At 43.4% G+C, this 288,358-nt stretch overlaps 1 protein-coding gene and 3 long non-coding RNA genes across 5 annotated transcripts; 2 read left to right on the top strand and 2 right to left on the bottom strand.

Annotated features, from left to right (window-relative positions):
• Nucleotides 1–3,518: 3,518 nt before the first annotated feature.
• Nucleotides 3,519–32,241, bottom strand: LOC115098566. The gene is made up of 3 exons (XR_003858555.1): nucleotides 32,185–32,241; nucleotides 16,794–16,850; nucleotides 3,519–3,845 (listed from the first exon to the last, which is right to left on the bottom strand). It is a non-coding gene; the product is annotated as an uncharacterized LOC115098566 (long non-coding RNA).
• A 28,730-nt stretch (nucleotides 32,242–60,971) lies between these two features.
• FOXL2 (forkhead box L2) lies at nucleotides 60,972–63,261 on the bottom strand. Its single transcript, XM_029616958.1, has one exon. The coding sequence runs from the start codon at nucleotides 62,880–62,882 to the stop codon at nucleotides 61,989–61,991; it is 894 nt and encodes a 297-aa protein (XP_029472818.1). The 5' UTR covers nucleotides 62,883–63,261; the 3' UTR covers nucleotides 60,972–61,988.
• Nucleotides 63,262–63,278: 17 nt separating this feature from the next.
• LOC115099367 lies at nucleotides 63,279–106,759 on the top strand. 2 transcript variants are annotated; one of them, XR_003858756.1, is made up of 5 exons: nucleotides 63,279–63,473; nucleotides 65,055–65,088; nucleotides 76,477–76,496; nucleotides 98,897–99,060; nucleotides 105,274–105,665. It is a non-coding gene; the product is annotated as an uncharacterized LOC115099367 (long non-coding RNA). The 2 variants fall into 2 exon arrangements; XR_003858757.1 differs by lacking the exon at nucleotides 105,274–105,665 and adding an exon at nucleotides 105,977–106,759 and having other exon boundaries at nucleotides 63,280–63,473.
• Nucleotides 106,760–181,092: 74,333 nt separating this feature from the next.
• LOC115099272 lies at nucleotides 181,093–248,706 on the top strand. Its single transcript, XR_003858728.1, has 3 exons — nucleotides 181,093–182,033; nucleotides 198,510–198,661; nucleotides 248,431–248,706. It is a non-coding gene; the product is annotated as an uncharacterized LOC115099272 (long non-coding RNA).
• Nucleotides 248,707–288,358: the final 39,652 nt, after the last annotated feature.

The following is a 288,358-nucleotide window of genomic DNA, read 5'->3' on the forward strand; positions in this document are numbered from 1 at the left end:
AGATCATCCACTCTTCCACCTCAGGGATTCTTGTTGCATGCTTTTTCAATCCCTCCTTTATCTCATTCTAGGAAGACAGAAGTTTTCCAAGTCTATCTTCTATGTTGACAGTAATCGTTTTTGAAATATTTTAAACTTGTTCATCCTAGAAGTCCAGAAGAGACTTCTCAGTCACCAGGAAACAGATGAAAAAGATTGATCCTCCAGTTTATTTCTTGCCTGACATGCACAAATAGATTAGGAGCAAATATAACAGCAAAAAAAATAAATTTTAAGAGGTTCAATTTGGTGATAAACAAGCAGGCCTTGTCAGAGCTATTCCTTCCCATGACTTCTCAGCTGAAGGGCATCATTGCAAGTCCCTAATTATTCCTAATGAAACTTGTGGATATACATCATCAGAAGGATGCCAACATGGCACTGAAAGTTACATGAAAAGTGCAAGGAACCATAATGGGGCAAAATGCTACCAACTGTGGTGGGAGTTTTCCAAAATACCATGAGAGGAGCAAATCAGCAACAAAAATGGCTAGAACACCCTCAGGCTCCAAAAAGGGGGAAAAGACACCAGCAACATTGGCATGAAACCTTAAGGCAGTACAAGAGGGGCAAAGCAGCACAGTTTGGCATGAATAGCTCAAGTCACCATGAAGGGGGAACAAAGCACCAAAAGTAGCAGGGGGGAAAAAAAAAGCAGAAGGTCAAAGCAGCAGAAAGCATTGGAGAAAAACCCCAAAGCACCATTAGAGGTGCAAAGCAGTCACCTAGAGTGTCAAGAACACCCTAAGGCTCTGAATGAGGGGCAAAGGGCACTATCCAAATTGGTACAAAATCCGAAACAGGGAGAAGCCAGAGAAAATGCAAGGAGGAGGCATCTTGTCATTTTCATATGGCATCACTGGGGAAGGGGCTGGCTGTTCAGGCTTGGAGTTGGTCTTCTGCTTTGCTATATATAAACTCAGCCCTGTCAGCATCATCTGCCTCCTCCACCTCCTCACTAGAGGCATCAAGTTAGTTAGTTTATTGTATTTGATAAAAATGCATTTGTTTCCATAAAAGAAGCAAGACGTTGTACAACAAAATATCTAAAAACAAAATAAAAACATAAATATGGAATAAAACAGAGAAATATCTAATGAATAGAACCTAAAATATTGATTTAAAAAGATATACATCAATAAAATATCATAAAATAAAAAATAAACAAAATAACTAAAGTAGCAAAATAACAATATATATATTTCATGAACCACACCAAATAAACTGTGAGATTCATCAAGCTTCAGAAGGGCTACAATGCATGCTAAACAGCATATATTGCATGATATAGCCCTATCTTGGTAATATCGCATGATATTCACAATAACCTACATAAAATGCTCTAGATTCCCTCCCCTATTTCAATGAACTGCTTTCCATAGGATTGTATGTATGAATTTTACAAATCCATGCAAGGCAGCTGATATAAATAAAATAACACTGTTGACTTTGAAATTTGTCAGATGTGTTATTTTATCTACAGCTCTGGGGAAAACATTAACCTAATGCGGGAGCATTGAGACCCTAATGCGGATCCTGATGATCCCATGTTACATTTAAAGGGCCCAACAAAAAAAAATATTTTTTAAACATGTCCAGTGGCCAAAAATGCCCTCCCTCCTCATTCCGAGCCACCAGGTCTCAGCAATTGAATTGAGCCAGAAAAATTACCTGTTTGTAGTTCACCTCCTCCAAGTAAACCAGAGCAACTAGAAATTATTATTACCAGAAGATCTAATATGATGTTACCAATCAGCTCACAAAAAATGTATTTAATTTGAAAATAAACAGCCCTCTATTGAAACACAGACTTTGGAAACAAGACATTCACAACCATAACATTTTCCAATGTGCACAGAACCGCCTGCCATGGCAGTGGGCTGTAGTGTTCCTATTACTACTCTGAAATGCAATCACTATCTGTACATTGTTGAATCGAATTCAGTGCTCAATTTCCAGATAAGGATCAATAGATCTGTTGGGACAATTTATTTATTTATTCCATTTTTGTTACACAATTTCCATCAGTTCAGCACAGATTAAATCATAAAACATACACAATATTAAAAATTACAACATAAAACACAACAATAAAAACAAACAAATGTGACACAAATTATCTGGGAATATTTTATAGTGTATTTTTTATTAATCAGTTTTCTTAACTTAGTCTAGAACTTGTGATTTTTGTATACATGCATCACAAGCTGTTCTGAGCCTGAGCGCTGAAAAACTCTTTTTATCTACAAACCTAGGTACAGAAACATTGTGTCAGATGGCTTTGAAAAGTAGAAGAAAACCCATTTCTTTCCATTCTAATTTAAGTAAGGTAAAATAAACGGATCTCAAATTTGTAGAATATAATTTCTACCTTGAATATTTAACGGGTAAGAATCCAGAAATAATGATTGCACTGATGCCTATTGAAGTTTTTATATTTTGTGCTTTTAATCACAAAATGAAAATATGATTCCCTTAAATGAGGGAGCTTGAGGGGCAATTCTTGAAGACGGCAGGACCATATGTGTTTGCAAGCTTAATGTGTTCATCTTTGCTTAGAAGACCACTGTCTTTCCCCAAGCTACACTGAAAACCTCAAAAGGAAAGAAAAATTAGAGTTTTGTGCATCAGGCCAACTGGAACTACTTAGTGTATATTTCTGCTTTAGAATCCAATTGTGTAACATGGAATATCCTAAAGACACCTTGGGGAGCTCAAGCTTTCTAATGGGAAACAGTTGAGTGCTCTGTCAAGCTGTCACTGGTAAAATAAAAGCAGGAAAATGCTGACTGAGAAAAATGTTCTTTAATTCCAATACTTCAGTGTTCAACAAGAAATGGAAAAACTGATTAAAAAAAAAAAAAAGCAAAATGAAGTCTTGTGTATCATTCAGTCAAATGTTCCTTCTGTATCTTTCTCACCATGCAGTTCCATATCCAAGAAAAAAGACGAGTTTTCCTGTAGGGGCTCAAAAGATGTTTATAGTAATGGTCCAGGTTTCTTATCACATTCTACTGGATACATTGTATCTGACACAGGTAGTGCTTTTGTAACCCCCGCTTCATGGGGCTGATTGAATAAAGGGGGTCACACTACTTCCAGTGCTGTCTCTTTCTTCCCGGACCTCTCTTCTCTTCCCACATGAATCTGTACAGCCCCTGGGAGCACCAGGGTTCATCCAGCGGGATGGGGGTGGGGAATCTCCTGGATCCCTGGTGCTAGGGTGGGAACTTCAGGGTGCTAACAATCTTTCTCTCTCTGCCTCACTTGCATGCACTGATCCGGGTACTCACAGTTGCTGCTCACACTCGTAGATGGCCTCCAAAGACACAACAGGACACAAGGGATGGTGTTCAAAAAAAAAACTTTACTGGCATTTGAAAACTAGTATCCAAGCTAATATAACAAAAATCATTAAAAAGATTAGAAAGATCAAAACAAGAAAAAAAAAATAGTGTCCTTGTCCGTATTGCATTCCTTTCTCCTAGATGGCACCGGTGTCCATAAACTCTTCTCCTTGGAGGGTCTGAAAGTCATCTTCTCCCTCCAGCATGGGTTGTAGAGGAAAAAAGTTTGCAAAACTTCCCCATCTCTTTTAACTGAGAAAAAAATTCAACTCTGCAGAAAAAAATGGTCTCCAGTTTAGTCTGAAGCCAACTGCAACCAATTATTACTGGTCGTGGGACAATAACCAACTGGTGCAGCTAAGTAACAAATCCAAAAAAACCCTCTCAAGTCCAAAACTATATATCCTTGACAACATCCACTGTGAAGCAGAAAACCAGCAGACCTTCTGGTCGGTCCACCTAGAGGATGACAAAGACCTTTGCTCATGCTCAGAGGGACAATATATATCCCCTGAACCAGCCCATCCCCAAACAGGGACAGGTACAATTAGGGGAAGAATCCCAAGTGCAAAAACATACTCCTACTAAAAGTTATATTAGGCAAGAATATAGTTTGCCCTGGCAGGCCTGGTTACATTCTCCCCCAGGATTTAAAAACAAAAGTAATCCCCCGCAGGATACCGATTCAGATTTGTTTTCCTAGCAGCATCAAATAACATTTGACATTATACATGTACAGATGTAACATTTTTTTATTATGATGAAATTCCACTTTTTTTCACTTGGGGGGAGCACAAACCCAAGGAATTTCTTATCATGATCAGCAGATAAGATTTGGATGCATATAGACAATCACAGTGCAATACAAACACCTACTAGGGATGTGCATTCATTTCAAACAAATTTTAAAAACACAACAAATAAGGGCAATTTGTTTCATTTGGGACCACCAAACCAAATTGTGGGGTCCCCCAAATGAAATGAATCTTATTCGTTGCATTCATTTGAAATTAATGCATCAGGCCTAACTCTAGGTCAGAAGTCGGGGCCTCTCCTAAGGCACAGGCTGATCCCCAAAGTAGGAGACTTGGCCTAGGCCCTAGCACAATGCCGGGTCACTTACCTGATCTGTTGGGGTGGCAAGACTGGGCCTTGGGGTCCCAAAGTCTGTCCTAGGCCGGTGCCCGAGCCCAGGCCCAAGGCCGCAACAAGGACCTGGAGGCTGGGTCCCAACACAGGGGCCTCAGCTCAGACCCAGCTCGACACTGTGTCTCAGTCATGAGACCATGTCTCGATGCTGGGGCCTTGGCCTGGACCTATGCCTGATGCTGCAACCCAGCCCGGAAGCCGGGTACCGATGCCAGGACTTAGGCCCGACACTTGGCCTGGCCTGGAGGCCGGATCCCAACGCTTGGGACTCAGCCTCAGGTCAGGCCCAGGCACAGAGCCCGGGCCTCACTGCTGCTCCCTCATCATCCTCTTCTTTATTCTGATGCCGTCCACTGTGGTTGTGCCAGAGCTAATTAACTCCAGTGCATTCCCTCAGCAGACTGTGCCATTTTGATGTACAGCGATTGTACGGCAATGCCGTACACCCAAATGGTGCCATCCACTGGGGTGAATGCACCAGAGTTAATTAACTCCAAATATGGCATCAGAAGTAAGAAGAGGACAACAAGGGAGCAGCAGCAAGGCCTGGGCTCCAGGCCTGGGCCTGACCTGAGGCAGAGGCCCAGGCATCGTGACCTGGCCTTCAGGCCAGGCCTGGTGTTGGGCCTGGGTCTGGGAGAAGGCACCAGCATTGGGACCCACCTCTGGGCGGATCATGCCGCCGGGCCTTGGTCCGGGCTACAGTTTGCAGCATCAGGCCTGGGTCCAGGTTCCTGCCTAGGCCGAGGCGTCGGGATCTTGCCTCTGGGCTGGGTTGTAGTATCGGGCCAGGGTCTGGGCTGAGGTCCTGCCATTGGGAATCGACCTTTGGGCTGGGTCACAGCATGGGGTCTGGGTCCAAGCTGACACCCAAGCGTCAGGACCCAGCTTCTGGGTCACGCCCCAGTATTGAGCCTGGGTTCAGCCAAGGCATCAGCCTTGAGTAGGCCGAGAGTGCGGTAGGTCTCTGTGATCTTGGCCTACACAAGGCCGAGGCTGCGGCGGATCCCCTATGGATTCCCCGGGAGACCCTGTTTTCAATTTTTGACTGTTCTTTTTTTGGGGGGTTATTGTTCCCTCCAGGGTAGGATTCTCTGAAATGCTCCCTGTTCCACGCACAGGAGATGGTTTTCAAGGGTGATGATTCAGATGAACTGAACCAAATCACAGTGAGCCTGGAAGATGAAGTAGGCCAGTATGACAAACTGAAGAGTAGTAAATCACCTAGACCAGATGGTATACACCCCAGGGTTCTTAAAGAACTCAAAAATAAAATTTTAGACCTAATGCAATTTATTTGTAACCTATCATTAAAATCATCCGTTGAACCTGAAGACTGGAAGGTGGCCAATGTAACCCCGATATTTAAAAAGGGCTCCAGGGGCGACCTGGGAAACTATAGACCAGTTAGCCTGACTTCAGTGCCAAGAAAAATCGAGGAAACTGTTATAAAGAATAAAATCACAGAACATTTAGATAGACATGGTTTAATGGGTCACAGCCAGCATGGAGTTACCCAAGGGAAGTCTTGCCTCATAAATCTCCTACATTTTTTTGAAGGGGTAAATAAACATGTGGACACAAGTGAACCGGTAGATGTGGTCTATTTGGATTTTCAGAAGGCATTCAACAAAGTCCATCATGTGACGCTTCTAAGGAAACTAAAAGGTTATGGGATAAGAGGTGATGCCCTTTTGTGGATTACAAACTGGTTAAAAGACTGGAAACAGAGAGTAGGATTAAATGGTCTGTTTTCACAGTGGAAAAAGTTAAACAGTGGAGTGCCTCAGGGATCTGTACTTTTACTGGTGCTTTTTAATATATTTATAAATGATCTGGAAAGGTGTACGACGAGTGAGGTGATCAAATTTGCGGATGACACAAAATTATGCAGCATATTTAAATCTTAAGCAGATTGTGATAAGCTGCAAGAGGACCTTGTGAGGCTAGAAGATTGGGCGTTCAAATGGCAGATGAAAGTTAATGTGGACAAATGAAAGGTGTTGCATATAGGGAAAAATAACCCTTGCTATAGTTACACGATATTAGGCTCCATATTAGGAATTACCACCCAGGAAAGAGATCTAGGCGTCATGGTGGATACTACATTGAAATCGTCAGTTCAGTGTGCTGTGGTGGGCAAAAATTATTATTAGGAAGAGAATGGTGAATAAAACAGTGGATGTCATAATGCCTCTGTATTGTTCCATGATGAGACTGCACCTTGAGTACTGTGTACAATTCTGGTCACCACATCTAAAAAAATATAGTTGCACTGGAGAAAGTACAAAGAAGGGTGACCAAAATGATAAAGGGGATTGAGGAAAGACTAAAGAGGTTAGGGCTGTTCAGCTTGGAGGAGAGATGGCTGAAGGGGGATATGATAGAAGTCTACAAAATCATGAAAGGACTTGAACAGGTAAATGAAAATCAGTTATTTCTCAGATAATAAAAGGACTAGGGGACACTCCATGAAGTTAGCAAGTAGCTCATTTAAAACAAATCAGAGAAAATTATTTCCACTCAATGCATAATTAAGCTCTGGAATTCATTGCCAGAGGATGTGGTTACAACAGTTAGTGTAACTGGGTTTTAAAAAGTTTGGATAACTTCCTAGAGGAGAAGTTCATAAACTGCTATTTATTAATAAGGAATAGTAGCTTGGGATCTATTTAATGTTTGGATACTTGCCAGATACTTGTGACTTGGATTGGCCACTGTTGTAAACAGGATGCTGGGCTTGATGGACCCTTGGTCTGACCCAGTATGGCATATCTTATGTTCTTATGTACATGACAAGTAGATTCATTATTCTCTGTTGTTCTCTCTAGGGAAGAACATACATACATCTTCAATCAATTTGCCTCCTCTTCTTTTAACACCTCTGTCATGGTTTTGCCTACCATGCAGCTTCACTGTGTCCTCCTGCTACCTGCAATGATGCGTCCCTACCAGCAGGGCCCTGGAGTGAGCCCTGATCTTAGCCACTGGAACCATCTCCTCACCGGCCACTCGATTCAGCCTGTGGTGTATAGTGCTGCCTCCTTTCCACCAGGAGACCTCAGCAACCAGCCTTGCCAAGCTCCTCCTCACTACTCGCACCACACCCAAACTCCAGCACTATGTAACCCAGCTTAGCCAGTGTACCTTTGCCAATTCATGGAGTCACTCTTGGTTCTCTGACTTGGCTGCTATTCCTTGCTATATACCTTGTGGCCTCCGAGCCTTCTTGCTCCTTGCTTTGTGGCCTATCTAGGCCTAACCTTGCCTTGTGGCCTCCAGGCCTTCTTGCTTACTGGCCTCCAGGCCTCATGCCTAGCAGCCTACAGGCTTTCTATATCGCTGCCTTCGGATCTTTGTGTCCTTTGTTCTGTATTGTCTTGTCTTGTCCTGCCCTGCCTAGTCCTGGTCTTTGTATCCTTTTCCTGCCTTGCCATTGTCTCATCTTCCCTTGGGCTTGCACCTGTTCCAATCCCTACCCTGTTCCAGCCTGCCTGTGTCTGTCTCAGTCCCAGCTCTGTGACCTGCCCCCTGTATCTATTCCTCAGGCTCAGCCTTGATCCAATCTGCCCAGCCTGTTCAAGCCTTTCTCCAGATTACTCAGTCTGCCCATCCTGTTCAAGCCTTTCTCCAGATTACCCAGTCTGCCCAGTCTATCCAGCCTTGCTGCAGTCTGTCCAGCCTTGCTCCAGTCTGCCCATCCTGTTCAAGCCTTGCTCTAGGCTGCCCAGCCTGTCCAGCCTTGCTCCAGTCTGCTCAGCCTGTCCAACCTTGTTCTAATCTGACCAGCCTATCCAGCCATATTCCAGCCTGCATAGACTCACCACGTTATAGTGCCACTGCAGCCAAGACTTTCTGGCCCCCAGAACCCAAGGGCTTAACCTGCGGGGTAGGGGGCTGGCTAGACAGAAGACTGTCCCTTGCCTCGCCTCACAGTCCTGCACCACTCCTGGAGTGGTGTACCCCAATCAGAGAAACCATGATAACCTCTACCCAAAACGCCAAACACTAGTTTATGCCATCAGAGACCACCATACCAAAATAAACACACAGGGAGTCTTTTCTACCCAAAGGAGTGAGTAACTGCTGGCAAACAAGACCACTTCTACTGGGCTAGGCAGACAGGAATCACAGGTTAAGGAGGGCTCAGTCCCACCATAAATCATCCCATGTCACCACAGTAGGGAATCTCATGGAAAAATACAAAGACTACGACAGTCCACATCCCAGAGAGGACATGGAAAACACCATTATGACTATTCCATGGAAGCAGGATTCACCACTGTATAATCAACAACAATACCATTTTTACAGCAGCAGGAACCCCCTTATTGTAAATACCAAATAGTAATGTAACCCCTTAATGAGATCACACACATTTCCCACTAAATATTGGGACACTGATCACCTTCCTGAGGACAAGGTACAAAAAGAGTTTCAAATAATCATAATGAACACCCTGATTTTTTATAATTGTGGGGGTTTTTTTGCTATTTTTGATAGAATATTTTTCTTAATTTTCTTTACCAATAACTCCCAGAACTTTTATCCAATTTTCAAAATGCACCCATATGCACATTTTAAATATTATAGACACCATCTGACCAACACTTTTATTTGAATAGGTGCTATAGTAAGTGGCTTTAAAGAATGGAATATAATAACACCATCTTATCATTAACTGTCAAACATCCCCACTCATAAATATAGGCTCAAACTATAAATCTTGTCTATTTTATGGCAATATATCTTCTTCAATCAATCACATCTTCTACAGTGCTTGATTAGCCAGATGCCAATTTCTTGAAACATGCAGGTTCTACAAATAAACAGAGAGAAAAAACAAATACCCTCCTATAAAAGCAACACTAAAAATTTCAAGCATTTTTCCTTCAAGAACATAGCAAAATCAACAGTGTATTTGGAAGGCAGTCCAGGTCATCCGATGGGGGAACTGTCTGCGCTGGGCATCTCAGTGGCAGTCCTTGCAGCTCCAAGGCCCCATGAAGGTCTAGGCCTGCCCCTCCACCTCAATGGGAAACAGGGTACGTCTTCTTCCATGCTGGCTCCAAACAGTGATTTAGCTCTTTTTGTGAGAGGTGTACAAAAGGTAGACTCTGCCCCTTTAAGAGCTGCTCTCTGTGGCTTCACTGCAATGGCTAGGCCCTCACAGACAGGCACTCTCTCTCGCGCTCTCTCTCTCTCTCTCTCTCTCTGTTGCAGTGTTTCCGATGTCCAGCGCCACCCCCCTCTTCAACCCCTCAGGGCTTTTTCCTAGCTCCAGCGTGGCTCCAAGGATTTCCCCCACATTGGAGCAAGTGTCAGCTGCACATGCTCTTTCCATCCTCCGTGCAGCCATGGGGTCACATCACCACGGCTCTCCCTGCAGTCCTCGCTGTGCTGCTGAACCCGATCTTGGCTGCTGCTTTAGTTTTGGCACTGCCCTGCACCGCACCAGCAAATCCTCGCAGCAGCTCTTCTTCTTCTCTCCCTGCTGCGGCGCTGGACCAATGCAGCTCCCCTCGCTGATGGCTCCTCTTGTCAGTGCGGGACCACTTTGACACAGCTGCTCCTCCTTATCTTCAGGTGCATTACTATGCGGCTCAGGCCCCTTCTGTTCAGGTGCTTGATCGTGCCACCCCAGAGATTCTCCTGCTGAGGGTTCCTTGTTCTGCCGCTGCGGCTCTATCCTGCAGTGGCCAACAATGGTGTCCTCTTTTGGGCCTGACAGGCCCCTGCCATTCATTGGCTCCTTTTTTCTGGCAGTGTTGACTCCCTTCTTACGGTAGCTTCTCGCTACTGCAGCTCTTCCTCTACTGCACCTGTTTCTCCTGTTGCAGTGAGAACCACAAAGCCAGTAGGTGTCATCAGCGACTACTTCTCTTTGCTCCTTTTACTTGCCTGCTCCTCAGACACTGCATTGGGGGAGAACCTCTCCACCTGAACAACCGAGCTCTATCTCTGCTGTCCACTTCAACCCCACAACTACAAGGAGAACATCAAGTCTGATGAACAGCTCCTTCCCTCATGGGCTTGCTCTTTTACTGCTTGCCAGGGCATCTCCTCTCCCTCCTTCTGAGGTAGCAGAGGGGTACAACCACTGAGAGGGCAGTCCTTCTCATTAACTGGTAGAGGAGTCCTCTCCCTGAGCAGGCAACCAACCTCTTCACTTTGAGGCCATGGCACCTCCAGGAACTTCATACACCTCCTCCTCCTCTCAGTGTCAGCCAGCTCTCTGGAGATGTCAGCAGGGTCTTTAGCTCTTCCCAGGTCAGAATTCAGTTCCTCTTCAAGTAACATCAAGGCCACCTCCTTCAGGCTAAGGCCATGAGGATTTCTCTTCCCTTCACCCCCACACACAGGGATGGTGGCCATTTTGGCCCCTATATGGTCTATGGGACACTTTTGGCAAATTGTCCAAACAGTTCCAAAGTCCCAAAAACTTTACAAAAAGTAGGAAAATATTCTCCAAAACACTTGGCTCCCTCCAAAACACACCAGTGAGTCCCAGTTCGGGAGCCATCTATGTACCCTCCCTTTGTGGAGCTGATTGAATAAGGGAGTCACATTGCTCCCAGTGCTGTCTCTTTCTTCCTGGACCTCTCTTCTCTTCCCACATGAATCTGTACAGCCCCTGGGAGTGCCAGGGTTCATCCTGTAGTGGGGGAGAGGAAACCTCCTGGGCCCCTAGTGCTAGAGTGGGAACCTCAGGGTACCAATAGTCTCCCACTCTTTCTGCCTCACTTCCATGCACTGATCCAGGTACTCACAGTTGTTGCTCACACTTGCAGATGACCTCTAAAGATGCAACAGGACACAGGGGATGGTGTTCAACAAAAAATCTTTACTGGAGTTTGAAAAATAATATCCAAGCCAATACGACAAAAATCATAAAAAGGATTAGAAAGATCAAAACGAGAAAAACAGTGACCTTGTCCATATTGCATTCCTTTCTCCTTCTAGATGGATCTTCTGGATCAGTGTCCATAAACCCCTCTCCTTGGAGGGTCTGAAAGTTATCCTCTCCCTCTAGCATGGGTTAGAGGGGGGAAAAAAGTCTCAAAATCCCCAGGCTCTTTAAACTGTGAAAAAAAAATCCAAGTCTGCACAAAAAATGGTCTCCAATTTAATCCTCAAGCTGACTGCAACCCACTATTATTGGTTGTGGGACAACAACCAAATGGTGCAGCTACAACCCACTAGTTACTAGGTGTGGGAAGTAACAAATGAAAAGAACATAGGAACATAAGAAATTGCCATACTGATGCCAGTAAGAGCAGTGGCTATTCTCTAACAGGCCGATACAGTACAGTGCGTTCCGGCGGAGCACACTGTTAACCCGCGTTTGGACGCGCATTTTCGACGCGCTAGCTTTATCCCTTATTCAGTAAGGGGTAATAGTGCATCGAAAACGTGCGTCCAACCCCCCCAAAACTAATAGCGCCCAAAACATGCAAATGCATGTTGATGGCCCTATTAGTCATTCCCGCGTGATACAGAAAGCAAAATGTGTAGCAAAGCCGCACATTTTACTTTCAGAAATTAGCACCTACCCAAAGGTAGGCGTTAACTTCTGCCGGCACCGGGAAAGTGCACAGAAAAGCAGTAAAAATTCTTTTCTGTGCACCCTCCGACTTAATATCATGGCGATATTAAGTCGGAGGTCCCAAAAGTTAAAAATAATTAAAAAAAAAAAAAATTTTAAATCGGCCAGAGGCTCGCGGGTTGAAAACCGGATGCTCAGTTTTGCCAGCGTCCGGTTTCCGAACCCGTGGCTGTCAGCGGGTTTGAGAACCGACGCCGGCAAAATTGAGCGTCGGCTGTCAAACTCGCTGACAGCCGCCGCTCCTGTCAAAAAAGAGGCGCTAGGGACGCGCTAGTGTCCCTAACGCCTCTTTTTACCGCGGGCCCTAATTTGAATAATTTTTTTTTCTGAATCGCGCGCACAGGAGAGTGGCCTGTGCGCGCGTCGGGAAAGCAGGCGCTCGCCCGCTCTCCCGTGATTTTTACTGTATCGGCCTGTATGTCAACTTGATTAATAGCAGGTACTGGACTTCTCCTCCAAATCCAAATCCAAATAAGCCCTCCTAAGTCTGCCTAGAGGATGGCAAGTCCAATGGTCATGCTCGGAGAAACAATATATATCCCCGAACCAGCCCATCCCCAAAGAGGGATGGGTAAATCTATGGGGAGGGTCCCAAATGCAAAAAACTACCCCTTCTAAAGGTTATACCAGGCAAGAATATAGTTTACTCTGGCAGGCCTGGTTACACTTGAGTTACCCTTTTTATCTCATTTCTTTAATACATCTACCTGAAAGCAGCACAACAGAATTCCAAGTGCTGGAAGATATCAGGGACAATTAACTCCCTGTTAAATTCACTACTTTGTTTGCTCCTATACCAGTCTAACTTAACTGGGGAGTACTTAAAATGCAGCTTCAGCTCTCAAAGGCGTGGGAGGAAAAGCTAAAGGGTGGCAGAGAGGAAATTCAAACTACACTCAAGATCTTTAACTTATTTCGTTTAAAATATTTCTTTTTCAAACTGAGAAAAACTCTTCCAGAACAAGACCTTTATTGTGAAACTGGTTCTTGACCAGGTTTGAGTGCGCAGCAGAGGCAGCTGGAGAGGGCTGGAGCTGATACTGACTCCAGATTTTATGAAAAGACATTTTGTTGAAGCCTTCGAGAAAGGGAGTCAGCCTTGTTTTTGCTGCTCTCTGCTGGCCACCTATTGCCCTGAGAGCTGTTGGAAGAACAATTTTATGTCAGTTGTCTTTGTCCAGTCACAGTTAGTGTAGATTCAGAGGAATGAAATTGTCTTTCCATGAGTTGATGCACCTGCCCGTAAAATTGCCAAAGCATGATGTTGTAATATTCTAATAAAATGACTCTGAAAAGCACCACTGTTTGGCAGAGTGAACCCAAAATGTTCATAGAGCAGGAAACTTTGACAATATTGGCGAAATTAGCGGGTTATTATTTCTAGAGAGATGTCCCTGTAGTACTGAAAAAGAAAAATAGCATAGAGCCAGGTGTCCCTGAGTCAGTGCACTGGGATATTCAGTGGCTCGCGGAAGGCCTCACTGCTTGGTGGAAGGAAGATTTGACACTGGACTCCTGGTTTCACAGCCCTTATGCTCTGGACCTCACAGTGGGGCCGATGCAATAAATGTGCATAGAAAGCGGGCGCTGAACAGTCAGCACCCGCTTTCATAATGCGCCCCAGGCGGCCCCAGGGGGGGCGCCATGCAATATTTAAAATAGGGGGTTGCATTAGCAAGGAGGCGCTAGGGACGCTTGCGCGCCCCTAGCGCCTCCTTGCTAACGAGAACCCAATCAGTTTTCCTAACTCGGCTGTCTGCTGGTTAGGAAAACCGATGCCAAGGGTTCAGGAAACAGACGCTTGTCAGTTGACCGTCTGTTTCCTGTACTTGACTGTCAAGTGTTTTTTTTTTAAAACTTTTTTTCTTTAAGTTTTTCCTCCCACTTAATATCGCAACAATATTAAGTAGGAGGATGCACAGAAAAGCAGTTTTTTCTGCTTTTCTGTATTTGTTTTAAATGTGCTCAGCTATGAACGCCTGCTCCAGGCAGGCGTTCATAGCTGATCGCTAAGGGGTAGATTTTATAACATGCGCGTGCGGCCTACACGTGTGCGCTCATATGTATGCGCGGTTTTATAACATGCACGCGCAGGTGCACGCATGTTATAAAATCCGGGGTCGGCGCACACAAGGGGGTGCACAGTTGTGCACCTTGTGAGCGCCGACCTTTCTCCCCCTAGACCTACTCTAACCCCCCCCAAAAAGTTTTATCCTACCTTTTGCGCCTGCCTCTGGGCAGGCGCAAGTTGAGCGCCTCGGCAGGGTGCTGGCACGCGATCCCTCGACACAGCGGCAATGGCCGCTATGTTGCATGCCTCTGGCCCCGCCCACGCCCCTTTTGTAAAGCCCCGGGACTTACACGCATCCCGGGGCTTTACGCGCGCCACCGAGCTTTTTAAAATAGGCCCAGTGAGCGTAACTTTTTGAAAATCCGACCCTAAATGTGCATCCGAGATGCACATTTTTTTTTTTTTTTGCATCAGAGTTAATGCCTAACAGCCTCATTCACATGCATTTGCATGTGGTGAGCACTATTAGATTCACTCCGCGTTGGATGCGCGTTGAATATGCACTAATCCCCTTATTGCATTAGGGGATTGATTAGCGCCTATTCAACCCGCGTCCGACTGCAGGTTATGCAGTGCGCTATTGCATCGGCCCCAGTGTAGGCGCTGCTTCTAATTTATGCATCTAGAGCTTAATTTTCAAAGCACTTTATATGCAGAAAACTCTGTTTTATGCATGTAAATTGCAAAATTACATTTTAAAAATCAACCTGGGGTGGGGGGAGAGGGTTAGGTGTTCTGCAGGTAAAGGTACTTTCCCCTATACTCCAGGTAGTCTTTCTGGGGATGGAATTTGGATGGGGAAAGGATTTACATGCGTGCCTTCAATTTTCAAAGGTATGCGCCTGAGTCTGCATGCAGGAGGTTGTACCTGCTCTGAGAAGGGCATAACTTTCTGTGTGCAGGCTGGTGCACGGTTTAGGCCAACCTGCAGATTTTCAAGGCAGACTTAGGCGCATAAGTCCATTTTGGAAATTTGGGGATAAAATCTGCAGGTGCAATGTACCCTCAGAATTTAGCCTTATGTGGGCTGTTTAAAAATGACCCTCATAAAGTAAAATATCATGTATGCATAATATATTCAAAGAATTTACTTCCAATAACAATAAGCCTTTTTTTGTAATTTCTTTAAATTAAAAATATCCTATGAAAGATTTGTGCTCTCTCTTCTAATTAGAAAACTTGTTTCCCGTTAACAGGTGGCCCAGATTTAAAATAAAGGGGTAATTAAATAGTGCATTCAAATGGTACTAACTTACCAAGAATATTAACGGGGCATTACCTAATGGTAAAGAACATAATCACTACATTTTATCTGCAGTGATGGTATAATTAACCAACAGCAAACTCAGGGCCTACTGATTTTTACCGAAAAATTCCAGAAAATTAATTTATGGCAACAGTGACAGGAGATGAATGCACAGGAGCCAACTTTTGAAAATGATTCGGGGCACTGAAATCAACACAATTTACAGCGCCCCCAGCAAAAAAGAAAAAAACAGAACACATTGGATTGTGAGTGAGGCTGACCAGCCTGTATTCAAATGTCCAGTGAGGAGCAGGTAATGTTGACATGTGGAAGACTCATGTGGCCAGGCCAAAACAAAAAAAACTAGGAAAGACTCAAAGTCCTCCCAGTCAATTTCTCCCCGACCCCAGCTCATCCCCACCAGTCTCCTCCCTCCTGTTCCATTCCAGCCCCCATCAGCCCGTCCACACCATAGTCTCTTCCCTGGCCCTCACCTGTCTCCACCATTCTTCCTCAACCCCATTTTCTCTCATTCTTCTAATCTCCTCTTCCTTTTCTCCCCATGTTTTCCCCTCCTGTCCTTAATCTACCTGCACTCTTAATTCTTCCCCTCCTGCCTGGGAATACTTTGAATTTTATAATTGGGGGGAGGGGGTTTAATACCCCTTTTCCAGGTCCGCCCCCTACAACCCCTTGGCTTGCTCTGCTCCCCATTGCCCATTGACCTGTCCTCTGGTCCCCTGCCGTTCTTCTTCCCATCCCTTCGCTCCCCAGTAGATTCCTCCTCACTCCTCCTTAGCCAGCTGCCCTCCTCTGCAGGCTTGGTTCAGTAATCCCTTTACTCATTCCCACCTCTCATCAACAAGTTAGGCTTTCCCTTCATTGGCAGGCTCAGCTCACCTTTCAATTTGTGTTCCGCCCCTCTCCACAGGCTTGGACCACGTCCCTGCTCTGCACTCTCTGATCCCAGGTGCTTCTTTTTCTGGAACTTCTCCCACCTCCCAACTCCTGCATCAACTCTCTCTGCACACACAGATTCCAGGCCAGAGCCAGCCCTATTCCTGCAGAGTCCACATAAGACACCCCACCATCTGCATGCCCTGATCCCTAGCAGACCAGCAGTCAGTATCGCCCCAGCATGTGGTGCTCCCTGTCCTCAATTTGGAAATCCCCAAGGTAACTGCTTTCTTATGGAATTTTCAAAAGCTTGTAAACTCTGTCTCACTCCAGCTGTAGCCAACATATAAAACAGAGATTTATCAAACAATGAAAATCTTAACAAACATGAAACTCAAATAAGTGATATCAGCAAGCCAGGATAATTTTAAGACTTACTCTATGGTTGATACTTGATCAAGGAGTAGAGAACCCGGACCTCGCAATCATTCATCCCTGTGAAATGAGAGTAATCATGAGAACAGAATTATTTTGTTGTTTATAACTTGCACATAAAGGGCCAGATTTTTAAAGGAGCACATGCGGGGTACATATGTGCGCGCGACCCGGCGCGTGCAAATGTACACCCGATTTTATAACATGCGCACACTGCCGCGCGCATGTTATAAAACCCAAGGTCGGCGCGCGCAAGGGGGTGCACACTAGTGCACCTTGCGCACGCAGAGCCCAAGGGAAGCCCCGATGGCTTTCCCCGTTCCCTCCAAGGCCGCTCCGAAATCGGAACAGCCTTGGAGAGAACTTTGTTTTTGATCCCCCCACCTTTCCCTCCCTTCCCCTATCTAACCCACCCCCGGCCCTACCTAAATCCCCCCCCCCCCCCACCTTATTTGACGGAGTTATGCCTGCCTCTGGCAGGCGTAAGTTGCGCGCGCCGGCGCACCATCCCCCGGCACAGCCGCTGTGCTGGAGGACTCGGGCCCACACTCGGACCGCCCCCGGACCGCCCCTTTTTCGAAGCCCCGGGACATACGCGCGTCCCGGGGCTTGCACACGCCGCCGAGCCTATGCAAAATAGGCTCGGCGCGCGCAGGGGTAGGTTTTCGGGGGTTACGCGCATATATTACGTGCGTAACCCTTTGAAAATCTACCCCAAAAGGCCTGATTTTTTTTAAAGCATTTACACACTTAAAAATGGGTTTAACACATGTAAATGTAGTTTATCCTAGTAAACAGTCTTTTGAAAGTTGCTACAATATATACCATTGAATTGTCCATAGGACAGTCACATGTAAGTGCATTTTACATGGGTAAATGGCTTTTGAAAATTGCTACAATAGTAGTTACATTTACATGTGTAACTCCTTTTGAAAATTATCCCCAAAACATTTTAAAGCAGTCCAAAATTCATACTGACGATAAACCCAAACATGTCCTCAGCTCACACCAAATGCTACATGAATGAAAACCCCCGACAGCACCTGATGTTTTAGTGAGTTCCTGCATCCGGGGAAAAGCTGGAAAGTTAACGTATCTGACCAGCATGCTTCTATCTGGACGATATCGCCACCTGTTATGGAACATAACCAGGGACTCTGTTCCCTCTGAGCATGCACACCACTTCTGAACCCTGTGCACACAGCAAAGCATAATGCTCACAAGATATCCTGATATTATTTACATGATACTGGCTCGTAGCACACAAATTTGAACTCAGCTTTATAAAAGACATTTTTTGCGCATGTAGCCTTTCAAAAATTAGAGGTAGCATTAACAGGGGATGGTTTTATTTATTTTTGTGAACAAGGGGATCAATGTTCATCTAAATTCCCTCTCAAGCCCTGACCGCAGCCCTTCACTATCCTGGAGCTGCTAATTTTTAAGAGAGATTTTGAGCCAATGATATTGCATCCTCCCTCCTTCCCCATCCTTTCAGTAAAATACCTTATGTACCCTGGTGACTACAGGGCTGGAAGCAAAGGGCAGATATCACTTGCCCCCATCCCATGTCACTACCCAGCTAGCACAGAAATCTTCATCAAACACTGAATAAACCATCTTCCAACCTTTGTGTCTGTAGTTTAAATCTATCCTGTTTCTGCTTGCACTTGGCTTTTCCTTAGTTTCCTTTCGGCTGCCTCAGTCCTTTTTTCTTTTAAAGCTTGGTTTCTGGTCTTCCTTTAATTTCTTTATCATTTATTTTTCCTCCATGTTTATATCTTTCTACCCACCAGCTGTCTCTCAACAGCTCATTATTTCCTCTCTCATCTCCTCCAAGTCTCACTCTCTCCTGCCACTTCCATCTCTCTCCTCACCTCTCCTTGCGTCTTACCTCAACCATGATCCCTTTTTTTGATTTATTTCCCCCTATCAGCCCCTCTCCACTCTATCCACACAGCTCCTTCTCCAATTACTTTCACCTCTATCTTCCTCTTAAGTTCCCTTTACTAACCACTCTCCCCTGCTCTTCTTCAATCATAGCCCATGCCATTTCTCTAAATTTGTATCCCCTTTTTCCTTTCTCTCAGCTACTGGTCCCCTCTCTCTGCCCCCACTGGCCTCACAGCTTGTGTCTCTTCCTCTCCCTCCCCCACAGCTCCTCTTCCTCCCTCCTCCTCCTCCTTTCCCAGCCCCTCTCTCAGACCTACAGAACAATATTCTCTCTCACAACAGTAATCCCTTTTAAACCATATCCCAGCAGTTCTCCCAGCCCCTCTCTGATCTTCCCTATAGCACCTCTGTTGCTCTTTACCTTTCCCAAGCCATCTTTCAGCATCTCTACTGTACCTCAGGAAGGCTGTCCTACACTGCTGCTACTGGTTCCCATGCAGCCCATTAATCAGACATTATACAGCCAACCAATAGGCTGCAGGGGGAGGCGAAAGCAGTAAGTGGGAGACAGAAGTGCAGTGTTTGCCCTCCCCTGAAGCCCATTGGTCAGACATTCCACAGCCAGCCAATAGCTGCAGGAGGAGGCAGAGATAAAGGCACTTTTGCCTGCTTTCTCCTATAGCCCATTGATCAGAAATTTCCTAGCCAGCCAATGGACTGCAGGGGAAGGCGGGAACAGTAGCAATGAGACAGAAGCTCTTCCTTATTGACCTCTCTGACAACCCTGCTGAGTGGAACTCAGCTCCCAACCTACAGGAGTGCAGAAGACAATATTGGGAATGCTCAAACATCCACAGTGCCTACAGGGCTGGCGCCTATGGATGAATGTTACACTGTAAGAGCAAAATAATTTTCTTGGCAACATGAGATTGTGTGGTTTACAACTCATATCTATTCAGTTGACTAGTTTTAACACCTTTTACTTGAATTAATTGCTGTATAGTAAAATATATTTGTGACTTTGGATGAATCCCTCAGAAATTGACTTCTGTCTTTTTTATCTGTCTGTTTATATTCCCAGTCAATGATAAATGCCATGGCAGAGAAGGTCATATTCTGTAGATCAATACATGGCTGCATAGATGGTGTCAACAAGAGTGTTTTGGCTTCCTGGACCATAGGATGATTTTCCAAGGACCTCTAAGCAGCAATGGGGTCTGCCTGTTGAAGTGGTAGAGCATCTTCCAAAGCAGATTGGTAAACCTACTGAGAAGGGCTTTAAACTAGGATCATCTGGGGTAGGTGGACAAAGCCCTCATATGTATATAAAGAATTTAACACCTATAGAGAAATGGGGAAAATGTCAGTATTTGGAAAGCTATGTACACTAATGCTCATGATATGGGAAATAAAGTCCCAGATATGGAGGCAATCTGGAAGAGGCTGACTTGGATATAGTGGTGGTCATGGAGATGTGGCAAACAGAGAATCATGACTGTCATATGGTTCTACCAGGCTATAATGTGTTCAAAAGGATAGAGTAGAAAGAAATATATGTTAAAAATAATTTATTAAAGCAACAGAACTGCAGGATTTGTGAAGTAAGGTGGAGGCACTTTGGGTTAATCTAGAAAGAGGGACTGGAAAATTTGTTTATACTGGTGTGAAATAGAGACCTCCTCTGTAGGCGGAAGAAAAGGAATAGAGATTTAGTTGAAAATATTCACAAAATTGTTATGAAATATGAAGTGCTATTGCTTGGTGATTTCATTCTGCTGGATGTTGATTGGGACATACCAGTTGCATGGTTATCTAGTAGCATGGCGATCCTGTACTTTCTGCAGGGAGAATGGTTCCAGCAACTGATAATGGAACCCAGGCTATGATCTATGCTGCTAGGAGTGGCTACAGCAGCCTTTGGAATTTCAGAGTACCTGGAGCTGGATATACAATGGACTTGCTTGGGGTTGGAGTAGGGGAACCCCCCACTGAAGACTATTGTTTTTGAATTGCTGAGGTTGTGTCTATGTATGTTTTACGGTACCGGACTCTGCCCCGGTCCCTCCACTCACCTCGGGGGCGGCCCGGCCCGTTGTTACTCCGTTCCGGCCGGCAGGGCCCATCGGGGCCTCTCCCGCGGCGCTCCCTCCTTGAGGGAGATGCCGTCGATCCATCACGGCTGGCCCTGCCCCCTAGGCGCGCGCGCAGGAGCTCCAGAGTTAAGGGGGCCAGCTCGGGAACAGGCAGAACGGCCCCAGATGACGTCAGATGCTGCAAGGGTATTTAAACCCTGCAGCTATGCCTGGTCCTTGCCTTGCAACAAGATTCACTCTCTTTGAGAGCTACTAGTTGCTACCTTCGTCTTCTGGCTATCGACCCCGGCTTCTGACTACTGGCTTCTGACCTCGGCTTGGACTTCTGGCTTCTGATTCTGGCTTCCAACTTCTGGCTTCTGTCTTCGGCTTCTGACTACTGGCTTCTGACCTCGGCTTGGACTACTCGCTTCTAATTCCGGGTTCCGACTTCTGTCTTCGGCTTCTGACTACTGCCTCTGACCTCAGCTCATCCACGGTTTCTGATTCCGGCTTTGCTCCACTGGTTCCTGACTCCAGCTCTTGTCCAGGAGGCCCCTCCTAAGTCCAAGCGGCTCAGGTCCTCACGAGTTCCTCTCGGGGGGACCGCGGGCTTCCAGTGGTGAAGTTCCAGCTGACCTCCTGGCTTCAGCCCTTCTCTTCTCAATCTTCAGGAACCCCTCTTCAGACCCCAGCCTTCAGGAGACCGCACATAAGTCCAAGCGGCTAGGGTCCTCACAGGCTCCTCCTGGGGGGACCTCGGGCTTCCAGTGGTGAAGATCCCTCCGGTCTCCTGCTCTGTGCCACCTCCCGGCTTCGACATCCACAGTGGGCCTCCCCACGGTGAGTCTTCATCTGTCTCAGCCGGCTCAAGGGTCAAGAATCCAAAACTTGCAAGGCCATGGACCCGGTGGACACCATGGGCTTGAAAGCCATTCCCGGAATTGCACAGCGGTTGCAACAACAGCAAATCTGCATTGACTCCCTGATGACGACCGTGCAGAGACTAGCCAATTGGATAGATGGAGCCGCTGCATTCAGTGCTCCGGTACCTGTAGCCACGGCCGATATCGGACCAGCCATGCCCACACAACTGCCAGCACCTTCTCGGTACTCTGGGGAAGCAAAGCTCTGCCGCAGATTCCTCAATCAGTGTTACAACCGATTCAACCTACTGCCAGCCCAGTTTCCTACGGATTGGATTAAAACCAGCTATATTATTTCATTGTTGGATGGGAAACCCCTGGCGTGGGCCTCCCCACTATGGGAGCATCAGGACCCCCGCTTTGCGAATCTGGAACAGTTTGTCGCAGCTTTCCGACATATCTTCAATGAGCCCTCTCGCAGGCCCACAGCCACTTCTGAGTTACTTCAGCTACGTCAAGGCAACCGGTCCCTTGCCAAGTATGCGATGGAATTCCATACCCTAGCAGCCGAGCTAGACTGGAGGGATGATAGCCTCCATGGTATATTCCTGGAAGGTATCTCTTCAAGACTCCAGGATGAGCTAGCAGCAAGAGATCTCCCAGATGACCTGAACAGCCTGATCGATATGGCTGGATGGATGGAGCGCCGTATTCAACGCCGTTCTCGGGAAGGGAGGTCCGGTCGTAAATCCAGTAACTCTGCGCCTACATTTCCCCGACTGGTATCCTCCTCCTCTGCCTCTCCTGGAAACCAAGACCAACCAGTTAGGTCGAGGTCCAATCTCTCAGGAGGAGAGAAGATGACGCGCTTAAGGGCTGTGCCTTTATTGCGGTGGCAAGGGGCACTTCCTGGCCCGATGTGGTGGCGGGAAACGCCAGAACCTAGGGATCAAAGGGGAGCTGACACTAGGTAATACATGTTCTGCCTCCTCATGTACTGTACTGGTTACCCTTGTCTACCCTGAGGGCACGTTTGATACACTGGCTCTGGAATTTCATTCTCTGCAGAAAATTTGGGGTCCAGTTGGACTTCACAACCGCCTTTCATCCCCAAAGTAATGGTCAAGAGGAATACACGAACCGGACTCTGAAAGCCTTCCTCCGAGCCTTCGTGGGAGATCTACAAAACGATTGGGTGGCTCTACTCCCATGGGCAGAATTCTCCTACAATCAAAATAGGCATTCGGCCATTGGTAGACCACCCTTCCAGGTGGTATATGGGAGACACCTCCGACTTCCCTTGCTTTTACCATTGGCAGTCCCTTCACCAGCTGTGCAGCTCACAGCTCAGCAACTAAGCAGCCTCTGGAACTCTACTCGGGAGAAACTGCAACGCACCGCAGTCACAGCGAAGAAGTATGCGGACCGTCTGCGACGTCCCGCCCCTGCAATTCTTCCCGGGGACAAGGTATGGTTAAGTACCAAAAACCTTTGTCTGCGGGTTCCATCTATGCGCTTGGCTCTGAGGTGCATTGGCCCGTTCCCCATCACGGAATGGCTGGGTGCGGTCTCCTACCAACTTCGCCTTCCCACTATGCTCCAAGTGCATAACGTTTTTCATGTCTTGCTGCTCAAGCCGTTGGTCTTGTCCATCTTCCATAACAAGATTCCTGACTCTGCTGCTCCCACAGCCCAGGAGGATACAGTCTACCAAGTAAAGGACGTCCTAGATGTACGGTTCCACCACCGCAGATGGGAGTACCTCCTTTCATGGGAGGGCTACGGTCCCGAAGAAAACATGTGGGAACCAGCCTCTAACATTCTGGACAAGGGTCTTCTCCGCCAGTTCCACTTGGATCATCTGGCAAAGCCGAAACCCCCAGGAAGGGGGCATAAGAGGGGGGGTACTGTTACAGTATCGGGCCGTGCCCTGGTCCCTCCACTCACCTCGGGGCCGGCCCAGCCTGCTGTTGCTCTGTTCCAGCCAGCAGGACCCATCGGGGCCTCTCCCGCGGCGCTCCCTCCTCGAGGGAGATGCCGCCGATCTGTCACAGCTGGCCCCGCCCCCTAGGCGCACACGCGCGCAGGAGCTCCAAAGTTAAAGGGGCCAGCGCGGGAACAGGCAGGACGGCCCCCAGATGATGTCAGACGCTGCAGGGGTATTTAAACCCTGCAGCTAGGCCTTGGGTCCTTGCCTTGCAACAAGGTTCACTCTGAGAGCTACTAGTTGCTACCTTTGTCTTCTGGCTATCAACCCTGGCTTCTGACTTCAGCTGGGACTACTGGCTTCTGATTCCGGCTTCCGATTTCTGGCTTCTGTCTTCGGCTTCTGACTACTGCCTCTGACCTCGGCTCATCCACGGCTTTTGATTCCGGCTTCGCTCCACTGGTTCCTGACTCTGGCTCTCGTCCAGGAGGCCCCTCCTAAGTCCAAGCGGCTTGGGTCCTCACGTGCTCCTCTCGGGGGAACCGTGGGCTTCCAGTGGTGAAGTTCCAGCTGACCTCCTGGCTTTGGCCCTTCTCTTCTCAATCTTCAGGAACTCCTGTTCAGACCCCAGCCTTCAGGAGACCGCACATAAGTCCAAGCGGCTTGGGATCTCACAGGCTCCTCCTGGGGGACCTCGGGCTTCCAGTGGTGAAGATCCCTCCGGTCTCCTGTTCTGTGCTGCCTCCCGGCTTCGACATCCACAGAGGACCTCCCCACAGTGAGTCTTCATCTGTCTCAGCCGGCTCAAGGATCCACGAATCCAACAGCATGTGTGAGTGGTGCTGGCTCACCTCCTCAAACCTTACTGCATACACTTTTCTTTTACATTTCTGGGCACGAGGGAGGAAAGGGGAACAGGCCATGCAGCCCGATTTTAGGGGGGGGGGGGGACACAGTCACCAGGTTAGATTTTTATTTTTCTGTCGCTACTTAACTGGCTATATTCTTTTGAATATAGCCAGATAATCGTAAAGTTCTCCGGCGACATGCTGCTGCACAACTTTAGGATTACTCTGAGGCAGTCTCAGAGTTATCCAATTAAGTTATCCGAATATGCTAAAAATCAGTTAAGTTAGATAACCCTGCTCTGCCCTGGAACACCACTGGAATGCCTTTTTTTTTATCCAGCTAACGTTTAGCTGGATAAGTGCCCCAAATAATTAAAAGTGGACATTTAGCCAAATAACTTGAAGCCTTTAAAACTGGACCTTTATATTTTCTTCTATGTTGCAAAGATTATTTTGACCAAATGTTCTTCATGTGCTGTTGTCTGCCTAGTTTAACAGATTAATGTTTTTAAATCTCAACTATAGAGGGATTCAGGGCCTGATTTCTGAAGTGGATTTAAAAAACCTCAGAGTTTTGGGATGATCCATAAAAACCTCTCTCATCTTATCCCATTTTCACTCAGGCCTTGACATAGCCCAAAGTAACAACTAGTCCTGGAAGAGAGGGAGAACTATTTTAGACTTACTTGTCAGTGGATTGCGGGACCTGGTGGGGCTGCTTAGCAATAGTGATCATAATGCAATCAACTTTGATATCATCAGTAACCACCAAAGGGAATTTCAAAAAGGGAGATTTTGCTAACATTAGAAAGTAAGGAAGGAGGAAACCAAATGGGGCAGTTATAAGGCTTGAAATTCTGCATGAGACTTAGAGATTGTTTTAAAAGATCAGCTTGGATACCCAGATAAAATGAATTCCACACATTATAAAAGCTTGAAGAAAGACCAAAGAATTGCCAGCATGGTTAAATGGTGTTATGATAGAGGCTATTAAAGCCAAAAAGATATTTCAAAAAAATGGAAAGCAAGTCCAAATGAGGAGAATAGGAAAGAGCATAGGTAGATGTGACATAAGGCAGGACAAAAGAGAATTGGAGAAGAAGTTTGTTACAAAGGCAAAACCTAATAATAAAAACTTTTTCAAAGTATATCAAAGGCGAAAACAGGCTTTTTGCGTTTCTATTGATCTCCTCTTTTGTTTCTCCCCCCCCCCTTTAAATTTCCTCTATGATGAGAGAATGTAATGTTTCTCTAGGATTTTTTTTTAATTCTTTTTAGTTTTACGTTTCTTTAAATGTACTCTTGATTTTCTTTGACAAAGTATTACTTTGTTATTTTAATATTAAAGATTAATAAAGATAAAGTAAAAAAAAAAAAGGCAAAAACAGGGAGTCAGACTTCTTAATGACTGGGAGCAAAAGAAGCGCTCAGAAGTCAAAACCATCACAGAAAAATTAAGGTTGAATTTTAATTCCCCTGCGCGCGTAAAAAAGAGGGGGTTACACGTGTTCAGTTCTGTTTTCTCTGCACCATGTGCTCTCATTAGCTGCCCTTCCCCTCCCTCCAGGGCACAGCCCTTCAGGTACTGAGAAACCACATAACTTTATAAGCAGCATGATATGTAATAGTATTATTTAATGTTACTCTCATGCAAAGAACTGCAGGGGTACTGATGTTGTCTCTTTTTTTTCCCCCTCTGTTTCCACAGAACACTCCCGTCCCAGTCAGGAGGGTCCAGGAGGCAGGTGGGAAGGCCCAGGGACGAGCCGTGATCCCCCGGGGACAAGGCGGACACCGATGCTCACACGTCCATTTTACATGGATGCCATGACACAGCGGTCGGAGGAGGAGGAGGAGGAAGAAGTGGGCCTCATGACAGCAGCAGAAAGCTGCCCACTCAATCTTTCAGGTGCCCTGGGCTGTCTATTCCCTGATCCAGATTGGGAGGGCTCCCCACCGGACCCTCAGACAAGCAGCCCACTATGGGCCAGATTTTCAAAAGCATTTACTCGAGCAAAACTGGTTTTTGCTCGAGTAAATACACTTTACTCAAGTAAGTGGGCTTTTCAAAATTGCTACAATATATGCCATTGAATTGTCCATAGGATTTACTCAAGTAAGTGCACTTTACTCGAGTAAATAGCTTTTGAAAATTGCTACGATAGTATGTCACATTTACATGCGTAACTCCTTTGAAAATGACCCCCTATGTGTAGACATCAGCCCGTCCATGCCAGAATTGCAGCCGCTTATGCACCAAACTACCCCTTTCATGCCACCACACATCCCTGCACCAGTGCCAGCAAGAGTGCTACCACCAGAACCACCAACACCAGCACCACCTTTCGTCCCTTCTCAGCATCCAATGACAGGCACACAGGCGGAGCAATTGAAAATGGAACTTCACGGCATACGCAGAGCCCTCACACGGCATAACCGTCTCATGGAGCTACAGACAGCAGCATCCACCCAGCCATCCACAAGCATCACAGCAGCAATTGGCACTCTCAACACTATCATGCTACAGATCCTGCAGCGGATACCGGAGCAGCGGTCAGCATCATCTGCCTTGTTGTACCTGCTTACAATGAGATAATTGCTCCTCAAGTATCGAGAATCCAATACTTCATCTATTCCTGATGTAATGATGCTGGAAGCCAATCCCAGAACCACCACTGTACATAAATAATATTGCAATGATGACAGAAAAGATCTTGCCTTGTGTTCTCCGTTGGGTGTAGAGAGGATGATCCATAATGACATGAAAGTCTTGTCATATATCTTGCAAAAAATGATCATGCATCATAATCTGAATACTTGCTTAGATTGTTTATGCTTATACCCAGAGTAGGTTGCCAGTCTTATATAGAAGCAGATCATCCTAAGAACTGCAAAACATTTGAAAATGACATATACATAGCTGCAGTTCATTGAACTAGTTTTGTTTTGTATATCAGAAGAACATTCAGGTTAATGTCTCCAAAAGGATTAACTTTGCATTTACCTTGGCAAGAATAAACCTCACTGGTAAGCCAGGGTATATTGAATATGAACATGGTCTCTCAAATGTACTGTTAATGCCCTTTTTAATACTTGCATTGTGCCAAAGAGAGCGTTCTTCTGATGTTCATATGGTGTAATACATACAGGCAGTATGTCTAAATGCGCTTGGAAGTTCTTTTAATCAAGCCATTGGTGCCCAATACAGTTGGGACAATTTCTGATTCTTTCTGTCACATTTTTTTAGTCTCTGATTGCATCTCTTGGTACATGAGGATCTTCTCCATATGATCCATAGAATAGTCACTTGATATTGGCACTTCCATCAGCAATGCTGCTCTTGTGCTTTTTTTCTTTACCACAATATCTGAATTTTTTACATTGAGCTTTACATTAGTTGGAATAGGAGTGTCCCAGCTGATCACAACTTCTTCATTCTCTACAGGTCTCTCAGGCTTGTGATCCCAGTACTTTTCTCATATAGTGATGTTATAGTTTTTACATACTTTTTACATAGTTTTAATCTACTGAAAACTATGTCAGCACTTGACATCTAGCAACAAGGCATGTAACTGTTTCTAGTTCTGTTTTACAGAATCTACATTTATCTGTTTTGCCATTTTTTCCATGTTGACTGTGAACCTTCTTGTTGATAATTCACTATTCTGTGCTGCAATTATCAAGCTCTCAGCTTTAGGTTTAAGCACACCTCTCCTTAGCCATTCCTGAGTCAGATTTGATCCATGTGTGGCTTCTGAAGCAACTATCTGCATTTCCCATTATATTTGTGATTTGGCCAAGTATCTTGTTGGTTGGTCTGATTCTTTATAAAGCTTTTTTTTTTCTATTGCTTTGCAAATTCCACTGCTTCTTTCCTCTTATGTGCTGGTAAATTCTCACCCATTCCTTCCACTTGCCAAAGTAATTATCCAGGCTTAAAGATGGGAATTATTAGAAAGGGAATGGTGAATAAAACGGAAAATGTCATAATGCCTCTGTATCGCTCCATGGTGAGACCCCCACCTTGAATACTGTGTACAATTCTGGTCGCCGCATCTCAAAAAAGATATAATTGCAATGGAGAAGGTACAGAGAAGGGCGACCAAAATGATAAGGGGAATGGAGCAGCTCCCCTATGAGGAAGGACTAAAGAGGTTAGGACTTTTCAGCTTGGAGAAGAGACAGTTGAGGTGGGATATGATAGAGGTGTTTAAAATCATGAGAGGTCTAGAATGGGTAGATGTGAATCTGTTATTTAGTCTTTCAGATAATAGAAAGACTAGGGGGTACTCCATGAAGTTAGCATGTGGCACATTTAAAACTAATCGGAGAAAGTTCTTCTTCACTCAACGCACAATTAAACTCTGGAATTTGTTGCCAAAGGACTTGGTTAGTTCAGTTAGTATAGCTGTGTTTAAAAAAGGATTGGATAAGTTCTTGGAGGAGAAGTCCGTTACCTGCTATTAATTAAGTTGACTTAGAAAATAGCCACTGCTATTACTAGCAATGTAACATGAAATAGACTTAGTTTTGGGGTACTTGCCAGGTTTCTTATGGCCTGGATTGGCCACTGTTGGAAACAGGATGCTGGGCTTGATAGACCCTTGGTCTGACCCAGTATGGCATGTTCTTATGTTCTTATGGAGACCGAGCTCAGCAAATTTTGAGCATGGGGATCTGTTGATGCTGTTAGGTGTGCTTGAAGGTTCAGTTGATTTGCAGTCTGAAATTTGTGAGCATGTAGCATGATAAACCATATTGTATGTGAAAGAAATCTCAGCATTTGGAAGCCCCCGAGGAAGATTATTATTTATTATTTAACAGTTTTTTATACCGAATGTCAGAACGTGGTCGATTTTGGACAGGCTGGATACAAGAGCTTGAATGTTTTCACTGCAGGAAGCTGGATGCAGTCTCTCTCACATTTGGAGGTAATCTCATAGTTGAAAATAAGTAGAATTTTGGATTTTTAAATACATAAGAAAAAATTCTTTTTCTCAAAAAGAAAAAAACAGATTGGACAGTTATAGTTGAGACCGATGATTAAAGATATTATGAGCGTTATTAAGGAAACAGTATCAGCAAACATTTTGGTTAGTACTAGTTCAATGCTCCTGTAGTATGCTCAAATTATATGAAGATCTCTTTATCTAATATATGTTCCTGTGGTTTCTCTGCTGATTCTGTGTAATTTAGGTTATATGCTTTAGCTGCCATGTGGTACAGTTTGTTTTGGAAAATAAACTGTTTTCAACAAATGATCTTTAAGGTGAAAGGATAAGTGAGAACGTGATGATTTCCTCAGCTGCTCCTGTGTCAGATTCAATAAAGATCCAACAGAAATTTAAAGAGCAGTCTGCCACAGTGATAGCCGAGTTTCCAGCACGGATGGAGAATTGAATACACACATCTGTCAATCTAGTAAAATGAATTTTGTACAGCTGAGAGAAATAGAGTGGGGGATCCTAGAGCATGGGGCATGCTTTTACATACTAGCAATGACATAGCTTATTTTTTTAATTTACAAAACAGTTTTATATTTTCCAGGTCAAAAGATTGCTCGAAACGGTGTACACCAATACAGCTCAAACAAAATCTAAAAACCTAAAATGAAATTATTGGGTTAGACCATGTGAATTCATGCTGTGTACCATGTATCTATATTTTAGGGATGTGCATTTGTTTTTAAATTAATTGAAAACACGAGTAAACACTTGTGTTTCATTTAAAAACAAAACTAAAGCTCCCCTGAAATTCTTTTTTTTTTTTTTTGTTAACTTGCTCGAGAAAGTCAATAAAAAAAACTGAAAAGTGAAATTTACACCTCACCTCACCCCACCCCACCTTCCTCAATGCATCAGTTCTCCCAAGCCCCTCCCCCCCGGGACCTTGCTTACTCCTTCTGTGGGTTCTCCAGTATAGAAAGGGGCAGAGTCGATCCCTGTCGTGCTTGCCCCACCACGGTGCTATAGAACAAAATGGCCCTGGCCTAACAGCCATTTTGGAACCAAGAGCTGGTGGGGCAGGAGCGATTGGGGGATCACTCCTGCTCCTTTCTGGATTGGAGACCTCCAGAAGAAAGGCACCATTTCTTATATTTTCTTTTGGGAGCTTTGTTTTTTAAACTTTATGTTTTTGTTAGTTCAGCAAATGAAATGAAATTAAATAACCATTAAACCTAATTAAATAAAAACCTAAATGAAAAAAAAGAAACAAAATCATTTTTCCCCTGCACATCCCTATTATATTTCAATACTGTAAAATCCTCCATGTTCATCCATTTGCCAAAATAACAGTTTGCCTCAATATTTAAACTTTCTTGACCACCCACCAGCTTACTTGCTTTAAGTATGTCCAATTTGGTCATGCATGCCAGTGGACGACGTGAAGGCATTTCGGCCATTCTGAATTGTCAGAAAAGGATGTCACCATTCATTTGATTATCACGGATCCAACTGTTCACCCACCTGGTTTTGACCTGCCACTGCACTTCTGGATTGTGTTAAATCATTTTCGGACAGAATAAGGCCATTGTGCTGCCAATCTGCAGCTGATGATCCAAATTATAGCTATGGACAATGTGAAATGATGTTTTGTATTTATTTATTTAAGAGCTTTTATATACCGATGTTCATGTACTGGTACATATCACGTCGGTTTACATAGAACCAAAGTTGGAAATTACATCGAACATTATATCGACCAAAAGGGTACAAATAACTGGTCTAACATCGTGAGAACATATTGATAACGCTGAGAACTTATAGATAGAGCTGAGGACGACTTAGAATTTAAAATTATTACAAATAACAAATAAATAAAATAATAATCAACAAAGTAGGAATTACAACCGACTTAATAAGCATGGGTGCAGATTGACGTAAAGTAGAGCTAAACAAGAGAATTAAGGGCTACGGCGTCAGACTTCTAACGTGATGGGGTATGAAATGAGTGAATCAAACCCTATTGTAAACAAATGTCCACTATCTCGTTTTAAAGGTTGGCATTATACTTTACTGATGACAAACTTATTAACTGTCTCAGCATGTTTTGCACATGCTAGAAGTAACAAATATATTTTTCTTTAGCATTTTAGAAACAAAAAAATAGAATTTCCGATTGAACAATAGCTGGATTCTGCTGAATGAAGGAATGATCTATTTTCCAGTTTTAGTTGCTTATGAAAAAAACTGTGACCACCACACTGCATCTTTCAGTGTGCTTGGTGTGATAATCAGACCCTGAGACTGGAAGCAGTTTCTTCATTGCTTAAACACTCACAAGAGCATCAGGAATCAGGTTGAATAAAACATTAGCAGCACCCAGAACTGGACAAGACACAATATTGAGCACCTGGACTTTTTTTCTGTTCTTTTCTTTTCTTTGCCCCATATAAGCACAAGAGATGACTGGACCTATGGTTCTGAATCTCCTAGAATGTTTCAAATGCATTGCTATTCAGTATACAGGGTTTCTACAGGGTTCTGGAATTGCCATCTGCACATGTCACAGCTTTATTTTTGTGCCAGTGAAATGTAAATCAAAGATCATCATTTTTGGGTGACGGGATTAAGCAGTTAAATGGAAAGGATCACCCAATTTTGGGGTTTAGAAAATCTTTTGGCAAAAAAAAAAAAATTGTCTGGATTGCGGTCCACATTAAAAAACACAGCTTGAAGAGAGAATGTATCTTGAAACTATTGCTTATTCCCTTAACATTGCATGGAAGACTAGACCCCACATGGAGACATGTAGGACATGATCAGTCTCATTTCACTTTCAACTTACATGTCTCATTATTTCTTTTTCAGTAGGCATTTTCTCTCAATGATCTTTTACACATCTGGAAATAGGGGATGGAGGAGCCCGACTGAACATTGTCACAGCCTGATGTCAGTGTGGAGGAAGGACATAAAACCTAGAACCCAAAACATATTTTACTTTATGTTTTACATCCAGTTTTAATAGCGTAATTTCATAGAAATCAATAGAAAATAGAAGTTTTAAAAGAGCATAAGAAGAATCGGCTATTCCTTGTACAAATCCTGTTCATATGCATATATTACCATATTGCACATTCTAGGCTCATATTTAACATTCATATCATGCTGAATTTAAAATAAATGCTTATTATTATTATTTATTTGTGGTTTTTATATACCGACTTCGTAGGATAACATCAGTTCGGTTTACCTTAGAACTTCAAAATCAGCAAAACAGAGGCTTTACATAGAACTTATAGGAAAACAGTGAATAAAATAAAATTAAATAAATTAAATAAACTATACAATGAACGAGGCTTAAATAGAGAGACTTAAATAGAGGTTGTTGGATAACTGAGATGGTATTGAGAGAAATGATTGGGGGATGGAGTGGGGGGGGGGAGAAAGAAAGGGGTAGAGGGGGGATGAAGATAGACGGAATGTATAGAGGGGATGAGGGTTGTATATTGCATATAGGGAGGGGAATGAAGAGTTGAAAGGGTTGCATGGGGGAGGGAAAGGAGGAGTTGTATAGATTGCAAGGAACTATTTACAATAGATGCATTGGGGAGGAAGTAGCATATATGATTATAAAACTATTTACAGAGCGTACATTATTGAAGATATGTAAGTCAAGGCATGAAGTTGAAAATCCAAGATGGTAGCAACTAAGAGAAGGAGGTATCTTATGAGGGATCGTAAAGTTAGAACTGAGGGATCTGTTAGGGGCAGGGACGCGGGAGAGGAGGGGTGGTGAGGGTAGAGGCATTGTGGGGCAGGGAGAGTGTTTTGTTGGCAAAGAAGATTGAAGGGTGAGCAAAATGAGTGAATTTTGGTGACATGTATTATTTGAATGCCTTCGTGAAAAGCCATGTTTTGTGTTGATATTACATACTCACTCCTGCACAGGAAAGCACATCTATGAAATACAAAATAGATCAAAAGCTTAAGATAGAAAGATTCCCCTCAAAATAGTTATGTTTCAAACAATGGCAACACCTGGAGCCAGCAGGGGTGATGTATTAAGGCATAAGTAGTCAGACTGAGCAGTGTTGGGGCAGTGGCAGTTAGGCAGAGGTCAATGTTGGGATAGCAACACAGTAGAAAACATGAAGAGCGTGGTCTATTTTTTAGTTTAACCTGGGGCTCCATTTTTTTCTCTCATTGGATTTTTTTCAGTTTGAACCAAAACCCAGAAGTCTCAGGTATAAAGCAAAAACAAAGCCCTGATGAAGGCATTATAAAATACTAACAGAATCTACTACAGGAATGACAATGCTCTCAAGAACAAACTGGTCAATTTTCAAAACTGCCAATTTTCAAAGCATGCCAAAACTGGGAGATACGCGTGTGACTCGGACCCATGCATGCCACACGGATTTTAAAAGACCCGCGGCCATACACGTGTCTTCCGGTACGTGCATAAAAAGGTTTTCTGAAAAAGGGGCGGGGTGAGGGTATGATTTGGGTGGGGCATGGGCGAGTTGGGGCTGCACCATGAAAGCGCGTAAGCAGTTACGTACACAAGCGCGCTCCGGGTTCCCTTACCGCGTAACTTTACTTCTACTACGGACAGCGTGTAAGTCATGTAACAAACAAAACTGACAATCAACAATATGAAAAAACCTCCCAATGGATGTTGTAAATTAAATGTAGATGCACAGTGTACAGGCCACCCACGTGTCTCTTCCCAGCTCACTAATTACCTTATATCAGAATAATCGATCACCTTTTTAAAGAAAGTACAAACTTTTATTTATTAGACAAATATTATCCTGTAAAGGTTCCAAATAGCAATGCACATGCACATTGCTCTCTCCACAAATGAAATCATTCAAAACATCCCTTAATTCTGAATTTTTCATTCACACCAACATACCCCAGTCACATCTTTACCCCATTCATACCTACCCCATAAAATACATACCAATGCCTACCCCCAAAAAGCACAACAATTTTTTTAAAATACAAGATTAAAATGGATATCCTAACAATTTTTCACCAAAGGAGAATATCATAAATCCAGCAAACATATATTCAGAGTCCACATGTATCCTTGTCACCTCCACATGAATACTTGCTAGTTACTATATTGATGATGTCATACTCCAATTCTTCAAAAAGTTGTGCTTTCAATGCAAAGGCCTGCTAATAATAGTTGTTGGAGGCCAAGATGGCTGCGTGAGCAGCAGCAGTGCAACGCTACTCCGAGTTTCAGTTGATTATTACCTGGAAAAATGCCCTCTAAGAGGAAAGGACGGGTCCGAGTCTTCCCCCCCAGGCGGCTCCTTGCCTGCGGACCAGCGATTAATTTCTGCATTTGCTGTTGGGACAGCAACACAAGGGGTAACTCTCCCCGTTGCGGCTGGCGGTGAGGGAGCGCCGCAGTCGCCAGGGGAAACCACGCTGAGACTCCCAGATCAGCGTCTCCCGTTGGCCCCGATTACCAGCGTTCCTCCCTTGGAGCTTGCAGCCCTCGATGATGTCATCACCGGAGCGACTGGGGGTCAGAGTGGAGGAGTACAGCCAAGCAGCCATTCTCCTCCTGGATTACCAGCGACTTTTTTTGCCTTTTCAGGCTATTTCCTCGCCAATTTTTTCTGTTCCTGGCAATGAAGCAGAGGAGTTGGCAAGAAGATCCTTGGCTGAAATGCTGGATTCGTCGAAGGAGCCACAAGCTGGAGCGGGTGGTGAGTTTTTCCAACCCCCATCCAAACCGGCTATGATAATATTAGAGGCGTTGTGGGATTTGATAGTGAGCTTCGGAAGCTCAACGAGGGCATGCCAGGGAGAATTAGGAAAATTAAACACTAAAGTGAGTGCTCAAAATGTCGTTTTTGAAACTCAGTTTCAAGAACCGAGAATACAACTATCAGTAACTCAACAGACTCTGGCACAAACCCAGGCAAATATTTATAAACTTATAAAGGACTTTGGATCTTGTTCCCGGAGACTGGAATATTTAGAAAATCAAACCAGACATTTGAACCTAAGGTTTGTTAATTTTCCCAGGATACTTGGTGAAGGAATACACACGATGTTGAAAAATTATTTTCATCAGAATTTGGGTTTTGAGCTAGAGAAAACTCCAGCGATAAACAAAGCCTATTTCCTTTCTAACCCTAGCAGAGAAACTCCTCGAGGAGTTCAAGCAGAAGGCATTGAAAACCTCACACAATTTCTTGAGGACTCTTCCGATGTGGTTATTGTGAGGTCTACTTTGCTAGTTTCTTATATAATGGAGAGTGAGCTGAATGATACAATGAGGAGATATTTTAAAAATATTTCCTCATTATTCTATGGTCAAACTATATGTATTTTTCCTGATTTTGCTAGGACGACACAGGTTAGAAGGCGAGATTTCCTTTCTTTAAGAGTGCAAGGTATTCTTTTACACTTAGATACCCTGTAAGTGTGTAATTAGAGGTCAAAATGAGTGCTTTCTTTTCTCCATTACTCAGAGGAACTTGCTTCACAGCACAGCGAGCCGGATACCACCGGCTCGCTGGTGCAAGATTGCACCAACGAGCCGGTGGTATCCCATAAGCTGAGAAATAATCCCCTGATGCAGGCGGCAGGAGGGCCGCCGAAATGCCATGGCGTCGGGTGTGCTGTGAAGCAAGTTCCTCTGGAGTAATGGAGCGTCTGACCGTTAACTGCAATTAACAGCTTGTGCGTTTTAAGCATAGGGTGTGCTGTGAAGCAGGTTTCGCATGGTAGGAGCACTGGATGGCCGGCACCACCTTTAAAGATGGCGGCGGCCATCTTTACGACGGCGGCGGCCATCTTTAAATACGGCAGCGGCCATCTTTACGATGGCGACGGCCATCTTTAAAGATGGCGCCGGCCAGCCAGTGCTCCTACCATGTGACAGGGGCCGGCCAATGGCACGGATACCCTGTCATATGGTAAGGGCAAAGGGCCATCGGCGCCATCTTTATGAGTGGCAGCCGACGGCCTGAGAATGGGAGATCGCTCCCGGGACCACCACTAGACCACCAGGTAATTTTAAAATGTTTTGGGGGGATCAGGAGGGTGGGGGAAGCTAAGGGGTCGTTTTTAAAGGGTCGGGTGGGTTTTTTTTTTATCGGGCCATCGGCGCCATTTTTGAGTGGCAGCCAAAATGGCGCTGATGGACCGAGAGCAGGAGATCGGTCCCCGCGCCCCCACTGGACCACCAGGTACTCGTAAAAAGCTTTGGGGGGGGGGAAGGTAAGGGATTTGTTTTATAGGGTCGGGGTGGGTTTATGGGTTTTTTTGGTGTGCCTGTTTTCCCCGCCCTCCCCCGATTTACGATTTTTCATGATAAATCGGGGGAATTTCTATTGTATCGCGACTCTTAACAATTTTTGACGATTTAAAATATATCTGACGATTGTTTTAAATCGTCAAAAAATGATTCACATCCCTACTACCAACATTTGCAGATGCTCAAGGTGCCAAGAAGGTTGGAAGCTAGCTGGGCCTGCCACCATGGATGTCCACGCCATGGACGGTGGGCAGAAAAAGGCGGGAACGTCCATGTTTGCCGGCAATGTTACCTTCCAACGTCCATGGCCTGTGACGGAGCAGCCTTGAGCGCCCAGAAAGGTTGGCAGCTGTATGTCTACCAACCTTTCCGGACACTCAAGAGGCCAAGGAGGTTGGAAGGTACGCTGCCTTGAGCACCCGGAAAGGTTGGTAGCTGTACGGACATGTCAGTATAGCTACCAACATTTCCAGACACTCAAGAGGCCAAGGAGGTTGGAAGCTAGCTGGGCCTGCGATCATGCATGTCCACGCCATGGATGGTGGGCAGAAAAAGGCGGGAATGTCCATGTTCGCCGGCAATGTTACCTTCCAACGTCCATGGCCTGTGGCGGAGCAGCCTTGAGCGCCTGGAAAGGTTGGTAGCTGTATGTCTACCAACCTTTCTGGATGCTCAAGAGGCCAAGGAGGTTGAAAGCTAGCTGCCTTGAGCGCCCGGAAAGGTTGGTTGAACGTTTGAAAGTAGTTAGCGTGGCCTCAGCATCCATGACTCCCGGGGTCCATGCGGTATCTGTTGGAAAGAAAGAAGTGTGCATTGGTATACCTACCTGCTGAAAGTGTTGCCGATCTTCCGATCAACGGACCTGGTACAACGGAACAGTTGTACCCGGTCTGTCCTAGGCCAAAACCAAATACAAAGGGACTTTTTCACTCGGAGATGCGACTGATATACACGTCCAAGGTAGGATTATGACGCGGTGACGACGTCACAAAGGGGGAACAATGGGATAATTTTACAGATAGATGAAAAGCTTGGAATTCGTAACATTTTCGAATGACAACTCCTGTTCAATTGAAATGACAGGTATGGAATGACATGTATGGAAGAGCAACAATTTGTGCAGTGTGTCCTGGATACTGTATAGGCGTTTGATAATATCCTATACAGTAAAATTGATAGCGAACTCCAACCATGCTTTAGGCGTGCGTTTGGCACGCCTTTGCCACTGCTTGGATTTGCGTACAATTTGAATACTGAATCGAGCGGAACGTGAACCAAAATGTGCGTGCATCAAATGAGCGGGCGATAGAGACTGCAGCACTTTTTTTTACACGTCTTTACTGTACCGGCCTGTCAGAGAGGCTGCTTTAACTCTGTTTGTCTGGATTTGTGTCTGTTAGGTACGTCAGTGCATCCACAAATAGTGCAGTATGTCTGTGCCAGTTACCACCACAGGTACAGCCAGCCACTTTGTGGACTATTTTATTTTGCTACTGCATTTAAATTACTAGTGCACTCATTTTTACTTCTGTTTTTACCAGTAGTGAGCTTACACACATAGTATAGGACTATATCATTCTTTGCTTTTTCTGAGTGTGTTGTGTGCTTCAGAATGCACTGTAGTCACTAGCAGAGCAAAATATTAAAATTGTTGTTCTACTGTAGTGTATTCTCTCTGTACGTTGTTCAACCTTACACAGAAGGATCCCTGTAGTAGTTTGTCACACATGTCATCAGTGTGACTAACCACCAAATTTTCAGAAATAAAGACTAATTGACAACACCTTTTGTCCAGCACTGCAGGAGAAAAAAAAATCTATCATGTCAGGCAAAGGACATGGGAAGCCTGCAGTTGTTGGTAAGGAATTTTGCTAGACAAACAGTGAGTCCCCCAACTAAGATAAAGAGTGATTTTTTCAAATCCCAAACATCAGCAGGAAAGACAGGCATGTCAAGCCACAAAAAATTGATGGCCTGATTTTAAAACCCACGCATGCGTAAAATCTGGGGATTATGCACATGGCCGGGCCTTGTGTGCACTGCACTCATTTTAGAACAGGCCCAGGCATGCGCGTAACCCCCAGTACGTGCAGAAGTGCTGGGCATTTCAAAAGGGGCGGGCCGGAAGCGTGGTCCTGGTGGGGCTGGGCGGGGCGGGGTGGAGGCTGGCCAGTACAGTGGCCATTAGGACCTATCCCGGGAAGCAGCTGGCCAGCGCTTGGAAGATACTTCTGCTCCAGAGGAGGAGCAAGTATTGAAACAAAACAATTTGGGGAAGATAGACAGGGGTTAGGGGCTGGGTTGGAGAGGAGAAAGGGGAAAGGGGAGGAAGGTTAGGTAGGGGTGTAGGGAAGTTCCCTCCCAGTCCGTTCCTTAATTGGAGTGGACTGAGCAGGAACTGGGAAAAAGGCTGATCGCGTCGCTGTGTGTAATTTACAAAATCCCCCACCCCCACCCCCCGCGGGCAGAAGAGCCACCCGCCTGCACATGCATGTGCGATGTTAAAATCTGGCGCGCATATGCATGCAGATATCATGTTTTATAACATGCACGTGCCAGTGCACACACACATGTTATAAAATAGCTGTATCTATGTGCACCCACAGGTCTTAAAATCGACCTTTAACAGGCCAATTATAAAAGGCCCGCACACATAAAAATTGGAAGTTACGCACGTGGCCAGGCTCTGCCTTTAGACGCTGTCCCGGGGAAACACATGCCGGATGCTGGCTGGTGCATGGAAGATACTTCTGCTCCAGAGGAGCAGTAATTATTAAAATAAAAAATTAGGGACTAGGTAGGGTTAAGTTAGGGATTGGGGAGGAGAGGGGAAGAGGGGAAGAGGGAGGAAGAACAGGGTTAGGGTTAAGGAAGTTCCCTCCCAGTCCGCTCCTTAATTAGAGCAGACTGGGAGGAAACTGGGAAATGTCTACCTGCATCACCACACATATTTTTTAAAAAATTCCTCCCCCTTTGCGTGTGCGACAGACACCTGCCTGCAAATGAACAGGCTGATTATAAAACTGGACGCACATATGCGCGTGGATATCGTATTTTATAACAGCCTGGCTTACTCCAACCCTCAAACACGAAACAATCGTATCACTGGTCAATAATTCATGTAAATCAATCTAGCCAAGTATATGTAGGCCCCTCACTCTGAGGGTCTGTCAAATCATACAGACTCCTAAATAGGTATGGGGCCACCTTGCTTTAATTATAACATCGTTTTTGAAACTTTTTTGAAATTTTGCCTTTTTTTTAAAATGTCAAGCAGACTAATCAATGGTCAGCATTCAATCACCGCTTTTCATAGCACAAGGGTTTCAAAAGATACGAGAGGAACCGTCAATACTCATCTGCTCCCATATTTTGGTTGGTCTCCCTCTCCCCTCCAACCCTCACCATTGAAGCCTGTTACCTACAACTACAGCAAGTCATGTTTCAACCATTGCCAATGAGGCCTTTCATTTACAGCTATAGCATGCCATGTTCCAAACATTAATACTGAGGCCTGTCCATTACAGATATGGCATGCCATGTTCCAAACATTAAGAATGAGGCCTGTGACTTACAGCTACGAAATGTCATGTTCCAACCATTACCAATGAGGTCTGTCACTTTCGGCAGCTAAGGCATGCATGTTCCAACCATTGCCAATGAGGCCTGTCATTTACAGCTACAGCATGCCTTGTTCCAAACATTAACTCTGATGCCTGTCCATTACAGATATGCCATGCCATGTTCCAACCATTAAGAATGAGGCCTGTCACACCTGCAACATGCCATTTTCTAATCCTAACCACTAAGGCCTGTCACTTACAGCTACGACATGCCATTTTCCAAACATTAACAATGAGGCCCTAGCCATAAACTGCAATACAAACTTACTGAAACATTCCTCAGGGTTTTAAGACCATTTATCATCTATGGTATTCACCTTCTTGCCATTTCTTGCTCTTGCCGTGGCTATCCATTCTTTTGCACACTTGTAGCACTGCTTCATGACCCATAACTGATTTCATGGCCTATTAGCAGTTCCTCTGTATTATGGTTTTGAGGTGTTGGAGTGGATTCTTGGGTACTGCGGAGATGGCCACTCCCACGGGGAGGAGCCCCATGAGGAACCGCAGTACTAGGCTAGACTCTATACATGCAGACACAGAGAATTTGTGTTTATTATACAGCTTGGTGGTACTTCCCAGGGGCAGCAGCAGTGAGGTAGCCCAGTAGAAGTAGTCCAGGGGTCCTCAGCAGAGGAGACCAGTCCCATGCTCAGATAGATGGTAGGCTGTCAAGAAAGTAGAGAAGTCAGGGATGCAGACTCACAGCGCTGAAGCTGAAGGTGAGACAAACTGACAAGGCTGAAAAAGAAACAAAAAGTAAGTTGGTTACACTTATTCACATATTTTACATGTCAAGTCGCTTCGGGAGGAAGGGATTTTAGGTTTTAAATATTTTACATGTCGAGTCGCTTCGGGAGGAGGGGATTTTAGGTTTTTAGGTTTTCTTTGGTTAAAGTTGGGATCCACTTCCTGGTGCCTGTCATTTCAAATCTCATTTGAAATGACATTTGAAATGACAGGTACCAGCGCACCCAGGATACTGTATAGGCGCTGTATAAAGCGTCTATACAGTAAAATGGATTGCGCTTCATGGACGCGCGTTGGACGTGTGTTGGACGCGGCTTGAATTTGCATTCGATTTTAATACCTTCACGCAACAGCACAATTGGATCTAAATACTGTGTCATATTTATTCATATATTCATATTCTGTGTCATATTTAGCCTTCTGGTTACGCATGTTCCGTCTCATAGTGATGTACCGCCACATTTATTCGCATAGTCTTATTTACTCATCTCGCTACTCTATTACATTAATTGGCTGAAATGTAAATATTGCTCTGTTCTTTATCTCCCCTCTTCCAGTTCCAAGTTAATTTTTCCCTGTTTTATTGTAACTTTCTCACATCCTTTTTCTGATTCCCTGTATTTAAAAGTTCAAGGTTCTTATTGAGAATATTGTTTAATACGCTACGTTATGCTTTTCACACTTTGTTAATTGTAAACCGGGTTGATGTGATGCCTGTCATGAAACTCGGTATAACAAAAACAATAAATAAATAAATAAATAAATAAATAATACAGTATCGAGCGGTAGGTGAGCCGGACTGTGCATGCGGCAAACGCGGGTGCGCCCAGCACTAACGCAGCTCTTCCTACCACTCCATACTGTATCGGCCCGTTTGTTAGCAAACGAAGGGCAGGCTAAATACCTGGATGGTGTGGCATCACTCGGAGGGGACACCCCTGAGGTTCCCGCCATGACGTGGATAAAGACATGGGTGGCGTGCGCGTGCACACCCTAGGAGGACCTCAGGAAATCCATGGCGACACCGGAGAGAGTGGCATGAAGACGTGGCAGCAGCCATTTTCCCAAGGCTTGAAGAGAGAGAAGGAAGAAAGGTCAGGCACAGAGGTCGAAGCCATCTGAGACCGACGGACACAACACTCTGTACTGCACATTACTAGCTAGCTATGACATGCATGGCTTACTCCTGACACAAACTTATCCTACTGGACTGGCTGATCATCCTGGTGCAACCGTACTTTGACAGGAAGAGTCATCTGCCCTCTCTATGGTTGTTTGCATGCTCCAATGGAATGACTGGTATCTCTCATGCTGCTCTGCCTTATCTTACACCTTCAGATCCTTGTGCTGCTTAGTCTTGCTGTCCTGTGCAGATTTTATACCTTTATATTCTTAACTTCTTTCTGCCTGTATCTTCCTGGCATACTCCAGCTCTTAATATTCAATAAACTCAATCGTTATTTGAAAACCAACGAACTCAGTAATAGTACTATCTAAATACGTTAGATTATTAGATTTTTTCAAGAAACTTTAAACAGTACTGATTCATAAATCAGTACTGTTTTTCCACGAAGCGCCCGAACCGAAACCCGACCCGAGCCAGAAAAACGAAGCTCATCTCTACCAAACGTGGCATCAGGAGCCTAAGGTAACATGAAGGGAGAATGAATCATATAATGTGGCAGAAAAAATCCCAAGGTAGAGGTAAAGGGACCAAGAATCAGAAAGAGTGGTACCAAGATAAAGAATTCAAAAGCATGGGAGAGGTGCACAGCAAATTTTTGCAGAGATACTTCCCTTTCAAAGATATCCATGGAGGGTACTACCCTTGCAAGGAGTTTTAGATGCAGTCCAGAGTGCAGTTCGACGTGCACGTTTCGCGTCCTGTGCTGCTTCAGGAACCTGTCTGGCTGTATTAACTTATGCCAAAACGTTCTTCAGTTATTTATTTATTTTATTTATTTATTTGAGGTTTCTTATATACCGATAGCCGTTTGCACATCGTATCGGTTTACATACAACTAATAACTTATGGGCAAAGCCCCTTACAAAGAACAGTAGAACAATGTGGAAACAAATAAACAGGAGATATAATTGTAATAAATAGAAACTATACAATAAAATACAAGAGATATATATGTATGTGCGAGTAGGGAGGATAGGAGTTACTTAGGGAACTACATTCATGAAGATATCTTAAGGAGGATACTTATGCTGGAGGGGTCATGATACTATCAATACAATAACTTTAAAACTATAACACATTGTAGGTAGAAGGTGAAAAAACAGCAGTGGGGAGCTGGGTAATTTAGAGATTCAAATGGAGGGTAGGGGAAAACAAAAAATGGGGGGGGGGGTTATGTTTCATTATTGTCTCGCGAGTGTGAACACTACTTCCTCGCGGTTCACGCTCTTACCATTCTGGGGTGCTGCTGTGCACCTCTCCCATGCTTTTGAATTCTTTATCTTGGTACAACTCTTTCTGATTCTTGGTCCCTTTACCTCTACCTTGGGATTTTTTCTGCCACATTTTCTGATTCATTCTCCCTTCATGTTACTTAGGCTCCTGATGCCACGTTTGGTAGAGATGAGCTTCGTTTTTCTGGCTCGGGTCGGGTTTCAGTTTGGGCGCTTCGTGGAAAAACTCGTTTTCCCATGGATCGTTTTTCACCAAAAACGAAACTGGAACCCGAACCGGAAACCGGAAAAACGAATTAAAAAAAACAAACCACGAATCAGAAAAAACCCCACACCAACCCTTCACATTTACTTTCTTTTAACCCCCCCACCATCCCGATCCCTCCTGAAGACTTACTAAATGCTCCTACCATGTGACATGGGCTGACCAATGGTACCGGTAGCCTCTGTGACATCATAAGTGCAAGGCTATCGGCACCATTTTGAGTCATAGCAGGCCCGACAGCATGGAGGAAGAGATCGCTCACGGGACCCTGCTGGACCACCAGGGACTTTTAGTAAGTCTTGGGGAGGGATCGGGATGGTGGGGGGGGGGGGGGGGGATTGTAAGAAAGTAAAATTGAAGGGTTGGGGTGGTTTTTTTTTTAAATAAATGTGCCCCTTCCCCCGCACTAACCCAAAAAACGAATTTTCCCTGAAGCTTGGGGAAAATCCGTTTCGTGGTTCAGTTCCCCCCGAACTTCATTTCATTGAAATTGCCTAATTCGTTATAAATGAATGCACATGTCTAACGTTTGGTGCCACTTTGCCTCTTGTGCTGCCATCATCTGTTCATGACACTATTGCTGGGCTGCCATCCTCTTTCTAAACCTTGAGGTGTTCTTCCTCCTCTTACTGCTTCTTGGCTTCACTTACATTGCATTTGAGATCTCCTGCCAATCCCATAAGCCTTGTAACCCTTTGCAGAGCCTTAGGCTACTTTACACCACTTTTTGATTCCACTTTGCCATTTTTTAAAGTACCGTGCAGCTCTTTCCTCCTTTTGATGATTTCTTCTCACAATTTTCTTTACAATTGATATAAAATTCACTATTCTAGAGCCCATTATCGACTGTAATAATTCTCCCATATGTTTTAATGGAAAACGAATGAACAAAATGTTTTTTTCGTTTTGAAAATAATGAAATGAATTTGGGTCCCAACAAAACAAATGAACGAACCAAATTGAGTTTTTTTGATCTGCACATCCCTAACACCTAGTAGAGCAGAAGAAATGTATTTGATAAGAAGTGAGTATCACTCAATAAAAGGGGAAAAGTTGAACTAGTCCTATAAAGATAACTTGAGCGGGCCTAAAATTAAACAAAGACTTTTAATATGGGGGAAGAATATGAAAAAAAAATTAAAACAGACTTTTAGACAGAGTAAAGAATGCCCCTGGAAATGATTGTGACAGTTCTCTGAGGCAGGAATAAATATATTTCAGTCAGATAACTCAGGGATTGGTGAAAATGTCACATGTTTGGGTGAATCAGTCTCAAGAGGCAAAGATGTAGAAGGTGTTGAGGATGTTGATTGAGTAGGCCTTCCTCCCTTGTGACACAAGTTTAATTTTTCAAGCTGTGTCCAAAATTATTTGTTTTTGCCCACATATCTAATTTTAGGATTGTTGATATAAAATAAAACCCAAACAAACCTGAATATCTTTTACTGTTCACCATTTCTTAACAAAAAATGTTCTAGGCAAATCAATCCCTATCTAGGGTAGGGGATATAGGCCTGGATTTTCTAAGGTCACAGAACTTAGAAAATCCGGTGATAACGGGGGGCGAAGCGGGGAGCGGGCCTGCGAAAGCCGGCAGCGATGGCACCTCCGCGGTGCCATCGCTGCCGGCTTTTGCACCCAATAGCGCCATCATAAAAGGTGGTGCTATTGGGCACGCTAGTGACAGGGCCCTTACCTTTTCACCGTCAGCGAAGTCGTCGAGGAGTCCGCCCCGACTCCTCCCCTTCCGGAGCGGACTCCGCCCCAATTTAGCGATCACACATGAAAAGGGACTTTTCATTGGAAAATGACCCCCATAGCCAGATTGTCTCCATGCCAGTTATATTTCTGTGCTGAATAAACCCATAGCCTTTCAATACTTTGGCTCCAGCCAGAGCCACACCTTGATCTGACAGTGTGTTTCTGCATTCTTTGAACCACCATTTGCAACATTTCAGTCATAGTTGTAATCAGATAAGTGGATACGTGTGTAAAAGAAAGAGAGAGAAAATGCTTTTACATCACTCAGAGACACACATACACAGAACGTGTGTATGTAGACACAGATGGATAGAAATATGTGTAGATATATGATGGCTAGGGACATGCGAATTTAGATGGCTAGGGATATATGAATTTAGACAAAGTTGCAGACAACCCAGAAATATAATTGGCAAATACTGTTTGCTGCAGATAGAGGGCAGTGGTGATATTATGCTAATCTCCCAAGCCTTTTACAAATTAGCACAGAAAGTGAATTTTGAAAGTAAGAAAAGGCCTCATTAAAAACATGAGACACTCTGATGCCTGATTTCCACCCTGTGGGAGGAAATTAAATGTTTTGTCCCAGCTGCAGAGCAGGCTCATTTTTCTGTGATCTGTGGTTTTCTAAAGGTAGAAGAGATAGTATGAAACAACAGTTCATCCAGAGAAGATTGGATAGGTCCTTAGAAATAAAATAGAGAGAACTGGATGCCTTTCAGCAACTAACTCTGATCGTCTAAGGAAAATGGTTTCCATTTGTGTAATCATTTTGGCATGTGTAAGCCTTCTATTAATCCAGTGCCTGAAACTGGAAAATTGTGGAAACTTGGATTAAAGACACATAAAACCAGCTTTACTCTCACTGCCAGTACAGCAGAGTTGCTCTGTGATATAATTGATACATTAAACAATATGCAAAATGATTGAAATAATAATGAAAACATTGTTATCCATGAATCGGCAAATACTTTTTAACATTACATGGTCTACCTTTGAACATCATGAGCCACAATACAAAACATAAACACAAAACAGGAGCAACTCTTAGTGCATCTAAACCTACCAGTATCTGTTAACTTTTAAGTGCAAGCAGTAGTTATGGCTAAATTTCATATATATTTATTTTTATTTATTTAGTTTGCTGATTTTTAGAATTTAAATTACAGTCATTTTATGGATTCTATTTTTTAACACAACGTACTGTATGGTCTGTGAATGCCACGAAATAAAGGAGTCAGATTGCAGAATGCATAAGGATAACCAAAAAGAGACAAGCATTCAAAGCACAATACAGATTTCTTGTAAGCAACGCCAGTGGCAATCAAAACAACAATAAAGATTAGGAAGGGATCTTCATAACACCCACTCTGGTGGAAATTGGTGCCTTACATATTGCCTTAACTCTAGTACTTTGACATTCTGAAAATATAACTTTGGTGAACCCCTGACGCAGAGTTACTGTGCCTGAAAACATAATGTTATTTCGGGTTTCTACTAAAATGGATATGGGCTCTTTAATGATGTTGAACTTAAGCAACGCATATTAAGGGAAGTGTTGCTCTTTTATTTGCATAACAAACAATATACAAAAATTGTAAGGGAGTGGACGGATTGCACATGACCTGTCAGAAAGGTGAAAGTATTTCCACCAGAGCGGCTGTTATGAAGGTCCCTTACTAATCTTTATTGTTGTTTTGATTGCCATTGGTGTTGCTTTACAAGAAATCTTTATTGCGCTTTGAATGTTTGACTTTTTTTGGTCTGTGAATCCAACAAGTTCAGCACAGATCACAGCTAGTTTCATGCAAATGTTTTCTAATCTGTGTATATTATTCATTCTTGATTTTTTTTCACCAATTTTGTGGGTTTCCAAACGTTGAAGTGCAAACAGTGCCTAAATTCTATGAGGGTGATTTCATAGCAGCCCACCTAGGGCTGAAGTCCATGCCATGTGTACTTTGGATTTTAGACGTAATTTTCAAAGTGCACTTATGCACATAAATCCACTGAAAATTAGTAGGAGAGCACATAACTTAGCATGGCATCAGCATGTATAATTACATCTGTTGGAGAGCAGGTGTAAATATCCAGGTGATACTTTTGAAAAGAAAAAGTATGCATATAAATGATTTCCCCACCCAAACATGGCCCTTGGAAATGACTCCTTGCAGTACACATAAAAGTAAGTGTGAAATCACTTCCATGCATATTTTCATGCATACAACTCTGAGGTAAATTTTGAGAAAGCTCATTTATGTCCATAAAACCATGTTTTACGCATATAAATGCTTGTGCAAATGACTCTTTATATGTATATTCAAGAATTTAAAAAGCAATGTTTAGATAGTCAGTGGACATGTGCAACTTGTAAGTAATAATAGATAATGTGTATTCTGAAGGATTTTTAGGCAGATTCAGGGTGCACTGTGGAGCAAGAGATTGAGGGTCAATAACACACACTCAGGAATACGCTAATTTACTTATTCAATATTCTAGGATCAAACAATGCATATTTTGCCTCACTTGAAATGCCAAGAGTGCAAATTACATTGTGATGTCATCAGGCGTTCTTAAAGCTTCCGTGCCACGGATTGATACATCATGTTATTCTCCTTTTGTACTGGAGGAGTGTGATGCATGATAACATGATGCTGCCTGACCAGAAAGGACATATGATGATCTCAATTGTTAATTCAGACTGTAGGCAATGAAAGGGAGGTTTTATTTCCTGTAAATTTGCATATAAGAGAAAACTGATTTCACTTTTGCAGAATTTGTAAAAGCTTTATTTTTTCATATTCAGAAGCAGGAATGTTCAGAGAACCCATTGTATTTGAAACCTAAATGAGGGTCAGCAACCCATAGGTGATCTGATGTAATAAAGTGTGCTCAGCAGAGGGAACAGTTTTACCTGCATTTATACGCACATATTTTGTGCGCAGACTGCACTCCCAATGCAGCAAGGAGTTCTGCACACAAACAGGCCGATACAGTAAAAATTGCGGGAGAGCCGGCACTCAGTGTTGAGCGCCTGATTTCCCGACATGCACCCAGCCACCTCTCCTGGGCACGCGATTCTGTATGTAAATGAGGGGTCACACTAATAAGGAGGCACTAGGGACAATAGCGCATCCCTAGCACCTCCTTATTAATGAAGAGGTGGCTTGCAGTGGGTCCCGACAACCGTCCCTCTATTTTACCGGCATCAGTTTTCGAACCCACTGACAGCCACATCGGTAAAATTGAGCATCCATTTTTCTAACTGCTGACCGGCGGGCAGATTTTTAAAAACATTTTTTATACTTTTTCATTTTTGGTTCCTCCAATTTAATATTGCTAGGATATTAAGTCGGAAGGTGTACAGAAAAGCAGTATTTTTTGTTTTCTGTACACTTTTCCGGGTTGCTCAAGGGCAGATGTTAATTTCTGAGAGTAAAATATGCAGAATGGCTGCACATTTTACTTTCAGTATCCCGGGTGACTAACTAATAGACTCATCAACATGCATTTGGCCATGCGTTTTTGATGTGGTATTACCCCTTACAGTATAAGGGGTAATAGATGTGCATTGAAAATGACGGCCAATTGCATGCTAAACAGTGCGCTCAGCTGAGCGCACCATACTATATCGGCTTGAAAAAATGTGAACATAGTGTGTGCATTGCTTAGCACCTTTGCATTGAGGTCCCATGTAAATGATGGCATTAACTATAACCGTCCCAATGCAGAGAGCTGCGCTGGCTTAATTTAGAATTTCTTAGCCCTGGAAATGTTACTTCTGGGCAGAGGTGGAGTAAAGTTTCCAATGCTAGTATTAGTCTATGGACAGAAGTTGGAGTTTTGTGCCTGGGATCTGTAGTTTTGATTTTATGCACAGAAAACCTGATTTGTGCAGAAGAAAAGTATGCTTCCTGCATATAAACTATTATTATGTGCATATTTTAAAGAAGAAAACATAAACTGTGGTCATAAACCATGTTTTCTGAACAGAAAATATGATTTCTTTTCCTAGGTCATGTTTTTCTGTTTGTTAAACTTTTTCTTTGTGCATAATTTCCAGTTTGTGCACTTTTTAAACTTCTGATGCATTAGCATATCATTAGCTTATTGCATCGGGAGTTTAAAAAAATAATGTAGCCTGTGATTTAGAAACAGCAAACAGCATACAGTTTTAACACTTACTTTATTACAACGGCCCCTGAATAAGCAGCTAGAATTGAATCTGATGAACATTTGTGCAGTGTTTTGAGGAATAGACTCAAGGTTGCCTGCCTCACACTAATCTTTGTGCTGGGAAGGAAAGAAAGCAGAGGGAGCAGTTTTGAAAGTGTTTATGTATAGGCAGCTGCTGGAGGCAAGCTTGACCTCCCCCTATGTTCTGCAGGTTTGGTTCTATGCAGGAATATTGTACTGAAAGCAGGATCAGAGCTTCTCCAAAACACACCTGCTGCCACCATTCTCCGATTCACCACAAAAGAAACTATTCCAAACATCTGGACTTTTTCCCCTCACCTCCAGTGACCTGCACACCTCCCATTAGAAACAGAACCAATGACCTCTCCCACATTGGAAAGATTTTTTCCTGTCCACCATTATATTTCAGTTCATTGATCTGGGCCACGTCCCACAAGATGATGTCTCCATTCCCCGAAGCCTAAAGCATGTTTAATAATCACTGAGGACCTTTTTTTTTTTTTTTTTTTACCAAGGCTTTCTCCCATTCTGTATCTATGGGAAAAAAAATATGGAGGTGAATAAGGCTGTTTAATGCTGATTTTTTTTTAACCACAGAATATTTAGATTTTAATATTTTGTTTCCGGTTTACTTGGTCTTCCTGAAAATGAATTAACAAACAAGCCAGAATGAATTTCTGTAATTCACAAACAGCCCCAATGAGATGATAAAAGAATTTTCTGAAAATAATGTTTGTTTTACAGATGCATAATACAAGTAAAGCACTAAATAATACATAGGACATCACTAAAGCAAGGATGGGGAAAATCTGGTCCTGGGAAGCAGCAAAGGGTTGGGTTTTTCAGAATGTCCCTAATGAATATGCATGAAAGAAATTTGCATAGAGCTGGGACAATGTGAATGCAAATGTCTCTCATGCACATTCATTAGGACTATCCTGAAAAACTCCACCAGTCTGTGGTCCTCCAGGACCAGCTTCTCCACCAGTGCTAGAAAGGCTTAGCACTGGTGTTCCCACGGTCATCATGTTTACAAAGCAGTGTTGTTGCCTTTGGTGCTGAAAATAGCGTGGTCTTTGTATGTCAAGGCTAATGGTGCTGCCTTACCAAAGGAATGCCAACACCTTCGTTTGCATGTGTGAATGAAGGTGCATCACACTGTAATGGAATGAAAATGAATGGCAAAGGGAGGAGAAATCTTTCCCTACAATTCAAGAGGATTTACTAGAATAGAACAAGTAAAACAAAACCTGCAGAGCAATTCCTATGAGCGCTGTTTTTCCACTTATATTTTCAATTTTGGCCTAGATCCATAAATGTAATGGGAAAACGTTATTGCAGTCTCTAGCTTGTGCATAGATATATCTATCCTGAAATTGTGTTTTCTGTAGGTTGAATGGTTCGGGAGGTAATATGTGCACAGACAGAACCACAAAAAAAGCAGTACATAAGCGATTTGTTAAAAAAAAAAACCAAAAAAACCCACACACACACACACATGCTAAAAAAGAAGACCTGACTAGTCTTCCTCAGACTCCAGATCAATTGATGCTGAAAGAACAGTAGAATGCAGTTCTGTTATTTTTTAAATTGTTCTCAAATTTGGAAATATCTGTTTCAAATGTTAAGCGTTGCCTTTCACCTTAGGGCAGTTGTTAGGCTTCCAGTCTGTTTGTTCTGAAGGCAGGCCTGGGCTGTTCACAACCCATGTATCAGACTCGGCTCCCTTCTAAGCAGTGCATGAATTGTGCTGTGCTTCATGATTTTATTACTTGATTGTAAATACTTGTGCCCTAGCACGTCCCTGAAAAATGCTTGACCTTGTAAATGAACATAAGAACATAAGAATTGGGGGGGGAGGACTAAGGTTCAGAACGGACTTTTTGGAGTTGAAGTAGGGGGTTGGTATTTGGCATAGGGGTGCAATGTGATGTTTACTGTCTTTTCCTGGGTGTATATATATATATATATTTTTTTTAACTTTGTATTCCTTTCATACACTATATTGTTATTGACTCCTTTGGGATTACCATGTAATTGGGGAAGCAGTTTACAAAACTGATAAAAAAAAATAAAATACCATATTAGGTCATTCCAGAGGTCCATCAAGTCCAGCATTCTGTCTGACAGTAGCCAACTCAGGTCACAAATAGCTGGCAGGATCGCAAAGGATACATCCACTCCTTCTTGCTTATAACCAGGGATAAGCAGTGGCCTTCCAAAGTCTGACTGACTAATAGTAGTTTATGGACTTTTCCTCCAGGACCTTGTCCCTACCCTTTTTAAACCCAGCTGCGCTAACTGCTTTCATCACTTCCTCTGGCAATAAGTTCCACACTTGTGTGCAGGGAGTGAAAAAATGCTTTCTCTGAATCCTGCTCAATGTACTACCTATTAGCTGCATGGAGTGTCCTGAAGACCTATTTGAAAGGGTAAATGGCTGTTCCACCCACCTCAAAATCTTATAGACTTTTACCATTTCCCCTTTTAGCCATCACTTGATCACTTGTCCAGACTGGAGCCCTACTTTGTTTATCCCTTCCTCATGGCGCACTGTTCATTCCCTTTATCATTTTGATTCCAGAAACTCAATATTTCATTTTACAACCTGTGGGTTGGAGTGGGGGGGGGGGGGGGCGAGGAGGTCGGGGAGGGTTCTGTATCGTTCTCTGAGAAGGACAATTTGGCAAATCTTTTGAGAATTTAGCTGACTTAGAAAAAAAAACAACTTTTTTTTTACATTTTGCCAGGTACTTGCCAGGTACTTGCCAGTTTCTTATGGCCTGGATTGGCCACTGTTGGAAACAGGAAGCTGGGCTTGATGGACCCTTGGTCTGACCCAGTATGACATTTTCTTATGTTCTTATGTTCTTATGTAGCTGATTTCTTTTTCTGATTTTCTTCCTCTCAGAAAGTCTTTCATGGGCAGGTCCTTATGATTATAGGTGAGTTTTCTTGTCCCCCGCCCCCTTGTTTCACTAAAGCCCGAACAAGACCCATTCGAGATCACAGAAAGCTGATTTTTTAAACAAAACATACATCAAAAGATTTGCTAGTTGCCGCTTTATAAAAGTTTGAGATCAAGGCTCGTATCTTGTTTTATAGAAAAGTAATTACTTAATTCAAATGCATTTCACAATATATTTGTCCCGGCACTGAATATTAAGGCAGAAGTAAAGCAGGAGATAAAAGGTGAATTAGAAAAAAAAAAAAAAAAAGAAAAACAATACATTCCATTAGAAAAGATTTTATTCTCACTGAAGGGTGAAGTGATAAAAAGAGCGAGCTGTAAGAGTTCCCTTCTGTGCCAAACATGAGCAGTGAAATAAACTCTATCTCTAACAATTAGTGCATATTCTCTTTATGCCATACAGAAATATCTTTAAGCAAGATATACTTTAAATCTCAATGCTGTCTTTTCAGGCTGTGTTGGTTTGAATGAAGGTGTCAAAGTGCCTTTTTGCAATTAAGCACCACCGGGAAACAAGCTCCCTCTGCTCGCTAACAGTGCAATTAGTCGTTGGTTGTATCTCTGTATTAGAATTCTAAAACAAACTTCTAAAATCATCTTTAAAAACTGAAGTACTGCCTGAAAATGTATGCAAAGTTGCTCAAATGAAAGGGTTTTCAGCTCACAAGGAAGTGGAAGACCAAACGGGACTGATTTCTTAGCTTTGTGTAACTATATTTGTCTTTGTGTTTAAGGATTTCAGACCCTGTCATCTTATATCGCTATTCAAGTGCCGTAGCACAAACTGGTGATCGTCTGCTCTTCTTGGTCCAGAAACTTGGTATGGTGCCGTCCATACCTGAGGTGGCAGCCTGTATGCCTCTGGCTATAATTTAAAAGTGTAGGCTGGATGAAGGCCATGATATAAATTCAAATGCACGATCTTTGAAAACAGAGGTGCTAATCTACTTCAATCATATAGCAGTTATAACATCAAATTATTAATTTCGGCTCTTCCATATTTTTAACACAAAATAGCCACCATAACAGAGTTCCATTTGCATATGAATTAATACATAAGCATAGGTAAATTTGTTGTTTGCGGTAAAGAGGTCTGCTAAGATGCCTATCTAAGATCTCAGTTTATTTACTAAAGATGTTTGTGTATTTCCACTGATGTTGACACAGTTTTGTACTGTGACTTCGCTTTGTTTAATAAACATTGGGTAAAAGTAGAAGACAAATTCACGTGGTAGCTTTCGCTTTCATACAGTCTGCTTTGTCAAATTATTTCCGAGTAGTTTTAAAGTTCATAAGCGTACCATTATTAGTGCCATAAGCTGACCTGAGGTATGCAAAATACATTATCTTCCTTCAGCAGCGGGGAATTTGAAAGGGAGCGAGTTACAAACCTACTCGGGATTTAGTAAAATAAACATCTTCAGCCGTGTAATTTCTTGCACTTTGACAGGTAAGGAGAAAAGGTTGCTCACAATTTCACATTTCAAATACATTAAACAAAGGCAAAACTTGTACGTGAAATTAAAATCAAGATTGTAATAAATATGCAAATTGGTTTCGCAGAATGCACAACAATTAAAATGTTATATATAAGGGGTCGTGCTACACTACATTGTAACAGAGTATATGTTTCAATAAGGTAAAAAAGTTTACATTCAATTGCGACCATTGTTTATAAAATATAGAAAGTGATAGGGAAAACATTCCACTGGATCAGTAATCTTAGCATTAAATTGAACCACCATGGAAAGGTATCCGCTGCGCCTGTAATAGCTTTCTGTGCTCACAAGAGTTTTACATAGTAGGGAAAACAAAGCAAAAGAGGATTATATTAGAGAACCAAAATGCAGTCCGTACTTTAATTAGAACCGAAAAATGAAGACCTTATGTGTGGATATAAAGAAAGGACTCAATTCATTGCAGCTCTCCTTGGAGGAGAAGGTTAGAGAAAAGAGAATTTGGTGAGATAATGTAGTGCTATTCGTCTCCGAGCAGATTTCGCTCAGAATGCAAGAAAAGCAGAAATGATAAGTGATAACGTTGCAGCCTAACATATGGCGCAGATCCTGTGTCGCGTGCCTAAGCACCCCTTCACCTAAACCTAAATCCTAAAAAAAATTACACGTTTATTCTTCTTCTCATGTGACACACATGTTATTATTTTTCTGAAAAATGGGTTTTAATCATTATTTTATTATTCTTTAATGAACGTATTACAAAGTTTTTGCAGGAGCAATAGTACATTATGTATGGATTTTAGAAAAGTGATATTTTTACTTTGCATGATTTTTTGCCAAGATTTTTCTTTAGAAAATTGAAACATCTACCAATTCCTGCCACCTAAAAAAAAATCAATTGAAAAGATATTCGACTGATAAAAAAATAATTAGACTGTGACTTATTACGCTTCCTACTAAAACTAGTTATTATGTTTAAAAGTAGTCACAATAGTACTGTGACTATTAATGTTATACTATTGCACTAAAATATTTTAAGTGGTTCGTTTCTTTCAGGAATAGCGTATTCTACCAAATGATTTAGTTTAATAATATGATCCAGAAATGCAATATTATGCATAAATAATTCCTAAAGATACAGGTTACAGCTAAGCGGAAGACATACTGGTTCTTAACACAATCTAGTAACAAGATAAGATGTTATTTATGGATACAAATTAACTTCTGTAAAGATAAAATATAATGGTATTTGGGTATATATAACTAAGACTGCATATTTATCATACAGCTTTAGCAACAACAAGCGTGCAGCTTGCATTAGGCAATGTCTACGGGATATGTCAGTAGTACATTAAAGTAAGTACCTACATACTCATCTGCCATTTGTCCCTCGTTGCATGCTCTTACTTTAGCTATCTAATTATTAAGATACCAATAATGTACTGGGGGTCCTAACGGAGGGGCAAGGTACACGTTAGTATTGCATTGTTCCTTACTCAGAGATTTTCCCATTCCCTTTCCCCTTTCCATTCACATGCAAGTAGAATAAACACATCGCCTAAAATAATAATTTCAAGGGTTTTACGTTTGTCAGAAGTTATGCCATCCAAAACTGATCGGACATCGGGAAAACTACTGCAAGAAAGCAAAACAAAAACACCTTCCCCTTGGACACAAGCGAAGTTACTAATGGATTATTGACTGATGCAACTATTTCTAGCTTGACTATTGCACCTTTCACCGAGACCCAAATTCTGGGTCCCAACTCAGTCTTTCTAGGCAGCAAGAATAAAGAAATAAAATAATAACTTATAACCGAAATAAGATGAAAATTAGAGGCAGAGCGTGGATTTACTCAGGAATCCCAATCGCCCCCTCCCCCCATTATAAATTAAACAGGGAAACCTCGTGCAGCTAGACAAACATTTATGAGCCTTGCTCTGGGTAGCCATAGGGCTAAAGCATAATATTAAAGCACGGGAGACTTTCGCGTTTTAGGTCATAAATAATTAAATATACATCTTATGGTTAGTGATTTACAATATAAGAATTAATTTTTATTCTCTCCACCTTTGTTTTGAGCGACTGTAGAACTGGGGGAGCGGGGTTTCTTATTACAATCCAAGAAACCTAGTTAAAATGAATACTGCCAAATCCATTTTAGCAGAACGAAGACAGGTTTACTGTTAGCTAGGATTCTATGCAGTAAAGATTTTTCCAAGTTGGCATAAAATTGGAGACCAACTTTTACTGAACACATCTCTGAATGGCAACAGATACTGGAATCACTCACCATGGCCATTTTTACTCGTCTTCATTTCACTTTTCCACTGACAAAGACATAAAAAGTAATATTCGGAGAGTGTGATATAATGCACTGACCATTTGTTTATTATTTTCGCAGCACTATGTTGTTACAGTTAACTATTCTGGTATAAAATAGTAAAGCATGTGTGATTTTCTTTCTGCTGCGTTCTGTTTTTCAAAGATTATGTCATTTTGTAATTATAGCAACAAATCTTTGGAAAGTTTGACACAAATTAGCACAACTGAACAGTGAAAAAAACGATGAGATTGTTCGTCACATAAAAAGTAAAATACTATTTTATGGCTTGAGTTTGGGAAAATGTGCAGGGGAAAGCAACTTTAAAAAGTGTGCTTATTTATTTATTTATTTATTTATTTTTGCCGGCCACTAACAATCACCTTATGTACCAACATATGTGTTTATTTTGCAGTGTATACTTGAGACTCTGTTTTTCAAAGATTTTCGTAACTACAAGAAAATGAAAGAAAATATTTGAAAAACAATGCCCCAAGTGATTTTCTTCTAACACAAAAGCCCCACCAGAACTCAGATTTCTTCTTTTTTTTAAATCTTGTTCTCTGCTTTACTATGCTATTTCATATGCTGAAAGGCAGAAATACATTTTATGTCCAATAATTTTTATTAGTATTTAAATATAAAATTAACTGTTAGGAATAAATGTTAAACGCCGAAGAATATATAATTTATGGCTATTTTATCTCCCTATGTGTCTGATTATACAACTTTTGTAGGAAATCAGAAGGCCCTTGTATAACTATATAATGATGTATATATTTAAAATGGTGGCCCTCAGGTTATCCAACTTCTATCCCTTTTATAAATAAAAGGATTGCAGAACCTCTGAACTTGCCAATGCCTAACTACAGGAGGGGAAGAAGGATATAACAGACAGCCAACGTGACAAGCAACTAATTGTTTCAGGATTCAGCATTCCCAAGAATTATTTACAATAATTAACAGGAAACTGCAGGTGGTCTTTGTGGGATGAAGTTAAATTCGGGTTCATACAAGCAGCATTGCTATGTGGTATACCTGAACTTTGCATAGAGGTGAGCTGAAAAGCTGTATGTTATATCATCTATATGGTATAGCTTAAAGACAAAAAAACAACTGTATACGGTTAAACTAGAAGTATTAAAACTAAAACCACGAATTAATTCCTTGTTATACACGTCAGCCTCTTATCTGATGAGTTTATTCAATTTATCCTAATTTCTCGCCAAGTTCGGTACAGCACTAGAGACTGATCATTATCATAAGAAGTGTGTTAGAGCCAGAACGAGAATCAGATCACAGCCTATTTTCTTATCATTGTAAAAACTGTTTTATTATCAAACCACTGTAAACCGTGTTTTGCTCAGGAAGACCAGCATGATTTCTTGCCTGTTATATGCTTCTGGGTAATTGCCACATGCAAATGAATAATTATTGATATGGGGGGGAAAAGTGGGATTTTTTTGTATCTCCTCCTCAGATTTCAGGTTCTATGAAGCTACAGTACTGGAAACACTTTCTTATACTACCTTGTACATTATTTCCTGTCTTACTAGTGGAGTGCAATGCCTTAGATTGCTGAAATTCCCCCAAAGCCTGGATTATATATTGCCTTTGTGTGAGGATAAAGGATTCATTACATTTGCCTATGAGATAACAGATGAAGGTTACAAAAGTAATCAATGACTAATGACCGAATAATAGCAAGTTAAACAAATGGGTGAGAAATGCGGTCTTTATAAATGCTTTCACTATATTCAAATCTGTTCGGCTGTCCTTATATAACTAGCTAATCCTTCTGTATATCATATATTATGTTTAATTGCGCTAACACTCTACAATTGCGTCAAAGAAATGTTATTATACTTCAATGTCCTTTATTTTTGAAAATACATGCTAATTAGTCGCTTGGTATAAAAAAAAACAGCCAAGCCTTTATACAAAAATGCAGTTGCATACTGTACTATTTTTTATACACTAGAGCAATTGAATAGTTGTTGCTTGTATATTGACTGAAATAAATTAAGAAATATTACATGGACACTAATATCATCCAGAAAGCAATACGGAAAAGGGCTATTCTGTAAAGATATGTTCTCTAGAATCTCTTGCTCTATGGCTGTGTATGTGACTGTACCCGTTAATTAGGTTGTATACAAAATGATTGTATATCGATTATAGATTGTATATAATACCAACGTGGGAAAAAAAAGTGTCAAACCTATTGGCAAACAACGCTAGATGAAAAAAAAAATCACATTGCCTAACTTTCCGGACGCTTGTCTTCAAAAAACTAGCTTTCCATAGACGTCGCCAAGAAGGTCTTAGCAAAACAAGGTCATGCGTAGCTGCTCACGATTTTCTATATCTGTAGTTTTTATTAGGACACCTACAGAAGCATACATTTTCAGATTAAGTATCCATGCAGTATTTCTTCTCAAAGATTTGACTGTGAGTACATGTAAATAGTCTGAGAATTGTACACAAAAAGACTTAACCACTCTAATACTAGTTCCTGCTCTATACTGATTTATCTTCTGTTTGCAATTATTTTTCCAGTAGTTAAGGGTTAACTTTAAATGAAAAATAATGGTTGTAAATGTGATATTGATTTCTGTTTTCTCCCTTGGTGATACAGTGCACGCTATATTGCTATTATTTAAAAAAGTTTAAACACGTAAGATACTGGGCCTTGTTAGCAATTAACTTTTTCCTAGTCTGTAATTATGGGGAAAAAAATCTTTATTAAATAAGGCCCATTTTGCGTCTAAATCTCCTTTGGGACTAATTTTGCTGCAGGTCTTTTTTTTTTTTAATTAGTGTTCTTTTCCTTTTGAAAAGAATGGGATTTTTTCCATTGATAAATCAGATTCAATTTTTGCACCAGAACAAAACTGGTACAAAACTTTAATAAATGAGCCTGAAATATTAAAAAACAAACAAAAAAAAACCCAAACAAAAAACAGTGCCTTTAATTAGCAGGCACTGACATTTTTTCAGTCGAAATTATAGTAATTTACACATTTCGATCTGCTTAGTAGTGGTTATTTTCTAGTATGAAGGTTTCTGGCTTTGTACTGTGAGATATTTCCCATGATAGTGCAAATAAACTACAATTTATATTTATTGCCATATGCATGCGGAATTATGTATCACCGGTAAAGTAATAATGACAATTGGATATAGACAACAGTAAATTAAAAATTTGGTGGATAATGTCACTATATATTATTGCTGAAATTATAGTGCAGAAATTGCACATTTTAAGTGCCACATATTGGTCCCTCCTTTCATTAATTAGGGATGAATGCAGAATATCTTCATTCGCTACATTTGGATGCTCTTGAAGTTTTACTTAGTCCTCATCCTGAGAACATCCTGTAAAACGAAGGAAGGTATCTGTCGACAGCCACCGGAGATCAACTTTAAAGCCCCGCTAAGGCTGAGAAAGAGCCGATAACATCTTTGACCCGACAATATTGCAAAACAGAAACAAAACACGTCAGGATAAGCTCAGTAGCCAGAAATGAAAATCTTAAACTATAGTTAGAGAACAGGGAGGCAGAAAGAGACGATCCCCTTTCCTCAGCAAACAACCCCGCTCCCCTCCCCACCCAATAAATCCAACAACAACAAACATCAGTCATCAAAACAATAAAACACTCTTTGCTGCAGTTAGAGTTATGGATCTGGTTCCTAAGTGCCGCAGCACGCGGTGTGACTGAATATTCCTTCACACTGCGCCCATGTGCACCTCACCGGCAACATTAAACACCATTGAGCTCTACCTTCCTAGCGTCCTCCCAGCACACGGGCGAGCGGTTTTAATGTTTCTGGTTAAATAACTCTTCGTCTTGCCTTTTCAAACCGAGCGCGAGCTTTTAAAATGCCGGCTCAGTGGGGCAGTGTCGAAATAAACGCGCACTGTTTGACTCCTCGGGAAAAGCTGGTGACTTTTCTTTCAGGCTACAGAAGGAGCAGCGACTAGGATGACTGAACGGACTGGTGGGGAGCTTTTTCTGTCTGGGCAGAGCATGCCAAGCAACCAAAAATAGCACTAAAAGGTAGTCATTTATTATATTAATGCTTAACCCCCCAAACGCATTGACGTAGAAGCACATTGTACAACTGCACCGCACTGTTTCAAAAGAAGGTTTGGATTCGGTTTACCTTATCTTTTTAATAGCGTCAGAGATCAAACTAATTCCATTGGGTGTCAGGATATCTCTCAAACAGTAACCTATGCTCACATTTTTTTTTTTTTTTTTTACTGTTTCAGCATTATTTCAAATGCATTAGTTTCAGCATTAGTTCAAATTTATATTTGAAAGGAGATAGAAAACTGAAGACTTGTGCAGACACGTTAACCGTTTGCTAACGCGTAGATTTCATAGTATCAGATTTATTGCATTGGATTTTACGTAGACTTTACATATATTCCTGTCTCTACAGGTAACAAAGCACGAGTTGTGCACAGCACTAGCAAAGTTATGTTACCTTAAAACGTATTTCAAAGGCTGCAAAGTAACTTTGTAGATAAATAATGTCACATACGATGGAAGGAATCTGAAGCAATATTGGAAGAAATATTTTATTAGGGAATTTTACAAAGCTAGAAATGACAACAAAAGTGCTAATTTATTCTAGAAACATTGGTCCCAATTTGGTATTATGAGACAATTAACTATAAGTTTACATTAAACAGAGCATCATTTGGAACTGGCCCCGGTCAAAATAACCCTGCATTTGGAGAACCATCCCAAGCACAGATCCGTCTTTTTAGCCAGGCCTTTGCTGAACACATAACGTTTCACTTTGCTTTTTACAGAGGCTGAATAAAAATAATTCCATTTAGAGTTTTTTTCTTTTTAAATGTCTTTTTCTTGTAGGTGAACAAACTGGATGCAGACCTAAAGAGTTACTCTCGCGGATTGCAATATATTCTTTTTACACACTAACAGATAATTTGCCAAAATATTTTAGATTTACCTTTCAATGTTGCACGGTAAATACCAGTTTTGCCTACAAATAGTCGGAACATCTTGCTTTGGTACTGGACTCTGGAAAACCTTCTAATTCTAGAAGTGCATTCGTTTCCCTGGACAATCTTGGTGAAACCAAACCATCGAGGGCGCAGCAGATGAACTTCTCCACCATCGTTTGCCAGGCTGACGCGCCCCTTTAACAGATCAATTTTAGTCCAAAATGTAACAGTGCCAAAAGGAGAAAGAAGCGAAGCGACGTTAAGACTGACAGGGTGCGAATGGTTTTTAAATTACGTTAGACAGCACTAAAAAAAAATCCTGTCCCTTTTTTTTTGTGTGTGTGTGTGTCTGGAGTCTACAGCCTAAGACAAGAATAGAAAGAAACCGACCTCCAGTTTATAAATCAAGTACAGGAGAAGAACAGACCTTCAAGAAGTTCCGGTGCCGCTGTTTTGCGGATGAAACAGGGACACACACGCGACTTCAGTCAAAAGATGGGGAAGGGGGGGGGGGGTTCTTGGGGGGGTTCCCCCGTTTCTTCTCCCGCTGTCTCCGAAAGCGTTCGCGCCATCCCCGGGGAGCGCGGAGAGAACGCCGGCGGCGGCGGCTCCTCAGATGTCTATCCGGGGGTGCAGGGCGCTGCCTTTGCTCTCCGGCTCCCAGTACGAGCAGTGCATCAGGGACAGCTCGGCCGGCTGGCGGGCGCAGGCGAACTGCAGGCCCGCGCCGGGGGGGCCGGCGCCCGGCGGCGGCGGCGGCGGCGGGGCCGGGCTGGCCGGGCTGAGCTGCTGCGGGTGGTGGTGGTGGTGGTGGTGGTGGGCGGCGCCGCCCAGGCCGTTGTAGGAGTTCACCATGCCGGGCAGCGCCATGCCCTGCACCCGGGCGTAGGGCCCGCCGCCGCCGCCGCCGCCCATCTGGCAGGAGGCGTAGGGCACGGGGGCCGGGGGCTGCGCCAGGGGCCAGGAGTTGTTCAGGAAGGTGGACTGCAGGTACTTGGGAGGGGCCAGGTAGCCGTAGCCGTCGCCGCCGAAGAGGCTCTTGCCGGGCTGGAAGTGGGTCGGGGGCGGCCGGAAGGGCCGCTTCATCCTCCGCCGGCGGCGGTAGTTGCCCTTCTCGAACATGTCCTCGCAGGCCGGGTCCAGGGTCCAGTAGTTGCCCTTCCTCTCGCCGCCCCCTTCGCGGGGCACCTTGATGAAGCACTCGTTGAGGCTCAGGTTGTGGCGGATGCTGTTCTGCCAGCCCTTCTTGTTCTTCTCGTAGAAGGGGAACTTGCTGATGATGAACTGGTAGATGCCGGAGAGGGTGAGCCGCTTCTCGGGGCTCTCCCGGATGGCCATGGCGATCAGGGCCACGTAGGAGTAGGGAGGCTTCTGCGACGGGTCCGGCTTCTCCGGCCCCTTCTCCTGCCCCGGCTCGTCCTTAGCCCTCTCCGGGTCCTTGCCGACGTTGGGGTCGTGAGCCAGCAGAGCCACCGGGTCCTCTGCGGGACCTTGGTAAGTGGCCATCCCCCGCCGGTCCGCCCTTGCCAGCCCCCCTCCCCAAAAAAAACGAGCACCAGTTTCCCGGCGGCCTGGGCTTCCGCGGTTCGGAGTTCAAAACCAGACACTTGCCGGTGCCTTGGGGGGAGGGTGGGATGCGCTCTTCGAAAAGAACAAACGACGGCAAAAAAAAAAAATAAAAAGAAAGAAAACCAAGGCGAAATCTTTCCAAAAAAAAAACGCGGGCAAGCGGCGATTGCCGGGGGGGGGGCCCTCTCCCTGCGGAGCCCGCGTCCGAGCGCCTACTGAAAGGCTCTGCCTCTTGCCACTGTTTTTTTGAGGAGGCGGAGAAGCGCCGGAGCCGCGCTCGGCCGGGCTCAGCTTAGCCCGGAGGGGGGTCCCTGCTCGCCGCTGATTGTCTGCTCCTGGGCCAGTTCCGCTTCCGTCAGCAGCCCTCCCCCCCCCCCACCCCCACCCCCCATCGCCGCTCACGCACCCGCCGCTGCCCCGAGTCCCAAGCCCACTCCACCCCCTCCACCTCCAGCCCAGCGAAAACAAACAAACCAAAAAAAAAAAAGCAGCCCAGTCGTTTGACGGATCCAAAGGTAGCGGCAGCGGGTAATTGAATTATTTTATCTTCCGAGCCTGTCTTTAAAGCAGATCTTTAAAAAAAAAAAAATGCTACACCTTTTTTTTTTTTTTTAATCGTAGCTGCCTAGAAGCCACAGAATTATTCTTAAAGAATAATGCATAGTTACATAGTGAAACGTCTGGGTGCTTGCAGACTGCCCAAAACAAGTAAGCGTCGGCTGCTTCCAAAACCCGGAGGGTGGTGGAGACTCCGAAGGAACGAAAGTAACCCGGATCGTGCCCAGTTATGCTGGTTTTTTCAAAATGCATTTGTCTGGACTTGCGTCTGCAGTGGTTAACTTGCTTTCCCACTCCGAGGATGCCTGCTTTCTGAAGACGCAGTTTAACTACCAACTTCTACCCCCTCAGCCCTTTTAGCTGGAAACAGGGTCTCAAACTTAAGCAAAAGATCTCATTCCAAAGTGCCGTGCCCCCCTAGATGGAAAAATACCTAAGAGAAGTAATACGTACTGCTGGGTTTTTGTTTGGAAATACTATTGGTCAGCACCGAGGCAGTCATAGTTATTAAATCTGTATGTGAATTAAAAAAAAAAACAAAACAAGATTTGTTCGTTGCACTTTATATGAAAAAGAACCGATACGGCGAAAATCCTCTTTGCAAACTCAGCTTAAACCATTTCCACAGGAAGCTAATTAAAAATGGAGGTAAAACCCTTATTTTAAGCAGTCTGAGCAAACACGGGGAGGAAATGCAAAAGTGTTTTGGTTTTTTTTTTTGGAGCAAAAATTTCCACAAACTAAAGAATATAAAATTATTTATTTTGCAATTTTAAACCATGAATTAATTAGGATTACCTATCAAAAGGTTCTTGCTGTACACGTCAAGGTTCTGATGCCGGCTCGGGAAAAACCTCTTGCAAATAAGTCCTTCGCATGTATTGGATTGCACTGAATCGAGCGCCGACGACCTGTCAAGAAGTTGGACTAGTTCCTTAATAAAGACAACTCTGTACTGATTAGTGAAAAGGGCACGTAAACATAGCATTCCAAATATTGCCCCGCCGCTAGAACCAAATACAAAATATGGCTGATTTTGATATAATCGTACATGTGGCATAGTATCTGTCTACCTGTAGATACTTTAATAGTAAGCAGGCATGCTGACCCAGGAAAACCACACATACAAAATCTGCCAATCATCTACTTGGATGATTGATCCGAATACAAATATTTTTTTTCTTGTCTAGAATTTGTACATGTGATACCGCTATCAGGCATCTGGGCAATCTGTGTACCCAGATCATAGCGATGCCGAGATATTTGACAGACCTTGCATTAAATTCTGACCCTAGAGAAACAATCTTGCTGCATCTAAGGCGTTGACTCAGTTGTCTGTAGGTCCAAAAAAAAAAAAAAAATGCTGCAGATTTTGTGTTTCCTTTTTTATCTAAGCAGTTTTGCCTCAGACAGAATACCCAGGAAAGCTGGTTTGCACTATAGAAATTATTAATGCTAATAATAATAATAATAGGAATAAAATCATTAATTTGCTCTGCATTTTCTGTTCACTTTTTTATTTACTTATTTGATTTATATTCCTTCTTTCAGGCCCTTCAAAGCGGATTACATTCAGATACTGAAGGTACTTTTTATATTATTTATGGTCTCAGACTCGCATTACTCGGATATTTAACTTTTTGTATATGTCACATTAATATATCCTATTATATATTTATTTAAATGGTATGTATTTAGCCATGATGTCCTAAAAAAATAGAATATTATCACATTTTCAATATTCTATTAAAATATTCACTTTTCTTAAAACTCTACCATCTGTGTCTCTCTCTCTTTGTTGGAAGAAAGAAAATATACAACTGGTACATATGTGTGCACTGTGGAAAATAAACTCCTTTAGCTCTGCATAGAGCTTCCTGTTAATTTATATGAAAACTACGCTCTTCTGGCATGGAGGATTTCCTTTCATGAAGAATAAAAGATCACTGTCAGAACATGAGATAGAAAGAGAGAGAGAGAGAGAGTGGATATCATGAACCAGAAGCAAAAAGTTCCACCCAGAATTAAGAGTCTGCTTTCCCAGGTGTGAGCCCCTATGGTTGGCAGGTAGGAGTGGATCAGATAAAATCCACCCTGCCAGAGCCCTCAATCCTCCTAAAATTATGGTGTGAGTAGACCACCAGTAACAACAATTTTTCACACATACATCACACATACATGCACAGAAACACAGACTTGCACTTCTAAGCCTTATTTCTCTTTGGAAAGTAGGATAATACAAATGGGGAAAATATTGCTTGAAGAGCAAGGCTCCTATTGAGACCCTGCGGTTCATCTACAAACTTGGCTGCAAAAGTAACAGAGTGTAGTGGTATTTAGTGCTGCTAAATTTAGCACTAAAGAGAGGTGATAATTAATACTAGTTGGGTCCTAGGTGCATTGCTCTCAGACCTGCAGATTAAAAGAGTGGTGGAAAATAGTTCTCCCGCTCTACTGAGGATTATTATAAAGATGGACAATTGAGATTCTACTTTCGCTCTAAGGTCTGGAGTACTAACTGTACCCTTCCTTGGACACACTAAAGAAGTTGTATCAGCATTGGGAGTACTGTACTCCATACCTTAGTGATTTTTAGAATCCATTATTGTAGTAGGGTCTTTTTAGATTTTCCAAAGAAACTTTTGCAATATCTGCAGTTCATGTAAAATACCTTGGCTAGATTAATTGGACTGATCTTGTCGGATTCGGTGGCAGATACAACCCGAGCTCAGCTGTTTGTGAGTTGGTTTTCTAAAAATTAATAAAATTGTTTGAACATAATTGGAAATCTGAAAGCACTGGAATCAGATACTTGGTTACTTAAGAAACAACATTGGCTCCCTGTGCAATTTCACATTCAGTTTAAGATCTTGGTTTTAGTTTTTAAGGCTTTTGGTGATAAGCTTATTGGGTTGCAGCCCTCCCAATTGGGCCTTCTTGCAGTTCGGGGATTCGAGAGGTGAACTAGGATTGTTTCAGTCACAGCTCCAAAACTGTGGAATGATCTCCTTTTAGAGGTAAGATCTGTGGATGACCGAGCCAGCCTTTGTAAATTGCTCAGCCTTTGCTGTATCTACCAGGGACTGAGTGGCTATTGGGTTTCTGCATGCATTATCATCCTTTCATTCAGTTTGTATTGTTATATCATTTTACATTGTTATATATATTAATTTTGCTGTTTTTTTGGTTGTAAATTGTTTTGAGATTTTAGAATGATTTCTAAATGTAATAATAAATGATTAATAAATACATAAATAGAAAGTCTACAAAACTATCCCAAGTGAAAGCAAACCTGAAGCTTAAAAAAATTCAAAGTGGGGGAAATTTTGTAAACCATTGCAATTAAATTTGTTCTTGGAGGAGAAGTCCTTTAACTGCTATTAATCAAGTTTACTTAGGGAATAGCCACTGCTATTAATTGCATCAGTAGCATGGGATCTTCTTAGTGTTTGGGTAATTGCCAGGTTCTTGTGGCCTGGTTTGGGCCTCTGTTGGAAACAGGATGCTGGGCTTGATGGACCCTTGGTCTGACCCAGCATGGCAATTTCTTATGTTCTTATGTTCTTATTTAGCAGTTGTAAACTTGGAGTGTAAAGACACCTGCGAAGGCATAATATGATGGGAAGGGGCATGTAACTTGGTTTCAGTAACTTCCATGCTGCCCTTTGATGCTCCTCTGGCTCTTCCTACAATTTCAACTCCAACAGAAAAATTCCTGCCAGAATTGCAGATGTAAGGCAAGGACTGGAGATGGGAGAAGTGCTGGAGAGACATGCATATACATTTTACATGGGGATGAGCCAAATATGTCTCATGGTGGTGCTGATGGTAGTGAGAGAGAGTGTGTGTGTGTATGTTTGGAGGTCATGAGTTGAAGCAGATGATCATGTCAGAAGATGGATTGCTTGGCACAACCTGGCTGGTCCCATGGTGGGACTGAGGCCAGCAAACTCTGAATAGGTTGAATAGTCAGGTTCAGGGGCAAGCAGGTGTTCTGAGATTATAGGTGCTGGGGCCCTAGATCCCTTTGTGATATTCAAGACAATGGTCACAGTGCTCGACATCTCTGGCCCAATGCCTTTCCATGGCTGCCTCTGCATGGCCACCTCGGCTCTTCCCACACGTGCCACCTTCCCCAATGCTGGTGGATGGGTGGGGGTGCTAGGTAAGGCTGCATGAGGTGAATATGGCAGGCCTTGCCACTGCCAGCAGCTTTATCAATCACAATGAAGGGTGGAGGGGTGTGCTCAGGGCGGGTTGGCAATCAAAAAGTCTATTTAGGAAAGTCATTAGCTGCCCTCCTCCTTCAGAGTCAGAGCTTCTTCTGGTGGTCTTCAGTGTGTCCCTTGTGGGCAGCTCTGGTTGTTCTTTTTTTTTTTAATAAAATAAAACAAAATAAAATAAAGGGGGAGGCAGGTCTCAGTCTGCTTTGGGCCTGGCCACAGTGGTACCCCTGGTCTGCAGGAGGCTGCTGCAGATAGGACTAAGTCCCCTACAATCAGTGAGGTAGGATCTGGTGAAGGTAGAAGTTGACACCATGATCCCCTATTGGGGGAATCTGAGGTGCACAATTTAATTTGCTGATCTTACCAAGATGATTCAGTTAATAATATTGTTGATGTAATACAGTTTAGTTGTAGCTGTGAATTTCCAAATAACGCATTCTGTTTCAGAACTCTATTGCATATGTTACTATAGGGTGGGGATGGGAGAGGAAAGAATGGGATTAGAGGTAGTATGGGGAGCCCAAAAAGTGTGGAGCTCATTGAGTCATGTGCAAACTCCTGTAATGAAAGCTGAGGCCCTGTTTCATTCCTCTAACATGACTTGTGTTGGCCAGGTTATTTGGGGTGGGGGAAGGGCAGCAAGGGGCGGTGAGGGGAACAAGGCCAGTGCATTAATTAAGATGACAGCGGGCAGGCAAGAGGGCAGGGCTACCAGAGTTATTAAAATCAAGATGCGGCAGTAAGACACCTTATTGAGTTACAAACTGTAACATGAACTATTCCCAGCACTGAAGTATAAATTGGGTCCTTGGTTGAATACTGGCAGTAAAGCAGTTCTAAATTAGCTCCACCAAAGCTAAATTTAGGAAAGGGTTGTACCTGTTTTTGCTCTGATTTAAAACTTATACAGTTATAGCAACAAAATAATCCCATTGTTTCCCGTGGGGGAAACTACCATTTCATGACTGGTGTACACCTGTCACAAATAAGACTTCAAAAGTTCATACATTTTTTCCCAGGGCACCAAAATCTCAGTCATGCTATTTCGTGAAAACATTAGACGTTTGCAAGCAAGAGGTAGCTTAAGTTCATCATTTTTGTAATATTTTAAAGTAGCACTTTCTGGAAGCTGAAATGTGCTGAAGTGCTGCATCTTTTATTTTATTTTATTTTTTAACAGTGTTTCTCAGTTTTCATTAAGCACAAAATATAAAAAAAATGCCAAGTAGTTTAGCAAGAAAACACCAGTTAAAATTTCCCCGATATTGTTGACAGCTGCAGTGTGAATGGAAGTTGTGACCAATCAGAAAACAGTTGACTGTAATGTGGCCAATCAGAAACAGCAACTATTGGCTTCCTATTCACAGTGCAGCCAGGACCCGGGAAGAGAGGACAAGAAGCAGCTTTTATATGTTTATTCTCAGTGCCTATCTGTAGCAGCATGTTATTGCCAGCATTATTACAACTGCTACTATTATGAGACATGTTTGCAACGCTACTAGTCTTTTGGCGACACTATTAATACACACAGTAGCGGAGTTTGTGGTAAGTAAAACAAACTCTGCTACTGTAATATGGATGGCTGTGTTAAGCAAAATTCATATGTGTTATTAATGTACCCTCTTTGCTTTGTTACATTTCTTGTTCACAAATGATTTCCAGACTTATGCTTGGACTGTAGTTTATAGGCTGTACTGCTTGGAGCCTACTTTTCAGAATTATTCATCACAAATTACCCTTCCTTGGACACAGTGAAGAAGTTTTTATCAGCATTGGGAGCGCTCAAACTCGCTCTCCTGCGTAGTCCGAGAGTAGAGTTGAGTTTCACGTTTCCTGTCCCGTTATACTTGGAGCGATTGTGTGTGTGAGATGCAAAGGTATCATCGGCGGGAGCCGGGAAGAGCTGGCGCTTCCTGCCTGGGGACCCTTGCGGACTTTAGAGAGACAATAAAGAGTTCCGCCTTGGAGAAAGCTTCCCCTTCAGCCCTGTGAGGGGATCTCTCCGCGTCAAGAATGACTGGAGAGGGCCAGAGGGAAGCAAGGGGACATTTCCAAGGAGATCAGTCGGAAAAGCCTAAAACATTCGGTTAGGTCAGAAGAATGCGTTTTACTACTGAGCCCCACAATCACCTGGATGTGTGTTCTGAGAGCAATACACGCGCTTAATGTTCACGGAATTATTCCTAAATGATTCCGATCTTGTGTGTGCTACACCAGTCATCACATCGACAGAATAGAATTCATAACCCTAGCAGATGTGATTGAAAGAGCAGCCGTCAATTGAGGGTCACAATGGTTTTATGTTTGACAGCAAGATCTTTCCAAGAGGTATTTTTTTTTACACTTATTTCAAACTGCGCTCATGAATACGGACTTGTGAAATGTCACCTTACTCTGCCATAACTCGTCTCATTAAAGTATCGTTGAATATTCATTTTCTTCACTTTCACATGATCTACTGATAAGGCTTTCACCAAATAATCGACCCAGGGTTAACAGTGACTCGCTGTTCATTTCTAATCCAGGGGCTTTTACAGCTACACACACCTTATTTGTTTTCACCAAGGGGCTCTCATGAGCTCGGCCCCCACTCCCTGGCCCTTAGCGGTTCATTGAGGGAATTGCACTGACATTAAATGGACGGCGCCAGCCCACGCTGTTAGAATCTGACGGTCATGCACCCCTAGCGACGGAAATAAGGTCCAATTTACAAGAGGTCGCCAACTGCGCCCTAATTGCAGGCCGCACAGGTAGACTTTGATTTGAGCATTCACGGCGAGGCGCAGTAATGGAGATCGGAGTGTGCGTGCAGAAGTCCTGCAGTGCAGCCCTGCTTCAGCTTATAAATGCACTGCCTTGGTCCCACCGTTTATGAAAACGTCCTCCGTGTTTGCCAAACTGGGGGGGGGGGGGGTGTTTTCGCAGCGTTTGAGGGCTGCCGTGCGTAACTGTCCCCATTGGGAACAGTTTTTGTATACCGTCTTATCTGCTTAGAAATGGACGAGGAAAAGTTATTTGACCCACCGAGCTGTAATCAGCAAGGCCGAGTCCGTGCCGACAATATTTATAGAGCCAGCGCTTTCAAAACAGTCTCTCAGTAACGCTGCTTATCCTTAATCAGTGCCGCCGTGCATACCGGCGCTATTCTGTGTTGCCTTTCTAAGACTCAAGTGCATTTTTTTTTTCCTAATGGGGAAAACCCTTCAGTTTCCCCAGAATGAGCCCCTTTGCGGTCATAAAACAATTCAGGAAGGAATTCTCGAGCGCCCCCTGCAGCACCTCGTAGGAGTTGGTAACTCAGCGAATATCATTTACACCTCGTCTGCATTGGAGTGGACGCCCCAGGGCATCCCAGGAAACAATTTATAAGTCCGCGCTAACTCGGCATTATAAAAGTCAGATTTCATTTACAAGGGGTCGCGCAAATGCCTGCCTTTCAGGTACGCTTTGATTTTAATGTTCAAGCAGGATGAATATTATTTGCTGACAGAAAAAAAAAACAAAAACAAAACAAGCGCCTGCCTTTAATAATCTTCCGTACAAATGTACTTGTACTGAAAATCGGGGGCAAATCTGGTTGCAATATTGGTTTCTTTTTTTTTTAATTCCTCACTTTGCAATCATCTTGCTTCGCAGCCTGGGGGTTGCAGTACACGGCTGCGTATCTTGTTCGACACCGAGGGGAAGATGCCACTTCAGCAGTGCTAAGGCCGACACACAGTGCTATGAATAGAGCTGGCCGCGGCCCCAGTTCCTTTTAATTAGCGCCTCGATACCGCTGCCAAGAATCTTTTGCTGCCTCCCCTTTGACTATATCAGGTGCCAAATTTAGTGCCTAGGTACGAGCCGGCACAAAATCAGGCTGCGCTTGGCCATTTTTGTGGCCAATTTGTAAATCAGCCCCATGAAATACAGATAGCGACAATGCTTTACCAAGGTTTTTGACTGAAAAAATGAGCATCTTATTGGGAAAAAAAAAGCACCAACGGCATTGTGAACAGATTAGGATATTTCTGTATTGATGGAAATGACATCAAGCTGTAGAAGTACAAAAATGTAGCTGATGTTGGGGAAAATAATACACATTTTTCTTCTTTCTCAAACTTATAACACATAATGTAACCAAAAAGTCTCTGTGGGAAGAGGGTATCATGATGAAGAGATCTCTGAATATTTCTTTTTATAAAACCAAATTGTGTGTCCCCTCCAGAATTTACTCAACATCTTAGAGAATCTAGCTGTTTAAAATATTAAGTTGTTTCTACTTATCAGGCTCATAAGGACTTCGTGATTTCTTCTGTATCGGTTTCTAGGAGCGACGTGTTTAACTTACTAATAAGGAAGGAACAGGGTAGCAAAATTGCACCCAGTGCTGGAACAGGCACCAGTACTTCTGCCAGAACTGGTCCCCCAAATGACTTCAGAAAGAATAAAAAGATATGAAATGCATAAGCAAATTGTATTTTATGACAGAACCTACAATGGAAGTGCTCCGGTAAGCTTACCTGGAACTAGCTCTAAAAGTACATCTGCCCCCTCCCTGCATATTTTAAAATGCCAAACTGCATCAGAAATAGGTGCTTGCATTGCAAATTGTTTTGCGAAAAGTTTTGAAAGTTCAAAATGCAAACCCCCTTAAAAGCTTACACTGCTCCTAAGTTTAATCTAGTCGCCCAAATCCTGCAGTGGTGCGGTAAGACCAGGGTTGCCCCGTCACTCCTGGCTGGGCCAGATCAGCTCACCCCCAGCCAGGGGTCCAGCTGGCAGGAGGAGGGGCGCTTCATAGTGAGTCCATTTCCACTGTGCCTGGGGCCAGTCTTGCAGTATGAGCCACAAGATCACAAAAAGCACGGTTAATGGTAGGCCCCAAAGAAATGGGAGCCACTCTACCATGGGTAGCAGGGAGAGGGATACTTCATTGGATGGTGGAGGGAACAAGAACAGATGGACCTGCATGGGGCGGGGGTGATGGTGGAGAGATATGATTAAAATCAAGAAAGCCATGGATTGGGAGAACCGAGGTTTAATTTAGGGAAACAGGCGCAGCGAGATGCCGTTAGGTGGGATTCTGCTGTTATAATGGTATTTAACAGTGCAGTGGGTTTTGAATTTATGCTGGTCTCTTTGCTCCAGTCCAATTGGAAATCGTCAACAACATTACTCCTTTCCTGCCCCCATGCCACTCAAAGCCAGAAGCCAAAATAATGCACATGAACAGGGAAAACAAATCCCTATATCTGAACCTCACAGCTTTAGTTTCAGACCGCAATAGTCCATTCGTATGTTTTCTTTTACAATACGTTTAACTGAAGAAATTATCTTTCCTGGCCAAAATTCATCCCGGCCAAGCTCTATATTTGACTATTTCCAAAATCAGGCTTAAACAAATATAACCTGATCCTTGGATTAAATGTATATTGGGGAGACATAGGGGTTCCTTTACAACCTGCGGAGTGATTTATATACCAGCACTGCACAGAACAGAAATCCTACCGTGGAACTATTTATAATCCAGTGGTAGGACAATGGGTACATTACAATTGTAAGGACCCGATTATACCATCTATTATCATATAAGACTCGCATCTATATCCTATATCTATCACACATGACAAATATGAAGGAAAACAGTATAAATAATCAAATCATAAATAGGAAAGAATAAAATATGTTTGACGATTTATACTATGGTTTTCCCACATATTTGTCATGTGTGATAGATATAGGATATAGATGTAAGTCTCATATGATAATAGATGATGTAGTTGGGTCCTTACAATTATAAATGAATGAATGTATTTTGGCACCCTAGAGTGAATCCTTCGATTCTTTTTGTTTACCTATAGGTTTTCATATTTGGTAGGACAATGGGTACCATTTATACAGTCCTCCTTGTGCCGGTTCTAACTCTATCGGCATATTTACAAAGCAGTGCTAATGCGAATAGTACTGGGCTTTTGTTGTTTTTTTAAAGGTGAAGATTAATCGTGTGTTTGCTTTCATTTCCATTAGTAAGTGAAGGTGCGAAATATTCTAAATGCATGGAATTTATTGTGTGAGGAGGACAGATCTATCCAAGCAACTGAAAAGATTTGCCGTTTGTGACATTTGACACTACAAATTTACCGCTGCTGAAAAGTTTGAGTTTTTTTTTTCAAAGCTTGAAGGTTGTTATACAGAATTATTCAAACGGAGGCAGTTTTGTAGTGGTGCGTTCGCTTGGGAAGACAATAACTTCCTGAATGATCTCAAATCGGCAGGGTTGAAACAGGTACATTTTAAAAGCCGGGTGATCACATGAATTGGGGGATAGGTGAATTAATCTGGCTCCAGTCCGCTGACCTAATTTTAAAAAGCGCCCAGATTTACATCTAAATGCTGCAATGCGCATATCGTGAACATTCTCAAGGCGTGGCCTGGTCTGGGGGGAGGGGGGCGGGGCATGGGCATTTCGGGGCATGGGCATTTCGGGGCATGAACCTGAAATGTGCCCATAGTTATGTAACCCCACGCCCCTGGGGTCTCCTGCTGCCTAACTTTATTTCTGCTATGGATGTTAACATTTAGTTAACATTTAGGAATATCTATGGGGATTTTAAGAGTTGGGGCTAATTGGGGGAGTGAAGGCTATCAAACCAGGGGTGTTGGAGGACTCATCTCTTAACTGGGTAAACTGGGGACAAACTGGTAAAACTGGCAATGGTGGCGCATGCTTCTTTTAAAATCCCCCAATTTACATGGTAGAATCTGGATTTAACATTTGGTGTGTATGTGCCCGTGGCTAGGCTATTTTATAACGTGTGCATGTCTGTTATAAAATGTCTGTGCCCCTGGGTGCTGGCCCACCTATGGGCACAAATATGCGCAGGTGGAATGGTTTGATAGTTACCAGCCTTGTTGGTGCTATTTGGCTTCAGAGCCAGCCCTTTTTACATAGCCCATGAGTTGTGCTCTAACACCTGATCGTACCTATGGGGTGGTATGGTTTATGCTGCAGCAGGCAATGTAACCCAGAGCTGCCCTGAATAGTGCTCCAGTTTGTAAATTATCCCCTATGATTCAGGGTGCGCTTGTTTACAAGGAGCTGGGTGTGAATCCAATGCTATAAATAGTGCTGGCTTGGCGCTCAGCCCCATAGTTTAGAGGTGGAAGCAGCGCAGTGCCGAAGTCTGCTACCACCACAGAAATAAGTAGATGGGAAACCTACAGGACTGTCCACTGTATAGTGACTCTCGAACTTTGATGAATTCTTATTTTCAGAGTCAAGGATAAGGATAGAAACAATGTTACCACTTTTTTCAGCAGTGGTAAATTTGTAGCACCAAGAAGCATAGACCTGTACTTTTTTTTTTTTTTTATTGTTGTTGGTAAATCTCATTGAAGAGAGATTTGCCCTTCCCTTGCAATTCATTTTCATACCCTTACAACGTTATGCATCTTCATTACCACATGGAAATGAAGGTACACTTAATACAAGAAGTAAAACAATGCTATTAGTCTTAACTTAAAAATAAGCCATCAAAGACCAGAACATTAACACATTGTTAATGAGTCCCAAAATTTGTCTTTTTTAAGGTATATTTCATAATGAATTAATACACTTATTGCTTTGATTGATATTCTTTGTGTCTGTTTGCCTGTCTATGCTGTGCTTCAATGGACTTGCACCGATTTTGGTAAAACTAGAAAGGAAATGGGAAAACAAAATGGGGTAGATTTTAAAAGGTTGCACGTGGGCGTACATGTGTGTGCGCTACCCGGTGCATGCACATGTATACCTGGGGTGTGCAGGTGTGCACAAGTTATAAAATCAGGGGTCGGTGCATGCAAAGGGGTGCACAATTGTGCACTTTGCACGTGCCGAGCCACGCAGCCTTCCCCCGTTCCCTTCCCCCTAACCTGACCTTCCCACCCCTTCCCCTAACCTTCCCCCCAGCCCTTCTCTAACCCCCCCCAAAAGTTTTGTTTTACTTTTTGCACCTGCCGGCCATTTGCCAGCGTGCGATCCCCGGCACAGCAGCAAATGGCCGCTGCGCCAGGAGCCGCTGACCACGCCCCTGCCCCGCCCCTGACCGCTCATGCCCCGCCCTCTCCCTGCCCCTTTTTTGCAAGCCCTGGGACGTACGCGGGTCCTGGGACTTTATGCGTGCTGCCAGGCCTTTTTTAAATAGGCCCGGCACTCGTAAGGCTGGTTATGCGTGTAAATCTGGCCCAGTACCTTTACTATCTTCAGTGAATTTCATTCTTCTCCTTCCATATTTATTTTGAATGGACGTGACTTGGGGAGGACAAATTCCAGAGCCATTTGCACTCCTGAACTGGCTGACTGAAAATTACCCTCTATCATTATGGATAAAAGTTTGCACAGCGGTTTAACACACTTACTTTTAGCTGCATTTAGGAGAGGCATTTTTATGACTATGTTTCGGGTGGAATCAGACAATAATGCATGTAGATTGTATTTTTGAGCCTATGCATGATATTTTCCATAGAAAATCTATCCACACAAAAAGCAAGTGCAAAAGTCCAGATGGATATATACACACATACTTGGTGCAAAGTCTGTGGATAAAAAGTGCCCATGGACTTTTAACTAAAGCAGACAGTCTAAAAATTTCTAGGGTTGTGCATTCATATGAAACAAATGGATAATACAAAATAGGGGATTCTTTGTGTTTCATTTAAAATATAACAAACAGACAGTGCCCCTAAAAATAACAAACATTTTCATTTGTATTTGCTTTCAGATCCCATTCAAGTCTAAGGGGTAAGCAAAACTGAGGGTATTTTTTTCCTACTCAAGGCAAGCCATTGAAACCAGACAGAATGCAATCAGGATGGGAAGGAACGGGACCAATCAAGGCCAAGTAGTTTTTTTTTTTTAACCAGATGGCATCCGCAAGGATTGACAATGAATTCCTCATTTTTTAAATACAAAAGTAAAAGCAATGTGTAACTTTGAGCAGTCTCTATTTAGTGGCCAGACATTTCTCTGTCATTTCAGACAGAGATGTTGTGTTACTGAAGCTTTTTCTGAGACCCATAAAAAAAGAAAAAAAATTAAAAGGTAAGGAAGAAGAAACAAAACAAGGAGAACCTGGCTTTTGTTCTCACAGGATCACATACAGGCCGATACAGTACAGTGCGCTCCGGCGGAGTGCATTGTTAACCCGCGTTTGGACGCACGTTTTCGATGCCCTAGCTTTACCCCTTATTCAGTAAGGGGTAATAGCGCATTGAAAACGTGTGTCCACACCCCCCCCCCCCCCCCGAAACTAATAGCGCCCGCAACATGCAAATGCATGTTGATGGCTCTATTAGTTATTCCCTCGCGATTCAGTAAATAAAATGTGCAGCCAAGCCGCACATTTTACTTTCAGAAAATAGCGCCTACCCAAACGTAGGTGTTAATTTCTGCCGGCACTGGGAAAGTGTACAGAAAAGCTTTTCTGTACACCCTCTGACTTAATATCATGGCGATATTAAGTCGGAAGTTTCAAAAGTTAAAAATTAATTAAAAATAATAAAAAAAAAAAAGTAAATCGGCCCGCGGCTCGCGGGTTGAAAACCGGATGCTCAATTTTGCCGGCTGTCAGCAGGTTTCAGAACCAACGCCAGCAAAATTGAGCATCGGCTGTCAAACTCGCTGACAGCCGCTGCTCTTGTCAAAAAAGAGGCACTAGGGATGTGCTAGTGTCCCTAGCACCTCTGTTTACCGCGGGCCCTAATTTGAATAATTTGTTTTAGTGAATTGTGCTCGCTCGCTCTCCTGCGAACTTTACTGTTTCGGCCTGATTATTTAATCTGTCAAGAGTTATTGTATCACAGAACAGGCAAGAATAAGAGAGTGTGTGTTTCTGTAGCCCAGAAAGAGATCTGTTTTATTTTAATAGCTATAATGTCTCTGTCCACTGACTAGGAAGAACACCAGCCTTTCATTTCTTTGTTCTTTCTGATAGTCTGTATGTGGAAAAAGGAAAAAGTATATACTGTGTGTGTGTGTGTGTGTGTGTGTGTGTGAAAGAGAGAGACTAATTCTCCCCAACTTGTGTCACTTTCTACATAAACATAGTAAACAGGCAGTGTGTGGCATGCTTTGTAACAAAAGAGACTGGTTACAATCTCTTCTGCTGTCAGTGTGTCTCCATACTAGTACTGGTGTACACAGTACTACAGTACAAGTACACTGCATTTATTGTAACACTAAAAACTCCCAGCCACTAGTAATGACTGAATGACTTTCAACCACAATGCCATAGAAAACGGGATGGCTTTTTCTTCAAAGGGACCTAGGGTGAGCACAAGTATCACTACTGATAGTGGTGAGAAGACCAGAACTCCCCTTCCTAAGATTAAAAGAGATTTTATTTAGCAGGGGGAAACCACAGGCAGGGTTGGGCAAGAAGAGGCTTAAGCTGGAAAAGGTTCTGCCACCTTCTCCCACTCTCATTTCTGTTCCTATAGTCCAGGGGCAGAATAAGGCATTCAGTAGAGGATGCATCAGTAGTGGACCATGCAAAAGCAGCATAGCATTCCTTCCTAATTCCTCCCCAGCGTGTCTGCCGCAGATACTTGCAGAAAGTACTGATTAAGATGAATCATGTGAAGGATTCTCAGACTCGGAGGATACTGAATTTCTAATAGCTCAGCAGGTTTTGGGCAGTCTATTTACTAGCGGCCTTCTTCTTGTAGGCAGCCACAAGAGGCAGAAAATGATGCAATCAGGGCAAAGAGCACCCCACCAGGAAGAGCAGGTAATGGAGAGCGAGAGAGAAATCCCTGGTCTTTTCCCTCTTGGTCTATCCTCAAGTACCTGAGCAGAAGTACTCAAGGATCCAGAGAGGGAAAGAATATCCTGCGAGTCATCCGAGGTGTGGAGGCACTTTAGAGTAGCACAGGACCAGTAGTTTGCAGAATGCATTCACTCACTGTACCACTAGTGCAGTGCTTCTCAATGCAGTCCTTGGGGCACACTTAACCAGTCAGGTTTTCAGGACATCCACAATAAATATGCATGAGATGGATTTGTATACAGTTAAGGCAGTGCATGCAAATCTATCTCACTGAAGGAAATGCCACTAATAGAGGAAAGATACTGGGTCATCTAATAAACAGTGGCATAAAGCATCAATTTTTAAAAAAACAAAACAAAATACCCATTAGCACTGGTTTCAGGGGAGGATTCCAGTACTAATCTGGGGACTCCATCTACCACTCAAAGTAGCAGCAAGAACAGAAAATCCAGAAAAAAAGAACATAAGAACATGCCAAACTGGGTCAGACCAAGGGTCCATCAAACCCAGAATCCTGTTTCCAACAGTGGCCAATCCAGGCCATAAGAACCTGGCAAGTTCCCAAAACCTAAGTCTATCCCATGCTACTGTTGCTAGTAATAGCAGTGTCTATTTCTAAGTCAACTTATTTAATAGCAGGTAATAGACTTCTCCTCCAAGAATTTATCTAATCCTTTTTTAAACCCAGCTACACTAACTGCACTAACCACATCCCCTGGCAACAAATTCCAGAGTTTAATTGTGCATTGAGTGAAAAAGAACTTTCTCCGATTAGTTTTAAATGTGCCCCATGCTAACTTCAAGGAGTGCCCCCTAGTCTTTCTATTACCTGAAAGAGTAAATAACCGATTCACATTTACCCGTTCTAGACCTCTCATGATTTTAAACACCTCTATCATATCTCCCCTCAGCTGTCTCTTTTCCAAGCTGAAAAGTTCTAACCTCTTTAGTCTTTCCTCATAGGGGAGCTGTTCCATCCCCTTTATCATTTTGGTCACCTTTCTCTGTACCTTCTCCATCACAATTATATCTTTTTTGAGATGCAGCGACCAGAATTGTACACAGTATTCAAGGTGTGGTCTCACCATGGAGCGATACAGAGGCATTATGACATTTTCCGTTTTATTCACCATTCCCTTTCTAATAATTCCCAACATTCTGTTTGCTTTTTTGACTGCCACAGCACACTGAACTGACTATTTCAATGTGTTATCCACTATGAAACCTACATCTCTTTCTTGGGTGGTAGCTCCTAATATGGAACCTACCATTGTGTAACTATAGCATGGGTTATTTTTTTCTATATGCATCATCCTGCACTTATCCACATTAAATTTCATCTGCCATTTGGATGACCAGTTTTCCAGTCTCACAAGGTCTTCCTGCAATTTATAACAATCTGCTTGTGATTTAACTACTCTGAATAATTTTGTATCATCTGCAAATTTGATTACTCGTCGTATTTCTTTCCAGATCATTTATAAATGTATTGAAAAATACGGGTCCCAATACATGTCCCTGAGGCACTCCACTGCCCACTCCCTTCCACTGAGAAAATTGTCCATTTAATCCTACTCTCTGTTTCCTGTATTTTAGCCAGTTTGCAATCCATGAAAGGGCATCGCCACCTATCCCATGACTTTTTACTTTTCCTAGAAGCTTCTCATGAGGGACTTTGTCAAATGCCTTCTGAAAATCCAAATACACCACATCTACCAGTTCACCTTTATCTACATGTTTATTAACTCCTTCAAAAAAGTGAAGCTGATTTGTGAGGCAAGACTTGCCTTGGGGAAAGCCATGCTGACTTTGTTCCATTAAACCATGTCTTTCTATATGTTTTATGATTTCGATATTTAGAACACTTTCCACTATTTTTCCTGGCACTGAAGTCAGGCTAACTGGTTTGTAGTTTCACGGATCATCAAATCTGACTATCTAGTTCCTTCCTTCAGTGAAGAGAAAGGCAAGCAGCCCCCAATCCCATGTCAGTGTGAAGACACCATGGAGCAAATGGTGAGAGTTACCACATCGCTCTAAGATAGGCAGCATCAAAGGTGGTGACATGGTACATCAGGGAAATCATGCCATGGATGACCAGCTCCTGCACATTGTGAAAAACATGGGATTTAAGAAGATATTGCACCTCTGAGCCCCAAATTATAAAGTTCATCCTGAACAACATTTAATAGATTATCCTCACCCTGTACACTGAATGCATGCTCTCATGCAGGTGCAGCTGACCAAGGTGGAAAGGGGTAGCATCCATTTCACTGGCAACATCTGGCCAGCCAGAATGCTACACTTGTTTACCTTTCCCTCATGGTGAGGCAGCTGGCTGAAGCAGGGATAGGCAGCAGCTCTAGAGAAGGCAGATGAGCGGGGTGTAGGTGAGCTGTGCTGCACACCCAAGTGATGGATATCAGTCATATCTCAGGCAGTATCTTAGGACCAATAAGGAAGATGATAGAAGGCTGACAGCTACTCCAGACAGACAGGACTGCTGTTCCTGGGTTTTTTTTTTTTTTTTAAATAAACAGCAGTGTTAACATGAAAAAGGTAGTTGAAAATGAGGGTTATGAGAGGACCTATTGCTTTACAGACTTACTGCACCTAGCAGCAAAGGATTTCCAGGGAGCCAAGGAGCAACATGGCAGCTTAGTTGTGAAGGAAGTGATTGGATTTCCAGGGAGCCAAGGAGCAACATGGCAGCTTAGTTGTGAAGGAAGTGATTGAGAGGTTGAGGAAAAAAGAAGGATATTTTCACCAGAAAGTGAAGGGTGGGCAGCAGCTGTGTAGGAAGCAGTGGGGGTTCCTGGATACTAGCTGATTCCGAGTATAAGCATCAGTTGACATTCCACCTATCTAATGCTGCAGAGGTTAGTGGAGCAACAATCATTGATAAGTTAATTTTGCATCACCCCTGGAGCATTATGATTCGTTACACATGAGGCAGATGATTCCAGTCCTGAAGCTTTTTGAGGATGCCATGGAGGATCTCAGTTCCACAAGTGCCATTTTGGGTGAAGTCATTCCCATAGTCATTATGATAGAGGGTTTCTGGCTAGAACAGAGAATGGCACCAGGGATGTTGCTGTTTGAGGACTCCTTGCAGCAGCAGGTGCAAGATAGGCTCAAACCCTTAAGCGAGAAGGATACTTGCATGCCAGTCATGCTGAATGACCCATAGGTGAAAGGGAGTATTGTTCATTGGTCTTATAGTCTAATTCACTAGGAGGAGAGGCTGTTGACTGGGGACAGGAATAGAAGTGTCAGAGACAAATGGTCAGCCAGGATACAGAGCAGAAAAGAGTGAGCACTCCTCACAGTACTGTCAGAATGAGCTGTGTCAGCTACAACTTCCTCCCCCACATTTATCTGCCATTCTCCTGTGGCCACCACAGAATGGGCTTCCCTGACACATGCCATATCTACAGCAGTTGGCAGCAGGGGACATTATCCTCCTGCAGCGAAGGAGACTCCAGCATAAATTTCAGTCACATGCCAGTTCACAGAAACCATGGAGGACATGGCCACAGATCCGTTGGCATATTGGGCCCAGTATTTCCTCTCCCAGCAAAGGTGGCCCAGTATTTCCTCTTCTTCCCAACAACCAATATACCTACCGAATGGATATTTCAATGGCAAGAATATTACGAGTCCACATTATTCATGACTGGTGCCAGAATTGGTAGAAAAGTTGTTTTTTCTTAAAATAAACCTCCCTTTGTGGGTTTCTTTGAATTTGCATGTGAGTGACTAGAGGACTGTGTGCATAACTGCAGTGAACCAATGCCCATAGTTTTTGTCCTCGGCACATTGCTGGGTTGTTGCTACTCTTGGTGATGCAGTTGGACCACTGCTTGTGCCCTGCCTCTCTCCTGTTTCAGCTTCGAGCTACATTGTTGTACCACTCTTGCGACCCAGTTTTTTCTCACTCCATGTCTCTCTTACTGGAGTGCTTTGGCTACCAGAACAAAAACATAAAAACAAATGAAAAGAAAACTCTTTTTTTCATCCTTTGATCCTGGAGCCTTGTTTCTAGTGCTGCCTGGCCAATCCTTGTTCTCTGCCTCTGTCCTGGTTCAGCACCTTTCTGTTCTGTTGTGCCACTCTTGAGGCCCAGTCTGTGCCACATAACATGCTTCTCTCTTGGTTCAGTGCCTTGCTGATTTATTGTACCATGCTTGTGGCCCAGTCTGGTACTCATACCCTCTTTTTCTTTTGGCTATATTGGGATCCATCTCTCTCCAGGTTCATTGCCTTGCATTGATTTTTTGCCTCTTGCTACTGCCCAGCCTGTTCCTGTCCCTCTCGGGGGCCCGTTGTCACTGCTGGTACCATTTTGCTCTTCTCACAATGCCTCAGGGTGTTAATGCCACTGTTGGTGATGCTTTGATACTATTTTGATGCCTTGTGCTATTGTCCCTGTTAGTGCCCTTTGTCCATTTTTTGATTCCTTGGGGTCTTTATGACACTGTTGTTGGTACTCTTCGCTCCTCTTTTGGAGCCTTGGTGATATTGCTTTGCCCTGTTATGGTACCTTAGGTTATTCATAGTACTTTTGGTGCCACTTTGTCCAACTTTTTATATCCTGGAGTGTTTTTGCCTCTGCTGCTGATTCTTGCCTGCAAGTTTTCATATAGATGGATAGAAACCTTGAATTTTTTAGCCTAAAATAGTAATTACTTCCCCTTTTGACTTTAGTGGTAAATTAATGACTGAATTACACAAAAAATGAATACATATTTTAGCCCCAAACAGAATAAAATGAATCACTGAGCCAAACAAACTTTGGGCCTCATTTTCTAAAGTATTTAGAAAATTGCACTAATGGGGGGCGGGGGGTCGACCAGGGGGGGGACGGGGGACAGTCCTGCGCTAGCCGGTAGTGATCGCATCGCTGCAGTGCAATTGCTGCCGGTTTCACACCCAATAGTGCCACCATAGAAGGTGTAGTTATTGGGCACGAAATAGGACGCAAAAAGGCCCTTACCTTTTCGCTGGTGGCGCTGTCTTCATGGAGTCGGCCCTGGTGACGCCCCGACTTCTCCTCTTCCGAGGCCGACTCCGCCCCGATTTAGGTAGCGCAGGCGTGCGCTACCTTCGCAGGCTATTGCAGGCTTTTGCTAACAGCGCAAACGTGTGATAGCCTTGGTAAATAAGGCCCTTAATGAAATGAACTGAACCAAAATTAATTTCCATGCAAGGCCCTAAAAATTGCCCCTAAAATCCATCTCTGAAATAGTTAAAAATCCAATTAAATGACACTAATTCTGTATTTAAAAATAGCAAAATACAGGATGCAGTAGAGAAAGGGCCATTAACTACTTCTTCATTTAAGAGAGAAACAAAATAATGCATTGTTTTCACTTTACTCCCTTCTCCCAAACAAAAATGGTGTCCCTAAAACAAATGTTTTGCCCAAGCCAGAATGGGTTTGCCAGAGAAGCTGCAGTGGTTTAAGATCACACTTAGCAAGAAAAGACCCATTTGCTATGTATTGTTATGGTTACGTGTAAATGAGTAGATGCAATTTTCTTTTTTGTTTTTTTTTTATTGGGTTTTTCCTGAAGCAAGGAGAGTTTACATTGCCTTTCCTTGCATTTACGTTGGTGTCATTTGATGTAGATCATCATGCATATCTCAATGCACATTCTTCCAATTATTATGTTATTTCAAGGGTTTGAATATCACAGTGCCTTAAACTTGTTGGGAATTTATCATATAGAGTCGTAGCAGAAACTGAGAAGTTTCACAATTGTATGATTTTTTTTTTTTGGTTCATTTGTTGACTGACTTGGTCAGTGTTCTTCATGACACCATAGGTAAAGCTGTAAGTTCTAATGTCCTGGGTCAGATTAAGAATTGCTTTCATTACTTTGGCAAAGGGGACCCAGATAGCTACATATGGGGGTGTAGCTATTCTTAACTGCTGCAGTTATTCTTGGTAGTGTTTCGGTCTCCCATGCTTTGCTCAGCCACTGTTCCACTGCTGGACCAGTTTGCGTGTTCCAGGTCTTTGCCAGTACAATTCTTGCTGTCTGCAATAAGTGCAGGACCAGTTTAATGTGTAGGCTAAAGCTTGTGTTCCTGGCTCTGATTTGAATCCCAGTAGGTGCAATTTTCCAGAACAAAGAGCTATAGATTTGTTATGTTTTATGCTTAGCTTGTGGCTGGTTTCTCTCATGTCTTCATTAACCTCTTTGCCCGTTCACATTTTCCCTTGCATGAGTGCTGTCAGGAGGCCATATTTCTGCATCACCTAGAATGATAGTTCACAGTAGCAATGCTTTTGCTCAAAATATAGTTTTAAGAATTTAGCAGCTCTTTCCAAGTAGTGGATTTAATTTTAGCATCAAGAACAAAATGTTTTTCTAACTTTTGCCCCTAAAACTTGATAATTAAAGCTAAGTTTAAAGCAAAATGGTACAAAAGTCAATTAGCACAATTATGAAATAGTGTATCTTTTATACAAGGATTTAACTTTCTGTAGCTTCAGGAAGGGAAAAAAAGTTGAAGTGAAAACTTCTGTAAAAAAGCACTGCAAAAGTTTTGGCACAGAAGCGCTAAACTTCAGATTTGGGACAATGTTCCAAATTGCTTTTTGCACAAGGTTTACTGTATTTCCACCTTTTCTTTCCCCCAGAAGTGGCAGGAAATCAAATCCTGGAGCAAAACATTGTCTGTTTTAAATTGTGAAAGCAAACTGACCTGAAGGCTTCTTGCATTTTTTTAATTTGCCTGAAACTTAACTCTGTCTAGAGGAGTCCTGATTAACAAAGATTGTGTGGCAGACACAGATATGGGGAAAAAAAACTTTGGAAACAATGGATCTTAATGTAGTTAAATAAGCTCACAATGAAAATGAATAGGTGATGTCTTTCAATACCTCTCCTATGTTACTGCCACCTTGAAGTTCGAAGGGTAATTAAAAAGTCAGTGTCCAAGGCAAATAATTTCTTCCTTTAAGTGGAAATGTCAGATATGGATTCAGGAAGAAATGTATGCTCTGTATCTGGAAGCAAGATCATGTTTCAGAAATGATTGGAGCTAGTCTGACTCCCCATGACTCCGGCCATTATGCTATGCACTATGACACAGCAAACCTGAGTGTGAGCCTGGTGTCAGAGGTGGTCGGTAGGCTTGGGTGCTTTGAAGACTCATGGCATTCAAGCCCAGGTAAGGAGCAGAGACAGCTGTTGCTCCTGTAGTGGTTCCTGCTCAACATAGATTGATGTTGAGGGATAGTCTTGGAAGAGACTTCATTTTAGTCCTAGGGCCTGGCAAAGGTATCTGTGCTGTCTGGGTTTGCCATCTGGACTGTGTGGGGGTGAGGGTGTGGAGGTTAATGACAGAAAAATTGGGGGGAAAAAATCACTGGGACCAGGCATCAGAGCAGGGCAATGCAACTCAGCATAGCACTGTTAAGTGCTATCCTGAGAAGAATATTTTAGTGAGTGATGAAAGCATCATCTAGCCAAAAAAAAAGAAAAGAAATGTGTTGCTCTTCAGGAAAAATGGCTAAAAGAATGTCATAATTCAAGACCCCTTGCAATTTTTTTCTTCTAAAGTTTTTATTTGTTTCTACTTTCAGCAACTGGCATATTTGTTTTATTGATTTTGAGATTCTTTATTGTCTGGTACTAATTTAATTCTGAAACATACTGAACACTATGATTTTTTTCATCTTTCCCTTTTTGGTATTTTTCAGTGACGTATTCGTATCCTAATGTTCATTGCATCACATGCAGTGTATATTGTTCGGCACGTGATGTGATTTATAAAGGCTGTAGGTTTGATTCGTCTTTTTTGAGGCCAAAAAGGAGGCCAAGATGAAAAGCTATTTGAAAAGTCCAGAGTGAAGAGTGAAGAACAACAAATGGGCCAAAAGAGAATGTATAATGAAGAATATCAGGCTTGCTCTGCTGTGAGCTGCCTCTTTTCCCTAGGCATGAGCTTGATCATCCCTTTTTAGGCAAGCAAGGTCCCTCTGGTGGTGTAGATCCCCCATTAAAAAAATAATGAACGTGCATGGCCGAGTCACTGATCATGCATGGCCTGTGATATTAGTGCAATCGAAGGACCTGAAACAAAAAAACATCTGTTCATAATTTAATCTTCACACAGCTTCATGTGCATAGTTTATTTTTATTTATTTATTTATAGTTTTTTTCTATACCGACGTTCGTTTGCACATCTCATCGGTTTACATTGCAACATGAATGTTTATGAAACAATTATTCAGTGTTCACCCAAGCTCCATAGGAATCAATGAGGGAAAAGCACAGCACAAGTTATACATAAGTACAGTCACAAAGTAAACTGCCAATGACTTAGATAACTGCAGGGCATGAGAAATTATCTGCGTGAAAACCCAGCGTGTTCAATTGTAAAAAATACATCAACCCCCTTTTCTTATTTATTTATTTATTTATTTAATTCTTTTATATACCGACCTTCATGATAGGTGTCATATCAAATCGGTTTACATGTAACAAGGGGTAAACATTCTTATCAGCCATTTAACAGTAAAATAATCAGAGGAGGTAATAAAGTTACATATAACAAGGAGATCGAACTTGGGAAAAGAAGAAAGAGAAGGACAGAGGGATAACCATTGTGATAAAAGGGTATCGCTAAGTAAGTTGTCCAGTAGGCTTGAGATGTGGAGTTCTGAAATTGAATAGATTAAGGGAAAGCTTGGCTGAATAGTACACAATCTTTATGCAGTATCCCTCCTTCAAAACTTTCCTTTTCATGAAAGGTGAACATTCACAGGACACCAGCCACACTCACTCCTGGGGGAATTCTGCACACAAAAACTGACAATTCTGCAAAATTCTGCAAACATTCTATTGGTCAAAATACAATTTACATGACAGTCTTTAAGTAATATCTCCTGAAGAAAGGTCCAACAGTGGATCTGAAATGCGGCTGCGTCGGGTCATCTTTTTTACATCAGATAAGTCGGGACATTAAGCATCCTTACTATTGTTGATTCATAAGCATGCTTTTTTAAAAAAGAAAAAAGATTTACAAAATAGATTTTTCACCATTGGTGTAGGTTACATATACAAACAACTGGATGGAGGTGGACTGTTGATGATTATAAACACGGTGAGATCACCCGATTGGGGTTAATGACTCAAATGTATGAAACTTTCCTTCTTTCGACAAAAAATTTTTTCAAAAAAATATTTTTGTGTTCTGGAGCTATAGTTCTACGGAGCGATTGAGTTCAATTTTTGGAATGTGATATGTGTCACCCGATATCAGGGTAGATATTTGACATTGTATTGTGTAAAAAAAAGTTATAAGAGGTGATTTTTTTCGGATCATTTAGTCTTTAAGTAATTACATTTTAAATTATTACAGAAAAAAGTTATTACTTAAAGTTGCAGAATTTTAAATATTTTGAGCAGAATTTCCCTAGAAATTCACTGTAAGAGTGTCCCTTCCACATACACACACCCTCATACAGGATCCCTCACTCTCTGGCACACACACATCCCCTCATACAGGGTACCTCTCTCTTGCATACACACCCACACAAGCTCCCTTTCTCTTTCACACATACATCCTCACACAGGCTACCTATGACTCTCTCTCACGCAGCCCTTCACACAGGCTCTGTCTCACACATACACAATCCCTTCTCACAGGCTACCACCCTCACATACACACAATCCCTTTTTCATACACACGAGCTCCCAATCTCTCACACACATACACACTCCTTCACAATCTCCTCATATAAGCTCCCTCTCTCTGAAACTGAAGCATCCCTCCACTCCCCCTCTTACCAACCAAGCTGTCTCTCACCCTCCCCCACACCCCTCTCCTCATATAGGCTCCCTCTCTGAAACCCACACTCAAGCATCCCCCCACTCCCCCTCTTACCAACCAAGCTGTCTCTCACCTTCCCCCACACCCCCTCTCCTTTCTCACACACACACATTCTCTCTCACAGGCATCCCCCCCATGCTCTCTCTCATACCCTCCTGCTCTCTCTCACCCTCCCCTCTCTGACACACATTCTCTCTCTCCGGCATGCCGCGGGAAGCACTCTGTTTGCGGCGAAGATGAAGGCCTGGCGTGCCATTCGCGGTGAGAAGGGAAGGCCTCCATGTGCAGTGAACGGCGTGCCGGGCCTTCATCTTCGCCATGAACGGAGCATGTGCCACGGGATGCGCTCCGTTCGCGGCATGCTGGCGTCTCCTCTGCTATTTTCTGCGCAATTCTGCGCAGGGTGGAACTCTGTGCAAATTCTGCGTTCCGCAGTGGTGCAGAATTCCCCCAGGAGTATCCTTTGCACACACCATGCAATCAACCCTTGCATTGCTGCCAGGGCTTCTCAATCTCACAACCCCCTTTTCTACACAGCCCAGTGAGGCTGGAGCCTCATCTTTCACACTCAGGAGCTCCATCATTTTATCCCCTGTCCTGCATCTTCAGCAGTCATATCATAACAAGGAGGGATGCCTTCATGTTAAGTCCCTAGGAGTGATTCTTGATGCAGAGTTTTCTTTGGATAAATATGTTGCTCATGTGGCACATAATCTTTATCCCAAATTGAAAATGCTGAGACAATTGAAACCATATTTGGGGTTTAAAACACTTAAAGTGGTTGCTTTTGCTTTAATCCTATCTTCATTAGATTATTGCAATGCAATTTTTATGGGCTTACCATGTAAGTCTATTCGAAAATTACAAGTGATTGAAAATACCTCAGCAAGAATCATCCTGGGGAAATCTCGTAGAAGTGCCGCTGAACCATTATTATATGAATTACATTGGTTACCTGTTATAGACAGAACTGTATTTAAGAACTTGCTTTTGGGATTTAAAGTTTTAAATGACATGGGCTCTCCTTCTTTAAAGGGAACTTTGGAGTGGAATGTCCCAAAAAGAAACTTATGTTTATCAGGGGGATGATATTTACCACTTCCTCTGGTTAGAAATTTTAAGCACTTGCGCTTGGGTCAAAGGTCATTTGTAAATGCCATTCCAAATATATGGAATATTCTTCCTAAGGAGGTGAGGGAAGAAATCAATTTACTAAAATTTAGAAAAAAACTAAAAACCTGCTTTATGTCTACAAATTCCAAGATGTATTAGTCAAAATGAGGAGGGAAGTGGCTCACCTAGTTTATTAGGAAATATTGCCTTGATCAGGAGAGGAGATAATTTTTTAACTTGCTGCATTTTATGTATGTTTTTGTTTGAATTGTGTGTGTTATTTGGTATTTTATGTTATGATCATTATTATTGTATTTTTGTTTATTTTGTACATTGCTTTGGGCAATACATTTTTTTTTATCTGGAAAGTGATTAATAAATGCAGATAAATAAATCAATCTATTCCATTCCAGCAAGCACTCTGCCATCCTCTACAACACAGCCAGCAAATCAATTATTTGGCATACTGCTTCTAGGCTGGGGGGGTGAGGGGCCCTGCACAACACATGCTACCAATGCTTTGACTGGGGATGAATGTCAGTATTCATGGAGGTGATCAAGGAAATGGACACATCTGGAGGCCAAAGAGTGACTGCTGCCAATCCCTTTTCCTTCTTCTCTTAAGCCTGCTGTTTAGAATCACCAAAGGGCACAGGATGCCTGGAGCGCACGAGCAGACTTGGGCCCTGTAAATACAAGAATGGTACATTGCCAACAGTGGTGGTAGACACAGGATAAAAAATGCAGGGAATCATATGCTCATGCTGATTGCCTGCCAGAGAACCTACCATGGCCAGCACCTTGGCCATGTCCCTGAGCTGATGCCCTCCAGCATTCCTGCAGCTGGTTCTCTGGCAGCAGCATTCGAATAAGAAGAACTACCCCTGGTGAATGCTTCTGCCAACTTTAGCAAGTTTGCTATGTCTTGCTTCCTCTCTTTTTAAGCGTAGCGTCCATAGAGTTTGATGATTGGTCTGACATGTGCTGCTAGAGTGAGAGTGAATCTTGTCTCTAAATTAATATTTATTTGACACTTATTGGACTCTGTTTCTGGAGGGTTTTTTTTTTGTAGGCTGACACAGACCTTGTGAATCAGCTGCTCCTGCCTGCTGGGAGGCAGAAGACAAGTAAGCAAGGATACTCTGCTAACAAACAGGAGACCTGTAGAGGTACAAGGTCCCAGGGGGTCCAGCTGTGGCTGGTAAGTATTTCCTTGTTCACGTCTGTTATTATCCACCATGCAGTCGGCTGTGTGTGTGCCTGCAAGTGTCTTTTCATGTGGTGCCTCCCTCTCTCTGACATGCCGATGTAGCATCTGCTGGGTTCTCCTGTCTTGTTTTTGATTGTGTGTACTCTTTGGTCAAACTTTAACTCAATGTCTGGTCCCTCTCGGTTGTGCTTCAGTGAGTGTGTTTGGCAATGTTTCTTTTTTGTGCCTTGGGAATGGTCCTCTGCTGATGTTTCTGTCTTTCCCTGAGTAGGGTCTATCATGTTGCATGCCTTTGTTTTTCTTGGTTACCTTGCATGTGTTCTATGCATCCTGCTTTTGCTTTCTTTGGTCATTCTTCCCACTCCTTTGCATCTGTGTTTCTTCTCTCTTCTCATTTGACTTCCCATACCACGCAGCAGCCTTTCTAAATAGATGGTGTCCTTGCATTCCCTGAGGTTTGCTTTGGTGGGGAGAGATGCCCTCAGTTCAATGTATGTGCTGCCTTCTTTACTGCTTTTCACCTGCTGATTGCTGTCTGCCTGACAGCATTTCCAAGCAGTTTCTTGCGCTTTACGCTTGAAACATCAGATTTAGACTGCATACTAGAGTTACCACTAGGAAATAAGAGATACAAGTTCCTTTTCGCCGAGTGAGGAACATATTGGCAGCCCCTGAGGCAACGAATGTGAAACATGGTATCATGTCAGGCTTTGCTGGATGGGGGAAGTAGCTCACTTTTTATTAAAAATTTTAAAAACTAAAAATAAAAAAAATCAAAATTGCTTACATTTTTGGACCTATGATTAAAGAGTACCCAGAGCAGCGAAAAAACTGGAAGACTCAAAAAAGTTGTCCCAGTATCCGCGGGGTGGTATGATGGTCCCCATATAACAACTAAAAAATTCACAGCTATTCTCTCTGATACTAGTATCTTGAATAATATTGCAGTTACGTTCTTATTATTCTAATTTGCTGATTTATCTGCCAGCCATCATGAGCAACTATTCTTTTTACTCTCTTTCAGCCTTCCCTGAATATGCTCCTGCTTCATCTCTGAAAGCAGCACAGGAAAACAAAGAGGAGATCCCTCCCTCCACAAAGGTGGAGGGAGAATCTTAAAACCCAGCAACTTGGTTTCTGCTCTCCCCTAGGAAGGGACAAAAAATGTTAATAAAATGTTTTGTTTTTTTTGTTTTAGCCTGCAGTTTCCTCCTGTTCCTATAAACTTTCAGCTCTGCTGGGCTATGGTAGCTGACTTGCTGATATTGGTCCTCTCACATTAAACATGTTTTAGTGTAATAGTTAAGTGATTACTAGATAATTAGTTGTCTTATGTGTGTTTATCAGCTAGATAATAAGCTCCATGGAGCAGTGCCTGTCCCTTTTATGTATCGGTCTGCCTAGCAGCATTATAGAAATTTAAAAAGTAGTAGCAATAGTATTAGACTTCATTTGCAACTACTCAGGAGGATCTTCCCCTATTTCGTAACCCCCTAGCTGAGATCAGGCCTCATAGATTCCTTGGCTGGGGGGTCACAAACTGCTCTTCCTTCCGGATCTTAGCTAATGTGGAACCTAAGTTCAGCCATTAGGTGTCACTGTTAGGCATACAGGCATGGTACCTGAGAATCACTTTATTCTATGGAAGGGGTGGCCAACGCCCATCCTTAAGAATCACAAATAAGCCTGGTTTTCAGGAAATCCACAATGAATATACATGAGCTAGATTGGCATGCAAATATATATTTTGCATAGTCATTATGGACATCCTGAAAACCAGGCCTGTTTCTGGCTCAAGAGGATCGGAGTTGGCCCCCCCCCCCCCTTGCCCTCGGGGCTGTGAATCCTATCTCTGCAATGATATTTTAAATAAATAAATATTGCTGTTTTTGCTTGACTTATGGTGTCCATTGGGGTTTTTCCTAGGTTTAGTAGTATGTGTGTGTATGGAGGTGATGATAGAGGTGAGTACAGGAGTGATTGTATGTGAACAAGGCAGGGGTGAGTACAGGAGTGATTGCACATGAACAAGGTAGGAACATAAGAACATAAGAAATTGCCATGCTGGGTCAGACCAAGGGTCCATCAAGCCCAGCATCCTGTTTCCAACAGAGGCCAAAACCAGGCCACAAGAACCTGGCAATTATCCAAACACTAAGAAGATCCCATGCTACTGATGCAATTAATAGCAGTGGCTATTCCCTAAGTAAAATTGATTAATAGCCATTAATGGACTTCTCTTCCAAGAATGTATCCATACAGTCCACTTGTTGAGTGATTGCAAGAAAGACACATGAATGGGTATTGGGTTAGGAATGGCTTGTGTGGTAGTGTTGAGATATTTGTGCAGTAAGCAGGACTATGAATACCAATTTTCAACTGACCAGTGCCAGAATGTGCTGCGGCCATCATGGTGCTGTCTTTTTTAAAGTGGCTAGAAAGTTAGACTTTGTTCCATCTTTCTCCTAAGATTTTTTTTTTTTTGGGGGGGGGGAGGAATTTATCTTTATCTTTCATAGCATTTCTATACTGCTCTCTGCCATGTCTCAGAGCAGTACACATCACATAATAAAACATTCACGTTCGTAAAATATCCTAATACAACAAACCAAAGTACCAAGCATTCATAAAATTATCAGTTACTTAGAGAGAAGATGCATCAGTTGAACCCTGGCTTAAAAGCAGATAAATATGTCCTTTGAATGCAGCCTCAAATAGATCAGCTTTGAGCATTTTCTTAAAGGTCTTAAAGCAGGAGGGGAGGTGCGTTCCATTCCAGTTGAATTGGAGTAGAAGAAACAGCATAGCATAAGCTGGCTCCTATGGTTTTTCATATGCGGAAAAGAAAAGCAGAGGAAATGTGCATTTTTCCTCCTTGCAGAAAACAATAGGAGCTTTGCGGGCCAAAGGGATGCTGTTTGGACTCACTCCTGCTGTGAGCTGGAGCAAATAGATTCAGTGCAGCGGCATCAGGGAGGTCATTAAACTGCTTTCCAAGGGGGGGAGGAGGTGAATCACATTTTGTGGCCAGGAGCAGAGGTGAAGCAGCACCCCGATAAAGGAGAGCATAAGCAGGCTGTGCCGCTTATCGTTGTTGCCCCTCTCCAGCTTATCTTTTACAAAATGTATGAGCTCATCGAGTAGTGCCTGAATATCCCCTCTCATAGCAGTAGGTGCTTAGGCAAACCCGACGAAACAAGTGCAGGTAGAGAAGCAATGAATGATGCAGCAGTCACAAAATAATAATGCATTGTAATCTATGTTCCAAACGCCAGTGATAATCACATAGACAAGGCAGAAGGTGTTCCAGATATCCAAATTGATTTATTAAGTGCTTGGAATGCTGTTGTGCACAGATAAACCTGAAGGTAGCTGAGTCCCCCACCAATAGGAAAAACACCACCATTTGGCTGCTCCTCACCAGGTGGAGGTTTAGGCCTTCAGAGGTGAATCAAGCCCCAGGAGAAGAGCTAGTCAAACACTTTAATAGTGCAGTGTAATGTGGTTTAATTTTCTCCTGTCGGAAATATATTCCTAAATACCTTCTTATGATCTTATTTCAATGTGATTGTACAGTAGTGCTTTCATAAATAATAAACCCTTTTCCTGGCCTAGTTTCTTAGCGGGAAACTAGTCTTACATAAGGAGTGTGTGCGTGTGTGTGTTTGTCCACCCCTTAATAATGCTTGATCCTTTCATCCTGACATCCAATTTCATTTAAATTTCTGCCACAGACAGTGGAGTATCTAGTGACCCCTAGTGACTTCAGCACACACTGACTCCCACCCTACATTTATATAGTTTTTCCACTTCAGTTCCACTTCAGTTCAGCTGTAATCAAAAGGAAGTAAGCGTGAATTGTGATGTCAGGGAACCTTTGTTTGGGCCCGGCAGTCTCCTTCTGCTCATGTGAGCTTCCGATTCAATTGGACCCAGCCTCTAGTAGGTCTGATTTGATTTTTAGAGTGTCTATGTTAAAATTTTTGGTTCTTTGCCTTCGTAGGAGTTTATTTAATCAGATATTTTATTATCATGGTTTTTGTGTTCAGTTGATTACAGTTTTGATTTAATTGTATTCAGTTTAGGTTGTTGTATTACTGCTGGTATTGCACTTTACTGAAGCACATTTTACCTATTTTGTTAGTGCTATTTTGCAAATACTGTACTTCACCTAAGGCATTAGTATGATAAGATGAGTACAAAATATAGAAATAAATGACACCATGAGCTTTCATTTGCAACTACCTGGGGATTTTTCTCTATAACTATCCATCTAGCCCTGCTGTTGCAGTGCCAGTTCTTGGCCAGAGGACTACAGACTGTGGCTTCTTCTGCAACCCAGAATATGTAGGCCGCCGCAGGTCCAGTCAATAGGTGTCAGCAGTAATGAGCAATGAGTGTGACGCCTCTTGCCAGGGGCTGTGAACAAAGTGTCCCCAGCATTCTCCAACTTGGTCAGCCTAAGAAGCAGAAACTGAGACTGGGTCTTTTTCACTGCAGTGCAGCAGGCTGACCCCCCTTTACAGCTTCTCCATGCTGATGGTTAGCTCATTTATGGGCCGATACAGTAAAAGTCACGGGAGAGCGGGAGAGCGGGAGAGCGGGAGAGCGGGCGCATTTGCATTGCATTTGCATGTTGCGGGCGCTATTAGTTTCGGGGGGGTTGGACGCGCATTTTCGATGTGCTATTACCCCTTACTGTATAAGGGGTAAAACTAGCGTGTCAAAAACACGCATCCAAACGCGGGCTAACAGTGCTAACATGCCTGTTAGCTGCTTGGTCACATATAGGCCGATACAGTACAGTGCGCTCCGACGGAGCGCACTGTACTGTATCGGCCTGTATGTGACCAAACAGCTAACAGGCATGTGACGGAGCGCACTGTTAGCCTGCTCTTGGACGCGCGTTTTCCCTTACCCCTTATTCAGTAAGGGGAGGAAAACGCGCGTCCAACTCGCGGCACCTAATAGCGCCCTCAACATGCAAATACATGTTGATGGCCCTATTAGGTATGCGCGTGGGATACAGAAAGTAAAATGTGCAGCCAAGCCGTACATTTTACTTTCAGAAATTAGCGCCAACCCAAAGGTTGGCGCTAATTTCTTCCGGCGCCAGGAAAGTGCAGAGAAAAGCAGTAAAAACTGCTTTTCTGTGCACCCTCCGACTTAATATCTTAGCGATATTAAGTCGGAGGTCCCGAAAAGTAAAAAAAGTAAAAAAAAAAAAAAAAAAAAGTGAATTCGGCTGGCGGCTGTCGGGCCGAAAACCGGATGCTCAATTTTGCCGGTGTCCGGTGTCCGAGCCCGTAGCTGTCAGTGGGCTCGAGAACCGACGCTGGCAAAATTGAGCGCGGCTGTCAAACCCGCTGACAGCCGCCACTCCTTTTCCCTGTTTTTACCGTGTCACCTAATTTAAATACAGAATCGCGCACACCGGCCCTTTGCCGGTGCGCGCGCCGGGATAGCGGGCGTTCGTCCGCTCTCCCGCGGACTTTACTGTATCGGCCCGATAGCTTGGAATCTAGGAACAAGCCATGCAGAGCCACTCTATCTAAAGAAGACTTGGCTTTGAGAATACTTTCAACACAGATTTGTAGAAAGGGATGGTGGAGTTTTTACTTACATGCTAAGTACATGCAAGGCCTCAATATAGTTTTTTCACTTGTTGCAACATGACTACAAAGAAAAGAAAAATCTGCTAAGGCTATTTCAGAATAATAGATATCATTTAAGACTATTCTTGTTCCTTTGTGTGTCTGTGTCTATTTGTGTGTGTGTGTGCGTGAGGCCTTAATTATGATTTTGGTGCTTAAAGGAGGCAGAGATAATGAAATGTTGGCCAGCATGCCATTCCAAACCTCCACCTCCTTTCTGCCACTTAACCCCAGAGCATTATGATTTTAGTCTTAAAACCAAGGTAGATCAAGCATGCAAGCTACATAATGCAATTTACAAAAAGTAATTGCACCTCGCTAACCCTTTTTGTGTTGTAGACAAATTTGATTGGAAAGGTTTACAAAACATCCTCCACATTGACAGTTTGTTTTTTTAAAGTCTGAGGTTTGCCCTACAAAACCATCCACTTGACTTTCTAGCCTTTTAGATAAAATTTAGTGGAAACCCCCCTCCCCCAGAGTATTTTCCTACTGATCTCTTATCTGTGGTAGTGAGGCCAATGCTGATACTATGAACAGCACTAGCATTGGACCCGACTCTTTGAATTAGTGCTTGTAAATAGCCCAGGTGCAAACTTTAGCAGTGAGACACAGTGCAGTGATATTATGTACTGCACCCAGCTTTCACTTTGAGGCAGACATAATAAGCCCTGCGTTAAGATTGTGCACTGAAATTCAGTGCACAGTTTAACACAAGTGCTAAAAAGAAATTTACCTTCTGATGCAGTAAGCAAAATGTATGTGATTACATCAGGAGTTAAAAATGTGCAAACACAAAAATGTGTGCACAAACCCAAGTTAAAATGTGCACTCAGAACCCAGACTTATCACACATTTTAATTCAGGTGGTGGGGGAGTTTCTGGGACAGGATTTATGTGGACCAAAATCAGGGTTTGTGTGAATACAAGACTTTTATACATACAAAACATCATGTATGCTTGTTTTGTGTGCATAAAATATGATTTATGCACACAAGAATGCTTTAGTGCAGAAATTTCTTTTGTGCACATAAATCGTATTTATGCACAGAAACATGCTTTGTGTGTGCAAATCATGTTTTTTTTGTGCATTAATCCCAGCTATAGATCCTGGTACCAGAACTCTTGCTTCTGCCCATAGACTAACAATGCCAGAAGCTTTACTCCAAGAGTAAAATTTTCAATGCTAAGAAACCCTGAGATAAGCCAATTAATTTCTCTGCACTAGGGGGTAGTAGCTAATGTCTTTATTTGTGTGGGATTCCAAGTGAGGGCACTAAGCAGTACTCACAGTTTTGCACACACAATTTCTGTGCACAATACTCTTTGCTGCATCAGGCAGACAGTTTGTGCAGAAATATATGTGCACAACTGTGGGTAAAACTGTATGCTCTGCCCAGCACATTTTATTGCATTGGGCCCTTTGTAAATAAGCCCCATATAGTATAAGAAAAGTGTGGCATAAGCACTTGTAATTTCTGGGCACTAAACGGTGCCAGAATCAGGCTAAACTGTGGACCCTATGTAATAAACATTTTTCCCATAGATAAAAACATGAGGAAAAAAACCCTTTAGTACATAGGCATCTGTGTTTGCACTCAGTTATACAGGTGCTCTACTTTTGCACAGTGCAAACTGGCTCAGATCTCTGTGCCCATACATTGTCTTCATATGTGGGCACTTATGTGTGATAAATAATCAAGCCTGAACAAAATTAAGATAATCCTAGATTCTCTGGTCTCCAAATAATATGGGATCCATTCTTCTGTATATCTGACAGGGTGAGGGGGAAGACATGTGCGGACAAAGGGCAACATGAGATGAACCATAAACCTTTCATTGTCTCATTCTGCACAGAGCTAAAAGTTGACTATGAAGTACTTCAGTGGCACAGCAAAACCTGGCTGAAGGAGAATTAGATCTTGGTCAATAGAACCCTAAGGCATTTTTCTAGAGGCGTTCAATCAGATTAAAGACGAGACCCTTTAAATATCATCCAGTGACAGTGCCAGACTAAAAAAGAGTGAGACCGAACAGGGTAGCTGGCGTTTGTAATTATACTCAGACTAAACTTTGCAGACCATGAAAATGTCTTCCTCGTGCTGGGATCTCACTTTTCCAGCTCTTTCATACCTCCCTGGACTAAGACTATATGCTATTCCTCTAATAAAATGTAATGGCCTAAAAACGGACTCCCTCTACTGTAACAAGATATAATTTTATTTTAGAGAAATGTCTAAAGTTCGGGGTTTTTTTTTCCCAGCATCCCACTGGAAGAAGGAATAATAACACTGGAATGATCGCTGAGCAATATGTTACCTGATTTATCTTAACTCGAATGCAATGCTCTACAGAACTACAAGTTGTTGTTCGTTTCAAACAATCAAGAAGAGCAAATTCAGGACCTCAGACACCACAAATGCATATCTGAGATGTGTAAATTATTTAAAAAAATCCTCCAGGATATCCAATCAATAGAGGTTATCAAAATGATGTTAATACTGTACAACAGAAAAATATATAACCTACTTTTGTTGTTTTCTTTCAGATGTTGAAAATTGGCATGATTTCACAGCTTTGGGTGAAAAAGAGAGTTTGGAGGTGGTGCAACTATTGTTCGCCTAATACCGCGGGGCCCTTGGGAGTGCACTGTGTGTTCAGTTTGCTCCTGTGTTGTCGAATCTTGCAAAGAAGTCAATGCCTTGCAATGAGGTAGCGTGTTCATGTGTTTTCTGTATGTAATGCATTATAATTATATGACAGGGGACCAGCTGAGAAGAGAGCTACAGCTTCCCATAGGTTTCCTTTCAGAGATAAGAAAGATAAACACTCTGCTTGCTCGGAGACCCAAAAAAAGCTGCTTTGCAGCTTCCTGGAAGCAGGATAAATGTTTGGGGGCATTCTGAGTTACGTCTTTTTATTTTTAGACAATGATTTGTGTCATGTGGGGAAGCTGGGTGCACAAAGTAAGGAAGCCCCCTGCACTGAAGTGCATGCCTTAGGCTTCCTGACAATCTGGCTTATCTAAGAAAGCTCCCTGTGCATTCCCAGTGATCACGGAGGGAGAAGGGGACGTGTTTATTTTTGCAGGGTTTTTTTCTCTCTTCTGGGGGAACAAGGGATGCTTTTGATTGGGTCCATGAGGACTGCTGCTTAGTGCTATGCCCTCCCTTTCTTTTTTTTTTTACAACACTAAACGAGAAGACTCTTGACCAGAGGTGACCCGCTTGCCCCAGGTTTCAGCAACCACATCCATGCCACGGATCGAATCTGTGCATCTTTGTGCTCCCTGAACTATGGAGAAAAAAACCCATTACTTATGGAATTAAACAGGCCCACACACTTTTCACAGTCACGTGCTCATTTGTGGGGAATAAACTTCAACATATGAATGTTTCATCTTACAAAATGTGCGTTGGGGTCCTGCTCCAGCAGGTGGTACAGTTATATCACAAACTAAGTTTTAGGTAGCAAGAAATGAGCGAAAAGAAGAACAGGAAAGATAAGAAACCCGAAGCAAAGAGCAAGAGAGAGACAACCAACCAATTAATCTGGCTTTCTCATAGGCAACAGAACTCCAGAGTAAGCAGGACTACATTTTAGTCTTTCATTTATATACATGCATTGTTATTACTCAGGCGTCATGCATGCACAATAAATACGATAGGTGTAAAAGTAACCAATCGGGTAAGAAAAGAACAAAAGAAGTTGCCATATTGGGTCAGACCAAGGGTCCATCAAGCCCAACATCCTGTTTCCAACAGTGGCCAATCCAGGATTCAAGTTCCTGGCAAATACCTAAACATTAAGTACATCCAATGCTACTGATGCCAGTAATAAGCAGTGGCTATTCCCTAAGTCACCTTGATTAATAGCAGTGTATAGACCAATATGTTTCATAGCATTTCTTCCTTTCCGTGGAACATAACCTTCAGGCGATCTGACTGGTTTTTTGTTGTTTTTTTTAATCAGTGTGATCTTCCATATAGGTTTAGATTAGTTCCTATTTCCTGTAATCCACTGATCTCTACAGCATGCAGTTAGTGCACTATTTCTCCCCCCCCTGAAAAAAAAAAAACTCCTTCAGAAAAGTGAGAATAGTGAAATGAAATCGGAACGCACTAGATCACTTCCTGACAATACTCTTTTATTCCCGAAAATCGAAAACCGGTTTCTAGGTTCCTTTAATATAGTTAGGACCGTCTTTTGCTAGCATTGCATCGTATTCTTAGCAAACCTGAATAACTGTTCTACAAAGACTTCGCTTTTATGACGGCTGTGTGTGTACATAAATAAATTCTAGAATCTCAAGCGGCCTGTAAACTACATAACATTCCCTTAGCCAAGAAAAAAAGAAATATATGCACGTACAAAACAGTCATAAAAAAAACCCCGAAGTCTTTGTAAGAGAGTTCAAAATAGATTGGGTGATGATAACTAACACTTAACCGGCGCTTGACCTGACCTGTGGGCGAAGACAATTTTAGAAACGTTATCGCGAATCGTTGTTTTATCAGGATCAGCATTTTGTTTTGTTAGAATATTTTAGATCGATTGCAATCTTGAATCAGAAGAAAGGACAGTGACCCTTTTTGAAGAGCAATAATCTTCATTAATCTGTGTTCTTCTGGTTTATTAAACAAATCATCCTTTTAATTTTTTTTTATTGCCCAGCCCAGTCTTGGTTTCCTAACCACCTCGTTTTTGCAAAACTATAAGGACCAGAGGGCCTTGAGGTGGGATTCAAATCTTATGATGATCTGGGCTGGCAAACACCTGCCCTTCCCCCTCCTAGATATGCTGTGATGGCTCATTACCTTTATCGCTCTAACAATACTTTCCACGTTAACTCACCATTTTCATTCGCTTAAGGATTTACCAAGAAAAACACATTTTCCCCCTGAAAACTGATTCGCAATGCTCTTCTCAAAGCCTGTCAAGCTGACAAATTTCGGGAAAACACACTTTAAATGTTATAAGCGTGACATTCCCACTCTGAAGATAGCCTAAAGCAATTCCCTCTATCTTTTCTAAGTTTTATCTCTGGGAGTGGAGTTTTAAAAAAAAGATGATTTTAAGAATCATCATCTATGAATATGGAGTAAGATTTAAAAAAAAAAAAAAAAAAAAAAAAGAGTAAAATAAATCCACAACTTCTGAGACATTATCGTGTTCAGAAACGGTGTCTTCTTGGCTGAAGTTATCAGGCGATGGTAACTGCCTGAATCTCATGCTGCTTACATTGATGCAGACAGACACTCGGAGCGTTATATTCGTAGTGATGCAGCGTTCAATAGTTTTAATGATGATAGTTTAACCGGGGGAAACACGGGGATTAGGATATCCCTTCTAAGTCAAAGCCAAGAGTAGAAGAGTGAGGACTAGCTAAAGCATGGCCTTCAGTGCTTAGCAGGTAGGCCACATCAGTACAGACAGAAAACCGTGTAAAAGGTAGATAACAGGGGGGTCAGCATATCCGTGCGATATCACCATGGAGATACACATTGAGGTTAATTGTTATCGGGTTGTTGCTGCCCTAGTCGGAGCATTTAAAGAGCCGGTATGAAGGGAAACAAGGGTCTTAGTCTTCATAACACCATACTGCTGTGAACAGTCACGGCAGTATGGTGTTATGAAGGGCAAATATATTAATATTGATTGAAAATATTTATTGGTCTCTTGGACTCAACAATAGCTAGGAACTTCATTCAATTAGGGTTACAGGTACACTGTGAATCTTAAAAACTAAGAAATTCATTAGACTGCATTAGTTTAATGTTATTAGTTTAAGATAAATGCATAAAAGTCAGGAAGTCATCGTTTCATATTTCATTTCTAAATGGAAATACAATTCTGGAATTTCATATTCTTGAGGGGTGATGTCATACAAACCATTTATGATGCAATGACAGTGCAAAAGATTACCGAGTTATAGTCACTGATGCAGCCAAAACGGAATTTCCTGATTTTTATGTTTACTTTTGAACCCATAATGCTATTTTAACACAGTTCTTTTTAATGAATGTGTTTGCTCTACACAAAAAATATATACACTTTAATGACTTGTATTCAAATGAATCCTTTTGAATAAAAGAATAAGGACATTAATTCTGAGCCAAGAAGGCCGTCAAAACATCTAATTTTCAGGATTCTGGCAATATGAAAATTAACCGTAAAATGAAGATCATTGCAGGCCAATGTTTATTGTGGTTGTCGCAAAATCTAGACCTATTGGTGGCTATCAAGGACCAGAGATGACACATTATTTATTTTGGGACTATGCATTATGAACTCAACAATAAACAATAGTGCCAACATTTTATTGTTTTAATATAACAACTAATTTGTTAGTTAAAAGAAACAAAACCATTCTAAGCTTCCCTTTTTCATTCTGATTTTTGGTTAATTCCTCATGTTATACTGCAGTTTTTGAAAGTTGATCAGATTAAACCACCCGGTCTTCCCAAACTGGGTTACTGCAGTTCTGACCCTCATAAGAACCCCATGCAGGCATCCATAAAATAGAAATATAGCAGGAGCAAATAAAGAAGTAACTTAAAATGATTTTCAAAAACAGGTATGCATGGCGAATGTACGTACTTTTTGTTCCAAAATAATGTGAAAGTATAAGAAATAAACTGTATCTGACAAACGATAATGGACAACTAGGTATAAAATACATTCCCCAGTTTAAGCAATAGAGCCAAGAAAGAGAGAAGTTGAGTTTCTGCGGAATCTGGCTGGTACAGATGCTTTAATTACAAACACAGTTTCACATTGAATTCAAGTGAACATTTAACCATTGTTTGAAATTATCCAGAGTAGTTGCATCTCTTAGATCAGAGGACAACAGATTCCAACCTCTATAATTAGACCTTGAAAAGGAAATGAGTTCCATCCCATGCAGTATTTGCAAGAAACTGGGCTCAGAAAAAATGACCAGAAGATTTAAAACTGTAGGACAAATTATATTTTATCACTAAGCTGCTGTTAAAAAAAAAAAAGAGAAAAATCCAATTGAATAAGATTTAAATAAACTCAACGGACAATAATGATGCTATGCTAGCTTTTCCAGATCAAAGTGGCGCAATGTCATTATTGGAAGAGAAAGTAAGGTTTTCTACATAATTCTCTTCCCTTTGTAGAGGCTTGACATCTGGTGGCATAGTTACTCTGTCAGAAATGTGCTTCTTCCTGCAAATCTGAACCAAAACAAATCAATGGGTGCCAGGAACTATGTCTACGTAGGAAGGGGTGGGTTGCTGATCAGTACCTACAGCTTCACAATGGCTCATTCAGTGGATTTTTAACTGATGCCCAGTAAGATTCTAATCAAACATCCTTCGTTACAATACTTGAACAGAAGCCATGAATGAGTGCTTTTGTGTTTGCAAAACTTGGATAATGTCAACAGAGTGGCAAGGCGTGACAAGTTAATCAAATCATAATAACTGACCACTCATTTTGGCAGATAAATATATTACTGAGTTTTGTGTCCTCGCGCGGTAAATGTTCCTGGTGTGGAAAGGAAACGCGCACTTTATAGACGATGCGGTCATGGGCTCATCTGTTTCTTCAGTGGCACCGTTAGGTTGCTGAATCATAAAAAGGCAGGAAGCTAATTCAGTTCAAAGAGCAGGTTAATAGGCTATCAAATGGCTTCATAAAGCACATACAACTTGCCACTTTTGTTGTACTGGAAAAATGATTGCCCTCTCAGGAAGAAATTATGAACCATTAGCCTACAAGACGATTCAGGACATATCAGTCACTGTGGATTTCTAATAAAGTTGCAATTCCTATCCTAGTAGATCTTCATCAATTAGACGGGCAACACATCTGAATGTGATGTCAATTGTTGGACTGCGCCTGGTTCCTGCGCAGGGAAAAGTGCAGAAGACATTGCCCTGGATGTAAGATGTGGCTGCTGTTGTTGGGTTCACATTTGGTAGAGGTGCGACCTTTAGTTATAGGAGCAGAAAGTGTTTTTTTGTTTTTTGTTTTCTTCACAGAGGAGGGTGACCTTGCTCCTTGGGTGGGACAGAACGCCCTGCAAGGTCACTCCTCCTTCCTCCCTCAGGGTTTGGGTTACTGGGTGACATACAAAGCAAGATGGTCACTGTGTCTGATCTTATTTCAGAAAGGGGAAGGGGCTCTGATCTGTATCATAGGTGGTCTGCAAAGGCTTCTACTTTATTTGGACTGGGCTTACAAGGGATTTAGCCTGTGCTTCTCAGCTGTTCGCAATTTAATGTGAAAATGACAATGTAACATTTGAGTACTATTTAACAACTTTAAAACATTCTGTGACTGCCGGGAGAAAAAAAAAAAGCTTAGTGAATCCGACCTTAAATGTTAGTAAGGTCTGCAAACTTCTAGTCGATTTTCCACTTTACTTAGCAGTAGTAATTGGAAGATAGGAGGTAAAAATACTCATTTTCATTTTTGCAACAGTTCTATGCTTTGGCAAGGAATATTTAAACACAGGCAAGCAGGCAGACTAAATCTGACCCTTTTAGACCGGCAAAGGTAGAGGCTTTTATAATGAACAACTCAGCAGCTGCATACAGTATGGGGGTCATTTACTAAAGGTTTTCTCCCATTTTGGGTCTATGGGAAAAATGCTTAGTAAATGACCCCCAAAGTTAGTAAAGTCAGCCTGAAGGTATAATAAAGGCTAGTTAGTGTGTGTAAGGGAAAGTCAATTAGGCCTCCAGAGGCCATTGGTTTTACCACTATCTTCCCTGCATTTTTTGATTATTTTGGAGGTCCTGTAAACAGAGCCGCCCAAGTCAAGTGCGCATTCCATCCTCATTATCACGGTTTCTGCTTCGTTTGAGTCGCTCCTCACTGAAAGTATTTAATTTAAAGACTCCGAGGATTATATCCAGGGACAGAATGTTGTTGTTGTTTTTTTGTCTGCAGGCGCAGGAAAGAAGAAATCCTATGGCAATGAGTGAGGATCTGTGGAGCAGTCGCTGCCTTCTCTCCCGCGGTCTATGCCACAATCATTCCATCACCGATCCGCCGGGCTCTGCTGTTACTTAATACCACTACAGCTGTTTACACTTCCTCCTGTAATCAACGGAGTTCAAGAACCTCTCTTGGCTCACACGAGATAGGTTTTGAACTGGAGACAGCCCTTGAAAAAAAAAAAAAAAAAGCAAAAGCAACAACAACAACAACAACAATTAACCTGAGAAAAGTGTGGAAAAATAGCCTCTATCTGTTCTTTCAGCCGGCTAATCGCGTTTCTTTTTCAGAGAGAGGTGGCGGTGGAGAATGGGAAACCCCCCCCCCCCCCAAAAAAAAAAACCCAAAAAACCCAACAACCCCAAAACAATGAACGAGAAACGGATGTTTTTAAGTCCTGCAAGGAGATGCGCTCCGTTCTGTAGCAGCGAGGAGCGCCTTTGCAGACTTAGGGTCCTTCATATTTTAGGATGGACGGTTTGGATGTGGGTGGCAGAAACCCCTCATGCAATCTGTCTGTTTGCCTCTTTCTCTTTTTCTGCCCCTGGAGCTGCCCAGAGTCTAAAGGGAAACTCTTCGTATGCATCATCAGCGGCAGCAGCATTAGCATTAGCATTTCTGAAACCTCTTTATGGCTTGCTGTCTTTTCCTGCAGGATTTTGCATTCCGGTCAAGGAAGTCTCCGAGGCTGCAGCTCCTTTAACGGGGAGATAACTGTGCCCGAGGAATGGCGGCTCTGAACCAGGCTCCGGGTGCTAAAGGCGACAGCTCACACAGTCCCCGCGTCAATCCTGAAGACAAATACCTCCAAGCAGCTGGAAAGAAAACAGCTGAAATCCTTCGGGGAAGTCGTTCATACGTGCAATTCTTCTGAGAGTTGCTTCCTGTAGCTGTTATTGCTGAAAGTTCCTACAAACTTTAATCCTAGCGGATAAACCAACTATATTGTAAGGTTAATTCAATTGTTTTTCTTGATCTTTATCATAAATATTGTTCCAGTCTTTTCTTTACCAGATGTGCTAAAATAACTAATTTAGTAAACTATATTAGGCGACCGTTTTATTCCTATTGTCTGTACTTTTTTTTTTTTTTTTATAAAACGATTTAGTCTGACCCAGTATGGCAAGTTCTTATGTTCTTAATTCCCCTAGTTTGCCCAGAGCTAATTTAGATAGGAGGAAAAAGAAATATATATAAGTTGAAAAATATGTAAGTTAAAAAAAAAGAAAAGAAAATAATTTTCATGATGTTAAAGTCCATCTAACATCAATTTCATCTTAGCCCAGGAATATGGCAAAGCAAGAAAGCAGAAAATTGTGTATTTACAATTAAACAAAAAAATAACCTATCATTGTCCTTTGAATTAAGAGAACTTACAAGTTTTGTAGTCTGTGTGGTTGTATTTATCAATGATTTCTCTTTTTATTTGCATTTGTAATGCTGGTAAATACATTTAAAATTAAACTTTTCTTTAAGAACCAGAAAGTGGGTCAGTGTAAAATTATATTCGGGATTTTACTAATTCATTATACTGTACAGAACTTTACTTCGATTTGTTTCCTGGAAAGTAATCTAACAAAGTCTTGCAAGTATATATACTAAACGCAGATTGCATGATTTATACACATATACAGGAGGTAGCCACGTGATGTTATGTTTATATAAGGAATTTAATATTTACTGGAAGTGATCAAATGGTGTATGCTTCATTCACTTTTCAGGTTAGTAGAAAAAAAATCTGTTTTGCACAGTTACAGTATGTACGAGGACCCAGAGTTCATAGCCAGCCTCAGTAAAAATGATTTTTTTTTTGTTAGATCCTTGTCAGTTCCATCAAAGTGGTTGACTTCATTGACATCAATCTGGTTAAAAAAATATGACCTGGACGTTTGTTCTTTATGAACCCAGATCGCGTGCTGTATGTCAATAAACTTTATATTTTCTACTTAAATAAATACGGCTTGGGGAAATACACACTCACAAGTGGGCTGACATTTAGTTGTGACTATGGCTCTGCAAAGAGATTTCTCTGGCATTCTAGAGAAAAAAAACAAACCAGAGACAGGAAGCACAAAAATAGTTTTCAATGGATTTGTCTTTCAGGCAGAATCCACTACAGTATACAGTGCACACAGTCCTGCAATATCCACGGTGAACATGCTGAAATGTACGAAATATCTTTGATCCAGATGAAGTGGGATGGGGTGGTAAAGAGGTTCTAGCAGGCTTTTAAATCCTGACTGGATATACAGCATTTGCGAGTGCTCAGGTCTCCTCACTTACTGACAATTTCGAACAGTACAAATAGCAGAACAATTTGCCGTGGAGTCATTGCTGAAAAAAATCACATCTGCATGGTGCCATTGGGAAACGCTGTCACGACTGGATTATAATTCAGCTGCGATTTACTTTTTAAAACAATATTTTATGATTGTCCATCCCCCGAACATTTTGGAGGCCGCGAGATACAAATAATTTGAAATAAATAAATACATAATAAAAATAAATGTGTTCCGCTAATGCTAAACATGAGCCCGGTAGTTCAATTTCATACAGAAAGCGATTCAGACAGTAAGTAGATGCATTTTTTGAAAGTCTGCTGTCCACAGGGCACAGAAAACCGCCAGCTCCATACCTATGCAATGTTTTAGTGGTGGTGGTGCTGCTGGGTGTGTGTGTATGTTCTTTAAACAGAAGAAAACATCATCAGTATACCTGTATAGATGAAGCAAGCATTTGGTTAGGTGTTTCTTAAATTCATGTTTCTAACTTATTTATTATATAGTTTTGTAAATACGTTTGAAAAAAAGATCGCCCTTGGATTTGTTACAGATCCGTAGATTTAAAACTACATACTATGGCAACAGTTAAACAAACGTTTGCATTTTAGCCTTAGTTCGAATCAGACCAGAAAACATGCGCAGGTTTCACAATCAACGTTAAAGCTAATTTATGAGGGCTCGAATGAACAGTGCAGAAAGACCGAGCTAGCAGAGCTGAGTTTATTTCTTTTCTGTTCCTATTGCGGTGTTTGATTGATTTTTAAACTCAGTATCTGCGGTTTGCATGGGACATGACTGGCGTTTGAGTGAAGAGAAACAAATCATTGTCTTAGTCCACCTATGTCCAGTCTCATTCGCTCCTTCCTTCTCTGTTAGGATGCATCTTATTTCCAAGCTAAGCAGCTCCCTGGCGTCCCAAGCTCTTATGCGGGCGCACTCTCTCTGCGCGGGGAGGCTGAGACGCGCAAGGCGCCTCTCCTCCTTAAAGGAGCCGCAGAGGGGTGAGGACCCCTGCCAGGAGGGCGCCAGTGGGGTAGTCAGGAAGAGCTGTCCGAAGCCCGAGACCCCCAGACCCCAGGACCACAAGGCATTAGAATCTCCTCAGCAATCCTATGGATGGTGCCTACTATAGCCCGGTTTCTTTAGGGTTCACATAGCGCCCTCCTGGCTCCTAAACCTTGGGTCATTTCTTCAGTGTGCAGGATCTGCCTTCCACAGAGAGATAATCTAACATACATACATGCATATATCCTGCCTTACTGTGCTGTGCTAACAAAATGCTGTATAACCAGTTACTCATTTTACCTATATATGCAAATTATGCATACACATGCACCTTGAATGCGATTTCAGCAACCAGCATAAAAATCCTTTTATTTGATTAACCTTACAATTCTCAAGCCATTCCATAATGTGGTACTCTGTTGAAGTTTAAGCATTACTCTGGAATCAAAATGCAGTGATGCAACAGCTCCTTTCTGATCAGTCAGCTTAGACTGAAGTTAGAGAATGAGCTGCTCCATCATCAGAGTCAGGGCTGGTACTGCAGCCGAGGCCTTGGCACAAGAACAGTGAGGGAGGCTTTGATGCAGGGCTGGCAAGTGGCCCAGTTCAAGCAGAAAGAGTTTTGGTCAGTTCTGCGTTTTGAATTTATATCCCAGTACACTGTGGAATTTGTAGTCTCTGTTGCTGCATATAAAATCAGCACTGCAGGTACCAGAATTGTCAGAAATCCAAGACTGGTCTAAAAATCTCCCTCCTTCAACAAGATCACACTTGGCATCTTTGTTGCAATTGCTGGTGGCCATCCAGGCTCCCAGAAGCAGAAGAGGTTTAGATAGCCTGAAATGCAAATTTAGGATATCTTTGGCATTCAAATTAAAGCGAGACTAATATATTTGCAAAATGAAGTGGTGACCAAATTATTGCAGAGGCAGTAGTAAATTACAGGCAGTGCTACTGAGGTGCAAAATACAAGAAACTGGGCCTGATGCTGACATCAGAAATAGTACTGTCATCGGATTCATCCACCCAGATTAGAGACTAGTGGAAAAGCCAGGTTTTTCACACCAATTTCTAAAAAGAAAAAGAAAAAAGCCCAAGTAAACACCTTTGCTGGGTAAACTTTAAAGTAAAAAAAATGTATTATTTATTTATAACACTTTCAATATAGAATCATTAGGAGTATCCTACTCAAAGAAGTACAGGTTAAAATGCAATTACATATTAACTAATAAGCAATAAATTCAAGTGTGGATTAAACCTTCATTTAGACCCTAAATTTCCTAAATCAAAGAAGCTGCTGCCTGCCTCGGACACAAGAGGCTTTCTCTCTGCACTTTGCCTGCAACCAGCCCGGCCCCAGAGCAAACTGCTGCGTTGCTTCCCCTCTCGGTGGCTGACCACACCTCTTGCTGATGTCATCAAGGCGCCAAGAGGGTCGTAAGTGCAAGCAAAGGGCCGGAGGCACCGCATGCCTGGCATCACGCGCCAAAAGAGCACAACAAAGGGGCCTGCCCCTTTGTGTGCCCCTTTGTGCAACTTTGCAATACCATAATCTTAAAGATTAATCTAATCTATTTTCTTTTCCCAAGAATTTTTTGAAGATGGCCACTAAATCGATCCCTACATGTCTTGAAAATGGGATCCTCAACAGGTAAACAATATGGTGCAATGCCTCTGTCTATAATATAATGTAATCACAACCAGAGGACCTATATCAAACAGATCTCCATACAATATTATTTTATTAAATATATTCATACAAATTTTCAGCCTCACCTAATACATAGGAACACCTATCTAAGCGGTATATATATTAAAACTCCATAACCGATACATTACCCACCATTCATACACTACTCATTCATACCCAAACCACACACACAATTCTTAAAACCACCCAACATGATCATTAATTGCACTTCATTTAACACCTGTAACACCTGGTGGTGTTTAATTTTGTATGTAAAAGCAGCTATTTGTTTATTATAATTATTGGAAAAATACTGTGAGGTAGAATACTAAACACTTTGAATGTTTACAGGTATTAAATGAAGTGCAATTAATGATCATGTTGGGTGGTTTTAAGAATTGTGTGTGTGGTTTGGGTATGAATGAGTAGTGTATGAATGGTGGGTAATGTATGGGTTACGGAGTTTTAATATATATACCGCTTAGATAGGTGTTCCTATGTATTAGGTGAGGCTGAAAATTTGTATGAATATATTTAATAAAATAATATTGTATGGAGATCTGTTTGATATAGGTCCTCTGGTTGTGATTACATTGAAAATGGGATCAACAGTTCCTCAAAACATCGGAGGTTTAAAGTAAGGCAAAATTGTGCTCGCACAATTGTTAACATTCCCATCAAAAGCAGTATCCTATATAACACCTGTTTGATGCTAACTTTCTTACTGCTTAATGCTCAATCGATCACAAAGAAACTGCCAATAATTAATAACCTCCTCGAAGACTCTAAACCCGACTTCATGGCTATCACAGAAACCTGGTTAAAAAATACAGATACTGTCTTAGTTCATCAAATTGACAATATTTTACGTTTTCAATACCTAGATCAGGAAAAAAGGGAGGAGGATTAATGCTCATCACTAAAAAAGAGCTTCAATTAAAATTAACAAAAGATCAAATTGCGCCTCCTTATGAAATTACTTGGTTTGAATCTGCAAAATTAGAAATCTGTTTAATTTATTGTCCAGCTGGATTGCTGGACCATAATTGTTCTCCCATTATTGAATTTCTTACCAATAATATGAAAATGGACAAACCTGCTATTATATTAGGTGATTTTAATTTGCATATAGATGTTCTTCCACTTAATTTAACTTGTCAAACCGTGATTGACGCATTTCAGGGATTAGGTTTAAATCAGATTATAAATGGTCCTACTCAAAAAAGTGGTCATACATTAGACTTAATCTTTATTAATTAAAAAATCGCAATTAATGCCCCTGCCACACAAACACCCGTGGTCAGATCACTTTTTGATTACAGCTAACCTAATACTTAACACCAGCACAGGTCCATTGAACACTGATCCTCTATCGTCTACCGTTTAATTTAGAGGAACTTGAAATTAGGCTTCAATCCAAACTTTAGAACATAGATTTTGCAAACTCAGAAATTGCCACCAACTCATGTTGGTGGCAATTTCAAGTTAAATTAAGTTAAATTAAGTTTCAAGTTAAATTTCAAGTTAAATCTCAAGTTAAATTAAGTGGAAGAACATCTATATGCAAATTAAAATCACCTAATATAATAGCAGGTTTGTCCATTTTCATATTATTGGTTCAGTGTGACCAGTCCGGTATCAGATAATTTAAACCCCATACGTACCAAAAAAATATTTAAGGAATCACACAAAGCAAATCCTTGGTATAATTCAGAAATAAGAGATGCCAAAAGAGAACTAAGAAAAAGGGAAAAAGCGTGGAGAAAGCATAAAAAACATGGCTACCATTGCAACGTACCGGTCATATTTAACTTACTACAGAAGACTTATTAATAACACAAAAGAAGACTGTACGGCTTTCTGTGCCCTTGCCAGCACCTACTCGTTTTACAGGTGATCCTCTGTTATGTAGGGGCTTTCTGAATCAATGCTGTATGCACTTTTCGCTTTATTTAATATTGTTAAGAATTTAACAGACAATAAAAATAACACCAAACACACCTTATGTTATGATTCCTCCTGTAGCTGTGCCACAGGAGGCATCTCACCTTTTCCTGGAGGCCGCTTTTTCCTGGAGGCCGGACAATTGCTCAGGGCCTCGCCTGAGCAATTGTCCGGATCCTGCTCCACAGCCTGGGAGGCCTTCGGAGTTGTTCGGGGCCTACTCGAGGCCTGCTCCACTGCAGCCTGGATGCTCTGGTGTGGACCACGCCCTTCTCCTAAGGGGCGGGCCCGCGGCTCCTCTCCACTCTTATGGAGCCAGCGAGGTGCGGACCATCTGGACTCCTCCCAGGGAGTTGCCTGCTTCTGGGCTATAAAAGCCTTGCTCCAGCACTCATGCTTTGCCTTGCATTGGAGTTACACCTCTCTGGATGTCTCCTCTTCCAGCGCTCCGTCAGGCCTCTGTTTCTGCTTCAGCTTGGTGTCCATGTCTTGCATGCCCTGATGTTTCATGATGTTCCTTGGTGTTTGTTCCTGACCCTGAGGTTTTAACTTGCTTCAGACTGCCAGTGTGCAGTATCCTGCTTTAGACTGCCGGTGTGCAGTACATTACCCTGGACTGCTTTGTGCAGCATTTCCTTTCCTGCGCTGGTTCCGCTTCCGCGGATGTGGGACAGGGCGGTCCGTGACCAGACCAGTCATACTGGCTGTGTAGGGCGCCCTGAGGGACAGTGCCAACGTCACCCTTCCAGCTTGTTTCAGAGTCTACGTCTACAGTATCTTGCTTTAGAGTCTACGTCTACAGTCTGTGGTTCCCGAGTCTTCGTCGTCTGTTTTTGAACCTTCGTCTGCTCATGCACTGAGTCCGGCCTGCTGCCTCTTGCCATCCCAGCGGCAGGTCCGAAAGGGCCGGGAACGGTCGGAGGACTGTTCATCACCAACATTCCACATGTTGGTTCCAGAGGCATGCAGGTCCGGCTGGGGGTCGGCCCCACGCTATACCTACCCTTGGTGCGGGATCATGCCAGGGGCCCAAGGGCACACTCTTTCTAATGGGGACCGCTCTCCTAGCGCTTCCCGGTAACACCTTAGTAGAAAGTAGATGTGATGAAACTGCAGAGTTTTTCACCAATAAAATAGCCAACTTAATTAAAGAGAATTTAAAGACTGATGCCCAACCTGTGAATTTGGGAAAAAAAAGAAATAGCAAATGTTACGCCCGTCAGTCGCAGACGGCTGCAACTACTAATGCTCACCTCTTTCTTTGCTGCCTTGTCATCTCTTGGAAGAATGGCAGTCTCTGCCAACCACCGCCAACCAGCCTGGCATTCCCGGGACAGCGTGGGTGCTGCTGACCACATCTTGTTTCAGGAAATACCTAGTCACACACGCGCACGGGCCACCTTTGTACACATCATGGCGGGAACCTCGGGGGCGTCCCTTCCAGATGACATACTTAAGCTGGCTGGCCCTTCTGTTTGACGAGTTAGCAAGGAGTTCCCTCGATGCTGAATTCCGCTCCATCCTTGGACTTCCGGTTCCAGACTTTATACTTGGCGTGAGACACTCTGGATACCCGCTCCTCGGGGCCCTTCCTCGTCTCTGGCTATCCACTCCTCGGAGGGCCTTCCTGCCTTGGACTTCTATCTGTCCCGCTCCCCGGGACCTCTCCTGGAACTACCTCCTGTGAGTACCTTACTACTACGGACTTCAACTATACCAAGCCTCATTGTGGGATCCTCTTCGGTGTACCCCGTTCCTCGGGCCACTACAGCATCATCCCGGGAGGAACCACTCTGGGATACCCTGTGCTGCAGGTCATTACTGCATCACCGCTACAGGACCCTCATTGGGGTTCCTGCACCTCGGACTACCATCTCATTACCACTACTGACACACCTCTCTGGCATACCCTGCTCCACGGGCCACTACCGGATCTGCACGTCTGAGGTATTTCTACACTACTGTGAGACTTCCTGGTGTACCCTGCTCTGCGGGCCACTACTGGATCTTCTCATCAGAGATATCACCCTTGGGTATACCCCTCTGCTCAGAACTATACTTCTACTGCACCTCCCACTCCGCGGACTGTGCCTTTCTCTTCTCTTAATAAAGACTGTATTCCACAGCTGGGTCTGACACCACTGCGATCATGGCCACCAATGATGAGGCTCACGTGTCTCCTCCCTGTGGGCGGAGACACCACTCACCTCAGCCCAGGGTTCACACTCTTACAAGCCGTAACAGGAAACTGGTCAAACTTTGAAGTTATTATCACTAGAGCTGAAGTACTCGGGCTAATCAATAATCTAAATCCCGCGAACCATCCACTTGACACTATACCAACTCAATCCCTCAAAGCAATAAAAGAAATAATTAGTGCTCCAATCATGGAATTAATAAATTTATCATTAACCGAAGGACATGTTCCAGATATTTTGAAAACAGTGGTGATAAAACCAATTCTTAAAAAAAGATAATCTTGACCCTGACACTTTAAACAACGGTTCCGGAATTGTTTCCGGTATTGTGTTAGTAGAACCACGGGAAATCTTTGTTTCCCGTGGTTCTCACCACTTATTTTTTTTGGCTGTCCAGAGCTGAACCCCCCCCGACCCTTTAAATCTAATTATTTAGCATCCCCCACCCTCCCGACCCCCCCCAAACTTTCCTAAAGTGCCTGGTGGCCCAGCGGGGGTCCCGGGAGCGATCTCCCGCTCTCGGGCCATCGGCTGTCAGTACACAAAATGGCACCAATGGCCCTTTGCCCTCACAATGTGACAGGGGCTATCAGTGCTATTGGCCGACCCCTGTCACATGGTAGGAGCAATGGACGGCCAGCATCATCATAAAAAATGGCACGGGCCATCCATTGCTCCTACCATGTGATAGGGGCCGGCCAATGGCACCAATAGCCCCTGTCACACGAAATGTTAGGTCCTGTCGCAGCCCTTGGCGTTGCGTGGTGACTGGCGGAAGCGACACCCCCCTGCACTTAGGAGGATCGAGCAGGCGGCTCGGACTGGGCAAGCGGCCCAACAGATCCGGCGCAGTCCCTCGACGCTTCAACAGCCAAGAGGGAGGAAGAGGTGAATGCTGAGGTGCTTAGACTGAACGACCCGACTCCTACGGTCGGGTCACCGGCAATGACGGTATGGCTTTAACGGCCAGGTGTAAGTGGCAGCTGCCCAGCTTCTACGGCTGGGGGTGTGCGTGCGCCTCAGTGGACTTACATGCTTGATACTTAGAAGTGGGGGTATTCGCTGGTCACATAAAGTTGGTTAATAAATTGTTATGTTGTTTTATTATTTATGATAATGCTGCTGTTGTGTTATTTATTGCTAGTTAATCGTATTTATGGGCTGCGGCCATGTATTGTCCAACAATAAACTGTTATCGGAAGAAGTTGTGTGTGACTGCAATGAAATGGGAAGGGTGGGTGGGGGGTTAGACGCAGCCTTTCACTGCCCACATTGAGTGTCCTGAGTGATTCACAGCATGACACTGGCCCCAGCAGCAGAGGGGGAGAACCCAGCCTGAGGTGCTGCACTGCCGCTGTGCTTCTCCTACACTAAAGTCAATGGAAGGGTAAGTGAAGGGATAGGAGAGGGTGAAAGAGTGAGACAGGAGGTGGGATGGGGGAAGGTAGAATGAGGATCATGAGAAGATCTAAATGGTGGGGGGAGTGGGAGAAGTAGAGGGAGGATAGCAAAGAGAGTGAGTGAGGGAAGCAGGGGAGGGAGCATGAGGAGATGCAGCAAGTGTGAGTAAGGGGTGCAGGTGGAGAGAGTGTGACCAAGGAGGTGTGGAGGCAAATGTGAGTAAGGGATGCTGGAGGATTGGAGGAGTGCATGGGAAAGGAAGATTGAGAGACAGATGGGGGAAAAGAGAGTAAATGAGGGAACTAGAGGGGATGTTGGGGGATAGAACGAGGGGATCAGAGGTACTGTGGGATATGAATGAGAGGGTTAGGAAGGTGAGTGAGGGGATGATGAGAAAATGAGGGATCAGAGGAGTTATGAGGTGTGAGTGAGTTGATTGGAGGAGCTGTGGAATGTGAATGAGGAGATCCAAAGGGTGTGTGTGGAGAGACAATTAGGAGAGGACTGGAGGAGGTGTGGGGTGTGACTGAGGGAGTCTTGGGCGGGTTGGAAGGGTAGTGTAACGGGGGGGAGGCAGGGTGACTGAGGGAACTGAAGAGGGCATAGAGTATGAGAGAGAAAAGGGATTGGGTTCAAAGCAAGTGATGAGAGTGGATTAATCCTTCCTCTCCTGATCCTGGATCTCACTTTCCAGCAGTGGTATAGCGGGGAGGTTGGGGAGGGTAGGAGGGGAGTGGAGGGTGTGTGCATGTCAAAGTCCCCCGGTGCCAGGCTGTAGGGGACACCCGGGGGCTTCTTTTTGTATTTTTTTCCTTCAGCATGAAGGTAGAAGGCGAGAAGAGGGTATTATTTGAAATGTCTGTTGTTTCTGTGACCTTAAGCATTTCTACAAGGAGCATGGTGGTGGTGGTGGGCTGCACAGGGGAGACAACACAAATGTATTTGCCCCTGGAAGCCGGAGACCCTTGCTAGGCCACCGTCACCCAGATCCCCTCTGTCTCCTCCCTTTCCCTCCCCTCCTCATTCTCTTTTCCGCTCCTCCTCCATCCTCCACTTCCTCTGTGTCTCTATTCTCCTCCATTCCTTATCCCTCTACCCCTCTTGCCTGATATCCCTTCTTCATTTCTCTCCTCTTAAATCTCCTTTCCTGAGATCTCCTATCTCCCCAATCCCCTAGATCCCTACCCCTTCCCCTCTTATCTATTCCCCTTCTCCTTCCCTAGCACCAAATACTAAGACCCCCTTTCTTCTAATAAAGAACCACATTAACTGGACAGAGAAATGTCAGAAATTGATTTTATTTTTATAAATTAAAATGAAAATTTACATGATTAAATAGGCAAATACATGTACATTTGTGCAAAGGTGCCAAATAATTATCAGAGAATTTTCCAGCTCTTGCTACAGAATCTGCCCTTGAGCTGCTGCAGGAAACTGGGGACTGTGGTCATGCTACCATTTGCTTTGTGACTGTCAGTTTTCTCCTGATCCTTTGGGTTTTCAGCTGAATTAGAAACTGGGCTGGGTTCTGATATCAGGAGCCTTCTTTTCACCAATGTTATCTTCCCGTCCAGCACACTTTTAGCCAGCTGTTGCACTGGCAGCTTTCTGTTGGAGGCCATGCTCGAAGGCTGCAAACATGGACCCTGAATCCCGCCACTCCCTCCCCCCAAAGGCTGTGACTGCATCTCCTGCAGCATTACCAGCCCTGGCCGACTCAGGGAATGGGACGCAAACTCACTGGGGTATCGAGCCAGTCTCACTCTTTATCATCTTAAGATTTCAGAAATGGGTATGTCACCACATTTGGGATGTAAAATTTGCTTTTTTGAATTTGGTGCCTGACCTGCAGGATAGTTTCAGAAGCAGAGAAGAAAAGCATAATGTTTTATTGACCAAGAGTCTGGAAAACATAGAGCAATTAACCAATTATTTTTGGTTTGCGAATACTATGGTGAATAATGGTAGAAGACCATGTTTCTCCTTATTACCTTTCTTACTTTTTTTTTCTTTTGGGTAATGAACTTGCAAATTACTACACAGAATATCCTAAAGGGAATTTCTGCTCTTGGAATTCTATTTGCTTAATGGAAAAAGTAAAGAATCTTGGTACCAGTAAAGATTAGTTTCAAGCTCCTCCTTCATCCCAAAATAATTGTAAACTAGCTGATACCTGGTGACATTTCCTGGATGCCTTTATTCCCTTCTCTCCCCCTAGCCTGATTCCAGCACCCTCTGACCCTCTTCCCGGTCCACTCCCAATACTCTCCTCTCCCTTCTCCAGCCTGTCCCTAGCACATTCCAATACTCTTCCCCAGTCCAACACCAGAACTCTCTTCCTTCCCTCCCAGGTCAACCCCAGCACACTCTTCACCCACTTCCCAGCTGCAACCCAGCCCCAGAGCTCTCTTTCCTTCCTCCCCACCCTTAGCGCCCTACGACCCCCTCTCCTCAGTTTGAGTCCAGAACTTTACAACTCCCAGCTACAGAACACGCTGACCCCTCCCCAGCCCAACCCAAGAACCTCCTTCCACCACCCTAGCCCAATCACATTCCACTCCATTCCCTAGCCTGACCCCAGCACACTTCAATCCCCTCACCAGCCTGACTCCAGCACTCTCTGACATCCTTCCCCAGCCTGACCCCATTACTCTCTTCATCCCCCCCAAGCACATTCTGACCCCTAAAACCAGGCTTACCTCACAACTCTCTTCCCCCAGCTCGGCCCAGCACACTCCAACCCCTCTCCGCAGCCCACCCCCAGAACTTTCTTCTCCTCTTCTCAGCCTGCGTTAGCAAACTCCAGTTCCTCTCTTTCTAGACGAGCCCAGAATTCTCTCACCCCTCCATCTGACCCCATTACACTGCCCCCCCAGCCAGAGTCTGTAATTTTGTTTCCTCCTCCTCAGCCTGACCCAGCAAACTCTGAACCCCTTCTCCTCAGTCTGATCTTTTTATTTATTTATTTTCTATTTAAGGTTTTTATATACCTGCATTCATGATAAAATTCACATCATGCTGGTTTACAATAAAACAGTGGTGCATAAAAAGAAAAAACAAACATGAACTGTAGTGCGGAAGAAAGCAGTTACAAAAAACAGGGATGCTTAAACTGGGAGCGGAAGAAAAAAGAAAAGGTTGAAAGCATTTGAAATATTTACAACGAACAGTTAATTGAGCTGGTTGTGTTATAGAACTTGAAATTGAGGGACATTAGCTGGAGTCCGGGAAAGCTTGTTTAAAGAGCCAAGTCTTAAGTCTCTTCCTGAAGGTTGGGAGACAGGGTTCTTGTCTTAGGTCGGGGGGGATGGAATTCTATAATGGGGGACCGGCTGTAGAGAGGGCCCGATCCCTCAAGGTAATGTGTCTAGTGGCTTTGGTTGGAGGAACCTGGCGTGATCCTCTATATGCGTCTCTGGTAGGTCTTGAAGAATTGTGTAAGAGGAGAGGTATTTGCAGGTCGATAGAAGTATGTTGATGAATGATTTTGTAGATAACGGAGATAGATTTGTAGAGAATTCTGAAGTGCACTGGCAGCCAATGAAGGCTTTTTAGGATAGGGGAGATGTGATCTCTTCTTCTGGTGTTTGTTAATATTCGTGCTGCTGCATTTTGTACCATCTGAAGCGGTTTGGTATAGGAGGAAGGGAGACCTAGTAGGATAGAATTGCAATAGTCTAACTTTGAGAAAACTATTGCCTGAAGGATTGTTCTAAAGTCCTGCAAGTGAAAGAGAGGTCTTATTCTTTTCAAGACTTGGAGTTTGTAAAAACAGTCTTTGGTAGTTTTGTTGATAGAAGCTTTCAAATTCATCCGGTTGTCAATTAAAACTCCTAGGTCTCTCAGTTGCGTGGATTGTGGGTTGCCAGGGTGAGTAGAAGTGATGTTACTGTTCTCGGGAGAGATGAGCAGGAATTCGGTTTTGGAGGAATTTAATACTAAGTTTAGACTAGTGAGGAGGTGTTTGATTTGTTGGTGGCAGTTTTCCCAGTGATCTAGTTTTTTCGAGTAGGTGTCTTTAACGGGGATCAATATCTGAATATTGTCCGCATATAGAAAATGTTTTAGATTGAGGCTGGAGAGGAGCTGGCATAGCGGTAAGAGATAGATGTTAAAGAGCGTAGGGGACAGAGAGGAACCCTGTGGGACTCCTACGGTTGAGTTGTATCATGATGATTCTTTGTTTTGGATTTTAACCTTGTAGCCTCTGTTGTTGGGAAAAGTTTTGAACCAATTAAGTGTGGCACCCGTAATTCCTATGGCAGCCAACTGATTTATGAGGATGGAGTGATTGACAGTGTCAAACGCTGCCGAGAGGTCCAGTAGAATCAGTAAAAATGATTGGCCTTTGTCGAGGCCCATGATGAGGTAGTCTGTCAGGGAAATGAGGAGTGATTCTGTGCTAAAGGCTTTGCGGAACCCGTGTTGGGAGGGGAACAGGAGATTGTTATCTTCTAAGTAGTCTGAAAGTTGAGTGTTCACTAATTTTTCCATGACCTTTGCTATGAAGGGCAGGTTGGTGATCGGGCGGAAGTTATTTGGGTCTTTAGGATCTAGATTGGGTTTTTTTAGGAGTGGTTTGAGAGAAGCCAATTTAAGGTCATCTGGGTAGAGTCCTTGGGAGAGGGAGCAATTAATGATGTCCGCCAGTATTTTGGATATGGAGTCTGGAATTGTCAAGAGGAGTTTAGTAGGAATGTGATCCGTAGGATGAGAGGAAGGTTTCATTCTCCTTAGTGCTACTTGTATCTCAGTGGTGGAGATGGGATCGAAAGCTTCAAGACGGGTGCTTTTGAAGTAGGGATTAATTGAAGTCGAGTATGAGGAGGTATTGGACGGCAGCTGAGTTAGAAGGCTGACAATTTTGTTTTGGAAAAATAGAGCTAGTTCTTCCGCTTTAGCTTGTGCTAGGTTGCTGGGAACTTCCAGGGGATTGATTTGAGTATGGCTAGATATGTAAGCAAAGAGTGCTTTTGCATCGAAGACCAGGTTATGGATCTTGGATGCGTAAAAGTCCCTTTTTGATTTTAGAGTAGAGGATTTGTATTGGTGTAGTGTAGATTTGTAGGCGGAGAGTGTGCTGGTGCATGGGGCTTTGCGCCATTTGCTCTTTTTCTGCCTTAAGCATTGTTTTAGCCTTCTAAGTTCATTGGTGAACCAAGGTTGTCTTTTGGAAGCATTTGAGTGTGCTCTTTTTGTTGATAATGGGCAGAGCTTGTTAGCTATAGCTTCTGTAATTTTGTTCCAGGAGCAGAGAGCTGTGTTCGGGTCGGTGAGGTCTATAAGGGGAAGTTGTGATGTCAGGAGGTTCTTAAGGTCTTCTGAGGAGCACAATTTTCTGTAAAGAAATTTGGGTGAGGGAACGTGGGGGGTGCTGGATTCTTTCAGTGAGAATGAAGTCAAGATGAGAGTGTGGTCTGACCAAGGTTCTTTCTTGCAAGTGAGGGGCGATGTGGGATTGATGTCTTTGTTGACAAAGATAAGGTCCAGAGTGTGACCGGCTTTGTGTGTCGGTTTGTTCACTATCTGTTTGAATCCCATTGCTGAGAAGGCTGTGAGAAAGGCTTCACAGCTGGTAGTAAGAGTGGAATTGTCTACATGCAGGTTAAAATCGCCTAGGATAAGGGCTGGGGTGTCCAAGTTGAGGAGAGTTGAGGCTATTTCCACCATATGAGATGCATCAGTTTCCAGGAGGCCCGGGGGGGGGGGGGGGGCGTAGACAAGTAGAATTTGAAGTTGGTCTGAGGTGAAAAAGCCAATTTCTAGTTTGGAGTATGAGTTGACTGGGTGTTGAGAGAATCTTAAGTTTTTTTAGTTGCTAAAAGAATTCCCCCTCCCCTTTTTTTCTGTCTGGGGAGTGAGAAGATGTCATAGGTCAGCGTCGGAAGTTGGTTTATTATGGCTGTGTCTGAGTCTTTAAGCCATGTTTCAGTTATTGCACATATATCGGGCTTAGCGTTGGTGAGATAGTCGGCGAGAATCAGTGATTTCTTGGTTAGAGATTGAGCATTGAATAATGATAGCGTAAACAGAGTGAGGCCTAGAAGTTGGGTGATCGGTGTAATCAGAATTGGAGTGAGGGATTTTAAGTTACGGTGTTGTACTTGCCTGGTTGATTTTCCTATCGATGGTAGGCAGTGTTGGAGAATCGGGATTGTAAAAACTGGATGCATTCTGGGTGGTTGATCTGGCAAGAGTGGTAGACCAGAATGAGGGAGTAAAGAGGTGGCAGGCGGAGGATGTTAGAGAATTGGGTAAGAATAGGAAGGGAGTATGTCTTCCTGGGCTGCTGAAGAGAGACCGTTGAAGAACTGTTGTATTGTGTTAATGGTGTTGCGTTGGCTGAATAGGGTTGGCCCCGTGTGGGTGTGGTAGTAGAGGGGTGAAACACCGTCAAATTTTTGCTTGCAGGGGTAAGTACAGCTGAGGTGACGGTTTGTAGCTGCCTGAGGGCGCTGCAGTGAGATTGAAGGAAAGGGTTGAAGTGGCTGTAATGAGGAGTATAGTCTGCCCTCCGGGTCTGCACAAAGGGGCGCACAAAGGGACGGGCCCCTTTGTCGCGCTCCTTCGGCGCGCGACGCCGAGCTGCTGCGCTGGATTTAAAGCCCAATCGGGGCTGTCCCCCGATTGGCTGCTGGTCAGAGCATCTCCTGATAGGATCAGGAGTGAAGAGGAGGAGGGCCCTGCTTCCCGGAGCGATCTGCCTCGTGGTCGGTGCTGGAGCAGCTGGGGATAAGTTGGAAAAAGTCTAGCCTTACCCCGGCGGGTCTCCGGCGCCGATCGCGCAGGCCTTGCTGCACCCCAGTCGCTGCTGCCGCTTCCGTTCATCGCTTTTACTTTTTGAATTCGGCGCTGAGAAGGGGCTTGCCGGCTGCCGCGCTGGATTTAAAGCCCAATCGGGGCTGTCCCCCTATTGGCTGCTGGTCGGAGCGTCTCCTGATAGGATCAGGAGTGAAGAGGAGGAGGGCCCTGCTTCCTGGAGCGATCTGCCTCGTGGTCGGCGCTGGAGCAGCTGGGGGTGAGTTGGGAAAAGTCTGGCCTTACAAATCTTACAAATCTCTTCCTCCTCTCCTGAGTTCAACCCCAAGACAGTATGATACCCCCCCCCCCCCCCCCCCCCCCCAATCACCTTCATCACAGATTTTTCTCACCTTTCTGCTCTTAGCCTGAACTGGGCAAGCTCATCCCCCATCTGCCTACTACTATTGCTACTACTACTACTACCCAGCTAGATACGTTTATCTGGCTAACTTTAGCTCTTCAGTAAGATGACGAAATACTAAGAGTCTGTAAATAAATAAAAATAACACTGAAAATTGCCATTTACCCAGATAACTTAGCCGGATAGCTGGCCTCACCCTGGAACAAGCCGAACAAATTTTAGGTGGATGAACAGTTATTTGGCCATTTTGGTACAAGTCAGCCTGGTGGGATTTTAAAATCCTGCCTTTTGTCCAACTAAATCCATACTTAAGCGGACAAATGGTGCTGAATATAGACGTCATATTGACAACTGACCCTTTGGAACTAAGAGTCAGAGAAATAATGGAGGAAAGGCTGGATATCACTTGTTTTGTTTTATCTGTGCCAGAGCTGATGTAAACAGCTTTTGTTAAGTTAGAGCAAAGATTTCCTTATAGCGGAAAAAATATAACCTGCGGAGACAGTAAGCTTTTCTATAGGGAGAGAGGGGCCAATTGATTTTGAATATTGCTGGAGCACACCAGCATGAACATGCAAAACTGAAGCAGTAGGACTGACTTATCCTCCTGGTTTAGTTTCCGATGGGGAGTTGATTGTTTCAGCACCAGAGCTGCAATCCAGCACTTCTCTGGGATGCCTTGGCTTTAAGCTGGAATTGCTTTACCCTTTCTCCTTACCACTTCCCAGCTGACTATTCAGCCTCAGGGAAGACTTAGGACTTGGAGTCAGATGCACATTCTGTAACGCTGCAGCAAAAAAGGAAAAGCAGCAGAGCAGAACGTTGCTGAAAGCTGTAAGAAATGGGAGAAAACGCTGGACCCTCCCCACAAAGTTACAGAGTAGTCCGAAAACTGTGGAATTTGCCATTTTCTTGCACTCCCCTTTCCCCCGTGCCCGGTAAGCATGTGGTATGCCTTTCTCTGCTAGTGGTTAGTTACCCCTCTCCAGTGCAATTGTCAAGTGCATGCACTGCACCTTTCTGCCCTGACCTCCTGCTCCCTGTGCTGACTGCTGTGGGGTTATTCTCGCACTCTCCTCGGGGCTTCAGCACTAACAACCAACCCTGTGACTAGTTTCGGTGCTTTCTCTTTTTTTCCCTCTGCAGCTATCTCTCTTTTGAGAACCAATGCTCTCTGTCTCTGTCCGCATTTCCTACCCACTTAAAGATTTACTTTTACAAATGAGCTTAGTTTTCCTTAATCGCTTTACTGGATCACCTTCTCAAAATGCATTTTTTTTTTTTGTGTACCAGCAACTACTATGTTGCCTCACCCTGTTCCACTGTGAGTCAATTTGTAAGGCACTTTGGGTCAGATGCCAGGTAAATAAAATAAATAAAAATAATTTCTTATGCCTATTTCGGGCACTGAGGTGAATATCTTCTGGGAAATACTACAGTATGGGTTATGCTCTCAGGCCTAATGCAGAGCAATTTATCTGTAGGGGGAGAGAGAGCTGGGAAAAGGGGATCTGATTTCTTAGGTCAGGGCAAGAACCTGATGAAACTGAAACGGATTTCTTGCTTTCTACAAGTGCAGATTCGTGGAAGAAAAGCTCTTGAAGCTAAGCAGCCATTAGCACTCTACTGTCGCCCAGAAAATGTTTCCGCTGATATTTAATCAGGGTGGCTGCACCTGCATGCTGGTGTAACTTATCTCCCTGACCTCCTGCAAACTGCAGAGCGCTCTCGCAATCCCAAGTCCAAAGAGCTTGTGGACTTCCTTCTCAGTAAGCCGGATCCCCTGGGGAACTGAAATGGCAGAAGAGTTTAGACTCAAGACCTTGCAATGTCAACATGTGTTAATTACGCCAAAGCATGGCAGATGACAGGTAAGAGACCTTGTTAGTGTGATGACTGGCGAAAAGGGGGAGAAATATCACAGCAAAAGTAAGAATCCTAAGAGACCTATGGACAAAGCATCTTCCCCTTAGACACTGTAGGGCCCATATAAAAAAACAACCCATAAACGGCAAATTTACAGGCCAATACAGTAAAGTGCGGCCGCGGTTACCCTGCTTCTAACCCGCTTTAAGTTTCTACTCACAATTTGGCTGCGTTAGTCCAACCTGCGATTCACTATCCCTTTTAACCCATCCTTACCGCCTCTTTAAATCAACGGGTAACCCTTTCCGCCCGCGGCATGTATATGAGATGTAAATGATCGGATTAGCCATTCCCTCCCATACAGTAACGCGCGCCCCGATTATTGCTTTTTAAACCTGCAGTTTTGTCACGCGTTTAACCTGCTAATTTACCGCCTACCCCTACCCCTGCGTTAGTGTGGAGTATCAGGCAAGCCGAGATGAAATTTCATTGGCCACGGAGCAGCACCAGCCAGCCCTGCTTCACTGCCTGACCCCCTCACTCCCCGGGACAAGACCAAAGTGAATCGGGCAAACTTTCTGCCAGCCCCCGCTCACCTGCCCTGGCCGCGTCCATCTCCCGCGCTGACAGCTCCAGAGCAGCACCAGCCAGCCCCGCTTCACTGCCTGGCCCCCTCACTCCCCGGGACAAGACCAAAGTGAATCGGGCAAACTTTCCGCCAGCCCCCGCTCACCTGCCCTGGCCGCGTCCATCTCCCGCGCTGACAGCTCCGGAGCAGCCCCAGCCAGCCCCGCTTCACTGCCTGACCCCCTAACTCCCCGGGACAAGACCGAAGTGAATCGGGCAAACTTTCCGCCAGCCCCCGCTCACCCGCCCTGGCTGCGTCCATCTCCCGTGCTGACAGCTCCGGAGCAGCCCCAGTCCTCTCTCCCCTCTTCCCGGGGACAGCCGGCGGCGACAGTGGGCGCTCTCCATGGCTCCCTATTCTCTAAAAGGTAATGTGCATGCCGTGACCTCGGACGTCGCATGCCGTGACCTTGGACGTCCAGCCAGGTGCTCAGGTCATGGCGTGCGACGTCTGAGGTCACGGCGTGCACTCATTACCTTTTAGAGAATAGGGAGCCATGGGGAGCGCCTGCTCTCGCCGCCGGCTGACCCCGGGAGGAGGGGAGAGAGGACTGGGGCTGCTCCGGAGCTGTCAGCGCAGGAGATGGACGTGGCCAGGGCAGGTGAGCAGGGGCTGGCGGAAAGTTTGGGGGGAGTTAGGGGGTCAGTTAGGGGGTCAGTCAGCCCTTCTCCTGTATCCACTTCCTGGTACCTGTCATTTGAAATGACAGGTACCAGCGCACTCAGGATTCTAAAGAGCCTCCATTGGCTACCTATACACTTTAGAATAATATACAAGGCCATTCTTACCACATACAAAAACATCCACCAACTGGCTCCCATTGACCTACAGATCCCTCTCCAACTACACAATTCGTCAAGACCGACAAGAGATGCTTACAAGGGTTCGCTACAGGTACCACCGTCCAAATCTACCAGACACAGCACACTAAGAGACCGAGCTTCTCTACAGCCATCCCACCGTTATGGAACTCCATCCCCTCAAATCTCAGAACACAACCATGCATCTCAACCTTCAAAAAAAGACTAAAGACCTGGATATTCATACAAGCCTTCCCAGACGCCAATTGATCTAATACTTCCAAGCCACCCCTAATCTCCATCTACACTATGGTTGACCTTATCTTCTATCGTTTTACTTGTGTGAATTAATAACCTGTCCTTTCTCTTCCTTCTAAGCCAAGTTCTTATCACCTTGTTATATGTAACTGCCTTTTCAGCACCATTGTTATAGTTATGTTTACTTTGCACCCCTGTTTTATGTGAACCAGCATGATGTGACTGATGTCTTGAATGCCGGTATATAAAAATCTAAAATAAATAAATAAATAAATAAATAAATACTGTATAGGCGCTGTATAGTGCCTATACAGTAAAATGGATTGCGCTTCATGGACGCGCGTTGGACGCGCATTGGACACAGCTTGCATTTGCATGCCATTTAAATACAGTATCGAGCGGTATGTGATCCAGAGTGTGCGTGCGGCAAACGCGGGTGCGCCCGGCACTAACGCACCTCTTTCTACCGCACCTTACTGTATCGGCCCGTTAGCTGGCTCAAGTTAGCTGGATAAGCCATCCGGCATATTCAGTGGGATAAATGTCCTGCTGAATTTCCATGATTAGAGTTATCTAGCTAACTTTAGCTGAATAACCGTTATCCGACCACGTGAAGCCGGATAATTTTAAACTTAACTGGCTACGTTCAAAAGAATATAGCTGGTTAAGTGGTCATACAGTTAGAAAGAAAAAGTCCCGCATGGGTCTGTTGGCCAAAATCAGAGTGTCCTCCACCAAAGTGATATAAAAGGGACCTGCGGGACTGAGCCCCCATGCCCCTCTAAGTACAAAATAACATTTCCGGGTTCTTTTCTGCGATACCCCCCATTCCCTCTCCCCAGTTAGGTAAAATTGCTCAGTAATACCTCTCCCCTCATCCTTTCATTCATTTAATTTATTTATTTATTTATTTATTTATTTATTTATTTATTTAAGGCTTTTATATACCGACTTTCTTGATACAAATCAAATCAACTCGGTTTACATTGAACTAAGCAGAACTATAACCAACCAATCAACAAGTGACACTTTAAAGGAGCATAAAGTTACATTATAACAAGGATGCCTTAACTGGGAGAAGGAAAAAAAGGGGGAGAACGAAGATAAATTACTATATACAATGGAATATGGGAGGGAGGCAAGGAGCCGACCTCATGATGACTTGTGAGCATGATTAGCGTTTGTTTATTTACATAAGCGATATGATAGTTCTAAATCAGGCTGTTGGGCTAGTGGCGGGGAAGGCTCGGCAGAACAGCCATGTCTTTAGTTTCTTTTTGAAAGTTAGTAGACAGGTTTCCTGCCTGAGGTCCGGAGGCATGGCGTTCCAGATGGAGGGTCCTGTGATAGAGAAAGTCCTGTCTCTGATATTTGAATGGTGTACAGTTCTGATAGGGGGAACATGTAAGGATCCCTTGTAGGCATCTCTTAAGGGTCTGGTCGTCGAGTGCAGTTTGAGAGGGTGTGAAAGATCTAATGGGGTCTGATGGTGAATATTTTTGTGGATAATTGTCAGTGATTTTATGAAGGATCCTGAAGTTTACTGGGAGCCAGTGAAGATCATCTCCCCCTCCCCCTCCTTCTCTCCCTCTCTCCCACCTCCACCCTCCCCCACCTTCACCCTCCCAGTTACCTGGTACCTTTGGAAAGGCTGATCTGGCCTCGGGATGATGATACCTCATCCTGCAATCCCAGCAGTTTACAGTTTTGCTCTGACAGTGAGGCTGGAGGCTTTGGCTGCCATCATTGCTGTCAGAGCAAATCTGGAAACTGCTGGTATGGCAATAGGAGCACATCCAGATTCTGGGGCCAGATCAGCTTTGGCAGAGCTACTGGGTGGGTGGGAGGGGCGGTGAGGGGGGAGAGGGGGAGGGGCAGTACTGAGTGATTTTTCCTAATTGGGGAGGGTTTCCTAATTTGGGGAGGGCTGGGGCAAGACTCAGCCTAACTGGCTGTCTGAAAATTGAGCACTCACTCTCCCTGTGAGTGAAATGGGCGTTCTGCTGTGCATGAAATTTTATTCACTGTCTGGAGGGGCTCCCGAGGGTGAGTTTAGATTATGGGAGAGAAATAATACATATAAATGGCATTTTCAAGTCTCTACGCGTGCTATTTCCAAGAGAAACTGAATCTGCAGAAAAAGGGTGCAAATCTCGGTGATGTCTTTCTCCCTGGGCTGTAAATCAAAGCAACTTGTTCTTTGATTATTGATATAAACCCCCGCGGGTAAAAGTAACTGCGGTGTTTGCAGCAAGGCAGGCAGTTTGATTATTGCCTCCAAATGGGAGAGAGCATCCTTTCAGACCCTAAGATGTACCAGGCTCGGTTCTTAGCATGGTAGGGAGTCTCGGCAGACCCAAGCTGCTGGTCGGACTGACAGAGCTCCTCTGCCCTGAGGCAGCGTTTTTCGCACGGCATTATTTAAAGTTACCTACTGTTTGATTTTTGAACAACTCTGAAGCTTTTACGTTATTAATACAAACTGCTTTAAAAAAAAAAAAAGCTACATTAAAAAAAGCTATGGTACGGTAAAAGAAGGAACTCATTTCACAAGCCAAAAATAGTGTTTATTAAAAGTTTTTTTTTTTCTCTCCCTTGATGGCCGTTCGAGACTGAACATTTTAAGAGGTCTGTGACCCCTTTTTGCTGTCTGAGGTTTCGTCCCCTTAAAGCATTAAGTAGTTTGTTTTGGTGTGCTTAGCTTACTATTTATATTTATAAAATAATAAATAAAGAAAAATTCAAATAGAAGATAGCATATGTTAAACATTATTGCAAAGTGAAATACAATGTGTTTTTGGAGCAACATAAGAAAACTGACACTAGTAGGCTTTTTATTTGAAAATTTAGATATGTCACTGGTTAATTAGTTGGATTAACAGCAGCCTGTATGTAGATTTACTTTTAAACGTATTGTCCATGTGAAATAAACCTTAGGGTTCAAAGCATATTATCAGGATAATGTTAAAAGAAAACGGAACCTGCTGGACAATACTTCAAATATACATGTAGGGTGCAACGAGTTAATAAACTAAACAAGTTGCTGTCAAGCCACTAAGGGAGCATTCACAGTCATATTGCAACAAATTACCCTGAGCAAATTTTCAGAGAGACATTTCCCTAGTTTCTATTTAGAAATTTTCTGTACTGTAGGCGGGCAAATAAAAAGTCCCGGTGCACTTTGTCGCCGGTATTTCTGTGAATGGGATTTAGCAGGGGAAACCTATATGTGCGGTATATGTTGCCATTTTAAAAATATGGGCATGGTTTTTCCCTCCCCGACCAAGTTATGCCCCATGGGAATTCCTACACTTACTGCAGCTAAATATAGCTGTCTCCTAGCTGTCTATACTTAGCTGCTGGGTAATTTTCTAATACCTGATTTAGCTGCTTAACTTATTGTTTACTTATTATTATTATATTCCACCTTTCAGACACTTCAAAATGGATTATATTCAGGTACAGTAGATACCTCCCTGTCCCCAGAGGGCTGGCATGGCCTGGATTCACTAAGCTATGATATTTTATTGCTGGAAGGGCTCAATATTGTGGGGGGAGGGGCAGTGGGTCCCACGATAACTTGGCTCTCCCTGTCAAAATATTGCACCAGTATCACTGCATTCTTTTGTCTGGTGGAAAAAGCCCTCAAGAGAAAAGAACGAGTCTGAGAATGCGGCATTCAAAGAGCGATGGTGGCCCCCAGTGTACGAGGCCACCATTGCCTTAAAGGGCCCTGCGGCCCAACACAACTATTCCCGCCCAAGTAATAAAAAAAAGTCACTGTGGGTTTTATAAGGCTCCCCTGCCCATTCCAGGGCCACCAATCAAGACAACCCCTCAAATTGAAAAGGTTAAATAATAGATGAAAGGTGCTGCACAATGATGATCCCTTCCTCCTTATGCACTCAAAACCACCCCAAAGAGTGAGCCCCCTCCTTTCCATATAAATATTAGGCTGGTAGTGGCCCCCATCCACCATCTCTTCAAGAGTGGCAAGGACAAGGTCTGTTCATCACCCAGAGCCCTCCTACTGAACACCAATGATGATTTTAAAGCAATGAGATGTGGGGAGGGTCTGAAGGGGTCCGAGGTGGGGGGAGGGCACTAGCCCACCTAAGTTGTTTTTTTTGGGGTGGGGTCCACTATTGGCCTATTATTTATATGGAAAGGGGGTGGACTGGGGGTAGGGGAGCCCATTCTTTGGGAGAGGTTTGTGTGCATTAGGAGAAGATTGTCTGGGAGGTGTCGTTATTTATTCTTTTTTTGTGGGGCTGCCTCAATTGGCAGCCCCGGGGTGGGTGGTGGGGGTTCTAATATGATCCCCGTTGACTTTTATTTTATTTGTGGGGCAGACCCATGTTGGGCTGCAGGACTCTTTAATTCTACCTCGGGAATATTGGGACCCATGTTAGGGTTTCGGTGCTCCCATGGTAGTATAGTGTTTTGTGAAAAGGTATAATTAAAATAATATGGCTAACATGTTAAGGTGCTTTTTTAAAGATTTATAATAACATCGGAACCAGAACATCTGGTATGGAATAAAAATCTTTATTAAGTGGTAAACATTTAAGTATTATATATAAGCAGTGATGGGACATTTTTGTCCGGTTTGATTGATGTAACACATTTCTAAGTCAGATATGTTATTTTATTTACATAGGATTAGGTATGTATTAGCTGCTTTGCATGGATTTGCAAAATTCATGCATTCAAATGCCATGCAAAGCTGCTCATTGTAATAGGGGTGGGCTTCTGGCCCACACATTGTGCAATATCGCACGATATTGCCTCAGTAGGTTTATATCACGTGATATACACCGTTTAACTTGCATTATAGCCCTATCTCAGCTTGATAAATCTCCCCCTATGTTTGTTTGTACCTATTTAGTTTGCCAGATGTGGATTGGCACATCCCTTCTGCTGAATCTACAAAAAGTAGTGATAGTGATACCCTTGATGGGACTCTGCTCAAACAAATAAGAACATAAGAACATAAGAAATTTCCATACTGGATCAGACCAAGGGTCCATCAAGTCCAGCATCCTGTTTCCAACAGTGGCCAATCCAGGCTACAAGTACCTGGCAACTACCAAAACACTAAGCAAATCCCATGCTACTGATGCCAGTAATAGCAGTGGCTATTTCCTAAGTCAACTTGATTAATATAGTTAATTGACTTCTCCTCCAAGAATTTATCCAAACCTTTTTTAAACCCAGCTACACTAACTTCCCTAGTCACATCCTCTGGCAACAAATTCCAGAGCTTAATTGTGCATTGAGTGAAAAATAATTTTCTCTGATTAGTTTTAAATGTGCTACTTGTTAACTACATGGACTGCCCCCTAGTCCTTCTATTATCTGAAAGAGTAAATAACCAATTCACATTTGACCATTCAAGATCTCTAATGATTTTAAAGACCTCTATCATATTGTCCTTCAGTCTTCTCTTCTCCAAGCTGCACAGTCTGTTACGAGCGCGCGCGGGCGCGGTCGTCTCGGGCAGGTGGTGAGCCCTTGGGCCACGGCGGGACCCCAGGAGGAGCCCAAGGCCACACCGTGGGAGGTGAGCTGAGCAGGCATGGAGAGCCAGGCAGGCAGGAACAGAAGCAGGGAGTCCGACCCTCAGCCGGACCTGCATGCCCATGGTAGCCAACACGGGGAAGTTGACTAATGAACGGTCCTCCGACTGTTCCCGGCCCTTTCGGACCTGCTGCAGGGAACGGCAATGGGCAGCAGGCCGGACAGAGGCGAGGGCAGACAGAGTCCTTAAACAGAAGACATCAAACGGGGCAGAAGCAGGCTGAAGCAAGACGGAGACATCAGGTCAAGGGCTGAAGCAAGACACAGGAAAGGCCCAGGCGAGCAGGAACTCCGATGCTGGGATACTCACATCCGAAGCCCCCTCGGCTGGCAGAAGCTCAAGAGCCCGTGGGACGAATCCCTCCTGTTGGCCACTCCAGGGCCCAACAGGACAGAAGGCTCAAGAACCAGGTCAAGGCAGAGACAGGTAGACATCCGGACAAGGGCTGAAGCAGACACTGAAGACAAGGCTGGACGGGAACATTGCACTGTCCATCAGGGCGCCCTACTCAGCCCACCCATGGGACTGAGTCGCGGACCACCCTGTCCCAGACGCGCCCTACACAGCCTAGGAAGGCTGGTCGCGGACCACGCTGAGAAGGAGGGCGCGGGGAAGACCCAGGCGAACAGGAACTCCGATGCTGGGATACTCACATCCGAAGCCCTTTCGGCTGGCAGGAACAGGAGCAGACAACAGGCACACGTCAAGGCAAACATCAGGAAACACGTCTAGGCAGACATCAGGAAACATGGAGGACCTGGACTGGCAAGGTTACAGACGACTGTAATGCTCAATCTGCAGGCCGAAGACAAGCAGGAGTCGGAGTCACGGACCGGAGTCAAGGCAGGCTGAAGACAAGCAGGAGTCGGAGTCACGGACCGGAGTCAAGGCAGGCTGAAGACAAGCAGGAGTCGGAGTCACGGACCGGAGTCAAGGCAGGCTGAAGACAAGCAGGAGTCGGAGTCACGGACCGGAGTCAAGGCAGGCTGACGACAAGCAGGAGTCGGAGTCACGGAGGACCTGGATCGGGAGAGGCCACAGACAACTGTGTAACCCAATCCGAAGGCCTGGACTGTAACAGACATCATAGACAAAAGCAGGTAAGATCCATCTAGACAAGGCAGACCACGGAGGACCTGGATCGGGGGAGGCCACAGACAACTGTGTAACCCAATCCGAAGGCCGAAGACAAGCAGGAGTCGGAGTCACGGACCGGAGTCAAGGCAGGCTGAAGACAAGCAGGAGTCGGAGTCACGGACCGGAGTCAAGGCAGGCTGACGACAAGCAGGAGTCAGAGCCATGGTGGACCTGGATCGGGACAGGCCACAGACAACTGTGTAACCCAATCCGAAGGCCTGGACTGTAACAGACATCATAGACAAAAGCAGGTAAGATCCATCTAGACAAGGCAGACCACGGAGGACCTGGATCGGGGGAGGCCACAGACAACTGTGTAACCCAATCCGAAAGCCGAAGACAAGCAGGAGTCGGAGTCACGGACCGGAGTCAAGGCAGGCTGAAGACAAGCAGGAGTCAGAGTCACGGACCGGAGTCAAGGCAGGCTGAAGACAAGCAGGAGTCGGAGTCACGGACCGGAGTCAAGGCAGGCTGAAGACAAGCAGGAGTCGGAGTCACGGACCGGAGTCAAGGCAGGCTGACGACAAGCAGGAGTCGGAGTCACGGACCGGAGTCAAGGCAGGCTGACGACAAGCAGGAGTCGTAGTCACGGAGGACCTGGATCGGGAGAGGCCACAGGCAACTGTGTAACCCAATCCGAAGGCCGAAGACAAGCAGGAGTCGGAGTCACGGAGGACCTGGATCGGGAGAGGCCACAGGCAACTGTGTAACCCAATCCGAAGGCAAAGACACAGTGAACAGAAAGTCCTTAAATACTGGAGGTAGAAGGCAACTCCCTGGGAGGAGCTTGCCAGGACCGCCCACCGCTGGTCCTATAACTAGGGTAGAGAGCTGCGGGCCAGCCCCTAGGGAAGGGCGTCGCCCAACAGGAAGTCCAAACACTGAGGCTGCAAGCCACAGGCACAGCTAGGCCTCTCAGGCCCTGGAGCAAGTCCTGGATGATGCGCAGGCGAGGCCCAGGCTTCAGAGCGGCCTCTGGAGGAAGGTAAGAGACCTCCTGCAGCGCAGCAGCAGGGGGGATCGCAACACAGTCCTAACCTCTTTAGCCTTTCCTCATAGGAGAGCTGTTCCATCCATTTTATCATTTTGATTGCCCTTCTCTGTACCTTCTCTAATGCAACTATATCTTTTTTGAGATGTGGCAACCAGAATTGTACACAGTACTCAAGGTGTGGTCTCACCATGGAGCGAAACAGAGGCATTATGACATTTTCTGTTTTATTCACCATTTCCTTCCTAATAATTCCTAACATTCTGTTTGCTTTTTTGACTGCCGCAGCATACTGAGCCAATAATTTCAACGTATTATCCACTATGATGCCTAGATCATTTTCCTAGATGGTAGCTCCTAATATGGAACCTAACATCCTGCAACTACAGCATGGCTTATTTTTTCCCTACATGCATCACCTTGCAATTGTCCACATTAAATTTAATCTGGCATTTGGATGCCCAATCTTCCAGTCTCACAAGGTCCTCCTGAAAATTATCACAATCCACTTGTAATTTAACTACGTTGAATAATTTTGTATCATTTGCAAATTTGATTACCTCACTCATCGTATTCCTTTCCAGATCATTTATAAATATGTTGAAAAGTACCAGTCCAAGTACAGATCCTGAGGCACACCACTGTTTACTCTTTTCCACTGAGATAATTGACCATTTAATCCTACTCTCTGTTTCCTGTTTTAACCAATTTGTAAACCATGAAAGGACATCACCTCCTATGCCATGACTTTTTAATTTTCTTAGAAGTCTCTCATGAGGTACTTTGTCAAATGCCTCCTGAAAATCCAAATACGCTACATCTACCAGTTCACCTGTCTCCACATGTTTTTAATTCTTTCAAAAAAAATGAAGCAGATTTGTGAGGCAAGATTTCCCTTGGGTAAATCCATGGCTGACAAATTTCTAAGTCAGACATGTTATTTAATTTACAAAGGATTAGGTATGTATAAGCGCCTTTGCATGGATTTGCAAAATTCATGCATTCATATGCCATGCAAAGCAGCTCATTGTAGTAGGGGTGGGCTTCTGGCCCAAACATTGTGCAATATCGCTCTCTGATTTTATCTTTAGAATATTTTCCATTATTTTTCCTGGCACTGAAGTCAGGCTCACTGGTCTATAGTTTCCCGGATCACCCCAGTAGCCATTTTTAAATATTGGAGTTAGTTTGACAACCCTCCATTCTTCAGGTACAATGGAAACACCCTCCATTCTTCAGGTACAATGGCCACCCTCCATTTTTTTTAAATATTGGAGTTAGTTTGTCCACCCTCCATTCTTCAGGTACAATGGAAACACCCTCCATTCTTCAGGTATAATGGAAACTTCATTTTTTAGTTAATTGAGAACCCTGGGGTGCATACCATCCAGTCCAGGTGATTTGCTATTCTTTAGTTTGTCAATCTGGCCTTCTAGATCTTCCAGGATCACAGTGATTTGGTTCAGTTCAACTGATTCATCACCCTTGCAAACCAACTCTGGAACCACTATCTCCCCAACATCCTCATTAGTAAACACAGAAGCAAAGAATTCAAGGCCTTAACTTCCCTAAGAGACCCTTTAACCCCTTGTTCATCTAATGGTCCATCAACTTTCTCACAGGTTTCTTGCTTTGGATATATTTTAAAAAGTTTTTATTATGAGTTTTTACCTTTACGGCCAATTTCATTTCAAATTCTCTCTTAGCTTGCCTTATCAATGTTTTACACTTAACTTGACAATGCTTATGCTTTTTCCTATTTTGTTCACATGTATTCTTCTTCTAATCTTTGAAGGATTTTTTTTTTTTTTTAGCTAAAATAGCCTCTTTCACTTCACCTTTTAACCATGCCGGTAATCATTTTGCCTTCCTTCCATCTTTCTTAATGCATGGAATATATCTGGACTGAACTAATAAGATTATATTTTTAAATAATGTCCACACCTGTTGTACACTTTTAACCTTTGCAGCTGCACCTTTCAGATTTTGATAATTTAGTGATAGAGCTGTAGATTTACAAATTGTCCCCCTTCCAGTCATTACTTCAAATTTATCATTTTATGATCACTATTGCGAAGTGGCCCCACCTCAGTTACCTCTCTCACCAAATCCTGCATTCCACTAAGAGTTAAATCTAAAATAGCTCCCTCTCTCATTGGTTCCTGAACCAATTGATCCATGAAGCAGTCATTTATTTCATCCAGGAATTTTATGTCTCTAGCATGTCCTGATGTTACATTTACCCAGTCAATATTCGGGCAATTGAAATCTCCCATTATTACTGCATTGCCAAATTGGTTAGCTTCCCTGATTTCTCTTAGCATTTCATCATCTGTCTGATCATTTTGGCCAGGTGGACGGTAGTATACTCCTATCACTATACTCTTGCTCAACACACATGAGATTTCTATCCATATAGATTCTACTGAGCATTTAGTCTCTTGTATGATGTTTATCCTGTTGGACCCTATACCCTCCAGGACATAAAGTGCCACACCCCCACCAAGTTAATCCTCCCTATCATTACGATATAATTTGTACCCTGATATGGTAATGGAACCCTGAAGGAGGGTGTGATATTCGATCTAGTGCTCACTAATGGAGATAATGTCTCTGATATTTGGGTAGGGGCTCACCTGAGCACCAGTGATCATCAGATGGTATTGTTCGATATCTCATATAGGATACAGAGAAGTCACACAAAGACCCGAGTTTTGAATTTCACAAATACAGACTTTGTCAAAATGGGGACATACCTGGAGGAAAAACTGGAAGACTGGGAGGTGGAATGATAGTGGGAAAAATTAAAAGGAGCTTTTACAAAGGCAACAAATTTATATGTTAGAAAAGTAAACAAGAGTAAAAGGAAAAATAAACCAATCTGGTTCTCTAAGGAAGTGGCTGAATAAATTAAGGCAAAAAGAACAGTGTTCAAGAAATATAAAGGATCCCAAAAAAAGGAAGAAAAGGAAGAATATCTGTTAAAACTGAAGGAGATGAAGAAGGAAATCAATAAAGCAAAAGGTCAAGTAGAAGAAAGGTTTGCCAAAGAGGAAAAACAAGGTGACAAAACATTTTTCAGATATATCAGAGAAAGAAGAGAGGCCTGAAGTGGTATAGTGGAATTGAAAGGTGACAAGGAGCACAGTGTGCGAGAGATGAAGAAATGGCAGAAATATTAAACAAATACTTTAGTTAAGTGTTCATTAATGAAGACCCTGGAGAAGGACAGTTGCTAGTCGACAAGACCGTAGATGAGATGGGGATGGGGTAGACAAAGCTACATTTACAGAAGAGAGTGTATGGGAAGAGCTAGGTAAACTGAAAGTGGACAAGGCCATGCTTCCAGATGAGGTTCATCCCAGGATACTGAGGGAACTCAGAGATGTGCTGGTGGGTCCACTGAATGACCTGTTCAATAGATCCCTCGAAACGGGAGTGGTGCCATGAGATTGGAGAAGAGCAGTTGTGGACCCGCTTCACAAGAGTGGTAGCAGAGAGGAGGCTGGAAACTACAGGCTGATTAGCCTCATCTCGGTGGTGTAAAAATCAATGGAGGCTCTTCTGAAAGAAAGGATAGTGAACTATCTGCAATCAGGAGGTTTGCTGGACCTGAGGCAGCATGGATTCACCAGGAGAAAGTCCTGTCAGGCAAATCTAATAGATTTTTTTGATTGGGTGACTAGGGAAATGGATTGAAGAAGAGTCCTTGATATAGTCTACTTGGATTTCAACAAAGGTTTTGATACAGTACTGTATAAGAACCTTGTGAATAAAATGAGAAGCTTAGTAGTGAGCACCAAGGTGGTGGCATGGTTTACAAGCTGGTTGTCTGATAGGAGACCAGTAAAGGTAAATGGAACCTACTCTGAAGAGAAAGCCATGTTAAGTGAAATGCCACAGGGATCAATGTTGGCACTAGTTCTGTTCAATATCTTTGTGAGTGACATTGCAGAAGGGATAGAAGGTAAAGTTTGTCTATTTGCAGATGATATTAAAGTTTGCAACAATGTGGACAGGCCTGAATGGGTAGAGAGAATGAAAAGTGATTTAAGAAAGCTTGAAGAGTGGTTGAAGATTTGGTAGCTGAGACTCAATACCAATAAGTGCAAAGTCTTTCAGGAGGCTTATGCTGAATGATCTCTGAGGATCTGATCCTTCTTATGCTTTTGAAATTTAAATACAGATTTTTCTTAATGTTTTTAAGAGAAAGTGTTATGTCATTTTTTAATAATGTTATGCATGCAGTTTTAATGTTCTGAAATTATTCATTTATTGTATTCTGCATTGGACATGTTTCCTGAAAGATAGCAGAATAAAATAAATTGTGCAATTAAATAAACACATAAATCCATAATATATCGGGCTTGGTAGTGTGTCCGTCAGTGCTCGCGCATGTTCCCCAGCCTGCTGATAGATGGCGCAGGCGGCTTCCTGGCCACTTGGTGGCTCAAACACGCCAGAGGTACGAAGGACAGCGGCCATCGCGGGACAGGCAGAATATAGCAGAGGAGGCCCCAGCATGCCGCGAATGGAGCGCGTCCCGCGGCACACGCTCCATTCTTGGCGAGGATGAAGGCCCGATGTGCTGTTCATGGCGAAAAGGGAAGGCCCCTATGTGCCACGATCGGCGAGCCTGGGCCTTCATCTTTGCCACGAACGGAGCGTGTGCCAAGGGACGCGCTCCTTTCACGGCATGCTGGGGCCTCCGCTGCTATTTTCTGCTCAAGGCAAAAATGGTAGGCCCCCGTGTGCCACGATCGGCGCACTGGGCCTTCATCTTTGCTGTGAATGGCGCACCAGGCCTTCATCTTCGCCGCGAACGGAGCGGGTCCCACGGCATGCCGGAGAGAGAGAATGTGTGTTGGGGAGGGGAGGGTGAGAGAGAGAGCAGGAGGGTGTGAGAGAGAGCATGGGGGGATGCTGGTGAGAGAGAATGTGTTGTGAGAGAGGGGGTGACAGAGAGCATGGTTGGTGAGAGGGGTGGGGAGGGTGTGAGAGAGAGCATGGGAGGCAAGAGAGGGTGGGTGGGGGGATGCTTGACTGTGGGTTTCAGAGAGAGGGAGCCTATATCAGGGGAGGGGGATACCGATGAGAGAGAATGTGTGTGTGAGAGAGGAGAGGGGAGTGGGGGGAGAGCGAGAGACAGCTTGGTTGGTAAGAGGGGGAGTGCGGGGGATGCTTATACAAGAGCATATGTGCCAATAAAAACATGGGAGGGGGGATACCGGTGAGAGAGAATGTGTGTGTGAGAGAGGGGAGTGTGACAGAGAGCATGGTTGGTGAGAGGGGGTGGGGAGGGTGTGAGAGAGAGCATGGGAGGCAAGAGAGGGTGGGTGGGGGGATGCTTGAGTGTGGGTTTCAGAGAGAGAGGGAACCTATATGAGGGGAGGGGGATGCCGGTGAGAGAGAATGTGTGTGTGAGAGAGGAGAGGGCGTGTGGGGAGTGCGAGAGACAGCTTAGTTGGGAAGAGGGGGAGTGCGCAGGATGCTTGAGTGTGGGTTTCAGAGAGGGGGCCTATATGAGGGGATGTGTGTATGTGGAAGGGACACTCTTACAGTGAATTTCTAGGGAAATTCTGCTCAAAACAAGAGCAGATGTGCCAATAAAAAGGCTTCATTAGAGTTGCCATTGGTTGGTGATATGATGGTTCTTAAATAAAAAGAAGAAGGTCCATTAACATCATCAGTAGGTTCGTGAGGTTTCTTGGAGTTTTGAAGATATAAAAGTTGTCCTATTAAATAAAACAGCAACTGCACATGCAAAACATGATAGCTGACAGGTATAATAAGCAGTCAAAACACAATCCTATTTTTTTTTTTTTAGATTGAGCTCAAGCCTTTTCACTCGTATGCCCTGAAGTCTGACATGAAGGAGAAAACTAGGAATGGTATGCGACAGAAAAAAAACACCATGGCTTTGCGTTTAACTTTCATGATCACCAAGACTTTTTTCTCTTGTCAGTTTGTGCCACACACACTAAATCAAACCACTTAACCCTGCTTTACACTGTCTGCACTGGAGTTGATCCCTGGTGATGAATCACTGCCAGGGGGTAGTATTAAACAATATGTAAGGGGATCTATGCCCTCCAGTCTTGGATTGTCTGCTGCCTTCCATTCTGCTTGAACATCTGATTGCTGGCTAGCGGAGCTGCTGCCACCTTCACTCTGAGCATTCAGCAGTCTGGGTGCTTGCGCAGGGAGTGCTTGTGGCAGTCTCAGAGATTACACTATTCCACAAAAAACAGGGGAGTGGGGTGGTTGAGGGATTGAGCATAAAACAGGCTACTGAGCAAATAAAGGCTGAGATTTTGGGACACATTAAGTAGGAGGAAAGTAGAGTAAACAACTGAAACAGCGAACTACAAGTTTAAATAGACAACATGATGGAATATAAAAAGGAGTAGTAAACCTGAAAGCCAAACAACCGTGGCACTTTCTGTTCTTCTCCTCTGTACTGCATATTCACATCTCAAATATTCATGTAATCACAGTCTTGGATCCTTTTCAATATTTCTTTCTTAATAACATGCTTTTTTTTCAGTTTCTTGGATATCTTAAACAGAAAAACACTTGAAAGAAATCTCTGCATTTTACAAATACCACAAACTTCTATTTTAAAACCCCACACAAAGATTCATAACATAGATGCAAGGGTTAATTTGCATATATTCAGGGATGGATCTAAGATGATGGTGCCCATAGGCAGAGGACCAGGTGTGGCAGATTTTGCCCCTGGAAGTCAGAAGTTGGTGTCCCATTTTTTGAGCACCTTCAGAATTTGGCACCCAGGACCCGTGCCTATGTTGCCTAAAACCTGCCCTGTATATATTATGAGCCTGATTCAAAACTTTTGTCCATTGACAAAAAAGAGTTTCATGAATCAAAAGTTAAAAATAGTCATTACAAATGGCCACTAACCTTTCTTTGTGCCTCCCAAATATTAATGTTCTAACTTATCTAAGTCCTCAATATTTTTCAGGTTCTGGGGGTGGGATAGGGATGGGGAGAGGGATCTGATTTTGAGTAGTGCAGTCTCCCCAACCCTAATAATGACGTACTACAGTCTATTGAGTAAGAATTAGATCTCTGCATATGTCCCAGGCTGCATAGGCTAATCTACATATACATAAAGCCTGATTAACCAAGTTTGCATTTCAACAATAATGTGCTACCAATTTCACACCAAGGAACTCTTGTTATTTCAGTTCCACTTGGTGAGACGCTCTTTGCTTTCATAAACTAATCTAACAAGAGGCTCCTAAGAGCCCCTTCCAGAAAATCAGCGCATGTAATGTACTAAACCTAACACAGCTTCCTGATCAGAACCTGCTTCACATCGGCTAATGAAAATGAAAAGGTAATCTCTAGGTGCCTTCAAGTCTACCATTAAACATAATAAAGGCCATACAAGTGGAAATGAATTGCCATAAATACACACATTACACAACACCATTTTCCATAATGCAATCTATATTTCTTGTTGCTTACACTAATGTGGACAGCTGAGCAAAATAATTGATCAGAGCTTCCAGAGTATTCCCATTTCAATTCAGTACAATACTGGGCTGGCTTTAGTGAATAAATGCTATAAGAGGATTTCAACCTCAGTTTAAGCAGCAGTTATGAAGCTGTTTCTCATACAGAAATTGCATTTAAATTCAGTTGACTTTTCACAAGTAATATATGTTGCCTTATCTTTCTGATCACACCTGGAGTATGTGGTAATGCTACTTTCTTCTTGAGGCCCTGCACCGGTTAAGACAGAAAGCGGTGCTAAGGAATGCAACATTTAAGTCAAGCTTCTCTGCAGGGCCTCTCCAGGGGTCCCAGAGTAAAGCAAAGTGCAGAGTGCTTCCTGTGGTCTGCTACTCCTCTAGGGAAGAGATTAAGATTAAGGACCTAATTCTATTGAATATCCTGTTTTTCTTTGCCTCATGCATACTGCCGTCCTGCAAGGAACCGTCATCTAATTATCCAAAGTCAATATCTCCACTTACTTCAGGAGATTTTAGGGTAAAATTCTGTCAATATGGCAAACTGGTAGGCTGCAAATTCAGGCAGTGTCTTGCCACCAGTATGGCGAGCATGCACTTTGCAACAGAGCACTGCCACCAAAATATGCTTGAGAGATTTACAGAATTGTAGAAAATGTCAAGAAAGAACAGAGAAAATCAATTACCGACTGCACTGGATTTCAGAAGAAAGAGAATGTCCCCGCAAAAAAAAAAAAAAAACATTCTGAGAAACTCTTTTTAGAGTTTCAACGCACTTTTCCTATGAAGTAATCTTTTTTCCAAGGCTCCTTAGGGAAATACAATGCAGATGTTTAATACAGACAAGAGGCATTTGATCACCTCCTTATTAAAGAGACTAGTTTAAATGCCCATCAAATCTGATGGGTTGCAATTTATTCATTAACATTTCAGTGTTTTTAACACTTTCTTGTCAATGCACCATGCCATGCGCAAATACTACTGGTTAAAATACCCCTTCATGTCACAAGTCTGTCCTTGCATTAGAGGAGGGAGGGAGGGTACATATACATTTACGAAGGACTACATTTCCATATATACAATGATTCTTTTCCCAGTGGTTCACTGGGCTTGAGTTTTTCTCATTGCGTCTTGTGGCTATAATTTTATTGGCAAATATCATCTGAGGTATGGAGTGATGGATGAGGAGACTACTGTTTATTGGAATTGGAGTTTATTACTGAATTATATTATGTTGTTAGGATTATTATGTGTTTTATATTATATTTTTGATATTTTTTTTTATGTAACTCGCTTAGTGGCCCTTTGGTATATAAGGCAAGAGAGCTAATATGATAAATAAAGCAAATAAACAAATAAACCAGGACTGGCTCAAGCAATCCCTCTTGACATGGAGCTATATAGACACTTATGGGGTTCCTTTGCCACTAGTGATGAGATCTGGTACTGAGTGTTGCAGACAAAAAGACAGAAACAAAAACCAGGTTTTATTATACAGTCGAAACTCCATTATCCAATAGTCAACCAACTAGTAACCTCAACTAACCAGCATCTAGCAGCATGACTATTTTTTTTTTTTACTGCATGATTGCACACTTTAACACTGCTTTATGGCCCTGCAGTACCACACTGAACTGGCTGAAAGAAGATCATCAAGACTGTTGTCAATTAACTGAAAATGAACATTTAAGGGAGCAAGAGCACTAGAGGAAGAGAGAGTATGGGGGCAGGGCATAGGGAGGAAGATGTGGGGGGTAGGGAGAGCATTGCAGAGGCAGAGATCGTGGGTGTGTGGAAGAAGAGCAATGAGGGAAGGGAGCGACTTGGGTAGAGGGAGAGCATTGGGGAAGGGAGTGCATTAGTGGGAGGGAGAGCACTGGGAGGGGGCTGATGCTCAGAGAGGTGGAAAAGAAGACCCCCTTCATCACAATTTAGTAGCAGTATTGTTTTTTTCCTAGAAAAAAGCGCATCTCATCTATCCTACAACATGTCCACCAGTACTCCATCAACAAGGGGATAGGAATGAAAGCATGATGTATTGGCAATTACATATAAATTGCATAATTAATCCTCTGGAGAAAGCAGAAAACAGAAATTTGATGTAGAAATTAAATATTGGCTTATCTACAACCTATGACATCAAGACACAGAAGACAGGGTTACTACAGTTTGTGACAAATTTTAAGACAAGCAAAGCAATTGAACAATGCAGTAAGAACAGAAGAACATAAGAAGTTTCCATAATGGGTCAGACCAAGGGTCCATCAAACCCAGCATTCTGTTTCCAACAGTGGCCAATCCAGTTACAAGTACTTGGCAAATACAGAAATACATTAAGTATATCCCATGCTACTAATGCCAGTAATAGCAGTGGCTATTAGGGATGTGCATTCGTTTGCGACGAAATAGGAAATATAGACAATATTTCCTATTTTGTCGTGGTTCGGGGGGATCCCCGAAATGATAGGAAAACCCACGAAATTTCATGTGGCTTTCTTATTGTTTTCGGGGGGGGGGGGGGGGGGGAAGAAAGGGCACATTCAAAAAAACAAACCCACCCCAACCCTTCAGATTTAATTAATTACAATCCCCCACCCTCCTGACCCCCCAAAAACTTGCCTAAAGTCCCTGGTGGTCCAGCGGGGATCCCGGGAGCAATCTCCCCCTCTCTGGCCATTGATTGCCACTAATCAAAATAGCGCTGATGGCCCTTTGCCCTTACCATGTGACAGGGGCTATCGGTGCCATTGGCTGGCCCCTGTCACATGGTAGGAGCAATGGATGGCCCCTGTCATTTTTTAAGATGGCGCTAGCCGTCCATTGCTCCTACCATGTGATAGAGGCTGGCCAATGGCACCGATAGCCCCTATCACATGGTAAGGGCAAAGGGCCACCAGCTCCATTTTGTTTTCTGGCAGCCGACGGCCCGAGAGTGGGAGATCACTCCCGGGATCCCCGCTGGAGCACCAGGGACTTTAGGCAAGTTTTTGGGGGGGTCGGGAGGGTAGGGATTGTAATTAATTAAATCTGAAGGGTTTGGGGTGTTTTGGGGTTTTTTTTTCGGTTTGGGACAGCCGAAAAAAAATCAGCCCGAACCGCAAGAAATGAAATTTCCAGCGGTGGGCCAATAATGAAGGCCGAACCGAAAGTTTCAGTCGAATTACATCTCTAGTGGCTATTCCCTAAGTCATCTTGAATAAGAGCAGTTAATAGACTTCTCCTCCAACAACTTATCCAAACTTTTTTTAAACTCTAACTGCCCTAACCATATCCTCTGGCAACAAATTCCAGAGCTTAATTGTGCATTAAGTGAAAAAGAATTTTCTCCAATTTGTTTTAAATGTGCTACTTGCTAACTTCATGGAGTGCCCCCTAGTCCTTCCATTATCTGAAAGAGTACATAACCGATTCACATTTATCCGTTCTAGACCTCTCATGATTTTATAGACCTCTATCATATCCCCCTCAGTCATCTCTTCTCCAAGCTGAACAGCCCTAACCTCTTTAGCCTTTTCTCATAGGGGAGAAATTCCATCCCCTTTATCATTTTGGTTGCCCTTCTCTAGGCTTTTTAAAATCCAGCCCATATTGAAAAGCATCGGTCCAAGTACAGATCCCTGAGCACTGTTTACCCTTTTCCACTGAGAAAATTGACCATTTAATCCTACTCTCTGTTTCCTGTCTTTTAACCAGTTTGTAATCCACGAAAGGACTTCGCCTCCTGTCCCATGACTTTTTAGTTTTCTTAGAAGTCTCTCATGAGGGACTTTGTCAAACGCCTTCTGAAAATCCAAATACACTATATCTACTGGTTCTCCTTTATCCACAAGTTTATTAATCCCCTTCAAAAAAATGAAGCAGATTTGTGAGGCAAGACTTCCCTATGTTAAATCCATGCTGACTGTTTTCCATTAAACCATGTCTTTCTATTTGGTCTGTGATTTTGATCTTTAGAATAGTTTCCACTATTTTTTCTAGCACAAAAGTTAGGCTCACTGCTCTATAATTTCCTGGATCACCTCTGGAGCCCTTTTTAAATATTGGGGTTACATTGGCCACCCTCAAGTCTTCAGGTACAATGGATGATTTTAATGATAGGTTACAAATTTTTTACTAATAGATCTGAAATTTCATTTTTGAGTTTCTTCAGAAACCTGGGATGCATACCATCTGGTCCAGGTGATTTGCTACTCTTTAGCTTGTCAATCTGGCCTACTATATATTCTAGGTTCACAGTAATTTGGTTCAGTTCATCTGACTCATCACCCTTGAAAACCCATCTCCAGAACCAGTATCTCCCCAATATCCTCATTAGTAAACACAGAAGCAAACAATTAATTTAGTCTTTCTGCAATGGCCTTGTCTTCCCCGGAATATTTAGATAAATTATTGTCTGAACGGTTTGCTTTAAAACGTTTGGTGGAAACTCCTACAGATGGTTGTCTCACTTTAAAATTCACCATAGTATCAGAAGGAGAAATAAATCTGCTGATGATGAGGCTGCTGGAAAATATTGTGCATTTTTCAAGAAGTTTTGTTCAGGAGCATGGTTTAACACCAGAGAGCATAGTAACATAGTAAAGAAGGAAGAAAAAGACCAAAAGGTCCATCCAGTCTGCTCAGCAAGCTTCTTATGGTAGTAACTGCCACTGCATAAAGGTTGCCCCCAAGCCTTATGCTAAGGATAGTAATATTAAAAATCAAAACAACTGTCAAACCTATAATAAAATTACAGAGTTAGCAGCCTTCCTGATAATTCATACAAGTTTGCTGCTTAAATGTGTTTTGCTTTTGGAATTGGCCGTAGAAGCAGTCCTGTGATTTTTCCCTAATGTCTGCATATCAGTAGCCTAGACCATAAAAGTTAGGGCCCAGCATTGCTCATCATCTGACTCCAATTCCCCTTTTCTCCCCCCTTACACCACCCCCACCATTGAAGCGGAGAGCAATGCTGCAGTTGTGTTAAAATCATGCAGGCTAATTGGTTAAGGGTAGTAATCCCCATGCCTTCTGTTAGGAATAGCAGATGCCACTCCATGCTGGTTACTCCCAAGCACCTTTTTCTTAATTTCCCACTCTAGCCTTTAGGGATCCACAGTGTTTCTCTCATGCCTTTTTGAGGTCTATAAGTCTGATGAAACTGGCTTTTTTGGCAGTCTTTACCAACTTTTACCCTGGCTGGTGCATGGGAGGCTGATGCAGTTGGTTTTAAGCAATACATGGACTGCCTGACTGTGCTCACATATGCACATGCAGCAAGCACATATAGAGTCAAGCTTTTAGTGTGGGAAAGTTCAGGCAACCAAAAGCATTCGAAGGTGCCATTCATTTACCTGGCGAATACAAGGCACAGTCTAATGCATGTATGGATCAGGAAATATTTTTTTTTACCATTTTCACCATATCTCTGTATCTGCAATGAAAGTACATTAGAAGAAATTCAGGAAGCCTGAAGACACACAAGTTATTCTGATTTGAGATAACTGTTTAGTTTACCCTACTGAATCAGAGTTAGTGTTTGGAAATATTTTTACCATCTTCCTTCCTGCAACCTCGTTGTACAGCCAATGGATCAGGGAGAATTCTAGAAAACATGAACTCTATCTACAGAAGGTATTTTATGAGGAAGCTACTCATCATTCTTGAAGGCACTTATCAAGAATTTCAGCTACAGTATTCTATTAAGGATGCAATTTACAATGCAGCATATGCCTAGTTTGTTTTACAAATTAAGGGGGTCATTTATCAAACTGCTATGTGGAGTTTTTGCATGCAAAAAATGCTTGTGGGCTGGCTTCATGAAGCCATATTGCACTTTTTGATAATGCTGATTTTGAGCTCCTGCCTAGCTATCAAGAGAGAGAGAGAGAGAGAGAGAGAGAGAGAGAGCGAGAGAGAGAGAGAGAGTCTAGCCATAATGCTTTCATACTAAGTAGGTATTTATACCTCTATATGAGGCCTACCTAGTCACTCGAGCTGAGGTTTAGGTATTAGTGTAGGGGATAGGGGCCACTTTGACATTCAAAGTGAGACGTACGAACAGAACAGTGCTCTCTTGTGAAGATTTGATGACCATCAGAGTGAGGAAACTCACACAAAGATGAGATTTGTGCAATGTTCTCTCAACCTAGCTTGAGGTTCAAGCTAGTTTGAGAGAACATTGCACAAATCACATCTTTGTGTGAGTTTCCTCACTCTGAAGGTCATCAAATCTTCACAAGAGAGCACTGTTCTGTTCGTACGAATGTCAAAGTGGCCCCTATCCCCTACACTAATACCTAAACCTCACCTCGAGTGGCTAGGTAGGCCTCATATAGAGGTATAAATACCTACTTAGTATGAAAGCATTATGGCTAGACTCTCTCTCTCTCTCTCTTTCTCTCTCTCTCTCTTGTGGTTGTAGAAGGGCCCTGATAGCAATGCTGGATCTTCAGCAGCTTAAAATGATCCTCCCAGTGATTGTATGTAGGAAATACAACAATTCTGGCATTTATCACAAAGTGCAAAAAAGTTATCATAGTTTGTGCTAATACCTATGCAAAGGCTAAGATAGTGCACTTTGTGATAAACTGCCTATTACCATAAAACATGCCTCTTTTCCTATCACATGCAATATTTAGTGCATTCAGGCCTAAGGGAGATTTTTTATAGAAAAGGTTATGTATCTGGAGAGGAAGGACCACCATGAAGAAACTGAAGCAGCTTGGCCTACTGCCGCACAATGCCCTGAAACATTCTTGAAATTTGCAGCAGCTTTCTTATTTTGTTCAGGAGATGATGAAACTTCATGTTATTCACAATAATTTCCTGAAAAAATCAGGCAACTGATTGGCAGTCAGGCAGACACCTGCAAGTTGCTTCAAAGAGCTTCTCAAGTCTGTGTCAAGGATTGAAGGCATTAAACACCATCAGCATTAGATATTATTGATTTTGATGCTGCAACAATACAAGGGTGTGGTAGTGGGGATAGGTAGTGTGTATGTGTTGGAAGGCACGGTATGATGACAGGAGGTCTGTAAGTTATGTGTAGGGGCAGAGTGTGAATAGTATGTGGGAGAGAATGGGGATAAGTAGTTTGGAGAAGCAGGGTGTTTAAGTGCATGAGGGGGCATGGAAGATTGAGTGTGGGGGCAGGGTATGTGTGTGAGAGGAGAGGAGTGAGGATATTGTGTGTGTATAGGGGGGGGCTGTGGGTGGGAATAAGCAGTATGTAGGGGCAACTATTGAATGATCTAGGAATTCATATACCATTAATTGTTGGATTTCATTAAAAAATGCTGTATAAAGTTGTAAAATAATATTGACTTAGTTTTTTTTTAATGAAAAATACTTGAGTAAAATACTGTCAGATACCTGGTACATTAATTTTTTTATTTAGATTTATATTCCGCTGTTTGCACTTTTTTCAGCACTTCAAAGCAGATTACATTCAGGTACTGTAGGTATTTCCCTATCCCCAGAGGACTTACAATCTAGGGGGGTTATTTTCTAAATCCTTATCTCATGCATTAGGGCCCTAATGCACATGATAACACATGTGAATAGGGCCTTTTAGCATGTGATATGATGCAAATTAGGGCAAGGGGCAGAGTCTTCACTGCTAGCAATAATGTTACTAACATTATCATCGTCAGTAGCATGCTGAATAACTACACCTTTTATGCTTCACTATTCGGTGCAAAAGCCAGCACACCACAGTGGTGCAAAGGCTGAGAGATTTTGCAGGTCCACCCCTCTTCTTCACAGGATTCACCATTCTGTGAAAGAATGATGAATGCAGGTCTAAGTTTGTACCTGAGGCAATGGAGGGTAAAGTGACTTACCCAAGGTCGCAAGGAGCAACAGCAGGACTCAAGCCCTTGTCTCCTGGTTTATAAGCCCACTGCTCTAACCACTAGGTTACTCCTCCACTCATTTGATTAACCAGCATGGACTATTCCCAATGCATGCCGAATAATGAGGCTTTTGCTGTACAGGATAATTATTAAGTCTAATAATATTTATTGCGTGCATGTTATCTGACCAAGTAACTGCCCTCAATATACAAACATTGCTTTATTTCCTATTGTAAGAAAATAAAGTTTATAAATACATTTAAATGTCACCCCCACGCATATTCTTAGAATTTTAAATTTTCCAGATGAATATGTTTGAATAAAGTGACAAAAGAAGGAAGAGTGGAATAGAATATCATAGTTGGCAATTGATATAGTTTTTTTTTTATTATCTCTTTATTAATTTTTCAAACAAATACAAATAAGGATTATACCTTACAATTCAGGTATGGCATATGGAAAAAAAAATACAGAAATTTAATATTCATAAAGAAAATTAGAGAACATAAGGTTCAGAAAATTTCTTGTTTTTCTAATATTTTAAAACAATTTAACGTCTTTTACCCAGACCCATACTATATGCTCTCACCCTGTTTATACTATGAAATTAGAGAGAACAAATGGAGAAAAAGCATAGGAGCATTAAAAGTATATCTTTTCCTTTAAATAATACTCAAGAAATAGAAAGTGATGAGGATAGTAATTAAATACCTGAGCTTTCAGCTGGTTTAGGCTGATTCATCTTTAGAATTCAGAAATATTTCTAACTGCTCTGGCACCATGAAAACATACCTTGTATTATCTATTGTTAGAATACATTTACAGGGAAATTTTATTAAAATTTGTGCACCTAAAGAGTGGGCTCTAGCACAGAGATTAAAAAATGTCTTCCTGCATAATTGGGTTGGTTTAATAATATCCGGGTACATCATTATTCTTTCTCCCAGGTACAATTTATTTCTATTTCTAAAGAAACTTCTTAGGACATTGTCTCTTTCAGCTGGTATAAAAAATGTTACTAATAATATTCCCCTCCTCTCAATCTGCTCTTCCTGGAAGGTCTCTAAAAACCCAGATATGTCTTCTAGTGGAGATAATGTCTCCAGATTTTGCCTAGAAGGTTCTCTGTCCACTTTTCTATCTCCTCTCTTAATTACTTCTGGTAGGAAATATACTTTCGAAATTGTAGGTAAATTGATAGAGGAGAAAGACAAAACCTCCCATAAATATTTATTTAATTGTTGCTTGGGTGAAATAAATTTGCACTTAGGGAAATTCATCAATCTTAAATTATTATATCTGAGATTATTTTCCAGATTTTCAATTCGTTTATCTGTTTTCGATTCCCTCTGAATTAGGCCAGCCTGTATTTCCTTCATCTGTAGAACCTGAATGTCTAATTCCTGTTTCTTATTAGAATTAGCTAAAACCACCGGATTAACAACTTAGATTGATCTTGGAAGCCTTGAAATGCATGAGTCAAGGAAATTATAGCTTTCTCAAACACAGATACAGCATTCCACAAAACATCTAAAGTCACTATGGGCCTTATTTTCTAAATGTATTGCACGCGGTAAGGGACGTTTCGCACGTGAAATGTCCCTTTTCGCGTGCGATACCAAAATGGGGGCGGAGTCGTCCCCGGAAGAGGAGGAGTCGGGGCATCACCGGGGCCGACTCTGTGAAGCCTCTGCGGACGACGAAAAGGTAAGCCCCTTTTCGCGTCCTATTTCGCTCCCAATAGCTACACCTCCTATGGTGGCGCTATTGGGTGCGAAACCGGCAGCGATCGCACTGCGACGGTGCGATTACTGCCGGCTAGCACAGGCTTGCCCCCCATTTCGGCCCCCCACCCCTCATTCCCTAAAGTATTGCAGGCCTGCGATACTTTAGAAAATGAGGCCCAATATCTGGCTTTTTTAGCAATGTAATCTCTGGTATGTTTACTGGCAACCTCTGAGACGAATTCTTCATTCTGCCCAAATCAGTCTGATCTCTCCCTTCTGTGGACAGTTGCAGTGAACTGCCTGTTCCCATCAAAATCCCGATATTTATTTCCTTCAAGGCAGAAAAACTCTCTCACCTTGAATTTGCCCAGACATCATAACAGCAGGGACTCCCTCGATCGCTTCCTCCCTCTGGGACAACATTGGACCCGAGGACTCTGCAGGACCTGCTGTTCTATCATAGGCTGGGGGATAGAGAGTCTCTGGAGCTCCAGGGCTCAAAGATGTCTCGTCGAGGGGCTCAGGAATCTGCTCCTGTTCCATGACCTCAGCCAACCCTCCTGGAGAAACCCCCACCGCGGGGTAGAATTCTCTAATCGTCGTCTGTCCCAGGGTTGGTAAACGTGGGGTCGAGGTTCCCTCCCACACCTTCCCCTTTCTTTTCGTATGAGGCATTGAATATCTTCCAAGGTAATAGTTATTAAATAGACAATTTTAGAGAATTCTGCTTACCGTTTTCTTTCTACTTGTCCGTATGTTCTCTCTATGAGGGGCTGATCGCTGCAAGGATCCAAATATTAGAAGAAATATCAATTTAACAACTTCCCGGACAACTTTTCAAAAACAAAGCCATGCGCCCCTTCGGCACGCGTGACTTAGGCAGCGCGCCGGTGTCGGCTGCACGCCACTGCAAGCCTGTTCTTGTAGGCAGAGTCCTGGTGCAGGGCGGATATGACGTCACTCCCCTCCTCCTCACCCCGGGATTGGCGAGTCAGCTTTTAAAACTCTTTTGCAGGGGGAAAAATCTCCTAGGTTTTGAAATCCTTCCTTGCCTCCTCATGAGCAGGACAGTCCCTGCTCTCACACCACTGCAAGCCTGTTCTTGTAGGCAGAGTCCCGGTGCAGGGCGGATATAACGTCACGTCCCTCCTCCTCACCCCCGGGATCGGCGAGTCAGCTTTTAAAACTCTTTTGCAGGAGGAAAAGTCTCCTAGGTTTAGAAATCCTTCCTTGCCTCCTCACAAGCAGGTCAGCCCCTCGCAACTGGTATTTTTTATCCAAAAATGTAAATACATAAAGTCAAGCACCTGCTTCTAGCCTTTTGTGCAAGAGAAATTCTAATTCCATGAAAAATCCACATATGAAGCCGATATTCAAAAAAATGTTGAGTGCTTAAATTTAGGAACCAGGGATGGTAACTTTCAAAGGGGTACATGAGTGCACATTGATGCATGTGCATCGGTGTGTGCTCAGGGATGCAGCAATTTTAAAACATACGCCTGTATGTTATAAAATAGCCTGGGAGCGCGCACGTGTGCTTCCTATTTTGCAACTGGGTGCACACAGCTGCGCATATCCTGGTCTGAGCCGCACAAGTTGGGAAATTTTATAACTGGCACGTGACCACGCCTTGACCAGTTTCACCAGTTCACTCAATATAGAGCTAGGTCCTCCAACACCCCCGGTTTAATAGCCTGCAGTCCCCTCAGACCCTTTAGACCCCTCAGGGATGGCTTCTTTTTAAAAAAAAACTTACACCTCCTGCATAGCAAAAGTACAGTTAGGTGGCACTGGACCTCGGCACGTGCCCAGGTGTGGAAGTATTTGCAGACACATCTTTTGGCCTCACCCTGGAATCCTCATGCCCATGCCCCACTCAAACCACACCCACACTATGCACACGTAGGCAGCTTTTCAAATCCGCTGGGTGTGCAGCATGTCCTCCATGCACATATATCTTCTGATTTTGGCATGCGGGGCTTTTAAAATTCACTTTTAAGGGTGTATTTACTAAAAGCTTGCTCTCGGTTTTTTGTCTATGGTGATAATGCTTATAGGTGAATTTTAAAAGCTTGGCACATTCCAAAAGCGGGAGAGATATGTGCACAAGCAGGGCCAGCGCTCGCTGAGAGGATTTTAAAAGCTGCCCGAGTACGTGCGCGCTTACCGCTACCTGCACAAATGAAAAGTTTCAAAAAAGGGGTGGGGAGTGGGCGTAGTCTGGGCGGGGCATGGGCGTTTCTGGATTTCACCTTGAAATTAGCAAGAACTTGCATGCACAGCCGCGTGCATAACTTTACTTCTGCTATGGATGACGTGTAAGTTATAAACTAAAACTTCTAGGTAGATCAGTAAGATTTTAAAGGTCGGGGCTAACGGGGGAGAAGGGAGGCTATTAAACAAGGGGGGTTTGGAAGTCCTATCCTTTATCTGGGCAAACTGGGAATGAACTGGGAAAACAGGTACTGGCGTAGACACGCGTGTCTATTAAAATCCCCCCACTTACGCAGTAGAATGGCATTTGCGTGCATAGGCGCACATCCACTTAAATATGCAGCAGTCAGGCTATTTTATAACATGCATGCATACACATGTGTATGTTATCAAATGACTGTGTCCCTGGGCGCAGGCCAACGAACGTGCGTACATGTGTGCCTGTCTGCCGGTATTGCAGTCTTAGTAAATAAGGTCCTTAATTTAGATGCCTAAGGGGCCAATTTGCTAAGCTGGGCTAACGCATTAATGCCTGATGAACAGTGTTTAATGTGCACTAAAAACATTAGCATGGAAATACGTGGAATGTACAGTATGGGGTAGATTTTCAAAGGGTTAGCATAACTCCGAAAACATGCCATCGGGGCTCTCCTAGGGCTCAGCACGTGCAAGGTGCACAAGTGTGCACCCCCTTGTGTGCGTCGACCCCAGATTTTATAACATGCACGCAGCAACGTGCACATGTTATAAAATCGAGTGTACATTTGTGCACGCCGGGTAGTGCGCACAAATGTACCTTGCACGCTGTTCATTTAAAAATCTGCCCCTATATGTATGCACGTTATTTCCTGGCCTGTATAACTGTTGCAGAATGGGTACAATGACAAGCTGCATTGCATGCAAATATTTATTTATTTAGCACTTTTATATACCGATATTCAAGTAACAGAGTTACCAATCACTTCGGTTTACATTTCAACAAAAACCATGACATGAGAAATGTCTTACATTAAACCAGGGTGATCAAACTTGGATATACCCTTTGAAAATCTACCCCATATAAAGCAGCTCATTATCATGGAAATCAAATAACGTGGCTAGCGTTAAACTTTACTAACCATTTTATTCTCTGGAAGTTAAGTACGCCTCAAGAGACGTAGTTAACTTTTCTCCTGGAGCATCAGAACAATAATGTGTTCCGATGCTTCCAGGGTCGGAATTTAAAGGGGACCCATGACCTTAGAAAAGTGCCCCCTAACTGCAGTGTCCAAAAGAATTCCTAGGGGATTCATAAGATCCCTTCTCCTAACCACATTGTTAAAAAATAAAAAGCACCCTTAAGCCCTACCCCTAATTACTAAGTCCTTCCCCCTTTAAAAATGCCCCAGGTCCCTCCTTCCCACACTGTGAACACCCCCACCTTCGAAGTTTACTTGTAATCCTAATGGTCTAGAGCAGTGGTTCTCAACCCTGTCCTGGGGATCCCCTCAGCCAGTCGGGTTTTCAGGATATCCACAATGAATATGCATGAGAGAAAATTTGCATATTATGGAGGCAGTATATGCAAATTTTCTCTCATGCATATTCATTGTGGATATCCTGAAAACCCGACTGGCTGGGGGGGTCCCCAGGACAGGGTTGAGAACCACTGGACTAGAGGGAGCAGGAGAAACCCCTACTTGCTCCTGCTCCACTGATACCAATTTTTAATGAGGGAGCAAAGTAACACAAGCTGTGAGCTGGTGCCATTTTGAAAATGGCGTTGACTGTGCTGAAGTGAGTGTGTGTGTGTGTGTGAGTGTGTTGGGGGTCAATTAGACTCTCAGGATTTCAAATAAGCTTTTGGAGATTTGTAAGGGGTGGGAAAGGTTCCAGTGGGGTGAGTAGTGGGGATTTTTTCAAGAGATGTGGATCTTTTTAACAGCAAACGTAGGCTTAGTGAGCTTCTTACAAACGTTTACTTTTTAACAGGTCTAGAAGCAGGAGGCATATTGGGAGGGGGGGTCCTGCTTGACCTTCAGGGATATTTTTGTACATTCCAGTGTGTGTATGTGTGTGAATATGTGTGTGTGTGTGTGTGTGTATATGTGTGTGTTTATGTGTGTGTGTTTATGTGTGTGTATGTGTGTGTATATGTGTGTGTGTATATGTGTGTGTTTATATGTGTGTGTTTATATGTGTGTGTATGTGTGTATATGTGTGTGTTTATATGTGTGTGTGTGTGTGTTTATGTGTCTGTATGTGTGTGTGTGTGTGTGTGTGTGTATGTAGTTTCTGGGACCATGCAGCCCATTTAAAACATGGCAGCCATGGAATGGGTTAATATAGAAGCATGAATAAACACTGCATGGAGTTTAAGCATTTACATGGGAAGTATCTGTTTTTTATGAGCATTTGTAAAAAAGAAATAAAGCCAAAAAGAAATTATTGTTGGCACCGATGATTACATATGACTGGTAAAGCGGAAGAAATGATGTACTGATAAAGTTACCACTTGGTGTTGTGAGGGTCCTTTTAAATTAAAAGATACGCCTCATGCTTATAAATTTATAACTTACAAATGTATAACTTAACCTTATTCCTGGAAAATATATGACACAATGTTTACATTTATTCAAATTCTCTCTGCTTTTACCAAATACTGCAGAAAATGACACATAGGCATGTCTCATATGTGCACTGAACAGTGTATAATGCCAGTTTTAACCGTTTAATGTTATTCACCTTCCCCCATTTTTAGCCTAGGAAATAGGCAGAGAAGATTTGTTAGGGGCCCAGGTCAAAGCTTTTTGCTTCATTTTGACTGATTTGGGTCTTTTTTGGCAAACTAAATCCTGTTTCAGGTTTTGATTCAGGTTCTTTCTCTTCAATATGCCTCAGACTATTCAGGCTGCAAAGGGGGAACAATTAGCTAGTAAAACTGAGCTCTTTGCTCCCATAACTCAGGGAGGCTGGGGGATGTCTTTAGTAACCGGACACTCACTAACCTCAATCTTTGCTTCACAAACTTTTTTAAAGAAATCTAAAAAAATAAGACAGTAGAAATATGAACTTATTTAAAAAGCAATATTTCTTCCTATAATTGGATTGCTGCTATTTTGAATTCTAGATCCATAAGGATACATTTACATTTGGATAGAGGAATTTTTTTTTAAATTTTTAAAAATTAAAATTGAACTGAAGTTCAAAACACAGAAAATACTGATGGACTAAATAAAAGATAAAAACAAGATATGGGGTTCAATTCAAGCCGTTGATTTGTAGTTTGTGAAAATAAATCTGTTGTATCATTTGTCTTCACTTATCATTCTGCATGCGGAAATATTAACTGGACTGGAGCAATATCTTGAAATATTGAAGAATGTAAATGTGCTAATTCAGGGGACCATAATGCTCGGTGTTAACATTAAAGATCAATCCTATGGTATCTGTGATTAGTGTACCCTATTCTTGCATGCAGGACAATAGATTTTTCCTATTGACTGACAAGTGCAAATCTGCTTCATTGAATCTAAACTGGAAATCAAAAGAAGAAATTGCCCCTTTTGCACACCCATGGACTTCCAAATGTGTGTGCTATTGTGTTATAGGAAGGAAAGCCAGGGACCTGCTTTTCTGCAATGGAGACATACAATGACTTTTGGTAGGTACTGCAGAATGGCAGAGATAATCTGTTAATGTTTAATATAGAATATTGACTTTTTTCATGATCACATATCATTTAGACAGCAACAGTATTTTCTCAGTTTCAGTAGTAATCTACTTTACTGGATATGAAAATGCAGCAAATTATAGGTTCTATGTACAAGAACATTTTCCCCGATAGACACAAAATGGAAAATCCCTTTAGTGTATCAGGTCTATATATAAAATAGCAATTCACCATGAATAAGTCATTAATCTCAATGGCACGTTTGATTATGATATAAAATACAATGCCAATTTTATTATGCAATGTCAAGAATGTGACTATATTGCATATGATTTGGCTTTTTCTAAACCGGAGGGTAATGTGCAATGCAAGGATTTAATTAAGGGAATATGATAATTTTATACAAGCATTTAATAGATCCATATGCTGATTTCTTTACTAGGGCTGTTCAAGAAGGCAAAAACTGAAATAAAAATACCTTCACAGAATGAGATTCTAGATTTTAAAAGATGAGTGATATAATTCCTAGTGAGAAAAGTGCCTTAGGCTCTTTAAAAATAACAATTTTGTATACATTTTTAGGTAGTCTTTAAAAATAGGGGAAAGTTGCTAAACTTTTATTTTTGGCATTAATCAGAAGAAAATTTATTCTATGTACCTTTCCTATTTTACTCAGTGCATAAAAAAGGTTTTAAAATATCATAATTGCTCCCAGCAGATGATATGAGCTGCACAGCTGTGGCAGAGTCCCAGATTTATGCCAGCCTTGAGCAGAAGAATATTTATTGTCTGAGGGTATATGCTGGCAAATAAAAATACATATTTGGAAGAATGGGTGTTTGTGGGCATGTCTTTGTGCAGAGTGAAAGGCACTAATGGAAGAGCTATGGTGGTATCTCTGCCTGAAGAGTCTGAATACCATTTTTTGGGTGGTGAAATATATCTTTGCCGAAGATATTCCAAAGATAAGCAAATATTTTCTGCTGTTCACCTTCCAGAGTCAAAATAATTTTGGATGAATCATGCTATGTGTAAATGAACTGAAAAAGTGAAAGCAATGCTTATGCATGGATTTTCTAGCACTTTCCAAATTTGACCCTGTTGAACATGACCTCACCCTTATTGGATCAAGGCCATTATCAAAAGCTAAATGTCATGTCCAGGCTCCACCTTCCCCTAAATTTGGATCCGATCACTGAATTTTCAGACTTTATTATTCGTCCAGATGGACTGTCAGACTGGCAGGTTGAAAGAGTCCTGGGCCTTGAGCATTTTTTTTTTTTTTTTTACAAGAGTTGAAAATCTGAAACCCACGGAGCATTCTACAGCTATAGGCTCATTGCAAAACGTTCTTCAAAAATACATGAGCAGTGTGCCGATACATATGCAGTTCTTTTGCCATTTAATTCATTTCAGCTCTCAGCTTCCAGCTATTATGACATCATAGGATGGTTCAAAGTAATTTCATTTTCTGCTATATTAAGAGCTTGGAGATAAAAGAAAGCTTCAGCTGAGAGAGCGAAAAAAGAACGCAACTGTGAAATGTTACGTCAGCCAAATCTTTCTAGAAAAGTCAAATGCCAATCAAAAAGATCAGAAACGTTTTGAGTAGAACCATATTCCTGTCAGTGACTAACCATTTAACACTTACAAACTGTCAAAGGCTTGCCCATTTTGTGCAGTGAGTAGAGAAACTCAAGAAGAGTTTAGACGTCATTGCTAAATATTACAGCTTTGGAATTGCCAATGAATTGCACATGTTGCCACAGGACACAGAAGTGAGGAAAGGACACTGGAGCCCTTTAAGGTTTCTAAACTTCGAAATTTATGCCGGTTATTAATGAAAATGGTAGTCATTGAAAAGAGACCATAACAACCTTATTAAGGCACACACATAATATACACAAGAGATAGCATGCAGAAAAGTGAGATTTCTATACATAGAACAAAAATAAATACCAACCTCATGTCTTGAGCCTGAAATTACAAGATTCTGTTTTTTCTGTAAAACGCTGAAACTTTTTTGACCCTGCACTTTGTGCTCTGGAGCTTATCAGTGACACCAGGGGTCAGGCGTGTTAGTACGACTAAAATTTCTTTAACAAAGCCAGAACCAGGTCAGCTCGCCATAGGATAGTCCCTGCAGGCCTCCTGTAGACCGTTGCCACCAAGGAGTTCTGAGGGAAAGAAAGGAAAGACCATGAATCTAACATCCCAGACAACTGGCAAGCCAATGTGTTATTCATCAAGCACAATAAAAACAAACTTTATTAAACTGCCTTGTAATGGCACATTTCAAAACAGCATATAAGGATGGCCATTTTATCGCCCGGCCTCATTCCATCCTACTCAAGAACTTCAAAGCCAGGGAGCTATTAGTGTGGCAAGAAAGAAAATAAGCAGCAGAATAGAATGTGCAGCCACACATAGAATTTGATGAATGATCTATTAATTTACATACTGTGATGCATTGTATTAGCTGTAGCAATATTTTTGTGAGGTGTGCTATGTTGTTTTTGGAAGGAACCTTTTTTTATTACTATTAATATTAAATCATATTATACACCATGTGCCTCCAAACATGATTTCCACAAGTACTGTATTAGACTAAGTGGGCTCCAGTTTCTCTTTCAGCACTCTGTAGAAATTTGGCATCCATGTGGCACGTTATCTAACCTCTCTTCAGAATATATTAACGGTATATTTCACTAAAATAGATTATTTATTTTGTTGCTTTATTATTTTGCATTGTTAGAAATGCTCTAGACAATAATCAAGAGAACGTAAATTATTACCCGCGTTCTCCATATTTACTTCTTTGTAATCATTGCAAAAATATCTTAAAATCAGGGAAGTTAAAATAATGAAATGCTATACAAATTTTCTGGCTTTCAAATAAAATAATAATCCAAAGTAACAATTTTATCACTTCCCTTTTAGAGAATTTTACTTGTTCATGGCTGTACTTTGTTTTATAATAAAATTATTTTAATCACATTTCCAGTATTGTGTGACTTCAGTTAGTTGGAAAGATATTGGCTTACAATAGAAAGCCCTCAGAAATGACACAAAACTTTGAAAGTCAAGTAAAGTTTATAAAATAGAGGGATAGTTTTCAACCCACATACATCAATGTTTGGATATGTCAGCTTCTCCCAGAAAGTGAGCTGGTCATGTTGGGAGGTGTATAGTGCATGTGCAATTGTATTTATTTATTTATTTATTTATTCATTCATTCATTCTAAGAATGTATTACTCACTCCCCTATTGACTGTGCATGTTAATGTGCACTATTTTCTGGAATGACACTATTCCACAATAGTGTGAGGGAAATCCAGACAGTCAATAAAGTTCTGGAAGGACTAAAGCTGCAGAATTGTTAAAAAGTAAGTTTCAGAACAAAGCTCAGTGAAGTATTACAGAATAGGAGGGCACCCAATACAATAATAAAACTAAATAATTAAGCAAAGAGAAGCACGTACCTAGAGGAACCTTTGTGACAAAATGCAAAGAGCAATGCTTCACTCAAACATTCAAACAGGAATCTGTCAGGAATTTAAGAACGACAAAAATTGGCACAAAGTTGTCACATTGACCTATTCTGGCCAATAGCAGAATGGAAGATCAAGTTAAGGAAAAGCAAAATTGGTTTAACCAAACACTGACCAATCATGAGACTATTGAGCCCCTATGGTTGCAAAGAGTGTAAAGTAAGAATCCAGTGTTGTTCACACTGTAGTAATAGTCTGTCCTTGTCGCTCCCCTTGGGAAGAGGATGAACAGAATCAAGGACAAAAATTCTCAGGTCCCTCCAACTGTGTGATTTGTAGTCAGACAGTGTGATAATCCAGCTTTCACGCAATGCTGGAATAAGATCCTTAATAAATCTTCACAAGATCTTATGATTCTAATTCTGGAGATGATCAAGCAAGTATCCTAAGATCTTCAAGAACAGGTGAAGGCACATTTGGAAAGCTTAAAAACAGGACTTTCATTGGAAACATTCAATAACCAGCTGACTGAATTCAAATGCAATTTTGAAAAATTCTGCTCAGATTTAAAAGCGGTCAAATTAAAAAAGTTTTACCGTGATGAATCAGATTACATCCATGGTTTCATCTATCCATGGATGAATACATCTTGTCATTCAGTGAAGAAGATAGCCTTTGTTACATCACCCGACGACTCATCAGGAGACCATGTATCCAACTTATCATCAGCCTCTCAGGGCCGGTGCAAAGATATTAGGTGCCCTAGGCAAACCTTCTGCCTTGCGCCTGTGCCCCTCACCCCAGTCCCGGCCCCAGCCCCTTATTCACTGAGACGCCACTTGTGGTCTGCCGAGTGTCTGCTTTTCTCTCGGCTGTGAGCAGGATGGGCACTGCTTGCAGCCTGCTGATTCTGTGCTGCAAACAAGATGAGCACCTCTCGCAGCCTGCCGAGTCGCTACTCCTCTTGGCTCCAAGTAGGATAGACTCTGCTCACAGGCCCACATGGCTGCTCTTCACTGCCTCCTAATGGTTGGTGCCCTAGGTGACTGCCTAGTTCACCTACCGGGATGCACTGGCCCTGCAGCCTCTACATCTACATCGGACTCTCCTTTTCAGGAGCAAAGATCTCATGGCAGGACGTACACCCGAAGCTCATCTGCCTCAAAGAATGACCAGATTGCGATTCCAACAACAGCAGCAATATTGTCAAAACTCAGACTTTTGGTGACTTCTTCTATATGGGACCTAAGAAGGAAGGGGCACTGATAAATATAAAGAACTCTTTAGTTTCTAAATGTGCCACCATGGAGTCTTTATTTCCAAATTCTGATAGGGCTGAGAATTCTACATCTGCTGCTTGTGCCAATATTGAGACCTAACTCTTAATAGGTCCTGTCTTTCTGGCCAAGCTAATGGGACTGGTGCTGGTGAGCCATTGTTTACCAAACACCGGCTGCTGGGCATGTCTCCATTTTGAACCTTTCTGCTCGTATATTAATTCCTGCTGAAAAATGTATGGTTATGTAAAGGCTTATCATTTGTTTCCACTGTGAAATATAAAGTCTTTAAGAAAAGAGTGTATTTGCAAATATTCCTATGCAAGTTCAAGCTACAATACTTTTTTTCTACACACGACCCTTTTCCCTTCTTATGGGTCAGTTTTGGCTCCACGATCAACATGGTCACCTCTGGACCCCAGTTCACATTTCACGATGGCTTTTGAACATTTGATTTTATATGATATGGTTGCTTCCACTCCATTTCACTCATATCAAAATCTCTCTAAGGTGAAATGCAGTGCCAATAATGTTCTCATGACAGACTCTACAATTGTGATTAAACCCGCTGATAAAAGGGATGGTTTGGTCTTTTTGGACAAATCAGACTATATCGATGAGGTAATTCAACAGTTATCAGATGCCACCTGTTATTATGAATTACCTTCAGATCCCACTTTGCAGTTGAAAAGTGAAATTCAGTTAGTGGTTAAATCAGGTTTGGACTCCCATTCAATTACAAAATGTGAGGCTAATTTTTCTGATTGAGAAACACCGGATAGTGCTTGTAATTTATATACTACCCAACATTCATAAATAACTAATCTACCATGACACCTGATCGTTTTGAGGACAGGCTCAATCTTAGAGCCTCTATCAAAATTTGTAGCTCACTTTTTTAAACCATTGATTCTTTTGGCCCAATCCTATGTATGTGACTCAAGTCACTTCATCTCTGTAATTCAATCCTCACAGCTGCCTGGAGAACGTTTCTTTTTGGTAAATTTAGATCTCAAAGCCTTATATTCAAACATCCTCAAGAAGCTACTCTATCTCTTATCTGAAAGGCCCTTTATCGACGGCCTCAACCCATTTGAGTTCCAACAGAATTTTCGATTGATTTGACATATTTGACCTTGACAAAAAATGTCTTTAGATTTCAAGAGTGATTCTTTTTTACTAATCAATGGCACAGCGATAGGGGCCACTATGGCCCCTGATCTCTCCTGTTTGTATAACTCAGAATTTGAGTCATCTCATCTATATATTTCTTCTTTTTGTTCATACATTATTGCTTGCCATTGATAACATTTTTTTCATCTGGTGGGGCTTTGAAATACAACTTTTGCTGTTTTTAGATTGGTTGTGTTGTGTTTTGCGGCCGTGGCTGTCCACGACCGCGGCTCCCTACCTGAGCTTTGATGGCTGGCTGCCGCGGCAGCGTCGGGGGAGGTTGTCCTACTTATGTGCGCGGGCCTCCGGGCTAGTCGCCGGGTCAGGAGCCATCCCTGCTCCTCCCTTGCAGCAGCTAGCAGCTCTCCTCTGCAGCCCGAGATCCAAGATGGCCACCGCCATCTTAGGCGCGAGGCCGCGCCTCCTCACCAGAATTAAAGGGACCTCGTCCCTTTAATTGTCTATAGCTGATTCCAATCCACTGGGCCAGAGGAAGTATAAAAGGAGACTTCCTCTGATCATTCCTTGACTTGGCCACGTCTTCCTATGCTGTCTAAGTCTGCTTGCTTCAGTGAGTCTTCTAGTGTCTTGTATCCTTGTTCCTGGTTCCTGTCTCGTCTTGGTGTTCCTGGTTCCTGACTTCGGATCGGCTAGCGGTGATTCCTGGTGTGTGACTTCGGATCAGCTAGCGGTGATTCCTGGTGTTTGACTTCGGATTGGCAAGCGGTGATTCTCTGGTGTGTGACTTCGGACTGGCAAGTGGTGATCCCTCGGTGTGTGACCTCGGACTGGTAAGCGATGACCCTCTGGTTAAATCAGTGTTGCCAGATATTATAGATGAGGGGAATGTTAGGAATTTGGGCCATCAAGCATGGAACAGTGCTACATGTGCCTGCAAACCATTTCAGGACAAAATTGGCAACATTTGATTAAACAATGTACATATATAGGCTGTATCAAAATAGCAAATGTAATTTTGCATGTTATGTATGTGATACTGTGTCCATGTCTGAACATCTATGTAGGAAGACATAAGACGGTTATCTAACTGAACACAAGAGTTGCATTTCTACTGCAAAATTGCAAGCATCTATGGCCCAGCATTGTCTGGAACAAGGGCATTCATTTCAACAACTACACTAGTGTACATTGGAACTAACTACAGTGCCTGAATGTAATCCGCTTGGAAGTACTGAAAAGCGGAATCTAAATAAATAAATACACTTGTTTTGCCATATTGGAGAAGAGGAGGCTGACAAGCTAGACTTAATGTTAGAGAACAATACTGGATTTTCACCTTGCAAACTATGCAACCTCAAGGTCTAAATGTTGTTGAGTGGAACATTGTCTTATAAATTTTTTATTTATGGCCATCAGATTTTTTTTTTATATTCCGTGCCAAAGTTGTTCATAATTTTGTTTTGAACAATCAAATTAGTTGATATTGAGAGTACTATATGAGTCAATGAAACTATGGAGGAATTATATAATCATTGCTCACTTCCAGCAAGACAACTGATTCATGGTGACTTAGAGCAATTTGAAAGAGAAGGTACAACAAGGTAGCCTGGTTACTACTAGGCTTTTTTCCTTAGTTCAGTTATTTTAAATTGATACAGATTTCTCTTAGAAGAAGACTCTTTTTTTAGTTTGTAAATAGTGATATTGACACAAATGCATTTTAAAATCATTTATCAAACTTGAACATTTTTTGTCTGTGCTGCGTTTGCAGTTCATGTTTTTTGACAGTGTTTTTCCCCCTGATAGACTTTTGAAAAATGGTCCCATGTCTGGATAGCCAGGGAAGCGTTGCAAATCAAGATGCACTAAGATAAATTCATTTTAAATGCAAATACAAAATAGAAAAGTATTAGCTGGGGATTTAGGACCTATGATTATTTATAATTGGCTAAAGAATGGCAAATGATTATTAGGCTGCACTGCCTGATATGATGGCCTTTTAAGCTTCAGAATTGTACATTTTTCTTGCATAATTGTTTATATTTTCACATAAAGGAATACACCCAGAGATGTACTTTAAAGAAGGAAGATTCCTGCCCCCTCCCCCATGCAGAGAGGTGAGCACTGCCTTGCTTCATGTTTTCTTAGCGCTGGAAACATAACTCCTAGTCAGAGGTGGAGTAAAGTTTCCATGGCTAAGGTTAATCTAAGAGCGAAAGCTGGTACAGGGACCTGTAGTCAGGATTTTATGAGCACAAAAAATGTCTTCTGCACTGCAAGCATTTTTGTGTGCATGCATCATATTTTCTGTGAAGAAAAGAATTTTATGCACTCAAAAGTCCGAGACTCCTTTCTCCCACTGGAGTTAGAAAGTGCTCTCGACCTATATAAAAGTCTGAATGCACGTCTTAACTCGAGTTTGTGTGTGTTTTAACTCCTGATTCATTGGCATACCATTTGCATCAGGAGTTACATTTTGTTTCACTATGCGGGTTAAAACACTACTCTGAATTTCAGCCCACAGTTTTACCACACTCCTTCTTACAAGAGAATTATTTCAACTCACATTCAGTGGTTGAAATAATTCTCCCTTTTGTGTTTTTGAGCAGTTTGCTCCTTGTGATTTTTTGTTGGAAGGAAGATTTACACACTCTTCCTACTCCAGAGAGAAGATTTGAATTTTGCCAAGTCATCCAGGTGTCTCTCAGGCCAATCCGGCCATGTGACGGCGAGGACACCCAGCTGGTACCATTACTGGGAGGAAAGAGAGGGAGAAAAGCCACCACCCTACAGAGGTGCCTACAAGATACAAGAGGGAGGAGAGGAGAGGAATGAAGAATTCAAGCTCAAGCAGTGGATCCCAGGCATTTCAGGGGAAATGCCTGGGATCCATTTCCACTTTACCCAGGGCATTTTCAAATTCCATTCAAGGTGAAAAAAAAAAGGACCTTGCAGGATAGATTATAGGGCCACAGATTCACAGATTTACTGTATTCAGCTGCATTATGGACATTGCTCTAGACTCTAGAGACTTGTATCATGCACCAAAATTACTCATGTTGAACCATTTCTTCAGGAAAGCTTTACGTTGGACCATCACAGTGTTCAGCTTCTTTATTGGCACTCCGAGGAAGATCACACTTGGAGGCTTATACTTTCCCTCAATAGAGGACTTTCATTTGGGGCTGATAGAGGGAGTTAAGGACTTAGCCCTGGTATTGAATATGTTCCCCATCACTTTTAGGAGAACCCTAGTCAAGGTTACACGCCTATTGTCTCTCCTCCTCTCTTCTACCTTATCACTTATATTCCTTTGAAGCTCCATCTTCATACTACCCATGCACACACACTCTGTTTTAGTATCTCATAGATGGAAAAAGTCAAACCAACAAGGATTTTCCAACACTCAAACACTCCAGCAGACAAAGAGAAACCTAGAGGAAGAGAAACAGTAAAAAAAAAAAAAAAAGACAAAGAAGAAACAGAGCACTCAGAATCAATCTCTTACTCTCTCTCTTCCAGAACAAACCTATCCTCCATGACTGGGTTCAATACTTCCTCTACACCCTTCTTGCATCTCTCATAACAAGTGACTGTGAAGGCTTGGCTTTTAGGTCTTTCTGAGTATGTGTGTGGCTGGGTGCTGTTTCCTGCAATATTTGGCAGGTTTCTTTTGGTCAAAATACTGCATGTTTTAAACTTTTTTCAATGTAATAGTTATTGTACACTCTGGGACCGCTGCAGTAAACCCTGCTAGCCTTGCTGTGGCTCTGAACTTCTGTTTTAGAATGGGCTTTTCAGTGCTAACATAATCCAGGTATGTAGTAGGGCTGTAGTGCTGGAAAAACGAATGCTATAAAATCCGTGGCAAGGTTAGCATCTTAATTGCAGGGTAATAAGTCTTATTAGCTACTATCCTGCAATGCAAGGAGGCATGCTAAGGGGGAGGCTGCCTAGACAACTCTTTTTAATGTGGTCAGAGGTAGGAGTGAAACCCTGCAGTGAAGAGGAGAGCACCCAGGAAATCAGCAGAGGTAGCGTGGCCGACCCAGCAAGTCCACCCTCTCTTTCTCCCTGCCTTCCCTCCAAGAATGCAGAAACCCTCTGTTTCACCTTAAGAAAAAGTCATCTGAGGCCCGGGATTAGTCCTCCCTCCCCCTCCCTCCCTCTCCCTTTTATGTTAAGGGAAATACATCTCCACCTCTGGAAACCTCCCTTACCCAGGAACCCTAGCCGAAAAAGACCTTGCCAATACTTAACTCTTTCACTGTCTGCCAATTGGTCCTTCCACTGACAGCTGTCAGTGGAAGGACCAATCCTTTTTCAGAAGGCTTTCATTTCAGAATTCTGAAAAGGGATTGGTCCTTTCTCTGACATGTGACAGTTGAATGACAGAAAGGGAACAGCCCAGCTGGAGGACAAAAGGTCTTCTCTGGCTGGAGTTCCTGGGTGGGGGCGGGTTCCAGAGGTAGGATGTTATTTCCTTTAAGATAAGGGTGAGGGTGAGAGGGAGAGGGAGGACCAACCCCAGACCCTGGACCTTTTTTTTAAGATGGAGGGTTTTTTGCATTCTTGGGAGGGGAGAAAGAGAGAGAGAGAGAGAGAGAGAGAGAGAGAGAGAGGAAGGACTTGCCAGCCCGGCCTTGCCAGGCCATGATACATCCACTTGGAGGGTTTAGTGGTCATTGGGTCAATTAGAAAGCAGAAAACTTGTTTTGTTTTGCTTTTGTGTGGATTGGTATGCAAATAGACCAGGAGTAAAAAAAAAGTCTGTTTTTTTTCAGTTTGGCCTGCTTTTTTTTTTTTTTTTTTACTCCTGGTCTATTTGCATGTCATTAGCTTCCTGCATCCCATGGGGATTACAAGTTTTAACACACACATTAAATAAAGTTCATGATAATATCTAACTCCAATTTTAGCACAGATTTTATTATATTGGCCCCTCGATATCACACGGTAACACTATAGAAATACCATGTGATATGTTTGCATATTATTAGCTTTGTACATAGTATAGTATCAACTATTTTGAGTTTGATAATATTGGTATGACACCAGTGTTAACATACCAAAATGAAGTTAGTACTTCTATCCCTTAGTCACTACTATAAGGACATGGGTGCTTTGAATTTTTAATGTGCATTGCCTTCATACACTTATGCATATGAATGAAACAATCCCATTTTCACAAATGGGTCTTCATGTATATTTAAGCTATTGTGTAGACTTCATACTGTACACAGCTGGTGTAGGGGGAATTATTATAAGCAGACTGAGTACCATACTTAAAGCAGATGTCTAGAGATTAAAGTCACTTGGCAACAATGAGACCTTTGTGTTGCTTGCACAAGATTGTCCTATAATTTACAGGTCATGTCTATTTAACTTACATGTTGAAATCACTTCTTTCTTTATATGTTTAGCTATTGAAGAGTGAAAATGCATTAGGACAAGATAATTATTTCAAGGGATGACACCAATGCACAGCATCTTCCTATTGTTTAATGATGTTGCATCCTGAAAGAATCATCCTGAATTTTGCATTTCATAGAAGTGATTTAACAATGGTGGGTAACTTTAAGGAATAAACCAAACTTCTACAATATAGCACACCCTAGAATGACTTAAGAGATACTGTAGAAGAATGATATCTTTTTAGTACTATAAGTAATATATGAATGACTTCTGTTGCACTGGACTGTAATTCAGTCAGAGTAATTAGACATGGATTTCCAATTTTCATTTGATTCATGAGCTCCAGGATTTGAGACTGTATCTAACACAATGGGACAGATTTTCAAAGGGGTTATGCGCATAAGATACGCGCGTATCCCCCGAAAACCTGCCCCAAGTTCCCCCTGCGAGTGCTGAGCCTATGTTGAATAGGCTCGGCGGCACGCACAAGCCCCGGGACGCGCATAAGTCCCGGGGCTTTCCTGGGGGGGGGGGGCATGTCGAGGGCGTGTTGGGGGGCATGTTGCGGCGGCGTGTCATTTCGGGGCAGGGCTGCGGGTGTGGTTCCGGCCCGGGGGCGTTTCGGGGGTGAGGCCGAGGCAGGCATAACTTTTAAAACAAAGGTATGGGGGGTTTAGATAGGGCTGGAGGGGTGGGTTAGGTAGGGGAAGGGAGGGGAAGGTGTTGGGGGGGGGGTAGAAGGAAAGTTCCCTCCGAGGCCGCTCTGATTTCGGAGTGGAGCAGAGCGCCAACCCCGGATTTTAATGGATATGCGCGGCTATTCGCGGCTACGCGCGTATCTATTAAAATCCGGCGTACTTTTGTTTGCGCCTGGTGCGCGAACAAAAGTACGCGCGGGCGTACTTTTATAAAATCTACTCCACAGTGTCAGGAGTAAGAGAGAGGCAAAAGGCCCAGAATCGTCAAATAACTCCAGACTTCATGGCTCTGGGAGAGAGAGAGTAAAGCAGATAGGTGCATGGGTGTTATTAGCCTCCCAGTCAAGGAAAAAGACCCAGGCAGGGAAGCTCACATTTTGGAGATGAAAAAATGGCTACATATATGGTGTCAATGAGAGTGTTTCGCTTCCTGAACCATGAGATGATATTTCAAAGACTGTTAAGCAGAGATGAGGTTCACTGTCGAAGAAGTGGCACAACTCCTTTAGCCAAAGCAACCCAGTTACAAGAGACCAGATGTCATGCTTTCTAGAGATGTGAATCGTGTCCTCGATTGTCTTAACGATCGATTTCGGCTGGGAGGGGGAGGGAATCGTATTGTTGCCATTTGGGGGGGGTAAAATATCGTGATAAATCGTTAAAATCGTTAAAACCCGCTAAAACCCACCCCCGACCCTTTAAATTAAATCCCCCACCCTCCCGAACCCCCCCCAAATAACTTAAATTACCTGGTGGTCCAGCGGCGGTCCGGAACGGCAGCGGTCCGGAACGGGCTCCTGCTATTGAATCTTGTTGTCTTCAGCCGGCGCCATTTTCCAAAATGGCGCCGAAAAATGGCGACGGCCATAGACCAACAGGATTCGACGGCAGGAGGTCCTTCCGGACCCCCGCTGGACTTTTGGCAAGTCTTGTGGGGGTCAGGAGGCCCCCCCCAAGCTGGCCAAAAGTTCCTGGAGGTCCAGCAGGGGTCAGGGAGCGATTTCCCGCCGCGAATCGTTTTCCGTACGGAAAATGGCGCCGGCAGGAGATCGACTGCAGGAGGTCGTTCAGCAAGGGTTCCGGCACCTCGCTGGTGTGGTGTGGTTCACTGGATGGTGTGGATGGTGTGGATGGTGTGGATGGTGTGGTTCAGTATAAGAGCACAGGAAATGAAGATTCATTCAAAGGCAAGGGGCCTAGACTTTGGGAAATCTAAAATGAATGGTAAAATCTAGGAGAAGAAGAAGAGCAATGGGCAAACTATAAGGCAATATTGTAAGGGCAATTAATCATTTCATTAGAAAAATAAAAGAAAGAGAAAAATGAGACCATAATGTTTATTTAAAGAAGTAGCTGAAAATGTAAGATAAAAGCATTCATAAACTTCAAGAGATCGCAGAAAGAGGAAGACAGGCGACAATATCAGGAAAAGCAATGATAAGCAGGAAAAGCAGTCAGGAATTGAAATATACTGAGTAGTGCTATCACTGCTTTGCTTCCTCTAGGGCAGAGCTTTCCAAACTGTGTGTCGGGACACGTTAGTGTGTCGCCTGCAGTGTGCAGGTGTGTCGCGCAAGCCCGGTCAACTCTGATGCGAGTTTGGGCTTTTTTTTCCCTAGAGATTCACTTTTTTTTTTTCAGTTTATGGGTTGCTTATTATTGGGTGATTTTTGCTGTCAATCGCGTTTTTTTGGGGGGCTTGGTGGGTGGAACGAGCCCAGCCATCCTTGCATTGGCTGCTGCTGCCGATGAGGCCTGGCCATGAGGAGTACTGACTGCAAGCAGCAGTGTCTGGTGATCATGGAAGGGAGTGAAGCACTTAACTGGCAACAATCAAAAAGACGAGGTACATGAGTGTGGGGGCCAGACATGTGCTGGGGGGCAAACGTGCTGGGGGGACAGACATGTGCTTGAGGGGGAGAGATATGAGTGTGTGGGGGCCAGACATGTGCTGGGGGGAGGAGAGAGATGAGTGTGTGGGGGACAGACAATTTGTTTTATTATTGTTTCTCATAAATTATAACAATAACATGAATTTTGGAATATATATTTTTAATATAAATTTAAGGTTTTCATGAGATAGGTTGTGTCGTGAAACATTTTATTTATGTATATATTTAAGGAAACATACATAAATTGTCGAAATATGTTTCGTTCATTTAACCTTTAACCTCTGGTTTACTAGTAGACTGAATTACCGTGTCGTGAAATTATGTTTGTCTAAAAAGTGTGTCACCAACATGAAAAGTTTGGAAAGCTCTGCTCTAGGGAGTAGAGGGATAGCTTACAGGTCCATAGTCCCTGCTTTCTGGGCTGAGGGGTTTCCCCATTCCAAAGAATATAGGATGTTCCCCAGAATCAAAAACAACTAATCAAAACTTGACCAAAACTTTCAAAAGTCTCTCTTCCAAAAATGGGGTAGACTCTCTCAGATAGAGAGATTACTGATGAGGGATCGCCTAGAAATTCAGGAAAAAAATACCAAGTTGGGTTAGTGGGCCCAAGTCAGCAGGGTGAAAGGAAAAATAGCTCCTAACTCTTCAAGAGCTAACCCAAAATGACCATGCTCTCTGCACCTTTAGTTCCACCTTATGCCCTTGGGATAATCAATCACAGTCAGCTTATTGGAGAGACTTAACAGGAATGGAAAATCCCTCTAGGCTGTTATTAGTCCTGATGGTAAGGGACCTAGAGCCATCTAGTGGCTAACTGAAGGGTCAGCCACACATACACACATGCATATGACCATAGACACACATATACTCATTTACACATACACCCACACACACACACCTCTTCATTTACACCCATATTTACTCTCAAATCTCTCAAGAACAGGCAGAAGTAGCCTCCTCCACATCGGGACTCCTTGGGGGTGACACAGCTCCAGTCTTCACCTGCATGGTCCTGCTGATGTTGTTGCTTTTCCAAACAGTGCCTTCCTGTGGCAGGGAACTTCTCATGCTGTCATGGCTGAGGTTAGTGGGGTAGTAGGTGTTAAATATTTTGGTGTTGCAAGGTCTCTAGATGGAACCTCACAGGGTGCACTGTTTGTTTGATGTCATCTGGAAGCCGTTTGGTGGCTTACATGAAATGTTTTGGTGATCTCAGTTCAATTCTCAGCAAAAAGATGTCCACATCACTAGAAAAGTACTATCACAATTTGATAGTAATTGGCATCATTATTGGTATTCTTAGCAGAGAGCTCAAAGATTTAAAAGACACAAAGACTGAATTATCCTCTCTCCCTAAAATATAGTTCTTCCAGAGCAGGACTGAGGCTCATTGGCAAGGTAATTTGGAGAAGCTTGAACTGATCTATGGATAAAAGGATGACGTTTGTTTACAGTGCTTTCCATCTAGCACATTTATAAACTTCTATTTATTTATTGCTTAATTAGTTAATTAATTAATTAATTTTATTACTGGCCTTTTTGAATACAAAGTTTACCCAAGGCAGGGTTCAACATATTAGGAATGCAACATACAATTGAAACTTACCTTCCAAGGGAGATGGGGGTTCAAGAGCATGCTACCATTTAAGTGAACTGCAGCATAGAAAAAAAAAAGGACAATGCAGCTATGCCAGCCCAGGAAACCCAGAATGAGATTGAAAAGGTTGCCAGACCTCTTACTGTGAAGGTGCTTAAATGAGCATTGAATAGATGAGTCAGATTCAGGTAGGGGATTTGCATGTCACAGCCCCCTGGACTACTGTTGGTAACTTGCAGTGAAATATCACTTTAAATTAAGGGATAGCAAAATCCCAAATTACAGAACTATGACTGGAAAAGTCCTAAATTTTAGAATTCTGAAGGAGAAAGGGATTTTTGAAAGAAATGTACTGAAAAAACATTCCTAGGAAGCAAACAGATTCTCACTGACTAACAAAGGGAGTCAGATTCTTGGGTACCCAGTTCTCAGACAACAGAAAAAAAGCCAGGCAAGATGAAAGGGTTTGAACATATTCTCTTTCCATGGTCCTGCCTGAGTCTTGGCCTTTTGGCTAAGAGAAGGTGACCTATCCAGGCTGGGTAACAGTGAATGACTGGCCATGAGCTCAGCAGAGCTAAAATCACTGAAAGCTGAGACTGTGGAGGGCCTGAATCACTGAATGCTAAAAAGAATCTATGGGCCTAGTGGAGTTGTAAGCCCAAGCTAAGAAAAAACCCATGTACCCTTGAGAAAGGGGACCCCAGCAGCAGACTGAGCTGTCCCCAAGGATGATATGGACTCCAGTGGCAGACTGAATGGTCTCCCAGCAGGAAGGGGACCACAGCGGCAGATCGGGATGTGACCCTGGGTCCCCCTTGAGCAAGGGGACCTCAGTGGCAGATCAAGCAGTACACCAGGAGGGTGTGGACCCTAGTGGCAGATTGAGTGGTCATCCAGGAGGGTGTGGAACCCAGTGGCAGATCAAGTGGTCTCCCAGGAGTGTGTACACTCCAGTGGCAGACCAAGAAGTTTCTCAAGAAAAAAGGGACCCCAGCAGCAGGCACAGAGGCATAGCTGGGTTCTCCAGGAGGGTGTGGACCCCAGGAATTGGAGTCAGTCCCCATGAGGACATGGACCTCAGCATTGGCATGGACCTTTCAGTAGAGTAGAAGTGGCACTGAGGAGATGGCAGAGGATCAGATACAATGATCCCCCAGACCAAAACTTCCCACCAGCCCAGTTGCATCTTTTCATATGGATGAGACTTGGGATAAAAAGGGAAGGATAATAATAATACTTGATTAAGCGGGAACACAAGAGGTCCCTTCTATTCTATATGGTGGTATACAGTGGGGGGCCAACATCCTAAATTGCCAAATATTAAATGTTCTTGCTACCTTCTAGAAATGTATATAGTTATGCGGCCTGAGACTATTAACCATGAGTAGTGTTCTGGGTTAGGCAGACATCCGAGATTGCCATCCAGGCAGCTAAACTTTTTCTCCAATCAGTCCTCAAGATAAAGATTCTTTAAGTTTGAAATTATTTATTGTACAGGTAAATTCTACTTACAATTGTTACATCTCAAACGCAAGCCCCAGGGCAAAGATCTTTGGTAACTGGAGACAGGATAGCAGGAGGGAGAAGGAGGTCTCTTGTGTTGCAGGAGTTAGTTTATAGTAGAGGTAGGAAGCTTGAGGGATATGAGGCTGATTTAGTCTTCAGACGAAGAGAAAAGGTAAAAAACCCAATCGTTTCACAGGGTTTTACAGAGCGCTGATGGCTCAGAAACAAGCACGGGCAAGACTGAACTCTCGTCGAGAGCTGCTAAAGGAAATGCCTCCATAAGCTGGGGGCAGGGGGCAAGGTCCAATGGCAGTGAACCTAAGAACCATGTGACACAGGGGGAGCATGAAGGGCAGTCCCTTGAGCCTATAAGGCACCTAGGAAGACTCAAGTTAGATTGAGGGGCATTCAAGTTCTTCCGACAGTGAGAGAAAGTGGAGGGGGGAGGGAGCTTCTCTTAAGGGCAAAGGCTCCTCTTAAAGGCAAAGGCTCACAGACTTTTATCATGGGTTACAAAAAGTGTTTCAATATTAAGAATCCTCAGAAGGGAGGACCGCACTAAACAGAGTTAAACTACAATATGTACATATACAAACATGTACCCACTGCTGGGGACAGAACAAGTAGATAAGTGTTGTTGGGAATGTGGACCCTTGAGCCGAGATGAGGTTGGCACTACCACCAGGAGTGAACCCCTGTTGATCCTCATCATTGGGAGGTGGTATGGGTGGAGACGACCCTACTGGAGCTTCACCTATACCAGCCCTCATTCCCCGCAGGTTGAGCCCTTGGGTACCGGGAATGGCAGGATTTAGGTGGGGGTCTCTCAAGGCGTAGAACCAGAGGGAGAGGCTGAAGCAGCATAGGACAGGCAGAAGTCGAGGTAGACGGCAGACAGGTGGAACCAGGAACAGGCCAGAGGTCAGGACGGGCAGCGAACAAGCGGAAACAGAGAAACAGGCTGGAGGTCAGAGCAGGCGGAGGTCAAGCAGAGCCAGGCAGGCAGGGTCAGAACCAGAAGATCAATCCGAAGGGACAAGGAGGCAGGAACGCTGGAATCAGGAATCCTGACAGGAAGCAAGGCTGGAACTGGATCAGGATTCAGGAACAGGGAGCAAGGCAGGGACGCTGGATCAGGCAGGAATCAGGAACACAGAACTCACACTCAAGTCTGAAATGGACCCGATGCTGAGGCAAAGTACTAGTGGCAGGGCAGGCTATATATACCCACCCTGTCTGACGTCATTTTCGTGAGCTGTGGGGAACTTTCCTGCCGCAGGCCCTTTAAATTTACAGCAATGGCGCATGAGCACACCTGGGGGGGGGGGGGGGGGGGGGGGGGGGACCCAGAGCTCAGCATGGCAGCATGCAGAAACGCCATGAAAGCAGGCCACTGTAGTGGCGGTCGGCATCAGCCTTCGAGGAGCGGCGATGGGGGGGAACTGGAGTAGGTCGCCTGCCTGCAGAGGTAAGGGACCCGGCCGTAGACGTACGCAGCTGGGGATCCTAACAAGTGTGCTGTTTGATATTCTATTAGAGATGTATATAGTCATGTAGAAATGAATATACTTATATAGTCTAATAAACCTGTATATATTTGTACATACTGCCAGCCTTGTTCACAGCCCCATTTGTTTTCCTGGGGTGAAGGGAGGGAAATCCCACCCGGTAACAGCTTCTTCTCCCTGTGGAGGCACCAGGCGCCAAGAACCTGAGGACCAATGGAGTCTGCACTAGGGAGAGCTCCTGCCAGGTCGGACCCGGTCCCAGGAACACCCCGTGAGGTAAGCAATCATTGTGGCTTTACATAATCAAATGTTGGTACCATCTTAATAATTCTAGTCAGAAGAAGGTGCACAGTAAGGACTAAATTTGAAATAAATCAACACAAATGACTAAAAATAAATAACATCTCAGCAAAATAATAGGTTATCGCAGATATTTTCAGTCTAAAGCATGTGTGGGCCTGTGGGGCAAGTTTCAGCTGCTTTCTTGGATGGAGGTAGTTATAAATTAGACATTAAAGGTATGCTAAAAGATCCAGGTTTTTACTTGTTTCCTAAAGTGGGAGCAATCATTCACGTGGTGGAGCCCTACTGAGAAAGTGTCCCATATGGCAGGTGCAGTTCCCGAAAAGGATGGTCAGCAGGTTCTTTTATTTATTTAAAGTTTTTTTTTTTTATACCGGTATTCGTCGAAACATCATATCGGTTTACATGTAACGTGTGACAGAAGGGAAATACATTAAACAGGGTGAATGCTGAACTTGGATGGGTATATAGATGATAGTTAACAAACTGTCGGGCCAATTCAGTAAAATCTGTGGGAGAGCAGACGAATGCCCGCTCTCCCGGCGCGCGCACAGGCCACTCGCCTGTACCCGCAATTCTGTATTTAAATTAGGTGGTGCGGTAGAAACAGGCAAAAGGAGGCGCTAGGGACACTAGCGCGTCCTTAGCGCCTCCTTTTGACCCGGAGCAGCGGCTGTCAGCGGGTTTGACAGCTGACGCTCAATTTTGCCGGCATCGGTTCTCGAGCCCGCTGACAGCCACGGGCTCGGAAACCAGACGCTGGCAAAATTGAGCGTCCGGTTTTCAACCCGACAGCCGCTGGCCCATTTAAAATTTTTTTTTTCTTTTTTTTTTACTCTTTGGGACCTCCCACTTAATATCGCCATGATATTAAGTTGGAGGGTGCACAGAAAAGCAGTTTTTACTGCTTTTCTGTGCACTTTCTCGGTGCTGGCAGAAACTAGCGCCTACCTTTGGGTAGGCGCTAATTTCTTAAAGTAAAATGTGCGGCTTGGCTGCACATTTTACTTTCTGTATCGCGCGGGAATACCTTATAGGGCCATCAACATGCATTTGCATGTTGAGGGCGCTAGTAGGTGCTGCGGGTTGGACGCGCATTTTCCGCCCCTTACTGAATAAGAGTCAAACGTTGCATATCATAAATAAGGAAAAAACCATAACATTGCAGATAGTATTTACCATTAGATTGGGTAGAAACGATTGCAAAAGGTGGTGCTATGGAGGCTGCAAATGAGGATCTTAGTGGTCTAAAAGGCATACAAAAGGATAAGTACGGCTCCTTTTAGATCCTTGAAAATCAGAATTTGATTCTGTAAGGGCCTGGTAGCCAGTGTAGTTTGTGTAAAAGAGGTGAGATATGGGCATCCTTCTATATTATCTGGAGTTTGTGGAAGGCCTTATCTGTGAGACCCTTGTACAGTGTGTCACATGTGATTTCTGTGGCATGGACCAGAGCCAGGATCAGCTTTTTCTGCACCCTCCCCCTTTCACTTACCAAGGTCTGCTCTGACACAGCACTGTCTCCTGTAGCAGCAAAGGCACACCTGTCCTTATAGTGGTGGCATCTTCAGCAAAGCACCCCTCTCTGGCTCTTTCCCCTCCTCCCCAGCAACCCCTCCTTCTCTTCCCCCTCCCCATGCCCAGCAATCCCTTTCTCTTCCCCTGTAGCCCCCTCTCCTCCACTCTACTCCAAGCTGTGCTCTGAATGGTCCCATCTCTCCCCACTCCTTGACCTGCATCCCATATCCATTTTGTGCCCTAAGTCCCCTTCTTTCTTCCCCTACTCCTTGCCCTACATCCCCCCCCCCCCCCAACTACTTGCCCTAGGTCTTCTTTCTCCCCTCTTTCACTACTTCTCTTACATCCCAATTTTGCCCTCACCTCCCCCTGCCCAGCAGCAGGAGTCCCCTCTCCTCCACCACTCTGCCCAGTAGCAGCAGCAGCTGCCCCTCTCTCTCTGCCACCTCGCAACCTACTGCACAGCAGCAGTCCCTTCTTTGGCTCCCCTCTTTACCCGTCAAGTGGCAGCGCCCTTCCCTTCTCCCTCTTTCTATCTCTCCTTTTTCCTGTGCTCCTCAGGCTGCAGTGCTGTACATCTTTCTGCATTAGCAGAAACTTAAAATCAACACAGGGCTAATGAGCCAAGAGGCAGTCTCTGCATTTCTCCTGTACAAGCTTCTTCATTGCAGTATCCTAATACACCCTGCTAGTTATCCGGTTATGTATAACCGGATAACTAGCACAGCAGCTGATTATGGACCTCCATTCTTTTAAATATTAAACTTTATTTTGCAAAATAGGTGTTTCAGAAATCATGTCACAATGTCATCAGGGCCAATGCAAGGGGATTGGGTGCCCTAAGCACCTTCAGCCTTGAGCCACCCCCCCTCGTGCCGCCCACTGCCCCGCCCCCGGTCGCAGCCCTGACTCCAGGGGCAGGGACCACATGCCGCCACTCCCCCACCCTCCTAACCTCCCCCTCCAGCCCCCCAAAAAACTCAGAAAACACCAGGTCCAGCGGGGAGCCCGGGAGCGATCTGCCACTCCCGGGTCGTCGGTTGCCACTAATCAAAATGGCACCGGTGGCCTTCAGCCCCTACCATGTGACAGGGGCCAACCAATGGCACCGGTAGCTCCTGTCACATGGTAGGGGCTGAAGGCCACCGGCGCCATTTTGATTAGTGGCAACCGACGACCCGGGAGTGGCAGATCGCTCCCGGGCTCCCCGCTGGACCTGGTGTTTTCTGAGTTTTTTGGGGGGCTGGAGGGGGAGGTTGGGAGGTTGGGGGAGTGGCGGCATGTGGGCCCTGCCCCTAGAGTCAGGGCTGCGACCGGGGGCGGGGCTGTGGGCGGCGCAAAGCTGAAAGTGCCTAGGCGCCCAATCCCCTTGCACTGGCCCTGCAGACATTGTGACATGATTTCTGAAACACCTATTTTGCTATCGGTGCCATTGGTTGGCCCCTGTCACATGGTAAGGCTAAAGGCCACCGGCGCCATTTTGGTTAGTGGCAGCCGAGGCCCCGGGAGCGGGGGGGGGGGGGAGGGAAGCAGGTTGAGGCAGGGGCTGGGCAGAATTTTGAAGGGGCACTTTTTGCCCTTTCAAAATTCTGCTGCCTGAAGTGGCTGCGAGCGGCGGCAGCGCCTCCTAAATCTTGGCGCCCTCGGCACAGGCCTAGCTCACCTAGTGGTTCCTCCGGCCCTGAGGGTCTGATGAATAGGTTTTCTGTAATTTTTGCAGACAGCAAAAAAAAAAAAAAGATCCCAAGAAATACCTAAATTTATCAGTTAAAAGATAATCGTAGTACATTGATTGAATGTAATCTCTGAAAATGGCTGGCCAGGCGGAACTGGAATTTTTCCCCTTTTCTACTCACTATAGGAAAATCATTCAAATTATGTTGTCACTTCAGTCACAGTGACACAAAGCCCTCAATTTTCAGGCATTTTATGAAGTAACACACAAACCCTGTTAAAAAGTCACTCAGAACCTATATAGTAAGCCTGTCAAATCAACACAGCATTAACTCCCAGAACTCAAACAGAACAGCCCCACATGAAAAGGCAACACTAAATATTTCACCTCGGCCTAAAACACCAATGCATCTTCTAGGGGGAAAACAGAACAAGCTGGACTACTACAGATCCCTACATAAAACCTACAAGCTAGCAGAATACTCCACCTCCGTCACACACATTGAGCACTAGGGATGTGAATCGTTTTTGAACGATTAAAATTCCTAAATCGTTAGAGTGCACGATACAATACAAATGCCCCCGATTTATCGTCAGGGGCATTTGTATTGTATCGTTAAATAGGGCACGGGAATTATTTGGGGGAGGGCGGGAAAACCGGCACACCAAAACAACCCCTAAACACACCCCGACCCTTTAAAACCAATTCCTTACCCTCCCCCACCCTCCCGAACCCCCCCCCAAATGTTAAATTACCTGGTGGTCCAGTGGGGGGGGGGGGCCCCAGCGCGATCTCCCGCTCTCGGGCCATCGGCGCCATTTTGGCTGCCACTAATTAAAATGGCGCCGATGGCCCGATAAAAAAAAACCCCCACCCGACCCTTTAAATCGACCCCCCTTAGCCTCCCCCACCCTCCTGACCCTTTTTTTTTAGGGAGGCCCGCGCCGCTAAAAAAAACCAACCCACCCGACCCTTTAAATCGACCCCACCCTCTTGACCCCCCCAAAACCTTTTAAAATTACCTGGTGGTCCTGGGGGGCCTTGGGGGGCCTCGGGGAGAGATCCAGGGGGGCCTCGGGGAGAGATTTCCCGTTCCCAGGCATCAGCTGTTGTAAAAAAAAATGGTGCCGATGCATGTGACAGGGTATCCGTGCCATTGGCCAGCCCCTGTCACATGGTAGGAGCACTGGATGGCCGGCGCCATCTTTAAAGATGGCGCCGGCCATCTTTACTCATCAGCCCCTATTATAGAGTATAGTATAATAGGGGCTGATGTCCTACCATGTGACAGGGGCCGGCCAATGGCACGGATACCCTGTCACATGCATCGGCACCATTTTTTTTAGAACAGCTGATGCCTGGGAATGGGAAATCTCTCCCCGAGGCCCCCCTGGATCTCTCCTCTCCCCGAGGCCCCCCTGGATCTCTCCCCGAGGCCCCCCTGGACCACCAGGTAATTTTAAAAGGTTTTGGGGGGTGGGGTCGATTTAAAGGGTCGGGTAGGTTGGTTTTTTTTTAGCGGCGCGGGCCTCCCTAAAAAAAAATTAGCGAAACGATTCCAATTCACATATCTTAACGATCAGATTTCCCCCCCCCCCCCCAGCCGAATCTGATCGTTAAGACGATCTGGCACACGATTCACATCTCTATTGAGCACAGACAGACCCTCACCAAATACAGAATAAGGGATCACAAATTAGAAATAGAAATAAGCAGACAAAAACTGAATTGTTCTTTGTTCTGCTGTCCTCTCCATTCTCCCCCCCCCCCTTTTCTTTTCCCTGGACATAGGATGGGGGGGGGGGGGCTGGGTTAGGGAGGGTTCTTCTTTGTTAGGCACTGTGCTCTGTCTAATCCAGGCTCACATCCACCCTCTCCAATTCCTTGCAAGCTTCCTGGGAGGGGAGGAGCTGGAGTAGGAAGCAGAGGGCTGATCTCTCCTCCCTGAGATTTTGGGCATTTGCCAACAGAGTCATCGAAGCAGAGCATTGTGTGCTTATGCTCATAGGTGAAAGCAGCTGCTCTGGCTCTGGCATGGACAACTGCGATTGGGTTCGTCTTTTCAATGAGAATGCAGTCTTCAAAAGCTGTGTAAAAAGAGGTGGCTTCTGCCTGGATTTGTGGGAGCAAGGTTAGATCTGAGTCCGACAAGACTGAGGATTTTGACCTGTGTTTTTAGTAGGAGCTCATAAATTCTGAATGGGATACTTAAATCAGGGACTTGTCTATTCATCTTTTGTATCCAGAGGATCTCCATTTTTGTTGGGATTCAGGTGAATTTTCTTGTTTTTAGTCCACTATAAAAAAAAAAATTGTGTCCTGGAAGTCAGTGGATAAATAAGGATAGATAAATTCTATCTGATATACTTACTATGAGAAGTGAAAAAAAAAAAAGATGGAGAATGTTTTGGTCTTAATCTTGTGACTTTAAGAAAACTAACTTGGGCAGCATCAATTTAACTCTGCCAAACCTGTAAATATTTGCTGGCAAGTGTAAGGATTAAAGCAGACTTGAGTGGCTCTCAGCACTCAATCCAAGTCCATCTATGCAAACAAAGAATAAACACACTTACTTAAGATTGTAAGGAAAGTCAAGAATAAACATTAAAACATAGGAAGCACCAAGCTAGGGTTTCTGAGAGCTGGGAAACCCCTCCCCCTTCTCTGCTCCTGGAATAGTGACGAGTGATTGTGGCGAGCTGCTCCTGCAATTTGAGATGTGCAGAAAAATCCCTTTGAAAATTGCTAACAAGATTTCAAGTGATTCATGCAAAAAAGCAAGATTCTGTCACAAAGATATAAAGACGAAGAATACAGCCCTGGTAAGCCAGAAATATGCCTTTAACAAATGCCTAGTTTGGAATACGCCATTGTACATGATTTGATTTGGGGGTCCAGAATTGTTATTCATTTAACAAATTCATTTTCTTTCATGCATCAGGAGTGTATTCTTTTAAATATGTTCGTGCTTTTATTTAGAGTCACCATATATCACTAATCTAGTAAAGTCATAAAGAACAAGCTGAGCCAGTCCTAAGTTTGTGGCATTGCATGTAGGGATGTGTAGTTCTTATTTCGCTAAGAAAAGCATGTTTGCACGTCCCTTCATGCACTAGGTGGGGGTGAATTTATGGTTCCATGTCAAAGACAGGCTGGTTTCACTTCCACTGCTCAACCTATGAGGAGCTCCATGAAAAGTAAAATGCATTTGCCAGAGGCTGTCAGTGAGTGCCTGCAGGTTACCTAGGGGAATTTACAACTTTTTAGCACATTGTACAGTACGGAGCTGTGAATAATCAGGCACAGTGCATATCTTGGTTCTTTCTACTTCTGACTTGAACACTGTAGTAATGAAGATTGTTACTTTTCACGGTTCTTGGCTACCATTAAAGTTGATCATTGTCAAGAATGACCTGGCAAATTGATATTATGCTGTGCCGGCCCGGAAAGTACATCACATGTAGGTACTACCCTGCATTTTCTCTCAGGCAAGTCGTTTTGCTTGTGGTCTGTGCTCAGAGAAGACTTTCCTGCTGGAAAGCCAGGGTGAGAGCAAGCTTGTGCGAGTGTAAGCATTTTCACTTTTTCAGTAGTGAGGGAGTATGAAAGTTTATCTGAAACATGAGCTTGTAAATCCAAATTTGAATATCAGGTGAGTCTGCATTTGATTTGAGGAGGTTCATCCATCAGCTTAAGCAAACATTAGCATTAATTAAATTTGTCGAATAAAAAAATCTGGGAGAAACTGAAAAATAAATGAAATCCACACATATTTTCACAAACTGTCCAAAGTCCACAAGAGGCATAAAACACACTGGGCATCATTATCAACATATATTTTGTGGAATGGCATTACCAAAACATATACAATTTTTCAAAATTGAATTATTTGGACATCCCTTAATACAAATTGTTTGTTTAATTCATTTTATTTTTCATTAATGTGTGGAGTCTGCTTCGTGTTCAGCGTGGTCCGCGACCAGCCATGGGCAGCTGTGTAGGGCGCACTGCAATGCAGTTCTCACCTAGTACATTCGCCTGACTCTTGAATCCTTGCCTGAAACTTCCGAGCAATTTGAATCCTTGTCTGAGTCTCCTGAATACCTTGAATCCTTGTCTGAGTCCTCCGAGTCTTCCAAGTATCCAGAGTCCTTGTCCAAGTATCCAAGTCTTCGTCTGAATCCTCCGAGTATCCTGAGTCTTCATGTTCCTGCCCTCAGCCTCTGCCTGGCCTCACACACTCGTCGTTCCCCAGTGACGGGTCCGGAAGCGCTATTGAGTAGCCGGAGCTACCTTCACCCTTCCAAGCTGTTGACAAGAGGCTTGAGAGGGGGTCTTTGAAGTGGGGGGGGGGTTAATGTTGTTGAGATCAGCATTGCGAAGCTGGATCTCATTGGTGCGTGGAGGTCCAGTGGAGGTCTGAGCCTGCCTAGGTCCTGTTCCGGATAATCCTCGCCTTGTCTTCGCTCCTGCTCCACCCGTGCTTGTACCAGCTCACCTCTCACGGTGTGTCTTGGGGCTCCCCCTGAGCCGCACCATGACCCAAGGGCTCACATCCTTCTTCAGATGGGACCTCGCCTCCGGGCTCCTAACAGAGCCTGAGGGCGCGCTCCCACAACAGGATCCGAAGGCCATGAGCTCGGTGAGCTGTGCCTGTGATGGGCTCCATTTTTTGGACATTTTTGTTAGTCTTGAATTGCCTGGAAATATTTGCTTCCATTTCTGGACACCTTTCAACTTTGCTCCTTGCCCAGATAATTTTTTGCCTTAGTTCCTGGACACTCTAATAATCAGTTTCTAGCCCAGAGGTTTTGCTCCCAGTTTCCTGGACATTTAATACTTGCTTTAGCCAATTTTTATTTTCTTTTACTGCTTGTCTTTCCTCTACAGTTATCTGGACCCCACGACCCCACGACCTGCAGGAGGAGCCTGCATCCAGATTATCTCCGAGTCCAACCCGTCCTGGAACCTTTTCAACCAGCAGGAGGCTCCTGTCATTGTTCCAGAGACCATCTCCATTCTTCCCACTACGATGTTGGTCTAGCTCCCTGGGTTCCATATGACCTGCAGGAGGCGCCTGCACCCAGGTTCCACATCCAGTATCTTCAACATCAAGAGTCTTCGAGCATCAGGGAGTACGTTCCATTTAAGAGTACTCCACATCAACACTCTGGGTCTTTGGGTTCGTATGACCTGCAGGAGGCGTCTGCACCCTTGACCTGTCTTTGTCTCCTCGATCCCAACCCAGCTCCTGCTTGCACTGTCCTGGTGCTTGTCCTGGCACCATCTTCAGCTTAAGCTTCTCTCCGGGTCTGCGTTTCACCTTTTTGACTTCAAAACGGCAAGCCACCTTGAATCCACAGCTTCAATCCAGCCCTTGCTCCGTGCAAGTGGATTCTACCCAGTATCGCCATTGTGAGCTATCTTGCATCCAGAGAACTCGCAGTCATGTTTCCTCCAGTGTTCTGCATGCAGCGTTCCAAGCCACTAGAATCAGGATTTGGAAGGTCCTGATTCCCTGTCTCGCTGGCAGGTTAAGGACTGCAACTACCACCTTCCAGTATGCCTGCACTGCTGTACTATTGATCTTCCTGGAGGGACCCGGTCTTCTTGACACCACATGGCGATTCAACCTTACTATCCTTGGATCCGTGAGAACCCATGTGGTTATCTTCAGTTCATCACCCCAGAAAGCTTTCCTGTATAGCTGTCATTGAGTATTTGCCAACTCCTGTGTCTTCCACCAGTGACTTACTTCTGCAGGGATGTTCACAATCAGCTGCACTTGATAATCGGTGGGGATTCCCTGCGTATCCATTGGAATCCTCTGCTGTCTTTGAGCCTGTCTCTTGAAGCTTCATCCACCTTAAGTGGCTCTTTGACTCAGTCCTAAAGGGAACTTCAGCTTCACAGTCATCTGGGTAATCCCATCCTACAAATCAGTTCCTGGCATAAAGTGCCACAGCGACATCTACTGACCATCAAGTTCCTCTGAGAACGATTTAACCACCTTGTGAGAGCCTGTAGTAACTCCTGAATTTCCCACGATGCAACTCTCTTTACCAGGCTGTAGAGACTTCTCTCATCTGGCCTTGCAATCCTGGAAGCAGCAATCCCGAGCTTCTTCATACTTGCCTTCTTCAGTCTCGAATCAACCATCTTCATAAGGTAAAAGTTGCCTTCAGGATCAACTCTCCACCAACTGTGCAATAATCATTAGACTTCCCAGTTCCATCCAAGACCTCCTGGTACCGCTGCCTCCTAAAGTGAGTGGTGCTTGTAAATTTGTGTATGTACTCTCCTGGAGTTCTATCTTCACATCTATAGAATCATGCTTGAAGACTAATCCGACTTTACCATGCTACCACCATGAAGATGATGCTTGTCTGCTTGCCACTTTTGTTCTGACCACCATGAACCAAGAACCGGTCCTCTCTCCGAGATGCTACTACTCATCCATGCCTCCTGTTTATCCTGGACTCCTTGTCTTCGATTTCTGCCACCTTGACTATGAGAACGTGAGATGCAAGTCTTGCTGACCTGCAAATCCTGTATCTTGCCTGTTTCTTGTCTTCAGTGTGTGTCTACATCTTGCCTGGATCTTTGACCTTCTTTACCATGTCTTCAGCTACAAGCATCTCCATCGCTATAGTTCCTCGCCAAGAAGTTCCAGCTATTGTCCTTGGACCCTTGCTTATCCCCCTGATGGTGTGGAGAATACCTTCACCCTTCCAAGCTGTTGACAAGAGGCTTGGGAGGGGGTCTTTGAGGGGGGGGGGTACTGTTGTGAGCCTGCCCACGAGCCGCAGGCAGCTCCCCACCTACCTTCACTCTGAATGCAGCCAGCCAGGCCGCTGCCGCTGCCGTCCCTTGGCAGGCCAAGCTGCATTGCTCCGCACTCCCCTGCGGTCCTAGAGCTGCTGGCAGGAGTCTCCTCTTCATAGCGCAGAGCTGCTCTTGCTGCCTGTCTCATTTCTTTGCGGCAGGGCTGCTGCCACCGATGCCACCATCCTTCGGGCCTCCCATGCGGCAGGGACACCGCCGACATGCCTGCTCTCTTCCTGCTTCATCTTAGGCACGAGTGCACGACTCTCTCCGGTATTTAAAAGGCCAGCAGTGGGAAAAGCCCCGCGGCCCTTTGGAGTGATGTCATCAACCAGTTCCTGCTTCAGCCCTATAAAAGGGCCTTTCTGCCATTCCTCAGTGCCTTCAGATCAGGTTTGCACAGCTTCTGCGTTCTTCCTTCCGATCCAGATCTTCCGTGGTCTCCTGTGCCTTGATGGATCTTCATTCCGTGTTCTTCATGTTCCTGAACTTCGTTTCCTTGATGTCCCTGGTCTCGTCCATCGTCAGAGCTCCCTTGTCACCCCGGTGCAGGCCTCAACTGAATCTTCGTCATGTTCCAGTCTCAAGTTCTATGTCTTCACCTGGAGTCTGCTTCGTGTTCAGCGTGGTCCGCGACAGCCATGGGCAGCTGTGTAGGGCGCGCTGTGATGCAGTTCTCACCCAGTACTTTCGCCTGACTCTTGAATCCTTGCCTGAAACTTCCGAGCAACTTGAATCCTTGTCTGAGTCTCCTGAATATCTTGAATTCTTGTCCAAGTCTTCTGGGTTTCCTGAAGCCTTGTCTGAGTCCTTGTCCGAGTATCCAAGTCTTCGTCTGAATATCCAAGTCTATGTCTGAATCCTCCGAGTATCCCGAGTCTTCGTTTGAGTCTTCATGTTCCTGCCTTCAGCCTCCGTCTGATCTCACGCACTCGTCGTTCCCCAGTGACAGGTCCGGAAGGCCTATCAAATGGCAGGAGGGCTACTCTCGAGATCAGCATTGTGTTGCTGGATCTCATTGGTGCGTTTAGGTCTGGTGGAGGTCTGAGCCTTTCTAGTTCCTGTTCCAGATAATCCTCGCCTTGTCTTCGCTCCAGCCTTGCTCCTGCTCCACCTGTGCTCGTACCAGCTCACCTCTCATGGTGTGTCTTGGGGCGCCTCCCTGAGCCGCACCGTGATCCAAGGGCTCACATCCTACTTCAGATGGGACCGCGCCTCTGCACTCTTAAGAGGGCATGAGGGCGCACTCCCGCAACACCTTCATCCCTCCTGGGCTTTAGACACCCTGTGGCACATCATTGCCAAATGTTTTCACCATCCCTCACTACAAGCCAGCTAAGGATGCCTCAAATTCCTAGGTGGTGATCGCACTGCTCCCACTCCCAAAGACAGATTTTAGTGTGACAGCTCCCCTGGCCCACCACTAGCCCTACCCTATCCAGGTAACGGATAATAAAAATGGGCTCAGGTTCTCGGCAGCTGTGACTATACAAATTACAAACCAAGCAACAATTAGGGAGGGAAGGCAGGATAATTCATTGGCAAAAAAATAGATAAAAGAGCAGCCTGCCCGCCCCTGATAAATGCTGTCCGGTCTCTACCCCTTATCTGGTGGTATGACCCAAAAAGTCAACTGGCACCCTCTGATTCCAGTATTTGGCTTCAAATGAGCACCACCACCACCATGAGGAACAAATGCTCTAGCTGCCTGTCTACTTTTGGCCTCCTAGTCAGGTCAGTTTCCTTTAACTCTCACAAAATGAGTGTAAGGATCCCTCCAGGAGCTGCAGGCTTGGGTATCGCCATCCAGTTATTGACAGTGGTTTTGGATTGGGCCTGCTCGCCTCATAAGTTGATTTTTGGAAGAAATTTGCTTTCAGTACTGCACCAGCACCAGCCATAGATTTGGGGGGGGGGGGGGGGGGATGTCAGTCTTTAAAGTTTGTATCACTGAAGGGAGCTGGGTGTTTTTTTGGTGGGCCAGGGACAGAGAATGAATGAACTGGGGGGGGGGGGGGGAGGGGGCAGCACAGTAATTGTTCGCACAGGGCAGCAAAAAAGCTGGCACCGGCCCTGCTCCCTTTCACCTGAAGGAAAGAGATACAATCCTGGGAGCCAAAACCTGAGTTACAGTATATTACTTGTGAAGATGTTGAGTGTTCCCTACACTGGAGACAGTGACTTTACTCCTGGCCATGTCAGGTTGCCAACTTGGAACATTCTTGAACTTGCTTCCTTTTTCCATTGGGGAAAAAGTGGAAGGTGGAGGCTGCCACTGACCCTGACCCAGTACCTCTTATTTGTTTAATTATTTTAGAAAACTACCACCGACTGAAGGGAACTGGAAATAATTCTCCTTCCTCCAACAAAATGGAGAGGAACCTCTGTGCCCAATTCATGGGAAACAGCAAGCCAGGCTTCCAGATTCCTTTGCCAGTGCCAGTCATGAGTGGTGTCTCTCTGACGGCATAGAACAATGAGGGTTGATGCATGGCCATGGCCCCACTTTCAAGGACCCCTCCCATCCCCCACCCCCTGTAACGAAGGTGCCTTGTGAAAGTAAAGCCTCCACTCTCACCAATGACCTTTGCCTTTTAGTGCTTGGTGAGCTGAAATCTGAGTCTGCAGGAAGCCTGCAACAGAGGAGTTCCTTCTGCAGGATGGGGGATGCCATGGCTCGTATAATCTTCCCGCTCCATGTAATTCAGTTACTGGGATGCTCCAAATGTGATGAAGCTGGGAGCGTACAATGGGCCTGCTAAAGAAAGAGCCTGCAGGGAAGAAAGGACCTTGGCTGGGGTACTTGTGCCACTTGACTAATTCCTGAAAATCCAGCTCTAACTGTATAAGGGTGGAGGCCGTTCTTCCATTCCTTCACGTCAGCAGCTTCAAGAAGAAGATAAAGGGCATGGCACCCATTGCTAAAAGTACAGTTTAACAGTCCGCTTTGTCGCCCCCAAGAGAGGAGCGATATTGTCTTAAAGAAGACTTCAGCTACTGATTCATTCTGCAAACCAAGAAAGATCCTGACAGTGGTGGGTTGAAATCAGGCTCGCTCATTGCCTGCTGTCACTTCTTATCTCCCCAGGCTTCAGTGTACTCAAGTCTAATTGAGAAGTAATAATAGCAACAACAGGGTTTCTTCTTCTTTCTTTCCTTCTTTGGCTGCCATCTGTTATAAGGCTGGGTTCACAAACTGGCAGCCAGAGATGACATTTCTGATATATAAAACAATGCAGCAAGGCACGCTCAGGTTCAGTTTGTACGAACAACATAACACGAATCCTAATTATTGCTATGAATAAAATGATAAGAACTTGAGTTGCCGCCAGTGCTTGGAGGAAGTCCTCTAGTGGAAAGATTACCTTATAACATGAGGGTGGAAATTCTACCTTCCAGATCTCCTCACTTTGCTGATTACTGGGAGCCTGCAATCAATTTCTTTAAAACTGCATTAAATTCTACAAAATCTCGATAGATTTTGAATCTCCTATTACCTTTTGGAGCTTATGCCCTCACTTCCTCTTTTTTTTTCCATTCCAATGTATTTTATTTCTCATATTTTACCTTAATTTTAAAATAAAAAGCAGGCCCCATTTGATTATGGCCACGCCATTCCTATTTCATAACTTTCCTCTCCTCAGCTGACTCTACCATGTTCCGGTCTCACACGTTCTCAGTGTTATGACTGCATGGTGATCCAAATGGGATCAGAACAACAATTGAAAAACATTTATAATGATGCCCTGCCCCTTCCCTAACCTCTCCCCTATGTATACAATACAACCCCCTGCCCAAGGCAAATGTCTCTCTTCAAAGCCCCCCCCCCCCAAACATCATCCCACCTCAGCCCCCTTATCGGTCCATATCCATTCATATCTCTGGGGTCTATTGGTTCCCCACCTCCAGTCTGAAAAAAATGCCCTGGTGGTCTGGGGGGAAGGCAGCTGGACCCGCACCTCGGAACTCCCATTGTATCTACAAATTTCAGCATTGGGGTTCAGTGGGGCCCCAGAGTGCCCACCTGCTCTGGGCCCAGTCGGCACCATATTTCAAAATGTTACTGACCGGCCATTTCCCCTAGCATGTGGTGTCCGGTGGGTCATTTCCCCTACCACATTGTTAGGGAAATGACTCATCAGACAGCACTTGATAGGAGTAGGGGTTAGAGAAGGGAGTGGGGGCATTCTCATGCATTTAAAAACTTTTGTGTTTTTACTTGTGGGGGTTGCTGCCGCCTCAGTGGCAGAGGGTGTTCGGGGTAAGGAAAGATTCCCAGGACTTTTCTTTGCTTTCCGGGGCGGAGGTAAATTTGGATCATTTGGCTCTTTAATATCGTGGGGGCATCAGTAGCTGAGTTAGAATCCTGAATCCACACGATGGTTTATCTACACCGCCCTGAAACGTGATAAAATAACGCAGCTGACTTTTGCTAAGTCAGCTGCATTTTTTATTTACATTGACTTACTTATGCATAAGCTCCTTTGCATGCAGTAGGTAATTTCATGCACACAAATGCATGCAAAGCACCTTATTTCTTTAGAGAGAGGAATGCATTGTAAATATTGTGCAATTGTTCCACTATAAGGCAAACTATTCACACTATTTGCTGAAAATGAATTGGAATAAAAAATTATCCCAGAGAGTAGGGACTTTTAAGTGTTGGGTGATTGCTACATTGTAACAGAATATAGGAATTGTCTACCTAACTGGATTCATCTCTCAGGTGCTGTACTTTGTATCTACTTTCCAGTATTGAAGGCTTTTATTTTCGGTACATGCATTACATTGTTGGAACAACAAATCACCGTGCAAGTGTGATTATTGATGACTCTTAAAGATGAAAAGATGGAATCGGTAAAAATGGACTTTATTGAAACTTGCCCGACTCTGGCCGAGTTTCTCTCTATCGAGCTGCCTCAGGGGCTTCTTGAACCATTTAACTTGGCTCTATATAGTTTCAATGTCTTTCGAGGTTGAAGGAACATGAGTCAGCATACCGAATATTGACGTGTTCTAGGAACCTTCACTTGCAATTGATAAATCACTTGTGCAAGCGGTATTAATGCGATTCTTTAATAGAATGGCACCCAGTCACACACATTGAAACTATATAGAGCCAAGTTAAATGGTTCAAGAAGCCCCTGAGGCAGCTCGATAGAGCAAAACTCGGCCAGAGTCGGGCAAGTTTCAATAAAGTCCATTTTTACCGATTCCATCTTTTCATCTTTTTGCTGTCCGCTACATTGGATCGGTTACCGGTTTGTTTTCTTGGACCATCCCTATTGATGACTCTTATCCAGTCTGCAGCCTAAGGGCCTAGAAGATAATTCTTTCCCCTGATCAGAATGGAGGGGGTTACTGGGGCCCAGCAGCTCTGTAGTAACCCCCTCTTTGGTGCAGGGTCTTGGGAGGAGGGGCCTACATCAGCAGCAGTACTCACAGCCATAGGGCAGAAAGAAAACCTTTTACTATTTTTCTTGTGGTTTACCTGGTATCATGAAGATAATGTGGCCTTATGTTTGGGCATTCTGGACTTTCATGAATACCCAAATCTTCACAGTATCTGCATTTTAAATATTAAAGCAGAATACAAGCAGCCTAAATCCCGGCAAGTGACATTCTAAATGAAATCACTATGAATCCGATATTGGACAACACATGCAATGAAAACTTCTGACACCACGAGCAGGTGAGACGATAAAATGCGACCAGAAGTGCTTTTCTAGAGAAGTAACTGGTGACTGCTGCAACTCTAAAGGGTGTTTTTTTTAATACCATTTTCTGCTTGTCATCAGAAGGCTTTTCAAAACCTGACTTTTATAGCGAAACTAATTTATAACTGGGGAACAATCCACTAAATCTAAAACAACAGGAGGATAACCGTGGTACTGCAAGTACACGACTGGTTGCCGGTGAGCCACAATCAGATAATTTATATTAAAATGTTTGGAACAATGCAACAAATTCTATCACGGAGGACCTTTTTATAGTCACAGCGGTCTAATAATAAGTTATACACACACTGTGGCTGTGAAAGTGTCTAGACTGGCCTCTGTAATTCCAGTGTAGTATATAATGTGGATGTTTTCCTTCTTTTTTTTTTTTTTTTAATAGGGGGAAGGAGTATTACTTGTGTGTGTGTGTGTGTGTTAGAATAGGGTACCTGGCATACAAGGATGCTATTGCAAGAGTTGTCACTGTTTAACTATAAGTTAGTCTATCCATTTTTCAGTGTAGACTGAGGACTTGTTCATTATCCTAGTTTATGTGTGTTTGTACAGCTCTGCATATGTTGTGTAGTGCTATAGAAATAAGTAGTAGTATGCCATGAATTTTTTTTTTTTTGGTAAGTAATAAACGTGTGTTTTTTATATCAAGCAAACAAAAAAAGATAAAAATCCATATTACCAGTGGAATATAGAAGCCTATAAACAGAGAATGTGACAGCAGATAAGAACCATAAGGCCCATCTGGCCTGACAAATTTCCTTCCTGTTTTAATACTGTAGACACACATTCTTCCTCACTTGAGTTTCATCTTTATTTTCACATCTTCAGACAGGGGCAGTTCTATAATGAGGCAGGGTGAGGCGGCTGCTTCAGGCGGCAAGATTTTGAGGTGGCAAAATTGCCCCCTGAAACCTTCCTGCCACAGCCGCCTCACCCTTCATTCAGGCAAACTCTGGTGGCAAGAAAACCTGCAGTGCTGGCGGCGTGGAGCAGCGACATGCTGGAGGGGTTTCCACTCCCCGCCAGCAAAAGAAAGGTCCCGTGGCGACACAGAATTGTGACATGCTGGCAGGGCTCTCATTCCTTGCCAGCCAAAAGAAGGTCCCAGCGGCACAGAAGTAAGATGTGCTGGTGGGATTCCCACTCCCCGCCAGCTAAAGGACGATCCAGTGGCCAAAGAAGAGTCACTGCGGTGCTGCCAGTGTTTTCCCCACAGCTGGCGACAGGAAAGGGCCTACGGTGCTGTCAGCATTTCCCCAGCAGTCGGTGGCAGGAAAGTGTCTGAGGTTCCGCTAGCATTTTCCCCGCAGATGGCAGCAGAAGAGACCTTGCTATGCAGCCAGCGAAAAGGTCTAAAATGTGTGTGTGTGAAAAAGACTTGCCCTGTGAGAGTGAGTGTCTGTGTGTGAGAGAGACTTTGTGAGTGTCTATGAGAGGGTGTGGGTATGCATATGAGAGGGTGGGGGTATGTATGTGGATGTATATATGAGAGGGTGTGTGTGTGTGTATGTGTATGTATGAGAAGGGTGTTTGTGTATGTATATGTGTATGTGCGTGCGTGTGTGAGAGTACCTGTATATATATGTGTGAGAGAGGTTAAAGTTTGTGCACTGTCTTCCAATCTACAACAATTGCAGGAGGACTGGCAATCTAAAGTTCCCAGGTATTTTTTATCCTTGTTAGTTTTACTTATTGGATGTGATGTATCTACTGTTTTGAAATATTTTATTAGCATGTGGTAATATTTTAAACGTTTTTATGTGTTTTTAATTGGCTGAATTTATCATCAGATTTGACATTCTTTTTATTAGTATGTTTAATGTTTTATATTTCTTGATTGCTTGCAGAGTTTGGCTTCTTGTGATTTCCAGTTCAGTTTTTGTTTGCACGTTTCAATTTATATTTTATGATCTCTTTATTCTGTATTTGGTGAGAGTTTGTCTGTGTTCTGCTTGTGTGACTGAGGCTTTAGGTATTGTGCTAGCATGTAGTTTCTGTGTAAGGATTTACAACAACCTGGCTTGAATCTGTTTTCCTAATAGGAGGTAGGGATGTGAATCGTTCCGGCGCCTCGCTGAACGACCTCCTGCAGTTGATCTCCTGCCGGCGCTATTTTCCGTACGAAAACGATTCGCGGCGGGAAATCGCTCCCTGACCCCCGCTGGACCTCCAGGAACTTTTGGCCAGCTTGGGGGGGGCCTCCTGACCCCCACAAGACTTGCCAAAAGTCCAGCGGGGGTCCGGAAGGACCTCCTGCCATCCAATCGTGTTCGTCTATGGCCGCTGCCATTTTTCGGCGCCATTTTGGAAAATGGCGCCGGCTGAAGACAACAAGATTCAGTAGCAGGAGCCCGTTCCGGACCGCTGCCGTTCCGGACCGCCGCTGGACCCGCAGGTTATTAAGTCATTGGGGGGGGGGTTCGGGAGGGTGGGGGATTTAATTTAGAGGGTCGGGGGTGGGTTTTAGGGGGTTTTAGTGTGCCGGCTCACGATTCTAACGATTTATAACGATAAATCGTTAGAATCTCTATTGTATTGTGTTCCATAACGGTTTAAGACGATATTAAAATTATCGGACGATAATTTTAATCGTCCTAAAACGATTCACATCCCTAATAGGAGGTGTATTGGTGTTTAGGGCCTGATGTAATATTTGCAGTATGGCTTTTTCATAGGTTCAGTGCTGGCAATTATGATATGGAAGGCTTACTATATTGGAATTGTAGTTCAGTTTATTCCTGGCTTTCTGAGGGCCAAGTCCATACCCAGTGACTTCACCATAGACCTAATACCATATGGGAATCAGTAAACCATCTTGATTACTATGTTTTAATTATGTGGGGAGGGGAGGGAAGGGGGAATGAAAGGCTGTAAGGTTTGTCTAGGGCATCTCATACCCTCGTATCAGCCCTAAGAGAGAGTATGTCACACACACAGACTCCCATCATTCACCAACCTCTCACACCCCCAGGGGGCAGATCCTGGAGAAGGGTGGGAGGCAGGCAATAGGTAATGGAGGAGTTCTATTTCTGGACCCAGGAGGTGGGACAGCCAAAGGCCACCCTGCCCCAATAAACATTTCTCCGGCGCCCCCTAGTGCAGACACCAAAGACTGAATAAAAAAATAAGAGGCCCAAAACTGAGTGGTTAGAGCAGTGGGCTGCAAACAAGGGAAGCCAGGGTTCAAATCTACTGCCATTCCTTGTGACCTTGGGCAGTCGCTTCACTGTCCATTGCCTTCCCCCTGCCCTGGCCCTTGGTGATTTCACCTGTACCAGGCCATGGGGGGGAGGGGGGGTGCACCATTTCATCAGATTGCCTTGAGCCACCCCTGAGCCTGTAATATCTGCTTCTTCTGCTCCTATTACATATATGCATGATGTCATAGGGATGTCTGTCTGAAAATGTATAATGGGAGATGTAGAGTTTGTAATGAGTCTAAGGTACTGCAAGGCTCAGAGCGGCAGCCATGCTTAACTTGATTTACAAGGAATTCCAAGATGTGTGCTTCGTCTGGTCAGTTTTTTAAACAAAAGATACTGGGATCTATATTTAAATGCTACTTAGCCAAATAAGTCAAACTTATCCGGCTTAGTAGTTATCCAAATAGTCAATGGCTGGTCAGTGGGTGTAACTGGGCGGTGCTACTTATCTGGCTAATTTAGAGGGTTATTTTCCAAGCTGGGATAGGCCCTTATCGCATGCGTTAGGGCCTTATTGCAGCAGTAAGATTTAAATTAGGGGGAGGCGAGGAGTCAGGGCGGAGTTAGGAATTATGGAAATCGGCGGCAGCACTGCTGCCAGTGATAATGTTTCGAACATTGTCGCCGGCAGTAGCGCGGAGAATAGCATTACCTTTTATGGTGGCGCTATGCCCGCGATAGCCTGCAGCCGGCCGCACCATGGCTGTGCGGTTTCGCCTGCCTCGGTGCGGCCGGCTGCAGGCTGTCGCCCCCTGTAGCGCAGGGCTCAACATTCCGCACGGAATGATGAATCCTGGCCTTAGCCAGATAAATAGCGATATTCAGACTAATTCGGTTAAGTTAACTGGATAAACCAGAAATGCTCCACAACAAGTCTAAAGTTAGCCGGATAAGCTTATCCAGCTAATTTTAATATTTATCTGAGTATTTATTTAGTGCCATTGCCTGCCATTGAATATCTAGTATAAGTTAGCCTGATAAGTTTTATCCGGGTAACTTACATAACTGGCTATATTTAAATATTGGCGCCACTATTTTTTATTGGCATACTGCACATAGGAATATTCAAACTTCTTTATAAGGGCAGTGGGGAGGGGGGCAATGTCCCTGGGCACCTGCCTTAAAGGGGCGCAGCAGCAGGTGGCCATTGCATCCCAGCGCCGCTGTGACCCTCCCTCTCACTCACCTTCCATGCTTCACTCATCCCCGCGGTGCTGCCTCAATCCCCTCACTCACACCTCCCTGCTCGTAAGAATCGAAGGATTGTAGACTTGCAGAAAGGGGGTGCGTCTTTCTCCTCGCCTCTCGGCATCCGATATCGCCATTCAGGCACCAGCAGCCGGGAAGGAGGAAGCAGCCTGAGCTGCAAGGCCACAATCCTTCGATTCTTACAAGCAGGGAGGTGTGAGTGAGGGGATCGAGGCAGCACCGCGGGGATGAATGAAGCATGTTTGAGTCCTAGGGAAGTTAGACTGGTTATGATATGACAAATTTTCTACATATGCGATTTTTTTTTTTTTTTTATTGGTAGGATTTTGTATTTTGCAAAATGCCTGGTAGTGAAGAGAATCTGTGTTGCTGTTACTGAGATGACTGAGGTTACTCTCAACCTATTTAAGTTCAACACAAGGACATCAAATGTTCACTTTGATTACCATTTAATTCAATTTTGTATAATTAGTTGACTCTCTTGACAATGTTATTTAATGTTGCATAATTGTTCATTGTTTTATGTAATGCCTTTTAGCAAGTTTCTTCTTGTTCTATGTAAACCGGTTTGATTTGCATCTAATGTAGGAAGATCGGTATATAAAAACAAAAAATAAATAAATAAATAAATACATGACAACCAAATTTAGATTTTTTTTTTTTGTATGGTGAATTGTATAGGGAAATAGTCATTTAGTACTGACACTTCTATAAGTAATGTTCTATACCACTGTGTCTGTTTTTCTTGCATCAGACTTTTTATTAGTTGGAATGGGAATGAATAATGATATTCTATGATTTATGACTAATTGTACAGGTATAAGAAATTGACAGGAGGTTAATAGCATCAGTGTGTGTGTGAGCTTAAGTAGAGGTGACTAAAGTTTTTGAGCGGCAGCCCACCTTCTATTCATGCAATTGGTTGGGGTCCCCCAAAGATTGGTGGGGGGGCACAGGGGAGGTGCACAAATTCATTAGCCCTGGGCACCAGACACTCTTACTATGCCACTGTACAAGGGGCTAAGATCAATTTTGAAGCCCATGGAAAATGCTTGGGTTCTTCAAATTGGCTTGCAAGCCATTTTTTTTTTTATTTGGTGCTTTAGTAAAATTTACAGTGCATTCACCACAATCTAACGGTGGATCCATTGCAAACCTACTGCACATTTCCACAGATTGTCAGATTCTCCTGGGCCCACTGCGAATTTTGAGGATTTCTCCCAATTTGTGGTTTAAAACAGGTTTTGTGGGGACCTGATGAAAATTCACATATTTTTTCAAATTCAAGCCAGCTAAACTGTTGATAGCCTGAGATGGACTGTTCTGTGCATTCCTAATTGCACAGGAAAGAAAGTGGAGTTTTCATTTAATTCACACTGTGCTCGCACTCAAGTACGTTCTTGAAAACATTTTTTAATCATAGCAGTAGTCGGTCACATCATTTTCTTGGGCTTCTCTCCCAATCATTATTTATGAGAAAAATGCTTAGCAAACAGGGCCCTCGTTTTGATAAAAAAAAATTAAAAAGATCTTCTGATCCTTCTAGAGCTAAAGTAGATTTGTATTAATGAGGCAATTCACTGGCAGACATGATTGGGATCTTTCATTGGCAGTCTGTGATCCTAGGCTCCATTTTCAAAAGACATTAAGGTGCAAGGTAGAACAGTAAATGAGAATTTTGCTGTGCATAGGGTGCCACTGACTATTACATTCTGGTTGGCACTTGTGGTCTGGGCAGACTATGCCTGTGGCTCCTACGTCCAGTTCATCACTATTGGTGGAACCTCTTGCAGGAGATATAATTGCACCCTGTCCATTCCTGTGGCCTCCCAGCCTGTGACATGATCTCGCATGCAGTATATTAGTATTATCCAAATCCCTGTAAATCAGCAGTAATGTGAAAGCAATGAATGCCAAATAAGAAGAGGGCAGTTTAAACGAAGCTGTAACTATATCCTAAAAACTGTAGATGATGTGGTTTTTATGCAGTCAGGCTTGTGCTTTGTTGTGAACATCTTCACACCTTTTGTACACAGAGAAGGTGTGAGGAATAGGGGCGAAGAGTCAGAAACCCAGTTTGCACAAGCCTCCGCTCCTTGATGCTCACAGAATACTTACCATGCTTTCTCCTTCAATCAAGAAGAACCACTTCAGCCTGCAAAAAAAGTCACTGTGTTTTTACTTTGCTCAAGTTCAATAAGGGCTTGAACTTTTCAGCCTTCAGCAATTTCAAGTAAGATTAATGAGTCCATCTGCAAAACAAGGGGTGCATTGTTTGAGAGAAAAATTGCTCATGGAGGAAGCTGTTGTATTCTTCTTCATAATACAGAGAAGATGACAAGCATGGCTCTGAACCCTGGTTCCGGAATGGCTATGGTTTGAAGAGAGATGTCTGCGGTAAAAGGTGTCAGTGATAATTGGCGAAGAAAATTCCATACTTGCCCAGAAGTAGAGTAGAAGCCTGAGGCAATGACGACTGAGGTAGGTTCCAAGCCCCTAAGCTGTCTGGATTTCATTTTTTTTTTTTTTTTTTGCATGACTTTGCGCCTGATTTATTTAGCTTTTTCCCCATAGATATAGAATGGGGGAGGGAAAAGCCAAGTAAATCAGAGTCTTTGATTATAAAGCAAAGTGTTCTTAAACTGTGCATCTGGACCCACTTGTGCTAGAGAAGACAACTCTGGTCTTGAGTGCTGCAAGCCAAACAGGTTTTCAAGATATCCACAATGAATGCGCATGAGATGCCATTGAATGCAATGGAGGTGGTGCAGGCAAATCCATCTCATGAAAATTGAATGTGTATATTTTGAAAACTGGCTTGTGGCCCTCCAGGACTGGGGTTGTCTACCCTTGCACTAGTGAATTCTGAAAAAGCTGTAGATGGGTGCTCAGCCCAGATAAGGAACAATTAGGGAAAGAGAATTGAAGAGAAAACAGCTTGTTGTAAAAGTGGCATCATGTTTACATTATTAACACTGTCAAAATATCACATTTTGTTTTGGAATTTAAAATATATTTTTTGTGGATTTTATATGCATTTCTCAACTAATGCCAGCCAATCAGGGACCCCCATTACTAAGTCCTCATCTTTTCACCTTCCAACTCCAAGCATTTTCGGATTTGTATTCTTGTAATTAGTGTTGCCAAAAGACTGAGATTTTAGAAACCATGACCAGCTCAGAGTGTCTTGATGGACAGGAGTTAGTCGAAGGTTCTGAATCTATAATTTTGCTGGTTTAAAATTGATTCCAAATGGAAAAGTACGAGAGCCATGGATGTAAAGGCAAGAATTTCTCCCAGATAATGCTTAATTGCTTTCCTAGCACTCAAATATTTATTCATGCATTTTTGTTTAACTTGATCACAGGCCCTATCGTTGCAGCCCAGGGCAAGTTACAAAATCCACACAAAATTTACATCACATAATGAACATAATTTCATGTACAAATTTATCCAAGCACAATTTTTAAAAATGTATTTATTGAAATGTTTTTTGGTTGGTGGCAAATTTTTAATATGAAAACAAACAACATTTTGTTAGTTTTTCTTCTGTTTCCTTTTAAAATTAAATAGAAAGGAAATGAGAAGTTTTTTATTAAAATTTGTTTCATTTCAAAAGAATGCACATTTCTACCATTTATAGCACAGCCTACCACCCTCTCCAGGAATAGTTAAAAATGATAGGAGCAGACCTCCACTTCTAACTATAAATCCATGGCCTAGAGTGGGGTAGGCAACTCTGGTCCAGATAAGCCACAATGAGTATGCATGAGGTATATTTGCATACAATGGAGACAGTGCATGCAGATATATTTATTTATTTGTTTATTTATTTATGAACTTTTCTTTACCGAGGTTCGTAGAACACATCACACCGGTTTACAATGAACTGAGAGAAAGGAAAATTACAATGAACGTGGGAGGGGAAAGAGGCGGGGGCTGGGAGAGAGACAAGTAAGGGAGAAATAATAGGAACGCAGATAGGAGGAACAGCAGAGAACCAATTTCAGAAGATTATAAAAAACATGGCAAGTCATAACAACCGAGGCTATGTACAAACTATAGAATAATGCAAACGTTTTTTAGAAGGTGCAAATTAAAACAGGTTCTGGGGAGGGGGGGGGGGATTCCAGGGGAGGACAAGAAGAGCCGGAGGCTAAGGGGTCTAGAATTGGTTAGAATCGGGGTAGGCCTGTTTAAAGAGCCATGTCTTGACTCCTTTTTTAAAGTTGTGTAGGGATGACTCCCTACACAATATCCTGAAAACCAGACCTGTTTGTGGCATTCCTGGCCTAGACACTCATAGCAAGAGTTAAACTACCCTAAACACTTGCTGAAGGAGCCAAGTGTCTGTTTTTTGGAACATAAGATAATTAGGCTGATATTGAGCCATCAAAGGCTGCAGAGCCTGGCAAAATAGAAGAATGCCCAATGTTTCATAACCACCAATTTTATTGCAGGAAAGGATAGGATTGGTAATAAAGCCTGCCGAGATGATCTTAAAGATGATTGTGGCTCATACTAGGAAAGCAGATTTGCTAAATGCTATAGGGTAGCACATGATTACCCCACAGTCCAAAGTGTAACTACACTTAATGACCCCGACACCAGCTGATGTTTCGGGCAAACCCTGTATCGGGGGGGGGGGGGATGTAAGCATTTATCTTCATGACTCAAAATATCAATATCTTGAGATTTCTTCTTGAGCATGCCTGAGGCATAATATTCTCGGTTGGCTGCTACCCTTCATTACCAGTTTACAACAATGTATCTTACGCCATTTGTTTTAGCCTGTCTCTTTTTCTCTTTGTGTTTATGTTTCTGAGATAGTATAACTGCTTCACTTTGCAGTATTTTAATAGAATACTGTGCCAAGTTTTATTAAATACTACAGTACAGGAACAGCAAATGCTGAATCTTTGATCTGTTCTGGGCCGATGAAGAAAAGTGCGCGGGAGAGCCGGCGCTCTGAGGCGAGTGCCCGCTCTCCCGACGCGCGCCCAAGCCACTCTCCTGGGCGCGCGATTCACTATGCAAATGAGAGCCTGCGCTAATAAGGAGGCGCTAGGGACACTAGCGCATCCCTAGTGCCTCCTTATTGGCAGAAGCGGCGGCTGTCAGCGGGTTTGACAGCCAACGCTTAATTTTACCGGCGTCGGTTGCCGATTCCGCTGACAGCCACAGGTTTGGAAAACGGACGCCGGCAAAATTGAGCGTCTGTTTTCCAACCCGCGGGCCACGGGCAGATTTTATATTTTTTATTTTTGGGGCCTCCGACTTAATATCGCTATGATATTAAGTCGGAGATTGTACATAAAAGCAGTTTTTTCTGCTTTTCTGTACACTTTCCCGGTGCCGGCAGGAGTTAATTTCTGAGAGTAAAATATGCGGCTTGGCTGCACATTTTACTTTCTGGATCGCGTGGGACTAACTAATAGGCTCATCAACATGCATTTGCATGTTGCGGGCGCTATTAGTTTCGGGGGGGGGGGGGGGGTGGCTGCGCGTTTCCATGTGCTATTACCCCTTACTGTATAAGGGGTGAAAACGTGCGACCAAATGGGGGCTAACAGTGCGCTCGGTCGAGTGTATCATTCTGCATCAGCCCGTTCGTCAGGTACGGGGTTTGACACAGTGCAAGGTGGGATTTGAGTCTCAGTATCTTGAGGCTGAGAGTCTTTTCTGAGCATGTCAACAAGATAAGTGCTTACATCATTTTGTGACCCCCTGATGTTGGGATTATTAAATTATCTGCTTTTACAGTCTTCTCTTTGTTAAATATGTAACCTTAAGGCTTAGGTGAGTGGTGAAATGAGGTTTCTTGTCGCATTCATTTGCTTCTAACTCAGCAGGATGATCAGATCATGTGAGGCTCCAGGACTCAGAATGTAGGTCAGGATTAAGGGACAGTAGCAGAGCAGGGTGTGAAAGTTTTCTCTGCACCTGTCCACATTATTCCTGGCTTTGGTTGTCCCTCATATCAACTTGAAATAAAGAAAACAATTAAAAAAGTGGGCTTTTATCAACAGCATGGAAAAACATAGGCTTAGAAAAGATATGGCTAGTTACTGTACAACACAAGAGTAGTTTCACCTTTGAGGCTTAGGACCCAAAAGTGGGTCAGCAAACACTTGCAAGTAGGTCATAGAAGCCGTCCCATTAAGAAAATTAAGAATAGAAAGGAAGACAACCAGAGTCTTGTTGGGTCTTAACCCTTACCGATTGTCATGAAAAGAAAACATTAAAATTGTTTGGGGAAAATTCAGACCCCATAAGTCGACACTGGTGCAATTCTGGCGTCTTTATAGACCTGAGCCCAAATACTGAATACAAATTTAAAATTAACTTTGGAAAAACATGATTTACTTTTTATACATTAATTTCAAACTTTTTATTGAATTATAGAGCCCCTTATTTCAGATAAAAATACATTTTCATTTTTTATTAACTTAGGGGGGAAAAAACCCTTTTTCTCAGGAATAAACTTTTTTGTTTATTGATTCAGATAGAAGGTATTAAGTAAAATGATATACATTAACATGAATTGTTTCACTGTAAACAACCAGAACTCAGTTTTAATGCAGTTATATGCTCTGAGTATACAAACCTTTTATAGTTCTCACGTCTTCGTGATTTGTAGTCTGCTTTTCTGGGTCAAGCAGCACAATGTGCCGTTTTCCCCTCATCGAACATGGTAGTGGATACGGAGATTTTGTAGTGCAGAGCCATCAATATACTTCTGATTCGCCTGGTCAGATTATTGGTATTTATTTTGTAGTCTTTGCTTAATCAGATCATCTGTCAACTGCTCTCCCAGCTGAGCAAGGAAGAGGTGTCATTTTTCTTAATTTCTCATCCAAACAACAAAGCTAGCAATTGCATCAACGAAACAGAAAAAAGTAGCATGGATTCAGGGTCTGTGCCATGGTTCGACCAAACTTTGATAAATAGAAAAAGGTTTAGGTGCCCAGCAGAATGAAAATGGTGAAAAAATGCCACCGCAGAGAATCAGGAAGCCTATTACAAAGCACATTCAATATACAAAGATCAGTTTAACAGTACTGAAAAGAACTATTTTTCATAACAGCTTGATGCTTCTTTGAACAGATCCTTTGAATATAAATACCTGTAAAGAAAAGAAAGAAAAAAAGAAATTGTTTAATATCATTAAGGAGCTATATGAGCCCTCTGTAATTGAATTGAATTGTCAGGAGTTTGCAGACTATTGCCTGAGCAAAGGAAATGTTCTGGGAAGGGAGGAAAAAGAGAGAGAGAAAAAAGGATGCACATTTCTCAACTGATAAGACCTCAAAACTTCAAATATCATGGGTCTCTCTTCGGTATGGGTCCTTTAAAGAGATGGAAGAGATGGAGATGAAGTGGTCAGGCTGTTTGTTAGAGTCTTGTTTTTTAGAGGCTCTCTTGGCTTCTGAGGAACTATTTATTAATGTTTTAGTTCAGTTAGTTTGAGGAAGCTACGTGTCTGGTTTAAAAAAAATAAAACAAAACCAAACAAACTAATTTACCTAGTGATCTTTGTACAAGTTATAGGCCCATTTCTAATTTGCCTACTATTGCTAAAACTTTGGAGAGAGTTGGTTTTATTCAGTTTAAAGAATTTTTGAATGAGAATAAAGTTTTAAGCTCACATCAGTATGACTTCCAAAGTGGCCCTGCTAGTTTCAATTAATAATTTTTTGTTACACCGACTGGACAGTGGTCAAGCGGTAATAGCGATATTATTAGACATCCCTCTACTTTTGATACTGTGAGTCATGGGGTGTCGTTGTCAAGATTATGCCAGTTGAATACAGGGGGAACAAGTTATTTGCTGATTTTCTTCTTTTTTGGATACTAGAAAACAGCAAATAAAAATGTGCCAAAAGTGATCAATGTGGTTCTCTATGGCAAATGGGGTGCCCAAAGGATCCGTTTTATCTCCAGTTGTATTTAATATTCATCTGTGGTCCCTTTGCCAAATACTGGAAGATGCATCAGTGTGTTAAAAAGTTTACGATGATAATATTCAGTTGTTTTTTTCAGTGTGAGCTGAGAGTTCAGCAAATGTAAATAAGCTGATCTGTTTGAGACAAATGAAGACCTGGATGACTGATAACCTGTTGTGATGCTGCTCGCGGGCCTAGCCACGAGCAGCCTCTTACTTCCGCTGCTGGGCCGCCCCCGCCGATGTCCTTTGCGGCCTGGGACCACCGTCTGTGATCTGCGGCAGTTGGAGCCGCCGCCATTGTCCTGCCTCCACGGATCAGAGGCCACCGACATCATCCTCCCTCTCTGCGGTGGCAGGGAGCTGCCACCGTGCTTCTTCCTGCGTGGCCCGGAGGCTGACGCCGTACTTCCTCCTGAGCGATCTGGAGGCCACCGCTGACATTCCTCCTACATGGTCCGGAGGCCGCTGCTGGCGTTCCTTATTTCTGAGGCAGGAAGCTGTCGCCAACACTGGGACCTGTCTTTGTGGCCTAGTGCCGCTCCTGCTTGATCTTCACGGTGGACAGAGCCGCCGCCGCTGTCCCTGGTCCTGCTTCTTCTAGGCTTGCAGCCGCGCCTCTCCTGTCTATTTAAAGAGCCCATGGTGGGAAAGCCCCGCAGCCCCACCTGATGGCTTCATCTGGGCATCTCCTCTTCAGCCCTATAAAAGAGTCCTTCACCAGTCCTTCAGTGCCTTCGCAAGGAGCTAGCCTGCTCCTGGATTCTCCGCTGTTCCAGCTCTTCATTCCAGGAGGCTCTGAAGTCCATCTCCGCTTCTTCAAGGCACTCTGTTCTTCATGGGAATTCTCTTGTCTTCATCCATGGTTCCTGGTCTCTCGTCGGATCCTGCATCCTGTATGTCCTCGTCTTCAGATGTCCAGACATCCTATTTCTTCCGGCTTCTCTCTTTGGATGTTCTTGTCTTCAGATGTTCCTGGTTCCGGATTCATCTCCTAGCTCTCCCACCGATTTCTGCTTCCAGATGACCTGCCAGGGCATTGGTCATGCCGGGTCACTGAATTCCCTGCCTGGGCCGGATCCTGCTTCGAGTGTCACCCGGATTCCTCTTCATCCTGAGTTTTAACCTTGCTGTCATCTATCCACTCACCAAGAGTCTTCTTCTTATCCAAGTCTTCAAGTATCTCCACCTCGTCCACCTAGTTCTCTTCGGCTCCTCTGTTCAGATGTTCCATTTTCCAGGGGCCAGTCCTAGCTTCTCCCAGTGGACTTTGCTTCCAGATGACCTGCCAGGGCCTCTGCTATGCCGGGTCACTGAACCCCCTTCTCTGGCTGGATCCTGCTAGGAGAGCTGCCCGGGTCCTCTCTTCATCCTGAGCCTCAGTCCTGCCTTGCCTTGTCCACTCGCCTAGTGTCTTTGCCTCATCCAAGTCTCCAAGTGTCTTTGTCTTGTCTTTGCTCCAGTGCCATCGCTTGTCCTCGACCTCTGTCCATCCTGTCGCATCTGCTGATTCCAGGTGGCAGGTCTGAAAGGACTATCGAGTGGCTGGAGCGCTACTCCAGAGACCAGCATTGCATTGTTGGGTCTCTTCTGGTGCGTTCAGGACCAGCAGAGGTCAGGGCCTCTGGTTTTTAGTCTGTCTGCCCGAGCTTGGACACATCTTGCCTGCCTCGATTCTTCTTCATAGCACCTCTGCAGTCGCGCCATGGTCCAAGGGCACACATTCTCATCTGGATTGGGACTGTTCCCTAGCACTCCCCCAACAGAACCACCTACAAAGTTTGGGGAAAATTGAGGCTCTGTAGGTTTTGTGGAATCCTCCTCCAGAGACCACTTCAGGATTGACATTAAAAGGCAATTATTTATCATATGCTGATTCAGTTAGAGATCTAGGATTTCAGTTTGATTTGGGATTAAACTTTAAGGCCCATATTAGGACTGTTTTGAAAGCAGGCTTCTACAAATTGCGACTATTGCAACATCTGAAATATATTTTGCAAAAAAGGGTATTTTAGATCTATAATATAAGCATTTATTTTAATGACTGTAGATTACTGTAATGAATTGCTAGTGGGTTTTCCAAATGTCGACTGTGAACTCTGCAAGTGTTGCAAAACATTGTGGTTCAATTAATAATTGGAGGCAAAGTGAGTGAGCATGTTAGTCCCATGCTCAAACAATTGCATTGGCTACCCGTTATATAAAGGATTACGTTTAAAATACATTTTTTGATCATTAAAATGATTACAAAAGAAGGACCAAGTTATATATTGGATTTGCTATCCCTTTAAGTTTCTTCTTGCCAACTCTGTTTGCTGGATGAATTGCTGTTGAATGTACTGGGGGTCAAATAAGTGCGATTTCAGGAGCTGTAAGCATGAGCTTATTCCATAATTGACCCAATATGTGGGATGCTTTGTCTAATGATTTGTGCAAGATTACTGATGTCACACAATTTTGCAAAAAGTTGAAGGCTTTATTATTTCAAGAAGCCTATGCCTAGAGAGTTTCTACTGAATAGAGAATAGTGTGCCTACGTAGCTTTTATTTTTGTTTTGTTATGTTATATTGTTTTACTTAATATTAATGTGTGATGTAATCTGCTTAGCAGGACTGTTTTTCTTTATAAGCAGCCTATAAGAATTTTAAATAAATACATAAATTGAATGGAAAATAATTGTCATTGGCATCATCTATTTGTTTTGCATTTGCAAATAGCCCTACATATTAAGTGATCTTTGCTGTTCACCCAACTTTGGTTTTGTTAAAGTCCATAATATGTGGTTTTCTTTCCTCTCCAAATTCTGTTATATCATAGTGTACTGTTGATAGCAACATTGATGCTTAGAATTCCTGGGCACATATGAAACTAAAGTGAGATCCCCATCAAATGCAAAGATGGATGAGAATGTCTCTCTTTTGTGATTAGGCTGCATTTAATTTGTAAAGTCAGCCTTTTTTCCTCCTGATGGTGCCCAGGTAGGTCATCTTTTCACTTAGCAATTTTTCTGCTAGGTTTGGTCTAGAGAAGAAGTTATCACCCTCAACATTCTTTCCTGATTTGTAGCATGGTTGAACAAATTTTTGTACAACATACCTACATGCTTCTGCTCCCTTTCTCCAGCTTTCTTGTCCAAATAAGATAGGGGGTACAATGTTGCCACATTATAGCACCACTAAAAGGTACCATATTCTGATTGGCATAGACAGAGTAATTTTCAAACATTTCACAAGCATCTTTTGGCCTGAATTGTCAAAATGGACTTTATGATCCTAAGTCAGCTTTAAAAAATTGTGGAGTTGGCCTGAATCATGCACAAACATATACACAGAGCAGAAGTAACTTTCTGCAGGTACATTTCCACACATGCTTTCATAAATTGAAAGTATGTTCATAAATCCTTTCTCAACTCTATCCCTGAGAACCCCTACTTGACAGCACAACTAAAAGTACTCATGAAATCGAGTTTCCTGCATATTTACATAGAAATGAAGGCAGAAAAGGACTGAATGGTCCATCCAGTCTGCCCAGCAAGCTTCCCATGGTAGTTTCTGCCATGCCATGCAGGTTACCCCCATGTGTTAGTCAGTGCTGCTTGATGTGCTTTGTTTATGGACTTGGCCGTAGAAGCAGTCCTGTGATTGTCCTTAATGTCTATACATCAGTACCCCAAACTGTAAAAAAGTCATGTTTCATGTTGGTTGTCTCTGAACCCAAATTCTTCTTTCCCGCCATCCCTTACCTCCCTCTGTTTAATCAGAGGGCGAGGTTGCAGTTGCATCTAAAGCATCAAGTCTTATTGGTTAAGAATAAAATCACAGAAGATATAGATAGACATGGTTTAATGGGACACAGCCAGCATGGATTTAGCCAAGGGAAGTCTTGTCTCACAAATCTGCTACATTTTTTTTTGAAGGGGTAAATAAACATGTGGATAAAGGTGAACCGGTTTAAGTGATGTATTTGGATTTTAAGAAGGCATTTGACCAAGTTCCTCATGAAAAGCTTCTAAGAAAACTAAAACGTCATGGGATAGGAGGTGGTCCTTTCATGGATTGCAAACTGGTTAAAAGACAGGAAACAGAGAGTAGGATTAAATGGTCTGTTTTCACAATGGAAAAAGGTAAACAGTGAAGTGCCTCAGGGATCTGTACTTGGACCGGTGCTTTTTAATATATTTATAAATGATCTGGAAAGGGGTACAATGAGTGAGGTGATCAAATTTACAGATGACACAAAATTAGTCAGAGTAGTTAAAACACAAGCGATTTGTGATAAATTGCAGGAGGACCTTGGAAGACTGGAAGACTGGGCGTCCATATGGCAGATGCAATATAATGTGGACAAGTGCAAGGTGATGCATATAGGGAAAAATAACGCATGCTATAGTTACACGTTAGGTTTCATATTAGGAGTTGCCATCCAGGAAAAAGATCTGGCTGTCATAGTTGATATTACATTCAAATTGGTGGCTCAGTGTGCTGTGGTGGTCAAAAAAGTAAATAGAATGTAGGAATTATTAGGATAGGAATGGCAAATAAAGTGGAGGATGTCATAATGCCTTTGTATCGCTCCATGGTTAGACCACACATAAAATAATGTGGGCAATTCTGGTTGCTGCATCTCAAAAAAGATATAGTTGCACTGGATAAATTACAGAAAAGGGCAACCAAAATGATAAAGGGCATGGAATAGAAACATAGAAACATAGAAATGAAGGCAGAAGAAGACCAAACGGCCCATCCAGTCTGCACAGCAAGCTTTCACAGTTATTTTTCTCATACTTATCTGTTACTCTGACCACTGAGGTCAGGGCCCTTATTGGTAACTTTTTGGTTCTAATTTCCTTCCACCCCTGCTATTGATGTAGAGAGCAGTGCTGGAGATGCATAAAAGTGAAGTATCAAGCCTAATTGGTTAGGGGTAGTAACCACCGCAATAAGCAAGCTACACCCACGCTTATTTGTTTACCCAGCCTGTGCAATTTTGTCCTTGTTGGTTGTCTTAATATAAATCCTCTTTTCTTCATTCCCCCTGCCGTTGATGCAGTGAGCTGCTCTGTATATGTATTCAAAGTGAAGTATTAGGTTTAATTGGTTTGGGGTAGTAACCGCCGCAACAAGCAAGCTACTCCCAAGCTTATTTGTGAATGCAAACCCTTTGTCCCACATTTCCTCTTGCCATTGAAGCATAGAGCAATGTTGGATTTGCATTAACCATGTGTATGTTTATTGAGTAAGGGTATTAATCATCAGGTAGTAGCTGTCATTCCCGCAAGCCACCCCCATGCCTCTTCTCTTCATTCACATCCTCAAGACTTTATGGATCCACAGTGTTTATCCCACGCCCCTTTGAAATCCTTCACAGTTTTAGTTTTCACCACTTCCTCCGAAAGGGCATTCCAAGCATTCACCACCCTCTCCGTGAAGAAATACTTCCTGACTTTGGTTCTGAGTCTTCCTCCCTGGAGTTTTAAATTGTGAACCCTAGTTCTGCTGATTTTTTTGCATCGGAAAAAGTTTGTCATTGACTTTGGATCATTAAAACATTCTTTCAAGTATCTGAAGGTCTGAATCATATCACCCCTGCTCCTCCTTTCCTCCAGGATATACATATTTAGATTCTTCAATCTCTCCTCATAAGGCATCCGATGAAGACCATATACCTTTTTGGTCGCCCTTCTCTGGACCGCCGCCCTGTCTCTGTTCCTTCGGAGATACGGTCTCCAGAACTGAGCACAGTACTCCAGGTGAGGCCTCACCAAGGACCTGTTTCTATGAGTTATGAATGATCTTCCAGTCATTCCATATGTTTAAATCTATTTATTTATTTAGATATGGATTTCTGGAGGAGTAAAAAAAAAGTAAGGGGGAGAAACAAATAAACAGCAGAATCTGCATCTATAATTAGAAGGAAGTAACAAGGTTAGACAGAAATTTTGGAAATATCACATGTATGATGAAGTTATACGAACATAAAAACATAAGATTTGCCATAATGGGTCAGAGCAAAGGTCCTTCAAGCCCAATAGCCTGTTTCCAATAGTGGCCAATCCAGGTCACAAGTACCTGACAGGATCCCAAAAGGTTGATAAATTCCATGCTGCTTATCCCAGAGATAAGCAATGGATTCCCCAACTCCACCTAAATAATGGTTTATGGATTTTTCTTCCAGGAACTTGTCCAAACCTTTTCTAAACTCAGCTACACTAATAGCTTTCACCATATCTCTAACAACAAATTCCAGAGTTTAATTATGCGTTGAGTTAAAATTGTTTTAATTCTATTTGTCATAAATGTATCACCTAATAACTTCATTGAATGTTCCCTAGACTTTGTACTTTTTGAAAAACAACCAATTCTCATTTACCCATTCCAAGTCGCTCATTATTTTATAGACCTCTATCATATTTCCCCTCAGCCATCTCTTCTTCAAACTGAAGAGTCCTAATCTCTTTAGCCTTTCTTCACAGGGGAATTGATCCATCCCCTTTATCAATTTGGTTACCCTTTTCTGTACCTTTTCCATTTCCGCTGAATCTTTTGTGCATTTGTCCACATTAAATGCCATTTGGATGCCCAGTCTCTCAGTTTTGCAAGGTCCCCCTCTCCATGACTCACAATCCTCTTGTGATTTAATAACTTTGAATAATTTAGTATCATCAGCAAATTTAATCACCTCACTTGTTCCATCTCTAAATATGTTATTTGCTTGTTCACCCTGATAGAGCAAATGGCACTTTTATGACCTGACTTTTGTAAATGAGCACTGTTTTATTCCACCTCAATAAAAACTATAATTAAAAAAAAAAAAAAAAGCAGAGGTCCCAATACAGATCTCTGGGACACTCCACCTAAAGACCTTTCTCCATTTAGACCATTTAGCCCCACTCTCTGTTTTCTGTCTTTTAACCAGTTCTTAATCCACACTAGAACATTTCCTCCTATCTCATGACTTTTTAATTTTCTCAGGAGTCTCTCATGAGGTACTTTTTCAAATGCTTTCTGAAAATCCAGATATACTGCATCAGCTGGCTCACATTTATCCACATGTTTATTCATACCTTCAAACCAACATAGCAGATTGGTGAGGCAAGACTTCCCTGGGCTAAATCCATGTTGACTTTGTCTTATTAAACTAACTACTAATATGTTCAATAATTTTGTTCTTTATAATAGTTTCAACCATTTTTCTTGGCACTGACATCAGGCTCACTGGTCTATAGTTTCCTGGATCAGCCTTGGAACCCTTTTTAAAAACTGGGGCTATGTTGGCCTCCCTCCAATCTTAATGATAGTTTACAGATTACTAATGTAAATCTGTAATTTCATTTTTTAGTTCTTTCAGCACTCTGAGATATATACCATCCAGTCCAAGTGATTTGCTACTCTTTTAGTTTGTCAGTTTTCCCTAGTACATCTTCTTGGTTCACTGAGATTTGTTTCAGTTTCTCTGAATCACCACCTTTAAATATCTCTACTGGCATGGGTATCTGCCTTACATCTTTCTCAGTAAAGATCAAAGGAAAGAATTAATTTAATCTCTCTGCTATGGCCTTGCCCTTCCTTTTACCCCTTGATCATCTAATGGTCCAAATGACTCTCTTGCAGACTTTTTGCTTCAAATATACCTGAAAAGGTTTAAGTATGATTTTTTGGTTCCACAGCAAGCTTCCTTTCAAATTCTGCCTTTGTCTTCCTTATTAATAGTTTGTATCTAATTTGCCAGTGCTTATTCTGTTTCCTGCTTTCTTCATTCAGATCCCTTTTCCATTTTTCGAAAGATGTTCTTTTTCCCAGAATAGCCTCTCTCACCTCATCTTTTAACCATGTTGGTAATTGTTTAGCCTTTTTTGATGGGTGGAAATCATCTGATTTGTGCTCCCAAGATGTTATTTTTAAACAACTTTGTAAACTCTTAACCTTTGCAGTTGCTCCTTTCAGTTTTTTGTAACCATTTTTCTCATTTTCTCATAGTCTTCCTTTCAAAAATGAAATGCTATCACAGTAGATTTCCTTAGTTTCTTCCCTCCAGTTATCAAGCCAGATCTGATCTTGTTATGATCACTATTGCCAAGTGGCCCTTACACCATAACCTTTTTCATCAAATAATGCATTCCATTAAAGAATAAGTCTAAAATAGATCCTCCTCTTGTCAGTTCTTGTACCAACTGCTCCATGAAGGAGTCATTTCTTTCATCTAGAAACTACCTCTTTAGCATGCCATGATATGACTTGATCCAGTCAATTCTTGGGTAATTTAAATCACCTATGATTTCTGTGTTGCTAAATTTGTTTGCTTCCCTTATTTCTCTCAGCATTTCATCATTTGTCTATTCATTTTAGCCAGGTGGTCAACAGTATACCCCCACTGCTATTCTATTCCCTTACTCATGGAATTCTATCCATAAAGATACTACAGTGCATTTTGTTTTCTGCAAAACTTTTATCCTGCTTGATTGTATGCCCTCTTTAACATATAGCACCACTTATCCAACAATTTGATCCATTATCATTGTGATACAATTTGTTCTATGGATCAGTGTCCCACTGGTTATCCTCCTTCTACCAGATCTCTGAGATGCCATTTACATCTGTTGCTAGAGATGTGAATCGGAACCGGAATCGGTTCAGATTCTGGTTCCGATTCACATGTGTTTTTTTTTTTCATTGGGCCCGATGGCGGTTTTGTTTATCAGCTGCGCCCGAGCCGATAAACAAAAACCCACCCGACCCTTTAAAACTAATCCCTTAGCTTCCCCCACCCTCCTGACCCCCCAAAAAACATTTTACAGGTACCTGGTGGTCCAGTGGGGGTCCCTGGAGCGATCTCCAGCTCCCGGGCCGTCGGCTGCCACTAATCAAAATGGTGCCGATGGCCCTTTGCCCTTACCATGTGACAGGGTATCTGTGCCATTGGCCGGACCCTGTCACATGGTAGAAGCACTGGATGGCCTGCGCCATCTTGTGCTCCTACCATGTGACAGGGGCTGAGCAATGGCACCAGTAGCCCCTGTGACATAGTAAGGGCAAAGGCTATCGGCACCATTTTGATTACTGGCAGCCGATGGCCCGAGTGCAGGAGATCGCTCCCGGACCCCCGCTGGACCACCAGGGGCTTTTGGCAAGTCTTGGGGGACCCTCCTGACCCCCACAAGACTTGCCAAAAGTCCAGCGGGGGTCCGGGAGCGACCTCCTGCACTCAGACCGTCGGCTGCCAGTATTCAAAATGGCGCCGATAGCCTTTGCCCTTACTATGTCACAGGGGCTACCGGTGCCATTGGTCAGCCCCTGTCACATGGTAGGAGCACAAGATGGCACCAGCCATCCAGTGCTCCTACCATGTGACAGGGTCCAGCCAATGGCATGGATACCCTGTCACATGGTAAGGGCAAAGGGCCATCGGTGCCATTTTGATTAGTGGCAGCCGACGGCCCGGGAGCGGGAGATCGCTCCAGGGACACCCACTGGACCACCAGGTTCCTGTAAAAAGTTTTTTGGGGGATTGGGAGGGTGGGGGAAGCTAAGGTATTAGTTTTAAAGGGTCGGGGTGGGTTTAGGGGTTATTTTTGTGTGCCGTTTTTCCCGCCCTCCCCCAAAATGATAAGAGAACCCCCATGATCAATATCGTGGGGTTTTCCTATCGTTTTGGGGGAGCCCCCGATTTCTGACAATTTTGAAAACATTGTCTGATATTTTCAATCGTCCGAAGCCCGATTCACATCCCTATCTGTTGCACTCGGGGGTGGACCCTTGTCCTGGAGCAGTGGAGAACAGCTCCCTGGTAGGGACCAGGAAGCACCTGCCCTCAGGAGACAGAGCACTGGAGGAGACAGAAGCTAGGATGAGCTTCACCACTGGAAGCCTGCGGTCCGCCCAGGTGGAGCCCGTAGGGACCTGGGCCACTTGGACTTAGGTGGGCCTCGCAGGGTCTCCTGGAGAGGTAGTAGACAGGCATGCCCACGGACAACAAGGGAGCATGTTTGGACTCAAGGCTGTAGGTCTGATGAGGCAAGGAAGACCAGAACAGCATAGGTGATGACAAGGCAAGGGACAGAGCCAGAATCAGAGATGTGGTCAATGGCAGCCGAGGTCAGAATCCGAGGATCAGTCCGAGGAGTAGTCAACGAGGCAGGGGTCAGGTTCCGGAGGTCAGATGAAGTCATAAGGCAGGCAGAGGTCAGGAGCCAGGCAGCAGCAGAATGGTCAAGGAACAGGCTGATGTCAGTACCAGAGAGACAGTCCGAGGGTACTACCTGGGGAGATGAGACAAACGGACACTGGAACAGAAGAGTGCTGGAACAAGACTGGAACAAGGCTGGAACAAGACTGTGAACGCGGAGGCAAACTTGTACACTCACAGTCCCGACCCAATTGCCAAGGCAAGGAAGTGCAGGCAGGAACTTCCTTATATTGGGCATTCAATCAGGGCGCGCCGCAGAGCTAGGACTCACCCCTGGCCCTACAAGAGACTGGGCAGAGCGCGCACATAGGGGCATGGCCAATGCCACTGGAGACGCCAAACTCTGGCGTGAGGCCTGGTGTGTAGTGGAAGGCCCGGCGACCGCCGCCGTGGGATGCCGAGGCCTGGAGGAGCTTGTGGCTGCTGCTGGGGAGGCCGACCCCTGACCTGCAGAGGAGCAAATGAGGTGAGCAGGCCCGTGCGTGGGCCGGGCATGGACGGGGCACATAACAGTACCCCCTCCTTCTAGGCCTCCTTCTACGCAGTCTTGGCTTATCAGGATAAGTCCTAGGGAAGGTTCTGAGGACTCTATATCGAGAATGTTGTGGGAGGGTTCCTATGAGTTCTCCTCGACCCCATAACCCTCCCAGGCTAAGAGGTATTCCCATCTACCTCGACACCAATGGACGTCGAGGACCTCTCTTACCTGGAGAGATGAGTCTGGTTCGGTAGATATCCGTGGAGGTGAAGGGCCTCTACGAGAGGGCCAGGAGAGGACCAGAGGCTTCAACAGTGAGACGTGGAATGTGTTGTGGATATCCATGGCACGAGGTAGCTGGAGCTGATAAGACACTGCTCCCACTCTTTGAAGCACTGGAAATGGGCTGATGTACTTGGGAGCCAGGCGATGAGAAGGAAGTCTCAACTTTATGTGTCAGGTGCTTAACCACACCTTCTGATCAGGACGGAAGAGTGGAGCGGGATGTCTATGGGCATCAGAAGTATGCTTGGAATATTCATCGGCCTGGATAAGGCATTCTTTGACTTGATTCCACACCTGACGAATGGGGTGGGCCATGGATTGCGCAGCTGGAGAAGGAACAGTCAGCGGAACGAAGTGGCAGCCAAGGTTGTTGTCCGAATACCACGGAGAATGGAGATACATCGGTGACAGCAGCGATGTGGGTATTGTGCAACTGCTCAGCCCAGGGTGGTAGATCAAATCAGTTGCCCTGCTGATCATTTATGTAGGAACGGAGGAATGTTTTTAAGGTTCGATTGGTCCTTTCAGCTTGACCATTGGCCTGTGGGTGATAGGCAGACGTGAAAGCAATGTTAAACTTTTTATATAGGGAGCGCCAGTACCTGGTGGCAAACTGTGGTCCTCGGTCAGATATAATTTCCTTTGGGAGTCCATGAAGACGGAAAATGTGTTTCAGAAAAAACTTGGCTAATTCTGGGGCCGATGGGAGGCACAGCAAGGGAATGAAGTGACCCATTTTCGAAAAATGGTCGATGATGACCCAGATTATGGTATTGTTCTGGGACGGAGGCAGGTCTATGATAAAGTCCTTTATCATAGACCTGCCTCCGTCCCCCACCTACCGAGCCATGCTGGACCATGGCTCGGTAGGTGGAGGAAGTGGTTGGAGTAGGCCTCAAGGCCGTCCAGTAGGTGGCTTCTGTTGGGCACAGAAGGGACATGAATCCACATAGTTACGAGAGTCTTGCACCATGTTGGGCCACCAGTAGTATCTTCGCAACCATCTCTAGTTTCCTGGCATGACCCGGGTGTCCTGCCAACTTGGAATCATGAGCCCATTTCAGAACTCGTTCACATAATAAGAACATAAGAACATAAGAAATTGCCATGCTGGGTCAGATCAAGGGTCCATCAAGCCCAGCATCCTGTTTCCAATAGAGGCCAAAACCCGGCCACAAGAACCTGGCAATTACTCAAACACTAAGAAGATCCCATGCTACTGATGCAATTAATAGCAGTGGCTATTCCCTAAGTAAAATTGATTAATAGCCATTAATGGACTTCTCCTCCAAGAACTTATCCAAACCTTTTTTGAACCCAGCTACACTAACTGCACTAACCACATCCTCTGGCAACACATTTATTTATTTATTTATTTAAAAGTTTTATATACCGACATTCATCAATGATATCACATCGGTTCACAGCGTAACATGAAACTAGTGCCTGTGGCGGCGCTTTACATCGAACATGTTTAACATAATACAATTGAAACATATTGAAACATTATAACTAGGGAGTAAAGGAAAGGTAGGGGAAATAAAGATTTAAACTAAAATAATAATAGAATAATTGGCAATAAGCTCCGGTAATAATTAGTAAAGCCAAGGAAACATTGTAAGGCCTATAGACCTACTGGCTGGGGTCAGTCTCGGATCCCCTGGACTTTATCTGGATCCATGGAGAAACCTCGATTTCCAGAGCTTCCAGAGCTTTATTGTGCGTTGAGTAAAATCTTCCAGAGCTTTATTGTGCGTTGAGTAAAATCTACGTGGAACGACGGTTTTCCCAGCTGGGACTGTAGTGGTCACAGCAATGGATAAGCAGGCAGGATCTATGATGTAACTGGGGACATCAGGAAGATCCTCAGGTTCAAAGAATCTTGATGTGCATCAGCACAGAGGTTCTTGGAAGCTGGGCGATAACAGAACGAAGCTGAACTGTTCAAAAGAAGTGCACCCATTGGGTTTGTTGAGGATTCAGGAGTTGAGCTTCTTTAAGGTGCTCAAGATTCTTATGGTTGGTGAAAATGGTAAATTTGTGTTGCGCCCCTTCCAACCAGAGGCGCCACCTTGATGGCAAGAAGTTCTCAGTCACCAACGGTGTAGCACTGCTCTGTAGGAGAGAACTTGTGAGTAGAATGAACAAGGTATCAATTTACCCTTGGGAGAATACTGGCTTAAGATGGCTCCTGCTCCAATTGCAGAGGTGTAGACTTCGACGACGAATGGACGTCTTGGGTCAGGATGCTGAAGACATGGACCAGAACAGAAAGCTTCTTTCAGCATCTGAAAGGCGGCTTGTGCTTTGGGAGTCCACACACGAGTGTTAGCCCCTTTCTTGGTCATGATGGTGAGTGGAGCAGCTAGGGTAGAATAATTGGCAATAAGCTCCGGTAATAATTAGTAAAGCCAAGGAAACATTGTAAGGCCTATAGACCTACTGGCTGGGGTCAGTCTCGGATCCCCTGGACTTTATCTGGATCCATGGAGAAACCTCGATCAAATATGATGTACCCTAAGAAGGGTAAGCGATTTCGCTCAAAGAGGCACTTTTCTAACTTGGCATAAAGATGGTTTTCTCTTAGATGTTGGAGGACAATCCAAACATGATCTTAATGGGATTCAAGGTCTTTGGAAAAGATCAGGATGTCGTCAAGATATACGACTATGAATGAGTATGAGGTCTCAGAGTATTTCGTTCATAAGGCGTTGAAAGACCACTGGGGCATTGCATAGCCCAAAGGGCATCACGGTGTAGGGATGTGAATAGTTTTTTAACAATTTAAATTATCGTCCGATAATTTTAAAATCATCATTAATCGGTAAGGGACTCGATACAATAGGAATTCCCTCGATTTATCGTGAAAAATCGTTAAATCGAGTATGGGAATTATTTGGGGGGAGGGCGGGAAAACCAGCACACCAAAACAACCCCTAAATCCACCCCGACCCTTTAAAACCAATCCTTTACCCTCCCCCACCCTCCCGAACCCCCCCAAAATGTTAAATTACCTGGGGGTCCAGTGGGGGGGGGGGGTGTCCCGGCACGATCTCCCGCTCTCGGGCCATTGGCGCCATTTTGGCTACCACTGATAAAAATGGCTCCGATGGCCCGATAAAAAAAAAACCCACCCCGACCCTTTACAAATTACCCCTTTGCTTCTCCCACCCTCCCGACCCCCCCAAAAACCTTTTACATGTACCTGGTGGTCTAGCGGGGGGTCCGGGAGCCATCCCTTCAATCATACCCTCGGTGCCGGTGCCGGTGCTGGACTGGTTTCAAAATGGCGCCGATCGCCTTTGCCCTCACTATGTCACAGGGAGCGACTGTCGCTCCCTGTGACAAAGTGAGGGCAAAGGCGATCAACTGCCAGTATGGCAGTATGGCGCCAATATGTATTGTGTATGATCATCGAAAGAGATGTCTTGCAATTTTTGTAACAGATGACTGGTATCTTTGATGTATGAAACCGATGATATTGCATAGGGTTGTAACAGTTTATCCAACAATATGGCAGGGGCTTCCAACAAAGAATCATTGAGTGATACGATTGGACATATAGGAGGATTATTAAGGTCTTTATGGATTTTGGGAAGGGAGTATATTACAGGTAAACGGGGATGTTCTTTGATGAGAAATCTTTTCTCCTTTTCAGTGAAACCTGTAGATTGATCAACAATCCCTTGTAACAACTGTGATAATGAATGCGTGGGATCAATCATCAACCTTTTATAATATGTGGTATTATTTAAATGTTGGTGCATCACACAATCATAAACCTCTTTATCCTGTAAAACTACCCCTCCCCCTTTATCCGCTGGTTTGATGATTAGATCAGCATTTTGTTCAAGAGATTTCAGTGCTGATCTTAATGGAGCTGAAAGGTTGTGTTGCCAACGATGTTCCTGATTTTCATATCTGGTTATATCTTGTAAAACCAGTTGTTCAAAAGTCTTCACATGAGGGTCCATTGCTCCTGGTGGATTCCATGGATTTCCTCCCTGATGGTACATTTACAATCGACTAGTCACTGTTCTTGTCTTGCGTAATAACATAAGATAATTGTCTAGAGACAGTGCTACATAAGGGAACGCCTCCCCCAAGTTTGAACCATTGCCATTATTTAGTAAAGTGTGTAAAAAAAAAAAAATGAAGAGATTGATATTAAAAGGGCTTATCCAGTTAATTTTTTGTTTGGCAGATAAATCCTGATGTTTCAAATTCGCCTCCTGCTGACCAGCTAAATTTTCTCTAGAAATATCATACCCATACAAAACTTAGTTGGACAAATAGAGATGACACTGAACTAGTTTACCCAGGGTATGGTTCTGTAATGAGTAGCATGAGATTGAGCCCTTGTTGCTGTGGCATATTTGATGCAGGCTCGTAGGCAAACCTAAGAGGCCTACGCTGACAGCTGGCAAATGCGCCCAGAAGTGGGACAGACTGAGCTTAACCTATACCAACTGCCTCCCCTGCAGGTTGAGTCCTTGGGTCCTGGCGGCTGGCAGGACTTGGGTAGGTCCCTAGGCCAGTAGAGCAAGCAAGAATCCAGAGACATGCCTGGGTCAGGACAAGCAGCAGACTGGAGAGACTGGGAACAGGCCAATGGTTGGGGCACGCAGCAGGCAAGCGTAGACAGGGTACAATGCAAGAGGTCAAGTCCAGGTGGCAGGCAATCGTGGTCAGGTCCAAAGCAAGAGGTCAGGTCCAGGTGATCAGGCCAAGGATGGACGAAGACACACGGGAAACACTGGATGAGGCAGGCTGGGCACGGCCAGGCTGAACGAGGCAGGAACAATCAAGAACGCAGGAGCAACACACACTGCTCAAGGCAGGAGGACACATTGCTGAGGCAAGACTTCGGTGTGCAGCAGGGCCTTATATACTCAGCTGTGTGATGTTGTCAGGAGGTGCCAGCATCCTAGTTTCCTGCTGCGGACTCTTAAATGATGACTCAGCACGTGCATGTGTGCCTAGGGATAGCCCACAGGGGAGGAGAGATGGCGTCACGCTGGCGGCATCCTGCCACAGGAGGAGTTCACGGCGGCTTCCAGGCCGCGCTGAGAGCTGGGGTGTCATGGGGGTGAGTAATGCTGGTCACAGGCAGGTCCTGTGACTGGCGAACATAACAGGTTCAACGTTGGCCAGGTAACACTGGCCAGCTGAAGCTACCTGGGTAATCCTGGTTGGCCAGATTGCAAGCCTCAAGTTAACTGGACATCTTTGTCTGGTTAACTTTAGACTGTATAATCAGCCTGAACTTATTTGGTTAACTTTACCTGCACAGCCTCAGTATTGTCCAATTAGTCAACTAGGTAAATGTGATTGAAAAAGAGCAGGCAGACACAACTAAGAGATCTCACTTGTTCACAACCACAGTGCCACTGCAAGACAGCAGTTTAGCAGAGCTGATTCAAAACATCTCATTTAAATGACTTTTAGTCAAGAGGTTGAACATTGCAGTTAATTTATAAAACTTTTCTTGGAGTTTGGATCTATCTGTCACACATAAGGCAGCTTTATATCAGCGATAATTTTTTAACAAGTCTTTTTTTTTTCTTGGGGAAGGAGATTTTGGAAATAAATAAATACTCTTTTATATAAACTCCTTCAAGCAGGAGCCCTAACAATCAGGTTTATTTTTCTTAATTTTGTTGGCAGCGAGGGTAGTGGCATGTATTAGCAGCAATGTTTTTTCTTTCCCCTCTGTATTATTTTATCTTGTTTGAGGCTGAGCCTGAGAATGCATCTCCCTTACCATGTTAGAGCAGTATCAGATAAAGAAGCTGTCTGCTGACTGTAATCAGAGACCTGTGTTTGTGCCAATCTGACACATTCAGAGTCCAATTACAACACAATCAACAGAAGAATGACCTTGTGGGGGAATGAGCTGTAAGAAAATGGGGAGTCTGAGCAAACCTCCGAATACAAAAAGCACGCAACATAGCATTGCATAAAAGGCCAATAGATACAAAGCACAGGCTCTGTGGTGCAAAACATGCTTTCAGTCAGACTGATGAAAAGGGCTCACTTTTACGTTGTTTTGTACACCTGGTCCAAAAAGAAAGCACAATTAGAAATAAAACGGGAAGGGAACTATAGGCAAAATCAGGGAGACTGATGTTTGATGGTTAAAGTAAACCTTCGAAACAAACGAAGAGCTTAGTGTTTCTCCATGTAATTAGAGCAGAAATACACAAAAAGCAGCCAGATGTCAAAAAAAAAGAAGTGGATATTGCCTTTATCCTGATATGTAGTTAATATGAGTGCCTAATAAAATGAAAATGGAGTATTAAAGATAAAATGCTCTCCAAGTCTTTACATTCATTCTATAGGTACCGTTCATAGATTACACTTACAACATTTTGATGAAGATTTAGCATTCACATATGCAAATAGTAAGCATTTGAATTTTTCACTTATTTGTGATATATATCTTGTTTTATTCTATAGTAAGCACTTGAAGTTCTTTACTTATTTGTGATGCACATCTTGCTGTGTTACCTTTTTCTATGTATTTATTTTTTTCATTATTTCTTTTCTTATTTTTTGGACACATCTTATAAGACTTGGAGAGCATTTTATCTTTAATACTCCATTTTCATTTTATTAGGCACTCATATTAACTACATATAAGGATAAAGGCAATATCCACTTTTTAGGTATTTGTCACTTTTATTAGTTATTTATTGCTGCTTTTAACTACATTTGTTAAAAAAATTTTTAGTTTCTATTCCTACTTACACTATATATTTTTATGTTCACAATACACTATTTACATTTGTAGGTAGTTTTATTTATTTATTTTTTATTGTGATGATTTTATGTTCACACCACATATATCCATGTTATCATTTTATATGTTCATTTTAAATATTTGTTTATTATCTGTTTTTATTAGTTTTTAAATTTATTTTTATATTATTTAATGTCATTTATTGTATGTTTTTAGCCCCTGATGCAGCCCTATTGAAAGAGGGCGAAACTCGGCTGGAGTCGGGCTCAGTGCACATTTTGATTCCACACAATAAATTTTCACAGATTGGACATCTGGCTGCTTTTTGTGTATTTCTGCTCTCACGGCTTTATTAAGCAGCCTTCCTTGCTGTTTTGTCAGTCTCTCCATGTAATTATGCATGTATCCAAAAAAAGGGAAAAAACGTCAAACTACTTTTATCGTCCTATAAGAAGGACACTGTAAAGCTAATATTGAATGTAAGCGTGAATTGTTTGAAGTGGAGTGCCCTTTAAATATTGGCGGGAAAGGCTGAATATCTTCAGCTCCTGAAGAAGCGGCACAGCGAAACATCGGCCGGGTGTTGGGCTGTTCACTTTTCTTCACCTAGATTGGGACCACAGAGTTAAAAAATACATACATATAAAAACTGAAACATATTGGATTTGAAAAAGAAAAAGAAAAAAATTAGAATTGAAATGGACTTGGACCGCAGATGATTAAAAGACCGGGCGGCTTCCCTTTACAAAATGCATAAGGAAGCACGTCAACAGGCTTGCTGATGCGGTAAAGATATATTATTATGAGTTTACTAAGGGTTTGAGTGGTGCTGAGTGAGAAAAGTAGTTTGACGTTTTTTCCCCTTTTTTGGATACATAAAGTAAACCTTCACCTTGCTTCTGGATAACTTTGGACAGCAAAAGCCTTTGTGCAGTTTTTGCTCATGTCCTATTCTAAGTGATCCTCTAGATATCATAGCATGACTGAGCCCCAAACTGTTGACAATAAACTACAGTTCACCCCAGTCTGAGTCTTCTCGTCCTCTTAGAAAAGGCAAAGGAAAGGTAGATCGAGGGGAAAGTTTTAAAAGTCATTTTCTTAAATCCTGTTTTGAATATTTTAATTGCACTACTCTAACTCCCACCAATAGATTTGGTATATAAATCAGGATAATAATAATCTGCTGTCAGGAACTGAGACATTCAACAGCATCAACTCAATGAGCCCATGGCAAAATATTCCATACTCTCAGCACTCTAAATAACAAAACATGTAGAGAGCGCTCCCCTAAGTCCCCTACCCACTTTTCCTTTCCTTTTGAGATAGGATAGAGGAGGAGGTAAATTGGGTATAGGCACACATTAAGGAAGGATCTGCTTCTCCACCCAAAACTAGGGATGTGCATGGGAAAATGTTTTATATGTGTTCCTAAATATCCATTCATTCCATTTGTTTTTGGAGGTCTATGCACATAAATGCTCTTTTAGGTGCATTAAATTGAATTTCATGTATGTAAGTTGTATTTACACACAATCAGATTTTATGTGCATAAAAAATTATGAGCAAAAAGCCCTGAAAATGAACAGAAAGGATGCATATTAGTACCTGATATCTACGACAAACCCAAGACTGAATATATAGAGTAGTGCTAGTGATTTTAATAAGAACCAATGGAAGCGTCTAATATGAGTTTCATGTGGCATAATTATATATTTTCATCCGATATATGATGAACTGTGAAAGAAGAAATCTTAGGCTTTCTAACATAGAGAAATTGAGATCCTTATTGACTTATTTTGCTTCCCTTTTTTTAAACCTTTGCATGCTTTTTTAAATCCTTAGGAAATATTCCTTTATAGAGAGGGTGGTGGATGCATGGAGCAGCCTCCCAGTGGAGGCAAAAACTGTGTCTGAATTCAAGAAAGCATGAGATACGTACAGGGGATCTCTGAGGGAGTGATGGGAATTGTAAGGACTAGATAAATTAGACAGATAGGCAGACTAGATGGGCTATATGGTCTTTTTCTGCAGTCATGTTTCTATGTTTCTAAGCAAACTACTTTGGTTTTCCTTCCCTTTTCCCAGAATATAGATATTAATGATATTATAAAGAGGGATCATTTTCTGGGAAGAGCAGAGCAGGAAAACATGAGGCACAAAGACTCTCCCTGCCCCCCCCCCATAAAACAATAATGATACCTGTACAAAATTGAGTTCATAGTCTTGGAAACAGATGACATTCCAGAAAGGGCATCTGAAATGGTGTCAGAGCTGAATAAACTCAACCACTGTACACACAAATACAATGGGATTGTCAAAAAAATCTCATAGCAAGAGAAAACAGAGGGACTCTTATCAAAGGCATTAAATTGTGGGCACAATTGGAAGAAAAGAATAAGGTCAAACGTTTTCCAAGATCCTTGGAAATACAAACCAGATTCTTAGTACTACCACAGAAGAAAGTAAAGATTCAGATTTTCTTTTTTTTTCTATCCAGCAGGTTTCCTTCTGTTCCTTTGTATTTCTGGCTCAATCACAACCAGGACTGGGATCTGGCACCATGAGCCTTCATTTGCAACTACCCAGGGATTTTTTTCCCTGTATATTATATTGCCCTCCCCCCTTATGTTTAGCACAGTCATGACAGTGCCAGTCCTAGGCCAGGAGCCATGCACCAGGACTCCCTCTGGAAACCTGCAATCATGGGTCTTGAATCTGGCCAATAGATATCACCATGATTCCCTCCCCACCATCCCACAGCATTCCAGCTGAGGCTGTCCTAGGGAATAGAAAACCCATTCTGGGGATCCAACCAGGGATATGACAGTATACAGCACTTACCTCCGGAGCCAGCCCAGGATTCTGATGCTGATGTTGTAATCTACCCTGGCTAGAAATGGAGTCAACGTTACTTTGAGGGACTTCCAGAATTTAGGAGGTGGGCTTAGGAACGTGGCACAGACCACAGATTTTCAGAGGTATTGCCTTTTCATGGTAAGAGAGATGAAAGGCTCTGTAGTACAGCGGACTTTAATACATGACTCAAAAACCTTGTACAAAGAAAAGCTTTTTAGATATATTGAGAGTTGGGCAATGTATGGAAATGTGACCCCTCTCTGGGTTCACCAGCGTGTACTGTTCTTTAAAATGAAGAATTTCCTAGCAATCTGAGGTTGAGTGATTACTACTACTACAACTATTAGTTATAGAACCACTTGATGAATGCAGTGCTGTAAAAAATGCATAAGAGACAGTTTTTTCTCTGTAGAGTTTATAATCTCATCAAGACAAACATATAGGACAAAAGAGACTTTGGGAATTTTATTTATTAAGAAAAATGCTTTAAATCAATAAGGCTGTAAGTGGGATAATCAGGGATTAAGATTTAAAACAGCTCAATAACTTCCTTAATAGACCAGTTATTTTTCATTGTATGTTTAGTCACTATGTGAAATTCCTGATGTGATGACAGAAAAAGAACCACCTGATTGTCAAATATTAGCTGACTTTTCCTGACCAAGGTTGATTCATTATTATTAATGGTACCTAATGTTAAAACTATAGTGGATCCTTTTATGGACTCACAGGTGCCTGTTATATGGTCTACTTTGAACAGTTTGCCTCTACTGAGGTGGAAAAAACACTTAATAGTTTAAAAAATCTAGCTGTTCTTTAGATCTCTGTCTGGTAGGAAATTTTTATACTAGATAAAGAAATCTATTTGAATGTCCTGGTTGCTTTAGCGAATTGTTCATTAGCTGAAGGTGAGCGTTCGGTCTTTACATGAAGGTCCTTTCTGGGAGATCAGTGTTCAAACTACAGACCAATTTAAAATTTGCCTATATTGGCAAAAATTATTGAATAGTCTGTACTGGTACAATTAATTGAATTATTTATTTTTTTTTTTTTTTACAACAAAATCATGTACTTAGTCCTCATCAGTGTGGTTTTAGACATAGTAACAGCACAGAAACATTGCTGGTGTCCATGTCTAATTATTTGCATCGACAGGTTAATGAAAACAAAGCAGTGACTGTAGTTTGTTCCCGTCAATAAACAGGCTGAATTAGCCATGCTCTCTGGGTGACATCCTCTGGGCAGCATGGGACAGAGCTTTTTACTTAGAATACAGAGAATTGCTCTGCGCACCCGTGTGGCTGTTTCTGTGTGATTACCTCTTCTCCTTAGTTTTTTCTTTCCGTGCAGCTGAACGATCATGTGGAAGTTTCTCCTCGGATCTTCACTTTAATTTCTGTTTAATTTGAGTGAACCCACAGCAACACTTATAAGTGCAACCATGTTGCCAAAAGCGCCGGGATTTAAATACTGCCTGTGTGGCAAAATTATGTCCCTCACAGATGGTCAAAATAATTTCTATCTGTGTCTCGGGCCACAACATGATCAAGCAACGTGCTGCGACTGTGGCAGGATGCCCATGCAGGCCCATGGCAATGTGTGGCAAAAATCACCAGGCTCTGAGAGGGTGAAGGTACTTCATTGTGAGTCCTACGCCCCATCATTGAAGGACCATCTTTCCACTAAATCTTCACCTGACCCTAAAAAGAAATGGGTGGCCCATAAGAAACGAGCAGCATCGGTTGGCCCAATATAAACATTGGGGAGCTGAAGTGTCCCAAAGAGACAGGTGGGAAAAACTCCCAGTGTGCTCGGAAAAGATGAAGCAGACAAAAGAGTTATGTATACACTATCAACGAATGCGTCTTTAGCTAAAAAGTGCATGGAAGGGCATGAGATGCCTCATTGTACGATGCATACCAAGCAGGACGTGACACAGAGCAAGTCCACGGTGCACCAACAATGCCCCATGCATGTGCTGCATGGTGTACCCAACAAAGATGGCTCAAATGATGCACTACCAAGCATCCATGAAGCAAAAACATCAGACAGCACAAACCACTCACAAGTCGCAGCATCCTGCAAAGCATCCGATGCATCTGAAGCGTACGTCGTCTAATGAGGCAGAGAGGAATCTTCAAGCACCCATTCAGCCATCCAGGGATAAAGTTTCAGAGCAGCATTCCTATAGGCTTCTGAAAGAGCCAGAAAGGGATCCTCAAATAGTTTTCCTACCTGAGGAGCTTTTGCGTTCTGACCTTTCGAATGGAGAGGATAGCATGTCCTCACCTTCACAGCTACCCTTGGGAGGGTCCTCAGTATTCTGTCAAAAGGACGACTCTGATATTTCCTCTATTTTGAGATTCAAGAGGCAATCCCCTCAGTTACAGGTGTCTCTGACTAAGAGGCATGTCGTTTCATCATGACCAGAGACCATCAGAACACCACAGAGGACCAGATTCCACCATCCTGTTAGCTGCATTTACCCCACCTCAGAAGTCCCACAGGAGGCCTGCTTCACAGGAAAAGCCATCGGTGGGCTTGTCTACCACTTCACAAAGAAGGGTCTCCTCTGCTAAGCAAGGGGAAGCATCCTCACTGGCTATGAACCAAATAATATCAATTCTTAAAGCATTTTTCTCCTCACTGTAAAGGTAACCATCAACCTCAGCCATCGACTATTTCATCGGAGGAAGATTTGTTCATGCCTTAGCCTCCCTTATTGCTGATTCTGGAAGGCAGTAGTACACCAGACCAAGGTGGGGGGAGGGGGGGGGGAGCCACGTTTTTTACCGGAGCTGGACGCTGGGGCATAAAATTCCCCTCCCATCTTCCTGGGTACTTTGACGGGCATTCCATCTCGCTCCCCCAGAGCAGCTACCGGAGCCTTCGTCTTCCTCGGAAGTCCTCACCTACTCAAGGTTTGTGGAAAACACTGAGATGAGGAAGATTCCATATCCTGTTATGGAAACGATGGGAATCCTAAAATGTTTTGATGTTCCATCAGAACCTATTGCTTTACCATCACATGCTGTACTGGATGCAGTCTGTACAAATCCTGGGTCTCCTTTTTTGGGGCAACTGGTCTCTGCAAAGACAGACCTTAAATGTCATATGAGGAAATCGCCCCACTAAGGAATGGTATAATGTTCACCTGCGTCTGTGGTCATAGAATACCCTTGTAGGATGATTTATATATTTATAAATGATCTGGAAAGGGGTATGACGAGTGAAGTGATCAAATTTGCAGATGACACAAAATTATGCAGAGTAGTTAAATTTCAAGCGGATTGTGATGAATTGCAGGAGGACCTTGCGAGACTGGAAGACTGGGCATCCAAATGACAGATGAAATTTAATGTGGACAAGTGCAAGGTGTTGCATATAGGGAAAAATAACCCTTTCTGTAGTTAACAATGTTAGGTTCTATCTTAGGAGTTACTACCCAGGAAAGAGATCTAGGCTTCATAGCGGATAATACATTGAAATCGTCGGCCCAGTGTGCTGAGGTGATAAAAAAAAAAAAAAACCCAAACAATATTAGGAATTATTAGGATGGGAATGGAAAATAAAATGGAGGATGTCATCCATGGTGAGACTGCACCTTGAATACTGTGTGCAATTCTGGTCACCGCATCTCAAAAAGGATATAGCTGCACTGGAGAAAGTGCAGGGAAGGGCGACCAAAATGATATGGGGCATGCAACGGCTGCCCTATGAGGAAAGGCTAAAGAAGTTAGGGCTATTCAATTTGGAGAAGGGACGACTGAGGGGGGATATGATAGAAGTCTTCAAAATCATGAAAGGACATGAACAAGTTAATGTAAATCAGTTATTTACTCTCTCAGATAATAGAAGGACCAGGGGGCACTCCATGAAGTTAGCAAGTAGCTCATTTAAAACAAATCAAAGAAACTTTTTTTCACTCAGTTCATAGTTAAGTTCTGGAATTCACTGCCAGAGGATGTGGTTACAGCAGTTAGTGTAACTGGGTATAAAAAAGGTTTGGATAAGTTCCTAGAGGTTAAATCCATAAACTGCAATAACGGTAATTAATAAGCAATAGTAGCTTGTGATCTATCTAATGTTTGGCTACTTGCCAGGTACTTGTGACTTGGATTGGCCACTGTTGGAAACAGGATACTGGGCTTGATGGACCCTTGGTCTGACCCAGTATGGTATTTCTTATGTTCTTAAGTTAATGAGAAAAATCTAAAATAATCCAACTGCATATGAACATGCCTCCAGGAAAAGGCAACAAAATCCTGGATGAGTTTGGCTGCAAAGTTTTTCAGGGTGCTATGCTGGACTTACCCTCTGATTGCGCTGGCCCAGAGCCAGGCTAACCTGCGGGCCACAACTGAAACTAAAGATATGCATGCAGTAGTATTGGAAAGGCTGATGCTTCCATCTTTTGAACCTTTGGACACTGTCTCTATGAAGTACCTAATGTGGAAAGTAGCATTACTGGTTGCAGTGCTTTGGCAAGACGGGTTAGCGAGCTTCAGGCCCTTACTTACAGTTCCACCATGACAAAGTTACCTTGCGGACACATCCGCCTTCTTACCAAAAAGTATTTTCAGCTTTTCATCTGAACCAGAAAATCACACTACTGACATCTTTCCCTGTCACTGTTATGCAGCTTTGGAAAAAATTACCACACACCTTGGGCTGTAAGACAGCCTTCTGCATACTACAAGAAAAGAACACAAATGAATAAGTGAGTATCCCAGTTCTTTGTATCATTTAATCCAAAGGCACCAGGTTTACCGGTCGTTAAGAGGACTTTGTGTTGCCCTCCTGCTCGCGGGCTGTGCCGCGAGCAGGTGCTTACCTTTGCGGCAGGAGGCCACCGACATCATCTCCTCTTGGCCCCGAGGCCGCCGACGCTCCTCAATGCGGCTGGAGCTGCCGCTGATGTCAGCTCCGCTCCACGGGCTGGAGGCCGCAGTCCCCAGCCTCGCTTGTGGCAAGAAGCCGCCCTCAGCCTCTTCTTCTCGGCCTGGACACCGTCACTTCAGCGTCGGGCCTGGTCACGGCCTGCTCCTGCATTCTCAGTGGTGAGGACGCCACTGTCCAAGGTCCTGCACTTCCTGCTTCCTGCCTCCATAGGTGCGGGGCCGCGCCTCCTTCTCTGATTTAAAGGGCCTGCAGCCAGATATGCCCCGGGCCCCACCTGGAACTCCTCCTTGCGCATCTCCTCATTCAGCCCTATAAAAGGGCTCTGCTTCCAGTCCTTCTTTGCCTTTGCAAGGGCCTAGTCCTCCCTAGGACTTCTCTGCTTCCTGCTCAGCATTCCAGTGGGATCCCTCATTGTTGTTTGCTCTTGGTCTCTTCACTGGATGACCTTCGTCTTGTTCCATCATCCACCAGATGTTCCTGTCTTCATCCATGTTCCTGATGTTCTGATGTTCTCCCATCTCTGATGTCCTGACGACCGCCCTGTCCAGATGTCTGCCTAAGCTCCATGCTTTCCCGTTCCTGCGTGGTCCACAACCAGCCCGGCTGGGTTGTGTAGGGCGCGCAGTGGTCCAGTGGTCCGTGACCACCCCGGCTGGGGTATGTAGGGCACTCTGTGGGATAGCTTCATCCTCCGGGGTTGAGGCACCCCCATGATTCTATGTTAGCTTCCTTCCATGGTCCAGAGTCTGCAGATGTCCTTGCCTTGCTCTTCCTCGCTGCCCTTCGGTGAGAGTCCTGGAAGTCTGAAGTGGATGTCCCGTGCCTTCGCCATGGAGGCCTGATGTTTTAGCCTGTCTTGATATCCTCGTCTTCTGTTGTCCTCAGATGTCCTGGATCTGGATTCTACCTCCTAGCGGGCCACCCTCTGTCCAACTTCAGTGGAATCTTGTTTTCCATGCCGGGTCAGAAGTTCTGTCTTCCTTCAAATGACCTGTCAGGTGCGATCCTGCCGGGTCCCCGAAACGCAGTCCAAGGTGGTTGTTGCCTGGAATCTGGCCGGTTCCTCCACTCTGTTTTAACTCTTCTGTTGTCTTTGCCAGTATCCTGAGTCTTCGTCTACTCCAGAACCTGAGTCCTCGTCTCTTCCAGATGTTCTGTCTCCAGAATCCACACTTGCCTGATGTTCTCGTCCACCTCTGCCTCCTGTCCGGCCTGCCACCTCTGCTGTTACCCAGCGGCAGGTCCAAAAGGGCTTGGAGTGGTCAGAGGACTACTCAGAGTTCAACCTTGCATGGTTGTCCTCCCTGAGGCTGTGCAGGTCGGCGGGGGCCTGTGCTTCCAGTCTCAGCCCAGACGAGGCTTCTTCTCACCTGTCTCGGCGCTTCCTCGGATCTCCTCTCCTGGTTCGCTGAGGTCCAAGGGCACACCCTACTCGTCCCAGCGCTCCAGGTTGCCAAGGCCTCTTGTGCGTAACACCTAGCCAAGGCCCTCGAGCGCAACACTTTAGCTAATTGAATAACTGCTATTAAATTGCTATTAGCTAATTGAATAACTGCTATTAAGTTGACTTAGAAAGTAGCCACTATTATTACTAGCAACAGTAGCGTGGAATAGACTTAGTTTTTGGGTACTTGCCAGGTTCTTATGGCCTGGATTGGCCATTGTTGGAAACAGAATGCTGGGCTTGATGGATCCTTTGTCTGACCCAGTATGGCATGTTCTTATGTTACAACACACTTATATAGGGAGTCCAATAACATCAATCTGAGAGTTCTAATACATCATATCCTCATATAACAATTTATTCTTAATTTATTCTTAATTATCTCACTCAATTAAAGAGCAATATTGATACAAAACACATACAGAATTTTCATAAATGTATCCGTTAATACATACATTAATATTGATGCAAAGACCTGTGCAACCTGATATACATACCACCATAACATCAATAACCCAAATACATTAGCAGCAATACATTAGCAGCAACATCTTAAAATACCCCATTTCAGCCATTCATCCACACACACTCCCCCCCCCTTTTTTTTTTAAAAACCACCCCCCGTCTAAGATCACCACTACTTGTCAGGTTGAGATTCTCTTCATTTGGTTCTGCTCAACCTCAAATACAGTCTGTGTGGGAGCAATCCTCCACGTCCCAACAAGGATCCCTGTTTCGCCTCAGCTTCTTCAGGGGACAATTTACTCCCGACACAACCAAAGAGAAGCGAAGCCTTCCAGCCTTCCGCCCTCTGGAATACTGCACCTTCACAAGAGTCAGCGACAGACATTATCTTCAGTAAATTAATACACATATATCAATATCTCATAAAAACACAAAATTCAACATCAACCCCTACCCACTATTATATGTATCCAGGACCTCACTTCCTCCACAAATTTAATATAACTCTTCAACACTCTTATATATTCAACATACTACTTACAGCACCGACAAGTCTTCCAAACAAGGTGCAGTCAATCGCATGGCGTAACACTCCAAATATAACCCCCATTTCACAACCACACCCATCCACGCCTCTCAAACTACACGCAGCCAACCACCAATAGAATCGCGATTGACTGCGCCTTGTTTGGAAGAGTTGTCGGTTTGTGAGAAGGGTGGTGTCGGAATCGGTCTGCCGTTTTGAAGTGTAAATACTGTTTTGGCATCCTGACATCAAGCTGTACAGTCTGAAAGGTAAGATCGGTTTTGAATAGTGGTTTGTGGTCAACTTGAGCTTTTGGAATTTTGAGAAGTTGTGGTTGTATTGTGTACCTTGTTTGTTATAGGTACACATGAAGTGGATTATTCGAGATGTGCTGTAAGTAGTATGTTGAATATATAAGAGTGTTGAAGAGTTATATTACATTTGTGGAAGAAGTGAGGTCCTGGATACATATAGTAGTGGGTAGGGGTTGATGTTGGATTTTGTGTTTTTATGAGATATTGATATATGTGTATTAATTCATTGAAGATAATATCTGTCGCTGACTCTTGTGAAGGTGCAGTATTTCAGAGGGCAGAAGGCTGGAAGGCTTCGCTTCTCTTTGGTTGAGTTGGGAGTAAATTGTCCCCTGAAGAAGCTGCGGCAAAACAGGGATCCTTGTTGGGACGTGGAGGATTGCTCCCACACAGACTGTATTTGAGGTTGAGCAGAACCAAATGAAGAGAATCTCAACCTGACAAGTAGTGGTGATCTTAGACGGGGGGTGGTTTTTAAAAAAAGGGGGGAGTGTATGTGGATGAATGGCTGAAATGGGGTATTTTAAGATGTTGCTGCTAATGTATTGCTGCTAATGTACTTGGGTTATTGATGTTATGGTGGTATGTATATCAGGTTGCACAGCTCTTTGCATCAATGTTAATGTATGTATTAATGGATACATTTATGAAAATTCTGTATATGTATTGTATAAATATTGTACTTTAATTGAGTGAGATAATTAAGAATAAATTGTTATATGAGGATATGATGTATTAGAACTCTCAGATTGATGTTATTGGACTCCCTATATATGTGTGTTGTGGTTTAATAAGTAGGGGGTCTGTACTCTCTTATTTTGTGACTACCATATCATGTTCTTATGTTAATCAGTTTTGCTATTCAGAACATTCTACTCAACTAGTAGGCTCCATTAAAGTACATTAGATTAGAGCTACTGCAGCTTCTATCACACATTTGTGCAAAGATACATTTGTTGGATATTTGCAAAGCCGCTATACGGTCTTGGACCATACCTTCACATCTTACTATTGTCTCGAACAACAGTCAACTTTGGACATCTTGGTGGGATTGGCAGTGTTACATCATACTGCTGGAAATCATGGTTGTCCACGAAACATGCGGGTTGTACACAGAACAAAGAGTAACATCATCTAATGACTGTGTCACTCTCAATATATCCAAAACAACCCTAAGCTGGGGACTCCCAGAGAGCATGGCTAATTCAGCTTGCTTATTGACAGGTAAAAAGCAAATTTTCCACAGATATCAGGATGAATTAGCCACGTGGCCCCACTCTTCTCCTTGGATAGCCTTCCTTTACATTGCTGCACTTTACCGGCTATCTTATCAACTGAGGAGAGGAGGTAATTGTGTGGGAACAGCTGCGCAGGCGCACAGAGCAAAGCTCTGTATTTTGAGAGAGAAGCTCTGCCTTGTGCCGCCTGGAGGATGTCACCCAGAGAACATGGCTAATTCATCCTGCTATCTATGGAAACACCATTTACGATAAGCAAACTTGCTCTTTTAGATGTATCGTCAGCATTCAATACTGTAAATCATGTTTTTGTTGTGTCATCTTAGTGATTTAGGTATTGGTAGTCAGATTCTTACTTGATTTACTTCGTTCTTATCTGAGATCTTTTCAGGTTAAAAATGGTGAAGGTTGTTCAACCTGGTGTAATTTAATAGTAGGTGGCCCTCAGTGGTCCCTACTTTCACCTACATTGTTTAATGTATATGTAATAGGGATGTGAATCGGGCTTCGGTCGATTGAAAATATCATACGATATTTTCAAAATCGTCAGAAATCGGGGGCTCCCCCAAAACAATAGGAAAACCCCATGATATTGTTCGTGGGGGTTCTCTTATCGTTTTGGGGGAGGGCGGGAAAAATGGCACACAAAAATAACCCATCCTGACCCTTTAAAACTAATCCCTTAGCTTTCCCCACCCTCCCGACCCCCCAAAAAAACTTTTTACAGGTACCTGGTGGTCCAGTAGGGGTCCCGGGAGCGATCTCCCGCTCTCGGGCCGTCGGCTGCCACTAATAAAAATGGCGCCGATGGCCTTTGCTCTTACCATGTGACAGGGTATCTGTGCCATTGGCCGGCCCCTGTCACATGGTAGGAGCACTGGATGGCTTAAAGGTGATGTAAGGGAAAGGTCCGTCACATATATCTTTGCTCATGATGAACAATTTTAGAGCAACGTGTACTTTTTAAAAAAATATATGCTGACGATATTCAATTGGTTTTTCTTTTAAAATCAGATCTTGAAAGCACATTGGCTCAAGTTACTCAGTGCCTTTAGACTATAAAATCTTGGATGTCAGTTAACCTGTTGGTGTTCAATTTAACAAAAACAGAAGCAATGTGGATTTCGAAGCAATTGGTCTCCAATTCTTGTACCGGGTTGATGTGTGAGGGGACTGTTGCCCGATCACTGAGTCAGTTCATGACTTGGGATTTCAAATTGACTCTTTAAATTATGTCCTTTATTTAAATGTTACTGCATTCTGGGTTTTATAAATTATGTTACTGCATTCTGGGTTTTATAAATTATGTTTATTGCAATATTTAAGTTATATTTTATCTCAAAGTGATTTTAGAACAGTTATTGAAGCTTTTATTTTAACTGGTGTAGATTATTGCAATGCCTTATTAATCATACTTTCTAAATACTGACTGCATGTTCTGCAACTGTTGCAGAATGCTGCTGCTCATCTGGTGCTACAAGGTGGGCCTAGGGATTATATAACACCAACACTGGTAAAATTACATTGGCTCCCTGTGGAGCAGAGGATCAAATTTAAAATGTGTTTAAATCAATTACAGAAAAAGGCCCTTTATATTTGTCCGCACTTTTGACATTATATGAGCTACAATGATCATTGCAATCTTGGGATGATTTGTTATTAACTATGCCCTCACCAAAGCTAATTCAGCATGTAGAGGAAGGGCATTTTCTGTTATTGGACCACAACTGTGGAATGCGCTATCAAAACAGCTACGATTCGTGCAGGATATTAAAACTTTTAGGAAGCAACTAAAAGCTTATTTATTTATTGAGGCATTTAGCAATGTTTGACCCTTGCTGTTTTATGTGAATTTTATTGTTTAGTCTGTATTTGATGATGTGTGTTGCACTGTACACTGCAGTTATTTGATGTAGGTGGTTTATACATTTTTTAAAATAAATAAATAAAATTAAAGCAGCCTCAAAAAGGTGTGTTTAGACTGGATTTGAATAAGGCAAGAGAGGGTTCATGGTGTATCAATTCAGGAAGTCCTTTCTAAGCATATAGTGCATCCAGGTGCAAAGGATGGATTAGGGGGTTGGCAGAAGAAAATAAGGCCATAGATAGGAGTGACTTCAGTGGCGTTTTGCCAAAATGCCTGGGTATCGGGCTGTAGGGGGTGGCGCTGATGGCCAACATACTTATCATATGCATCAGATAAGGCACCTCTTGCCACCCCACTTTCAAACATCAGATCAGGCCCAGGTGCAATCTGATGCATGTAGACCCTTCACCCACTGTTGCTGATCCATGTTGACTTCACCCCCCCCCCCCCCCCCCCCCACGAGCCGGCAGCTAAGTTTACCTATGTAATAAGTTTGAAGGTATTTTCTTCCCACAGAGAATATACAAAGTTGTAGTAGTTTTTTTAACCCAGAGTTTTTACTGGTATATTTTGCTGTATATCTTCTCAACCCAGGAGATTAGTGCAAAAAAAGTGTAAAAGAATGTTCCCTGCTAGTGATTAGTGACTAATTGAGGATTCTGAATAAACTGGGTTCATACCAACTCCTTGTATAGTTGGTGGATGATTTTTGAAGGTAAAATGGTTTCCTGTCAGTGCTATTGTTAGAATATTTTTGAAGATAATGTGTGTTCCCCACTCCTCCCAGTGTACAAGTGGATAAATATTGCCGCTTGGCAATAATGATCATAATATGATCAAATTTGAATTAATGACTGGAAGGGGACAGTAAGCAAATCCACGGCTCTAGTGCTAAGCTTTCAAAAGGGAAACTTTGATAAAATGAGAAAAATAGTTAGAAAAAAACTGAAAGGAGTAGCTGCAAAGGTAAAAAGTGTGCAATTAGGTGTGGACATTGTTAAAAAAAATACCATCCTAGAAGAACAGTCCAGATGTATGCCACACATTGTGGGGTAGATTTTTTAAAAAAGCGCGATCGCGTACTTTTGTTTGCGCAGCAGGCGCAAACAAAAGTACGCTGGATTTTATAAGATACGCGCATAGCCGCGTGTATCCTCTAAAATCCTGGATCGGTGCGTGCAAGGCTGCCGATTTTGGGCAGCCTGTGTGCGCCGAGCCGCGCAGCCTGCCTCCATTCCCTCCGAGGCCGCTCCGAAATCGGAGCGGCCTTGGAGGGAACTTCCTTTCGCCCTCCCCTCACCTTCCCCTCCCTTCCTCTACCTAACCCACCCCCCCGGCCCTATCTAACCCCCCCCTTACCTTTCTCCCTAGATTTACGCCTGCGAGAAGCAGACGTAAATCTACGCGCGCCAGCGGACTGCTGGCGCGCTGTCTTCCAACCCGGGGGCTGGTCCGGAGGCCTGGGCCACGCCCCCGAGCTGGCACCATGCCCCCGGTCCCGCCCCCAAAATGCCGCATCCCGCCCCCGAAACGCCACGTCATCCGGTCCTGCCCCCGACACGCCTCCGACACGCCCCCTTCGAAAAACCCCAGGACCTACGCGTGTCCCGGGGCTCTGCGCGTGCCGGCAGCCTATGCAAAATAGGCGTGCCGGCACGCAAGGCCCTGCTCGCGTAAATCCGCCCGGATTTACGCGAGCAAGGCTTTTAAAATCCACCCGTAAGAAAGGTGAAAGGAAGGCAAAATGATTACCGGCATGGTTAAAAGGTGAGGTGAAAGAGGCTATTTTAGCCAAAAGATCTTCATTCAAAAATTGGAAGAAGGATCCAACAGAAGAAAATAAGATAAAGCATAAGCATGGCAAGTTAAAGTAAGACATTGATAAGACAGGCTAAGAGAGAATTTGAAAAGAATTTGGCAGTAGAGGCAAAAACTCACAGTAAAAACTTAAAAAAATATATCCAAAGCAGAAAGCCTGCAAGGGAGTCAGTTGGACCGTTAGATGATTGAAGGGTTAAAGGGGCACTTAGAGAAGATAAGGCCATGGCAGAAAGATTAAACAATTTCTTTGCTTTGGTGTTTACTGAAGAGGATGTTGGGAGATACCCATTCCGGAGAAGATTTTCATGGATAATGATTCAGATGGACTGAACCAAATCACAATGAACCTAGGCCTGATTGACAAACTGAAGAGTAGTAAATCACCTGGACCCAATGGTATACACCCCAGGGTTCTGAAGGAACTCAAAAATGAAATTTCAGATCTATTAGTTAAAATTTGTAACCTATCAATAAAATCATCCATTGTACCTGAAGATTGGAGGGTGGCTAATGTAACCCAATATTTAAAAAGGGCTCCAGAGGCAATCCGGGAAACTTCAGACCAGTTAGCCTGACTTCAGTGCCAAGAAAAATAGTGAAAAGTGTTCTAAAGATCAAATTCACAGAACATATAGAAAGACATGGTTTAATGGAACAAAGTCAGCATGGCTTTACCCAAGGCAAGTCTTGCCTCACAAATCTGCTTCACCTTTTGAAGGAGTTAATAAACATGTGGATAAAGGTGAACCGGTAGATTTAGTGTATTTGGATTTTCAGAAGGCATTTGAAAAAGTTCCTCATGAGAGAGTTCTAAGAAAAGTAAAAAAGTCATGGGATAAGTGGTGATGTCCTTTCGTGGATTACAAATTGGTTGGGAGACAGGAAACAGAGAGTAGGATTAAATGGACAATTTTCTCAGTGGAGGGGGATGGGCAGTGGAGTGCCTCAGGGATCTGTACTGGGACCCGTGCTTTTCAATATATTTATAAATTATCTAGAAAGGAATTAGATGAGTGAGATAATCAAATTTTCAGAGTAGTTAAATCACAAACAGATTGTGATAAATTGCAGGAGGACCTTGTGAGACTGGAAAATTGGGCATCCAACTGGCAGATGAAATTTAATGTGGATAAGAGCAAGGTGATGCATATAGGGGAAAATAACCCTTGCTGTAGTTTCACGATGTTAGGTTCCATATTAGGAGCTGCCAACCAGGAAAGAGATCTAAGCGTCATAGTGGATAATACATTGAAATCATCGGCTCATTGTGTGCTGCGGCAGTCAAAAAAGCAAATAGAATGTTAGGAATTATTAGAAAGGGAATGGTGAATAAAACGTAAAATGTCATAATGTCTCTGTATCACACCTTGAATACTGTGTACAATTCTGGTCGCTGCATCTAAAAAAAGATATAGTTGCGATGGAGAAGGTACAGAGAAGGGCTACCAAAATGATAAAGGGGATGGAACAGCTTCCCTATGAGGAAAGACTAAAGAGGTTAGGGCTGTTCAGCTTGGAGAAGAGAAGGTTGAGGGGGATATGATAGAGGTGTTTAAAATCATGAGAGGTCTAGGTCGGGTAAATGTGAATCGGTTATTTACTCTTTCGGATAATAGAAGGACTAGGGGGCACTCCATGAAGTTAGCATGTTGTACATTTAAAACTAATCGGAGAAAATTATTTTTCATTCAACGCACAATTAAACTCTGGAATTTGTTGCCAGGGGATGTGATTAGTGCAGTTAGTATAGCTGGGTTTAAAAAAGGTTTGGATAACTTCTTGGAGGAGAAGTCCATTACGTGCTATTAATCAAGCCGACTTACAAAATAGCCACTGCTATTACTAGCATCAGTAGCATGGGATAAACTTAGTTTTTCGGGATTTGCCAGGTACTTGTAGCCTGGATTGGCTACTGTTGGAAACAGGATGCTGGGCTTGATGGACCCTTGGTCTGACCCAATATGGCAATTTCTTATGTTCTTAATATTTATGCTTTTTTTTTTTTAATGGCTGAAATTCTGTCAATGGATTTATTATTCCTCTCTTCACATGCAGTAACAGGGTACAGGTTGTAAAGATGGAAGTTGCTTGGTTATTGTGAAGCATTTGGCTATGAACTCTCTAACATGGTCCAAGGAGTTAAAATGTCTGCAGAATTTCAGCATATTTCTTGTTGTATGTCATTTTTCCCTTTATGAGAGGAAAAATCATGCCTTGTCAATTTTTATAGTGTGGTAACCAGTTTTTGTCAGCAGATGGCAACATTCATCATCATCTCTCCTTTCAAGATAGATACCTATGCTGGCCATAGGATTCTAGGAGGCCTCCTTGAAATATGTCTCATTGAAAGGAAATGTCATTTGTTGGGTTGCTGCTGTTTTTATTCAAACATGTTTTCTTGTATGCTGCATAAGTGGTTAAGTATTATATATATAGAATGTTTGGGGTTTTTTTTTTGTGATTTCCCATTTTTTGTGTGTGTTGATGGCAGCAAGTTTAACCCCAGTCTAGGTTCACTAGAGTGTACTATTCTTTAAAATGAAAGGTTTTCTAGCAATGGGAGGCTCAGGAGGTGTTACTGGTATTGTGAGAGATAGCAAGGTTCTTCCCACAAAGGGGATGGGCAAAGGATGTAAATAAGTTGCTTCTATGAGGCACTGGGAGGAGTCATAGCCTGGAGTCCGAAGGGTTCTAGGTCAGTTTGTACAATGAGTTTTTGTTGGGGGCAGCTGTATCATATCTTGGGGTTCCAGTGTGATTTCTAGAGGAGAAGATTCTCTTCTGCAAGTGAAAAGGGCCCACTCAAGTTCTTACTATGAGGAAGCAGTGGGAGGACTTGTCCTGGGCAAGCGAGCCAAGTATGAGTAACTAAATTTGGAACATGGGGTTTCTGCAGATTTTCCTGTGTGGACTGAAACAAATAGAAGACTCGATGGAATTTCCCAGGATCCTAGCGTGGAACTAAACTTAATCAGACTAATACCTGTGTCTGCATGTACTGTATGATTTGTTAATATTCTGGAAGAAACTGTACTGTTTTTGGCTCTGATTTCTGTGAACTGTGGTGTGATTATGTCTCTGTTGGACTGTTGATACATTCTCAGCAAACTTTTCTGCTATTTTGGAGCGGACTGGTTTTATTTGGTGATCTCGTGGGCCATGCAGGTGAATTCTGCTCCCCACAGCACGAATCCATGTGTTTTTCCCAGAGGCTGCAAATAGTTGGCTAGTGCTCAGCATTCTTTGAATGGGATGCCCTTGTTAAGAGGGCGTGGTGGTGGTGGTTACAGAACAAGAAGATGTAGTGACTGCCTAAATCTTTTTGTGAAAGGAAAAATTGTCGTAAGTGATAGTCATATAATCATATATTGACAGGCATTTAGCCTAGAAAATTATACCAAACAACCAAATAAAGATTGTAGGGAAAATCATAAAAGTGAGAACCTCACTAATTTATCCTTGAGCAACAGAGTAGATAAGGACAGCATGTATTAGGGATGTGCAGAAGGAAAAAATGTTTCATTTTGTATTTTCGTTTTGTGGGGACCCAAATTAATTTCATAGGGAAAAAAACCCAATTCGTTTATTAGTTTCATTTGTTTCTGTTTGCCATTAAAGTCAATGGGGAAGTATTTGCAGCCTATTTTGGGCTGCAGAATTGGGGTTTTCTTATCAATTTGGATGAAACTTCTGTGGAGCAATCATCGGAACGAGAAAAGAGCTCTAAGGTACTTAGACTGTGGCAAAGTGGCACCAAAGTGGCATGAATAGCCTAAGGCACTGTAAAGGGGCAAAGGGGTACCAGGAGTGGCAAGAGTGCATTAACAGAGGTGCAAAGCAGCAGTGAGAGTGTCAAAAACACTCCCCAGTTTCAAAAGAGAGCACCGATAACAGATGCATGAACCCTCGAAGGCAGTACGAGAGGCAAAGTTGCAAGACAAGTGGTATCAACATCCTACAGCACAATGAAGGGGGAACATAACAAGCAGAAAGGGTGTCAGAAAAAACCACAAGGCGCTGATAAAGGGACAAGCAGCAAAGAAAGACTAGCACCAACAAACTGAGGAACCATGATAGTAGTAAGAACACCACAAGGAGTAGAGTCGTCTGGTGTATGGCAGGAAGGCAGAGTGGCAAAAAGTTGATAGGGCCAAGACAGGCTGGCAGAGCTGAGGTAGTCTAGTCCCTGTGGTTTTGATAGGGGCAAGACAGGCTGGCAGAGCTGAGGTGGGGGGGGGGGGGGGCGCTATTCACGGAGTGGGTAGAGATCGGCAGGGGCTGCGGAGGATCATTGCGGGCCGAGGAGAAAATCTGGGGGATGGAAAGGGATGAACCGGGGGTGGGGACGTGCGCATATGTACGCCCGAGAGAACAGATTAGCGCCAGTTTTATGTGCTTGTGCTGGACCGGCCGAGCTACGGACCGGGACCCGGGACTGGACAGGGCACACGTGAGACTCTGGCACGCCTTACCTTGCATGCCCGAATGCTCTTGCATCCGCTCTTTGACCCATGGGGCGGTGGCTGGCGGCCGTTCTGTATGCCTCCTTTCGCCTGCCGCCCTCACCCCCCCTGGACGCTGCCTGGACCCTGCGGGAGGAGAGGTGAAAATCGTAAGGGGGGGAATGACAGAGGCCTACAAAATCACCAAAGGATTCACACGGGTGAATGTAAATCACTCGAGGGATCGGGGGCCGCTTCGCGAAGTGAGCAAGTGGCTCTTTTAAAAACAAAAAACAAATTGGGGAAGTCAAAAGGCTACTAAGAAAGCACTGCAAACCAAACGAATGAAACTAATATGATATGTTTCATTCATGGGGGATCACCATGTGTTTCGCGGACCCATGAATCAAACGAATAGGGACCTATTCATTGCGGATAACACATTCGTTGAAAACAAATGCACATCCCTAGCATTTATACATAATTACATGCTATAATTACACAATGTTGGGTTCCATATTAGGTGCTACAACCCAAGAAAGAGATCTAGGTGTCATAGTGGATAACACATTGAAATCGTCGGTTCAGTGTGCTGCGGCAGTCAAAAAAGCAAACAGAATGTTGGGAATTATTAGAAAGGGAATGGTGAATAAAACGGAAAATGTCATAATGCCTCTTTATCGCTCCATGGTGAGACCGCACCTTGAATACTGTGTTCAATTCTGGTCGCCGCATCTCAAAAAAGATATAATTGCGATGGAGAAGGTACAGAGAAGGGCTACCAAAATGATAAGGGGATTGGAACAACTCCCCTATGAGGAAAGACTAAAGAGGTTAGGACTTTTCAGCTTGGAGAAGAGACGACTGAGGGGGGATATGATAGAGATGTTTAAAATCATGAGAGGTCTAGAATGGGTAGATGTGAATCGGTTATTTACTCTTTCGGATAGTAGAAAGACTAGGGGGCACTCCATGAAGTTAGCATGGGACACATTTAAAACTAATCGGAGAAAGTTCTTTTTTACTCAACGCACAATTAAACTCTGGAATTTGTTGCCAGAGGATGTAGTTAGTGCAGTTAGTATAGCTGTGTTTAAAAAAGGATTGGATAAGTTCTTGGAGGAGAAGTCCATTACCTTCTATTAAGTTCACTCAGAGAATAGCCACTGCCATTAGCAATGGTAACATGGAATAGACTTAGTTTTTGGGTACTTGCCAGGTTCTTTTGGCCTGGATTGGCCACTGTTGGAAACAGGATGCTGGGCTTGATGGACCCTTGGTCTGACCCAGTATGGCATTTTCTTATGTTCTTATGTTCTTAAGTCTAGCAAGCCAAGGAGAACTAGCTGGAATGCTATAAGCACACAGGTTCTTAGACTAAGTAATAACATTGCAAATATGGAGGCAGATCGGGATATTGTTGCTATCATGGAAATATAGTTCACTGAGTTCCATGTATGGTCATACCAGGCTATAGAATGCTTAAGAAGGACAGACAGGGCAGAAAAGAGGGAGGAGTAGCTCTTTATGTAAAAATGAATGTAACCCCCTCTTTGGGGGATCATCCAGAATGCAGGGGCACACTGTCCCAGGGCCACAACTCTCTCTTCCTCTCTCTCTTCCCAGGCCCCAGGTACCGGGGCTCTGTCGAGTGGGGAGGAGGATTCAGTCTTTAAGGCCCAAAGCACACGGGGTAGCACAGTCTCTGTCTCTTTCTCTCCTTTTGGTACTCACATTTGGCTGTCTTGACAGGAAATTCACCATCTGACTTGACACACAGGACTTATTAGTGGGGTGTTCCAAAAAATAACTTTTACTGTATCCAAAGCCTCAAAGTAATCCGTCAATGAATTCAAAGCAATCGCCCATTCAGATCCAAGTATCTGTCCTGGTTCCTTCTCCGCAGTGGCAGTTGCTAGGTTCACCCGTGCTCCCAGTGATGCAAACCAGGCTCCTAGCAAGGCTGTGGGATACACCTGTCTCTATCTTGGTGTTTCTCCAGGGCCCCCCCGACCAGAATCCCAACAGCATAAATTCAGTACTCCGACTCCTTCAAGCTGGTCAGGAGTAGCAAAAAAAAAAAAAAAAGTCCTCTCAAACAAAAAGCATCAAAAAGAAAATCCTTTTCAGTTTTCACAAAGTCCCAGGACTGTGGAATGGGAATCAGAATTCTCTTAATTTCTGCCCTCCTGAAATGGGGAAAAGCCAACAATCTTCTCCCAGGCAGGAAAGGGGAAAAAAAGTTTAAAGGATCAGCCAATTCTCTCCAAACTTTTAATTCTCCCTGCCAGATACTGAATCAGGAATCAACTTCTCTATTTCTCCACTCTCATATGTTAGGCTGTAGGGCCCAGCAGTGAGAAATCTTCCAGCCCTCTCCTTTCTGCACAAACTCCAAAACACTGCCATAACTATCTGTAGTTCAGCCTGTTTTTTGTGCAGGTTGCAGATCTCATCCAGACAACCTCTAGGAGGAGCCTCACAGGGATGGTTTGCAAACTCCTGATGCATACCTATCCCAAAGACTAGGCTAGGGAATGAAACAATGGGAACTTGAGGATTCCTACATGAACATTATTGCAATTCAAATGCTTGGTGAGTAGGGAAAGGAAGATGAACTAGGGCTGTCTTGGAAATAGGAGATAGCTCTTGAATGTGCAGTGGTATGACCTACAGACTTATGAATTACATGGAGGGAGTGGACAGAGTTCTGGTCAAAAACATTCAAAAGATGGTAATAGAGGGGGAGGTGTTGGTGGAAGATTTTAATCTGGTAGATGTGGATTGGAGTATTTTGTCTGCAGACTTGGTTACAAGTAGAGATCCTGGACTCTTTTCAAGGGGCTTTCATGAGGGAAAGGGTGACTCTGGACCTGGTTCTTATGAGTGGCCAAAATATTTCTAAGATCCAGATAGATGCCCACCTGAGCACCAGTGATCATTGAATGGTATGACTTGGTATAATTGCCAAGGTGGAAAGGAAGAAAGGAAAAAGAAGAAAAGGTAAATACAGTAAATACTTTTCTATTCACTGTTGAAGTATATATATATATATATATATATATATATATATATATATATATACTTGCCAATGGTTAGCAGTATATATATATATATATATCTATACTTGCCAATGGTTAGCAGTATATATATATATATATATATATATATATATATATATATATATTGTAAAGGCTCTCTGCCGGCGGTGCACCAATCTACCACTCCTCCCTGTCTCCAGACTCCTCTCCCGTAAGTCACTCCTCTTTCTCTAGGCAGGCCTGCAGTCAGCAAAGCTTCTCAGTCCTTGGTTCTGACTGGCACCACCCTATCTGGGCTCGAGGGTTCTCTTAGTGAGAGCAGAGGGCCCAGCCCCTTCACTCCCAAGTAGTTTTATAAAACAGTTTGTAATGCAGTTCCAACAGTGCTGCTCCTTTATCCTCTCATTAATATCCAGCAGTTCCCAAGAACAATGGTCACAAGCAATGTGTTCACATTAGTCCGCTATTACTGCTCCCACTTGGGGGGAAAACACAACACTCCCCAACTCCCCTCTTGTTGTGCAACAGTTAGGGCCTTCCCACGCCAAACAGTTAGTGTTTAACTAGTTTCACAATGTAAGCCCAAAACATTCTTTTAAACTAACATTCCCTTACCATCCCCCATTCTGGTTACTCACTCTGTATCCATAGCAGAACTGGAGGAGCTCTCCGTCTGAGAGTCTACCTCCATCTCATCCTCCTCTTGCTCTGAGGAGCTAGATTTTTCTGGCCACTGCCACCAGGCCGACATGCCATCCTCTTCTATTTCCATTGATTCAGCTGTGTCAGAATCATTACCCCTTGATTCCAACACCTGTTCCAGCTCTGGCTCAGCCCACAGGTCAGGTGGTGGCTCTAAAAACCTGGGAGTTGTAGCCCTCCCTTTCTTCCGTATCACCCTCTGCTGTTTACCACGGGTACTGCTTGGCTTTCTCTTACCATGCCCAGGTTTTTTCCATCCCTGGCTGGGTTGTGCTGCATCACAATATATATATATATATATATATATTTATCTTTATGAATGGGATGGATACCCATGCATTTATGGAATTGAGTGTTTATCTTGATCAAGTAAAACTGAAAGTTGACAAAGTCATGGGCCCAATGGAATACATCCTAGAAAATTAATGAAGTTCAGATCTGGTGGGCTCGCTGAAAGTAATGCTCAATAGATATTTGGGAATGGGAGTGATCCCTCAGACTGGAGAGGAGCAGATGTTGTCCCTCTTTTAATAAATGATAGCAGAGAAGAGGTTGAAAATTACAGGCATTTACTTATACTTCGGTGATTGAGACTTTACTGAAGAAAAGGAGAGTGAATGATCTAAAATCTAGAATCCAGCAGGATCTGAGGATGCATGGTTTTACCAGAGGGACAACATGACAAACAAACGTGATTGATTTATTTGATTAGGTAAATAGAAAATTAGATCATGTGCATGTTCTGGATGTGATTTACCTGGATTTCAGCAAAGCTTTTCCAATATGATGTCCATAATGAGTAGCCTGGGGAGTGGGTCCCAAGGTGGCACAGGTGGCTACAAAAATGGTCTCTGAACTGACTTCAGGTTTTCTATATCCTTTCAGAAGTACAGCCTTCAGAACTGAATGCAATATTCTATGTGAGGTCTCTCCAATGGCCTGTACAGAGGCATTATCACCTCCTTTTTGCTTCTGGGTATAATTTCCCTTACAATTTCTCTGGTTATGCACATTGCCTTATCACATTGCAGGATCTGCAACAGAAACCATTTAACATAAAACCTAGGGACCTGAATTTGTATATCCTAGAGGAAAGGAGAAATGGGGGGATATGTTGGAGACCTTTAATGACTCAGAAGTATGAATCAGGTACATGAAGCATACTTTTTTCAGAAGACAAAATGCTCTAGAGCAAGAAATTATAGTTTGAGGCTTCAGAGGTGGAGACTAAGGAGCAATGAGGGAAAATATTTCTTCATGGAAAAAGTGGGGGATGCATGGTATGGACTCTTGGAGAATGTGGTAGAGAGAAAAATAACAACAGAATTTTTAAAAGTTTGAGATAAATGCAAAGGATCCCTAGTAGCAAAGAAGTTGTTAAAGTAGAAGTAGGGTAACTTGCATCGAGCAGCAGTTACAACCCAAAACAGCAGTAGCAGGGCTACATTGGGCTTCCAAGAAAGCATTGGGGTAACCAGCATGGACCGGCAGTTATAATCCTAACATTAGTGTTATGACTTCACGAGGCTTCCAAGGTGTTTGGAAAGCCTGCACGGAGCTGTGATTAAAACCCTAACAGCAGTGACACAACAGCATCAGAGATCCAAGAAGAGTGGAGTAACCTGTATGGAGGCACCATGATTAAAGCCCAAACTTTCAAGAGCATGGGGTAGCCAGATTTTTTGGACAACAGAATTGGATAAAGAAGATATAGAAGGGAGCCTGGGTGATGAATTAAGTACTGTCCTGGTAAGAATCAAAGTCAAAGATGAGGAGGCCTGAAATGGCCTACTAGTAAAAGGGTGGAGGACAGCACTTTTAGTGGATTTTGGATATTTTTGGGATGGATATGGAAGATGGTGGTAGGGAAAGAGTTGAGAGGTCAGGTAAAAGATCATAATTTGGGAGAGGGGAAGGGAGCTGGTATTGGGTTACATATGGGAATTTATATGCACATCTATCCAAAGCGTCTGTATCTCAATTGGGTAAACTGGATGGACCAATTTGGCCTTTATATGTCATTAATGACAATGTAACTATGCAAGAAGAAGTGAGACTAAACCTAAGTGGTAAATCTAATGTATCTCTATGCACCTTTAAAATAAATCCCATATTGATTTTATGCATCTAATAAAAAATTCCAAATATAAGATATGCAGCATTTAATGAAAAAACACAATTTATGCAATATTAGTTCCAATATTATTCGATCAGAGAAAGACCCTGAGGGGCCGATATTCAAAAAAAGGTGAACTCCTAAATTTAGGCCTCTAAATTAGGTACCTAAGCTTTCAGCTGAAAATTCACATGAATTTAGGTCCCTAAAAGTTCAGCCCCTAAATTTCAGGCTGCTATTTCTTTGCCTAGATTTAGGACCCTAAATTAGGTTCCTAATTCTGAAATTCAATAAGCTCCTAACTGTTTCTCCATCCTGGTAGCCACCCTTTTTTTAGGCTCCTAATGAAACCAGAAGCCTAAATTTAGGGACTCAACCCTAGTAAATTTTCAAAAGGGCCAATTTAGGAGTCTAACTCCAAAAGTTAGAAGCCTAAACTCTTTGAAAATCGACCTCTTTATGTACAGTATTTCTTGTTCCATTTATCTCTAGGGCAGCCCACTAGCTACTGCAAATTGAGTATAAACATTGGAATCAGACCCTGGATGTTTATTTAACTAGTAGATCCTAGTCTGTGGTTCAGCTTTAAGAATGAATTACTTTTTTTGTCTATTGCTACTAAAAACACACTAATGCCAATTAACGGAGTGTTAAGAAAAATTTGAAAGTTATATATTTGAGTTTCTTATTGGTAAAGTTTGCATATCACATTTTAAATGTATAAAACCTAGTTATAGTAATGTTTAAAAGAATGGAAGATCAAGTTTGTGGAAATTCTTTGGGTGCTCCAAGAGTACACAAGTTTATTTTTAGGCAATAATTCTGTATTATATGATACCTAGAATGACTTTTGTAATTTTTCTCAAATTGTGTTCCCTTACAGAGTAATTACTGGAGAGTGGAAACTTCTGCGACAGCTGAACTCCCTTTGAGAGGTTACTGCATCTCTTGTTTCAGCTTAATAAAATATAATAAGAATTGTAGCATCTGTAGTCCAATGCCATCACATTCCCAGCTGCAGCTTGTAAGTCAGGCTACAAAGGGGGGATCAACTTCAATATGATTGGGCAAATCTAAGGATGGATAAATGATTTGTTTTCTGAGCCTATTTTACATGAACATTGTTAAATTTGTATCAAAAATAAAATTAAGGGTACTAGTATATTTCACAAGAAAATAACATTTGAGTCTTAACATATCTATAAACCAACATATTTGACCTTAACAGCTTTATTAAAAAAGGACTTTTCTTCATTCTCTGTCTATGGAGCAGAGCAAATCTTTACTGAATAAGACCCAAAGCATTTACGTTGAATTATAGGTACCAGCTTCCTTTTCCCATTTGCTCTGCCCCTTATCTCCCTGCTCTTAGAAAACACATTTCTGTTTTCTAGTTTGTTCCCTAGTCCTCTGTTAATTGCTTTTGCCTTTTACCCAATGTATCATTCTTTAAAAAACAGCTTTGCTCAGCATGCTGTACAAAAATTCTTATATCTATAGAAAAAATAAAATCTAAGAAGTCCATATTCAGACACAGTCTGGATAGCAAAGTTAGCCAGATAAACTTATCTGGCTAACTTTGGAGTTATATTTAATAGACTAACCTTAGGACAGGTCTTTGGCCCATCCAGACTTACAGGGTCATTCATCAAAATGCGTTATGTCGTTAACGCATGTGATAACGAGTTAACGCATGCATTAATGCCATAACGCATATGATAATAATGCTAGCGCACGGCACACATGCAAATTTTGGGAAGTAGCGGGATTAGGGAGGAGCTTGAGCAGGATTTATGAAAATGAGGGGCACTATCGCACCATGCGATAGCATAACGCATGCTATCGCATGGTTTAAATACTGGAAATAACTACACCTTTTGTTTCCTGGCATTAAGCCTGGAGATGGCCGTAACTCAATTCACAATAAATTTTTCAAATTTCATTTCGGGGAGGGAGAGAGAGGGGGAGAGAGAGAGAGAGTGTCTAGGGAGGCCCTCACAGTGTGCAACTATACGAGTGGCATCTAATAGCTCGAGATGAGGTGTTGTTGTTGGTTTAGGATTTAGGGGTCAGTTTTTCACTTAGAGTGAGATGTATCAACAGCACAGTACACCTCGGTGAAGATTTGACGTCATTTGCAGTGAGGAAAGTCTCACAAAGATGAAATTTTGTTCTATGTTATTTTGCACTAGCTTGATGGTACTCTGTTATAGAGTCCATCAAGCTAGGGTGAGAGAATTTGGTAGTCTAAATTCTAGCTGGCCTTCCGGTTATACCAGGTAAAAGGAGGCGCTAGGGACACTAGCGCATCCCTAGTGCTTCCTTTTGGACCGGAGCAGCGGCTGTCAGCGGGTTTGACAGCTGACGCTCAATTTTGCTGGCGTCTGTTCTCAAGCCCGCTGACAGTCACGGGCTCGGAAACCGGACGCCGGCAAAATTGAGCATCCGGTTTTCGACCCGACAGCCGCGGGCCAACTTCAAATTTTTCTTTTTTTTTTTTTTACTTTTGGAAAGTTTCGGGACCTCTGACTTAATATTGCCATGATATTAAGTCGGAGGGTGCACAGAAAAGCAGTTTTTACTGCTTTTCTGTTACTTTCCCGGTGCCCAAAGAAATTAGCGCCTACCTTTGGGTAGGCGCTAATTTCTGAAAGCAAAATGTGCGGCTTGGTTGCACATTTTGTTTTCTGAATCGTGCGGGAATACCTAATAGGGCCATCAACATGCATTTGTATGTTGCGGGTGCTATTAGGTTCGAGGGATTGGATGCGCGTTTTCGGCCCCTTACTGAATAAGGGGTAAGGGAAAACGCGCGTCCAATGGTGGGTTAACAGTGCGCTCCGACGGTGGGTAAATGAAGGAATGTTCTCTCCTGTTCTGTTGATTGTTTATGTTCATATTGTACCCTGCTCTGAACGTAAGAAGGACGGGTAATAAATGTTTCTAAGTAAATAAATAAATAAATAATTGGAGATAAAATGGCTTACACAAGGTCAGAACAAGTCTAAGTGGCAGGAGTAGAATTTAAATCCAGGTCTTCTGGATCTTGCTCTGTTATTTTAACCATCTGCCTCTCTCAGGTATCCACTCTCTCCCAATAATCAGCTTGGTGACTTAGCTCAGTGACTTAGGAGGTCATTTTCTATCAGTATTGCACGCGAAAAGTCCATTTTTTCATGCAATAGCTTGATAGGGGCAGAGTCGGGTCCGGAAGAGGAGGCGTCGGGGCGGTGTTGGGGCAGACGCGGCGGTAACTTCGCTGGCGGCGATAAGACTGGTTATCACAGCCAGTAGCGCGTCCAATAGCACCACCTTTCATGGTGGCGCTATTGGGTGCGAAAGCCAGCAGCGATAACACTGCGGTGGTGCGATCACTGCCGGCTTTCGCAGGCCCACCCCCTGCTTCGCCCCCCCGCCCCCCGTTACCGCGGGATTCACAAACCTGTGCGCCAATAGAAATTCCAGGCTGTAGTCACATTTGTGACTTTGTGGTGGCACCACAGTGTATTATCAGTTATTGACATCATTATCCCCATTTACTACCACATTTTGATGACGACAAAAACAATTCTGGTAAAATCACCAACACCTCTTCATATGTGCCACAATGATCTATATTTCATGAAATATCATTTCATTTGTTGGAGTTGTTCTTTATTAAACCCAATAATATAGGAGACGCCCATAAGATAGCCGTCTGAGTGGTTGTGCTGACGAGAGGCTCTCGAATTTCCTGATTCTTACAGATTGCCTCTATCGGAATGCCCCACACTAAGAGAAAAGCAAGGGTACGGGGAGGAAAGACTTCTTCTACCCTGTCATAAGTCAACCAACCGCGCATAGGAAGTTTCTTTTCAATGGCAACACTGTTAACGCCGGGTGAGCTAGTCGCTGAAGCGACGGCTGAGGAGCAAGAGCCGTCTTTCTTGACTATAGAAACATCCTTAAGCCCCAATTCTCCAAATAAGCCGGCACCACCTGGCCACAAGGAAGGAAGAGAACAACTTGAGACTGCTGCCCCGCCAGGAAGCCCCCGAGGAGGGAAAGGTGCGGCTGGGCAAGAAGCAGCAGTAGTTGGATTTACCATCGTGGAATCGGCAAAGGTACAGCCCCAGAGGGGTAATGGAAGTGGGGGACTGCCTAAAGCCGAAATGTTGGGGATCACGGGCCTAGAAGTGGGTGCCGGCGCATCAGTGGGTGGAGGAAGCGGAGGGAAGGATCCTCCTAAGCTGGAGGTAATTTTACAACTTACAATGGAAATTACACTTTCCACTATATGGACTGCGCTACAGTCTCTGGAGAAATTGATTGTAACACTTACCAAAGAAGTTATAGAAATAAAAGACCAAGTCCGTTTGAATGCAAATGGAATTGTACAGAAAAATGTGAAAATGGAATCAATAGAAGGTTGACTTAAGGAAGTGGAAAAGGTGCAGTCAAAATTAATACAAAGTGAAGATATGGTCAATAAGAGAATACTGAAAATTCTTTCAGGGCCCACAATTTAAGGTTCTTAAATTTCCCAGTGCTGAGAAATATTTCCCCATTGGATATGTTTAAATTGTATATCTCACAGATTTTGAAGATACCAGATGAGATAAAACCAGTGGTAACTAAAGCCTATTAGCTGACCCTAATCGAGGAATGATTCAAGAACAACTATTGCCAGAAGTGACCACATTATTGGAGTCCTCGCAGGAGACGATTGTGGAGCAAAGGAGAACATTGCTTGTGACTTTTGCATTTCTTATGGACAAGGATAACATGTTTAAACATTATTTTAGAAGTAATCAAGTAATGTTCTTTGGTCACAAAGTATGGTGCTACCCAGATTTAGTAAAATCCACTTAATTGAGGAGGAAATTATTTCTCAATATGAGGGAAGAAGTGTTGCAAAAGGGAGCGTGGTTTAAATTGTTTCCCTTGTAAATGTAATATTTTTTACCAGGATCAAAGATATGTGTTTTTTGAACCCCCGCAGCTTAGGACCTTCCTTGACTTCCGCCCCTAGAAGGTCCCATTGAATGATTTTTGGTGATAATAGGATGTAAGGTGTTAACTCCTCAGGTTATCATTATATATAATTTGTTTGTATTATTACCTAATGTAAAATGCTCTGTTTTCTTAGGGCTCTCCCCTATTTCTTTTATTTTATATAAGTACAAATATGAGAATTACAAGTTCTTCATTTGAATTTGAAATGTATGAAATTTCTTTTGTGCCTTATTGCTATGCAAGAATTCACTTGTTGTAAATATTAAAATGCAATAAATAACCCCCCCCCCAAAAAAAAACAAAAAACCAAAACCAACCCAATAAAGTCAGGAGGAAACCAGATTTGTTACAAAAGTTATTGTAGATTTTGATGTAAGGATGCCATAAAGTGCTGTGACCTCCTCCTGGTGACTGTAGCAAGATGTAGTCTGTATTTCCAAATTTAAAACACTTTCTCATTATCAGGGATATTTATACACAAGAGGACTGCATCGCAAAGTGAGGCCTTACCAGAAAACTTAAAAAAATATGTAAAGAATCTCTGGTTTCCTCACCAGAAAAAATGTACTATCTAGCTGGGGAGGCTCAGATAGATATAGGGGCGGATTTTCAGAGCCCTGCTCGCATAAATCCGCCCAAAACCGGGCGGATTTACGCGAGCAGGGCCCTGCGCGCCGGGAAGCCTATTTTACATAGGCCTCCCGGCGCGCGCAGAGCCCCGGGACTCGCGTAATTCCCGGGGTTCTCCGAGGGGGGCGTGTCGGGGGCGGGCCCGGTCGTCGCGGCGTTTCGGGGGCGTGTCGGCAGCGTTTTGGGGGCGGGTACGGGGGCATGGCTACGGCCCGGGGCGGTCCGGGGTCGTGGCCGCGCCCTCCGTACCCGCCCCCAGGTCGCCGCCCGGCGCGCAGGAGGCCCGCTGGCGCGCGGGGATTTACGCCTCCCTCCGGGAGGCGTAAATCCCCCGACAAAGGTAAGGGGGGGGTTTAGACAGGGCCGGGCGGGTGGGTTAGGTAGGGGAAGGGAGGGGAAGGTGAGGGGAGGGCAAAGGAAAGTTCCCTCCGAGGCCGCTCCGATTTCGGAGCGGCCTTGGAGGGAACGGGGGTAGGCTGCGCGGCTCGGCGCGCGCCGGCTATACAAAATCCATAGCCTTGCGCGCGCCGATCCAGGTTTTTAGCAGATACGCGCAGCTCCGCGCGTATCTACTAAAATCCAGCGTACTTTTGTTTGCGCCTGGAGCGCAAACAAAAGTAGGCTATTCGCGCGCCTTTTAAAATCCGCCCCATAGTGAAGCAAGGATTGGTTTTGATTCCCCCATGTGGGAGCTGCAGATGGTACACTCTAGCAGTATATAAACTTCTGTCACCATCTTAGGGTGTGGATTCTTAGTTTGATTTCAGTTAAACCAATGGATGTGCTTTATGCAATTTTGTTATATTTTAGCTGATCTATTTTGGCTTGTTTACTCTTTTTGATCCCTTTTTTGGAAACTTTCACTGTGACAGCCTTGGTACCGCTTCACTAAGGGGTACATTTTAAAAGAGAGCATGCGTGCGCACTTTTGTCGCGCATCAGGCGCGAACAAAAGTGCGCTGGATTTTATAAGATACGTGCGTATCTTATAAAATCTGGGGTCGGCAAGGGGTGCACATTTGTGCAACTTGCGTGTGCCGAGCCCTGCGCGCGCTACCCATTCCCTCCGAGGCTGCTCCGAAATCGGAGCGGCCTCGGAGGGAACTTTCCTTCCACCCCCCGCACCTTCCCTCCCTTCCCCTATCTAACCCACCCTTCCGGCCCTATCTAACCCTTCCCCCTACCTTTATCAGAAAAGTTACTACTGCCTCTGGGCAGTAGTAACTTACGCGCGCCGGCGCAGCAGGCCCCGACACAGGCCGCTGTGTCAGGGCACTTGGCCATGCCCCTGGACCGCCCACACGCCCCCGAACACGCCCCCGATCCAAAACCGTGCCCCCTGGCCATGCCCCCGACCGCCCCTTTTTGCAAGCCCCGGGAGTTACGCATGTCCCGGGGCTTGCGCGCGCAGCTGAGCCTATGCAAAATAGGCTCGGCGCGTGCAGGGGGGTTTTAAAAGGGTAACGCGCGTACCTTAATAGCGTAACCCTTTTAAAATCTGGCCCAGAGGGTTTGGGGAGTCCCTGCGTAAGGTTAGATCAGGGGGTGGGAAGATTCTCCATTAGATAGATCAATCAGTGACCTGATACAGAGAAGTTCCACATTTACTGTAAGTTGTTTTTCCTCAGTTACTGTCCTCTCATTTTTGGGGATAAGGAAGTTCTTTGTTTCACCCTTCCTGTCTCTTCTTTATTTTCCCCCTTTTTTGGGTTAAAGACTATTTTTGTTCCTTTTGGGAGTGAGTGTCCTTGATTCCAGGGACCCAGTTCCGAATCCATTGGGAGGAAGAGGTGAATTTCACCAAGGAAGAGCCTGAGGAGTGGAAGTTTCATTTGAGAGGAATGGATTCCTGTTCATTACCAGAGGGAAAGAGCTGAAGATAATTTTTCAAGAGTTTTCTACTGATTCAAGTGGGCCACACTTCAGAGGAGCATGCCAATATCGTGCTTCCAGAAGGAGATCTAAGATATTTAAGAAGACTGCAGGAAGAGGTAGGAGAAATGGGACTTGCTTTGTTCTTATTAGTAATTTAGGACCAAGTTCTAAACATGCTACAGTGGGGAGAAAACTTAGATAAATTTGGGATTTGGAAGAAGGATTTATGCTTTCTTCAGTCTGAGTAATTGAAAGAAGAATGAGGTTTTTATTTGACATCTAAGTGCTATAAAGAATTATCAGTAAAGGAGTTGGAAACCACATTGCCTCTCAGTATGATTATTGCTGCTATAGAATGTGGAGATTATCAGTACTGTCTACAGAGAGTGGAAAAAAGTAGGGATGTGCAGACGGAAAAAATTCATTTCTATTCGGTATTCGTTGCGCCGGGACCCAAATCCATTGCATCCGTTTCATAGGGGGAAACCCGATTTGTCCATTGGTTGTATTCGGTATTCATTTTCCATTAAAGTTGGAAAAACAAAAATAAAACCCCATCCCAACCCATTAAATTTAATTAACTACAACTCCCCACCCTCCAGATGCCCCCAAGACTTGCCCCTGTTACATGGTAGGAGCAATTGATGGCCGGTGCCATCTTGTGCTCCTACCATGTGACAGGGGCCGACCAATGGCACCGGTAGCCCCTGTGACATAGTAAGGGCAAAGGCTATCGGCACCATTTTGAATACTGGCAGCTGACGGCCCGAGTGCAGGAGATCGCTCCAGGACCCCCGCTGGACCACCAGGGATTTTTGGCAAGTCTTGGGGGGGTCAGGAGGGTAGGGGTTTTAGTTAGTTTTTTTATATTGACTCCTTAAGACGTACAAAAAATTTGGTAATGATATGTTGCATTCATGGGGGTTCGCCATCCGTTTCGGTGACCCATGAATGCAACGAAAAGGGACCTATCCGTTGCGGATTGCTCATACATTAAAAACGAATGCACATCCCTAGAAAAAAGGGCTAAGCATGTTGCTTAATGCAAATGGGCCTTGAAGCTATGCTTTTCTCCACAGGGAATCCTGGACATCAGAAATGAAAAGCTATCTGTGGTGACTTGGTTGCAGATAGGGTCTATTTTATTTTTATGTGCCTTTGTGGACAGCATTGAATTCTATCCCACCCAGGGGTAACAAATATATTCCTATTATTAATAATGTAGCTGATATATTTTTGAAAAATATTTCTAAGTACAGTGGATGTGCCACAAAAAAAGTCATGATCTATGATCAGAATTGCAGTCCTGTTGATAATTTGTGTGTTCTTCTGTGGAGGAGGTTTCTTGGATCATAATCAAGCTAATAAGTGCAACCCTCCTTCTTAATCCTCACTGGCCAAGCAGGCATATCTGGGAGCTGCTGAATCACAATACAAACCTTGTGTCTCACTGGGGTCTCTCTAGCAAGGGGGAAACAGTGCTTGTAGGCCCTTAGGCTATTGTGATACTCCAAAATCCTTGAAATTATGTCTGGCCACACCAGAATAAAAGGATAACATTTATTGTTGTATAACTTGGTGGATAGTGACAAGCTGACAAGAACACACTTACTTCTGATGATATTCATAAAGCAAAATTACAAAGTTACATGAACAGATGAAAAACATGCAGGGGTCTTCCTTGACTCTAGGTATCCCTTCAGGCTACTCCAGGGATCTGTCTTTAACTTCTTAGAGACCCCCTTGTACCCAAATCTCCTTGACTTCAAACTGTGTGTTTCTCCTTCTCACCTGAGATGTTGAGAAAATACTTCTCTTTTTTCTTCACTCTTACCAAGCAAGGTACAAGATATGACTCCCTGGCCTAAATGTTTGATCTTCCATTCTCGCTTCACCAGCACTGGAAGGAATCCTGGGTGATTCCTCTTCTTAGTCTGCTAGGTCTCCTTCCCCAATCCACACTCTTAGAAGTACACTAGATGAGTGTCTCCTCCTCACAAAACAGTGTGCCTCCCTGCATAGAACAGAGCAGAGCAGAGCAAAGAGCACTGCTCACTCATCCTCTTCCTGGCTGCCTTCTGGATATCTCCTCCTCGTATTATTGCTAGAACATTATGAGATTCTCCTTTTTCACTCCCTGAATTTCAAGGCACCACTTATTCAGGTGTCCTGCAGTACCTTATCTTCCTATTTTTGTTTAGTTATCATATATGCCTCCTGGTTGGGATATATGGTAACCTGGTAAGGATCCTTTGGGTTCCTTACTTAAGAGCTAGGGTTTAGCTCCTGATCCTTGATTGCAATTTTTGGGCCTATTTCCAACTTTACAGTGAATGGAACTTGAGTGTTCAATAGGAAAAGAGAATTCAAACACATCAACAGCCCTGACTTATTCCACCCTTTCTCCACACAGTTTGTTTTCAACAACAGTTACACTGTGCAGCTTTGAATCACATAAAATAAGTTATTTCTGGAAGAGGTTTCTACAATCAGCAATTGAAAGATCTACTTCCCCAGCTGGACAACAGCAGATGACGTAAAAAGGCATTACTCTGCAAGGGGAACCTTTGTTGTCAGGAAGTATCTCTCAACTGGAATGGAGAGAAATGACTGTAGATTGTACTGGCAGTGAAAATGGTCTTGATTAGAATATAGCAACTGTTTCTCACACTTCCTGTCACCTCCTACCTATAGAAAACTGCCCAAAATACATCAACACTGCAAATTCTTGTGGGTAGCAAATAGAATATCTTAGACAATGCTTTGATCTTCTGTCTCACAACTTCATTATTGCCAAGTCTTTTGATTCTCCTATGACCAAAGACATTTTTTTGATTTTGCCTTTTTTCAGATCAATAAACAAGCCAAATTGCAAAACATGTACATAACATTGATACTAGTTTAGTTTTAGAAGTCTACACACATCTAGAACTTGTTTTCAAATAGAGTACACAATATCTAAAAATTTGAATCAATTCTGGTTCAGCATAAAATAACACTAATACAGAGAAAAGTAAAGAAAATAGTAAATCTAAGTTTCATTTGGCAGATCGGTAGGTTTCCCTTTTAGATTTTTCTGAGAAACCTCCTGATTTGCCAAATCTTTGATTTGGCAGATCACAAAACTGTTCTCTCCTTTTTCTCAGTTAATTTTTCCATAGACAGGATGTCCTAGATTTTCACCATCTAACAAGTCATAGTGGGTGGACTGGATTCTTTTTAATGGGTGCCAACACAGCAGGCTGCTACTAAGAGATGAACAGCTAGTTTATCTATTGTGGGGCTCAGAATTTTAATTGCTAAGACTTGTAAGAAAAATTTGGGTATCCGAGGAAACCTACCTTCTAGGGAGGCTGATGTAATCAACTGCACTCGGCAGAGGGCATAATTTACCCTCCAGGAATGTGCACGACCTTTTGTGCACAAACTTTACTGCTGATGCAGCAAAGAGCTCTGTGCCCTTGTGTACAACAATGTGTGTTTAAATTAGTGCCTATGCATGGAAATACCCTGGTAATGATGGCATTAGCTATTACCCCCCCAATGCTGATTGGGTGAGGTGACAGGTGAGGGACCAGCTAATTTACAGTGATTAGTCACTGGGTATACTCCTAGATATACTCTCTGCTTAACACAGGATGATTTACTTGGATACCTATGATTAAGGAGATGTATGGGATTTTGTTTCATAAAAGACAATTTTCAGTAGCTGACCCAGAATTGTGGAATTCAGCCCCTTTGAATGACTGGTTGGAGTCTAATTTTTTGGCATTCAGGAAAAAAGAAAAAAATTGAATATTATTAGAGGGACAGGTTCCTGTTGTTGGCAGGTGAACCCATGCAGTGCACAGACCCATCAGTACCTTCACCTGTACCCGCCCTCGTTTCCCTCGGGTTGAGCCTTTGGGTGCCGGATCCAGCAGGACTTAGATGGGGTCTCTGCAGTTGGAAGGAGAGGCCCTTAGTAAGCTGAGTCATAGGCAGATGGCAATCAGGTGTAGCAGAGGTCTAGGCAATGATCAGAGGCAGGCAGTCATCAAGCATATCCAAGGTCGAGGCAATGGTCAGTCAGGCAGTTGCTCTTTCTACCTCTGCCTCACTCAAGATTGAGGTGAACTCCCTATACTGATCATGAGGAACATGACCATAAGAAGTGCTAAACTGGCTTAGACCAGTGGTCCATTCAGCCCAAGATCCTGTCTGTGACAGTGCCCAGTTCGCGTCATTTGGAAGTACCTGTCAGATCCCAAATAGGAAAGCCCATTCAATGTTACTTACTCCCAGAGGTGGAAGGTGGAAACATCTAAGGCAATCTGGCTAAAATAATGGTTAATGGGCTTTTCTCTAGGAAATTATCAAAGGAAACTTTCAAAACAAAATTCTGGTCAGAACTTGTTATATTAATATGATTCCTTTGGAGATTTTACAGCTTGGAAATCAATCCCTTTGTAGTTTTCCAGTTAAGACTTATGCTTTCCATTTCAGTTAGGGATATGAAAAGAGAACTTTAAACTTCTACTTAAATAAGAAAGTGCCTGGTTGGGAAACAGCAAAGTGATCATTCATTTACTCATAACTGTATCGCTTCCTGTTTCAGTTTATCAGCATCCTAGAGTTTAGACTCTTGCTTGAATTCCCCAGGTTCTCAGCCCTAGTTGCTCCCATCTGATAACTTGCCAGACTAGAGACCTGGAAGGAACAATGAAGTTTTTCCTCAGAGGCTTCACAGTAGAAAAAGCTCTTGGAGATTTAATCAATCTGTAAGAGATCAGTCTTAGAGATTTAATTTATAGCAATTTGCAAATAAAATCAGCACATGACTGGGACACCACTCTTATCAAGACTATGCTTCACAGGGATGCAAGGGACAATTTTTCAGAGACACTTGATCTGTCTGAATTCAAGACTTTGCACTCATATCAGGCATATAATTAAATACTCTTTTTACGTTTTTTGACGATTCAAATACTATATATTCAGGAGGACGTAAAAAAAAGAATTCATACTTATAAATGTAACTCTTTATAGTAAGTCCCAATGTCATTAAAACACTCTTATTGTTCATAAACGACCTTTTATACCTCTCTACGGTATTCTTGAGCATTGCCGCCCGTTTGCTATATTGCTTAGAGAAGCCATCTTTAATCATTGGTCGTATGAATGTATTTTATCCCTTTTCTTTTTTTATCTTTTTCAAAATTATAGTAAAATTCAATTTGTCGCTTTTAGTTCTTTCTCGAGATATCAAGTTATGGGTACTATCCTCGAGCGAATCGGGGCTCTACTGTTTAAGGGAAGTTTAAGGGAAGTACCCGGTTCCCCGCCCACCCCTGGAGGCCCCAGGCAGGAGGCTTCAGGTTTGATCCCCAGCTCCGAGGAGGCTATGCTGAGTTTTGGGGGCCTGAGGACGGCCGACAGCGCGGTAGGCCGAGCAGATGTCTTGAGAACAGCGAGACCCGAGAGAGGCCAGACGACACAGAGAGGGACTTCGGAGAGTAGGAGCAGAAGAGGAAGGCTGTCACTTGCATCGGAGATGCAGATTGGAGAAAAAGCAGCTTACAGACGTAGCAGAGGCTTGCCCAGGGGTGTGTTCAGGAAGAGGGGCGTACAGACAGTTACAGAGGAGTGGCGAGGGAAGCTTGTGGTGAGTGCGGGCATAGGCCTTCTTACCACGAGGAGTCTGTTTGTGAGGGTGGGGGAGCAGGGGCAGAGAAAGGATTATATCCTGCTTGCCCTTGCTGGGTTCAGGGTTTTGGGGATTGGGAGGCTTGGTGCCCCCGTCCCAGTGGTGGCGCCACGGGGATACCAGCAACGGGACTCCAAGGCCGGGAAATGAGGGGGCTGAGCCCTCGGCATGGGCCATAGTCAAGAGGTGATTCTAAAAGGGTGAAAAGGGTTGGTAAAGAGGGTGCAGGGTCTGGGATATTGCCACAAGTACATCTTTCGTTCCAGGTACCGAGGAGGAGGAGACCCCCAGCACATCCTTAAAGGAGGCTTGGCAAGATAAGATGACGGGAAGGTTTCCTACACATGTGAGGCAGCAAGAAGTGGCCCATGGCAGTAGCGTAGCAGAACCCATGTCCGGCATCTTGCCCAGGGTGACGGAAGGTAAAGAAGGGATAGAAATTAACAGGAAGGTTAGCAAGAAAGGAATTAAGAGAAAGAGAGCTTATACGGATAGCTCTAGTTCAAGTAGTGATTCGTCCACTACTTCTTCTTCAGATATTAGTGGTTCGAGGAAGCTGAAGGGAAATAGTGGGTTAGGTCCCAGTCAAGACATGGGCCACCCAGCCCTTGCCTCCCTAACGGAATTATGGAAGGGGGTTCCCAGGAAGCTATGCAGTAGGATCAGGAGAAGATATATCAACATATTTCGATTGCTGGATGGGAGGAGGGGAGGTAAAAAAGAGCGGAAGAAGGGAAGAAAGGGAAGAAGAAGAAGAGTGGCAATAACTCGAGGCCTAAAGTTTCTAAGAATATCGTCAATTGGGTTTGAGGTTTCTTCAGATTAGCAAGCGTGGTCGGGCATTACCAGCCCTGGCAATACGGGGCACTTCTAGCTGACTGATAGCATTCTAGGCACATTCAAGGATTAAGAAGGTTGGGCTTGGCTCAATTATGATAAAAGTTCAGGGAAAAAATGGCCAGAATCGGTTTATGTCTTGGGGTACACAGGACATCAGTTTATGGTTAAGCAAATGACCAACAAGAGTACGGGGATTAGCAAGGTAGGCACGGGAGTATCTGCGGGAGTGGGCAGTGGTGCAAGCCCGGCGGGAGGGATTGCAGGCTTGGGTCACGGAGCGTGGTCCAGTGCAAAAGGGAGTGTCAAACAGAGAGGCGTCCAGGAATTTCTGATTGTATTCTGGAGGTTTAACAAAGCCACCTGTTTTATTTCCGGAATGCAAGTTCACCAGGCATGCTTGCTCCTCATGCCATGGTGTCCACCCGGGGTCTAAATGCACCCAAGCAAGTTGTCGCTCGGGACCCAAAAGGTGGGTAATCAGGCCAAGCGCATGTTTATAGGGTACAGGGGAATAGGGGGGCTGGTTGATCAAGGGTGGTTGTAAGGCCAATCCCGGGTGGGGTGGGTTGGGGTGCCAATTACAGCTTAGCATAGATAGGAAGCGCGGCGGAGACAAGGGAGTTTGACCGGGCGGTGAAAAGGGTATAGAGTTTCCAAGGGTACACTTGTAATGCATTATGAGTATTATGGCGGGGGGGGGGGGGGGGGGGGTGTTATATATATATATGTGTGTGTTTTAAAAAAAACAAACAAACAAAAAAACTTTTGCAGAATACTAGATTACAGATGTAGCAAAGGAGGGCAGTTGTGTGCTATATGGGACGCAGGGAAGAGGGAGCGGTAGGGAATTTCTATGGTATTGGGTGATTCATTACACCAATCAGGTCCATCAGCCAAGTGTAACTGGAGTATCAGGGGGCGGGAGAGTTAGGCAGGGGTGTGATGACGTATTGTCTCGTTTTAATGGTGTTTCAGCAGAGTGCCTTGGGAGTCAAATGCATGGAGATGTAGATCCCGGATTATGCATGACGCAAGGGGCGGAAGAGGAATGGGCGATGATCCGGAGCTTGCTTGCGCCGGCAACTTGGACGGTTTACATACAAGGAAGCAACTCGGTGTCAGGTTTTCTACATCAATATGGATGGAGAGAGGGAACAGTGCCAGATCATGTCTTGGTCAGGTTCATAATGTGGGCTAAGATTAACAGTTATTCTGTGGTCACAGTCTGGTCTCAACTGGCGGGTTTTTGCCTTTTTTCAATAACTTCAAGGGTGGGGGAAACCCCTTGAGTAGCTTCAGAGAGCGTCGGGAACTCGGGGGTTTGGCAGCGCAGTTTAGGAAAAAGAGGGGACTTGAGACGGCCCATTCAGTATGAGGACCTGGTAAGAGTGTCAGAACAGTTGCCAAGGGTATGTTGGTCTAAGTACGAGGTGGTGCTGTTCAGGGTAGCGTTCTCGTGGGCTTTTTTTGGAGCCATGAGAATCAGTGAATGGGTCACCAAATCGCGTTGCAGTGATCGGGAGCCAGAGCTAACAGTTCTGTGCGTACAAGTTTATGATTCAATGGTGAAGTTGTTTATCCTTAAGTCTAAAACGGACCAGGCAGGGAAGGGTTCTTTTATTAACTTATTGCTGGCAGCGAGTGTTCTGGTGTGTCCTGTCCGGCAGGCACATTATTAATTGGCGAGGCACCCGGATGCCGATGGATCCTTCCTAGTTCATGAGGACGGTACCCCATTGACCCGGTTTCAGTTTGCAGAGTGCTGAGTTTGACTATTAGTGAGGATGGCGGAGATGCGCGGTTCTACAGCTCCCATTCATTTAGGATCGGAGCGGCGACATCTGTGGCAGAAGCTGGTATATCAGAGATTTGGATAGAAGATATTGGGCGTTAGAAGTCCAATGCTTTCAGGTCGTACGTAAGTGTTATTATTTGTGATAATTGGTGGTGGATCCTTGGGCCGGTGGCAGATGACCACACCCATGGGGGAAGATCTCGTGAGGGGCCACTGGTCAGGCTCAGGGTTGGGAGACAGACACACACTAGATCTTTTATTAAACTGTATAGTGAATCACCAGAGGTGGCAGTAGTGAGCTGGAAGAGCCCAGCTGGGCTGTATGCCTGAGGACTATGATCCCAGGATGGCTGAGCTGTAGAGAAACTGAATATAGTAAGTAGGCAGAGTATGCAGAGTTGAGGAACAGAACCTTGATGGTAACACTCACATAATAGTCTCTTGAAGCAGCCCAGGGGCTGGAATGAAGTAGGCCCTTGAGGAGCAAGTACCTGGTTCCAGGGAAAGCTCTGAGAGAGAGATTGTAACTCACTGGTGTTGTAGGCAGCGGTGACTTCCTGGCAGAAGTTGTATTCGGTAGCAGGTCCGGGAACATGGGCCCTCGAGGAGCGAGTTCCAGTTCCAGACTGCGACCTGAAAAGCAAGAGAGAGAGCGAGGCCCTCGAGGAGCGGGTATCCCTGGTAAAATCCAAGAGGCAGAGTAGCAAGGTATCCGGAGAGCGAATCCCATCCGCAGCGATACCTGATGGAGGAAGCTAGAGACCTTACTGCTCTCCCTAACTGACACCATAATCAAAGGAAACCAATTCTGGTATTTCCTACCTTCTTGTTATGCTAGACATCTCTGCAGCTTCGATACTGTTAATCACACCATCCTTACCAATATCCTCAGTAGTATTGGCATTACTGGAACTGCACTCGCCTGGCTTAAATCCTACCTGCAAAATCGCCAATTTCACAGTCCTCTCTGATAACAATGAATCTGACGCTATTAGTTTAGATCAAGTATTCCCCAGGGCTCCTCTCTATCCTCGACCATATTCAACATCTACATGCTTCCCCTCACCACCCTCCTAACTAACCTTAGCATCAAACACTTCATCTACACAGATGATGTGCAAATTCTCCTCCCCTTCTCTGACTCTCTCCAGTCCGCTCTCCATACCTGGGATTCATGCCTTACCGCCATCAACAAACTCCTCACTGTCAGGCATCTTGCCCTCAACCCTCAAAAAACAGAACTCCTTATCATTTCCTCTAAACTCCCTCTTCCGCCTGTTCCCCCATCCCACTCTTCCTCTACCTTCCACTCACACACCCGCAACCTTGGTTTTCTCCTTGACAACCAACTCTCCTTCAAACCCGACATCAAATCCCTCTTACAATGCTGCTACTTCAAACTACAAACTATCAAAAATCTCAGACTCCTCCTGCACGTCTCAGATTTTCGCATAGTACTCCAGTCTATCATATTTTCCAAACTCGATTACTGTAATGCCCTCCTCCTCGGCCGCCCCTCCAACCACACCAAACCTTTGCAACTACTACAGAATGCTGCAGCACGTATTCTTTGTAACACTAGAAAAAAGACCACATCACCCCAACCCCTCATCAAGCTCCACTGGCTTACCAATCCAATCACGTATCCTGTACAAAACAATTTCCCTCATCCACAAGAGCATTACTAATGAAAACCTCCGCTGGCTCTGCCCCCTCTCCTTCCTTGCTCCTCCACAAGACCCACCCGTCCTGCCCTTCAAGGAACTCTCCGCACTCCCTCTATTAAACCCTACAAACTGATCTCCACAATGAATAGGGCCTTTTCCCTCGCCGGCCCCACCATTTGGAATTCCCTCCCTCCAGATCTGCGCACAGAGACATCCACCCCTAAATTAAAAAAGAAACTCAAAACTTGGCTTTTTCTACAAGCCTACCCATCCGCCAATCCTTCCACATGATGGTTAACAGAAATCCTTATGTCTTTGTTCTCTGATTATTTCTCATAAATTCTTGTAAATTTCTGTAAACTAGTTTTCCCCTTTTGGTTATTGTTTCTTGTTTCCTTTGTTAATTACAATTACCGTTCCATGTAAAGGCCTTTGCCTATTATTTCTAAGTTAATTGTAAACCGATACGATGTGCAAATGGTTATCGGTATATAAAAATGCCAAAATAAATAAATAAATAAAAATAAACCGTGAAACTTAACCTAAACCTTAACCTTTGCTAACTCGAATAGCTAGCAAAATGAAAGACCTTAAATATCCAGTGAGGATGATGTCATCTCAGGGAGACGCCCATGAGGTTCACGCCACAGCTGGTACTTGAGTCGGGGCCGTGCTGCGCGCGCACCCTTAGGCTTCAGGAGAACATGGCGGAAGGCAGCATCTAGCCGGTCCAGGGACGCCGGAGGAGAACGGCAAGATGATGCCGCGGCAGCCAAACTTCCATCAACCAGAGAGGGAGTCGCAAAAGAGGTAAGCTGGGCGGAGTGGAGACGTCGGGCAGCGACGGTCGCAACAGTAAGGTATTAAAGTTGAGACGGCATGGCAAGTGAAATGGGGGCGGGGGTTGGGGAGACTGCTAATATCTATTTTGCATTACAGAGCGTTTGGGGGTATGGCATTTTGAAGGATGTGCCTGGATTGTGGGCCATTCATCGGGCGCAGAGAAGAGCGCTGAAGCATCCGTATGGGGAACACCTGGACCTTGAGAGCCCGGGTTGGCGTTTGGCGTGGTTCAGCAAGAGGGGTATGGGGTGGGATGACCTCTTGCCATTCCTGTGGGAGAGAATTGACATGTGGGGAGAACCTAACATCCTGCTTATTCACCTTAGGGGTAATGATATAGGATCTAAGTCATGCCGGGATCTCCACACGTGCATGAAGAAAAATCTGTCACAATTAATGATTAGATGGCCACGGGTGCGTATGGGGTGATCGGACGTCATAGTTAGATTGAGGAATAAGGATGAGGTAATTTGGCATTCTGGAGTGAAAAAATTAAACAGACAGATGGGAAAATGGATGGGGTGGGAAGGAGGATTTTGGGTTTGGCATCCCTGGTCCTGGGAAGTAGAAGCGGGCTTGTTCGTGGGGACGGTGTTCACCTATCAGAAGTAAGGATGGACCTGTTTAATAACTCCCTACAGGAAGGGCTTGAGAAGGAAAATAGGAAATGGTAGATAGGCCGCAGTGGGGGAACAAGTTGACCTAGGTCGGCATATCTGTGGCAGTAAACCCGAGCCCAAGGGGTTTTGGAATGCTGCGGGGAATTGGTGGTGGTGGGGGTATGTGAACCTCGTGTAGTTTGGGGGGCTGCTACACGGGAGGACCAGAGAACTATGGGGCTAAAGTTCCCGGTTTGAGCTTACTCTCGCTGGTTTGAGGCGGAGTAGGTGGGGACAGGGGAGGGGTTGATCTTCACCACTAGGGACAATGTGGTGGAGAAAAGGGAGGGAGGAAAGGGAGGAGGGGCAAAGTTGATTGTGTTTAATATGTTCAAATTGTAAGGGCTCGGGTTAGTTTGTGAGTTAATAAACTGTGGCCTATTTAAATACCAGTTAAATGTGTTGAGTGTTAATTGGGGGGAACCGGATCACAAGTCGAGCGTAAGTATTCCATCCCTATGTTACATTGGGTTTAAGGACTAATTTCCCTAAACTGCTGGTAAAGTGGCTGGTAAGGTAAATGAGTACCAGAACTCCACTGTAAGAGCTGTACTGAGTGCAGTATTTCAAAACAGCATCTCCCACCCAGTGTGACAACATTACTCGAATGTTAGGGAAACAAAACAAACACTGGAAACAGATTACTGCTCAGAGCTTAACACTTAGAACTGTTAGTGTGCTAAGAAAAAAACAGATATAAGTGCAGTGGTGTGATATCTGTACTAAAGAGCAGAGTGTAAAGCTATAGTCTAATGCTAAGAGGGCTATAAAGAGTGACTCCGCCTTATAATATTTAAATATCTGGTCTGGAAAACAGTGACCTGAAGTAAGTGTATGAGTACAAAGAGAGAGAGTGAGAGCGTGTAATTTCTGTAAAACACACATAAGAAACCGCTGAAGCAATTCCTCTGTCCACAGATAGAAGACAGGAAAATTCAATTATTTTTTTTGTTTGTAATCATGTTTATTGATTTTCACCAAAGAAAATAGCAATCAATCACTCCCAATCAGGGAGCGTGTGCATATCGAAGTAACATAGTGAAACAGAAAATAAACTTGATAGTACTAAAACACAACATCAGCTCTCTATGAACACCCCCATCCCCTATCTCCCCTACTGCTTCCCTCCCAATCCTTCCCCTTCCCTTCCCCTGCTAGTGCCATCTGATTTAACCTCATTGAGCGAGAGGGTCGCTTGGTAACAGTAATATGAAGGATAAGAATGATATCAATACATTTCAGGATTATCAGTAATAGTGGAGCCTGTGTCTGTGACATTCATATTATTTGTATCTATGCCATTGGTAGCAGTGGTATCTGTGATGGCAAACGATTGGTGGACCCAATTATATTAAAAGACACTAAGAGCACTAGTGATAGCGAATATGTCAGGTACATAATCTATAAATAAACATGGACAAGGTGACAAACAACTGCCTAAACATAGTGCTAGCCTTCATAACTATACCCACTGAAAATGTTATGCACAAAAGAACATTTCTACTGGGTTAAACCTGCGAGCACATTTCGACATTACATACTAAGTATAACCAAGTCCTAAGGTGAAGCAAAATGCGATCAGATAGAAGCGGGCAAAGAGTTCAAGAACGGGGACCATAAATCTTGAAACTGTTGCTGTTTCTTCGGCGTTTGACTCGTAAGAGATTTTCGGTTCAAAAAGTATAGGTCTAGCATAGCATGGCACCATTCCTGTCGGGATGGAGGTGTTTTTGACAGTCAGTATTTCAAAATCAGGCGTAGTGCTATAAGACGTCCTCTATGTAATAATGGTGAGACGGATGTTTCCTTCCATCAGGTTGAGTAGGTGATATACCTAAAATCCATAGTGGTGGGAAACCGGGAAATCGTCGAAGTTGCAGTGGTGTCAAGTCCTTGAATAATCTGGGCCCAAAAGCTTTGAATAACCGCACAGTCCCCTAAGCAGTGCATTAGCAATGCATATGGCAAGGCACATTTAATACATACATGTGATACAGTCACATCCATGAGATAGGCTTTCCAGAGGTACACAACTACCCTATGTAATACTTTAAATTGTAATTCCCATAGTGCCACACTAACCACTAAGTCCCGGGTTAATTGAAGACTCAGACGCAGCTGGTCGACAAAGATCGGCGTTGCAGGCAGATCCCCGGACCATTTTGCAGCAAGAGACTCATAAATTGTGTAGGGTGAGGTATTATGTAGAAATTTATACATTAAGGAGATAGTAAGCGGTTTTTTAAGGCCCATGGTTAGAAATCGTTGAAAAGGACCATTTGTCTTAGGGAGCGAAGTGGTCAAAATAACTGTGTGATTGTAACGATGTATTTGCAAATACTCCAAATAGTCCATGTGAGTAAGTCCCATGTTCTGACAACAATACTCAAAAGAATGAAAATTTCCAGTTTGTAAATTGATAAATGGCTGCAGGTTAATGATCCCTAAGTCAGACAACTTCGAGTATCGTCTACCACTAAGCCCTGCTGGGAAGTCAGGGTTCCCCAAAAGGGGTAAACAAAAAGATGCCTTCCAAGACAACTGCAGGTGTGTACGGAGATACCGCCAGCATTTTCGCATTGCAAAAACTAATATATTTCTAGTATGATAGGGCTGCAACTTTTCTTTTGGGGCATGTATAAGATAGGCCAACTTTATGGGTTGCAGCAATGTCTGTTCTAAGGCGAGTATGGAGCTCATACCGCCACATCCCAGCCATTCCCGTAAAGAAGGAGTCAGACATGCCATATTGTAATAACGAAGATTAGCTACTCCCATGCCCCCCTCATCTCTAGGGGCCATAAGTTTAGCATAACTGATCCGGGCTCTCTTTGAATTCCAAAAGAACTTCCCACACAATGTTTGCAATAGTCTTATGTCCTTGGACAGTAGGTACAGAGGGGTCATCTGCATCAAATATAATAGCTTAGGAATCAGCATCATCTGAACTAAAGCAACCCTTCCAGAAATAGATAAGGGAAAAGAGCTCCAGCTGTGTAACTTCTCCCGAAAAATCTTTATGAGTGGGGGTACATTATAGCGATACCACTGCTTTGGATCACTATGTATCTTAATCCCAAGATATTTAATAGTGTCTCCTGCCCATAACAAAGGAAAGTTTGGCCAATTTGCCTGTAAGTGCCCATTGACACCCATTGCTTCTGATTTGGTTAGATTTAATTTAAGCCCCGAGAAGGTACCAAATTTATGAATAAGATCCAATAAAACCGGGAGGGAAGTACGGGCATTGGAAAATAACATAAGCATATCATCAGTAAAAAGCATCATTTTTTGTTCACTTGTCCCTGTCCAAATACCAGGTATTCTGCTGTCTTGTTTGATTCTGCGAATGATGGGTTCTAAAGAAAGGATATAAAGAAGTGGAGAGAGTGGGCACCCCTGTCTTGTGCCTCTGCTCAGAGTAAAAATAGGAGATGTAGTTCCATTTATACAGATAAACGCCTTCGGGTCCTGGTATAATAATTGAAGAGCTGACAAAAAGGCACCCTGAAACCCAAATTTTTGTAAGGTATCAAAGAGATATGCCCAGGCCACCCTGTCGAACACCTTTTCGGCATCAAAGCTAACTAACAGGGGGTCTGGTATGTGACTTAACCTACTGCTTTCCAATGCTACCAGAAGGCATCTAATATTAGCAATGGGTCGTCTCCCATAGACAAACCCCATTTGTTCTGGTGAGATGAGATCTGGCAATATGAATTTTAATCGGGATGCTAATAATTTGGCGTAAATTTTCACATCTTGATTAAGAAGTGATATGGGACGATATGACCTCGGGTCTGCATGATCCCGCCCCGGCTTTGGCAAAACAGTTTTAGCCGCCATTTTCATTGTCTCAGGTAACTGATTGTGAGTGATCATGGTATTAAATAAAGTAACTAAGACCGGAGCCACTGGATCCCGCAGGGTTTTGTAGAACAGGGAAGTGATACCATCTGGACCTGGAGATTTATGGAGTTTTAAGTCAGATATAACCGTTAACACCTCCTGAAGCAGTATAGGCCTATTAAGACTGTCTACCAGGTGGGGTGTTAATTGGGGTAGCTGCAGCCCCCCAAAAAAGTCTCGTTGGTTAGTTTGGTGTGGGGGATCGGAGGCCTACAGATTAGCGTAATATTGATTGAAAAGTTGCCCTATCTCAGAAGTGGAAACAGCTGCCGAACCGTCTGATCTATGGAGAGAGCTAATAAATTTAGAGGGTTGTTGGGCGCGTGTTAAGCGAGCAAGAAGCCGCCCAGGTTTATTGCCATGAAGATACAGTTTGTGTTTAAAAGAGAACATATTACCTATGGCCTTGCGGTGTAATAGGTCATTTAATACCACTTGAGTTTGCCGAAATCTATCTCTCCGATAATCTGTATTGACACGATTCCATTGGGCCTTAAGATAAGCCAATTCCTTTTCTAGAGTCAAGATCTGAGCATTTTGTTTTTTCCTTTTTTGGATTGTATATTGCAGTATGTCACCCCTAAGAACTGCTTTCGCTGTTTCCCAATAAAGAACTGGATCCCCTCTGTGTTGCCCATTAAATTCATCAAACTGTTTCCACTTCTGATCTAAAAACAGTTTAAAGTCCCGATCAGTCGACAGCCATTCCGGCATACGCCATTGAAATAAAGAAGGCAAAGCAACCGCTGTACCAGTAGTACAAAAAACTGGGCAATGGTCCGATATCACCAAGTTTCCTATGTCAGCCCGATCCACAACAGGGAATAGTGATTCAGAAATTAGTATATAATCTATTCGAGATTTGGCCGGGTGCGCTCTAGCATAGTGAGTATAATCCTTGTTGGTTGGGTGGAGAACCCGCCAAACATCAAGCAATTGTAATGATTGGTTCAGGAAAGTCATGCCCTTCTCGGAACTTAATGGAAGCTGAGACTTATTGGAACATCTATCCATGTTGTGATCTATAACACAATTAAAATCCCCAGCTACTACCATAGGGTGGGGTCCCACATTCAACAACCGAGTAACCAAGGCGGTAAAAAAAGAGTGATCATACTTATTAGGACCATATACAGACACCAGAATAATAGATCGACCAAATAGGCAGCCCGTAACTATAACTATCCGCCCTTCCGTGTCGGACCATTGGGTCTCTAACTGAAAGGGAACAGACTTATGGATCAAAATAGCTACACCGTTGCGTTTGTGGGTCCTTGATGAAAAATACACTTGGTTGTACCCCCGTTTTGTTTTTTAATTTAAGGTGCTCTCAATCTAGCATGTGAGTTTCTTGTAGAAAAACAATGTCCCCTTTTGATTTATGGCAATGAGTCAAAACTTTTTCCCTCTTAATAGGGGATCCCATGCCTGCCACATTCCAGGTCATGTATTGTACCTTCGGGCTCATGTCACTAGCGAAGCACAAATCTACTCCCTAGAATAGTGAAAAACCAAATATGCAAAAAATAGGCCAAGCGTGGGCGCCCAGCTTGCCTGCGCGGCACATACCCATACCACAGAATCCCCATATACCACTGCCTACAGGTCCCCATGAAAACGACTTTATGTGTGAGTAGATATTGCCTCGCTGGTCCGAGGTCAGACAACAACCAGCATCCCTGAATGAAAAAATAATACCAAGCTTCCGGCGCTACCCTCACCCAACCCCATCCAACCCCTCATCCCAAGTTGAATATCACCCCAAATCCCAATAAGACCCCCAACAACCTCTCCGCTGCGAGAGCCAGGATCATAAGGGTGTGGTCAGGTATCCGTCCCCACATAAAGGAAGAACGAGAAAATAACAAGGGAAGAATGTACAAATAAACAGTAATAGCATGGTCCAGGCGGCACGCGGCCAAATGGCCACTGATTAACCAATTACATTGTTCACGGATGCCAAGCGTCCACTAGGTCCATTGCACCCAAGATACAAACAAAGTGATGATTCTTTCCTCAAAATAATATCAATGGTGTAAACAGGCATTTTCGCAAAATCCAAGAGCCCGAAGCACCCAGTACCAATTTCTCTCAGGGCTAATAGCTATTCATCCGTCAGCAGCGGGCACCATATACTGGCAGTATTTTTGGGCATCTGCAAGTATGTCGAAGGCCTGATTTTGACCATTATGCTAGATGCGCAACTTTGCTGGATACTGGAGTGTGAAACAAATTTGTTTCGCTGCTAGTTGGGAGCACAACAGGCCAAATTCTTTCCGCTTGGCGGCAACTCCTGCGGAGAAGTCCTGGAAAATTTTTACAGGCTGGTTCTGAAAGGTAAGCGACTGGACTTTCCGGGAACCCTGCCAGATCCGTTGGCGATCAGCAAAGTCTAAAATACAGGCCAGCACAATTCGTGCTCGCTGGTTCGGCAAGGCGCAGGTGCCGAGGCGATGGGTCCTCTCGATTTTTAAATGCTCTAACTGAGGCGCGATTCCCAGGGCTTCAGGCAGCCATCAGGTAAGTTGGTCGGCAAGGTCGGATTCTGGGATAGACTCCGGAATCCCTACAAACTGGAGGTTATTCCGACAAGACCGGTTCTCCAAGTCGTCGATTTTTTCCTCCTGAGTCTGGATCAGCTGCTCCAATTTGTGAAGCCGGCCTTCACTCGCTAAGGCCTCGTCTTCTGCGGCTGAAACCCGAAGTTCCAGGGCATCCAGGCGAGGATGTATTTCGGCGAACTCAGTCTTCAACTCCGAGATTTGTTCTGATATCTTGTCTAACTTGCTTGAGAGCACTGCTGTTACTGCCGATGTAAGTGCAGCGATCACAGTTTCATCGCCGAAGCCCAGCGGTCCTTTGTCAGAGCTAGCCGCCATTTTGTTGTCCCCTGCTTTCGTTTTGTCTTTGTCCTTTTTCGCTAATTTAGGGGGCATCGCGGCTGGCGATTTGTTCAAATAGCGGTCGATGTTCATAGGCTGTTCAGTACAGTATGAGAAGGCAGTGAGAATAAAATCGGGTGCCCGTTTTAAACACCAATATGAGGACGGATACCTGGAGCCAGGAAAGAACGCGTCTTCCCCAGATCACCACATCACGTGACCCCCCAAATTCAATTATTTTTATTTCACTCACTTAGCTAGCCAAGTTTAATAAGGCTTCTAGACCACAGCTTGAAGGTACTCAACTAGAACACTTGTGGAAGATACTTCAGTGCCAGGGTAATTAGGAAAATACCAAAACAACGATGGTGACCATATAGATGGCGAGTATAATCTAGTGAAACGCTGAACAATACCAATTACTGGACTATAACATCATGTCCCCTGACGAAGAATCGAGGATTCGAAACAAGGCCCTGTCGGGACATGGACATGGATATGGACATGGCAGATGGATACACAAGTAGATAAGTTGAAAGGAAGTTGTCCCACATATTAGATCTTGTCTGATTTAAAATGAAGTGTGTCAGCGTTTTTGGGAAAAGTTTGGCGTTATTTTAAGAAAATTGATAAAAACCTCTTGGTAAAATAGTTAGTGACCACAGTCACACATTTACAAAATTGCGTTTTGATTTCACACATTTCACTATAGATTTGCACACGCTAAACAAATACAGAAAAAGCCACCACGGGCGGGAGGAGGTTGGTTAGTGATTAAAAATTACAATACACTGCTGGATGCAGTGATACAATGAATTTATATGAAACCTTCCTCTTCTCTCCTTAAAATTTTTTGGCGGTAATTCGGCTTTTGTTTAATTGAGATAAATAAATATAAACAATTGGATAGATATTCTCATCCTATGAAGTCATTTAGAAACAGTAAATGGTCAAACTCTAATATCTGAGGTGATATCGTGTTCGATTGAGGGTAATTAGGAAGACATTATTTCTGTTATTTAAAGCTTAGTTAGGCACAAAGTCAAGCCAGGAGGAGACTAAGCTCCCCAGTTGGATCTGATGACAGTATCCCTTCAGCGGCACAAGCTGTGATCCCTAACAGCAATTTAGCCAGTATTGGTGGAGAGGATGAAGATTGACTGCAGAGCAAGAACTACCGAGGTAATCAGACCAGCAGAAATTCACACAATGGCTCCAGTGTCATTCACTATAGAGAGTGGTGTAATGAAAGTGCAACAAGGTATTCAGGAACCTGAAATGAATAAGACTGAGCAGGTCATACCAGAAATTCTGGTAAAATTGCCCTGGGACATATTAAAAGAAGAACAAAGGGCCAGACTACAACAACTCCTTCAGAAGCATCAGAAAATATTCTCGGTTTCAGACACAGACACTGGGTTCACTGAGATTATAAAACATGCCATCCACACTGGGGATGTAGCTCCTATCAAACAGAAGTACAGTTGGGTCTCTCCACATGTGTATAGTGAGTTCAAATGCACATTCAAGATTTGGTGGCATAGGACATCTTGAGAGAAAGCAATAGTCTATGGGCTTCTCCAGCAGTCATTATAAAAAAGGATGGCTCGATTAGATTCTGCTGCAACTACTGAAAATTAAAGCAGATAACTACAAAGGATGCCTACCCATTACCTCGAATACATGAGTCATTAGATGCTTTGGGACAAGCTTCCTTGTTCTCTTCATTGGACTTAACATCTGGGTACTTTCAAGTAGCCATGGAGGAAAGAAACCAACAGAAACCAGCAGTTACCACCCTTTTCAGTCTCTTTGAGTGGACCCAGATGCCATTTGGCCTCTGTAACGCTCCGGCTACATTCCAAAGGTTGATGGAACTAGCATTCAGTGAATATCTCTTTGATATCTTGTTGTTATACCTAGATGACATCCTAGCCAAAAGACTTTCCCAGTCATCTAGAATGGTTTGACAAGGTATTCCAGAGGCTATCAGACTGCAGACTCAAATTAAAGCATCAAAGTGCCATTGCTATCAAAAGAAATGAACTGTCTAGGTCGTGTGGTATCTGAAAAAGGCGTTACAGTGGATGCAGAAAAAATAAAAGCACTAAGAAGCTGGCAGCCTCCAACATCTGTGACTGAAGTTCGCCAGTTCATGGACTTCACTAGCTACTATTGAAAGTTTGTGCCAGCCTGCTTCACCTCTACACCAACTAATGGAAAATGCAAAGAAAATCCAAAAGCCAAGGTCATTTATATGGATGGCTGACTGCCAGCAAAAGTTTGAGACCTTAATTTCAAAATCAATCTCAGCAACCATCTTGGTATTCCTGAGGTTTGAGTTACCATTTGTACTAACCACTGATGCCAGTTTTAAGGGTCTTGGGGCAGCCCTCGGTCATATCCAGGATGGTCAAGAGTGGGTAATATCCTATGCCAATTGAGGTTTAAGACAGTCTGAGCATAATGCCAAAATTTACAGTGCTGTCAAACTTGAGTTGATAGCTCTCAAGTGGGCAGCCACTGAAAATTTTAAAGACTGCCTTATATACAAGCTATTTACAATAAGGACTGATCATAACCTACTAAAGTATTTGAACATGGATAACCTTTAAGCCATTGAATAGAGGTGGATTGCCCAGCTGGCCAAACTCACATTCGAGATTTGTTATAAACCTGGCAAACAAAATGTGGTTCCAAATGCCCTGTCTCGATTGCCTAATTCAGACGAACCAGAGACCTCTGATAAAGAAGGAGATTTTTTAAAGTTTTAATCAGAGGAAGTTCAGCAATACTTATGAAGGAAAGAAAAGCCATCCATCATGGTTGAAACTCAGCTAATTAGAAGAAAGCAGACCATTGTCTGTGCCAACTACTCATTAGAGGTCTTGTACCAGAGTAGTCAGCTGCCACCACCAGCTTCCTTCCTGTCAGAGTTCTGGGTCACAGCGGTGAGTTGGGGAAAGCTCTGTATCATTATGGGAAACAAAGAGAGGCTGCAAAATTCATTGGGGGCCCTGGGAAAGCCCTTGATGTGGTAATACCAGTTAAGCTGCGATCCTACTGACAACAGCGAGACATCAGTGGGAACCCGAGTCTCCAGAGTTTTTTTTTTGGGGGGGAGGGGGATATCTAAAATAATAAAAGTAACTAAATAAAGGAAAATCAAAGAAAATTTAAGGTTGGAGGCAGGTAAGGAGAACCCAGGAGACATTGGGGACACCTCCTCTGGGTCTCAAAAGTACATTTTAAGAGAGGAAAATGTCCCATTGGAGCCCTGATGATTTTGGGGTATAAATCCCTTAAAATACAGACAACCTAAGGAGTTTTAGTTGTGCTCACCAAGGAGAAGCATGAGGACCCTGTCCCAGGCATTATTTGGGATATGAGAGTGACCTGGGGATTATTTGGGTTCTCTGGTGTCCTCTGATGAGCTGTTCTCTGCTACTTCACTTGATTTGTAATGCATTTGATCTAGGCTATATAGGATTCCTCCTGTATCCCTCTGGCCTGATTGAAATTACTACACCTCATCTCTGGCTCTTTCTCTTCCTTCCTCACCTTTCCCTGCACTATTGTAGTCATCTATCCTATAGTCTTCACTTGTCTCCTGACATGCCTGTTCCTCTGCCTTTCCTTCCTGCTAGACCTACTCACACATTCACCCCGGGATTTAAGCACGTCGGGGTTTGAAAATCTACCTCTTAATGCACAACAAAAATTTTCAAAGCTCGTGGGCTGACTCTTCCTAGCTGCTGACCTCAGGAAATCAGCAGTCAGAAAGTGCTGACACGTGTATCGTGGTTGTACCTGTTTCTTTGGCAGCTAGCAGGATGTGTTCCACCAGCTACAACAGCACAGGTCCAGCAGGCAGTGGTGGCTTCTTTATTTTTTTTTGGCAGCTGGTGGGATGAGCTCCACCATCTTCTCCATTCTTGCACCATGAGTACTTTTTTAATACAGGCCTACAGGACCTGTGCTGTGGTAGCTGGTGGAACACATCCCGCTAGCTGCCAAAGAAATGATACTGCTACTGTCCACATGCTCGATCCTAGCAGAGCTCATGTGGAAGGAAAGTAGCGGAAGGCAATAGCAGATACATAATCTGGGCCAGGGTGTGGGACAGAGGAAAAAGATGATTTGGGTTGAGGATTGGATTAGAGAAAGGAAAAACAAGATCTTGGCAGAGAAGGGTGCGGATTAGGTGGGGTGAGAAGAAACAAGGTCAAGATTGGGGGAGGGCAGAGACAAGGTTAATACAGGGACGCACATCCTCCCAACCCAGTATCTTTAATTTGTTTTTTTTTTTTTTTACAAGATCACTCTTGATCTGGGTACAAAAATTCAGCATCATCTCTGAGGGCTCCATAGTATTTCTAAAATCTTTCTTTCAGGGAACAGATTCAAGTTGGGAGGTTTAGGCACTTTGGCAGGGAATTTGAGCAGTCAAACTCCTCAAAAATCCTACTCTGGATGAACTCTGGCTTAAAGCCTCACAGCTGTTGCAAATAATGTATAATAATCTTCCTTAGCTTTCCTGCCAGTCTGAATAACAGCAAACCTTTTCAAGCTGCCCTGGCTGCTTCCTAATTTGTGGAATCTTTTCACCTGGCTTTAAACAGTTCCTAGAGAAAGGCAGAAGTCAGAGCTAAGGTCTGCAGCAGCAACCTTCAACCTCTGCTTAATTCAAACTGTCTATCAATCAGTGTTAAAATTTTCCACTGCAGTTTTGTGAACTCCTGACTTTTTAGTAGAAAATCTGTCCTGGATTACCAGCAAAGGCTTTAATCCAGTGTAACAGGCTTGCCTTCACTCCCTCACTCCCTCTCTCACCCACAGACCTATGAGAATGGACAAACAATGGAATAATACAACACAAAGGGGTAGATTTTAAAAGAATGCGCGCGCGTCCATGTGTGCACGCTACCCGGCATGTAGACAAGGACGCCCAATTTTATAACATGCACGGGCATGTTATAAAATCGGGGGTTGGCGTGTGCAAGGGAGTACACACTTGTGCATCCTGCACGTGCCGAGGCCTGCGGCCTTCTTCAGTTCCCTCCCAGTCCACTCTAATTTTGGGGGGGCTAGGTTAGGGCTAGGGGGCAGGTAGGTTAGGGGAAGAGGAAGGGAGGTTAGTATAGGGGGTTGGGAAGTTCCCTCCCCAGTCCGCTCCAATTTCAGACTTGAACACATCACAAGAATAGTTAATTTATAACTCTCTACTAGCAACCCTAACCTCTATACTAAAACAAGTCTCTATTCATCTCATTCTAGAGAAATCTTCTGCAGATCCTGACAATTTTTCTAATTGCCATCCGATTTCATATCTCCCATTCATTACTAAGATAATTAAGTCTGACGTACTGAAACAGCTTTCCAAATTTTTTTTACATAATTTAATTCTTTGGATTCAGAAACCCACATTCACTGTGGTTTTGATTCTGGCATTTCCTACATGCTAATTTTATTGGACATTATAGCCATATTCGATACCTTGAACCATGACATTCTTATCTTTTCACTCGTCTTACTGTTATTGGTCTATCTGAATCAGTACTGGTACAGTGCTGAATGAATGTTGAACCAGAATGCGAATGTTGACCAAGAATATGAAGGCTGATTTTGTAAACCATTGTGATCTTCTGTTGGAGCGACTGCATATAAAATGCCTAAAATTAAATACAGTTTAAATCATTCCTAAGTGGGTGAGCCCAATAAACCAGAATTGCCTCCACTACTTCTTTCTGCTTCCTGGTTTTAACAGGGGTTCCCCAGGCTCGGCCCTATCAATAGCCTTGTTTAATGTTTAAACAATAACTCCACTTTCTTCTGATTATTTAGAGTTGAGGTTGAGTGGAAAACAGTCAACCTATAAGTGTATTAATCCTCCTCTCCTCTATGCACAAACACTTACTAAAAGAGACGCTTTGGGGGATCACGTGATGCTGGCTGCGTGATCGGACGCAAGACCGATCGCTCCGGGGACCCCCCTCCGCAAAACGCTGGTATACTTGCTCTCAACCCCACGATCTTCCTTACAAACGGTGCCCAGGGAGTCTTCTAAGTTACGTGACCCTGTGGTGCCTCATAGCAGAACTAAATTGCCGTGATGGCGACTAAAGCCGGGAAGAAGGAGAAGGCGAAAGGGCCCGAGCTGAAAATGGCAGACGCCGCAGAGCAAAACGTGGTCCCTGACAGTCAGGATCCGGCGGGGACTGATATCGCTCCGGCGGGGACTGATATCGCTGCGGCGGTCATAGCCGCGTTGGAGGGCCGCTTCACTCAGATCTCTTCACAACTGACCGGGGTAAGCGAACAGCTTGCAGCTATACAAAATCAGATGTCTGCAGCGGAGCAACGAATCTCTAACCTGGAAGACAAAATGGAGACAGAATCTGCTGCGATCCAGGGCCTTCAGGCTTCATACCTGGAAGTGCAGTCTAAACTGGATGACCTGGAGAATCGCTCCTGGCAAAACAATATCCGAATAGTAGGTATTCCTGAGAATATTCCAGAGTCAGCCTTAGGGGCACGCTTGGAAACCTGGTTAACACAAGAATTGTCCCTGGGTCCGCAACATAGCGTTCTACATATTGAGAGGGCGACTGCTTAGGGGCACCCTCATCTGGAACTCAAACCCATAAATGTCCACGAGTGGTGATCTTTAAAGTTCTGAATTTTGCCCACAAAGTTCAGATTTTAAGAGCTTATAGACAACAGAAGGATCTAACATTTGATGGCAGGAAGGTCCTTTTGTTCCAAGATTATTCTGCATCAGTAGCCTCGCAGAGGAGGGCCTTCGCGCCTACATGCTCTCAGTTAGCGAATCTCAATATACGCTCAATGCTACTTTTCCCTGCTAAGCTTCAGATTGCTCACGAGGGAGAGACAAAGTTCTTCACGGATCCTAAAGCAGCTGCAGTATTTGTACAGAAGCTTCACCCTGGATGAAGGGACCAGAGTCCCCCAGGTGGGGCGTTGTAAATGTATTCTATGTTCCTAGGCCTACATCTTTGTAACAGGCTACTTTGCATTTATGTATAAGTATTCTAGTTTGATACTGGCATTACTATGATGTTCTTTTGTTTGCTGCGGGAGGGGGGTCCTCTCAGCGCACGTGATCTGCCGGACCTAGGAGAGATAAAGGAGGGGTATGGGCGCCTTTCTCTCTCCTGTGGGATGATTAGATTGGAAATTTGTTGGGGAAAGCACTGTGTATGCGGGTTTTTTTGAGGGTTTTTCTACTATCACAGGGAACTGTGCCGATTGTTGGCTAAGGGTTGGTCAGGATATTGAGTATGGGCGAGGCAGGGGTCTGAGCTGGGGGACCCTGGCCTCTTTTACTATTGGTTCGAGGATCTGTTACATACAAATTGAACACTGTCACTGACATAAGAACATAAGAATATAAGAACATAAGAAAATGCCATACTGGGTCAGACCAAGGGTCCATCAAGCCCAGCATCCTGTTTCCAACAGTGGCCAATCCAGGCCATAAGAACCTGGCAAGTACCCAAAAACTAAGTCTATTCCATGTAACCATTGCTAATGGCAGTGGCTATTCTGTATGTGAACTTAATAGCAGGTAATGGACTTCTCCTCCAAGAACTTATCCAATCCTTTTTTAAACACAGCTATATTAACTGCACTAACCACATCCTCCGGCAACAAATTCCAGAGTCTAATTGTGCGTTGAGTAAAAAAGAACTTTCTCCGATTAGTTTTAAATGTGCCCCATGCTAACTTCATGGAGTGCCCCCTAGTCTTTCTACTATCCGAAAGAGTAAATAACCGATTCACATCTACCCGTTCTAGACCTCTCATGATTTTAAACACCTCTATCATATCCCCCCTCAGTCGTCTCTTCTCCATAATGGTGATTACACGCTGTTGTACTTGGAACGTATGTGGTATAGGCTCAGTCACTAAATGTTATAAGATTCTGCAAGCCTTACAGAGACGAAGGGTCCAGATAGCTCTTTTGCAAGAAACTAGACTCACTGACGTGGAACACAAAAAGCTACAGAAACAGTGGGTGGGTGGGGTTTTTTATGCCACGTCCGGAGGTAAAAAGGCAGGGGTGGCTATATTACTGCATAAGGCACTCCCGTTTGCTTTGAAGCAATCTTTTGTAGACCCTGATGGGCGGTATATTTTTTTTAGAACTTGAGTTATACAGCCGTGCTATTTTTTTGGGTAATGTTTATGCACCGAACACCTATTCCCACAGTTTTTATACTCAGATTTTCAATCTCCTTCAATCTCACTCTCATATGCCCATTTTTATTGGAGGGGATTTTAATATGGTTTTAGACTCTACCCTGGATAGGCAACCATCCAGACCCATGTCCCGTTTGGATTCATCGAGGGGTCTTCCTTTTTTGTGTCAGTACTTTGGCCTTATAGATACATGGAGAACCTTTCACCCACTAGATACTGAGTTCACACATATCTCTCGAGCTCATGGGTCCTAATCCAGATTGGATTATCTCTTGGTGAGCCAACACTGCTTTTCTCAAATATCCCATGTTGAGATAGGCCCACTTATTATCTCTGATCACGCCCCGGTGTGGATGGACCTTTCGGGTTTTGCACCTTCAGATGGCCAACAGTGGTGGAGATTCCCCGCTTGTTTGTATTATGATGAGGAATTTAAAGTCTACATTCGAGAAAAGTGGAAGGAGTTTGCCCACTTTAATCGCCAATATATTGCGGAGCCCCTATTATATTGGGATACAGCTAAAGCTGTTTTAAGGGGGGACGTAATAGCCTATGTGGCCCAGAAAAATAAGAAATTAACGGCCACTATACTTCATTTGGAAAAACAACTGAAACAGGCTAAGCAGAAACTTAATTCTAAACCCACTCGGGAGAACTGTGCAGTCTTTTACTCTGTACAAAATATTCTACATGACCATATTCAACAAAAGACCCAGAAAAGACTTTTATATTATAAATATAAGTTTTTTCGTTTTGGTAATAAAGCTGGCCAACTCCTGGCGGGTCTCGTTAAATCATGGGAGGGAACGTCCTATGTTAAAGCCTTAAAAACCGATAAGGGGCACCTTAAAATGTCTACCCGGGACATTGGTGAAATTTTTACTCGGTACTATCAGGAGTTATATACGGCAGAGCCGGTCAACCGGGCAGATGTTCAAGCATATTTAGCTGCACTTCACCTTCCCCAAGTTACTAGTGCAGATTTACGGATGCTAAATGCACCCATCAGTAAACCTGAAGTGGAAGGGACAATAAAGGTCACTGCATTAGGTAAATCCCCAGGACCTGATGGTCTCACCAATGAGCTGTTTAAAATTCTGAGTGATCATATTAGTACCCCCATCCAAAGGGTCTTTGATTCGTTATCCCAGGAAAATTGCCCAGGGTGGCAAGCGAATCGTGCCACTATAGTTGTTCTGCCTAAACCAGGCAGGGATCCTGAACTCTCGGGTTCCTATAGGCCTATTTCGCTTATTAATTGCGATCTTAAGTTGATGGCGAAGATTATGGCTGACAGCTTGGCGTCTTTTTTGTACAAACTTATCTTGGCCCCACAGGTGGGCTTTGTCAGAGGAAGACAAGTGATCACAAATGTACGGAGGGTTTTAGCCTCTTTAGCTCACTCCACATCTCATAAACTCAATACCCTCCTAGTAAGTTTTGATGCCGAATAGGCCTTCAATAGAGTTAACTGGACCTTTTTATTTGAGTCTCTCCGCCATTATGGTTTTCAGGGCCCCTTTCTTTCTTTTCTCCAGACTATTTATAAAGCTCCACAGGCTAATATTTGGGTTAATGGTGATTTCTCTCTGGACTTTCCTCTTTCTCGGGGAACAAGGCAGGGGTGCCCCTTATCCCCTTTGCTTTTTGTGCTTACACTGGATCCCCTCTTGTGCCTCTTGGAATCCGCAGAGGGGGTAGAGGGTATATCTATGGGCCCCCGCATGTTTAAATCGGCGGCTTTTGATGACGACCTTCTGTTACATCTGGCAAATCCGTCTAGGTCCTTGCCAATTGCCCTTCAAATTATTCAAACATATGGTCAGCATGCCGGTTTAAAACTTAATTTAGATAAATCGGAGGCATTGCCAGTAGGGGAATTGGTACGAGCAAATTGGTTAGGGGATTTTCCTTTGAGGTGGGCCTCTAGGAAGATTAAGTACTTGGGGATATGGTTACCTAATGATATCCAGGAGTTATATGAGGTTAATATACCTGTCTTGCAGGACAAAACTGATACCTCATTGTTGTCCTGGAGACATCTACCGCTCTCCCTCATAGGTCGTATTCATCTGTTAAAAATGACCGTGCTTCCCCGGTGGTTATATGTATTAAGTGTTCTCCCTCTATTGTTAAAAAGATCTACATTGATGCATTATCAACAGTCTGTGACCAAATTCCTGTGGGGTGGTAAGAAAATTAGATTGGCTCTATGACACTTGATGCGTCCTGTCAAGGCAGGGGGCTTCGGTCTTCCGGACTTAAAAGTCTATGCTCACGCCATCAATTTATGCCATATCGGAGACTGGATATTGGACACTGAATTCTTTTCTGATACACGACTTGAGGCTCAGCTTTTGGCTCCGATATCCACCAGATATGCCCTACATATGGGGAGAACTATGCTATCCACAGGCACCGGTTCCGGATTATTACTGCACCCTTTGCGAGGGACGTGGCAGTGGCTCATGCGTAAATGCTCTCTATCAACAGAGACTTCGCCTTATTTACCCTTGCAATGCGGCATTTCCAGCTGGTATGAGTATGTCTCGTTTCACATTGTGGGAACAGCAAAATCTGAAATGCATTGACCAATTGTTTCAAGCAGACGGATCAATTATGGATTTTCCTACTCTCTGCCGAACATTTGGAATCCCTCCTACTGACTATCTGCAATATCATCAAGTTCAACATTATTTTCATACCCAAAGAGACTTGGACGTCACTAATCCTAATTGGTCCTTCTTACGGGACTGATTTGACGTTGACCATCCTAAGAAACACTCTATTTCTTTCTATTACAAACATTTGGAATCTCGTCATAAACCTTGGACTACAGATACCATACGTCTTAAATGGCAGACAGATCTTTCTCAAACTATTTTACCGGCTGTGTTCAAGAAGGCTGTTCTGCTTACTCCACAGGTGACTATCAATACCTTGTTACGGGAAACTCGGTACAAGATTTTGTATCGAATGTACATCTCGCCACACCAGGCTTTTAGGGCGGGGATCGCAGCTACTGAGAACTGTATCAAGTGTCACGCCTCAGGGGCCCATTTGGGCCATGCTCTATGGAGTTGCCCTAATATACAGCGGTTTTGGAAACAGGTGTACCGTGCTCTCAGGACCATTCTGCCTATTGTGATTCCATACTCACCGCTGGTGGCGCTCTTCGGCATCTTCCCTCCAACTTATCCCTGCAATTCAATCACTTTGGATTACGAAACTCCTTCTGTTGGTCTGTAGGGGCATCCTGGCGGAGTGGCGGAACCCTACTGATCCTTCTATGACAGCATGGCGAGCCTCAGTCTTACAATTACTCATCTTGGAAACTCTCAACACGAATCAACTATCCCCAAATGCCAGACGGAAATTGCGACTTATGTGGATGCCATATATTATGTCTCTCCCTTGAGACTCTAAGAATCAGTTTCTTAATCGTTTTGATATGTGACTTGATATAGTGACCACAGTGTTGTGTTTTTTCACATTTTATAGAATTTGCATTATTGGACTTTTGCAGCTGAATACCCTATCGGTAGGAATGTTTCATGTTTTCTGTTTTGGCGCCCGCTACCAGTGCTGGGGGGGAGGGGTGGGTGGGTGGGAGTGGGGTGATATGTTCCTATGTTTCTGTGCATTTGTTTGGTCATGGTTATGGTATGTAACAGTACCAATTATGTACCATACGATTTCTTAATGTTTTCTATCTTATGCCTTAAAAATCATTAAACATGATTTCACATAAAAGAGACGCTTTTAATTTTTAAAACCTTCATATTAGGCATCATTGATCTGTGTTGCCACTCATTACTCTGCCTTATATAATCATGGGTCAATATCACAGTCTCTATTTTCTCAATTTGAAACTGTAAAATTTATTTTTTAAATTTTTGTTTTGTTTTCACTTGCAAATAAATACACAGTCTTAAATGTAATTTTCATTTCTTATAAAGGTGTATCCCAACTTATCGTAGTCCGTTGTAGCTGTGAACTTGAGCACATACCATGAAATGTAGATTCTAATGCCCGCTACAATTAAATTATCCAGCCTGAAGCCCGCTATAAATTTAGATCAACAAGCCTGACTCGGGACCATGTTTCAAACTTAGCAAGTTCTTCAAGGGGCAAAAATATTACCTGCAGAAAAGGAAACAACCTTATTTGTACTGTTTCTAGATGCAGCATGAAAAATATAGGAATCACACTTACTTATATATATACCAAACATTCTCAGCTCTTGGCGGCGTTTTCTCTGGAAATGCTAGTAAAATTGGAAGAGAATGTCAGCAGTCTCTTTTATAAATATGGCAAAATGCCACTCAAATGACATCAGAACACCGCATAAGAATAAGTTTTGTTTTTGAAAATTCCCATCGATATCATATTAAGGAATACCAGTCAATTGCATTATTCAATCCCTGAGATGTATGGTATTTAAATGATAGATCCACTGCTGTTCTCTTAGCTTTAGGAGAAGTTTAGGAAAATTTTTGTTTAATGATTTCCTTTCACCATTATGTCATCTGCCTACCACTCTAGGTCTTTTGTGTAGATAATATGCAGATGACATTCAGTTTTTTCTCTGAAATCTTCCCGATCTGCTATTACCCATTTCGTCTCACTTTGCCTATCTGTAATCTGAAGCTGGTTATACCATAAGTTATAAATGAATATTAAAAAGTCAGAAATAATAATTCTAGGTTGCCTGTCAGTTTACACAATTCCTTCAACATTCCTATTTGACAATTGCACCATTCAAATATCCCAAAAATTACAAAACTTAGGTGCTATATTAGAACCTACACTTTCAATGTGCCCACAAGTTAAGACAATAATACAAGTCTCATTTGCCAAATTGCAACTTCTATTTCACTTCAAAACCACTCCTGGAACCCACTGATTATAGAAAAGGTTTTCAAACATTATTCTCATTTGCTTTGACTATTATAACTTGCTTTGACTACTGTAGTTTATTATAACGAGGTTTTCCCCAGATTACAATAAGTCTCTTCAAATTATTAAAAATGCAGCTACATGCTCGCTCAATTGCACTAATATCCACAATTTCATTTCCCTTGTACTATAATCACTTCATTGGCTCTTGATATGGTAGCATATATAATATCAAATCATGAACACAGAAGCTACTCCTCCCAAAATTAAATCCACAACCATATAGTAGAGAGGAAAAATTAATCACTGTTTATAAAGTCTACAACAACTCTTTTTCTGAGGACAACGATATCAGAATAAAGTACCTTGAGTGTAATCCACTGTCTCTCGCCCGCAATGGGTCTCAAACAGTATCAGCCATCTCGGCACTATATTTCAATCATTTATCATTGCCTCATAAACGTTTCAACTTGTCCACCAATTATTTTATTAATTTTTTATTTTCATAATATCCATAAATATTTATTCTATCATTTTATCATATTAAAACTCAAATACTTAGCTCCCACTATAGTGTTCACAAATTACCCAACATGGACCATGTTTCAGCCAGCACAGCCTTCATCAGGGGACACCTTATGTATTTGTTACTAATTGGATGCCTTCACCACTATTCCCTCATCCTAAAAATAAAATTGAAAACATAAAGTTATCTTTGCAACCCCATATAATACCTTTTCAAACATCTTCTACCTATATTATTGTTGTTAATTATCCCCTATTGCAATGTTTAAAAATATTCAAACACTCACTGGGGAGAAAGCGAATCATTCTCATAGACACCCAAGCAGATCAATGGCACCATGGCGTTCAAAGGAATTCTCTCTTCAGTTCCTCTTAACTTTATACATACGTCACCACTTCCACCGGAAATGACCATTGCTTACACGTCAATCAAAGTACCACGCCGCAGTACAGACACCGACCAATCAATTTCTTTATTGAGACCTCTAGGTGCTACCGTATCAAAAAAATGTATCCATTTTTGCTCATGTTGTAACAAATAATTTTCAAAATCTCCTTCATGTTCAAACACTTTTGGCTGCTCTATTACGGCAAAGATCAGATCTGTAAACTCATGTCACTTTAATAAACAGTGTGGTGCCAATGACGCTTCGACCCGACTTCTCATAATTGCACGCTTATGGCCCAAGCCCAGGATCAATGTCAGAGCCCAGTCCGGAGGCTATGTCCCTATGCTGGGGCCTCGGTCCAAGTCCAGGCTTGGAGGCCAGAGCCAAGGCTTTATATTTATTTATTTAACAACCTTTCTATACCGTCGTTTAGTAGTATACCATCACAACGGTTTACAGATAGGCACATCTGGTTAGGATTATAAATTAGCTAGTAGGTGCCAATAAAGTTTCGGTTACATGATTCAAATAATAAACGCTATCTGGATCGTGGATTGGAAATTCCATTTATATGAATAATAGGATATCCATATATGAGAATACTGTACTTTTAAATTAATCTTTAGGTATGAGAAAAAATAATAAAGGAGGGATAACTGCTATTTGTTGACTTTTAACAGTGTGTCGGAGTTCTCTTTCTTGTCCACTAGTATTCCTTACTCCGCACATCCTCTTCTTCTGCCATCCTCTTCTTTAAAATGATGGTATTCACTATGGGCACACTGGAGTTAATTAACTCCGGTGCCTTCCTCCTCAGTGGAGGGTATCATTTTGATATACAGCAGTTTAAATGATCTGCCGAAAACCAAAATGGTGTCTTCTGCTGAGGAAAAAGGTGCTGGAGTTAATTAACTCTGGCAAGTTCTCACTGGATGCTGTCATTTTAAAGAAGAGGGCATCAGAAGAAAAGGAAGGTGGATTACAAGGCTTAGGC

The sequence above is a fragment of the Rhinatrema bivittatum genome, chromosome 9 (assembly GCF_901001135.1).
Source record: "Rhinatrema bivittatum chromosome 9, aRhiBiv1.1, whole genome shotgun sequence".
In the NCBI taxonomy this organism is placed as follows: domain Eukaryota; kingdom Metazoa; phylum Chordata; class Amphibia; order Gymnophiona; family Rhinatrematidae; genus Rhinatrema; species Rhinatrema bivittatum.

What these genes read in the sequence shown, in the direction of transcription:
- FOXL2 (XM_029616958.1), bottom strand. Translation starts at nt 62,882, where the DNA reads ATGGCCACTTACCAAGGTCCCGCAGAGGACCCGGTGGCTCTGCTGGCT.